This window comes from Gopherus evgoodei, chromosome 4, assembly GCF_007399415.2.
Source record: "Gopherus evgoodei ecotype Sinaloan lineage chromosome 4, rGopEvg1_v1.p, whole genome shotgun sequence".
NCBI lineage: Eukaryota > Metazoa > Chordata > Testudines > Testudinidae > Gopherus > Gopherus evgoodei.
The window spans coordinates 71,193,697-71,482,054 of record NC_044325.1 but is presented as its reverse complement, the minus strand read 5'-3'; the positions used below and the strand labels follow the sequence as shown (position 1 = coordinate 71,482,054).

The following is a 288,358-nucleotide window of genomic DNA, read 5'->3' as shown; positions in this document are numbered from 1 at the left end:
CTGCTTACAAAACACACAGAGATCTGAAAAAGAAAACACAGTCTATTGCGGCTTTTTTTGGAGCCCTAATAGGATTTTAATTCAGTAGCACGTTTTATTTGCATTTTTTTTACAATATACACTGCACATGTCCTAGGGAAAATGCACATTTCTTTTATACTACAACTTTTTTTTAAACATTAGCCATATTAATGGCTAACTGTTTCTTTTGTTCTTACAGAGTTTTTATGTATCCTTATTAAAGTGACAGTCTGATTACACAGAGCCATTTTAAGGCTCAGTATTTTTAACACTGCTTCTTTTTGTTTTGTTTACCTCAGCTGTTGCTTCAGATGGTCATTGTTAATTTCTTATTTTTTTACTACAGTTTTTATCTGCTATTGTTACAAAAAAACCCAACCAACCAACCAAACAAGAAGACTCCAGAATCTCTCCCTATTCTCCTGATTTTGACTGCCCTATTGCAGCCATGACATGGTCTTTATTTAAAATCATTTTAAATTTTGTAAAGAATCAAGTTACCCCTTAAGGGTTAAATGCTAAATCCCAAAACCAAACAACACTAATTACCTGTGTCTTGCAAAAAGGTCTGTCAGTTTTGCAACTTTGAATTAAAGAGTCAAATGAATTTTGAGTGGCATTAAAAACAAAAACAAAACCAATTTATCTCACACCTAGAAAACAGGAGTTTTACAAACCAGATGTGTTAGTTTAGATTTTTAGAACTTTACATATTTTCACAGACAAATAGATACATACACATTTTCTTTTCCTTAACATTTCTTTACACTGCTTTGTTTTTACATAGTTGTATATATATTTGGATTATTTACAGGCATTCTGTTGGAAAAGGGCCCATTTTTCCTTCAGAATGGCTGCAAAGAAACCAAGAATTCTCTCTTTTTAACATGGTCCTTTTTAACATTTTTACGAAGTTTAACTGCTTAATTCTCTCCAGCCTCTGTAGAGTTAACTTTTCACTCTCTTTCGTTAAATTACTTGTTTATCTCCCAAAATGACACCTTCATGAACTCAAATTTAATTATTTTAAGTACTGTTCTAGGGATTTATGCCTGCACTTACTGCTTTTCTTACTTCTGACACTATGCCCTTAGGGCTTTCAACCTGTTTTTCAGTTTTTTTATCTGTTGCTTGCCTGCTTGTCTGGGCCCAATCCTGCTTTTTTCCAATGAACCGTTTGTGAGTGATATTGTGGTCATTTTACAATTTTTTTGAAAGAAATGTTTAAGGAAAGGGACCAGGAAGGGTGGGGGCTAGTTGAGGAGCCCCCCCTTGCTGAATTGGTAGTGGAACACTAAAGAATTAGTTTTTGAGGCAGACAACAAAGGGGAACAGAACAAGGAGCTTTTTGTCCTTTTTACAATGAGATGGGAGTATGAAGGGGGTTGGATCGATCCGGGGTGGGTTTTTTCTGAGAATGGGGTAAATGGGAGCGCTCAGTCTGGTGGTGGGACAGGAGGCTTTTAATAAAGCTTTTAACTTATTATTTGAATAATTGAGAGAGGCGAGTTTTGATTTTGTCCACCTATGATTTGCCTCTTCCTACCACTGCATGAAACAATTAACCTCTCCTTTAGCCAATTCAGTTTTAGGTTGGCAGAGTTTGTCCTTTAAGACGTCCACTCGGTCTTTGTTCCAAGATTTTAACAGTGGCCACTGAGTTTTGGGATCCCCCTGAGTTAGCCTAGACCATTTTTCCAAAAATTTACGGGAGCCTGGATCCTTTTTACAGGAGTCCGGACCCATCCTAAATACATAAAATGAGCCGGCGTTCGTTTAGGGAACTGTCCCGACTTAGATGTCTAGTTACCCATACAGGAGGACTTCACACACCAATCACACAAGAAGGAAATTCGGGTTCATCAGAGCGATGCCCAGTGCAACACACAAAAGGAGCCCACAGGCTACTGCCTCAATCGTCCTTGCTTTCACACCAAGGGTTTTACCCAAAGTGCGGTGCGGCTGAGATTGTGCAGATTCCACTCACTCAGACCGCGGGGACAGGAACCCCTTGGTCGGCCGATCCCCGGACAGAGACGGCTCCCAGACTCAAACACTCCACAGGAGGACGGATAGACACAAAGACAGGACAGTCCTCAGTCCGGACAAAACACAGAAATAATTGCCTGACCGGATTCCTGATGTCAGATCCCGGGATCCCTACCAGAACAGAGTGGGAACCAACAAGTTCAATGGCGTAGACTTCACTGTGGTCGTGAGCGTTTCCGTTCCAGTGGAGGACCGCTCAGGCCAAATGCCCAGGTGCTGGCTGCCATGGTCGTCCTACAAAAACAGTCAGGAATCACACAGCCCCAGCGAAGATGGTTGCCATCTTGGTGGAACCTCCAAATTGTCAAAGTTAGACTCAGGACTCACAAGTTTGTCAGACCACTCTGTTTTATTAGCACGGCACTCTGCCAATAACACCCAGATAATGTGAGCACACGCATGACACAAACTATTTTATTTATACAAATAAAAGGGCGAGTACTTAACAAGATAACAAAGGAAGCAGAATCTGATAAGTTTACCTGGGCTAGGTATGCATATCTTATTTCCTTACTATTATCGATCTTCTGTTAATGTTTCGCCATTAGCACCCTTGTTTATGCCTAATGTTTCTTTTCCTGTCACCTGTATTTTAACATTTCTTATTTCTGCTTAAAGGTACATACACATTTCTTTAATCCATTCTTATTTTTACAATATAATTTATTTTACTTTCACAAAGCTAAGCTGGAAGAACCTAGCACAGATTGTGTTACCATATTTTCAACATCTGCATAATCTATTGTGAGTGACATCTTGTTCTGGCATTTCAAATGGGTGGGGCTTCATTTGCAGACAACTTGGGTTGTGGGCAGTGTATGAAATAATATGGACAAGCTGTTCATAGGAGTTGCCACTTTTGGTTGGCTGTATTCTTGGAGATTTCATCACATGACATAATCTTTAATTAAAGATTAATCTTTAATTCCTGGATACTCCAAGCCAATCCTGGAGGGTTCACAACCCTAGCTGTTCAGCCATCAAGATGGAAAGGAAGTGGTGGATTTTTTGTATGATGTGGAGGAGAAAGAAGTAAAAGGATTTTTCCATTGCCCAAATAGGTGGGGAGAAAGAGGTTCTGGGTCAGAATAAATTCAAAATTACTTAGGGGTATATAAATGTGCTGTGTGGTACTCAGAATGCTCTTGTGGCACCTTATAGACTAACAGACATTTTGGAGCATGAGCTTTCGTGGGTGAATACCCACTTCCTCAGATGCATGTAATGGAAATATCCAGGGGCAGGTATATATATGTGTGCTAGCAAGCAAGCTAGAGATAACGAGGTCAGTTCAATCAGGGAGGATGAGGCCCTGTTCTAGCAGTTGAGGTGTGAAAACCAAGAGAGGAGAAACTGGTTCTGTAATTGGCAAGCCATTCACAGTCTTTGTTCAATCCTGAGCTGATGGTGTCAAATTTGCAGATGAAGTGAAGCTCAGCAGACCTTAAGGTGGCCATCCTGCAGCAAAAAAACTTCAGGACCAGACTTCAAAGAGAAACTGCTGAGCTTCAGTTCATCTGCAAATTTGACACCATCAGCTCAGGATTGAACAAAGACTGTGAATGGCTTGCCAATTACATAACCAGTTTCTCCTCTCTTGGTTTTCACACCTCAACTGCTAGAATAGGGCCTCATCCTCCCTGATTGAACTGACCTCGTTATCTCTAGCTTGCTTGCTAGCACACATATATATACCTGCCCCTGGATATTTCCATTACATGCATCTGAGGAAGTGGGTATTCACCCACGAAAGCTCATGCTCCAAAACATCTGTTAGTCTATAAGGTGCCACAGGATTCTTTGCTGCTTTTACAGATCCAGACTAACACGGCTACCCTCTGATACAGAATGCTCTTGACATTCAAATAGGTGCAATTGTAGTTATTAGAATGATCTCCTACTTTAAAATGTTTAAGTGGGATCTAAAAGTTAAACTGGGTTTTTTTCCTGTTCATGAACCATTAGGAAAAAAATCCTTTAGCTGCTATCTGAGCAAATTTGATATGCGATAATAGAGAAATAATAAACATGGTCAATGTTAGTCACATTGCTTAATGCATTTCTGGAAAGTGTTCTGATACTGCGGTAATGAGGCCAGTAGAAAAACCTGAATAAACTAGACTGGAATAAAACCTCACTATGCCATTTTTGCAGTCACTTTTCTGAATGAAGCAATGTTTAAAAGGAAGCTTTTTGTTTAAAAAGTTGTTCTGAGTTATTTTTATTGTTTTGCTTAGTTACATACAAGGTATAGAAATTATATATTTTCATCCAAATATTACACAATTTATAATATAGTATAACAATACATTTTGTCAGTAAAACGTTAATTATAAGAAAGAGAAGAGTAAGCAATTCAATCACAGTGGTCTGAAAACTAAATCAGGGATTTGCTTCCCATTATGCTAGGCAGTGGACATAGGTGTAACGGATGAAATCCTGTCCCCATTGAAATCAATAGGAGCGGAGCTATGCCTGTGATTTCAGTGGGGCCAGGATCATCCAATGAATGTAAATCCAGGTGTCCAAAAGTAAAAGTCTAGTAGTAAGCTAACCAACTATCCACCCTTCCCCACTTGAACTATAATTCTCTAGCCATTAAGGCCCTCAAACTCAGACATGTGTGAAAGTAGAATGAATTATATAGTAAGAATAGAAAGGATTAAAGAAATGCTGTCTGTACCTTTAAGCAAAACTGTTGGAATGCTGCAATCCAGGTGTCAGGAATACAGACATTAACATAGAACAATTGCACCGTTTGAGGGCAATTGGTGAAGTATTAGCCGTAAATCGATAACAGTTAGTAAGGAAATAGGATATGCATGCTGTGCCCCAGGTGAATTTTCCTGTTTTGCTTTCTTTGTCCCTTTGTCTAATTCCCGCTCTTTTATCTGTATAAATAAGACTGTTTGGGCCTTGCATGGGCGCTCACATATTCTGAATGTTATTGGCAGAGCGCTGTGCTAATAAAACAGAGTGGTCTGACAAATTGTGAGTCCTGATTCTAACTTTGACAATTTGGAGGTTCCACCGAGATGGCAACCGTCTTCACTGGGGCTGTGTGATTCCTGACTGTTTTTGTAGGAAGACTGTGGCAGCCGGCACCTGGGCATTTGGCCCAAGCGGTCCTCCACTAGAGCGGAAAGGCGCACAGCAATAGTGAGGTCTACGCCATTGAACCTGTTGGTTCCCACTCTGTTCTGGTAGGGATCCTGGGATCTGACATCAGGAATCTGGTCAGGTAATTATTTCTGTGTTTTGTCCGGACTGAGGACTGTCCTGTCTCTGTGTCTATCTGTCCTCTTGTGGAGTGTTTGAGTCTGGGTGCCGTCTCTGTCTGGGGATCGGCCGACCAAGGGGTTCCTGTCCCCGCGGTCTGAGTGAGTGAAATCTGCACAATTGCAGCCACACCACACCTTGGGTAAAACCCTTAGTGTGAAAGCAAGGGCAATTGAGGCAGTAGCCTGTGGGCTCCTTTTGCGTGTTGCAGCAGGCATCGCTCTGACGAACCTGAATTTCCTTCTTGTGTGATTGGTGTGTGAAAGTCCTCCTGTACTGGTAACCAGACGTCTAAGTCGGGACAGTTCCCTAAATGAACGCCGGCTCATTTTATGTATTTAGGATGGGTCCAGACTCCTGTAAAAAGGGTCAAGACTCCTGTAAATTTCTGGGAAAATGGTCTAGGCTAACTCAGGAGGATCCCAAAACTCAGTGGCCACTGTTAAAATCTTGGAACAAAGACTGAGTGGACGTCTTAAAGGACAAACTCGGCCAACCTAAAACTAAATTGGCTAAAGGAGAGGTTAATTGTTTCATGCAGTGGTGGGAAGAGGCAAATCATAGGTGGACAAAATCAAAACTGGCCTCTCTCACTTATTCAAATAATAAGTTAAAAGCTTTATTAAAAGCCTCCTCTCCCACCACTAGACCGAGCGCTCCCCTTTACCCCGTTCTCCAAACCCCGGATCGATCCAAACCCCTTCATACTCCCATCTCATTGTAAAAAGGACAAAAAGTCCCTTGTTCTGTTCCCCTTTGTTGTCTGCCTCAGAAACTGATTCTTTATAGTGTCCCACTACCAATTCAGCAAGGCTGGGGGCGGGGGGGGCTCCTCAACTAGCCCCCACCCTTTCTGGTCCCTTTCCTTGAACATTTCTTTCAAAATTGTGAAATGACCACAATATCATTCACAAACGGTTCATTGAAAAAAGCAGGATCGGGCCCAGACAAGCAGGCAAGCAACAGAAAAGAAACAGGTTGAAAGCCCTAAGGGAATAGTGTCAGAAGTAAAAAAAAGTAGTAAGTGCAGGCATGAACCCCTGGAACAATACTTAAAAGGGTGAAATCTAAGGTGATAAAGGTGTCATTTTGGAACATAAACAAGTGATTTAAGAAAAGAGAGTGAAAAGTTAACTATAGAGGCTGGAAAGAATTAAGCAGTTAAACTTTGTGAAAAATGTTAAAAAGGACCATGTTAAAGAGAGAGAATTCTTGGTTTCTTTGCAGACATTCTGAAGGGAAAATGGGCTCTTTTCCAGAAGAGTGCCTGTAAATAATCCATATATATATACAGCTATGTAAAAACAAAACAGTGTAAAGAAATGTTAAGGAAAAGAAAATGTGTATGTATCTATGTCTGTGAAAATATGTAAAGTTCTAAGAATCTAAACCAGCACATCTGGTTTGTAAAACTACTGTTTTGTAGGTGTAAGATAAATTGATTTTGTTTTTGTTTTTAATGCCACTAAAAATTCATTTGACTCTTTAATTCAAAGTTGCAAAACTGACAGACCTTTTTGCAAGACACAGGTAATTAGTGTTGTTTGGCTTTGGGATTTAGCATTTAACCCTTAAGGGGTAACTTGATTCTTTACAAAAATTAAAATGTTTTTAAATAAAGACCACGTCATGGCTGCAATAGGGCAGTCAAAATCAGGAGAATAGGTAAAGATTCTGGAGTCTGTTTGTTTGTTTGTTTTGTTTTTTTGTAACAATAGCAGATAAGAGTTGTAGTGAAAGAATAAGAAATTAACAGTGACCCTCTGAAGCAACAGCAGAGGTGAGGTGCACAAAACAAAAAGAAGCAATATTAAAAACACTGAGGAGCAGAATTTTATAATGTCCCATAAGAATTACAGTGTCCCATAAGAATTACAGTATAATTTGATTTCATCCTGCTAGCCATCTTTTTTAAATACCAGAAAGAAATGACCCCCTGGGACTATAGGATTCTGTTTTCCCATATGCATTACAAATTGGGCCCTCTCTAACTCTTTGTTTTAAGATTTAGGTAGTAAGAGACAGAATTCTCTATTGTCTGTGTTAAGTAAATTAGAGAAACATTGAAGGCCTGGGTCTCAATGTAAATTGTCTTAGTTATCAATTGTAAAATTTAGCAAGGTTTAATTTGCAATGTTTTTTTTGTTCAATATAAAATACTACTGTTTGTATTCTCAAATCTATTTGTGTGAATGAGGAATGTATGCATCAGGAAAAGATAAGGTGTGAAGGCCATTGTTACAGCCAGAGTCAAGGGACGGCTGTTAAACTGTCTGGCATCTCAGAGTGGATACATGCTTCGCAGTGTAAGAATGCACAGACCCCAGTGAACCAACCACCACCTCAGGACCACGCAGAGTCAATTTTTTTGACTCCAGAAAAAGACATAGAGGAACAGCCTGCAATACCTTACAATCTACGCTCTCGTAAGGGTTGCCAGAAGCAGATGACTACATAAAGCAAGGCCCAAGAAGAAGCAGTAGTGAGCCGAGCGCCTGCTGCCTGGTGGACATAAAACTGTGAGTGCAGTTCCCTCAGTTGAGGTTGTCAGAACCAGAAGGGCCTTGCCTCCAACATGCAGCTCTGGTAGCGCCTGTTCTTCAGCTGCTGGTATCTTAAGGTCTGGGGTGCACACAATGACAATTCTTTTATCCAGCAGCAAGTGTGGATAGCTCAGACCCTTATTATTTCTAAATGCTGGCACATCCCAGCCCACTCTCAAACTGGTGTTCCTGTCCTGGCTATCCCACTCAATTACCCAGACCTCACTGGAGGACCTTGTCTGTTTAACACAATATGGAACAGTAATGACACCTGGGAAGAGGCTATTGGCAGTTCCTTTACCCCACTTGGGGGAGCAATACACCAGGCAAAAAGGCTCCTAAGTAGTTAAATAATGGCAAATAAAACCAGAGAAAGTTTAAGAGCCCTGGCCAAGGAAACAGAGGCAATCGGACAGGTGGCCCTCCAGAACCGTCAGGCATTGGACATAGTGCTCGCGGCCAAAGGAGGGACCTGTGCTCTCATTGGAAAACAATGTTGTATGTTTATACAATACCAATAAGGTAATAGATCGCTATAGCCACTTAGAACAAATCGCATATCTTCCTCATGAAGAGCTGAGTTCTTTATGGAAGTGGCTAAGTAACCTGTTCAATTTCTCTGGCATAGGAAACTGGTTGTTTCAGGGAGCCCTAACTATCCTGTTTAAAATCTTAGTGATTTTTGTATGCTTTCAGTTAATCTGTTGTATCCAGAATTGTGTCACCCAGATGGCTGCCCCAAAACAGAGTGCTAATATAATGATTTTAAATATCGCTGATGAACTAAAAGATAAGGAATGGTTAATTTGTGGAACTCAGTAAGGGTTGGTCATGGCGTACGCCTGACCAAAAGGAGGGATTGTGAAAGTAGAATGAATTATATAGTAAGAATAGAAAGGATTAAAGAAATGCTGTCTGTACCTTTAAGCAAAACTGTTGGAATGCTGCAATCCAGGTGTCAGGAATACAGACATTAACATAGAACAATTGCACCGTTTGAGGGCAATTGGTGAAGTATTAGCCGTAAATCGATAACAGTTAGTAAGGAAATAGGATATGCATGCTGTGCCCCAGGTGAATTTTCCTGTTTTGCTTTCTTTGTCCCTTTGTCTAATTCCCGCTCTTTTATCTGTATAAATAAGACTGTTTGGGCCTTGCATGGGCGCTCACATATTCTGAATGTTATTGGCAGAGCGCTGTGCTAATAAAACAGAGTGGTCTGACAAATTGTGAGTCCTGATTCTAACTTTGACACATGTCAAGTGTCACTCATTGGGTGTGAGACTCACTCATTAACATGCTATCTCACACAATCATATACATCTCTCGCTAATTTTTAGTAAATATATAAAGATTTAAAATATTTTTACTCAGGTGCCTGAAAGAGACAACAATACATCCAGGGCCTCAGGCACAGGTCCCCAAACAGTGGGGCGCGCAGGAATGTTCAGCGGGGGCCAGGCCAGCCTCCATGGGGGGTGGGGAGGGAGTGCCACCCATCCCCGCTCCACTCCCAGCTCTGCTCTTGCTCCACCCCCAGCTGCAGCTGGCTCCCGGTCTCGCCTCCAGCCTCAACCCTCAACTGCAGCCTGGCTGTGGCTCTGCACCCAGCCCCGACTGTGCACCCAGCCGTGATCCCAGCCTCAGCCCCCTTGCCCCTGTCTGCCCCCCTCCCCAGGAGCCATGGCCCCAATTCTGGGGGAGGGGCATGGACAGGGGCAATGGGGGGGGCAGATAAGGAGGGCATGACCCTGAAAAGTTTGGGGACCACTGGCTTAGAGCTTGGAAAGCCGCTTTCCAAGCTTGGGTACTGTGGTAACCATGGAGACTACAGGCTCATGTTCTATACCCGCGGGAGAGAAGAGAGGAGGATATGCAGATTTTTCGTGTGTGTGTGTATGAATACTTGATGGTCACAAAAATATGAGTTTGCCCAAAAAACAAGCAGGAGTTGACTGAAAGTTTGCAGGTACTGCAAAATACAGTTCAGAAATTAAACCACACTGGACAAATTCTTGGCCTTTCATCATCCCAGTAGCAAGCAAGACTTCTTTTTTTAAAATGTGGTCTTTTCCAGTTCCCATTACTGTCCAGGGTAGCCAGGCTTGTCTTAGTTTTACCCCCCTCAAATACAGGAGAAGAGAGAGTGTTCAGTCTTGTTCAAAAGAATAAGACACCATTCAGACCTAACCTTGGGCTATATGGGACACTGTCCTCTATTATCCAGATGAAGTTGACAAATCCTGAGCTATGATTCAAGTTTGAGCAACCAAAAGAATTTATAAAAACAGCAAAGGGAGCCACATGACAATATAACAAAGCACATGAATAAAATGTGAAACCAAATTAGATATTCAAAGAAATGTGGAATCTGATTCCTTTATCTATGGTTTGTTAGCTTCAAATTAATAAAATTAAATTAAATTACTTAATTTTTACATATATTTAATGTATTGTTTGTGTTTCATTTTAGTTATTTCATTTTAATTTATTTTGCATGTATTTATTTTGGAATCTGATTATTTTAGTTTGCTGTAAATGTAATATTAGCATTAATATACAAATAAAATAATATTTGTACAGTAAAGTGTTTTTCAAATGGATGACCATTATGACAAGGTGATATGCAAAATAAACATTGTATTGAAAAACAGTTTTCTTTTTTGTTAGGTTTATATAAAAATAATTTATTATTGAATATATCTCTTTTTCCGTCCACTGACAGTGTGCCTAAATCAGGGATTAACAACTCTGGTCCTCAGGGATCACCAGCCATACAGGTTTTTGTTCCAACCAGCAAATAATTGTTTTTATTAAAATCCACTGGTTTGCATTGCATATAGAATTTTCATGTGCCCTAGACTTTAGCATGAATTAGGACATTTAAGCATTTCATATGCAATATTAAGCAGTGTACATTTTAAAATAAGTGCTGATTGGATTAAAAACCTGGACTATTGGATGTCACCAAGGACCAAAGATAGGAGTCCCTGTCTTAAGCAATGACTTAACACACCACCTGGAAACTCTCACTCTTTGGCCTTGAATCTCACTCTTTGACCTGGTCTACACTGGGGGGGGGGGGGGGAATGTCAATGTAAGATACGCAACTTCAGCTACGGGAATAGCATAGCTGAAATTCACGTATCTTATTTTGACTTACCTCCTGTCCTCACGGCATGGGATCGATGGACGTGGCTCCCCCGTCGACACCACTTCTGCTGCTCACCCTGGTGGAGTTCCAGAGTCGACGGGAGCGCATTTGGGGATTGCTACCTGCCGATCCGGCGGGTAGTCTGGACGTACCCTTTGAGGCTGTAAATCTCATTCTTAAGGACAGTCAACCTTTGGCATCTCTGCAAACTTGGACCTATTTAAGCCACTGAGAGTTGTGCCATTGACCACTGGCTGCTGGAGCAGGCCCGAAATACACAAAAAGAATCTTCCCCGCAGAAAACATTACATTCTATCTTCATTATGTTAGCAGCCACTAATTCCCCATAAAAAGCCGAGTTCTTTATAGAAGTGGCTAAGAAACCTGTTCAATTTCTCTGGCATAGAAATCTGGTTGTTTCAGGAAGCCCTGACTATCCTGTTTAAAATCTTAATAAATTTTTGTATGTTTTCAATTAGTCTCCTGTTGTATCCAAAATCGTGTAAGGCATGCCACCCAGGTAACTGCCCCAAAACAAAGTGCTAATATAATAATTTTAAATATTGCTAATAAACAAAAAAATAAAAAACGGTTAATATGTAAAACCCAGTAAAATGTTGGTCATGGCATAAGCTTGACCAAAAGGAGGGATTGTGAAAGTAAAATAAATTATATTGTAAAAATAAGAATGGATTAAAGAAATGTGTATGTACCTTTAAGCAGAAATAAGAAATGTTAAAATACAGGTGCCAGGAAAAGAAACATTAGGCATAAACAAGGGTGCTAATGGCGAAACATTAACAGAAGAGCGGTAATAGTAAGGAAATAAGATATGCATGCCTAGCCCAGGTAAACTTATCAGATTCTGCTTCCTTTGTTATCTTGTTAAGTACTCACCCTTTTATTTGTATAAATAAAATAGCTTGTGTCTTGCATGGTGCTCACATTATCTGGGTGTGATTGGCAGAGCGCTGTGCTAATAAAACAGAGTGGTCTGACAAACTGTGAGTCCTGAGTCTAACTTTGACAGCTTCCTCTTGGTGTGGTTCAGATACCCTACTAGGCTTTTCTGGGTTCACCTCCTCTTGGTGGGACTTGGATGCCTCCTTGAACTGTGTGGGACTGACTCTTCTTCAAAGGGACTTGAATATCCCTCTGGGTTTTCTGGGATAGATTTCCCCTTTAATAGGGTTCACAGGGCTAGCCTTACTATGAGGCAAACTGAGGCGGCCGCCTCAGGTGCCAGACTGGGGGCCCAGGGAGGAGGCAAGGGGGTGCCACTAGGACCCAGAGTGTAGAAAATTGTGTCTGGTGCTGGTGCATATGTATTCTCTCTGCTCTAGATGCACAGAGATGGTGGAGTGCTGTGCTGGAGGAAGGAGGGCACAAGAGAAATAACAGGCAGACAGGAGAAAATGCGAGAGGGAATAGCAGAAAGCAGCAGGAGCTGCAGGAAGAGAGAGGAGGGGGAGCCTCTTTTGTATCTCTCTAGCACCCCCAGGAGCCTGGACTGATTAATAGCAGCTTTTCGGGGAGCTTTCTGTTTCCTGCTGCTTCCCTGAACCCACTTGAGAACAGGCAGTCAACTGAAGTAGCAGGATCCAGTTAGGCCCTTAAGACGCTGATATCTTCCCTCACTCAGGCCCTGCTACCAGCCTGCTTATTTGTCCCCTTCAACTGAGTGTTGCGAGCCACTATAGCTGGCACTGAACAGCAGTCATGAGTGAAAGAAGAAAACGCCTTTCAGAAAAAGAAAGAAAGCAAAAAAAGCTTTTCTATCTAAGCAGGAAGGAGCTCTCCTGAGATACATAGACACAAATGTTCACGGTGAACCTTCCGGCCCCAGTTAGGATGTAAGTGGTTTGGAGATGCCTGATCTTCCAGTTAGTCAGAGTGCAGGTGACCTGGCAGCTACTACAGCATCCATATCTCCATCTCAAATGGATGTAATCATGCACATTCCTGAACAAAAAAGTGTACATCAGAGAAGAGTGTGGTGGAGGCGTAAGAAACAGCTGCTGCTGAGTTTAGTTCCTTAAGTCTAGACAATCTAGGACTGTGCACCCAATTGAGCAGTAGCCTGAGGGACTTCCTTGTACTGCATGGGCCGCAGCAAGTAAAACACTTCATGTTCCCCAAAGACAATTAAAATAGAAATTTCCATCCAACACATTACTGCCCAATGGTGACAAAGTGGAGAGGCCGTGGCTTATGTACTCAAAAACCCAGAATTCTGCATACTGTTTTTGTTGCAAACTCTTCTAGTCTAATGTTCCAGCCACATTGGGTTCTACAGGAACAAAGGATTGGAAAAATCAGGCTAGAAATCTGGCATGCCATGAGAAAGCAGCAAATCACCTGAGAGCATTCCATAGATGGAAAGAGCTTGAGATGAGACTAAGATTAAAGGCCACCAAAGATGATCAGCATCAAGAGAAGATTGCATCAGAGTCTCTGTACTGGCAAAATGTTCTGAAAAGGCTCATTGCCATTGTGAGAATGTTTGCTACCCAAAACCTAGCACTGGGTGGCACTTCAGATCAGCTGTATGTGCCAAACAATGGAAACTTCCTTAAAATTGTGGAGCTGATGGCTGAGTTTGATGCTGTACTCCAGGAGCATCTAAGGTGAATCACCACCCAAGAAATGTACACACACCACTACCTTGGGAAAATCATTCAAAATGAGATCATACAGTTACTGGCAACAAAAGTCAAACAGAAGATTGTGGCAGATCTGAAGTCAGCAAGATATTACTCTGTTATTCTGGACTGCACACCTGACATTGGCCATGTGGAACAAATGACGTTAATGGTGCGTTTTGTAACAACAGAACCTAGTGAAAATGTCCCTGCAATGGTGACTGTAAGGGAGCATTTTCTATAATATATTGACATTGATGATACTACAGGAGCTGGTATGAGAAACGTGCTTCTTAAAAAGCCGAATGATACAGGAATTGTGATAGCTGACGTGAGAGGTCAGGGCTACGATAATGATGCCAACATGAGAGAAAAGAACGGAGGAGTGCAGACATGGATCTGAGAGTTAAACCCTCGAGGTTTTTTTGTCCCATGCAGTTCTCATTCATTGGACGTGGTGGTCCGTGATGCAGCATCAGCTTCTAGTGAGGCTGCTGAATTTTTTAATGTAATTCAAAGCATCTATGTATTTTTCTCTGCATCAACTCATCGATGGCAAATTTTGAAGCAACATCTGGGAACATCCTCTCTGACACTGAAACCACTGAGTGTCACGCAATGGGAAAGTCAAGTGGAAGCAATAAAGCCTATCAAACACCAAGTTAGGAAGATAGATGATGCCATAGTTGCCATTATGGAGGATAATGCTATGACAGGAACTGTTTGTGGGAGAACAGCAGCAGAGGAAAATTGACTCACCAGAAACATACGTAACTTCAAATTTTTGTGTGGCTTAGTGTTGTGGCATGACATACTGTTTGAAATAAATGTTGTAAGCAAGAGACTCCAAGATGTTGACCTTGATATATCTGGAGCAATGAAACAACTAGACAAAGCAAAGTCATACCTACAGTCTTACTAGTCAGATGAGGGATTTCAAAACATTCTGAAGAGTGCACAGAAGTTGGCAGAGGAACTTCACATTGAAGCTATTTTCCCACCCATTCAAGAATACAAGAGTCACAGATAAAGAAGACATTTTGATTACAGGGCATGGGATAATTCCATAAGAGACCCCAAACAACAATTCACAGTTGAATTCTTTAACCAGGTGCTAGATTACGCAATACTGTCAGTTGAAGACTGTTTCATGCAGCTCAAGGAACATTTGGGATGTATATTTGGGATGTTGTATGATATTCCAAAACTCCTCACTATACCTGAAGAAGATCTACACCAGAAATGCAGGGCACTAGAGACAGTATTGATGCATGATGACATGCGCGATATTGCAGATCTTCATAAAATGTCCAACCCTCTCATTTTGTACGTGTGCAATTAAATAGTTAACAATGCTGACATTTCAGTAATCCTGAGTGAGATGAATAGGACACATTTTAGAGCTATTACATTTTCTCTTTAAATCCCAGGCTGACATCACTGCATTAATCACACTAAGTTTACATTTTGACTTAAAAAGCAAGTTACAGTTAACTTAAAATGAGATTTTGGCTTGCATATGGAGTGCATGATTGGGCCCCAAGCAATATGTATTTTAATTATTAGTGAGCCAGCGGGGGCCACATGTGGCTTTTTGTTCATTGTCTTCCAACACCACTTTATAATTCTGGATCTGAGTCTCTTCTTTTTGATTATTGGTTACCATTGATTTTCCTTTGAATATTGAGTCATACTCTAGTCTTCTCCCTGTTACGAAAAGAGCTAATACTATTATTTAGAAAATTGGGATCTTTGGCTGAAACCTTTGCACAGATATCTCAAATCAAACTACTGAGAGGTAGAGTCTCCCTTAGCTAACTAGGCAGCCCTACTGCTTCCAGATGCAAAGTTTTCCTGTAAACTGCTGAAACAGGTTTCTGATAATAAGAATGTGTGCATTTAATGTTTACTCATTTGGTTACCTTCTCATATTTGACAGCATCCCTGTCAGGCTTTTGTAATTTGTATTTTTGCCAAAATGTACTCCTGCATCAGTTGCTTTCATTTATTTTTAATTTGCTCCTTTTATGTGAATAAACTGCTCTGTAGATGGTTACATGAGCCGTCAAAGAGAATTGCCGTTTACTGGACAATGCTTGTGCTAGTGACAACAGGAAAAATAAAGACTTAAAATTCACTAGATGATACGATTCTGTTATGGTGGTGAAACTACATTCAGAGCAGACATGGGGTTTCCATTATTTTTTACCTCTCTCTACAAGTTATCCTCTTTGTAAAAAATATTATTTTTTTTAACTTTTCATTTTTTTGAACAAAACTCCAATTGCTTTAGAGAGCCAAATAAACACTTTAAAAGAGAAACTGTTTCAACCTAGCCAATCCCTGTCTCTGAACAGACACCGTCTGTAGTGATTGGATTCAACCATTGAATCTCATGTGTTTCTAAGCCCCCTAGTAGAGTGACTGGTTCTTAGCTTTAGATCTCCCATTCCTAGGGACAGATTTTGTCTCTGACACCCTTCTTGGGCAGTGGTGCCACACAGCCTGGCTGCCTTGGACCCCAAAACCAGTTCCACAATGCTTCTGAACCCCTAGCTGCTTAGGCACATTCCCCCAAAGTCCACCTCACTGTGGAATCTCGGATTTCTCAATTAACCTCTTCAGGGACTACACGGCAGTAGAGCAAGGAACACAGGCTCAGCAAAGGAATATCTTAATCACAAACACATTACTCTTAAAAAAAACACAAGAAAATTACAGATCTATGGAAAATGACAAACTCCCAATGCAATTCCCCTTAGTCTGACATCACCACTTCTGCGATCACTGGGATTGGTCTGAGTCCTTAGGTCAGGCAGCCCTTCCAACCCTCTTGGCCTGGCCATCTTATTTTTAGTGGTGGAATGGCTTCCCTTGATTAGAGAAGCACCTCTTTTAAAATCAACTCTGTCCCGCATTTCCTCAGGTGCTGCCTGCAAGCTTGGGGGTAAGGACTATGTTCCAGGCCTGTCCTCCTTTAGCTTCTGTGTAGAGAGACATTCAAAGTCAATAGCCCCGTGGTGATAGAAAAAAACATTGTTCTTGTAACAAAGCATAGTACAATGTTGATGGTTTTGTCACAGCTTCTCAAGGACAATCTATTCACTATGTCTCACGCCTCTGCCACAAAATGGATGCTCTAATCTACAACGAAAGTTACAATCCCAAATGGTAAAAACAAAATGAAATTCACAATGTGACAACACATCCCCAAACTGTCACAATGTCAAAGCAATTTTAAGCAACAACTGTCATTGTTTCAGTGTCTCCATACACTGAATGCAGATAGTTGAGATTTTAACCATATAAAAGTTTGGAAATATAAAGCTGAGATTTTCAAAAAAGTTTAAAGAAGTTAGGTGCCCAAATCCTATTGAATTCCAATGGATTTTGGTCACCTACCTTGTTTAGGCCTCTTTGCAAAATCCAGTGCACAACTTAAAGTTCTAACGAAACAACCAGAACTCTGTCCCCTGGCACATATATATATATATATAGCAGCATTGTCTAATGGTCCCAACCTCATTGTGTCGGAGTCTCATGTTTATTATATATCAGTACTTGTTCCCACCATGTACCCTCTTGCCATGCCTGGTTATGGTTGCTGCTTCTCAATTGGTTTTTGTCCTTTTTCTTTCCTGAGTTTGTCTCTCTATCTTTTTTCCAGGTTGTCTCTTAATTTTATATTTATTTTGGGAAGGGTGGAGGTTATTTTCCATTTTACACTTTTCTTCTTGTTCTTTATTTTGTGTTTTTCTCATTGCCTTTTTTTCTTTCTCATAGTTCCTTCTTTGACTTCCCAATTTTCATCCTACCGTTTGTTACGTTTATGTTCCTTTCTACTGGCTTCAGTGGGGATGGATTTCCATTTAATGAAGGATGCCTGTTTGGCTCAGATAAACTTTTGCAGGCTCCATTTAACAGACTGCATTTTGTCCTGCCTTCCTGCTTTCATTTTAGTTTAAGGGTATACATGACTTCTGTTAACCCTGTTGTGGTTTCCTCAAGTAGCCTCCATGCTGAATGTAAATATTTTAATTTCCTCACTTTAAACTGTAGGAGCTTTTTAAATAACTTCATTTATTTTAAAAAATCCCCTTTTCTAAAGTTTGATGTCATTAATTTTTGGTACAATCCCTCCCCCGAGGATGTTGAATTTAATTATGCTGTGATGACTATTGCTTAATGACTCAACTATAGTTACAACTTTTTTTTTTAAGAAAGAAACTTCTCTTTGTTACTTAGTAGTAGGTTGAGAGTATCCTCTCCTCTTCTGTGCTGCAGAACTAACTTTTCCAAGAAACAAAATAATTTTAAGTGTCAAGAAACTGCCTCTTTTAACCTTGTGACATATGACTAGTTTATATGCAGGCAGCTGACATCTCCCTCAAGATTTAACACTTGTTATCTTTTTCTTGACCTGGAGGCAGGTAATATAACCATATTGGTATATTAACATTTGTATGAATTTAGATTTGTATCCATACAGATTCTAGTATATGGTCTTCTATACACAGCAATGTTTTTCATAGGTTTCCATGAAATCTTTCAAGTATAGTGTGATTTTCCAATTTCTACTACGTAATCTATTTTCTCTGTATAGTTTCTACCCAGCTAATACAGAATATAGTTTATTTTTCATCATTCCATCATATTTCAAAAATGTTTATTATGTCAAGGTCCTCTCCAATTACCAGGTACTGTAATTCACCAGTTTTTGCTCCTAATTTCTCTCACTGGTGTGCAAACATTTAAAATGTTTAGATTTGACTGTGTGCCTAATTTTAAAACAATTTTATATGCCTTTATGTTCTTCCTCTAATTTATTAACTAGGAAAAAGAAATGAGAGTTATTTACAAGGTTAAAGCATGTAAAACACACGCGCACAACTGTGTTAGAGTCAGAGATTCCAAAAGGAAACAGTGGCAGCTATATATGCAAGCTTTATATGTCCTGAAGGACTAACCCAAACTAAGCAGTTTGAAGTGCTCAGCAGTTCTGACATCAACAACTTACCTCTTACTGCACAGTGTCAAACAATTCATAGAATCATTCAGAAACAAAATTAATAGGTGCATTGACAATGTGATATTCCTACAGCAGTCACCATATGATTCCTTCCAGATCACAAAAGAGCAGGGCCAGGTAGAGCACACTTTGACAACACACATTACTCTGGTCTCTATTAAAATGGTCTTTCAAAGTCATTCATTGCTGCATTGAGCTCTTCTAATAAACTTATATCTGGTAGTTCAAATTCAGCAGACTGCCGGTGCACCTCTCCCTCTGCCCCAGTGGTAACTTTTCCCACTTTGCTTCAGAGATGTTGTACAGGACAGAGCAGGCAGTTATAACCACTGGGATTCCCACCAGGCCAGTAGCAATCTGGTATTGCAAGTTTCCACAGTACAATCGCCACTCTCATCTCCACTGTCAGTGCAGCTTTCATTTTGGTGTCTCTAAGGTGGAGGGCTGGGGCAGGCTCAGCGCACAGATCCAAGAATGTGGCCTTGCACATCTGAAAGTTCTGCAGCCACTGCTTGTCATTCCAAACCTGCATTACAAAGCAACCCAACCAGTCAATGCTTATTTCTTGGGTCCAGAAGCAGCGCTGCACCATCTGCAGCTGCTCTTGAATGCCACCAACAACCTTGAATTTGTTCTTGCTATGTCCCATGGCAATCTGTCCTCCATGGAATCATCATGTTTCCCACTCATTCGGTTCTTCTTGCAGTTCTGCAAATACTCCAGGATCATAAGATACCTTTTTACTGATATAAGTGCATCTACGCTAGTGCCGATATAGCTACCGCCGCTCATTGGAGGTGGTTTAATTACGGTTTAATAATTATGTTGATAGCATAGAGTGGCTACTGGAGTGATCTTACAGCAGTACAGATGTGTGGCTCTGAGCTCACTAGTGTAGATGTGGCCCTAGCCAGCCCTACATGTAGCACTGAACGTATTTCAGACAAAGTTACTGTGGAGACCAAGGATTTATGCATTTCACCTAATAATCTCAACTTAGCTTCCACAACCTGGACTTCTCTCTTTGACCTCCTATAGAGTTGGTACCAACATCCCTACAACCACAGGCTGCTCTCCAGCACAGACAGCGAATTTGAAAAATCAGGACAAGGGGCTGTGGGTAATTAGGGTGACCAGACAGCAAGTGTGAAAAATCGGGACGGGGGTAGGGGATAATAAGTGCCTACATAAGAAAAAGCCCCAAATATCTGGACTGTCTCTATAAAATTGTGACATCTGATCACCTTTCTCCAACATGAACTAAAAAGTTTATCTAGATATCTTATGACGTGCACGGAGCTTTGCAGCACTGATTTAACCACAGAACCCGAGCCCCTGGGATAACTGGACTCAACGCAGCCCCTGCACAGCCCTACGCAGCCGGACCGCGCTTGCCGTACAAGATGGCAGCGCCCACAGGCCTAGAAGAACTCCGGGCTACATGGGAGGCTCCGCCCCGTAGGAACACGAGACCGGAAGTGTCCGTTAATACGGGCGCTCCGGCTGTGTACCCGCCGGAAGCCTCTGTCGGTGCCGCAGGGTGTGGGGGCTGCAGCGCGGTGGGCTCCTGGTGCCGGGGAGAAGCCAGCGTTCCGCTGCGGGCCCAGGCGCAGACAGGTGGGGGGCAGCGAGGCGGCTGCGGAACCCGGCGCGCGGTTCTCTGTAGGGGGGCGGGGGGCTGCTGGAACATGGTGCTGCTGCTTCTTCCCTGCCGCGCCCGGCTGCCGATGGCGCCTCCTCGAGCGCCCAGCCCCAGGCATCCTGCCGCTGCAGACCCCAAATATGGCCCCGTCCCAGGAATCCCCCCTGCGCCCCGCCAGGTGTGCGCGGTGGGGCCACGCTGCTCCCGCGCTGCGGCAGTGCCGGGCTGGCAGGCTGCCAAGGGCAGGGTTTACAAGGGGGTGTTTTCTCCTCGTGCTTGTGGGGTCCAGAGCAGCCTGCGGGGTGTCTCATGTTGGTCTCTCCCTGCTGATGCGTCCAGCTGTTCCCCGGATCTGGGATGGGGGAGTGCGGAGGGTATGGTGCTGCCTGGCTCCTCCCACTAGGTTCGGCTTGCAGGATCGGGGCCAGAGGCCTCAGTCCTGAAACAGACACTTGTAACTGTGCAGGACGTGAGTCCTCCCAGTGAAGTCAGTGCTGCTCACATCTGCAGGTACTCACATGCTTGAAACTGTTTGCAGGATTGGAGTATTAAAACCCCATCCTGCAAATGAGTGGCTTTCCATGTTTAGCTTTGCACACTCATGGACATAGGACTGGAAGGGACCCCGTGTCATTGAGTTCAATCCCTGCCATCGCAGGCAGCATCATCAGATGGTCCCATTCATCAAACTCCACCTGAAAATTAGGTTGTTTGCACTGGAGGACATTGAAGTGAGTGGGGCTACACATGGATGCATAGTCACCTTGTAGTATCAGGATCTATATTACTTAGGGCAGGTCTACAGTTAAAACGCTGCATCGATGCAGTTGCACCGCTGTGGTGCTTAAGTGAAGATGTTCCTGTGCTTATTAGAGAGCTGCTTCTATCAGTCTAGTTAATCCACCTCTGTGACAGGTTGTAGCTGTGTTGACAGGAGAAGCTCTCCTGCCGACATAGCGCTGCCTACACTGGACATTAGGTTGTGTAACTACATGACTCATGGGTGTGGATTTTTCACACTCCTGACCAATGTAGTTATATCAATATAAGTCTGTAGTTTAGACCTGGTCTTAAGGTATGCCTACACTTAATGTGCTACAGCAATGCGGCTCTGCCACGATAGCGCTTCAGTGTAGACACTACCTGTGCTGACACTAGGGGTGATCCATGTCCCTGAGAGGCAGTAACTAGGTTGATGAAAGAATTCTACATGGGGATTTAGGCTGGTTTAACAATGCTGCTCAGAGGTGTACATTTTTCACATCCCTGACCAACTTACTTAAACTGACCGAATTTTCTAGTGTAGATCAGGTGTTGGGATCCGAGGAATTACTGCTGTGCAAGATCATAGAAGTACTTATATTCACTGATGAAGTAGAAATAGATGTTCCCCAAACGCATACATTACGGCAGCACTTACCAAAGCTTTGGGCACATCCCTGGCTGTCTGGACCTCCCAGTTGTTTTGCGGAGTCTTCTTTGATTTTAAAAACAGGTCAAAGGTGTGAACTGCCCCAATCATTTTAATGGGTGACATACATAGATGCTGGTGTTGAGGCTTTAAATGTCAACATTGTGAACTATTATGTTGCTCATCAAATTAGACGAATATCATGAGAATTTCAGTTGCTTGGGCCTTTAGCAGCACTTGTTGGGATTGAAGGAGTGAGACGTGAGCTTTCAGAAGTTTGAGAAATACTGGATTCTGGACCAAATTCTTTTCTTACAGTGATGTAAATGAGTGGAATTACTCTAGATTTTGGTATAATTGGTGTAACCAAGACCTGAATTTAGACTCATTAGCATTTAACACACCCATTCTCCAGGGTATGTCATTTGCTTTGATTCCTGATTTATTGCTGAACAGAGTCTAGTACATTTTAAAAATTCCATGTTGCTTTATGATCCTGAGCTGTACTTAGATCTTTGTCTAAATAGTGGCAGTTTGATTTTCTTAATTTTATATTAAAGAAATTTTGAATAAATTCTTAAACATCTATTCATCTGTCCTGCTTTTTTCATTGCAGTCTATAAGAAAATTCTGCAGTGCTATTTTGAGTGGGTGAAGTGGAGGAGGATGAAAAATGCCCAGACAGACAGCAGTGACAGTTACTGTGGCCACCCTGTTGGGCATTGCAGTAGGGGGTCTGGTTTTGTGGAAAGTAAGCCAGCGTCGGAAAGAAAGGGTCTGTCGTGGTCGTAACCAAGTTGGAGTTCTGAGAAGGTCAGAAGATGAGGAACTGACGGAAGTGGAGGAGAAGGAGTTACATTCATGTGTTAGTTCTCCCACCATTTCCTGGGTAGAGAAGATCCTTGGTGCAGAAATAGTGATAGTTTCAGAGGCAGAGGAGTGGGATCGAGTGGAACCATTACTGAAGAAGGAGCTGCAGAGGTGGCCAGTCCTTGGGATTGACTGCGAGTGGGTAAGTGTTTGATCAAGGAAAATCTGTTCTCCAGTCTCCTAGGGCAGAGGCAGAGAATTGATGAGGCTTTGAATATTTCTTGCATCAACACCATTGGGTTACCTAGGGAGGTAGTGGAATCTCCTTCCTTAGAAGCTTTTAAAGTCAGGCTTGACAAAGCCCTGGGTGGGATGATTTAGTTGGGGATTGATCCTGCTTTGAGCAGGGGGTTGGACTACATGACCTCATGAGGTCCATTCCAACCCTGATATTCTATGATTCTATGATTCATTTCTGGTTTAAGTAATTAGAATGGACACACCAGAAATGACTCTTGAAATTGCCTGTGCAGTTACCACCAGGGAACCCAGTAAGAGTCTATTGATTTTGATTTTAATAAAAACTTAAATTAACTGAGCATGGATTTGAAATGTATTGAGATCATCATTTGTTAAACTTTTGGAATAACTCTTAACATATTCTATTGATAGAATTATAACTGTTTTTGATTGATTAGATACTATATATTTGTACAGTGTTTCTTTCAAGGTAACTTGCTAGACTTGTATTAATTTAGCCTTATATTTTTAAGGAGCTTACCTATTTTAAAAACTATAACTACTTAAAATAAACTAAAAGAGGAGAAATTGCAGCTATTTATAGCTGAACATGTAAAATATTGGACCTAACAGAATGTGAAATTCCCAGAAGAGGGCCAGCGCAAGGCCTATTTAAGTGTTCACAACTGGTTTTCAGTGGGATTTAAGTGATGTCTAGACCCTGGGCTGGCCCTCTTCTGAAGGGTGAATTTCACCTACACTGCATACATTAACTAAGCTAAGGGGAAAAAAAGGACTGAATGGTGAAATCTGTTAGGCTGTGAAATAATCACCCAAGAAAAATGGGGGAAGCCATATTGCTTGTCTCTCTTAAAATTAGACTTGATAATGCACTGGAGAATACATTGTATGAAACAGTGCTACAGTGGACAGGTTCTCAGGACAAATTATTTGGTGGCCTCAGAGTGCAGCCACCAACTCTTGCTGGTGGCCGCTCTCACACTTTTCTCTAACGTACTTAGTTAGCTTTAGGAAAAACAAATAAATATGCACATATACACATCCAAATCATTGTAATTTATTTATTGCTAGCTAGTAAGTCTCTTGTGAAAAGTGATATTAACAAACATACAAATCCTCTGTGAAAAGTGAGACTTACTCAGCCCTGGCAAGCCTGGGGACGAATTAAGCCCTGAATTGGGGCCAGGGGAGGCAGTAAGTGGGTTGGCACCTGAAGCTTGGTGTCCAGAGGATGGGGTCTGCTGTTACGCGGCTGGAGCCTGTAGCCCCATGGCCTAAGCCTCACTGCCCCTGGGAAGGTGGGAAAGTCACTGGCTGCCTGCTCCTCCAGCATTGTGCCCAGGTGTCTCCAGAGTTGGGCAGGGCCCAGCCCCAGCAGCCAACACCAAGGCAGTGCATCCAGAAGCACCAAGGAGAGGGAGGGGCCACTACTTTGCCCCCTCCCAATCACAAGCCAGCATGCTGTTGCCGCAAGAAAAGGCCCTGGTGGCCGCATTTGAGATACGCTGGACTAAATCACTTACTAGGTCTTTTCTATCTGTAATGCCTATGATTCTGTTGTGGCTTGTTCTGTACCCAGACACTAATACTCTAACACCAGTGCTGTTTGGTTCTTTGATTTCAGGTGTCAGTGGAAGGAAAGGCCAGTCCTGTATCCCTCTTACAGATGGCCTCTTCCAGTGGCTTTTGCATTCTTATTCGATTGCCCAAGTTGGTCAGCAATGGACAGACTGTCCCAAAGTCTTTACTGAACATCTTGGCAGATAGCACTATATTAAAAGTTGGAGTCGGATGTTGGGAAGATTCTTGCAAGCTACTTCAGGACTATGGCCTTGCAGTCAAAGGGAGCGTAGACCTCCGGTACCTCGCAATGAGACAGAGGTACGTATCCATAGACAACAGCAGTGTATTTGAGGTGTACAATTTTAATTGGAAATCTTAAAAAATGAATTTGATTCTGATGAAGGATGCTACATTGGTAGTCCTGGATTTGTCCTCAGAACAGTTATGGCCTGGGTAGCAGTAGTGCAAGCCTCCTCTTTCCCCCCCTCTCCCTCCCCTTGCAGTATGCCTCAATCTATGACCCAGGCAGAACAACTCTTCCGGGGACAAGGGGGTAGAGTCTCCATGGCCCGTTCAGTCTTTGCGCTCTGTGCTGAGGCTGTGAGTATGGAAGCCAAGTAGTGCCATTTGTGGTGGTGGTTTTTGTAATGAGGGCGTCTATTAGGAACTCAACTAATACTTCCAAGCAGGGTGTATATATTGAACTTCTACCCAGTGGCTCACAATTTCAAACTAAACTAGTACTGAATTGTAAGAGAGTCTTGATCATTAAGACAAAGACTTTAAAGAGGCAGAAAGGGAAATACACCTGGTCTCCATATACAGTAGACTGTTTTTTCTCTCCGTCTTCTAGGGTGTACTACTTATTTTGTCCTCTTGAAAGGGGTTTTGCAGACCCATTCTGAGTGCTTATGGGCTTTCACACCATGGAAAACACTGGTTATATCATAATCAGGTGAACAGCCTTCTCAGACTGGCTCTATATCTAACAGCCAGGATTTGAAACATTGCCTGTCACCATTTACACCATGTACATAAACACGGCAACTTAACTGTTCATTTATGTGCATGGTGACTACTGAAAGGAAAATTAAACTTCAAATATTGGAGACCCTATCTTCCTTCCTCCCACCTAAATATTTGGATTTGGCCTACGTTGCTTTTGGAGGAGGGGAGGGCAAACTGACATGCATATTGGATATAGTGCTCAGTGATGGAGGAAGACTCACAAACAAATTCTAACTATGTAAATTGAGTGGTCAGCAGATGAGTGGAAAGAGATGATTATTAGACTTCTTGAGAAATGTATCAGCTTTTAATTTTCCCCTTTAATAATTCTGTTTCCAGTGAAACATTGAAGATACAACAATATTTTCTAATGTTACTTTCATGTTAAAGGAATAAAGTTATAACCTTTTGCCTAGAAACACTCCTCAATTAGAATATTTTACAGGCCTTTGTCCTGTGTAACTGATTTGGGATGTAGGTCTGTTGGCCTTGTGCCGCCGCTTTAGCAACGATGATTAGAGAACATGGAATCCTTGAGTCTTTCATCGGGCAGTTGAAATGTGTATTTTCTGATTCTTCTCCTCTAAAGCAGTGACTTTATCTCTCATTTCTCAGCAATATGTAGCCCATTCCTGGCCATTTGGTCTAGTGGCATTTCAGTTCCATACAGCAAACTTGCCTGTTACTGTAGGATCTCTCTCCTTTTCATTCAGAGGCAGACAGCTGATGAAAAGATCCCCACTCTTTCTCTCAAAAAGAAATTCTTAGATTCTGTAATGATCTAGTGTCTGTATTATGTGAAACAGCTTCAAGAAGGAATTGGTAACATTCATGCTTGAAATCTTCTGCTCTAAAACTAACCAGTGGCCTAAAGAACCAAGAGCTATGCTAGCTTAGTCAGTAAAGCTTATAGATGAGCAGGTGCCTGTTCCGATAGTGGTCACTGACACATATATCGTCTGATCACACACTTCAGTAGTTCCTCTTGTTCAAATAGATTCAAGGTGGATGCAAACATTTTTCAATTTGATTGGTGCTTTTATCCATTTATTTGCTTTTGTTTGTTAAACTGAAGGAAGGATCTGCTCTGTAATGGACTCAGCCTCAAATCTCTAGCTGAGAACGTCCTAAACTGCCCTCTCGACAAATCTCTTCACTTGCGCTGCAGCAACTGGGAGGCAGAAGAGCTGACTCAAGACCAGGTGTGTCTTCTGATTGTAGCTATTCTTCTGTGAGGAGGAATAGTCTTGTGGCTAAAGGACAGGATTTGGAGTCAAGAGATCTGGGGTCTGTTCCAGCTCTGCCACAAGCTCAGTGTGTGACTGGTCCAGATGTTTCATCTCTCTCTGCTTCAGTTTCCCTCTCTTTAAATGGGGATAATTTCCTGTCTTGGAGGGGTGTGTGGGGCTGGGGTGTGTTCAAGGCTTAATCTTTGGAAAGCTGTGTGACATATTTGGATGTAAGAGGATTGAAGTGCCAGGTATTATCTCTTATTCATAGGCAAGCGCCAGGGACCTGGTGATTGTTGATCTGTGAGGATTTTGTGAGTGGCCTGGATCTGGTTTGGGGGTTGAGTCTTGAAGGTGCTGAGCACGCTCATCCTGATTCAGCAAAGTCCTTGAGCACCTGCTTAACTTCAAGCACATGAGTAATCACATAGACTTGAATGGAACTACTCATGCTTAACTTTAAGTAGATGCTCAAGGACTTTGCTTGACAAGAGCCTGTGTGCTCAGCCCTTTCAGGACGGAGCCTATAATCAGTAGATTATCATTGAGCTTTTGGAGAGCAGGGAGGTAACTATATAAAGGTGTGTCTACCTTTGAAGTTAGTCTGTCTGTGTGATCATTTTGAGTGGTGTACAACAGACAGGATTACAGTGAGCATATGCAAATATTGTCTTTTGAGCTCTGCTTGTCCTTCACTCTTAAAATTTGACTTTGTAGCAATCTACAATATAATACCTTCTGGCTCCCGCTAGGGGTCAACTGGCTACACTGTAGATTACTGAAAGGGCTTCAGATTGCATAATGAAGAGGCGGGTCTGTGGTTCTAGGTAGGGAACAGTAGAGGCTCCCAGACCCTTACTTCAGCGCTCAGTGCTGGATCTCAGTGTAAGTTCCTAAGTCAAATAAATGCTACTCCCTCTTTATTTAGAAATGATGTTTCACATTTGCTGTGTTGGGGGATCTTGTATTAGGTCCTCACAAGGCGTTAGCCCTCCTTCTGCGCAGTAACACAGAGCTCTGGCTCTTTTCCCCAGGTCACTTATGCTGCTAAGGATGCCCAGGTTTCAGTGGCTGTGTTTCTCCGTCTGCTGGGATTTTTCTTCATCCCTGCTGCATCTGGAGGTGAAAATGCTGTTGTTGCTTGGCAAAAAGTACTGGACAAGTGCCAGGGCTTGATGGATGTCCCATTCAGAGGAAGAAGTAGCAGCAGTCTAGGAGATGATGGAAATGGAGAGGTGGACTCCCAGCAGAAACCAAGGAATCGGAAGTCACCAGCTAATGGCCAGTCCCCAGTAAATCAACAAGTGAAAGATCCCCGCAAACAGAAGCGAAAGCCTCTCGGTGTGGGATATTCGGCAAGGTAATTGCATGAGCTTTTTTTACTATATGCACCTTAACTAAACTTGCAAGGACAGGATTTTGATTGATACTTCCAGCCCTGCTCATTATGGTTATGCACATTCACTATTGCTGGTCTTCAGTAGCTAACCCTGAGAGTTAAATCTAAGATATAAGTGATGGAAAAAAATGAATCAGGTACGTTTAAAGGCTAAAAGAAAGCTCAAGATCGTTCTGATGCTATAGAGCTTCTAACCCACTGAGTGCACCTCAGAGCAACAGGACATTTGCCATTCTGCTTTATAAAATAGGGATATAATCAGGTATAATTTGACTGCCTCAGAGCTCAGGAAGGAAAATCTCTGGCCTGCACTGAAGCAGAGCATTTCACAGTTGGCCAGGCAGGATGGATAATGCTAGACTGAGGGGGTCATTTTCTTTGCAGGCACCAGCTGTTAACTATTGCTGGAGGCAGGTTACGAGACTTCAACCAATGGTCTGATCTGATCAGGCAAATTCTAAATTCTTATGTAACAATGGAATCTGACTGTCTGAAACTTCAGTTATTTTATATACAATGTTTTTTAATTAAAACAAGTTAGATAAACCGTCTTAATCTGAATCCAGCAAGGGGAGATGCAGAATTGATATGCCTGTTTTTAAATTTAATTTGATTATATCAGATTTTATATACACAAACATGGGGAGTTAAACAACTTCAGTCATAGCCAAATGAAAAGAAAAAATAGACATTTCAACATTAACTTTCTCCTTTAAGATTCTCAGGTTACCTGTGGGGGAGATAATTTAATGGAGCCAGAAAACTGATTCATTAGTATTCTTTAACAATTAAAATAGAAATAACAGTTTTCTGTTACTTACGTGTGATTTTTTTCTGGTCTCTTCATATCTCCAGGAAACATTTTGAGCCAACATCAAACAGTCCAAGAAGGGCTCAGCCCCCTAGGAAAAACTAAATAGCTGATTGAACAGAATTCTAAGCTAAATCCAGGTTGTGTGTATTTGATCGTTTATTTTTTTTTTAAAAAACAAGAAGCTCCTTCATTAGAGAGACTTAAAACTAGTCAAGACAAAGTGCTGGAGAACATATTGTAGGGAATAATCCTTCCCTGGTCCCTAGGGTTAAATTAGATATGATCAAAATGTTTTTTTCTGTTGTTGATTTCTAGGAGAATGTTTGTTTTAATTTGAAAAAAAAAATGGATGCACAAATCACTCAGATGACACCTTTGACTGAGTTATTACACCTGCCTCTCCATTTATTTTCTGTATCCTATGTTTAGCCTGGCCAGCCAAGATAATGTTGCCTTCACTGCTTACTACCAGTTCACCTGAACTGCTGATAATCACTGGTACGAGCCCTAGAATAGACCAGGGGTCGGCAGCCTTTCAGCAGTGGTGTGCTGAGTCTTCATGTATATGCTCTAATTTAAGGCTTCGCGTGCCGGTAATACCTTTGAACCTATTTTTAAAAGATCTCTCTATAAGTCTATAATATATAACCAAACTACTGTTATACGTAAAGTAAACAAGGTTTTCAAAGTGTTTCAGAAGCTTTATTTAAATTTAAATGCAGATCTTATTAGTTCAGTGTGATCCTTGCCCTTGCTTTTCCTTGCTGAGTTTTCCAATGTCTGGTAGCACCTATTTAGATACTTTAAGCTGCACACAGGCTTCTGAGTTATAAGTTGATAACTAGCTGGCAAGAGGTCAGCGGCTGGAATCCCAGATTGGCAGCTGAGGTGAGTGGAGCTGGTGGCTGAGCAGAGCCGGAAACCTGAACCCTGTCTGGTGGGGGGCCTGCGCTGGAACTGCAACTGGAAGCAAGGTGAGCGGGGCTGTGGGGACCCCAGCTGTCAAGGGGCCAGCAGCCAGAACCCCAGAGCAGTGGCGGGCTGACCGCCACTGCTCTGGGGTTTCCACCACCGACTCCTTGCCAGCTAGGGCCTCAGCCCATTGCCAGCCTGGAGTTCCATCCTCCAGCCCAGCAGCAGGTGCTGAGTGGGACCTCGGCTGGCAAGGAGCCAGCAGCAGGAACCCCGGAGTGGCAGCAGGCTGAGCAGCTCAGCCCACTGCTTCTCTGGGGTTTCCACCACCAGCTCCTTGCCAGCTGGGGTCTCAGCCCTCTGCCAGCCTGGGGTTCTATCCCCGAGGCCAGCATTTGGCGCTGAGTGGGACTGACAGCAGGACCACAGCTAGCAGGAGCCGGCGGTGGAAACCCCAGATTTCGGCTGCTGGCTCCTTACCAGCTGGGGTCTCAGCCCGCTGCCAGCCGAGGGTTCTTTCCCCCAGGGCAGCAGTGGGTGCTGAGTGGGACCAGAGGGGACCCTGACTGGTAAGGGGCCAGCAGCGGGAACCCCAGAGCGGCGGCGGTGGCAGGAACGCGGCTGGCAGAGGCCAGCAGCGGGAACCCCAGAGCGGCGGCGGGCTGAGCAGCTCAGCTCACCCCGTGTGCCATGAAAAATCGGCTCGCGTGCCACCTTTGGCACACGTGCTGTAGGTTGCAGACCCCTGGAATAGACCAATCCCAACATCTTCCTATGTGGTGGGGTTTTTTTTTTTTTTAATCAACATGCACTGGTGGGAATATTTTTGTCAAATTCCCTACTGTAGAGACAGTATGAATTACTGAATAATTTTTATTTGTGCAAGAGTTCTTGGCCTGATGCTTCTTGCGGTAGCAGTTCAACTGAGGGAATTCTTTGCTGCTGTGATCACACTGGTGCTGGTGAATAGAGTAAGGATTGTAGGGGAAGGAGCACTTTGCACTACAACAGTAGCTGTCCATCCCTGCTCCTGAGCAATTATCTAGCTTTGTTGCCGCCATTCTGCTCAGGGCCTCCTGGCTGGAAGATGCAGCCATCTTCCTCCTCAGGCATTTAGTTTTGTTAAAGGGATGTTGTCAAAGTAAAGATATTGTTTGGAAAAAAATAATTCCTTCCCTGTATTGGTGAAAACACCGGAGAGCATCTGAACCAGATTTTAAACATATAGGTTACTTTTCACTATTGAGAGTTGCTCACTTTTAATTCTGAAATGTAAGCAAGCCTATTGTCAATGATAGCGTCAACAGAGGGTTCAAAGTTCCCAGCTTCATGGGTACTGGCTGCTGATCTGAAAAACAGATCCTTCACAACCAGTAGTTGTAGCCAGAACAGTCCGTCAGTAAGGAGTTTGCTGCCCTCAGTGACAGCCTGTTCTGACAGTATGGTGCTTGGCCCATAAATACACGTTGCTGAGGGCTAGAAGTGTGTTTACTTCTGAGGGCACTCGTCTGACGTAAAGGATGCTGCATGTATGTAGCATTAAATATGTAGATACATAGAGCTCTGTTTCTAGGGGTCCTGTTTATTTTAATTGTCATGATGTTCATCCTGTTTCACAGAAAATCTCCCCTGTATGATAACTGCTTCCTGCATGCACCAGACGGACAGCCTCTGTGCACTTGTGATCGCAAAAAGGCCCAGTGGTACCTGGACAAGGGCATTGGAAGTACGTATTCCAGTCCTCATATTAGTCTGTATCTAGGAAAGGGATCTTTTCTTTGCCATGATATTGTTGGGTGAGAAATGATACTTTTGAGAAAGGGCCCAGGTCTGAACAGAGATCCAATTACTGGAGATGTTGGGGGAAGGAATAAACAGGATGTGTCCACCAACTTTGTGCATAATTCATTTAGCTTTCCACATGCAATGGTTAAAGGCCCTCTCTGCCTCCACCCTTCCAGAGTTGGTGAGCACAGATCCATTTGTTGTGAAGTTGCAGTTCGAGCCCTCAGGACGTCCTGAGTCACAAGTCGATTACTATCTGACTGTTAAGGAGAACCTGTGTGTGGTGTGTGGCAAGAGAGAATCCTACATCCGGTGAGTTTTTACACAGTGCAGGGAAGAAAAATACATCTGGTAGAGTGAGACCCAGACCCTGATTAAGTTCAGTCTCTACCATAAGGAACTTTGTGTTGTTTACTAGTGGGAGGTAAACTGGGAAACAGTCATGCTTGTGTAAAATTCAGTGTGTATATCTCTGGTAGGCTGCAGCCATTCAAGGACCACATGATCATATGTAAGGCTACGTTTTAGTTATGGGTTGTCATAAACAGATAGTTAAGAGTTAATATCTCTTTTACCAGTAAACCTGGCTGACACCTGACCAGAGGACCAATAAGGGGACAAGATACTTTCAGATCTTGGTGGGGGGAAGTCTTTTGTTTGTGCTCTTTGTTTTGGGGGTTGTTCGCTCTTGGGATTAAGAGGGACCAGACGTCAATCCAGGCTCTCCAAATCTTTCTGAATCAGTCTCTCATGTTTCAAACTTGTAAGTAACAGCCAGACAAGGCGTGTTAGTCTTATTTTTGTGTTCTCAACTTGTAAATGTTCCTTTTTGCTGAGAGGATTTTACCTCTGTTTGCTGTAACTTTGAACCTAAGGCTAGAGGGGGTTCCTCTGGGCTATAAGAATCTGATTACCCTGTAAAGTATTTTCCATCCTGATTTTACAGAGATGATTTCTTTCTTTCTTTCTTTCAGCTTGATTGATTTTTCCTTGTTTTAAGATCCAAGGGGTTGGATTGGTGTTCACCAGGAACTTGGTGAAAAAGCCTCTCAAGGCTGCCCAGGGAGGGGAAGGTTTTGGGGGAACAGGAAGTGTTCCAGACACTGACATTTCTGGATGGTGGCAGTGTTACCAGATCTAAGCTAGTAATTAAGCTTAGAAGTGTCCATGTAGGTCCCCACATCTGTATCCTAAAGTTCAGAGTAAGGGAGGAACCTTGACATGGGTATTTTTAGTAAAAGTCATGGAGAGGTCAGTAAACAAAAATTCACAGCCTGTGACCTGTCCATGACTTGTACTGTATACCCCTGACTAGAACTTGGGCCAGGTCACCGCAGGTGCTCCAGGGGAGTGTGGGGGGAGGGCAGGGTGCCACGGGTGTGCCATGGGAGGGGAAGAGAAGAGAGGGCGGGCTGGGGTACCACGGGGGCTCCATGGGGGGAGGAGAGACAGTGCTGTGGGCACTCCTCGGGGGAGGGGGAAAGAGGAGAGGAGAGAGTGGGCTGGAGCACCGTGGGTGCTCCTGGGGGGGGTGTGGAGAGAGCAGGCCAGGGTGAAAAGGGTGCTTCTTGGGGGTTTAGGGAAGGAAGAGGGCTGGTAGGCTCCCTACCTGGCTCTGCGCAGCTCGTCAGAACCAGCTGGCATGTCCCTGCAGCTCCTGGGGGAAGGGGAGGCCGGGGGGTTCTGTGTGCTGCCCACACCACAAGCGCTGGCTTCGCAGCTCTCATTGGCTGGGAACGTGCAGGCAGGGGCAGCGTGCGGAGCCCCCTGGTCCCTCTCCCTAGGAACTGTAGGGACATGCCAGCTGCTTCTGAGGAGCCCCCCAAGGTAAGCGCCGCCCCGCACCCTAAACCTCTGCCCCAGCCCTGAGCCCCCTCTCACACCCAAATTACTGCTGCTGCTGGGGCAGGAAGGGAGGGGGACATGGTGGCCCGATACTGCCCCAGCAGTGGCTGGTGCAGCTTGCCCAAGCTGCTCAGGAAACCCAGAAACCAGCCACACTGGCCTCTGCAGAAGTTATAGAATCCATGGCAGACTCGCAGCCTTAATCGTTTGTCTCTGGACAAGATTGACATGGGAGAGAGGTTGACATTCCTTCCAGTAGAGAACAGTTGTGTTTACTCTCGCTGGAGAACAAGCTGTGTTCAAACAGAGAGTGCAGGCTGCAGTCCAGCCTGGACAGGCTAGTGGTATGCATACCTCCTCAGTTTAACTTTTTTCTCAAAGAAAGAGAAGAAAAAACCCTGTGTGATGTTTTGGGAACAACCAAGACCAATAAGGGGTTCTGTCACTGTCCGCCCTTTAACTTTGGAGGCCTTCGTGCTGTGCAGCTGTGGTTCAGATCACTGACACCAGTAGCCAGCCCACAAGTGCATGCTCTCACCAGTCTAATCACTCCTTGGAGTGTGACACCAACCGCCCTTCCAGTTCCTAGTCTCCCCAAATCTGTACTTTCTGAGTTCTTAACTACCAGATACTCTGACTTTCCGGTTTGCCACCTGAGAAGATGTAAAACCAGCCCCCTGGATACTTTGGCATGCACATTGCCCACAGCTTGCATGCGAGAGACTTGCTTGGGGTAAAAATAAACAAAAAGTTTATTTACTAGCAAAACCACAGATTCAAAGATAAGAATAAGGGGAAGCAAACCTATACAGGTGACACAGCAAATAAACATAAAAATAACCTAGGCTTCTACACTTCCATATTAGATAAAATCCCTTTTATGATATAAGTTACCCTTTGCCATAAGACAGTTTCTCAGCATACGCACTACCTAGAGGTGGGGATCCAGCGTTCATGGAGAGCGTCTCGCCACAAGACTGTCCTTAAAAGTCTGGATAAAAAACCTGAGTCCCAAGCCTGTTTTTAAAGGCTTTCCACTCCCCCTCTCTCCCCCCCAATCTATGGTGCCCCATGTTTATTCAGAATGGGGAAATTCCCTCTTGACTTGATAGCCTGGGTGTCTCAATGTCTTTCTGTTAACTCTAATGGCCCATCATTGTCTTTTCTGGGCTGGACAATGTATCATTACTTGAAGCCAGTTTCATGTAAACTTCCAGTTTGGGCAGTGCCCCTCCTTGCTTCACTTCTTAGCCCCTGCTGGGAGGTGTAGCTGAAGCTGTAGTATGGATTATTAACACAGTTTTCTGTATTCACTAATATGTAGCTCCATAACCATAGTCTGTACACACATCTCGTAATAACCATCAAGTTCAGAATATTACAAGCTTTAATAAAAGACCTTATTCATGTAGTACAATAAAGCAATATGCAGTCATGTGGTTTAACTGATCATTTTACGGATTTAAACCATCTGTTTTCCCTGTTGGTGTCCGGACCCTGACTGTCTCACCTTTCTGTATTTAATCCTGTTGTTAGCATTAAATGGCCCAGGTGAGCTGTGACACCTACATATCCATAAAGCTAATTGGTGTGGAGGAGGGTGAGTTCTAGTCTTTACAGCTGCTATTGTTTAGCTGGGAGCAGTGTCCTGCAAGGCTACATGAACTGACCAGCAGCACAGTCACTTTATAATGTAGGGTGACCAGATGTCCCAATTTTATAGAGACAATCTCGACTTTTGGGTCTCTTTCTTATATTGGCTCCTATTACCCCATCCCGATTTTTCACACTTGCTGTCTGGTCTCCCTATTATGGTGGGACAGCTGTGCCTCTGTAGCAGAAAAAGACAGACATATTTATTGTTAAATGAAAGCTTCCAATTTCTGAAAAATTCATCCAAATGCATCAGAAACTGTGGAGAGAATCTAAAATCCTTTGTGTGACAGTGGGGCTGTCTGGCTGCAGATTTCTTCTGGGTTAAGGGTGCTTTCTTCATAGATTGTCTGGGAAAGGATGTTGGAATGTTTTTACAGAGGCCTGTACAATCTTGTTGCAAACTTTCCCAGTGGCTTTCCCTCTCCATTGCAGCCCCCTGAGTTTAGGCCAAGCAGTGCGCATGCACAGTTCTTTTCATCCCTTCAGATGTCATATGAGAGCCCAGGGCTTCATCAGCTTGATAAAAATCCTCATATGTCTACTAAGGCTGTGTCTACACTGCCACTTTCAGGGCTAAAACTTGAGTCATTCAGGGGTGTGGAAGAAACACTCCTGAGCGACAAAAGTTTTAGCGCTGAAAAGCGCCAGTATAAACAGCACTTTATCGCCGGGAGCTCCCGGCAATAAAGCTACCGCCGCTCATTCGGGGAGGTTATTTTTTATCACCAGGAGAGCTCTCCCCCGGCAATAAACCATGACTGCGTTGCCGAGGTCACAGTGCTGCCGCACTGTAATGTGGGCGGTATAGACATACCCTTGGTGTGCTTAGTAGTGATTTTGCAGTTGCTCATAACTTTATAAAATTTCATTCCACCCCTGATGCCCTCATTGAGGGTAACATGCCACAGATTAAGGTTTTGATTAGACATTTTCATAATACTAAAACGACCCAGTATGGCCATTCTCCTGTTCTTATGAATTTACACATTTTTGTCTTTAACTGTGAATCAGCTCTGAAAAATACCTGTGGGGTCATTCTGGGTTGTGGGGTGGGTTGCGATTAATTTTCATTGATTTTTTTTTTTTAATATGAAGAAAACAAACAACAGAAAGATAATTGACTTACAGCTTGTATGTGTTTCAGTATACTGCATGCTTGATGGGATTGCCCGTAGAATTCTGCAATCTTACTACTCGTCAGATCTGCAAGACATGGACCTAACACATTAGGGTGGGGGTTAGAGAAGTAAAATAGGAGAAGACATGTAACTAGGAAAGGGAGCATTTAGGTGGAATGGAGGTTTGGCTTTCTTTGAGTAGTCTCAACATTTTTAACCAAATGTATCTAAAAGAATGGCCCAAATTTCTTTGACTTCTTACACAGGGTTCCCTGTTGATTGTATCTCAGTAGCTTCCGGAGAAAACATACCTACGTTACAAAGGAGTCTTTTTCTAATTGCCCTGCCTGCAAGACTCATGCTGGGATCTGAAGGTCAAGCTGGGATGCCTCTTACTTGTTCATTATCACAAGTAGTAAAGATTCTGTCGGCCTTACTTTTCAGTTAGTTACAACTGTGCAATTCCTTTGTGCCCTCTGGGGATGCACAGTGTAGCTGAGGGTAGAATTTGGTCCTGCATTTGGAATTGGGCCCAGTCCTGCAAGCACTGAGGCATGTGCCTTACTTCACACGAGTCGTCCCTTTGAGGTTAATGAGAGCACTCCTAGGAGTATCGTTAAACATACGCGTAAGTACCTGCGGGATTGGGGCTTTTATTAGGAATTCTTTTGATGCACTGGCCAGGACAGAATCTAGTGATGTCTCTGCAGGGCGAACAGAAGTGGAAAGCAAAAATACATTTCTGTCACTAAGATCATCAGATTGGCAGTGGAGTACACACAGAGAACTGATCCAATGCTGTCTTTACAGGTGATTTTCTGACTTAAAAAAAAAAAAAAGCACAGTACACTCCTGAGCTAAGACCAAATGTGGAAAGCTCCAGCTTCTGGGGTGGTTCCTTTTCTATATCAGTCTTCTATCAGGCATGTAAGTAGTAGTTGATGGCAGCAGCCATCTGAAATCTTAGTTAAGACTGCGTTGCTATTTCCTTCCCAGGAAGAACATCGTACCTCATGAGTACAGGAGACACTTCCCCATCCAGATGAAGGACCACAACTCCCATGACGTTCTGCTGCTTTGCACTTCTTGCCATGCCATCTCCAATTACTACGACAATCATCTCAAGCAGCGGCTGGCCGAGGAGTTCGGTGCCCCCATTGGCTGCGAGGAAGGGGTGCGCCTGCTGGAGGATCCCCTGCGAAGGCAGGTCCGGTCAGGGGCCAGGGCTTTGCTGAATGCAGACAGCTTGCCTGACATCAGGAGGGAGGAGCTGCTGCAAGGAATAAAGGACTTCTTTAACACAGAGACCATTACTTCAGAGATGCTCCAGGAAGCAGCAGGCCTGGAAACCAGGTATTACAAGAGCCCAGTGACTAGGTCTAATGTTTTAGCCGTCTGTGTGCGCATGTGTATATTTATGTATTTAGACTTCAGTTACAGAAAAAGACACCTAGCCAAGGCCCTAGGTGCCCTGATACATAAATAGTACAACAGCAACAAAAATCCCAGCAGCATTGGTAGAGCTAAGTAATAGGCCTACTTTTCCCCCCCCCCGAGCTCCTTTAAAAGTACCTCCTGTTGTTTTAATCCCCTTGTAAAACCAGGGCCAGAGTTTAACAAACTGGGTGTTTACACAGTGCGTTACAAACAGTGCTGCAGAGCTCTGTGCAGGCACAGGGAACCCCCAGCACCAATACACTTGTGAGATTGGGGCTATAGATTACGCGTTTCCTGCAGTGAGACGCTTACAGTCTCTCACTCAGGTGGTTACTTTGCTACGGGTGTGGGGAGTAGTCGGGGACAATTCTGTTGGTCGAGCCTGCCTAGTTGAGCCTTGTGTTTGTCAAGTGCTTTGGGTGTGAGGGCGCCCAGCACGTCACGGTATTGGGAGACCGAGAGTCCCATAATGGGTTTGCGTGAAACCAGCTCCCCTTGTGTCTTGGCAGGATTTGTAATGAGAGCTACATGCCGCATGGGCTGAAGGTGGTGCAGTGCTTCGCCAAAGGGGGGCTGCGCTCACTCATGGAGCTGGAGAGGCGCTGGCGGCAGCACTTTCTGGACACCATGCAACCGAAGCATCTTCCAGAGCGGTGGTCAGTCAACCACAATCGTGGGAAGCTGATTCGAAAATATGGGGAGGACCTTCGGATCGAGCTGTCGTGAAAGTGACTCCAGATAGCGACTGGAAGGACTATTTGACTTTCATCTCCCTTTTGGAACTGCAAGCTCCTGGGTGCAGGATGGCCCAGGGAGACTCCCGTTGTCAGCAGTGGCTCTGCGGGGACTCAACAACACTACCAATGGTTAAATCATGTGACTTCAATGTTAAAAGATGGTTTGAATTTTTAACCATAGTCTGAATGAAGCTGCTTGGTTCTTCACCATCTTGTTTTACAGAGATGGGGTCATCATGTATGCAGACATGAGCTCCTCCACTTTTATTAGACTGTTTCAATCCACAGGGGATGTGCTAAGGAGACTTCTCCTCTGCTTAAACTGACCGGACAAAAATTGGCACTTTCCTAAGTGTTCTGACCCCTCTGCCATCTTTGGTGAGAGATGAACAGGGCAGATTCTGCCAGAGAGAGGTTATATCAGCATGAATTTGTGATAATCGGCATCCACTGAGAGGTGTGTTACATCCAGTTCGTCCACCTAAGCACCGTGGAGGGCTTCTTCACATGGGATATGAACTTTTTTGTTGTTTCCAAGTGCTAGTGTGGATCGATCCCCCTCATCCCATGGCTGCACATTCAAATTAATCCACAATTCCACCCCCATTCCTTGCTTTTGGTGCAGGCCAGCTGCACCCGGGTTAGCTTTTCTTGGAGGAAACCTTCTGTAATGATGCAGTGACCCACCCCTGCGGCACTTCCTGGTTGTCATCTTGGGAATTAGCTCTCGCACTGTCGCTTGGCCCCCATGTCTCTCCCTGGACTCGGTGCCCCTTATGTTTGAGGTGCTGCCCCCTGGCAATACCCCTGCAGTTTCAGGGTCTCCCCACCCAGGGGAACCCTCACCCCCTATTCCCACCTTGCCTCAGTCATGGGCTACTGCCAGTCACCATATAGCCCCCTTTCACTGGGGCTAACTGCAGTCTGTATAAGCCAGTCATCAAAGGCAAGGAAGTTTTGATCTGCTGCCTTTCCCTGCAACCCAGTACCTCCAGGGGCCTTGTTCAAGGCCATGCAGCTGGGGAGTTGCTGACCCAGAGCTCCCCAGCTCCTCTGGCTTTCCCCAGCCCTGCTTCACTCCAGGACCCGTTAGTACTCAGGCAGCTAGGTCCATCTCCCTCCCCAGCTAGAGGGAGACTGCCTGCTCTTGGCCCATTGCCCTCATTAAACCAGCTACAGCTGTGGCTGCTTTCCCAGTCAGCCCAGCTTTCAGAGCTGCAGCCCTCTCCAGGGCTGCTTTTACCCTTCCAGGGCCGGAGCGGGGTGATTACTCCACTACACCTTCCCTAAAGAGACATTCCTGTTTCAGGGACAGGATCCCAATGTGAAGAAACAGCACTTCAGTCTTATTGAGAACTAGGCCAGAATTGCAGACAGGTCTCTCAGCCTTCTGATGGCTGCTGCTGCATCTTGAGGAAAAATTACATCATTTGTGACTCTGTCAGTGTGGGCGCACGAATGGTCAGAAATCTATTTAAAAACACCTTTCAGACACACAGCGTATGTCTGTAAAAATGTTACTTACCAATTTAATCTTCCTATGTAGACCCTCTGATGAATAGCTTTTGGCAAGCACCCTCTCACATCACTCTGAAATGGGGTCAGCTGTCTTACAGAGGACGTGGAGGGAAGAAAAGGCCTTTTCAGAGAAGCGGTATTTTGTAATCATCTGTGCACGTAATTGGAAGCCAGGAGTCCCAGAGCACTAATCCTGCCTCTGACACTGACTTGCTGTGTGGCCTTGAACAAGTCACATAACTTATCTGTGCCTCAGTTTCCCATCATAAAATAGGGCTAATAATACTTACCTACCTCACAGGGAAGTTGAGGCTTAATTCATTAATATTTGTAAAATGCTTTGGAAATGTAAGCTACACCTCTGCCCTGATATAACGCGACCTAATATAACACACATTTGGATATAATGCAGTAAAGCAGTGCTCTGGGGTGGGGGGAGAGGGGGAGACTGCACACTCCGGTGGATCAAAGCAAGTTCGATATAATGCGGTTTTACCTATAACGCGGTAAGATTTTTTGACGGCCAAGGACAGCGTTATATTGAGGTAGAGGTGTATTATGTGAGGGTTAATTATTACTAGTGATATTTAAATGTTCTTGGCTGTTTCTGTTCAGCATTCATGTTTCCGCCTGGTGCTAGATTTTAGATGTATTTAACTTTTTAAATAAAAAAATCTTTTTCTTAACTGTTCTGACCCCTCTGCTATCTTTGGTGAGAGATGAACAGGGCACATTCTGCCAGAGAGGTAATATCAGCATGAATTTGTGATGACCATGTTTCTCACAAGTGGTGAAGTCCTGCTTGAATTACACAGGTCCTTTCAAACAAGTTTCAATAAAACCTCTATACTGCACCACATCTTTCTGCATATGACCCGCTTCTTGCAGAAAACTGGTCTGGAAAAGTCTGAGGATTTTATTATTTTTAATGAGTAAAATCCTGGCCCCATTTAAATGAATGACAAACCTTGAATGGAGACAGGATTTCACCCACCAGTGGGAGAACTTTATGTAGTAATTCTCCTGTAGGAAGGATGCCCTAGTGGATAGGACACTATACTGGGACACAGGAGATTGTAGTTCAAATCTTGGCTCAGGTACGGGTTTCTTGTGTAACTTGTATAAGTCTCTTTCCCCATCTGTAAATTGGTTATAGTGCTACTTCCCTACCTCACAGGCTCTTTTGAGATTAAGAAATCTTGAATGATAGTGAGATACTCAGACACGATGATGGTAAAGTCAAGCTTCCTTAGTATCGTGAGTTCAACTGTACAGGCTTTGGTGGGAGAGTTAGAACAATAGCTCCAACATTCTAGGACGAGAGCGAATAGAAGGCTGTATGCCAGTGGGAAGGGGGATTCTTGATGTGAAGTTCCTGCTTCTTGCCCTGATGGGTCATGTGATATTCAGTTGTAAACCAGTCATTGGTCCAGAAATCAATGGTGTTCATCCCACAACTCAGACTAGTAATTTTGGGAAGAAATGCCACATTTGAGGGAAAGAAGGAAATATTTCTGGAGCAGGTTGTTTGCAATAAATTGCAATTGCTGAGGTATGGAATGTCAGTAGTAATCCCTGGGGAGATGGATTAGTAGGAGGAGGGCAGGCAAGGCAGTCAAAAGTACACAATAATGCAATTTATCAAAGGGCTGCTAATGAGAGACCTTTGCTATTATAAACCTCATTTTGTGCCTTCCCTATCCCAATCTACAAAGATTAAGTTCTCAGCAAGAACTGAGCGGTAAGTGCTAGAGCCCATGGGTTATGTCTCCATCCCCTTTCTTTGATTATTGATATTACAATTAGATCTATCTCCTGTACATAGTGACAGCCCAGGATATGGCCTTGTCCTTGTCCTTTTGTGACATGGACGTGCCCAGGCATGTGTGTGTATTACCCCTGCGTCTAGCCATCTTCTCAATATTTCACCAAAGGGGGTCATATGCTATCTCTGCTGAAAGCAAAGAACTAGTGGACTGTTAGGGTTATTGAAAGTTGTTTGTATGGGAAGTAGTTTAAGAAATATGTAGACTATTGGGTTTAAAGCTGCTGAAACGCAGACATATCACCTGACGTGAGGCCCTGGCGGGGTCTTTGAGATTTCTCAGTCAATGCTGAGAACGATGGACATCTGAGGAGACAGTCTGTGTTTACTATCTGAGTCGGGTGAAGGCTTGAAGATCTACAAAAACAAAAGAACCCCAAGAAAAGTGTATGAATAGGGCGTCCCCCTGAGGTAAGAAACAATGGTCTGCAACTGTGTAAGAAAATTGGAAAGGGCACAAGATTTTATCCATTATGGAGGAGGAACTCTGCCAGCAGGGATGTCTCATGAAAGGTGGATCTCAGCTCTTGGAACTAGAAGACTGCTGCTGCAAGGACTGACATTTGGGTGAGAGTACAGGAAAGTAGATAAGAAAGTAACTTGTTAATAAATATAGGCTATAGTTTGCATCTTATGTTTTCTTTTACCTGTAATTGTATGTTTCCAAACTCTAATACTTGCTTTGATTTAAATCTTTATCTCAGTAAAGATAAACTTTAATTTGGTTTTACTATAAATCTGTCTAAGAGCCTTGTATTAAGGTGTTGAACTGAGGTGAAACCAGTGAACTGGGGTGCACTGTTTCTATGGAGGCAGCAGATCAGTGTACATTGTGGGTTCTCCAGAAGATTAAGGACTGGCACCTGAGGGTAACAAAGGGGGAGTGAGTAAATTGCTAGTCCACAGGGAGAGAGAACAGGGCTCGCATAGCCCAGAGCCATAAGTGCTGGAACTAGGGGTGCTGCCGCACCTCCTGGCTTGAAGTGGTTTCCATCATATACGGAGTTTACAGTTTGGTTCAATGGCTCTCAGCACCCCCACTATACAGACTGTTCCAGGACCCCTGCCTAGAACAGAGCGCTTGTGTTGATTGCTGTAGGTAGTTGGGGAGGGTTTTGCCTGGTGGGCTCAGACAAGGCATTCATGCTGTAAGCAGGTGGTAGTGATTCATCCTGGACACTTGGGTAATCCTGAAATGTCTCTCACTGTCCATAGCATTTTGAGGACTTGTTCAGGGTAAGTAATATAATCTTCTATTGTAGGTTTCAGAGTAGCAGCCATGTTAGTCTGTATCCGCAAAAAGAACAGGAGTACTTGTGGCACCTTAGAGACTAACAAATTTATTTCAGCATAAGCTTTCGTGAGCTACAGCTTGCCCTGGATTGTGATATAATCAGGTTATTTAGTACTTCACACGTAGCACAAAAGCTCCTTCCCAGCACTCAATAGTACAACCTGGCCATCCTTGCTTTTTTCTCCCCACTAGTCTAGCATTTGAGCTGCTGTCTGTATTGGAATACTATTATGGCCACTCCTGACCTGTAACCACTGAGCTGACCTCAGGGTTTCGTGTTTTCTGCCTGTGTATCAGGATCTTGTGGAATGATCCGAGACAAGAACGAGCCCAATCTGAATTTCTTACCCCTGGAGAAACTTATCTAACCAAGGAATTTTTATTTTCTTTCAGATCTCTAGTCCAGAAACAGAAGTTGGAAAATTGTACTTGTCTTGTAAGCATCACTGCTGCCAAAATGTTCTGTCCTGTGACATGAGATATTGGATCTTTAACTCACCTGAATTGTTATACCACATTGCTTTTCCCTCTTTAAGGTTAATTATTCATCGCGTGTTTTTTAAAAAGTATTTCCTTTTATTAGTTCTAAATGTGTTGCCTTTTAATGTCATGGATAATGAGAACACATGCCGTTACATTGCATTAGCGGTGTCAAACTTATTTTGAAGGAGAGGATGTGATTCCACGTTGAATTATGATGTGTGAACCAGGCTATAAGTTCTAGACTTAATGTGCCTCACCCACCTATGTCAGCTAATTATTTTATGTCCACTGCAAGTTTCTGGCACATTCTTCTTAAGCAACGCCGGTTGAAAAGAGATCCTGGTGGCTCCGGTCAGCACCACTGACCAGACCGTTGATTGTCCAGTTGGTGGTGCCGTGCAGTGGGGCTGGTGGGCTTCCTGCTAACCTCTGCACCATGTGGCTCCCGGGAAGCAACTGGCACGTCCAGCTCCTAGGCTTAGGGGTGGCCAGGGGGGTCCGCGTGCTGCCCAACCCCCCCGCCCACAGGCACAGCTCCCATTGACCTGGCCAGGGCAGGGGACGAACTAGCATGACTCGCTAGTGCTCAGCAGGCGGCTGTTGAGGGATCACATGGTGTGCACCTCTCTCGCTACTGCTGGCCCTCTTCTTCTCGTGCTCCTCCTGTGGCTGGGCTCGAACTATAGCATGTGCCCTGCAGCGAACTGCAGTCTGTCACCTCATAGCCGGCACCCAGGAGTTTGAGGTATGTATCCCCGTCTCCGAGTTCTGGGAATGGGGCTGCTGGAGGGAAGGGGAGAAGAACAAGATAAACCCAGAGCCCAGCCTGGCCCGGCCCCATCAGGGAGTTGAGGGAAACCCACCCTGGCAGCAGCACCATAGCACCAATTCCTCCCTGGCAGCACCAACTCCCTCCTCCACCCCCGGCTTGGGACAGTCCTCCTGAGTCTGCCACAGCAGTCCCAGGTTGTGGGCAACTCCTCCTGCCCAGCCTTGCACCCCCTTCACTGCATCCCTCCCCGTCCCAAACCTCCCACACCTCCATGCCCCTCACTGCATCCCTCCATTGTCTCAGCCTGTCTTATCCCCTACACCTACCCATCCCAGCCTTGTACACCTTACAGCGCTCTCCCACCCATCCTCTCCACCTCCCAAAGCTGCCACCGCCATGTCCCTCACCCCCCGAGCCCTGCACCCCATTCACCTCCGTACACTGCTGCACTCCCATTATGTCCCTATACACCCCTATGCCCCCCTACATCCTCATGTACCTGTAGCCTTCTGCCTTCACCTGTATACGCATCCACTCCACATACCTCTTCTCCTTCACTGCCCCCCCTCACCCACCCTACACTCGTCCTTGGCCTCTTTCCCTGCCCCCCCTCTCTCCTCCACCCCATCCCCCCCTCTTTTCCCCTCCAGCCCGCCCTCCTCCCTTCCCAGCTGGGTGATTTAGGCAGCCCCTGGAAGAGTGGAGTCCTCCCAGGCACCATCATAACCAGAAAGAGAAAATAAAAAGGCAATAAAACCAGACAATAAAACTCAGCCAGCAGCCCGGGGCCCAGGCAGAGCCTGCTCAGTGCCAGGCGGCCAGCCTCCACCCCCTTCACTCTGGGGCCCAACCTTCATGCCAGGCACGGCAGCACTGCAGCCCCCTGGGCGAGGGGCCTGCGGGCACTGGAAGTGTCCTGCAGTAGGGTGATGAAGCAACAGAGGGAAGGGGGATAGAGTGAACGGGTGCAGGGCCTCAGGAAGGGGTGTAGCAGTGGGTGGGGCAAGATTGTTTGGTTTTCTGGCATTAGAAAGTTGGCAGCCCCTTCCCCGTATCCTCCCTTCCTGTTCCATTAACCCCCTGTCCCTCCTTTTGTTATGCTGTTATTCTGGGTATGTCAGTCCTTTACTGAGCTTTGTTTTATTTACTTTGTTGTCCCCTGGGTGCTGGGCTTGCTAGCTGCAGTATTATTGATTTTTCTTACAAGACAGCATGCCTGTGTATCTGGCACGGGGAGGAGTCACTTTGAATGGTGACACCAGGGAAAGAATCCAGGACCAGCCCATGCACAAGGGGGGGCAAAGTTGCTCCAAATATTAGCAATAGCAAGCACCAGTGACAGGACAGGGAAGAGGCTACACAGACAGTACGGGGATGCTAAATACACCAGGACAGCGACTTTAAGTTTTGCTCTAAGTCATCTTTGTGTTTTTTTTTAAATTCAGCTGATTGTCATCACTTCCAATTTAAAAATTAAAGGCTCCTTCCCATGCAGGATTCTCATTTGACTTTCAGCTGTGGATAGTCAGATGGGCTATGAGGGAAATCTCATTTTGCATATTGGGAAGCTAGATGGAAATTATGGATTGACAGTTCGTGGGCTAGGGTTCTAATAAAACTTGAACCTTTTTTTAGTCCTGCTCACTCCTATACAGTGGAGGGCAAGAGGTTGCAGGAAGCATATCCAAGTCCCCACCCAGTTTTTCCCTCCCTTTTTCATCAGTGTACTAACTCAGATACTATCCTTTTCTCCTAGAATCTGCCAGCCTGGAACTATGGGCCTATCCAGGTGGGGGCCCTGTCTCTGATGCTGGACATTGTCTGGCTTATGCTTCAGAGGAAGTAGTAGGTAGCTAATCCCCATCTGCCTCTGTTCTGAGTAACTGCACTGCTGCCTGGTTCTGCTTTGCACTAGCTGAATTTAGCAAGAGTATTACACCACTTTCCTTCTTCCTTGGCACTGATCTAATGCTCTGCAGTTCAGAGGGCTGAAAGGAGAAGAAGAGGAGGAAGAGATGCTGCTGCCTCTTGCTCATTAGAGGCTCTACGGCCCTTTATGCTCATTATCCTGGACAAATTCTGATTTCCTGGGCCAGTTTTAGGGCACTGTAAAGTTTGTGGCTAGCAGCCCCCTGATTTCTAGGGGATGAGGCCCAAAGCAAACTCAGTTTACAAAGGAATGAGGAACAGTGTTCTAACTCACCTTCCAGACATGTTGCAGAATAGGTTACGCCCAACATCTATTTTGAGTTATGTATTGGCTATTCAGTTTAAATAAAGATGCTTTTAAAGGCTTTAGGTGTACTCACAGGGCATTGATATTACAACATGGCCCCACTGGGATTTTACAGACATCTGCATAGCTAGAAATCATTTCTAAAAACGGAGGGGTTTTTAAAGAAATTATGGTTTGGGGGATTTAACCCTTTCCCTTGCCAAATGCAACATTCCTGCTGCTCGTCGATTAGCACAAGTCATAGTGATTGTAAAAAGAAAGTGACAGTGTCACCGTACAAGCTGAGTGAAGTGCAAAAATATATATGTGGCATCAGTGGCAAAACATACATGAAAAAGGGAAGTCTGTGTCTTGACTGATGGGCATTGTAAATTGTTTCATTACTGGGCCACTAGATGGCATCATGAGAGAAGACTGACAGTAGAGGCCATATGCAAGTAGTATTAGGTGATGTTATTTTTGGACAAATAGTTTATTTGCCCCCAAAAATGCTCTTTTGGATTGACCATAACTATTTGCAAATTCAGATTGAAGTGAATTAATAGTTTTGGCTGAAAAACATGAAGCAGAAGTTATGAAAATGTTTTGTTTTGATAATTGTCAATACAAAATGTTTTGACGTTTTGTTTTGAAATTTAGCTAGATTTGTTTTGTGTTTTATTTTGTTTTTTAAAAAGGTAAAAACACCTCAAATCAAAACAAAAATAATTTCAACCAGAACCGAAAATCTTTTTTCCAGGTCTGTCACCCAGCTGAAAAGTCAATTATTCTCTTAGCTCTGCATCTAGGTGATATAAAGATACCACACAGCATGCAACAAAATATGCATCATATGGGAATTGCACCCCTTCCTTCATGATAATGCTGGTAACCAGAGTTTCATTCCTCTCTCCTTGGGATCTCTGGTTTCTATCGAGGGAGAAAATGGGCAATAAGGGGCCAGTGGAGATGTGCATTATCCCCTCCAGCTGCCTATGCAAAGGATCTTCCAGGGTCACTTCCCCCCTCCAGAGATCCCCATTTGATGGCCAGTGCAGGGGCAGCCACCAAAGGAGCAGGAGCAGAGGAGCTGTTCCTCCAGAGACCCTGTGATCTGTAGAGTGCACAAATTGGACCTCTGGCCTGTTCTGCTGGGATGGGTGGGAAAGTAAATCTCATCTTCCCCTAAAGGAGCAATGTGATGGGAAAATCAGATTTTTCTCTCTTCCCCAGATTTTGACTTGCTAGGTGCATGTCTTACTACTGCACCCTTCACTTACCCTCTAAAAACGTCTGACACACAGCTCTCCTCCAAGCGCTGCTTTAATTACATATACCAGGCCTGGGTTGTATTACTCTAAAAAGTAGCCACGAGGGGTATCTTATTTCACTGGAACTGCTGTGCAGTTGATCATTGCCACCACTGGGTGACTGCCCTAGGCATGTGTCCCTTAATTTGCTCTCCACACGTTTGCTGTGTTTCTGCGCAAAACTTTGTTTCATTAATTAAACAATTCCTTAAAAGCATGCGGATGGAGTTTTTCAAAAAGTGATCTACTCACTTTCCAAAAACCTGCTCTTCCGGAAGAGAAACACTCAAAACTAAACCTTAACCTTGAACAACCTCCCTTGTTTCTTACATCTCAGAACTTTACTCCTCATGTGGCTTTTGCCATGAAGTTAAACGAATTGCCAAAGAACCTGATGACACTGGAGGTGAGACTAGAAGTAAATATTAGTAATTTGAGGATTAAACCCGCCCCCTACAAGAACACTGTAGTTTTCCCTCCACAGGAAGAGGAAGCAGGAGTAGGGAAGCACAGGAATCTCAGAGTTAAAGCTGACCTGAAAAGAAATGGGTTTGTGCCCTTTTTTGGTTCATTTTTATGTACGGAGGTGACCTGAAAAGATTTTCCCACCCCATATGTAACCCACAAGGATGGACTGGAAATGTAGGGTTTGCCAGATTGATTCAAAGGCCAGAAGGGACCATTGTTATCATCTAATCTGACCTCCTGTACAACACTGGTGTCTTTACTTCACTAGGAATATAAAAAAATATATCCTTGATCTGATTGCATGTAGCTTCATTCTCTCTAGACTTCCCATCTGAGGCTGCTTCTCTGCATATTCACTCTGTCCCATAATCTGCAATAAGGAGAGAATTCAGACACTACTCACTACCTGAGCTCAGGAGGAAAACAAGTCAGAAAGGGGCAGTGGCAGGGTTGTGCCCCAAGTAAGTTACTAGTCATTAAACCTAAGTTTCCCCAAATGCTTCCTGAGAGGAATGTGAAAGGCAGCACTAAAAAAAATGGAGAGGACATGGGAATGGTACTTGGGGCAATATCATGGTTCTCTTGTGTCTTTCAAAGGTATTTATGGCTCTTAGGTGAGTAAGGCAAGGTCACCCTTTGCCTGCAGGTCCTCCCACCCCCAATGGTACTGGGGTAGGGAAGAGTTTGCTCCTTTTCCGCCTCAAAAATCCAACCAACTACTGCTTCCATTTCTTATCCCTATGGAATTCCCCCCAGGAATTCCCACTGACCATGGAAAGTCAGAGCACTCCCTTGAGCACTATTTCTGCAGTGTCTGCATTTAGACAGAAGTTGGATTGAAAGAACAAACAAACCTTCCCCTATTTTTGGGTAGTGAATAGGCAGCTGCTCTCACTGTTGTGTCAAATATAGCATAAAAATGTTCAGCCGAGCAGCAGTAACCTAGAGCTGTGGACAACAGCTGGGGCCTTGTGCTCTGCCTGTACCAAAGACAGATGGAACTGGCTCAGCGTGACCCTTTTCTGAATAGCATAAGAAGCATCGATTGCCATGCTCAGTTCTCCCTGCTCCTCTCAGAGAGATTGTCATGTGACCTTTCCACACCAGTGAGGGATAATCCACTCTGACAGTGATGGAAGTGCTACAGGCTGCTGTCAAAACACTTCTGTTTTCTACAAAGATCATTTTAATCTAGTATATCAATCTGAGGTGTATTCTGTCCTCTGCTTCCTCACTCCCTCTAGCAATTCCAGGGACTCTCCAGCTACTTTCTTTCGCAGCTGGTTGTTGCTTATCTCTCTTCCCTACCCCCAGCTGATTCCATACTTTCCCCATTACTCCTCCAATCCTGGAAGAGTTGGGGAAAGAAATCTCCCGCTCTGTCACTCAACTCTGAATTCAGGAGTGGCTGGGTGAATGGCTGAGGCACTGCTAGGTAGAAGTACAACTCCCCCCACTCTGCACTGAACTCCAGGGAGAGGAGAACCAAGGAGTAGCTGAGACAAACAGAGGGAAAACAGGTACCTGCAAGCCCCACACCTTTTCAGCACAGCTGCCTCTACCTTCAGGGGACCTCATTCCAGCCCTTTGCCCCTCAGTTAACAGATATAACACTCCAATGACTGGAACTGGGAACAGCTAGGGTTATAAAACCTGAGCCCAAGCATACCTATGAACATGACTAGGAGGCTATTCTATATAAGTTTTTATACCATGCTCATCACTGTAGTATTTGAACACCTTCCAGTAGTGTATCCAGTAACACGACTCCACCTCTGTCACATGTTCTCTCATCTTTTCCCCAAGGGGAGAAATGTACATAGTGCAGTGTTTTGGAATTTTCTATTATAGATACACATACAATTATGTCTGTATTAGAGAAGGCCAGCTCAAAGAAATGCTTCTTGTACTTAGAACAGAATGCAGTGAGGTTTATGATTGTCCTTCATTCGTAGGGAAGTTCATTCTACAGTCTTGAGCCATCCCAAAAAATCTCTGTCTCCTGGAGAGCTCAAATTAAGCTGCAGGCTAACTGATGCCTGCTTATTGTAAGCAGAGTCAGGATGAGCTCTACCCTGACATCTGGTGGTGAATTATGGGGAGTGTGGAAAGAATTTCAGGGCATGTGGAAAGGAATTTCAGGTATTTGCATTGGCACACCCACCTAACCTAGCATAGCCCACAGCAGCCTGGGATGGTTATTTTGACAGCTCTGGGATCCCCAATTTCTTTGTTATTGGGGCAAGAAGAATAAAGTGTTGTCACCCTGATTATGTGAATGAGGAACTATGAGACTTCTTTATGACAGAAATGACTCAACCTCAATTAAGTAGTACTTGCTAGACAAGGGACATGGGTTCCAAAACCCAGTGAATTGAGAGAGGTTGGGGACTGGTGTGTGTACCTGGGGGCGTGGGCCCTTTTTGAGGACCTGGAACACCAATTGCACATCCTTCTCTCTTCACTGTTAAAGAGTAGAGCTAATTTTGATTCCATTAGGAGTCCATCTAAAGGCTGCTGAGCTGAATTCACGTTGGGCCAATAGTGGACCAGCACCAGGGATCCCCTACTACAAGCTGAAATTGCTAAGAGCTGAAATCACTAAAAGAGCTGAGCTGAGATCACTGAGTGCTGTATTAACTAGTGGGGGAGCCTGAAGACCTATCGCTAAGTGGCTGGCAGAGCGGAGCAGTTTGCAAGATGTTGCAACAGCCCATGGAACAGTGAGTGGAGTGGAGTGATTAGCAGGGATGGCTGGAGTGGCTCGCGGGCTGGCTGGAGGAGCGGCACAGCTGGTGTAGTGGAGCTGGTTGTGGTGAAGGCTGCAGCAGAACTCCACGGAGAGGTGGAGTAGTTGGCCTTGGACCACATAAGGTGCCCCTTACCACCCTGTGTTTCCCCCCCCATTTCCACCCAGGCTGAAGGGGGTAAAACTCTGCAGATAAACTTTTGAACTCTGGGGTGGCACTGACCAGGGACTTTTGGGTTGTTGGACTTTGGGGTGATTGGGCTTAAGACCCTAAGGGGGAAAGGACATTGCCAAACGTACTTGGAGGTGGGTTTTTTTCTTATGGTTTGTGTTATAATCCTGTTTGTGGTGTTTCTCCAAAGTGATGCCGCATTGTTTCCCTCCTTTATTAAAAGGATTTTGCTACACTCAGACTCTGTGCTTGCGAGAGGGGAAGTATTACCTCCTAGAGTCACCCAGGGGGGTGGTATGTAAGTGTCCCAGGTCACTGGGTTGGGGCTTGAGCCGGTTATGCATTGTGTTATTGAAACGGAACCCCTGGATACTGAACCCAGCCCTTGTTGCTGCCAACTCAGAGGGGCAGAAGGGTTACATATATATACAGAAATGTCTGTGCTTCTGAAAACACTGCATGGTGTGCAGATCAGTTTGGTAGAAATACAAATTCTCAGCCATAATCTATTAATCCACTATGCCACTTAGATAGTCATGATGAAGTTTCAGGCAGTTTCCCCAATTTCAGACTATTAGCTGTGGATATCATTCTCCTCACTGAAATATCTTTACCTGCTAAATCTTCTACATTGAGATGTTTTAGAGCTAGATTTTAGAGTGGGAAAATTCATTACTTCAAACCTCCCTTCCCCCTGCCACTCAAATGGCTGAACTGATTTTGTTCAGCTTTTCCAAAACTTTCATCTTTTGGGGGAAAAAAGTTAATCTAAAAATGCAAATAATTCAGACAGTTGAGTATGTGAATATGATTTATAGCTGAATCAGTTTTGTGGCTGTTGCTATAATATTCGCTGCTAAACAAATGTTACAAAAAAGTTCCCAAATGATGGTCCACAGACCACTGGTGCACTTTAAAGCACTTATTGATGGCTGCTGAGATGGTATTGGCTTCTCACTTCCAGCTACTACACCGTCTTCAAAGAACTAAAAGTACCCAATGTATTTTCTGAGTGTTGATTTTTCAACATGAGCAATTGCCATAGTTGCAACAGGGATGTTATAAGATTGCTAATGGGAGGGTAAGTGTCCATGAGACACTCTCTGTTAAAATGTAGCCCACACTATGTCAAATTTTGTGAACCTCTACTATAAAATTAAAGCTTAGATCCTGAGATACTTGTTCATCATTTCATAAGCAAAACTCCCATTTAAGCCAATTGGAGTTTTTCTGATGAAGGACTGTAGGATTTGGGAGATAGTTTAAAGCATTTTAGGACAGACTGTAAGAAATATCCTGAGAGCTCAGACATTTTGTGATGGTTGGACTGCCCTCATCCCTAGCCTTGGGAAGACCCAGAGGGAAATTTTGCCCTAAGAGGTGCCGCCACAGATTTCACTTGCTTCAGTAGGAATTGATCTGTGTATCTGAGAGCAGAATTTTGCCCTGAAAGCCTAGTGAGTCTGAAGGGGCCTGTTGTCAGCATGTAGATAATATACACAAAGGAGACATTGTGGGTCTCAATTCCCTTTTGGTTCATCAGTAGTTTACTAGCTTTCTGAATTCCCACCATTCCTCCTTTCCCTTCAACTTTAAGCTGCTCTACACCAGCCTCGCATAGTGTTTGAACTGATGCTTGGCTGTCAGATGCTGCTACCTTCCCTCTGCCCTTTAAGGGCCCAGTCCTGCAAGGTCCTGACCATCCTCAACTCCCATGGCTCTCAGCACCTCACAGGATTAGGCCCTTTGAAGATAGAAGTGACTTTGCCTAGTTGGGCATGTGTTCCAATCCCAGCTGTCTCCAAGGGGAATGCTACCATCAGTTAGTTAATGCTGTTCACCACTGAGGCTGCTGGGGTTACATTTTGCTGCTCATCTGAGGCAGTGGCTCTAGACAGGTCAATCTCACTTTTTTGTTGCCATGCACTAACCTAGTGCTATAGGATTTGGGATGAATTCACAGCTCAGCAGAGGAACATTTAAATCCAATTAAAAAACCTAATGAAACCATTTCTGTGCATGAAAAGCTTACAGGGAGTGGAAGATAGGCAGGATCAGTAAGGAAAGCTACCTTGGTGAGGTCAGAACATGTAGGGATAAAGTGAGGAAGGCTAAAAGCCGCATTGAACTGGACCTTGCAAAGGGAATCAAAACCAATAGTAAAAGGTTCTACAGCCACATAAATAAGAAGAAAACAAAGAAAGAAGAAGTGGGGCCGCTATACACTGAGGATGGAATGGAGGTTAAGGATAACCTAGGCATGGCCCAACATCTAAACAAGTACTTTGCTTCAGTTTTTAATAAGACTAGTGAGGAACCTTGCGATGATGGAGGGATGATAAATGGGAATGTGGATATGGAAGTGGATATTACCGCAACTGAGGTAGAGGCCGTACTTGAACAGCTCGATGGGACGAAGTCAGAGGGCCCGGACAATCTCCATCCGAGGATATTAAAGGAACTGGCGCGTGAAATTGCGAGCCCGTTAGCGAGAATTTTTAAGCAATCGATAAACTCGGGGGTTGTGCCATATGACTGGAGGATTGCTAATGTAGTTCCTATTTTTAAGAAAGGGAATAAAAGTGATCCGGGTAATTATAGGCCTGTTAGCTTGACGTCTGTAGTATGCAAGGTCTTGGAAAAAATTTTAAGGGAGAAAGTAGTTAAGGACATAGAGGTCAATGGTAATTGGGACGAATTGCAACACGGATTTAGTAAAGGTAGATCGTGTCAAACCAATCGGATCTCCTTCTTTGAGAAGGTGACGGATTACTTAGATAAAGGAAATGCGGTAGATATAATTTACCTAGATTTCAGTAAGGCGTTCGACACGGTTCCGCACGGGGAACTGTTAGTCAAATTGGAAAAGATGGGAATGAATATGAAAGTTGTAAGGTGGATAAGGAACTGGTTAAAGGGGAGACTCCAGAGGGTAGTATTGAAAGGTGAATTGTCAGGCTGGAAGGAGGTCACTAGTGGAGTCCCTCAAGGATCGGTTTTGGGACCGATCTTATTTAACCTTTTTATTACTGACCTTGGCACAAAGAGCGGGAATGTGCTAATAAAGTTTGCGGATGACACGAAGCTGGGGGGTATTGCTAACACGGAGAAGGACAGGGATACTATTCAGGAAGATCTGAATCACCTTGTAAACTGGAGTAATAGAAATAGGATGAAATACAATAGTGAAAAGTGCAAGGTTATGCATTTAGGAATTAATAATAAGAATTTTGGATATACGTTGGGGGCGCATCAGTTGGAAGCGACGGAGGAGGAGAAGGACCTTGGGGTACTGGTTGATAGCAGGATGACTATGAGTCGCCAATGTGATACGGCTGTTAAAAAAGCAAATGCGATTTTGGGATGCATCAGGCGGGGTATTTCCTGCAAGGATAAGGAGGTGTTAGTACCGTTATACAAGGCGTTGGTGAGACCACATCTGGAATACTGTGTGCAGTTCTGGTGTCCCATGTTCAAGAAGGATGAATTCAAACTGGAACAGGTTCAGAGACGGGCTACAAGGATGATCCGAGGAATGGAAAAACTGCCTTATGAAAGGAGACTCAAAGAGCTTGGCTTGTTTAGCCTGGCCAAAAGAAGGCTGCGGGGGGATATGCTTGCTCTATATAAATATATCAGGGGGGTTAACGTTAGGGAGGGAGAGGAATTATTTAAGTTTAGTACTAATGTAGGCACGAGGACGAATGGGTATAAACTGGATATTAGGAAGTTTAGACTTGAAATTAGACGAAGGTTTCTAACCATTAGGGGAGTGAAGTTCTGGAACAGCCTTCCGAGGGAAGTAGTGGGGGCAAAAGACTTTCCTGGCTTTAAGACAAAGCTTGATAAGTATATGGAGGGGATGTTATGATAGGATCGTTAATTTGGGCAATTGATCTTGGATTACCACCAGATAGGTCTGCTCAATGGTCTGCGGGGAGATGTTGGATGGGATGGGAACTGAGTTACTGCAGAGAATTCCTTCTTGGGTGCTGGCTGGTGACTCTTGCCCGCATGCTCAGGGTTTAGCTGATCGCCATATTTGGGGTCGGGAAGAAATTTTCCTCCAGGGCGGATTGGCAGGGGCCCTGGAGGTTTTTCGCCTTCCCCTGCAGCGTGGGGCACGGGTCGCTTGCTGGTGGTTTCTCTGCAGCTTGAGGTCTTCAAACCAATTTTGAGGATTTCAATAACTCAGTCCTGGGATAGGGGTTGTTATAAAATTGGACGGGTGGGGTTCTGTGGCCTGCCTTGTGCAGGAGGTCAGACTAGATGATCAGATTGGTCCCTTCTGACCTATGAGTCTATGAGAGTGTGTCTGTCTGCACCATTCTCTACACAGTCCTCAATGTTAGGCCTAAACTGCTCAGCCTTGTGTCCCTTTGATGCATGTGGTGTTGGCAGAGGCCATCTCAGTGGCTAAGGACCAGGAGGCACAAAACTCAGTCTGGAATTTATCTGTGAACTCCCATAGGCTGAGAGCTTTGGTTACACGCACAGTGACAGAGCAGGCTTGACATGGATGCAAGTTTCCTTCTTGAAATGTGTTTCACAAAGAACAGCGATGAGTGGACATCAGTATGGATTTCTGTGTATTCCATTCCCCACCCTCACCCCTTACGCCCAATGAATGTTAGAAACACAACTGAGTGATGATTAGGGACCTTTGAATCTTCCTTTAAAATTGGGCCTACCAAAATTAAAAGGGAAACCAGTTTAGGCCCCATGTTTAGATTTTGTTAAATAAAAAAGGTGTTTACTGACTGTATATTGTTTGTACATAGCCCAGTATCTGTTCAGGACTTTTACAGATAAACATATAGATTGATTATCCTTTGTGGTCCCTGTGCTGAGGAATTTGCAACTGTCCTGATTATAAAAAGTAGTCCACGTGGTGGGAAGTTTTTTTGCTTGGCCTAGCCCTGCTGAGGTTATAACTTTAACAAGGGTTCTTGCAAGCCCCTGGTATGCCCCTCCAGCACCTCACTGGGAGACAAGCAGTTGATAAGTAACTCAAAGGGTGGGGAGAGAGAGACTAATAAATTGTTAATACCAAGTAGATCTAGTTGGGATATGACCAGGGATTGGTTGCTGTAAACAGGAAAGAGCAGAGGCCTCATAAACTATAAACATCATGAAGACAATTTTAAATGTAACCCTTACACTATCGTTTGGCAAATGCAGATGAACAAATACAGTAATTGAATATTGTGACACTTGGAAGGAAACTTTAAATTCCACTGATGTAGCACTCTGCAGTAACGGAGACTATTCTGCACTCGATCAGGGTCTTTGGGATTTTTGCAAGGTTTTTTTTTTTTTTTTTGCACTCTATTGAAGCAGGAAACCCCTGAATCTCGATAGCCCAGCTCTCTGTAGCTTTCTCCCTATTCTCACTTGTCTAATTTGGTTTGTGTTTTGGTACCAGGTGTCATATGTTTTGTCTGTTTTCTTAATTATTATTCAGATGTTTTTAAATTCTACAGCTGTCACCTACAGATGGATCTAGATCCCAACAAGCAAAAGGTTATGTGGCGAATCTTCTTATAAAGTCACAGCAGAGATCCTGTAGTTAAAGTTGACAGTTCCGTATGCAAGTCCTAGTTTTGGCCTTGTTTCAGCCTGGGACTTCTCCTCTTTGTGCCAGCCCAGAGAAGGGTTGTTTTTGCAGTTAATTGTACAAGCTGTTTTGAGCTATAGAGTTTCAAAAATATTGCTTTTACTTTTAGAAAAGTAAAACGAGCATTTTTGAAATGCACTCAACTACGGAGTCTGTGCGCCAATCTTACAGTATGTATGAAGTCATGAATAGGATATGTTTCAAAGCAAATTAGCTTCCAGATTTTAACTTTTTCAGGGTGAACTTCCTTATTGGAAGGAGCTCCATCAGAGTGCTGAAGATGTAACTTTCAAGCTTTAACTGCTGTGTGGACGAGAACTGTAGTAAGCACAAAACGGTAGCTATGCTCCCCAGAGGCTTATAGCTTCTGTGAAGAATAAAATGAGATTCTTGCAACTGTAAGAGCTGTGGTGGACTGGCAGTTTAGGACCCCAAGTGGGGGAGAAAGTAAGACAAAAGTTACAGTACAGATCACATGAGTATTTGGGTTGGCTGAGAGGAAGCCTTGGTAGTTTAAAAAATTATATTCACACAATTTAAAAAAAAATCCCTATTCTATTTCCATTTAAAAAAAGCATCTGTCATTTTGGGACCACCATTGTTAGAGTGGGTTTTTTTTTTATACTGCTGCTCTTTCACCCCCAACTTTTCCCACTACAGGATCTATCTCATGTTTTTCCTCCATTACTCAACCATTCACTCACTGTTTCCTAACACCCTGACTCCACTACTGATTTAGCCCTTGCTAAATGCAACCCATTAGCTAACCCCTTCTCCCACAAAGAGCTCTCAGGTCCAAAAGTGCAGTCCTCCTGTATAAAGGAATTAATCACAAAGTTCGGAGTGTAGGGACTAGGCTAATCCCCTCCCATGGTGCTCCTGGCAGTTGCGACTACTGAGGTCTCTCCTCCAAGAAGAAATAAGGGCTGTTTTACAGAGTCACTCCCCTGGGAGCTGCTACACTGCAGCTTCTGGGTGGGAGGGAGGCATTTGTTCTCTCCAAATCCTAAATCTGCAAGGAGTTCAGCTAGCGAATATCCTGCTACTTCTGGTTGCTACTGACCTGTTCTTAATTTGAACTAGCATCTGAGAATTTCTAATCCAGGACTGCCTGGAGTCTCCAGGAATTAAAGATTAATCTTTAATTAAAGATCATGTCATGTGACGACATCTCCAGGAATTTGTCCAACCAAAGTTGGCAACCCTACTTAGAAGTGAAAGGCTCTATCGCCCAGCCCCAGTCCCCTGAGCCGCCAGTCTCTTTATCTCTTTGTTCATTTCTGTCATTCATGCACATGACACTACCAGCCAAACAATCAGAAAAGATTCATGTCAAGAAATAGCATGAAAACTACAGCTCTCAAAGGGAGAATGAAAAGATAATTCACCAAGGGAAGAGAGAAGAAATTCAGAAAAGAGTGACAATGGATATGTAACAATGTTATCTTAGTTAACACTGCATCCATTTCAGGCTCAGTACAATGGTGTAATGTTGGATTGAGTGTACAGCTCATAGAGGTTAATGGTACTCCCTTATGGAGGAAGTTATTCTGACTCACTGCTAATTATCTCTGGTAGCCCTCTTCTGGCTCCTACAGACTGTTAAAGGAGAATCATCTTGCCACTTCTAGCTTTTCAGCAGCTGTTTTCTTTTCATACCTTGAGATCAGAAGCATAGTGTGGAACTGTTAATTATTGTTTATTTGTGCTATGTTCTTTCCTTTTGAATAATTCCCAGAGCAAAATGTTCGTGAAGATATTTTTAGGGCTAAAAATATAAATTAATAGAACACTATAGTTTAATAAAAAAAAGTAACCTTAACCCTTGAAAAGTCAAGAAGTCCACAGTTAAGGATCCAGCCCTCACCTTAACTCTCTACTCTGTCCTCAGTCACTATCCACAAACAGGCTAGAGACCTAAACCAGTTGCCACACAAAGCTTATGGTACCTGTTGAGTATATACACCACACTAGTATAGCTTATCTCCTATCGCATGTGCTATAACCAGCATCCTCCCTCCTAACTGATATCAGTTACAGAGTGACTCCATCATGTATCTGGAGAGTGTCAGGCTGGACTACATGCAGACACCAAGGATCCAGTGTGGATAGGCCCCCAAATTTTTCAGTCTATTGGCATTTTTAAAATACCAGTCACCAGTATCTCGCCTCTGGCAATAGGTAGATCTCAGCTGATTGCTGCCAGTACAGTATGCAGAGCCAGACTAAGGTAGCAGGATGAGCAAGACAGACACAAGGGGTGGGATTCACAAGAGGAAACTTACAGTGCATGTTGCAGCACCCGATTTCTAGGAGCTGTGCTGCCAAGTGGAATTCACACCCAAGTTAGGCACCAAGGTTCCCTATACAAAGAAGAAAGAGGCACCTAGAAAGGGAGTCGCAGAAGCCAGCACATTTGAAATTCACAGATTCCAAGGCCAGAAGCGACCATTGTGATCCTCTTGGCTGACCTCCTGTATAACACAGGCCACAGAACTTCCCCACAATAATCCCTAGAGCAGCGTTTCTTGAACTTTAGCAACCCGAGGACCCCCATTTTGATTTAAAATTTATCAGGGACCCCCAAGCCCTCCCCCACTCAGCCCTTGCCCCACCTCCTTCCAAGAGGCCATGCCCCTTCTCCGAGGCAACTGGCACATTGCTTTAGCAGTGACTCCTTAGCGGGAGGGAGCAGGGGTCTCTGCGTGTTGCCCCTGTCTGCAGGCACTGCCCCCACACCTCCCACTGGCCGCAGTTCCCAACCAATGGGATCAGCGAGTCAGTGCTTGTGGCGGGGACAGCGCCCAGAGACCCCCTGCAGCACCCGCCCTCCCCGCCTCAGGGATGGCAAACGCTGCCCTAGAGCATAGCTTGTAGAGAAACATCCAATCTTGATTTAAAAGTTGCCTGGGATGGAGACTCCACCTGACGTTTGGTAAATTGTTCCAATAGTGAATTACTCTGACTGTTAAAAATTTACACTTTATTTCCAGTCTGAATTTGTCTAGCTTCAACTTCCAGCCATCGTTTTGTGTTATACTTTTCTCTGCTAGATTGAAGAGCCCATTATTAAATACTTGTTCCCCATGTAGATACTTATGGACTGTAATCAAGTCACCCCTTTTCTCTGTTAGACGGAAAGAGCTCACTCTGTTTAGCTTATCACTATAAGGCAGGATTTCTAATCCTTTTATCATTTTTGTGGCTTTTTTCTGAACCCTTTCTAATTTATCAATATCCTTCTTGAATTGTAGGCACCAGAACTGGACACAGTATGCCAGGGGCTGTTGCACCAGTGAGTGCCTAAGCTAGCCAATAGGAAGTGCTGAGGAGAAGGCTGCGGCCTGAACTTCCCCTCAAAGGGAGTTAGGTCCCTAAATCCAGGCCAGAGGGAGGTTCTGCCCTCCACTTGGGATTCACAGCTGTGAACCCTCTCTAAGCACCTAAGCTAGGTCAACCCAGTTTCAAGAATGCAGAGGAGAGGTGCCCCTGTTATGCCCTGTAGCCTACTGGTTGCAGCACTCACCCAGGAGGTGGGAGACACAAGTATGTGGGCATGCAACTGTTTCTTTAACATGCCATTGTGTAGGAGCCTCTGCAAACACCTTTTTGGAAGTTACACTAACCAACCCCAGGGCTTGCTGTATTTGTTAAATTCCATCTTGTAAACTACTTGTGTACATTCAAATCCCTGCCCCACCTCAGGCAGAGTTGGGATTTAAACCCCAGATTCTCAGCTCCCAAGTGAGTAGTCCATGGCCCAGTGGTTAGGGACAGTCTTTCTCATTGGGTTCTGTTGAAGCTGTTCTACTTTGTATGAGATACTTAAATCATCATTGAAGAAGGGAACCTGATTTGCCCATCTCCTAGGTGCGTGCTCTCATAACTGCTCTCATATTCTTTCTGTCTGTCTGTCTGCATTATAAGGAGACGGCACACTTGAGCCTAGATTATGCCATGGGCTGAATTAGAACATCCATCCACTTGGGTGAAGATGTTTGGTGTCACTTCATGCAGTGAATGGAGTAAAGATGAATTTCTGATTAAATCTATGATTAACCAGAAGAGAGTGTGAACTCCTTAGACAGGAATATTGACTTCAATGGGAGCAGAGTTAGGTCAAAACAAGGTGCTTTTGAAAATCTCATCCATGAAGATTAAACTGGCCTCTCAATCCTACACTTGGGTTTCTCCAGGCTAGTGTTGAGGTACATCATTTAGAGGCGGACTATGGTTTTGTGGGGCCCTTGGCCAGAGAAAGTGGGGCCCCCTCCTTACCCCTTTCGCCTGCAGTCCCCTTGCCTCGCCCCTGGTGTTCCTGCCAGGGAGCAGGCTCAGGGCATGGGGACTTGCCCTGCTCCGCTCATTCAGTGCTCCTGCCGTGGAGCGGGGTTGGGGTGCAGGGTGTGGTAGCTTCCCATGCTTCCCAGCCGGAGGGCTGGGCAGGCAGTATGGGTCAGGGCATGGGGGTGCCCATTTTTCTGGGGCCTGCCTAACTGGCCAGGGCTCTTGGGCATGGGCCCCATTGGCCCAGTGGCTAATCAGCCACCGCATTGGGCGGAGCACCTGTTCTGTGAATAAATAAAGGACTTAATGGCCGCAGATATCCACCTGACATTTGCACCAGCAGGGAATTTACACAAGCAATTTATGAGATGGAATTTAAAAAACACACCAAACCTGGTGTTGGTTGGAGTAACTTCCATACAGATGTTTGCACAGGCTTATACACAATGGCATATGAAAAGAATACATGTATGCACGCGCACACACACACACTAGAAAAGCATGAGAAGGTGCTTTTAGCTAATGAGGTGTTGAAGACACTGTGGAATCTGCATGTTTTTTTTTTAAATCCCCTATTTTTCCTTACAAAGCAACTAAGCCACACTCAGGGGGAAATTATATATATCTTGCCAAACCGCTATTATAATGTAGTAACCAATGCTTAGGAACATTTCCACGTGTGTAGTTTAGAACTGATTAAAGAACCCAGAATGGAAGGAAGGCAAGCTGGTTTGGTCACTGCTACCAGAACAGAAGCTGTTCATGATCGCTGACTTCTCTGTTTCCAGCACATCCTTAGGGACACTGCTAGTGTATGTTCTGTGCAGACACAGGTCAAGGATTGACTGTTAGGAGGGAGGAGCGAGAGAGGGTAATGCAGTTGATACTAGTGTCAGGAAGGCAGAGGACTCCCATTAGTCTTGTCACTCATTGGAATGAATTCAGGGGGCTGATCCCTTTTACTCTAGTGTACCCCACTGATTTCACTGGAATCACACTGGTACGAGATCAGAATCATGCACAGAGTCTTCTCCCTGTGTCAGTTGCAATTCTCCCTCAGCAGCATCTTGATACCTTCCTTAATCTTATAAGCACACCTAGAAACAAGCCACAGTTCAGGAAGCAATCAAGAATTTCATTTATCAGAAGAAGCATGTCAATTACTGAGCAGAAGTGGAGCAGAAGGAAGGAACCACATGATGGCAGCGTTCTCAGAGAAAAGCATCCCATCGTTACCATCCAAATCTTTATTTATCCCTGTAGTACAGGTCACACTGCAGTGGCACTGTGAGAGATTCCAGCATTATGGGGGCAGTGTGGATCTTTCTTTGAGACTTTGCCTTAACTAGGAAAAGGGGTTGAGTCTAGGCTGGGCTTAGCTAACATGTATTAGATAAACCTGATCGAAACTCAACCACTTTTCCTAGTCAAAACAAACCTGGAGTCTGCTCAGACCACATATATGGCTTTAGTCTCTGTTGCATATAGTGAACAGGCAGGTGCATCCCTATAACTGCAAAGTTCTCTGATACAAATTGAAGCTGTGCTCCTCAGCTGTCCCAGTTCCCATCAGGGAGAATATCTGCAGGAGTTCCCTTGCCACCTCTTCCCCTTTGAGGATTCTCTCTACTTATCCAGTTAGTTCTCAGGCAGCTTATTTTGTTTTATGTTTCTTTTCAATATGGGAAAAGTAAATCAGAGAAGCAGAAGAATAGATCCTGCAAGTTCCTCCTTTTATGGTAGTCTTGGCACCCCAGAACTGTGGGGGTCTCACTCTGTTTCTCTTTCTGAATCATTCCACTGTCGTCCTCCTTCTGCGCTCCCTCACTGACAAGGTGCTCACTGAATCATGCATCCCTATGGAGTCTAACAAGTCACTCTTGCCAGCTAAAATAATAATAATAAAAAAATCCACCTCAGCTGAATGGGAACAATAAGAAGCATGTTAAGCCACTGCCAGCCCTGCCTGTCAAGACTAGGACACCTCCAGCCCCTTTGTCTTAAGAATAAGGGTGCTTCAAAATTTTTTGAGTAAACTCTGCAGGACTTAGTTCAAACTGTTTCCAGAGCTCTAGACAGATCCTCCTCTGTTAGCGTGGATGGTACTTCCATCCCCAGAAGCCATGAATACTGCTAGCCCTGATTTTTCACATCAGAAGAGTGTTAGGAAAAAACTCCTGGATACCTCCAAATGTTTGACAGTCAGAGACTTGGGCCATGTCTACACTTACAGTTTTGCAGCGCTGGTAGTTACAGCTGTGTTCATACAGCTGTGTAGGGCCAGCGCTGCAGTGTGGCCACACTGACAGCTACCAGCGCTGCAGTGTGGCCACATTTGCAGCACTTGCAGCGCTGTTGGGAGTGGTGCATTGTGGGCAGCTATCCCACAGAGCACCTCGTCCCATTTTGGTGCTGTGGCTTGTGGGAAGGGGAAGGAAGTGTGCGGGTCTTTCCGCTTCCTGTTCCAACGCCCCGTGGTGCTTTGCTACACATTCCGAGCAGTTTGGTGGCATTGTGAGTCTGCAGCGCGATTTCTGAGATTTCTGTTACAAATGGAGCCTGAGCTGCTGAGGACCTTGCTGATGAATGTTGCCAGCACATCACGCATGGCAGTGGAGCTATTCCTTCAGCTGCAAAGTGACAGTGAGGAGTCAGACGATGATATCGAAACGCCTGACGCTCAAGACACTCAATTGCTTGTGGCAGTAACAGATGTGCTTAGCACCATGGAACGGCGCCTTTGGGCTCGGGAAACCAGCACTCAGTGGTGGGATCACATTGTCCTGCAAGCATGGGATGACGAGCAGTGGCTGCAGAACTTTCGGATGAGAAAAGCTACTTTCATGGGACTGTGTGCTGATCTCGCCCCTACCCTGCGGCGCAGGGACACGAGATTGAGAACTGCCCTGCCAGTGGAGAAGCGGGTGGCTATTGCAATCTGGAAGCTGGCAACTCCAGACAGCTACCGATTGGTGGCGAACCAGTTTGGAGTGGGAAAGTCCACCATTGGAATGGTGCTGATGCAAGTTTGCACAGCCATTAATCGCACCCTGCTAAGAAGAACTGTGACTCTGGGGAACGTGCAGGACATTGTGGATGGCTTTGCACAAATGGGTTTCCCTAACTGTGGAGGGGCAATAGATGGAACGCATATTCCTATTCTGTTCCACCCCACCTGGCATCAGAGTACGTTAATCGCAAGGGGTATTTCTCCATGGTTCTGCAAGCGCTTGTGGATCACCGTGGGCATTTCATGACATTTACTCAGGATGGCCTGGAAAGGTGCATGATGCAAGCATCTTTCGGAACAGTGCCCTGTTCAGGAAGCTGAGGGCCGGGACTTTTTTCCCAGACTGCAAGATCACAGTAGGGGACGTCGAAATGCCCACTGTGATCCTTGGAGACCCCGCTTAACCCTTAATGCCATGGCTCATGAAACCGTATACAGGGAAGCTTGACAGAAGCAAGGACCGGTTCAACTACAGGCTGAGCCGGTGCAGAATGACTGTGGAGTGTGCTTTTGGCCGTTTGAAAGGGCGCTGGAGGTGTCTTTATGGGAAGCTTGATTTGCGGGAAAGCAGCATCTCCGCTATTATATCCGCGTGCTGTACCCTCCATAATATTTGTGAAGGGAAGGGTGAAAGATTCAGTGAGGAATGGACCTCCGAGGTTCGACGCCTAGAGGATGAATTTGCACAGCCAGAGAGCAGGGCTACTACAGAGGCCCAGGAAAGGGCTTCAAGGATTAGGGATGCCTTAAGGGAGCAATTTGATGCTGAGAGCCAACAGTAATGTTTGGTGCCTTTGCTGTGCTCCTTTCTACCTTGGGGTACAATATTTACCACTTCCTGCAATAATAAAACGTATTGTAAAAGCCATAAAATCCTTTATTCAAAGTACAGTACATAAAAGGCCAGAGGGGTTAGGGTGGTGGACTGTACATTCAGAGGTTTGAATATGTCCTGTTTGGATTACTGTTCAAAGTCTGCTGCACTTCAGGATTACTATGCTGCAGAGTAATGGGGGTGGAGTGCACAGGGTAAGAATTGTAGTTATCAGGGCTGGTAGGTGATCGTACAGGTGTTGGGGGCAGCTGGGGGTAATAAGAAACTGGCTGCTGGAGAAAGGTGTTTTGTGCAAATACTGGGGAACAAGAAAGAGAGTTTTGGGCGGGGTGTGGGTTACCACGGTACAGATCTGCCTGCATGGCTACGAGAGACTCGAAAGAGTAAGTTTGGCGAGCCAGGAGGCTTATCAGGTGCTTTGAGGTTTTTTTGGTAGCCAATTCTTTTCTCCTGCTTTCTGTTTGCCTCCACTCATACATTTTCTCTCTCCATTCCTGCGTCTTCCTACTTTCTCTGTTGTAGTGAATCATAACTGCTTTGATCAATTCTTCTTTTGATTTTCGTGGATTTTTTCTCAAGTTCTGCAAGCGACGTGAGGCCGGTGATCTGGCTGCATTAGTCAAGGTCACTAAAAAAAACATAGATAGAAACATGTAATACACAGAGGCTACATTGTTTATTATCACACAGTGAAGGAGTTTTTAGACTTTTTGTAGCATCCTTCCCACATACCTAACATAACACAGAGAGGCCAGGGAAGCGAAGGCATGGCGAGCAATGGGGTGAGTGTTTCTGCCCCAACTGCACCTGGGAGGGGGAATTGACCGATAGGTCACTGGGGTTTATCTGCACTGGGTACAGGAAATAGCTGGTGTCCTGCACAGGGGACAGTAGTGAACAGGAAAGTGGCGAGCTGCTGGCGGGGGGGGGGGGGGCGGTCCGCGTAACTGCTGGCCTGCTGGTGAGGGGGGGGGGGAACGCACAGCTGGGCTGGCTGCCTGCTGGAAAGGAGGGGGGGAGACCGGAGCGCACCGCGGGGCTGGGTGCCTGCTGGAAAGGAGGGGGGGGGGAGACCGGAGCGCACCGCGGGGATGGCTGCCTGATGGAAAGGGGAGGGGGGGGAGACCGGAGCGCACAGCTGGGCTGGCTGCCTGCTGGAAAGGGGAGGGGGGAGACCGGAGCGCACCGCGGGGATGGCTGTCTGCTGGAAAGGGGGGGTTGGAGACCGGAGCGCACCGCGGGGCTGGCTGCCTGCTGGAAAGTGGGGGGGAGACCGGAGCGCACCGCGGGGCTGGCTGCCTGCTGGAAAGGGGGGTGGAGACCGGAGCTCACGGCGGGGCTGGCTGCCTGCTAGAAAGCGGGGGGGGGGAGACCGGAGCGCACCGCAGGGCTGGCTGCCTGCTGGAAAGGGGGGGGTGGAGACTGGAGTGCACCACGGGGCTGGCTGCCTGCTGGAAAGCGAGGGGGGGGGAGACCGGAGCGCACCGCGGGGCTGGCTACGTGCTGGAAGGGGGTGGGGAGACCAGAACGTACAGTGGGGCTGGGTGGTGACCGCGAACCTGGCGCCCTGCACTCAAGTATCCCTAAATTCTCAACAGGGTTTCCTACTGCCAGACATATCACTGCTGCGTGTTACCTGGGAAGAGAGGGAGGGTCTTCTACAGCAATGTGGATTCCGCCCTGGCCCCTATGCAGCTTGCCTGTGTGCAGCCATGGTCCTCCCACCCCTCGCTGCACAGTGGATCGGACGAGTTAGCCTGACTGGGACAAGGACCACGGTGGCTCTCCCTATAAACTTGTGAAAGCACATTGCCCACGCTCTGGCTGCAACTTTTCAAGAGATTACCGAGGCAGATTACAGAGATGTGATAGAGCAAATCAGTGGGCTATTCCACGTTTAGGCATGCATGCAGGCAGCCATAACCCCAACCGTCCTCTCCCAAAACACAAAAATCTGCTTACCCCGAGCACGTTCCTCAGCTTCTTCCTCACCAGCAACTTCCAGCTGCTGCGACTGGCTAGCCTCCTCCTGGCTTGAGAAGAGCTCCTGGCTGCATGCCTCCTGGGACTCCGGGGTGTCTCCCTCCACCCTAGTAGCCTCACTCTCGGCTTCCTCTACACCCTCCCCCACTTCTCCCTGCTCTGAACTCTCCATCATGCTCCTAGGATTGGCAGTGGGGTCACACCCAAGTATGGCATCCAGCTCCTTGTAAAAACGGCAGGTTGTGGGGGCAGCTCTTGAGCGGTGATTTCCCTCGCAGGCTTTGCAGTAAGCACTCTTCAGCTATTTTATTTTGACCCTGCACTGCAACATGCCCCGTTCATGGCCCCTTCTCAGCAAGGACTGTGATATCTGCCCATAGGTATCATAATTTCTCCGGCTGGAGCGCAGCTGTGCTTGCACAGCTTCCTCACCCCAAACACTGATGAGGTCCTGCAGCTCGGAACTGTTCCATGCTGGGGCTCGTCTGGGGCGTGGAGGCATGGTCGCTGATTGATTGAATGATTGATTGCACTCCACACCTGGCTGAGCAAACAGGAAGGTGATTTTTAAAATTCCCGGGGCATTTAAAGGTGCGGTCAGCTGAGCCCAGGTCAGTGGAGTGTGCATGATTACCAGAGAGGCTTCTAAGGTATGCTGGGATACCTCCTTATACCCCGGAGGTCAATAAAAGCGCTGGTGGGCGTCCACACTTGCTGACCAGCGCTGGATCACCAGCGCTGGAATCTCTACACCCGAGACTTGACCATGTGTACAGCCAGTGCTGCAACCAGGGAGTTGCAGCGCTGGCCGTGTTTTGCAAGTGTGGCCACATCCTAAGTTGCAGCGCTGTAACCCCCTCACCAGCGCTGCAACTCTCTAGTGTAGCCATGGCCTCGGCCATTTTATACCAGAATATGGCAACAACACTTAAACTGTCCATGACTAAAGGAGGTGAGGCCCAATCTTTTGTCATGGAGAAAGCAAAGCCACAGGATGCCATTCCTTTCTCGCACTCCTTAACGCCACCTGTATAACTCTGGATGTCTGATCTGCACTTCCAGCCACACCAGTGCCTATGTTGTACTGTCACTGCCAGCCAACAAGACACAACTGCTCCCAAAGTGCACTCTCCTGTAGTTAACCTTTCTAGAAAATCTGTCCCTATTAGTGGTGCTGCTGCTTGAGACCCCAGTGACAGTCAAGAAGACGGTGCTCTATAAAGCTCCTACACATTTTCTTCCATATAGCTGGTCATATCCATCCTTTCTCTTGCTGTGACTAGATTACTTGCTGAATGGTTACCTTAGGCTCCTACTTCATCCTAAAGAAACAGCCACCAGGGTTTATGGACACTTATTATTTGAGAGCCTAGCGATGTGCTAGATGCTTCACAAACCAAGAAGAGACATGGTCCCTCTTCTGTAGTGTTTACAAATTAAACTCACCATGACAGACCAGTGGTCACCATAAGTGCACCCAATAGGAAAAGGTCAACAGTGACAGTAAGATCAAATGATTATGCAGCAAGGTTTATATACATCTTGATCTGATTTTTATTTTATTATATTCCCTTCCTCTACTAGTTTCTTGCAGGCAGAAGGGCGTTTATAGGAGGGATTTGAATAATAGGAGCCAGTTTGGGATTGTGGGATTAGCTGATGTTTCTAAAATGATTAGTTATCAGTGTTAACAACTGAAATGGCTATTTAGGTTTCCATTAACCTTTATAGGTGAATGGGGCAGCTCACACCTCTCAGAGCTGTTTTTCAGGCTGTCTGCAGATTCAGGATGACATTACTATCTCAGTTACACTTAGTTTTCAAGATTCTCTTTGCAACCATGAGGCTGGAAACATACGATCTTTAAATGAGAGGTGAGATTCTGGAGCACAGTTCTGCAGCAAGGAGTGAATTGATTGCAAATTCTGTGACCACTGAATCTCGAATACAAAGGGTCTTGGCTGTAACTCCCATTCAGTGGGAGTTATTCATCCGGTGGTGAGAGCATTATGCTGGGAAGATTAATCACAATTGAGGATATGGTTTCTAGACTCTATTGTACACAATGAAGCCTGAGACTCTCAGCTTGCAAAACTGCTATATCCTTCGCTGGAATAGAACTTCATTAATATACAAGTTCATGGACCCAGATCCTTAAAGGTATTTAGGGGTCTAATTCCAATTGATTTCCCATTGGGCCAGAGAGAGAGACTGAAAATGACTCTCTAGCCTGGTGATTAGGGTACCCAGGTGGGAGACCCTAGATCCAATCCCCCTGCTCCATGACTTTAATTATTTATACAGAGTGGAACAGCTTCAAGACAAGAGACTGAGGGCACCCCATAAGAGACTGTCCTATTGCTCTCCGGTTAGCAAATCTTTTCTCCTCATCAAGCAGTGGGGAATTGAACCTGGGTCTCCCACAAGCTAGGTGAATGCCCTAACTATTGGGCTAAAAGTTATAAGGTGGGCACCTCCTCTGGCCAGAGTGGGACCTGATCTGGTAGGCAGCCGCTGAGCACACCTGCTGGATGAGGCCCCAGAGGAGAGAGAGGTGTCCGAATGCCTGTCTCCTCCTGGTTTGTGAATTGCTCTGGGGTCAGGCAGGAGGTAGGTGTCTAGATGCCGAGAGGGAGGCAGCAGTGTGCATGAGGTGCAAAGGGAACTCTTGCCCTGAAAAATGAGGTGCTGAGTTAGTTTAGGTGTTAGGTAATAAAGCAAGTCCTCACTCACCTCTCCAACACCCAAGGTCGTGCGGAGTTGGAATTTGGGCCCACAATTCTGTCAGAGACCAGACACTAATGCGTTGATCAACGGGCTCACACTACCCCAAAAGCTTTAGAATAAGTGTGGCGCCTTTATTAGGGGTGAGCATCAATATTTATACACAGAAGTAAACAAAGTGATTAATAAAAGATAATGGTCATGCATAATCAATCAAGATTTTACAGGAAGAGCAAGTTTAACAAGTAAATGCATAGAGATAAAGGCTAATGGCTACTTGAGGAAGGGGGTGTCATGAGTAGTTTGCAGGTCAGTGCTTTGTTCAAAAAAAGGTTCAGAAAGGATTATGCAGAGACGGCCAGTCTGGGTGTTTTTTTGGCTCCAAAGTTCACCAAAAGTTTAGACCCAACATTCCTCCATTTGTAGCTTTGAGATAACTATTAATCAAAAAGCTACACCCTATTTCAAGATCTCAAGGGCCGCTTGGCAATTTCAGCCTGGGCCAATTCGAAGAGAGTAAGGCTTTTAGCTGAAGTGGGAAAAGAATAAACTGACTTACATGAGTTTATGAGGGAGGGGACACACTGAATACAGCAACACAGTATTATAAGGACTACCATGGCCCCAACAACACCCACCAAGAGGTTTTTAACCCACCCAAATCCGGGCAGCCAATTCCATAAGGGTCCCCACCAATCATAAGGTGGCTGGCCAGAGGAGTAGTTTTTAGCCATTTCCCTTAGGTGTTTGGTACGTTGAAAAGTGTCAGAGTAGGTGTCATTTACAAAAACACAGCATTCTTCATTTATGAGGGCGCAAGTTCCTCCCTGGGCTGCTAACATCATATCTAAAGCCATTCTGTTTTGCAAAGCCAACTGGCGCAGCTGGGACATTTCCCCGGCCTGGTTCTCAAATAGGGTTGCAGTTTCATTGGTCAAAGATTCTAATAGTCCCTGTAGACGGATGATAGCACCCTTCAAGCTAGTGTGACCAGCCCACCGCTGCCAGGACAAACCATCACGGAGATTAATATCTCTGTCAGTTTCACGGATGTTACGAACGTGGGGAAAATGAGGGGGAGTGAGGGAGATCCGAGAAGGCGGTGCTAGCCATGCCAAATAACATGACCCTGCCCAATCAGGGGAGAGAAAATAATAAGCCTTGGGCCCGCACACCCAGTATGTTCCATATAATGCGTTTTGGGTATTCCATTTCTCAAAGTAGGAGGTAACCCACCACCCGTTGTACCACTGTTCCCCTGGTAACGCAGAGGGGTCGTTGTGTGAACTGCAGAGGCACAATTTGGTAGTGTTGTCCTCAAAGGGCAGTGTAGTACTGCTTGAGCAGTTGTAGAAGGCAATTGTGTATCCTTTAACAATTAGTTGGACACCTTCGAGATCTGAGCAGGGCTTTTTAAAAACTGACTCTGAAAACCTGCCCCTCCATGAAAAAGTTGAAAAGGTTGGATCGGGGTGAGGGATCCACATATGGGATAAGTGGGATGCGCAAGGCTTGAAGCCAAGATTTTTACTAAAGGCGGTGCCATTAAAATATATGTTGCATTTACTTGTTCCCACAAAAGTTGACCCTTTTTCTTTAACAAAACACAGTGATCCTGTTTGATTGGTTACCCTGAGATATTTGTTAATTGGCACTTCTGTTTTGTCCCATGTAAGATTGGGTTGGACTGGATCTTTTATTCTAGTCGGTGGCATCCAAGTCATATTAGCAGTGGTTAGGGGAATGGGTGTGAAGGGGAGTCCCTGTGCTGCATTTACTGGAAATTGAGTACATACCCAGCAATCACTTCTATTTCCTAAAATACGAGTTTTAACCTCGTGGGAATATCTAATAAAAGCATTATCTTCATAAGCAGAAAATAAACTGAAAAAGCATAAAAAACATACAGTTGTCAGAATAAAGGGTCCTCTCATTTTTTTCGAGTTAATTTAAGTCTAATGTCTGAGAGAGGTAAGCTGGTCCACTGGTCGAAGGCAGTGTCCTCAGTGGTGACAAGAGCTGCTGGTCCGTCACTGTGGTCCACTACGGCTGGCTTGACGTGGGAGTGGTGGATCCAAGATTTGCGTCCTTCCAGGAACACTGCAGTCTGGGTTGTCAAAAGAACCTGGTGGGGTCCAGTAAACCTTGGCTGGAGGGTGTCGTCACGAACGAACTTTTTGGCCCAGACGAAGTCCCCTGGTTGGAACGGGTGGATTTGTTCCTCCAGTGGCACGGTCTGGGAAAACTGCGAGGCTTTCCAAAGGGTACGGAGGCGAGCCTGTAGGGAGAGAAACTGACACGCAGTCATATGATCCCCTCCCAATAGTGAAACATCAGCACGTGGTAGCGCCCCGCCTTTGAAAGGGGGGTGTCCATAGAGCAGTTCAAAGGGGGATAATCCCAATGCGCGGGTTGGGCGAGTACGAAGGTGAAACAGGACCAAGGGAAGTACCTGAGGCCACTTTAATCCTGTTTCCTGACAGTATTTAGCCAATGTAAACTTAAGTTCCCTATTCATACGCTCAACTTTCCCGCTAGACTGGGGGTGGTAGGGTGTATGAAAGGAGTGTGAAATGCCCAGTCCTTGTTCTAAATGGCCAAGGACATGACCAGTAAAGTGAGGTCCGCGATCTGAGTCGAGCACAAGAGGGATGCCAAAACGGGGTACAATATCTCTAAGGAGAATCTTCGCCACTGTGGCAGCAGTACAATTAGCAGTAGGAAAAGCTTCGACCCAGGAAGTCAGAGGGCAAACCAAAACAAGGAGGTGCTTTTTCCCAAAAGCCTTTGGCATATCTACAAAATCAATTTGAAGATGTTGAAATGGAGCAGCAGGCGGAGGTCTTCCACCCTTAATTTTGTTAAGAGGTGGAGCAGGTCCATTACGCTGACATGTGCTGCATGCTTTCACTATTGATAGGCAATAGGGTTGAATGCCTGGAGCATACCAAAAGCGAGCGATAGTGTCCACGAGAGCGTGCGTGCCGTAGTGACCCCCTTTATCATGGTGCCAGCGAACTGCCACAGGGTATGTGGAGCGAGGGAGGCAGGCTCGGCCATCTGGCATAAGCCAGGTCCCTTTGACCAGAGTGGCCCCGAGGCTTTCCCATGATTTTAGTTCAGCAGCGGGTACTGGTACGGGGTGCGGTGGAGTAAAGGAGGAGGTTGCAATAGCCAATGTGGGCATGGCTAAAGGTAAGGTGGCAGCCTTCTTGGCGGAGGCGTCAGCCAGGGCATTCCCACGGGTAACGGGGCTGCTATCTTTAGTATGGGCCCGGCAGTGAACTACAGCCAGGACAGAGGGTTTTTGGAGGGCGTCCAAAAGCTTGTGGATGAGGGGGAGGTGCTGAATGGGTTTACCGGCAGCTGTCTGGAAACCTCGAAACTTCCAGAGGTGGATATGACAATGCACAACTCCAAAAGCATATTTGCTATCAGTAAAAATGGTAACGGTCTTACCAGCGGCCAACTGGCAAGCTCGGGCCAGGGCATAGAGTTCAGCGGCTTGGGCTCCCCAGTTGCCTGGCAGTGAGGCGGCCTCTTGAATGTCCCATTCAGAGGTGACAGCATAACCAGTGAAACGCTTGCCATCAACATAGAAGGAGCTTCCGTCCGAGAAGAGGATGCAATCGGGGTTGTCCAGTGGCACGTCAAACAGGTTGTCTCTTATCTGTAAGATGCTGTAAACTACTTCCACACAGTCGTGCTGGTCCTGGGGGACTGGCAGGTCAGGAAGCAAGGTAGCTGGATTAAGGGGTCCACACCTTTCAAAAATTAGGTTAGTGTCTTCTAAGAGTTCGGCCTCTAGCTGTTGCTGACGATGGGCCGAAAAGACTTGGGTTGTGCCCCTACGCAGAAGGGCTGACAAGGCATGAGAGGTCCAAACCGTGGTAAAATGACCCAGGGTTAGGCTCTTTGCCTTTGTGATCAGCAGGGCAGCTGCTGCCAGAGTCCGGGTGCAGGATGGGGTTCCCTGAGCGACAGGGTCGATTTGCTGAGAGTAAAAAGCAAGCGGGAAATGGTGGGGCCCGCTCAGCTGGGTAAGGACACCACTAGCAATTCCGCCCCTCTCGTGGACAAAAAGGTGAAAGGGTTTGCTGTAACTGGGGGGGCGGAGAGACATGGAGGAGGCCACACTGTCCTTGAGTAACTGAAAGGCTTGAATAGTGTCCGGGGACCACTGCAAAGGGTCAGGAGCAAGGTTAGCAGTGAGTCGGTGGAGCGGTTTGCTTAACTCCCCGCAGGTCGGCAACCAGGGGCGACAGAAGCCAATTAATCCTAAGAAACCTCGAAGTTGTTTCTTGGTGTTCGGTAGAGGGCAGTTTTGAATAGTCTTTATGCGGGCTGGGTCCATCTGTCTTCCTTCTGGGGTTAACAGGAAGCCCAGATATCGGACCTTCTGTGAGACCCACTGAATCTTTTTAGGGTCTACCTTGTGGCCTCTGGTGTGTAGGTATAATAAAAGTGCCTTACCATCGATGCGGAGGGCAGCTTCTTCGCGATTACCTAATAGGATGTCATCTACGTATAGGACCAATGTGGATCCCTGCGGACTGGTGAAACCTTCCAAGTCGTGGCGGAGGCACTGGCTGAAAATCGTGGGGCTGTCTCTGTAGCCTTGAGGAAGTCGTTGCCAGACATAACTTTGTCCCTCCCAGGTGAAACCAAAGAGATACTGAGAGTCTGGGTGCACAGGAATGCTGAAAAAAGCTGATTTTAAGTCAATAACAGTGAACCACTCAGCATCCCAGGGGATTTGGCTGATGATAGTAGCTGGGTCAGGAACTACTGCATGAAGAGGGACCACATACTGATTAACAACTCGTAGATCCTGTACAAAGCGCCAACGAACAGGGTCTCCGTCCTTTTTAGGAGGCTTTTTGACAGGCAGTATAGGGGTGTTACAGGGAGTGCGCTGAGGGCGGACTAGCTTTTGCGCAATGAATCACTCGATAATGGGGCGGATGCCCTCCCGGGCTTCCAGCGACAGGGGGTATTGAGGGACTGACGGGGGGGGTTAAGGAAGGCTTTACCTGAATCCTTACGGGCTCTGCCGAAAGGAGCAGGCCAACATCAGTGTCAGAAATTCCCCAGAGGGTTGAAGGCAAGTCAGTGAGGTCAGGGGAGAGAGAGAGAGGTGTTTCCCAATTACCCTGAGTAGGGGCCGAATCTCCTAACACTGTCATCAATAATCCTACCCCTTCAGGAGTGCAGGTTAAAGTAGCCTCAAGCTTACAGAGTAAATCCCGGCCCATCAAAGGGATCGGACAAGCTGGGGAAAAAAGAAAACGGTGAGAAAAACATTTATCAGCATAAATAACATTCAAAGGCAAAGTGAGTCCCAGAGACTGTGGGTTGCCCTCCACCCCAGTCGCAGTTTTAACCTCAGAGGATAGCCAGGGAGAGGGGGCATGATTTAAAAGAGAGAAAGTAGCCCCAGTATCAATGAGGAAAGAGACAGGCAGTCCCTGGACTGAAAGGGTTAAACGAGGCTCTTTGCTGGGAGGGCAGAAAGTGAGAAAGGAGCCGGCTAAAGACATTAAGGAAATAAGACCATCACATTGTTTGCCTTCGCCCCCGGGGTACCGTCATTGAGGAGGCTGAGTTTGCTGCGGCTGCTGCTGTTTCCCGTAGTTGATCCAGGCCTGGGGGATGGGCTGAGCTGGTGGTGCAGGGGTGTATTCCTCACTTGTATAAGCATCTGCGGATGCAACCAGACCCTCTGGGCGTCCCCAGGGGCATTCACGTTTAAAGTGACCAGGCTGTCCGCACTGAAAACAATTTCCTGATGGCTGGGGTCGCCAGGACCCTCTTCCCCGGGCACCCTGGAATCCCCTGCCACGGCCACGGCCTTTGCCTCGAACACCACCGTGAAAAGCTAAAGCCATCAGCTTATATTCTTCCTTTTTCTCTTTCTTTTTACTACTTTCCCTTTCTTTCTCCCAGGCAAAATCAGCTACTTCCAACACTGAAGTGACTGACTCACCTCCCCAACCAGGGCGAAACTTTAAGAAGTAATCCCTTACAGGGGGCACCGACTGATTCACAAAAAATGAAATAAGAGTAGGGTGGTCTGCTTCTCTCTCAGGATCCATCTGAGTGAACATTCGGGCCCCCTCCAATAGCCTCGACCAGAACTTTCTGGGCGGCTCATCAGATTCCTGCCGAATCTGCATGAACTTAGCCTGATTAGGCGAGCGGCGAGCCATTTCCTTGAGTCTCTCTAACAATCGCTCTCTATCTGTTCGCAGCTGAGTCAGCCTTAGCTGAGTCCAGTCTAGGGGATTCCAGCCAGCGGCCAGATCCCGCCTATCCATCCAAGTAAAATTAGCTGCATTGCTATCTCCCCATGTCCTTTCTGCCATCCACAATCTACTACGTTCTTCTCCAGTCAAAACTCTACTTAACAACTGATCCACATCCGTATAAGTAGGATTATAACTTAAAAACAATCTTTCTAGAAGTTCTATGATCTTTCGGGGATTTTCCCCAAAAGACCCTGACAACTGTCCCCACTCTTTCAAATCCCATTCTAGCCATCCTTTATATTCCACAATACTAGCATGTTGCAATCGTCCATCATTGCCCATATAAGGTTGATCGTGCACCTGTAAAGGCATCTCTATAACCATACTTTTATTATTCGCAAGAGATTTGACGGAGACATCCTCTGGGCTATCCTCAGGGGGGGGCATGCACCCTGCTGTACCTGCTTGGACCTAAGCCTAGTAACTACTCCTCCCGAGGTTTGCCCCTCCAATTCCTCCTCATCCTTCTGCACAAATTCCAATCTGGGATCCTGCAGATTCCCCTCTGCTACAAGGAGAGAGTTCCCCTGCGGAGGAATAGGGGGCAGGTGCAGAGGGGACCAGCTGACGAGTCAAAACACGCCGTGGTCTACACCCTTCATCGAAATAACCTGGAGGGGGTTCACTCTCGGGAGAGTACCTGACTGCCATAATTTTTAAAGATTTCCACAGCTCTGCTGCTGTGTCCCAACAAAACCAGTAACATAACTGTCCCGGATGGTCTTTTTCGATCTGGCTCTTTACTCCTCTTAAGGCAGCCTGTTCGAAAGAGCCATACGAAGGCCACCTCATCTCCGAGTCGGCCAATACCGCGGTATACCCAGTCCAATTCCTTACACATAGTGTGTACAACTTCTTCCTAGACATTCCTGTCTGTACTGGGAGTTTCCCTTCGTTCCATAACTTATTTACAATCCCCAACGGACTCTCAAGAGGCACGCTAGTCCCTTGACCCATGGTGTCTGACAGGAGCCCTCCAACTGGCGTTTACCCTGCTGTCCAATACACGACCCCTCAATATTGAATTGGCTAGGAGAAATCTCCTGTGGCGCCTTGCCAATTCATATATGAGTGGTCTGACCACTGGACAGAGGTACCGCACCAGAAGGAATCCCGGACGAGCCCCCAAATTGTTAGGTAATAAAGCAAGTCCTCACTCACCTCTCCAACACCCAAGGTCGTGCGGAGTTGGAATTTGGGCCCACAATTCTGTCAGAGACCAGACACTAATGCGTTGATCAACGGGCTCACACTACCCCAAAAGCTTTAGAATAAGTGTGGCGCCTTTATTAGGGGTGAGCATCAATATTTATACACAGAAGTAAACAAAGTGATTAATAAAAGATAATGGTCATGCATAATCAATCAAGATTTTACAGGAAGAGCAAGTTTAACAAGTAAATGCATAGAGATAAAGGCTAATGGCTACTTGAGGAAGGGGGTGTCATGAGTAGTTTGCAGGTCAGTGCTTTGTTCAAAAAAAGGTTCAGAAAGGATTATGCAGAGACGGCCAGTCTGGGTGTTTTTTGGCTCCAAAGTTCACCAAAAGTTTAGACCCAACATAGGCATCTAGAGGCTTCAGCAGGAGTTTTGAGGATCGCAGTGGAGTCTAAAACTGGAAGTGAGGGTCCAAAACTCAGATGTAGGCACCTGAGTACCTTTGTGAATCCTGGTTTTGTTGACTGATAATATCACTCGTTGAGCTCTTTAGCAGCTAGCACATCACATTGGCTGCAGGTCCCTGTGGGACAGATATTACAACCCCATGCAGTATCTTTGGGGAACACTGTATTAAATCGATGAATGGATTCTACGTGATTGTGTTCTACTCTGTGTGGGATGGTTATCACAGCTCCTCCAGGAACAAAGTGTGTGTGGTGATTACCTGTTGCGATTGTAAATGACTCCAGAGAAGCACCACCCCCTGGGGTGCTTGCATTTGCTGGCTCAGCCTGAGTTTTCCAGAGTCTCAGACAAAGAAAGGGCTTTTGATATAGAAGGACTGAATTTGAACTGGCTCAGGGCCTTCTTTCTGATGCAACAAACAGACAGGGCCATCTCTCCAGACTGGGGGAGGGGTGGGTTCTTGTAGAAGGTTTGGAAAGGCTTTGGTCTACTAGGGGCCCATAAGACTGGTGAATGACTCTTAGTATGTTTAGTGCATGTTTGTCTGTCTGTTTTATTTTGTTTTTTTTTTCTAGTTTTTTTCTGTAATGCTTTTATCGTCTGAATAAATGTGCTTATTTAGAAATAGCTGAGTGGTCACTTGTAACTGCTGGCAATGCACTAGCCATAGCACGTGGAGAGAAAACAACATACAGACGCTGGCCATTAGGCAGACTGACTTGCTGGGGATATTACAGTGTGAGATAGGGAGCTGTGCAGCCTTTAAGCCCCTGGTCAGAAGGAATTGGCACAAAGGTCCCTGCCCAGAGACAGGTGATGGCTGGAGACCTGTGACCTGACTGGGAACTATTGCAGTGGACCACAGAGGAGCAATACACATGTAGTTATCCTGAAACTGTTACAGTCCTGATGGAATCTGCATCTCCTTTGTGTCATTCACTGAAATGATCTATGCTGGAGGCTGTCTGGTGACTCCCATGATGTGATCAAGGCCGAGTAACAAATGGGACCTGGGTGTGTGCATTTCAGGTTTTTTATTGCTGCTGCCCTCCTGCCTGCAACTGGAGAGAGTCCCTTTAATAAAGGGAACTCATTAGTAACCAACAATGTGTGCTGGCAACACAATCAGATTTCCAGACTTTGTGCAAAGTGCAGTTGTTTCCAAAGATAACTCTATAGTGATCTCAAACCAGCTGCAGCGTTAGCTGGATGGCCCAAAACCTGCTGTCAGTAATACCAACTCAGTACATTATTGTGCAATTGTTAATTCTCAATAAAAACAGGTCTAGTTCTCCACTGTCTTTTTCCCTTCTGTAATCACTCACAGCTGTTCAAAACAACCAAATTAGAATTCTCTACTCACTTACACAGTGGGTAGCATTTTACATTCACTTAGCACAGGTATAGATGGCTATATAAGGCAGTGGAGAGTCAGGCCCAATTTGTGGGATTAAAAAAACCCAAAAACTAATTGGTATTTTAATAACAAACAAGGTACTAGATTTATTGGCAAATGGCAAATTGACAGATGGCAAACTGCTAGAGTGTACTAGCAAAATATAAGTGGTGAAACGGCGACTGAATACGGCCTTAGTAGATCTCTTACATATGGAATACAGTGCAGGATATCTTTCCCAAGAGGAGATTATTGCCATGGAAAGGGGATTAGTGTTATTAAAATGATACTGTCACTGAAGAATCTAAATTATGGAGAGATTCAGAAAGTTGGGTTTATTCTGGGTGGAAAATAGGAGACATCAGGATGACGTAATGGAAGGTTTTGCGATTAGAAAAGAGATGGATAAGGCAGAGAGGTCACCTTATGGAGAGGGTCAGAATCAGGAGATATGAAAATGATGGCTGAGGAGAGTAGAGGTAATCTGATGGAGCCATTCAATTTAAGTGATGATTGGCATAAAAAAACAGTTACTGGGGAAGCTGACTGAGGAATCTAAATTATTTGTTTCCAGGGAGAGGATAAGCAGTGTGCTGTGAAAAAGCAGGAAGGTTGATTGAACTTAAATTAAACCAGGGCAGGCGTATTGGGTTGGATGGCTTTCTCTGGTTCCAAACATTCCTCCCTGTCAGTATTGGGATGGCTGGCCTTTCTCTAGAGATGCTCCCAGCTAGAAGAGCAAAAGCTAAGATGGAACTGGGCAAAGACTTCTATTATCTGCACAACCTCTACACCAGCATATACTAGTGCAGGGAGGGCAGTGTGTTTTGCTATCTGTACAGCACTGTCCTCCCCTCTTATGCCCTGTGGATGCCCCTTTTCTACCTCTTGATACAACCTGGAGCTATATTTCTGATCCTTGGGCCTCCTCTGTCAAATACCACAGTGATGAGTGAGGTATAAAAGTCTGTATGGCATAGACTAGCCACCTCATCAATGGACATGATTAGAGAGACTAGCAGCCTTTCCCGCAAAATGGCTTAGGTTTACCATGCAAAGGGGATCTCTGGGGGCTTGAAGGAGGGAGTCAAGGTCTGCTCAAATGTCTCCCAGCAGAACTCAGGAAAACTCTACAAAGCTTATCCTCTGTGCTCTTTCCATGGGAGAAGGGATCTGGCCTGTAGTTTGGAGCATGCTGTGTGTGTATTAATCCCTCTGAGGAAATAAATGTTCCTGTCTCATCTCTATGTTGAAGAGTTCACCTTTCAATCCATAAAAGTTACTCCAGAAGGGCTCAGAGAACTGCGGGTTATTAATTGGCTGCCAAAGAAGACTGTCCAGTACCTTTCATAGAGGCTTAAGAATGTTCTTCCATATTATAAAAACAGTGTGACTAGCACAATCCCTGGTAAGATCCCTAAACTCATGTCTGATCACCAGTCTGCTACCTGAAACTGCAACTGCAGGACCTAGTAATAAGAAATTCTTTCAAAGGTGGTCCAGCAGTTGATGTTCAACAGGGCACAGAAACACCACCCAACCCTTTAGTACACAGACTGAAGAAGAATATTGGATCCAGCTGAAACTGAAAGAGCAATGTAAGAAGGCAGAGTGTAACTGCCCACAGTGGTTCCTGACCAGGACGCAAGGACTGAATCCCTACTATTGCGAAAGGGCAATGGAACTCTGAAGACCACAAGTTCTCAAGACCACGGCTTCACGTCTCCCCCGAAAGCCAGCACGTCCAGCCGTGCAGCATCCCCTATCGTCATGCTGGGCATGTGCTCAGGCAGCACTGACTCAGAGAGAGGAGTGTGAGTCACTGACAGCACAATTACTTGCCAAAGGCATGTAGGGCAGAGGTTTTCCATCTGTAACCACTGGTCAGCTTCAGGTCCCTTTAGAAACCTATTTGACATTAGGTTAGTTCTCTTCTCTTTTTAGCTGGACTCACAGACCAGGAGAGACAGAGTCCTCTGCTCTAGGGACCCTACATTTGTGTTGGTTCCAGGGAAATGTCTTGCCGTATGTTGAAATGGATCCCAGGCACCTTCTCTCCAGCCGATTGTTACCTGAAATGAATGTTGTGCAAATCGTAGGGCACGACCTAGTACCCATAAATGCAAAAATACCCCCCCACACACATACACTCCCTCTTCTGCAGTTGATAATTAACCCTTAGCTCTCATGTCCCCTAACACTAGCACTAAAACAAAAGCTTATACTCCTCCGCCCACTGCAAGATCTCCAGAGGGGCCGCTGAGAGATCATCAGCACTCGGGATGGAAACGCCCCATTAGCGCGTTCGGTCCATTCGGCCAATGCAAGACTGGCACCGTTAGGGGCCAAGCTCCCGCGTGCGTCTAATCACATCTGTGGGCTGTGGAGGAAAGGGCAGTAGGACCCTGAGGATCTCGCTCCCTTTTTCTGCTCTGCAGGACTGAGGCGTGAGAGCAGAGCTAAAACAAACAGCTGTGACTAGAAGAGCCAGCCAGAGAGAGGGAGAATCCTGTCACCAGCACCCTCCTCTCCCCCACCTCCCTTACACAGAGTCCTGACCCTTCTCTCATCTGAGCCCCAACCTCTTCTCCAGTTTATCAGGCTCCACTGAGGCTTTCGGGATGAGGAGGATCAGGGCTAATGCCATTGCAATCCTGACCGTAGCCTGGATCCTGGGCACTTTCTATTACTTATGGCAGGACAACAAGCCTCATTCAGCAGCATCCAGCAGATCTCCTAGCAGCAGCGGCAGGAACGGGCAGAGACCAGCTGCGAGGCTGGAGAGCCACAGGGAAGATGGGACCATCCCCCTCACGGTAAGTGAGACACGCTCGCAGAGCGGATTACGTTTTAATTCTTCAGCAGCGATTGTTGCAGGGAAATTGCATTGCATGTTGGTGCTGCTGCCGGGTGAGGTGTTGGCTGGAACATTAATCTAGTTTGTCAGAGATTGGTGGGGACTGGTGAATGAATGGGGGGGTACATTAGAGGAGGTGTTAGATTTGCATGAGGTTCTTTATATTTATTTTAGCATTCTGGCTTGTAACCATGACAGCGCTTACAATTGGGGAGCACTATCCAAAAGGCTTGGAGAAATAGACTAACGCTGAATGTAAAGTGTTTGCAAGTCGTGTCCACAGGATGGCCAGGGTCTGTTTCTCTGGCTGGGAGCTGGATTTCCTTTTTGGCTAAAAAAGGGGTGGATGAAACAGCCGTGAAGGGTTTTTGGGTTGTGTTCAAGCTGCATGTTTTAAATGAGGCCAGAAGGATTTGCATTTGCAGAAAACAGTTTCTTAGGTCCTGGGCTCCATGATCCTTGCTCTGGAAGGATTGTGAGGGTCAGGGCCCCGGGGAATAATGTTGCAACACCCACACTGCCATGTGGCAGGTTTGGTGGTCTCATCTGCATCATCCATTAGTTGTTGTACATCCTACTGTGAAAGCACAGCACAGTGTGTGAGCCTGGAAGTTAAAACTGAATTAAGCCGGAGGAAGCTCTCTGCTGTTAGACTCATATTTTGGTTGAGTTCAGAGCGAGACAGGAGGGGTAGGCAGCCTTGGTTTATCCCTCTTACATCCAGACCAGCCTCCTGCTTCGCACCTATTTGATTTCTGACCCCTGGGCCCCATTTGAGGCACTGTATCAAAAAGACCTGCCCTCTGCTTTTCCTGGGGATGTCCAGGAGTTTGGCAGTGGGGTCAAACAGAGCTTCTGCTATCCCTGTGTTCGGGGAGATAAGAACCATTAGGCTCTTTCGGTTTTTCCTCTTTCAGGCTACAAGGTAATAATAATAAAAAGCTGCTATTTGCTGTAAGAAATAATACAAGTAACCAAATAAAAAACTCATTGAGCCCATTCTCAGTGGTAACCTGGGTAAGACCTCTCAGAAATGGGAAGATGTCATTGTTTATGTTTGTCTGTGAATCATCTGGTTACACAGACATGGAAAGGAACAGAAACAGCATGGTCTAATAGTTAGAGCAGAAGTCTGGACACCAGGATTCTTGTCTTGTCTTAGTGACTTGCTTTGTAACTTTGGCCAATATCCCAGTTTCTCCATCTTTAAATTAGGGCTAGTGTGTAACCATCACATGGGGGTCATGAGGCTTAATTTATTAATGTGTATAAAACACTATGAGATCATACAATGAGAGATGCTTTAACAAGTAGGGTGTATGTGTATATATAGATAATATAGAACATAAGAATGGCCATACTGGGTCAGACCAAAGGTCCATCTAGCCCAGTATTCTGTTTTCTGACAGTGGCTGTTGCCAGGTGCCCCAGAGGGAATGAACAGAACAGGTAATCATCAAGTGATCCATCCCCTGTCACCAACTTCCAGCTTCTGGCAAACAGAGGCTAGGGACACCATCCCTGCCCATCCTGGCTAATATCCATTGATGGACCGATCCTCCATGAACTTACCTAGTTCTCTTTTGACTCTTGTTATAGTCCTGGCCTTCACAACATCCTCTGGCAAAGAGTTCCGCAGGTTTACTTCTGCATGTTGCCTTACAACCAAGGAACTCTATAGGAAAGGTCATGTGGTGAAGGCATAGGGCTAGGAGTCAGGAGACCTGGGGTCTGTTCCTAGCTGGGCCACAGAGATCTCAATTGCCAGTGTGCTCTTGGACAAGTCACTTTACCTGTTTCATAGTTTTTCCATCTGTAAAATGAGGGAAATCATATAGACTTAGCTACCTCTCTGAGGGGTTGTGTGGCTTCATGCCTTCATGCCTATCCAGATATATGTTGGGAAAATAACACCGCGGGGCACAGACTATCTAATAAGTTCCTGGACTGCATTGCAGACAACTTTTTATTTCAGAAAGTTGAAAAAGCTACTAGGGGGGAAGCTGTTCTAGACTTGATTTTAACAAATAGGGAGGAACTTGTTGAGAATTTGAAAGTAGAAGGAAGCTTGGGTGAAAGTGATCATGAAATCATAGAATTTGCAATTCTAAGGAAGGGTAGAAGGGAGTACAGCAGAATAGAGACAATGGATTTCAGGAAGGCGGATTTTAGTAAGCTCAGAGAGCTGATAGGTAAGGTCCCATGGGAATTAAGACTGAGGGGAAAAACAACTGAAAAAAGTTGGCAGTTTTTCAAAGGGACACTACTAAGGGCCCAAAAGCAAGTTATTCCGATGGTTAGGAAAGATAGAAAATGTGGCAAAAGACCACCTTGGCTTAACCACGAGATCTTGCGTGACCTACAAAATAAAAAGGCGTCATATAAAAAATGGAAACTAGGTCAGATTACAAAGGATGAATATAGGCAAATAATACAGGAATGCAGAGGCAAGATTAGAAAAGCAAAGGCACAAAATGAACTCAAGCTAGCTATGGGAATAAAGGGAAACAAGAAGACTTTTTATCAATACATTAGAAGCAAGAGGAAGACCAAGGACAGGGTAGGCCCACTGCTCAATGAGGAGGGTGAAACAGTAACGGGAGACTTGGAAATGGCAGAGATGCTTAATGACTTCTTTGTTTCAGTCTTCACTGAGAAGTCTGAAGGAATGTCTAGTATAGTGAATGCTTACGGGAAGAGGGTAGGTTTAGAAGAGAAAATAAAAAAAGAGCAAGTAAAAAATCACTTAGAAAAGTTAGATGCCTGTAAGTCACCAGGGCCTGATGAAATGCATCCTAGAATATTCAAGGAGTTAATAGAAGAGGTATCTGAGCCTCTAGCTATTATTTTTGGGAAATCATGGGAGACGGGGGAGATTCCAGAAGACTGGAAGGGGGCAAATATAGTGCCCATCTATAAAAAGGGAAATAAAAACAACCCAGGAAACTACAGACCAGTTAGTTTAACTTCTGTGCCAGGGAAGATAATGGAGCAGGTAATCAAAGAAATTATCTGCAAACACTTGGAAGGTGGTAAGGTGATAGGGAATAGCCAGTATGGATTTGTAAAGAACAAATTGTGTCAAACTAATCTGATAGCGTTCTTTGATAGGATAACGAGCCTTGTGGATAAGGGAGAAGCGGTGGATGTGATATACCTAGACTTTAGTAAGGCATTTGATACAGTCTCGCATGATATTCTTATAGATAAACTAGGAAAGTACAATTTAGATGGGGCTACTATAAGGTGGGTGCATAACTGGCTGGATAACCGTACTCAGAGAGTAGTTGTTAATGGCTCCCAATCCTGCTGGAAAGGTATAACAAGTGGGGTTCCGCAGGGGTCTGTTTTGGGACCGGTTCTGTTCAATATCTTCATCAACGATTTAGATGTTGGCATAGAAAGTACGCTTATTAAGTTTGCGGACGATACCAAACTGGGAGGGATTGCAACTGCTTTGGAGGACAGGGTCAAAATTCAAAATGATCTGGACAAATTGGAGAAATGGTCTGAGGTAAACAGGATGAAGTTCAATAAAGATAAATGCAAAGTGCTCCACCTAGGAAGGAACAATCAGTTTCACACATACAGAATGGGAAGAGACTGTCTAGGAAGGAGTATGGCAGAAAGAGATCTAGGGGTCATAGTAGACCACAAGCTTAATATGAGTCAACAGTGTGATACTGTTGCAAAAAAAGCGAACGTGATTCTGGGATGCATTAACAGGTGTGTTGTAAACAAGACACGAGAAGTCATTCTTCCGCTTTACTCTGCGCTGGTTAGGCCTCAACTGGAGTATTGTGTCCAGTTCTGGGCACCGCATTTCAAGAAAGATGTGGAGAAATTGGAGAGGGTCCAGAGAAGAGCAACAAGAATGATTAAAGGTCTTGAGAACATGACCTATGAAGGAAGGCTGAAGGAATTGGGTTTGTTTAGTTTGGAAAAGAGAAGACTGAGAGGGGACATGATAGCAGTTTTCAGGTATCTAAAAGGGTGTCATCAGGAGGAGGGAGAAAACTTGTTCACCTTAGCCTCCAATGATAGAACAAGAAGCAATGGGCTTAAACTGCAGCAAGGGAGATTTAGGTTGGACATTAGGAAAAAGTTCCTAACTGTCAGGGTAGTTAAACACTGGAATAGATTGCCTAGGGAAGTTGTGGAATCTCCATCTCTGGAGATATTTAAGAGTAGGTTAGATAAATGTCTATTAGGGATGGTCTAGACAGTATTTGGTCCTGCCATGAGGGCAGGGGACTGGACTCGATGACCTCTCGAGGTCCCTTCCAGTCCTAGGGTCTATGAGTCTATGTTTGCAAAGCCTCTTGAAATTCTCAGAGGGAAGATGCTGTAGAAGGGCCAAGTCTTCTTATATTACTAATGTGTGGTATGTATGTGCACAAGCTCATAGACATACACAAATGGTGTGATGATAAACTGTAGTCATTATTATTAAAATATGGCATTATTGGTGGAGTACCACAGAAATTGTCATTAAAAAAATAGGGATGGGTCAGTCTGACCTGGGCTTCTGTCCCAAACCCATTCATACAGATGGATAGTGCTGCTGTCTGCCTCCCCATTCCTCTCTGTATTTGGGGTCATAGGATTTGCTACCATACTAGTCTATCTGCTCCAGATTCCTGTTTCCAGTAGTGGCCAATAGGTAATGGGAGAAAGGAAAGTGAAACCCCACCTGACTGACTGTGCAGTGCTGTACATGGAATACTCCTTCCTGACCTCTGTAATGATCAGTTTGTACAAGAAGGGGGAGAATGGAAGCAGTCAGATCTTCTGAGTGACCACGTTTCTCAAATATATTATATACACAGTGTACTTTCCAAAATGTTCTGTCTGCTGCTGTGAGAGTCAGGCCAATCAAATGCCGTATTCTTGCTGATGTGACCCCGTGCGGTGGCATTACTGTTGATTTGGCACCACAGTGAGAGAGTAACGGGACTTTCCTGTGATGGAATGTGAATAACAAGCAGTCAGTCCCATTTGTAGCATTCTCATTGGATTGCTAGAGACAGCTCTGGGAGGAGGTGAGGCAGAGGAATAACCGAGAAGCCAGTCTGGGGCCGGAGGGGGAAGATCTGTGGGCAGAGAAGCTGGAGCCCAGGGTGGTTGACATGCATTCCAGCAGGCTCTCTCCTAGGCACACTTGGCGTAGGTTGTGATTTTTTCAAGGCATATAAAATGTGCTGTTTTAGTTGCTTTTATACAGGAACAGAAGCTATTAATATATAAACAGGTGCTCTTGGGTCTGTAATGCCTTCATCTCTGATCTCCTTAAGGAGTTAATTACTTTGCATAATAACCAATGTCAACATTATTTGTTTACTAGGTGTATCTATTGGCTGTTAACTTTTCCAAAGTTCTAGGGTGTTTAAATCTACTGTTTTGGTTTGGCCCACTATAGAATTGTTAAGGTAAGCCACACGGTTTGGCTCCAGATCCAGATATATCTCTGGTTTTTGTGGTTGGCACCTGGGGATTTGTTTGAGGCTCATCCTAATGTGATTAAGATCCTGTGGAAACACATTGTTTTGTAGTTTTAAACCCCTCTTTCTACTGCTTTTGTCTGCAAATCTCTTCTTCCGCCAAGTGAGTCAAGAAGTTCTGCTCTGTGCCATTGCAAATCCCAGGTGAATGACATGTTTAAACAATGGAAATGCCTTTGGGGGTTTTACGGGACTCTTTTTATCCCCTCTTGAGAAGGAAAATAAAAATATCTCCAGGTAAAACCTGCAGCTGACTAATGGAGAATGAGCACATAGCAAGGCCACTAAATAACTGCCTGACTTCTGATGGCCAATGTGAACCTGAATTTCAAACTTGGGTGCCTAAAATTTTGAGTCTGCTGTGGAAATCTCTATATCAACCCTAATCATTAGTGGCGGGTCAGGTGCTACAGTGATGGGTCTCCACTCCAAGAAATACCTTAGACTAGATAGCGTTGGACACTCAAATCCCTGTTCTAGACACAGAAGTTTTAAAATTTGGCGTCTCTGGAACAAAAGTCATCCTTGGTTTCATCCCACTGAAATCAACAGATTTAGCTCCTCAGGTTTAAAAAAAATAAATGAACATACTGTCTAGGTCAGCTTTGGAAATCATCTGCAAAGCTGTTGTCCCTTTCAAAATAAACATGTAGATGGACTAGTAAAAATCTGCTGTAGGTGATGTCTACACTACGCAGCTTTTAGTGACACAGCTGGGCTGCTACAGCTGGGCCTCTAAAAGGCGCACAGTGTAGCAGCTGTTTGTCAGTGCTCCTGCCAACAAAAAACTTCCACCTGCAACAAGCGAGCAAGGTTAGCTTTCTCCTGCCGACAAAGCACTGTTCACGCCTATGCAAACTTTTGTCTTTCAGGGAGATTTTTTTTTAACACCTCTGAACAACAAAAGTTTTGTCTTTCACTTGCCATTGCAGACATAGCCATAGTTACAGGCAAAGCTCAACTCCTGTGTGTCTGGCTCTCCAAATTCCCTCTCCAAAGACCACAAATGATCTGCAAATAGCTGGTGGTTGTTCCTCTAGGATAGGGGACCCAAAATGCAGCCCAAGAGCCAAAGGCAAATGCTCAGTGCTGAGTTATATTTACTCTTTAACAGGGCCCCTTATTCATTCCATGGGTGGTGAACCCAAGCCCACTTATTCACTGACACTTAAAAAACCCTTGCACCCCAATCTGGGTCTATGCCGGTTATGCGATATGTATGTATCTTTTCATCCTTGCAAACGGTATCTATAACCTCCTATAATCCAAGCCTGACCCCAGATGTACAGTACCTTCCCTCGCAACCTGTGTATATTTCATCTCAAGCATTTACTTTAATGAAATTTTTAAATACAGCCCACAGAATCCAAAGTGGCAAGCTCACTCACATGCAGTTATTACAGTTATCTGCACCGCTGTGTAGTGATGAGGCGTGTGAAAATGAAACAGCTGCATGAAGGGGATCACGGCATCCCTAGAGAGGCTGTAGAGGGAGCTCAGCACCAATCCCAAACAAGCTAGCACAGAGTAGTTATTGGGGTAACCGTGGGAATCCATCCTTATCTGGCATCAGTGACCCAGAAGGGCAGTGGATGCTATTGACTCATAGGCGGAAAGAGCAGCAGTGAAAGGAGTGAGGTGCAGTCCTGCTGCCTGGGTACAGATTGGCGGCGAATTCCAACCCTCCTTGGAGTAACCCACCCACAGCTTGATCAACCCAGACTACTATGGGGAGGATTAAAAATTCACCCAAAATACATTCTCTCTGGCCACTCTTGTTTTTTTTTTTTTAATAAACTGCAGGCTGAGAACAAATCAGAATCTGATCAGCTGGTGAATTGAGCCAACAAGCACTCCCTGTTCATCTCTCAAAGAAGGAGCAAATACCACAGTCCTGGATATTTATTTTTTTTGTTTAACAACATGGTACTTTTCTTAGGAGTAGCCCTGGGGCTCCTGCACATTGCTCACATGGCTCTCTCTTTTGCAGCATTTGGGCTTTTCTGAAAAACAACATTCCAATAAACGTGCCCTCCTTTCTCTTTCTCCCCAGTGGGATGTTGTCTTCAGCTCCCCATAGGTTTCCTTTACACAGAAGCTTTAAAATGGGTGATCAAAGGGTTCTTGGCAATACTTACACCTGAATTTCAATGGGCTAATCATTCGCCTCTTTTCTTCCATCTCTGTTTGCACTATCCTCTTACACCCTTCAGATCCTGATACATTTAACTGCAATTTAGCCACGCTACCGATAATCAGTTCTATTTATTGGGGAAATAGAGTGGGTGTGTGCATTTTAAAAAGCCCCTTGCTAGATCTGATACCCTCAAACTCTGATACGCTTATACTTCACATGTCTGAACCAGCTATTTCCAGCTGACATTTACTGGTGCGCCTGAGCTCCCCAATAGTCCCATGGAATGGATATATCCCCCCGCCCTTCCCATTTGCTGCTGTCAAAACCAGATATGATATTTCACTCACAACTGGGATAAACTGCATCTTTCATGGTTCAATAAGTGATCTCTTTTATTCTGCAGAGGTTTCTATCCTCCTGGGCTCCCTAGGCTTGTGTGCCTGCCTGGAGACAGTTCTTGTCAGTTTCAGTGTTGTACCTATGGCTATACAGGTGGCTCCCAAATAAATAAATAAAATAACTGCAAGAGAAAGAACTCCCTGTAGTGGCACTTTACCATGCTCATGAAATACAGGTTTTATTTCATGTCCTGCTGTGCTGCTGAGGAGGTAGAACCTAATAATTAAAGATATATCACAGCTCATAAAAGCATCCTCTTGAGCTGGGGGAAATCTGGTTTCTGTAGAATTTTACTCTTCCTAGTTAATTTGTGCCTGACCATCCCATGGTCAATAATTTGCCTTGTTGTCCTGGTTTAAGAAGTTAACCAAGTTTCTTCTTCTACCACTCTCGGTTGATGCAAATTGATTTGCATGTATATGTGATCATAAAGTGGCAGTCCCCGCCAGCCTGTTTGATCTCTTAAAGACTGTTCATTGAATTTGCATTTTTGTATAAGATATGCTCTACAAAGTAGGTGATCAGACTTTGGATTCGGAGAGAATCCAAAGCAGTTCAGGCTTTTGTGCAAACCTTTGAATGCCTCATAATATTGGTGTTTTTCTTAAAAATGACTTTTTCCCCCACAGGAAACTATTTCTCCTCCTGCATCACTAAAGTAAAGAGGAATGTTGCAAAGCTCTTGGGCTCTTCCTTATGCGAGAATGAAGGACTGGCTTGAAGGAGGGTCTTGCTAAAACTAGCTTGCAGGAGGGGTTGTTCGGCTAGTACCTACATGCCTTCACACAGTCCACATTCTAGAACCTGGCCTGCTTTGATGGAGACCTATGGTTCAGATCTCAAATTCTTTCCTTATTATAGCTGATTCACCAGAAGTCCTAGGGCTCTATGAGAACCATCCCTAGAGTCCAAGTCCTGGGTGAACATAAACTGATCTGTCCATAGTGTGGCTAACTTTGCTGCCCACAGTTCTGCTAGTGTCCTTCACAGAATACCTGTATCATCTGGATATGAGGAAAGGAGTTCTTCCCTGGATACACGTAGGCTCACAAGAGCATTTCCCCCTTTTCTTTGGGTTTATTCCAGTAGTGTAGTTGTGGATAAGCGTGCGTAAACAGAGTTTACCAACTTCTCGTTTTAGGAATATGGCATTTACCATGGTCCAGTCTGGAGCACCAAAAAGTTTAGTTCACCTTCATCCACTTCTCCTTCTTTTTTTTTTTCCTACCACTACACCGCTGGTCTATCCTGTTTAATACTTGGTTGAGAGACCCCTCTGGAAAAGCAAAATGCTGATGGGAAACCCTCATGAAAAATCCGGATGCCACAAGAAGTTGCATTGGTGGTTCAGTAGGTTTTGCTCTTTCCTTGCATACTGGATGGGACCAGTGTCCCAGTGCGTGAAGAAGTAGTGTGCTGCTGATGCAGGTACTGTCATATTCTGGAGTTCAGTCCAGACCTGTGAGAGGTTGTGTCACCACTTGCCCTATAGCCCTGAGTGCCTCCAAAGGCTGTGCTGCCAAAACTCTCTTGTCTGGACACTTCCAGCCAGCATACAAGCCTGCACTGAGTGTCAGTGAGTTAAGCAGCCCCAGTTCAGCGCTCTGACCCCAGCAGCCTGCCTACAATACCACAGTCCCACTCTGGTTACCCCGGCAAGATGGACCCTGCAACAGCAAATTTTCCCAAATCCACATGCTCTGCAGTGTCCAGCCCTTTCCTGGAACACTCAGAGAAATAATAAGATCCGTTTGAGCCTTTAAAGAGACCAAAGAACATCACAGCTTATTAAATTAACTGGGGAAAATACCCCCTTCCCTTCAAGTACAGCACTGACCTGGTTTATTGTAAAAAACAAACAAATTTATTAACAAAAGGACATAGGTTAAGTGATACCAAGTAGAAGAACTAAAGTTTGAAAGGATTACAAATAGATAAAATCAAATACACTTTCTAATGGCTAAGACCTGACTTAACAAGCTACAGTTTTTGTTCAAGGTAGTTTCTTTACCAGTTTTCCATCCCCAGAACTTTGACTCCCTTGGCTGAAGGATCCATTTTTCTAAGCTTGCAGAGCTCAGTCCAGTGATATCAGGGCTGCTCAGAGGATTCAGGGGGCCTGGAGCAATGCAATTTCGGGGGCTCCTTCCATAAAAAAAAGTTGCAAAACTATAGAATATTATATTCTCGTGGGGGCCCCTGTGGGGCCTGGGGCAAATTGCCCCATTTGCCCCCCCTTCTGGGCGGCCTTGAGTGATGTTGGTGAGATGTGAAAACATGTCCCTGAGCAGGCCTAGTCATTAATGTTTCTATGGCATCTTTTGCAAGAGTAGAGGTACTAGAATTTTCTGCAGAACACTAAATCTATCTGTGTAATTAAATTCTCCTTGTGGTTTCAGCTGGATAAAGTATACTACATTTTCTGTCCTGCAGATCTATGAGTGTTGCATTTCATCCCAAAGGCGGCTGGCTGCTTTTCAGAGGTGGTTGAAAATTCTTACCACATGGGAAGGCCCATGAAGTCTGTGGTTTATTGTAGGCAGATATTCACTTCAGCAGACAAGGCCTCTAACACTTAAGGTTTGTTGTATATATTCCTGTTGTGGCAAGGCCCACGATGCTTGTGGTTTCTGCTGTCCTTGGATGTTTCTCAGAAACCACAGGTGAGTGAGCTATGCCAGCTCTGTAGAATAAGAATGGTTGATAAATGCGTCTCTGGGAGTGTTACTGCACAAGCAAGATTCTGTAAGAGTTTGACAGCTTTATATTTTATTTACAGTGTTTACATTTTGTAATTGTGGGAATGCTATTTGCCTAAATGGCAGAAAATGATTTCATATTTAATTTGTTCTAGTGGCACACATGGGGCTTAAAAAAATTAAAGTAAAATAAACAAAACAAACCCATAACAATAATAAAAAAAAAATCCTGTCAGCTGTGTCTGAGGGCATCCCTCAGTACCTTAATTCTGAATTCAAGTGGCTAGGTGGTTCTACAAATATTCTGTTCTTGGAGAGCATGCTGCTCTGCCTGTGGCATGATTTTCTGCTGAGGCCAAAGGTGAGATGCTCCTTAAGTTAACCCCACATTCTACTTATTATTTATATTTTGGCAACGCCTAGGAGTGCGAACCATGGACCAGGACCCATTCATGCTAAGTGTTGTATGAACACAGAACAGAAAGATGATCCCTGCTCTGACCCCTTCCACCAAAGTGGGCGGGAGCGTATGGGTTAGGGAACACATCCATCACTTGCTCCAAGGTTTAGGCAGCTAGTGCTTCAGTAATCCACAGCCACTTCCCACGTGAGGCTCTCCCGATGGTCTTTGCCTGAGTCTGCAAAATGGCCCCCATCAGAGATCACAGGACTAAAACCTGGTAATACACATTCACACACTGGAGTCTGGAGCTTTCCAGTTTGCCCTACAATCCTGATTGGATGGAGCATAGGAGAAGGGGAGAATTCTCAAATCCTTGGCTCTTTTAAAGAGCTATACCTTGCAATAGCATAGTCATTACATGTAATAACACTGAAATACCAGATCTGCTTGCAAGCACTGCAAAGTGAAGCATGGATCCTGCCTCTTGATGCTCACCTGAGGAGGATATGAACTGCCATATGCCTGAAGATGAAGTCAGGACAGGAAAAAAAAAATCATTCTTTCCATTTTAACTGAGCTGTATTGTGGCTGTCAGTGTTGAGGAGCTTTCCAGCTCTGAAATATGACTTAATTATCGTTGCTGGAAAAACACAGCACAGCAGAAAGGGAGTAAAAGAAACAGAGTCAGTTGTGCCGAGCATGAAAAAATATTCTGGCCACTTGCTTACTGTTCTTATTTGTGTCCAAGTCTTTCTCTATGGAACTGAGCTTCCATACCAGATAGGAAGTAATTCAGTGGTTGGAACTCGCATCTGCCTTTGTAATAGATAAAATAACTTTCTAAAGGAAAGGCTGACTAGGCCTCAGTTTCCCCATCTGTAAAATGGAGCTGGTGTGAGGCTTAGTTCATGAATGTCTTTTAAGTGCTCTCAGATCTTTGGGTGAAAGGAGCTATACGGGGCTGGCTAATAGGTGAACTTGTGCTGGATGGCATGAGAGCAGTTCAGCTGTATATACTGTCATCTTAGTTGCTATCTGTCTGAGCATTTCCAGTGCACACTCCAGCAGGGTTAGAGCTGGTCAACATTTTTCCAGCAGGTTTTTTTTGCACTGGAAAATACTGTTTCATTGAAATCAAAACTTTCTGTGGGAACGTGTTTATTTTGACTAAATTTCCTTCTGAAAAACAAGAGCTGGAAAAGTATTTTGATATAGTCAAAGCATTTCAACCTTCTCAGAATATGGAACATTTTGGTTTTTTGTTTAGAAATGACTTTTTGTGTCAATGTTTATTTTATATTATAAATTGCAATGTAAAGAGACAAAGTCGGAATGAAATGGTTGTTTTCTCAAAATGGAACATTGCAATTGACCTGAAATGAATTGTTTTAAAAAAAAATTCATTCCATGAGATTTTTTTTGTTCTGATTTGAATGAAAACAGATTTTGAAATGCCAGAATTTCTTGTTGAACAGAAATTCCAAATTTCGAGTAGCTCTTATCAGGTTATTGGTGTGTTCACATCCCAAACTACTACACCATCTAGTATGATTGTTGAAAGCCTGAGTGACTATAATATTGGAAACTGCTGCAAATCCGAATTGAGATGCACTAGCAAAGCTGGGGGTGGGGCGGCAGATGGTGTCTCAGGAGCAGAATAGCAGAGGCTGCTGCAGGTCAGGAATGAAGTGCTTTGACAGAGCTGTGTGAAAAGCCAAGGACTGCAGTCAAGAGAACTGACAGTTGAGGATTGACTGGTACAGCTTACACACTGCCTGCTGGTCTCTACCATTCACTACTATCGATCACGCTTTCACTTTCAGAGGGGTAGCCATGTTAGTCTGGATCTGGAAAAAAGCCACAGAGTCCTGTGGCACCTTATAGACTAATACATCTGTTAGTCTATAAGGTGCCACAGGACTCTTTGTTGCTTTTTACTTTCACTTTTGTGAGCATCTTTTTATTTATTTATTTATTTTTTATCCAGAAAAGGAAAAGAGGGACTAGAGTCTGGCCATTCCCCACTGATGCTCATGAGGCAAGATTGTGCTTGTAGTTGTATGCTGTTATTTAGACAGTGAGATGTGTGTGTGGGTGCACTTATGTGTATACATAAAAAGGAGAGAGCGAGATAGAGAGAGAGGTCTTCAGGGCCCCATTTATGCAGAGAAATTGCCCATGTTGTGAAATATGGTTTCAGAGCATGGGCAATTTTCCAGTGCCGATTGAATCTAGCCGTTTGATAGGCAGCTGTGTGTTCCCTTTGGAATTGCCTTCTCTTGACTGCTTTCTGCTCTGACTTCTGCCGTGTTCTTTTGAATTGGATTATGCAAATCTGGCAGATGCGTCTGTTTCTTAGCTACGTTCTACTTTCTGACTTGAAAGAAAAGAGGAGAGGGTTCGCTATCTGCAGGGAAGTGGTTCTAGTCAACCTGAAGAGGCAATGTTAAGACTTTCCTGGTGTGTTGTGGCAGGGCTCATGGTTATTAGATTTGACTCTCTGGATACTTTGGCCTCCAAAAAATCTCTGAGCGGTTTGGGTTAAAGCTGTACTTTCTAATTTAATTATATGAGGGCTAATAGTGACCACTCTGTTAAGACTGCCTGAAGTTTTCCATTACCAGTCCCTTGTTTTCAATCTCTTATAACTTCCCAAATTTGTCACCTTTTGAGCTGAACGTTTCCAGGCTTGGTCTCTCTGTGCAGATGACTATTTTTTAAAATAATAATAATAATGGTGGTGATAATAATTATAAGTTGTTAATAATTTTTAAAAAAGTTTAAATAGTTATTATGGGGCAGTGGGAAAATGGCGGAATATATTTTTCTCACTATTAAAGCAATACAAATTAAATCTTATTTTGAACAGGCCTTGTGTTGAAACAGCTGTGGGTTGAAGCTTGGCCAGGGAAAGAGCTCTTAATGTGGAGAGGTGTCTTTTATGGGAACACTCAAAGTTTTTCTGATAGACTCAATTATGAATAATTGAAAATTGCACTTTGTCCACATGCAGAATTTTCTAAATGGAGTTTTCTCACTTACCTCAAAGTGCCTGGCTAACTTAAGTACACGGTGAAAAATCTAGTGAATGGCACAATGAATGCGGTAAGACTTGTGCGTTTTGTAAAGAGACGAATGCATGGCTCCTAAGGCTTAGCTTACAAGAGAGGGGCTTTCTGGAAAGTGAATGGGATGGGGTGTTCCAGTGGAATTTAGCCAACTAGTTCCATATAATAGAGTTTCTCTTTTACATCTATTTTTCTTAAGAAATTTCATTAGAGAAATGTTTAGATGGTAAAGCACTCGAATTAGGAATGTTGAAGTTATATGTGTAACCTTGTCTAACTCACGGCACATATAGTAAAAGAACATGGTAATTAATTACATGATCACATATTATTTCTCAAACAATATAATACAGGCTTTTGTACTGTCTTAGAGTATGTCTTTGCTGCAGAGTTAATTCAAGTTATCTGCATTTGAGTTACGTCTCTTACATTAGCCTAGCTTGCATGAGAGTGGCCCCATTGAAATAACACTTGAGCTGCTGGGGCCTCCCTGCTGCTGCACTCACTTGTGTGGCAGGCAGTAATACTTTCAGGGCCATATCTCATGGTTCCTTTCACTGCAGTAAAATGATCTGCTCTAGGAATTATTTCCAAGTGCATTATGGGAGAAGCTGCTTGTCTTTTCTGGGAACGTGTGGGGAATTGTGGGAAGGCACTGGTGCACTAGCAGCACTCCAGGGGTGCTAGTCGGTGTCCACCCTGCAGTGCAGTTCTTTTAGCATCTGCTGAGTTGTGTTAACCGAGGTTTTAGGCTATTTCCCCTCCCCCACCCCCAAAAGCCACCACACTTGAGTTAAGGGTTTTTGTGGGTGGATGGGACTCGAGTTAGGGGCAACAATAAAATTATAACTTGAGTTAACTTTGCTAAAAACAATCTCCTGGATGCATGTGTGTTGCATCTGACAGTACTGCGTATGCTAGAGAGGGTCCGTTTAAAGTAATTTTCATTGAAAGTAAATGTAAACTACATACTATAGATTAAACACAGCCACATAGAGTAGTAGTGAAAACTTGCTGGTCTACTTAGGTCACCTAAGCTTGTCATTAAACTAGTTTTGTAGCTAACTTCCTCATACTCCAAACTGCATCAAAAGAGATCTGTGCAGTTAGCTGAAAAGGAAACTCACTGCAATGAGTGGCTGTGCTTAGGGCATGTCTGCTGGGACACAGCTGTGCTGGGATGGCTTCCTGCTTTTCCCCTCTGGTAAAGTCATCAGTGCTTCAGGTGTTAAGAGCTCTCCACCATAGAACTTGCTGGGAAAACATGCTGAGGGCTGGTCCACACTGGGGGGGGGGGGAATCGATCTTAGATACGCAACTTCAGCTACGTGAATAACGTAGCTGAAGTCGAATATCTAAGATCGGATTACTCACCCGTCCAGATGGCGCGGGATCGATGTTCGCGGCTCTCCGTGTCGATTCCGGAACTCCGTTGGGGTTGATGGAGTTCCGGAATCAATATAAGCGTGCTCGGGGATCGATATATCGCGTCTAGATTAGACGCGATATCAATCCCTGAGCAATCGATTTTAACCCGCCGATACGGCGGGTAGTCTGGACGTACCCTGAGTGGACATCTTTTGAGGCATAGGATATCCCTGGATTCTTTTAGATGAATCCTCTTACCATTTTGAATCTCTGTGTCTTAGTTAATGGGGATTTAGTCCTGTCAATTTATCCCAACTCATCTCAATTTCCTCCCTTTCTTGTTAGATAAAGAATTACACTGTCACATTAAGCTTTAAAGGGGTTTGGATTATTGTATATCTTCTCTCTCTTCTAAATGTCTGCTAGGAGACCTTATGAATTAGGGGCAGGAATGGATAAAAAGATACATATTATCACTGTCTGCTGAAGGAGAAGAGGGCAATTAGATTCTCTAACCTTTTCTTCTCCTTTGCATTCTCCTTGCTGCTACTGCATTGGATACTCTTTGAGCTGCTAACCAGTGACAACACCATGTCAAATTTCCTATAAGTCATGCTCCACAATTACATTACACAGTGGGAAGGATTTCTTGCAGCAGGGGTGAAAGTAACTTAAAGCAGTGTTTCTCAAACTGAGGCCGCTGCTTACGTAGGGAGAGCCCCTGGTGGGCCGGGCGGTGTGTTTACCTGCCCCATCCGCGGGTCTGATCGATCACGGTCTCTCTGGCTGCAGTTTGCCTTTCAAGGCCAATGGGAGCTGCTGGAAGCAGCGTGGGCTGAGGGATGTACTGGCCGCTGCTTCCAGCAGCTCCCATTGGCCTGGAGCAGCAAACCGCGGCCATTGGGAGCTGCGATTGGCCAGACCCATGGATGGGGCAGGTAAACAGCCCAGCCTGCCAAGGGCTTTCCCTGAATAAGTGGCGTGACCCCAGTTTGAGAAATACTGACTTAACGGACTTACCAGTATGCCGGAGTCCTGAGCGGGGGTGTGGCCTCAACTGAAAGAGGCATGGCCTCAACTGGAAAAGGTGGAGCCTTTGAAGATTTAAAGGCCCTGGGGCTCCCAGCCACAGCCAGAGCTCCAGGGCTTTTAAATCACCCCGGAGCTACCAGCTGCAGAGGCGGCTGGGAGCCCTGGGGCTCAGGGGCAAATTAAAGGGCCCGGGGCTCTGGCTGCCGCAGAGCTTCAAGCCCTTTAAATCACCGCAGGAGCCCGGCTGCTGGAGCTCTGGCGGGGATTTAAAGGGCTCAGGGCTCCCCGCAGTGGCTGGAGCCCTGGGCCCTTTAAATCACTGCCGCAGAAGCTGGTCCAATCCAGCATGATGTACTGGCTCTTGCTGGTACGCCGTACTGGACCGTACCGGCTTACTTTGACCTCTGCCATGCAGTCAGATGGGGGAGAATTCTTCAGCACAGGTACTGCATAGGTACTATAGGTGGCCCGATGCAAACCACCTCACCAGCTTCAGTATAAAAATGTGCTGGGGACATGACTGTGTGTTGGAATGGATTTCCCAAACTGCATGCTGTTACAGAGATTCTGGGATGCAGATCTTCCCACAAGAGTCTGAAATAATATAGAATAGCCGCCCCATGAGTGTCAAGCTGACCCCTCACCATTCCAGAAACCAGAGGGCACAAAGGTAACCTAAATCACCCTATGCCTTCCATCTCCCAGGCTTCTCCCGTGTGTCCTGCAACTCCTAGAGATACATATGCAATCTTACTTAGTATTTATAGCTCAGTTTCTTCAGTTTGGTTCAGTGGAATTTTAACACTGAATCATTTCATTTAAAATGTAGAGATCTTAATTAAAAAGAAAATCTGTGGAAGAATCTTCACCTGTATTGGAAAACAGAATCCCAGGACTGCAGAATGACAGTTTAAAAACTCCCTAACTAGTGTAACAGCAAAATTGAGCTCTTGGAACATAATGCTACCGTGTGCAATATTCATTTATTAGGTGCACCAGCATATCCTGAAATTGATCCTTGTGATAGATTGTTTGGAATCCACATTACATCATCAAGTTTCTTACCTTGCTGTCCTGTAAGTACTTCAGAATTCCACTAAATTATGTCTCTCACTGCTATGCCTAACTCTCCAAAGTGGTGTTATAGAGCTTTTGTTGTGGCTTTTACAACTCTCTGTGACAAAGACAGAATTATCAAGCTTGGAAGCAGAAGGGTATTTTGAAATATAAGCGCAAAAGATTCACATCTTTCCAAACCTGACTATGGCAGCTGAGTCTCAGTGGAAGAGATTTTTCAAGTCTTGGATCAGAATTTTCTTTTATTTAAAGGTATCAATTGTTCAGTGTTTTTCTTCCAGGTAAACTTCAGGTCATCGTCACTGGAAATGTTGTAGTATATAAAAAAAGTTTGGATTGATGGTGTGAAAAATAAATCTTAGAAATAAAAACGACAAAGTAGATGATCTGTAAGCAAATGTATATATCCATATTTTCCACGTACTTGTGTGGCTTATTTGTATATAGTCTTCATGTTCAGTTGTGTTTTTTGTGTATCTGGGAATCTCACTTGGATCTCTTTTTAATAGAGATTTTTTCTAAGCACCCCCTTTACTAGGCGCTGTATGTGCAAAAGAGAGCCTCTGCCCTCCCACGGCCCCCACCAAATTTACAATCTACATGGACAAAGCAGACAAAGAGCAGGGGTGACTCTATGTTTTTTGCCGCCCCAAGCATGGCACTCAGGCAGCCTTTGGTGGCGTTTCTGCAGGAGTTCCGCTGGTCGTGTGGATTCGGCGGCGGTTCCTGATCTGCTGATCCCACGCCTTCAGCATACCAGCAGCCGAATTGCCGCCCAAACTGCGGAACCGGCAGACAGCCCGCAGAAGCAGTGCCGAAGGCTGCCTGATTGCCGCTCTCATAGCGACCGGCAGCCCGCGCCCCCCCCCCCGCGCCTTGCTGCCCCAGGCATGCACTTGCTGCGCTGGTGCCTGGAGCCGCCCCTGACAAAGAGTAGGGGAAAGGAAGTGTTCAAGTGTTCATCTCCTTACCTTACAGAGGCTTGCCTGAGTTTGCACTGAAATTCAGTGCTGTTGCAGAACCAGCAATAGGACTCAACTTGCCTGAGGCTCAGTGTGGTGCCTGAATTGCAAAGCTATCCTTCCTTTCTAAGGCCGTGGCTAGGCTAGGAAAATAGGTCATGCTTAAAAACATGTTACCTAATATTTTTAATTAACATTTTAAAATACTTCCTGATCAAGAGGAATCTCCACTGGCCTGCTACCATTGGAATCTGTCCCATTTGTGCTTGAACAGACCAGAAAATCTAGCCTCATGTATGCCATTGGCCTACAAGTATTATCTCAGGCATCAGTGGTTGTGGCGTGGCTTACTCAAGGAGAATGTGAATGTCAGCTTCTCTACAATGCCAAAGGGAATGTTCTATCCACATTGCTGCATGGACAAATTTCTATCTGAAAGGTCACGTGACCACTAATCAGAAAGCAATAGCTTATGCATCAGAAATGTGAAAATAGGTGGCTGTCGCTTCTGATTTCTTTATCATGTTAGCTGGAACTAATTGACATTTAACAGAGCATTAAACCAGGAACCTAAGGGTATGTATACACAGCAAGTAGACCCCTGCGGCTGGCCCATGCCAGCTGACTTGGGCTGGGGCTGTGGGGCTGTTTCACTGCAGTGTAGACATCTGGCCTTGGGCTGGAGCCTGAGCTCTAGGACCCTCCCACACATCATAGGGTCCTGGAGCCCTCGACATACAGCTGTGGAACAGCACTGCAGCCCAAGCCCTGCGAGCCCAAGTCAGCTGGCTCGGGCCAGCCGTGGGTATCTAGTTGCTGTGTAGACATACTCTTACTGTCTCAGGATGTCACAGTTGAAGTTCAATCTGTAATTTTGTTATCTGATCATGGTAGAATATTATTGGCGCTTGTCATAACATTTTCCCCAGATCTGGACCTTAGCATCCAAAATATGGGTGTTAGCATGAAAAACTCCAAGCTTAGTTACCAGCTTGGACCTGGTAAAGCTGCCACCAGCCAGGATTCTATACAGTGCCTGGTGCAATGTGGTCTCCCCAAAACCTTCCCTGGGGGACCCCCAGACTCAGATTCCTTGAGTCTCATAACAAAGGGGAATAAACCATTTCCCTTCCCCCTCCGGGTGTTCCCTCCCTGGGTTCCTGGAGAGATATACAGAAGCAAACTCTGTGAATCTAAACAGAGGGACTCCACCCTCCCTGTTTCCAGTCCTGGAAACACAAGTACTTCCCCCCTCACCCAGAGGGTATGCAAAGTCAGGTTAGTAAATCTAACACAAAGAGATTTTCCCCCCTTGACTTCTTCCTCCCACCAATTCCCTGGTGAGCTGCAGACTCAATTCCCTGGAGTCCCCACTAAAGAAAAAACTCCAACAAGTCTTAAAAAGAAGGCTTTATAAAAAAAAGAAAGAAAAGGACATAAAAATGGTCTCTCTGTATTAAGGTGACAAATACAGGGTCATTTGCTTAAAAGAAAAAAATGAATAAACAGCCTTATCCAAAAAAGAATACAATTTAAACATTCCAGCAACTACACACATGTAAATACAAAAGAAAACAATATAAACCTTATTGTCTTACTATCTTTGTACTTACAACTTGGAAACAGAAGATTAGAAAGGCAGGAGATAGAAAAATCACTCTCAGAGCCGAGAGGGTCAGACACAAGACAAAGAACTCACACACCAAAACTTCCCTCCACCCAGATTTGAAAAAGTCTTGTTTCCTGATTGGTCCTCTGGTCAGGTGTTTCAGGTTACTCCTTTCCAGGTGAAAGAGACATTAACCCATAGCTATCTGTTTATGACAGCGCTGTGCAGTGGTTAGTGGAGGAATAATTCCAGAAGGCAGTAAGTTTTAGGTGCTTCAGTATTTGCTTATTGCTAACATAATGATGCTTTGCACTTACATATTTGCATGAAGATCTCAAAAAATGCTTTACAAAGATAGTAAGTATATTTCTATTTTACAGTTGAGAAACCAGGGGCACAGAAAGGTTAAGGACCTGATTTACAAAGGTGACAAGCACTCGCAGATGCCATTGATTTCATTTTCACATGTCTGTCCTGCAAATAATTTGATTGACATCTCTCAGCTGGAATTGAAGCATAGTTTTGATTATCCATAGTTCTGTGAAAAAACATGAGATAATATATCCCACTTGTGGCATGAAGGATTTCAGTGTTTCATATAAAAGTATGCTATTTCTCCAGATTTGATGGCTTTTGGATTTGGCATTCCAAATCCATTGCCTCTACTGTATGTATTACAAGGTGAAAGTTCTTCACTCTTGCCTGGAACAAGATGAGCAATTGTAAGTCATTTCAGGTATGTTTCACTGGCAGCTACATAAACAGACAAAGGTGTCAATGAGAGGCTTATTTACATAAATGTACCACTGTATTTATCTTTGAGCCAGTTTCCAGATTACAGTAAAATCCCTCAGGTGAGACATATGCTAATTGCACTGAGTTTTTAATTAGAAAAATGCAGCTTAAGCACAGTTCTCTCTCTCTCTCTCTCTCTCTCTAATATGGTGTGGGATAGGGATTCTGTACATCAGCAGAAGTGTGTATTTCACCCTGTTGTTGTTATTTACTACTTATACATATTGTGACAGAGCCTAGAGGTCCCAGTCAGGGATAGGGGCTCCATGTGATCTCTCTGTGCTGACACCATTCATTTTTCATTATTTAATGAATGTATTGATAGGGAAAACAAGCTCGACTTAAAGATAGCAGAAAAAGGAGAGATATTGTTGATACTTTGCTGCACGGTGCTAACACTGCAGCCTCAGCTTGGACTGTTTACAAAACGCAGGAACATGAGGGCCATCTGGGACAATTAGACCAGGCCGCAGGGTTTATCTCTGGGACTCAGATTACTGAGGAAAAGGCCGGTATAGGCGCACTCCATACTATCTCAGCACTAAGCATTGTTACCCAGGACCTGCTTAAGCATATGGTCCATCAGGTTGCTGTATCAGGAAAGGCATCGCAGTGGGATCAGGCGTGTTCAAAAGTGCAGGATTATCTCAACACCATCCTTTTCTCTTTACGTAAGGACCTCGAACAGCAGCGCTGGCCCATTGCCCTTACTAATACATCTGGTATACCCCCCATTTGTGGCCATGGAGACATACTTGGAAGTTTTCTGAATGGAAGTGTTGGCGCTCACAGTGTTCCTTTCGGGCTTATGGACCCGTGAAAGGATTTTGGGCCCCCACTTATCGTATTCTCCCAGGCCCTTAGGGTGGTTGCTTGTGGGACTGGGTAATCCATCGAGATGTTTGGGAGATTAAACTTCCTGGCGGTCCTAACCGCTTCTTAATCGGTGCCCCAGCTATAACCCCTGATCTCTGGATAGGTCTGGGTGATCTCTGGACCAATTGGCCCTTACACCCCCACAACTACAATGCTTTAGAAAACTACACCCCGGAGAGGTGGTAACTGTCCATCACCGGGTATGTTGGGAGGGTCTTGGCAGCTTGCAAGATTTAGCCTCCCATACCCTTGTGTCCGCCAATAACAGTTGTGTCCATGTCAATTCATCTATTATCTATGATGTGGCCTTTAACCTCCACACTAACTCAGGTACTCATAATATTTATTGGCCCGCAAAAAAGGATTATCAGGTTTATTTGGAGTTTCAGGTCCCTTTCGACTGGACATCTGTTGTCCCTGACAAATTTCACTCATTGTTATCTCTCCTGCCAGAAATCCAATCTATTTCGCAATTGCAAACTCAAATTCATTATTTAGAAACTGTTTATCAGGAAGCTATGAATGCCCTCCAAACTGTTCACTTAGTATCTTCCCTCTGTGTTAAAAGCGACATTCTCTGCCAATTCACAAAAAGTGTTCAGTCACCCCATCACCCTTGGTACTATGGCTCCTCCTTGGCATTAGCACGTTTACTGTTGTGTATATCTGCTGCTGGTGTTGCTGTTGTTGCTGGTCACATACCCTTGTTCAACTTCCCATTCCTGTACCCCACCACAGTTAGTACCCCTTGACCCATTAATGGAATCGACTTTAGCCAATGAGGATCGCCTGCATTATGCCACACTGAATGCTTCCTTAAAAGAAGCCACCTATGCCAGCATTCCAAACTTAGAGAACCTTCATCTGGAGATCCAGGACTTAATGGATATCCAGAGTGAGGAGTTTGATGCCATGTAAGACAAAGGCATCAAAAAGGAGGGAGTTGATAGGGAAACCCCCCCCGACCCCACCTTACCCAAGGCCCCAGGCTTTTTTCTGAGAATAAAGTAAGAGTAGGCCCTTAGCTAGAAGCAAGAGTTTTAACTCCTGCTAAACTTGTTTTTCTGTACAAAGGGCACGCTGAGGCAAAAAGATGTGGTCAGGGCCCCAAAAAGAGGAACTAGAATTGGATAAAGGGGAACCAGAAAATCTGTTAAGTTATAACAGCTTTTAGTTTATTATAGTTTATTAAGTTGCTTGTGTGGGCGTAAAATATAACTCATGATCATTTGACCAAAGGTACACCAATAGGTATTTTTGGGTACAAGTTCCTCAAAAAGGCTCAAGCAACATGTAATAGCTTAACCGCAAGTAGGAGAAAAACACCAGGTGTCAATGACCTAACACTTACAAAACTTTCTATAGGGAAGTAGAAAGAGAGCAGACTTGCAATTAGCTCATAAATGATATATTAATAGCAATTGTTTTTTTAGAAGATGTCATTGTATTAGCCAAATAAGGTATCATTGGATGTATAAGCTCATATGATAATTTGCGGTTTTCAGCTTTATAAGCACAGGTATCACTGCTGTAAGGCAGAGCGACTTGCCCCTTGCTAGGGGACCTGTCGTCTCTCCGTGCATAGGCATGTATCTCTGATTAATCAATAAAGAGGAGCCTCAGGCTATCTGATCAACTCAACACGGTGGTGGTCATTTTCCACGACAGTATTGAATAGCTGTCTTTGAGCTGGGATAGTTCCATGAGACTGTTCTTTGTTGAGAAGATTTTTAAATTTGCACATTGAAAAACTTCTTCATCCCAGAAGTTAAATCTGTAAACTGTAGGGAGCAGTGGAGTCTTAACAGCAACTCTTTTACAAAATAGATTTGCCCCTTCCCCAAACCTTGCCCAGGGGGAAAAAATAGACTACCAAAGGAAAATCTTCCTCAGATTTAGTAGTTTAGGTTTGGTGGTAAGGTACGTAACAAATTTAATTGTATTGGACAAGGACTTTCAGTATTATGACACCCCAAATACAGAGCGGTTCACCAGAGTTTGAAAAGTCTAATTTCTTTTACCACTTTATAGCAAAAGAAGAATAAGGGAAGAAGGAAAGGGATTAAATGTAGCTTACTGGACTCATCTAGTTGAAATCTAGTGCACAGCACTGAGCAGTAATTGATTAGACTTCTAATTTGAAAAGTTATTACAATTTTAAAGAGTAGTGTAAAAATGGCTCACTGACTCCAGGGAACTTAAAACAGGACTCCACATGGCTACCGGAGCTGTGGGTGAGATTGTCAGAAGCACTCCGCATTGGCCTAACTTTGCTCTCATTGAAGTCAGTGGGAGTTCTAGCCCTGATATCGGTAGGAGCAGTTAGACCAAAGCAGAGCACATTTGCAAATCCTACCCTTAAGCGCTTATATTTATTATTTTAATGGAAGTTTGCAGCCCTTTCCCTTGCAGAGACAGACATCAAAGGAGACTTGCCAAGAGTCAAAAGAGAATTTTCCCAACAAAATTGGATCAGACAAGCTGAGTTTATTAAGACATTTTCAAAAATAAAAGGTTTCCACATTTAAACACTGCTAAGATTTATTTTTCCCCAGATCCTATCTGAGAGAGTTTGGGATGTGCCTGAACATGCCTCCCTGCTGTTCTGTGTCCCCCTACCTCCCTCCACCCAAGATGGCTTGCTAGCCCCAGTGGCCCCATTTTTTGGACTTCTTAAGATGTTCACTTTCTAGGTGACTCTTAGAAGATGTGTGTGGTGGTGGGACTGGTGAGAACACATAGGTTAGGGGAGCAGCAGAAAAGGGGGACATGAATGGTGTTGGCAGAACAAAGGGCAATGGAAAAGAGAGGAAGCGGTGTGCAGCAGAGCGAGGGGAAATGGAGAAGGGTAGCATGGGAGACAGCAGAATGGGAGGCATTGCTCCCCTCCTACAGCCCTTATGAGGCTCATTCGCATGGAATGCTTGTTGGAGTCTTACAACTCTTCTGTAAGCCTTTGTTGACTTGTCAGGGGACTTAACCCTGGCCCTGGAGCCCCGTGGACAAACTCAAGATAGGGGTGCTGGATGCATAAGGGATGGTATACAAGAAGTAGAGAGATTGTTGTGGAAGTAGTGGACAAACGGTGTTTCAATGCTGGCTTTGGTGGTGGAGTGAATATGGGGACAAATCCCTTTGGCCTTGAGTCCTGTGAGCTGGACTGGGGCCATCACCAGAGTTAAACATTGAAATTATCATCAGCCTGAGCTTGTGTGCTAGGGAGTGGATACGTGATACATATTACTAATGGAGCAGGAGAGACCACCTCTTCCTTACAGTGACAGAATGTTTCACCATATGCTTTAATTCAAGTTGAAGTAGTGATTGAAAAGTATATCCTAAGAGGTTTGTAGGAGCTTTTCCTCTCCTGATTTGGGATTAAAGGCTTGAGAACAATTTTCTCTTACCCTCTCTTAACTTTTGTCTTAGGTAAAAGTCCCTTCTCCACCAGTCTTGATATTCAGTAGGTGTTGGCTTTGAGGTCCTGGGAAAATAACTTGAGCACAAGTTATTCGACTCCAGTGGATAAGTAATTGGAACCTGTTTGATTTGGGAATATCTCTTCAGCTCTTTATTCTCCAGGAGAATGGCTCTATTACAACTCATATCACTTGGAGAAATGAAATGGCAATTCCCAATAACTTGTTTTCAGAAGATGTGTACTTATAACAACGCTGTATTCATCCACTTGCCTTCCCAAGAGAGGAGTGGATTGTTGTTTGGAGCTGCCATATGGGGTCTGGTGCATTCATTCTCTGCTCTGGAGTGGCCTAAGTGTGGCATTGCTGTGGGTTCTAATTCTGTAGCTTGCAAGTCAAGAGGCATGAACATAGGATTGTGGTGGATCTAGACATACCTTGTGAGGACAGGAGATACAGGTCAGTAATTAGAAGAAAATAGGAACTTATTTATACTGAATAGTCATTTGTTGTAAGGCAGGGGAGCACCACAATTTCTTCTAAAGTATAGGACGGACATTAAAGGACAAGGCTGTCTTTAGAAAACTGGATAAGCCAAAACTCTCATATCTTAAAGGTAAACTGTATCAATTAATTAAAACAAATCTGCATGGGTTTTATATTTGCAGGGTCTCTTGTGCTGAAGGACCCAGGTGAATCTGAAGAGGGCTGTTGCACAAAGCTGTATCCTGGCCCTTCCCATAACTGAGAGTGGAATGAGAGTGCTGATTGTTAATCAGCATCGCCTCTTCAGTTAAGTGGAGAGAGCTGCAGCTATGATGTCAGCCTTGTTCAACATCCCTGATCATGTTCTCCAAAGTTCTGGTCAAGGTCCTCCAGCTAAGAGAAAAGAGGAAGGACTCTGATATATTTAACGTTGGAAGAAGAGTTTTAAAAAAAGTTGAAGTCACCGTGTGGTGAAAAAAAGAGCAGAAAACCAGCATTGTTCTTGTTATGCTTCACAGTTCAACACTGAGAATTAGCTAGTTCTACAAGGTTGCCTGTGGCTACTGGTTGAGGTGGTCATGCTTCTGGAAGATGTGACAGGTCAGGACTTATGGGAGAAGCTGGTTTTGACCAGCATCCTCTTTGGACACCCCTGCCTGCCTGGTTTGTATGAGATGTGCCCTGCTTTCTCTACCACTGAGTACTCCCAAGTGGAGATATCTGATTGGGAACCTATTGCCCCACATTAATTCCTCTCATGCCAGTCAAATCCAGCCACTGTGCTGGCTCCAATCATGCCTTGGTTTGTGGAGGGGAAGAGTCTATAACTTGACCAGTCCCATGAGAGTGCCTGGCAAAGGATGAACTTAAATTGCAAACAAGTAAAGGGAGGACTCATAGACTCATAGACTTTAGGGTCAGAAGGAACCAATGTGATCATCAAGTCTGACCACCTACACAAAGTAGGCCACAGAACCCTACCCATCCACTACCCTAACCTATGTCCGAGTTATTGAAGTCTTCATATTGTGGTTTGAAGACCTCAAGCTGCAGAGAATCCACCAGCAAGTGACCCATGCCCCACGCTGCAGAGGAAGGCGAAAAACCTCCAGGGCCTCTGCCAATCTGCCCCGGAGGAAAATTCCTTCCTGACCCCAAATAGGGTGATCAATTAAACCCTGAGCATGTGGGCAAGACTCACCAGCCAGCACTCAGGAAAGAATTCTCTGCAGTAACTCAGATCCCATCCCATCCAACATCCCATCACTGACCACTGGGCGTACTTATCTGCTGATAATCAAAGATCAATTGCCAAAATTAAGCTATCCTATCATACCATCCCTTCCATAAACTTATCAAGCTTAATCTTAAAGCCAGATATGTCTTTTGCCCCCACAACTCCCCTTGGAAGGCTGTTCCAGAACGTCACTCCTCTAATGGTTAGAAACCTTTGTCTAATTTCAAGTCTAAACTTCCTAGTGTCCAGTTTATACCCATTTGTTCTTGTGTCTACATTGGCACTAAGCTTAAATAATTCCTCTCCTTTCCTAATATTAATTCCTCTGATATATTTATAAAGAGCAAGCATATCCCCCCTCAGCCTTCTTTTGGCTAGACTAAACAAGCCAAGCTCTTTGAGTCTCCTTTCATATGACAGGTTTTCCATTCCTCGGATCATCCTAGTAGCCAGTCTCTGAACCTGTTCCAGTTTGAATTCATCCTTCTTAAACATGGGAGACCAGAACTGCACACAGTATTCCAGGTGAGGTCTCACCAGTGCCTTATATAACGGTACTAACACCTCCTTATCTTTGCTGGAAATACCTCGCCTGATGCATCCTAAAACCGCATTAGCTTTTTTAATGGCCATATCACAATGGCGGCTCATAGTCATCCTGCGATCAACCAATACTCCAAGGTCCTTCTCCTCCTCTGTCGCTTCCAACTGATGTGTCCCCAATGTATATCTAAAATTCTTATTATTAATCCCTAAGTACATGACCTTGCACTTTTCACTATTAAATTTCATCCTATTACTATTACTCCAGTTTACAAGGTCATCCAGATCTTCCTGTACGATATCTTGGTCCTTCTCTGTGTTAGCAATATCCCCCAGCTTCGTGTCATCCGCAAACTATATTAGCACATTCCCGCTTTTTGTGCCAAGGTCAGTAATAAAAAGGTTAAATAAGATTGGTCCCAAAACCGATCCTTGAGGAACTCCACTAGTAACCTCCTTCCAGCCTGACAGTTCACCCTTCAGTATGACCCGTTGGAGTCTCCTCTTTAACCAGTTTCTTATCCACCTTTCAATTTTCATATTGATCCCCATCTTTTTCAATTTAACTAATAATTCCCCATGTGGAACCGTGTCAAATGCCTTACTGAAATCGAGGTAAATTAGATCTACTGCATTTCCTTTGTCTAAATAATCTGTCACCTTCTCAAAGAAGGAGATCAGGTTGGTTTGGCACGACCTACCCTTAGTAAAACCATGTTGTAATTTGTCCCAATTACCATTGACCTCAATGTCCTTAACTATTTTCTCCTTCAAAATTTTTTCCAAGACCTTATATACTATAAATGTCAAACTAACAGGCCTATAGTTACTCGGATCACTTTCTTCCCCTTTCTTAAAGATAGGACCTGCGTTAGCAATTCTCCAGTCGTACGGTACAACCCCTGAGGGCTCTCTTGCCTCTTGGTTTAAAATTATTTTCTTGGTCTAAGTGAATGATTTGTTCTGGGAAGAGGTGGAATTGGGGTGTGTAATGTGCACAGGGAGACGGTGGGATGATGTTTCACTGCTTTCCATGACAGAACATATCAGTCATTTGGGGATTGGTTCTGGTATATTGGTTTTTATGTTATAGCTGAGGAAAGCTCTTAAAGCCACAGCTCTGGTGGGTGATGAAAGACCCTCATAAGCTTGCTTTTTAAAAAGACATTATCAATTTTAAGATTTGGAACTGCTCTGGAATGGTAATTGTCCTGAGATGGGTTTTCACTCAGTGTCGGGTGAAGGATTTGGAGGTAAGAGGCTGTTTTTCAGCTCCAAGATCTCAGTTCAATTCCAAATGCTGAATGGATAGCCTTGGATGAAATGACCTTGTTGCTTGAACAGCTACCATGAAGACTTATAGTCCCATAGCACAGCCTTCAATGTGCGATGGGCAGGGTGCAAATAGAGGAGTGCCATTTATGACAAACGGGGGAATCTCCTGGATGACCCTTACTGAATTAAGTTTAATATCTTTGGAGTCTATTGTATTAAATGAATGGTTTACATAACCTTGTGAGCTGGGGAAGTTATGTATTTCAATGGTATTGGTAAATACAGCTCCTCCAGGAACTGAGAACAGTCAGGGGTGATTAGTCAAAGTCACGCAGGTTGTAACATCTCCAGGGAAGCACCACCTCATGGAGAAATTCACATAAACTGTTCAAACTGGATTCTACAGGGACCAACAGACCCAGAAAGCATTTCTGAATCAATAACCTGGCGGTAAACTAATTGACCGGCCTCCTTTCTGATCCAGCAAATAGGCAGGAACATTAGTGCAGGGAGGGCCTCAATCTTTAGGGACGGCTTGGAAGGACTTTGGCGTGCTGAGGCCCCATAGGACTGTGTGCTTGTTCTTGTTCTGAGCAAAGAGTGTTACACGTTAGAAACCACAAGAAAATCTCTGTGTGGGGTTGAAGGCCTAATGACCTGCCAGAACCTATGGTGGAGTTGGGATGATCTCTGGTAAGCTCATTAGCATGCATGGTCTTTTATTGTTTTTAATGTGTTTTCTCTGTATTGCTTTTACTTTAAGATTAAAATGTGCTTGCTGTGTGGTAGATTAACTGTGGTGTTTACCCTGTTAACCATCTCTAAAGAGAAGGCAAAAGAAGCCTGCTTAGGCAGCCTGTCTTTGACTGGGTTATCACAATGAAGACAGAGAGCTGTTCAGCCTGGAAATACCCTACTCAGAAGAGAGAGAGTTGCAGGTCTCCACCTTTGAGAGACAATGGCTGGGGAGTGAAGTGAGTGCCTTTGCTGAACCATTGAAGGGGAAATACCTGTGTAGTTGCCCTGCAGTGTGACACCAGTCATGAGCATCAGAGCTGGAGAAGACTGAATGGCCACAGGTTCTCCTACCTTGACCTCAGTTGCAGCTCTACTGTGTACGTCTCCACTGCTCGCCAAGGAACACAGCCAGGCAGAACTTTAAGTTTAGCTGGTGCTGCAATGCTTAGGCAAGCTGTAGGCAGGACCCATCCAGTACTTTCCTACCCTATCTTCACTGTCACCATTGCATGTAGCACAGTTCTCTCTGGGTGTTGCATGGAGACTTCAGCTGCAGAGGAAGGAGTGAAGCTCAGAGTACAAAATAGAGGACCATTACAGCATCACCACCATAGCAGGACGCTTAATTAGTGGTGTTTCCCCCAGGAGAACATTTATACCTCTTCTAATTTAGGTCTGAGTTGGTAGTAGGGTTGCCAGGTGTCTGGTTTTTGACCTGAATGCGTGATTAAAAAGGGACCCTGGTGGCTCAAGACAGCACTGCCATTAAAAGTCCGGTCAGTGGTGCAGAGGGGCTAAGGCAGACTCCCTGCCTTTCCTGGCTCTGTGTGGCTCCCGGAAGTGGCCAGTATGTCCCTGCAGCCCCTAGGTGCAGGGGCAATCAGGGAAGCTCCGCACACTGCCCCTGCTCTGAGCGCTGGTTCTGTAGCTCCTATGGGCTGGGAAGCTCAGCCAATGGGAGCTGCGGGGGCAGTGCCTATAAGCATGGTTCTGCCTGGCCACCTCTGTGCCTAGGAGCCAGGCCGGGCATGCTGGTTGCTTTCAGGAGTCTTAGCCCCAGTGTGCTGCTGACTGGGAGCACCTGAACTTCCTCCTATACCCCAACCCCCAGCCCCAGGTCGGAACCCACCTCTGCACCTTAACTCCCTCCTAGAGTCTGCACCCCAGCCCTGAGCCCCCTCCCGCACCTTAACTCCCTCCTGGACCCCGGATGCTGCATCACCTTCCACACCCCAAGTCCCCACCCCAGCCCTGAGCCCCCTCCCACACCCAACTCCCTCCTGGACCCTGGATGCCACACTCCCTTCCGCACCCCAACCCCCTATCCCAGCCCTCAGCCTGCTCCCAGACTCTTAACCTCTCGGCTCCAGCCCAAAGCCCCCTCCTGCACCCTGAACCCCTCATTTATGGCCCCACCCTGGAGCCCACACTCCCAGCGAAAGCCCTCACCCCCTCCCACACCCCAACCCCCTGCCCCAGCCCAGTGAAAGTGAATGAAGGTGGGGAAGAGCGAGCAGTCTGTGAGTCTATGAGCGATGGAAGGATGGGCGATGGAGTGAGTGGGGCCTTGGAGAAGAGGCAGGGTATGGGTGAGGCCTCGGGGAAGGGGTGGGATAGGAGTTGGGGCAAGGGTGTTTCGTTTTGTGCAATTAGAATAACTGTTTTGCGAATGTAGCCACTAGGGGCTTTTCTTGCAGCCACAGCCTCCTTAGTGGTGATTGGGGGGGAGGGCAAAGCAGCGTCCCCTCCTCCAGGGCTGTCAGCAGGAGTTCCCCCTCTGGAGCCAGCTGGTGTGAGTTCCCCATCTTCCTGGGAGCAATACAGCTCAGGATTTCAGCCCTGGGGTGGCGGGCAGCATGCTTTGACTGTGCAGTGGCAGGCTTTGTGCTCCAGCACCGGCCTTGGGCTCACCACCCCCCTATCGCCCCGGCCCCTGCTGCCTCCCTAGCCACCTCCCCATCCAAGGCTTAATTTGTCCCCTTCTTGCTAGGACTGAGTAAGTCTGCTGAGAAAAGTGATATTTGTATGTTTGTTAATATCACTTCTCATTGCCTCCCTGCTAGCTAACAAGTCTGCTGCTGTGAAAAGTGATATTAACAAACATGCAAATGTCACTTTTCATAGAAGCAGGCTTACTAGCTAGCAAGTCTGAAAAGAAAAGCAACCAAAAAAGCAAAAGAAACGATAACAAAGAAGGACAAGAACATGCAAAGCACCTTAATTGTATTTCTATTCTGCATAGGTCCAGTAAAGAAATAGAGACAGCTGTATTATTTTTATTATTGAGTCTGCAAAAAAACTCTACATAAATAAATAACTGTGGGTTTAGACATGTATATATGCATATTTATTTGTTTTTCCCAAAGTTAATTAAGTATTTTAGGAAAAATTGTCATACCTGCCACCAGCAAGAGTAGATGGCCGCACTCTGAGGCCACCCAATTTTTTTTTTTTAGAACTCTTAACTAGCTTAACCTCTAAAGAGCAAAGGACTCATCTACATAAAAGACTTCACCCAGTTCAGCTCTTGTGCCTTTTTTCTTACTTATCTCAGGTGGAATTATGCAATTCTTCTAGTCCTAGACTGGGACATGGCGATAGCACCAGGTGTATACCAGCCCCTTATCACCTTCCAAGTCTACCTGGGTTTCACGCACCTGCATTTCTTCCCTTCAGTAGCCTGTGACCAGTGACATAGTGACCAACAGCCTTATTCAAACAAAGAATGTTTTCATTTAGCAGTTGGAACAAAGCATTAGAGATAAAAGGATTTTAAAACAATAAGACCCCCCCCCCATTTAGTCGCATCTAAACTTGTACTTCACTACAAACTAAGCTAGATGGACTGTCCTGTTAGGCTACAAGAAGTGCAGAACAGAACCAACTTTTATTTGCAGTGTTCTAGCCATGTTGGTCCCAGGATGGTAGAGAGACTAGGTGGATGAGGTAATATCTTTTATTGTACCAACTACCGTTGGTGGAAGAGACAAGCTTTTGAGCCATGGAAAGAATAAGAGTGACTCTACAGCCAGGTGATTGGGTCTCTCACCTCGGACATACGAGATTAAAGTCCATGCTCCAGTGACTAGTTATTTATAAATAAGTGGAATAGGCTCAGCAAGAGGGACTGAGAGAGCCTCTTTCCAGAGAATCTCATAGCCCAGTTTTTAGGGCACTCACCTGCATTGTGGAAGACCCAAGTTCAGAGCCCTTTCTTGACCAGACAGGGGAAGGGGATGAGGAAGAGTGAAACTCTGTTTTTCACATACCAGGTACATGCTCTAACCATTGGGCTCAAGGTTCTAAGGATGGCTGCTTCCCCTCTGGTTGTCCTGTGAAGGGCACGTAAATTCTTCCCCAAAACTATTTGACAGATTTGTGTCAAATCTGCAGATAGTTCTGGGTTGACCAAAACTGCATTTTTGTGGGGACAAATAAAACTATTTTTCAGAAAAATTTGACCCATCTCTAGATGAGAGACCTGCAGCATCCCATCTATACAAAAGGCCTGGGGAACAGTAAGTAGGCCTCATCTACCTCCCCGAGCCCCATGTTGAGGGGCTGCTCTCAGAGACCTCTGTGTTTAGGGAATCAGGACTAGGATTTGGCCTAGGATGTGCCAAACAGGCACATAAGTTTAAAGAAGGGAAGGGTGCTGGGGAAGGAAGAGTGATTGTGCCTAAGAGATGGAGTTACTGTTTAATACACTTTCTACCTTCAGCTTTGGCTCACCCTTTTGTTGTGGGTCACCTAGTGCATCACACAGGGGCCAATGCAGGGTTGCTCTCTAGTGCTATTTCCAATCTAGAATCCTATGTCTCAGGCAATGGAGCTTCCTTCATGAGATTAGCCCACAGTCCAGTGAATTTCACTGTCAGGAACATTTTCCTGAGCTTTAGCCAAAATTGTCCTTTGCTCAATTTAATCTCATTAATCTGAGGATGCTTTTCTGTGTTTACACAGAGCTGACAAGCAGGAGACTCAACAGGAGCAAACTGAACTGTTTGATGGTTCGCTAACCTTCTCCAGTGCTCTGCTTGCTGCTTGGATAAATGGGGCGTCTTTGGTTTCCCTCACTCACACGAGCACACAGCTGTTGACCGAAACTGGGCTGGGTGTGAGATGTGAGGAGGAGGAGAACTGAATGAAAAGTTGGTATAGTAGTGTATTTAGAGAGAGAGAGAGAGAGAGAAGTTGGTTAAAATAAAGAGAATAGGAGAAGGATTTGCTAGTCAATAAGTTTATACTTTGTTAGTGCTTTCCATCTGAAGATCTCAAAGGGTGCAATATAAGAAAACATCTCCCTTCAGGGTGGCATGTGCTGAGAAGTTTTCCTGAATGGGGCCAAAGTGCTGGGCAAACATTAATTATTTAAGCCCTCGCACCCCAGCCTCAGGGGCAGGTCAATATTACTGCTGCTAGAGGTAAAGACAATTGTCCAAAGTGAAACTAGGAATGCTGTAGCAGAACTGGGAATGTAGCTCGGATCTGCCTTCTAGTTCTGTACCTGTGCGACAAGACCATCCTTCCTGTAACAAAGGGCTCCTTTCTGACTGGAATTTGAAGTGCTTTCTTGACTGAACCATGAGACATCTTTGAGCCTTTTAACCCTCAGCTCTGTGGAAAAAGGTTTAAGAAGGCCTGTTGACACCATGCCAGCAGAACATGTGCCTTTCAAGAACCTGGTGGCTATGTTGGTAAAGTTTATAGCTTTAGTGAGGCCTGTAATGTGAAGTTTGTAATAGAAACAAACTCAGCGGGTTATGCTGGTGAAGCATGCGTCTTCCATAAGACCTCAAATATGGTTTTGGTTATGCTGAGTGTGCCCTCAGAACCACAGCTGGTTTAGGGAAGTTACAAATTTTGGTATTTTAACCTGCCCAGCTCGTAATCCAGATGACTGCTAGTGATAAAATACAGGCCTCACTATAATTTTTAAGTAAAATTCATTTGGCTAACTTTATGTGATCATGACAAATGGTCTTCTTCACCTTAATAAAATCTAAGGAAATTCCCAGACAAAACACTTTAAGGTAGTTATGTTTAAGAATATATTGCCCTTTACAGCAACAACATATTATGTTTAACACCCTCCACCGCAAAAAATGTTAGAAATGCAGGAAATTCATATATATACTCACACCAACCATACACGCTAAAAAGCTTAGAGGAAACTTAAATTACTATATATATTATTATAGTACAATGATGTTTTAATGGCAATCACTTCCCGGATCCTTTCATCTGCTTCCTCATATGTATTTAAATAAAACAAGAAATGTGTTTGTAAATCTTGTTCTCCAAGTGATGATTCACAGAGACCTGGTTTCACTGCTGGAGTGTTGCTGCTGTAGTGAGTGATACATATAACAGATTAAAAACACTGCAGCTCAAAGGGCTGCTTGCTCCTTAGCTGTGGAGAGAACATAGCTACTGACGTAACTAATGAAATGGGTGGTGTGGGCTGTGTGCCATACAACTTGTTGTCCATTAAAAGCTGCTGTCATTCTGTTCTCATCGCCTGTTTGAAATAGGTCTTTGGCCAGAATGTTCTTGCTTGGATCTGACAGACAGGGTAATAGTTGTGTTGTGTGTGCTCTTTGTGATAAGGATAATTGTCTACTAGGAACCTGACTGAGCCCAACAACCCCTCCACACTGGCCACTGGATGACAACAGCGTGGCTCACTATCACCTTGGAGCCAGTTTTGAACTTGCTGCCTAGTGTGTAAGGCATTATAGCCCATTGTCAGTCTCCTGAACCTAGGGTGACCAGATATCCCAATTTTATTGGGATTGTCCTGATATTTACTTGTTTGTTTGTCCCGTATCCCAACCAATGTTCGGTTGGGATGCGAATTGTCCCAATATTTTGCCCTCCGGCGCACAGGCGGAGGGGGCTTGTGCCCCCAACTCCACCCTGGTCCCGCCCTGACTCTGCCCCTCCCTCCCCCATTGGATCCCTCCCCAAATCCTCACCCTGGCCCCGCCTCTTCCCCAAGCATGCCGCATTCCTCCTCCTCCTCACCCCTCCCTCTCAGGCTTGCATGAATCAGCTGTATGGCAGCGCAAGAGCTGCAGGGAGGGGAGAGAAGCAGGATGCAGCAGCCAGTTCAGGGGAGGTGGAGGCAGAGCAAAGGCAAGCTGGGGCGGCAGGGCGGGATGTGGAGCTGCTGGTGGGTGTTCAGCTCCCACCAATTTTTCCTATGCTCCGGCTTTTCTTGTTTTTTTCTTTTTCTTTTTGTTTTTTTCCTCCACCGCCGGCTCTTGGGTTGTTGTTGTTGTTGTTGTTGTTGCTCTGCCAGCAACCCCCCACCACTCTGCCCCACATCCCAATATTTCACATCTCTCATCTGGTCACCCTACTAGAACCCCCTTCCCCCCCCCCCCCCAGCCTGCCTTTTAAATCTGTTATCTGTTTAAGAGTCTGTGGAGTTCTGACGGTGTAGAGAGGACTCAGTCCTGAAAAAGGTGACACAGCTGGCAGACCTACCCTGCAATACTGAACCCCGAAATGTCGCTGCACCTGGCAGAGAAGTTCCCAGTAATGCTGGGAAGGGGAGTCCCTAGAATGTTGATGAACCTGGCAGGGGTAACCTCCCACACCTTCCAAAACATGGGCAGTAGAATAAAAGGCTGTCTGTAGCAGACCCCAAGCACTATCCCACTCTGTTACCTTTCTTCCACAAAATGATTTTGACCCAGATAATTCTGTTTTATCCATTCCATCACTTTTAATTTCTTTGCAGTCTATTTCATTGTTATTATACAATGCTACTCCACCACCTTTACCTTTCATTTCTGTCTTTCCTGAACAGCACATGCCCTTCAATATCTGTTGTGACGGAGTAGGGAATATTACCCTGGTAATGTTGCATGGGAGTTTTACTAGCTACTGTCTGCAACAATACTATATGGTGGTGGGATATAAGGGAGGGATGATACTTGAGCACTTAACCTGAACCCAGGAAAAGTTTTGGACCAGGTGACACTTTCTGCCTGGGAAACTGGACAAAGGCTGGAGGAGGGGCTGGGTGAGACTGCTGGAGGGAGCTTCAGTTTGGAGCTGACCTGGGAAATGGAGGGAGGCCCAGAAGCAGCATCTTGGCTCCCTACCCTCTGGCCCCCCAAGATGGACCTGACTGAGGGGTCCTGGTGTCTGTACCTACAAGCTCCGTTTTAGACCGTGTTCCTGTCATCTAATAAACCTTCTGTTTCACTGGCTGGCTGAGAGTCACGGTGAATTGCAGGAAGTGGGAGGTGCAGGGCCTGACTCCCCCACACTATGTGACACCTGTATTCCAGTCATGACTCCTATTTCACTATGTTCCTGCTATCCCTATACTATCTTGTTTCACTTTCTGCACCAGTAGTTCTAGTTCCTCCATTTTGTTACCCAGGTTCCTTATATTGGCGTGTAGACGTCTTAGTTGTTTCTGTTTGGCTTTGCCCAGATTTCTCACTCAATTAGGTACAATCATTCTTCTTCTGGTATCACCTACCTGACTGTTACTGTCACTGGTATTAGCCTTGTCTTTCCTCTTGATGTCCATTCTCCTACCTTCTGTTATTCCTTTCTCTGTTGCTGTTTCCTCTTACTTGATTTTCCTCCTGCTCAGTGTTAGAATCAGGTATGGAGATTACACAAACATCTCCCCCAAATTCCTAGTTTAAAGCTTTTTAAATCAGTTGTGGCAATCTCCGTCCCAGAAGTCTATTTCCCTCCCTACTCAAGTGGAGTCCATCTCATGAGAACAGTCCTCTGTCTGTGAATGCCTCCCAGTTGTTGAACATCCCAAAGCCCTCCTTATAGGACCAATGCCTGAGCCATCTGTTGATCATCATAATCTTGTCTCCCCTTCTCCTCTAGGAGCAGGTAGAATCCCACTGAAAATCACTTGAGTCTCCATTTCTTTATCTGTCTTCCCTAGCTTGGCATAGTCTTCCATGATGCATTCCAGTGAGAATCTAGCTGTATTATTTGTTCCCACATGAAGGACAATCAGTGGATTCTTTCCAGCTTTCATTAGGGTCCTCTTCAGTTTCCGGTCTACATCCCATATCTTAGTTCCCGGCAGACAGCACAGAACCCTTCTGTTCTCTGAATCCGCTCTCATGACAGGCCTGTCTGTCATTCTTAATAGGGAGTCCCTAATCATGCAGACCTGCCTCTTCCTGGTGTTGGTGCGATTCTCCAGCCTTGCCCCTTCTGTTCTTTCTGGCTCCAATTCCTCTTGTCTGTTCTCACTTGCAGTCTTCTGCAATTCATCCTCTATCCTCCTGGGGCTCCAAACTCTGATGATCTCCGTTGACTCTTTCCCTCTTCTTGTAGGACTAGTTGCTGTTCTCTTCTTCCTTGCCCTCCCACCTTCCAGCACTCCTGCCTCTCCCTTTCCTTTTCCAACTCAGCAAACCAGTTCCTTAGTTCTATTTCTCCTTCGCTAGTCAGTCTTTTCCTCTGCCTGGTTCTTGTAGTCACATGCTTCCACTAGCCACTTTCCTCACTCACCAGCCTACCCTCACAATTCTCCAGCCCAGCTTGCATCTGCAAGTCTTGAGTTTTCCCTTCCACCTCCTCTTGCCTTCCCTTCATCATCTGCTTGACTCCCCTTTGAAACTCAACCATAGTTTCTACCTGCATCTCCAAACCTCGGATCTTCTCTTCTATCAGCTCCATCAGGCCACATGTCATACACATGAAGGACTTTTCAGGACCCACTCCAGGATAAAGTATGTGCCACAGCATCCACAGTCAGTCATCTTCATTGTCTCTTCCATTCCTTGGGTCACTACTATGGCTGCCTCTGTAGCTGTCCTCGTCTTCCCGCCTAAGCTCCTGACATTCACACACAAAACAGAAACACAGAACCCCACACAGCACCTCCTCTAAACTCACCTTACAAACTCCCACTCAAACTCCCCTGTTCCTAGGGTGACCAGATGAGAGACATGAAATATCGGGACCCGGGGGTGGGGGGGGAGTCTGCCGGTGGAGCAAAAAACCAAACAAACCAGAGCCAGTGGCAGAGGGGAAAAAAAAAAAAACTGCCGGAGCACAGGAAAAATTGGTGGGGGCTGAGCACCCACCAGCAACTCCTCATCCCGCCCCCCCCGCCCGCACCAGCTCACCTCCGCCTCCCCTGAGCGGGCTGCTGTGTCCTGCTTCTCCCCTCTCCCTCCCAGTGCTTGCACCACCATACAGCTGATTCATGCAAGCCTGGGAGGGAGGGGGAAGGAGAAGGAATGCGGCATGCTTGGGGAACAGACTGGGTCAGAGCGGGAATTTGGGGAGGGATCCAATGGGGCAGGGAGGGGGCGGAGTTGGGGCGGGGCCAGGGCTGAGTTGAGGGCACGAGCCCCCTCTGCCTGTGTGCCAGAATGCAAAATATCGGGACAATTCGTGTCCCGACCAACATGAGACAAACAAGTAAATATTGGGACAGTCCCGATAAAATCGGGACATCTGGTCACGCTACCTGTTCCCATCCCTGTTTACTGTTTCCTAGGGTTGCCAATTCTGATCGGATGTATTCCTGGAGGTTTCATCACATGACATATTTAATTTAATATCAATATTTAATTCCTGGAGATCCCAGGACAATCTTGGAGGGTTGGCAATCCTACCAATGGTTCCTGTGCCACTGCTCCCATGGACCTTCTTGTCTTGCCCCAAAGGAAGTCCCCAGTCTCTTATCCATGCTCTCTCAGTGCCCGTCTGTCTGATGGTGCAGCAGCATGACTCTCAGATACTATTGTTCAGGTGTTTTTTGTGTTTGAAAAAAGCTCTGTAGACCTTCACAAGAGGCCTATCTTTTTTCCCTAGGCCTGCCTATGAATGCTATTTCATCTATTGATAAAAAAATAGCTGAAGGAGGATGTTGACTCATTTCTAACTGCTGGCTGGCAGTCAACACCATCCTGGAAATATTTACCTTACCAGCAGTAGGAACTCCCTAGGCTATTCTGAAGAAACAGCTCTCTGCATAAAGCTATTTGGAAGGAGTATTTTCTTCTTCTTTCAGTTCCCTTGCTGGTGTTGAGAGCAGGTGGGGCTCCATCTCTCTGTGGGAAAGAAGTTGCAGCGCAGCATTTTTTTTAGGACCTCCAAAGTGGGGAGAATTTCCCCTGTGGTCTGGGGGTTTGAGGGCGTGGTGTCTGTTGGGGATGGGCAAGGTTACAGGCACATTCTCTACACATGTATTTTGTCCATGAGAGCATTGTTGAGTTGTTTGTGTTTTCTAATACAGCCATTGGAGTAACAATACTGGGTTATATATGCAGGTCCCAAACTATTCTGAGGCAGTGCTCTGTGCTGGCAGGAGTTCACAATAACTGACCAGGGTCTCTCGACTCATGCAGCTGTTAAATAGCATAATTGCACTTTTACTACTAGGTAAAGTGCACTAGTGGGGATCAAACTGTCATGGCTTCCTTCTTTTCTTTCCTTTTCCAAAACTTGCAAGCCAGACCACATTTTCAGGCTTCAGTCTAGCATCCTTCCAGTCCAGCTTGCCCAGCAATTATGCATTTTGATGGGTATAAAACATGTTTATCTGAAGGTTTGTACAAAATTCAATTAACAATACAGCAAATCTAAAATTGGGCCAATGCCGGTTAGAGGGCTCCTAACTAATTTTGGACACTGCCATATGGTGATGTGACATCCTGGTTTTGTCTTCTTGATACAAGAGAGAGATTGAGGCAGAGATGTTTTCTAGGGAACTAGGAGTCAGGACTCCTAGGTTCTATTCCTAACTTGGCTGCTATTTAACTTTGCGGCCTTTGCAAGACACTTAGGACCTGATTTTTAAAGGTGCAGTGCACCTATAGCTCCCATTGACTTTACCTGGAATTGTGGGAGCTCAGCGCTTCTGAAAATCAAGCCCTTAATCTCTCTGTGTCTCAGTGACCAAGTCTGCAAAGTGGGGATAACAACCATGACCTACCACAGAGGAGGCACCACTGATCAAAACTTCTAAAGCACTTTAAAATGTGTGGATTAAAGGTGACTACAGATGGGCATATTTTTGGTTGTTATTATTACTGCACTATGATAGAGGGACAGATGAAGATGCAGCACCTCAGCATGTGAGATTTTGTTAGTTGTTTGAGCTCTCCAGGGTAATGTGTCTGCTTGAGCTAGCCAGCAATTTTGCTCAACACCCGCCATCAACTTTAAAGGCTTCTTGGGTGGGAACTGTATAAATGAGGTTAATGCTTGTGATATAAAATTGCTATTACATTGCCTTCTTCACAGTGCATGGACTATGTCAGTTCAGGTCACCATGCTTTGGGAGTCTCAAATGCAGCTGTTTTTATGAGCAGTCCATTGTGTTGTGCAAATACATTTTTGCTGAGGAACATCTCTTGTTGCCTCTGCAAAGAAAAATATGGTTTGAGCCAGGGCCGGCTCCAGTTTTTTTGCCATCCCAAGCTGCAAAAAGAAAAAAAAAAAAAGCTGCTATCGGCAGCACTTTAGCTGCTGCTCTACCACCCCGCTTCATTCTTCAGTGGCAATTCGGCAGCCAGTCTTTCCCTCTGAGAGGGACTGAGGGACCTGCCACCGAAGACCTGGCCGTGCCACCCCTTTTCATTGGCCGCCCCAAGCACCTGCTTCCTGTGCTGGTGCCTGGAGCCAGCCCTAGTCTGAGCACAGCGCTGGGAACCAGGAAAGTAGGGCTGGGGTTTTAAAAATGTAATTTCCTAGTTTTCTTTTAAAGAAAATACAAATGCTATCATGTGCCAGCTGGGTCATTAGAAAGGTTTGAGCCCTCAGCCATCAGCACTGCAGTACAAACCTCTGCCACTTGCACTTAAGGACTAACTATGTTAGTGAGCAGCAGCTGTGGCTGTTGTCCTCGGTGAATGAGGCATGACGGTGTGGGTAGGAGAGGTAATGGATGCAGGAGTAGCCCCATTTTAGAGAGCGTATATGTAACATGGCCCATAGTAGACAGTTAATTTTCTGTTCTATCCTTTGGGTTAGTTATTAGCTTGTGACTTTGAGAGCATCTTGCTGGCATCTTCTTCTGGCTCATTGAATTGAGGGGTGCTTTGGGAAAGTGGTGGGTTTTGGAGTGCACTGAATATGGCAATGGTTTGGCTCTATCTGATCTCTTTTTCAGGGAGACTTCTAGGGCCTTGGTTTGGTTGTTGAGGCAGTTCTACTGACGGATCCCTCAAGTCTGAACCTGATCGCTGCCATCTGTAATGTGCTAGATGCCCATAGCTTACATAGCAGTTCTGGAAGAAGAACCCTGCCTTGAGATAGTATGGATCTGTCCTATTAAGTGCTTTGTAAATCATTCACTACTAGATGCACCTCAAGGTTCTGGTATTGAAGAGCCAGTGAAGGTTGTGGAGACCCATGTGGCATGCCTTTTCTGGCTGGTCCTGCTTGGGAGAGAGGCTGCTAATAGGTGTATTAGCTGCAACCTTGTGATCTTCCCTTGTAGTCCTCAGATGAGTGACTTGCAACAGTCCAGTGGGGAAGTGATGGACATATGAACCACAGTAGTTAGATATTCGTCAGAGAGGAAGAGGTAGAGTGCTTTTGCTAACTGTAGATGGAAAAAGTGCTTCTGATGGCCAGGTTCAGTGTGACCCCACGGTTGTGCTTTACCTTGCCTACCAGTGGGCACGTACTCTCTGAGGGTGACGTAGTGAAGTTTGCCACCTCCTCAAAGTATTCCTCTCTTCCATATAAGATCACTTCATGCTTTCCCAGATTTAGCATGAGTCAGGTCTTCTTTATTCAGGTGTCAGTTCCCTTCATGCACTGGCATAGCTCTGACTGCACTGTAAGAGAATCTAGATAACTCCCACCCCAGTTGCTTATCACTATGATAACTAAGCACCTAAAAAAGAATACCAAGTTCTGCATCATCTGCAGACTGCTCGCTTTGCAGCCCAGGCCCTAGCACTTGCACATTGATATTAAATAATATCAGCAATGGGACTGGGTGTGGGGGGAGGAGCCACTAGCCATCATGACTCTTGGGGATCTGGCTGAAGGAATGAGTATCACCGGTTTAACCATTACCATTGACTCCTAGAAAGTCTTGTAGTTGGGTCAGCAGCTTCTCCTGCTTGATGGTGTCAAAAACAGCTGAAATATCAGGCAATGTGGGAAGTGTTTTCCTTCTGTCAATCATCGTGGAGAGACCCTACATTAGGCTACCAATATCCTTTCAGTGCTCTACTCTGGCTTGAAGCCAGACTAGGATGGGTCTTAAGATATTATTAAAAGTTTGCTACCACCTTCTCAGTAATCATGCCCAGGATTGTGAGATTGGAGACTGAATTCTAATTAACAAGATTGCTACGCCTGAGCAGTTGTGTGTGTGGAGGAGACTGTGGGTTATTGTGATGATGTTTTAATAGAACGGGGATCACATTTTTAAAGGTAGTTGGTAGAATGCCTGCTCAGAGGGAGGCACAGTTGATCTTTATAAGCATTTGCCAAGGCATCCCCTGCTTAGCCAGGGAAGGCATGAGTACTGCTTGCATGTGGTGTGTCTTTTGCAGCTTCTAGTACTTCCACCCATGGGACTGTGCCAAGTTCCAACAAGGTGGGCAGTGTGGTGTGGTTTTTGCTGGGACTGTCACTGAGTGGTTAGTGGGGTGTTTTTGTTTGTTGATGAAGTGGGAGAAGAGCTCCTAGCAGCTGGAGGTGATGAGGTCTGTGGGTGAGAGGAGGCAGGATATTTCAAAGTACTTCAGATGTCCATAGGATCACTGAATCCATCACCGAAATGCAGGCATATCTGGAATGGAGTAGGGGAGTTGTGCTCAAGAGCCCACGGTAACAGTGCGTAACAGTTGGAGAGGACATGAAGAATTCCACATCCAATGAAACTGCAGTGGTGTCTGGGAGGCAAAATGTCATTACTGAGGTAGGAATTGAGTTGGGGCACTGATACTACCAGAAAGGAGAGAAGCTGTCCCAGAAAGGGTCCACCCTACTCTACTGGGTTCTGACCTAGGGCCATTCAAAACAGAGGGTTCAAGTCCTGATACCCCCCAAGCATGTTTCCTGGGTCACTTCCTACCCTCGTTCCAGTCCGTCTGGCATCATGCCAGGGTAGGACCTGGGGTCCCTTTTGTGTTCCCTTTGAGTTGTCTCCAGAGTCTCCTCCGCTGGCAACAGCAAGTCATTCCTGTGGTCAACTGGCTTCCCACAACACAGCTAGGAGGCTCAACCCGAGCAGTTTGGAGTTGTGGTGGCTTCCTAGCAGGAGGCTGCCACACACAAATGCTCTCCTCCTCAGTCCACCCAGACTGAGCTGAGCTGCTCCCTTTTGAATGCTCCCTTCACCATAGGCTGACCAGATAGCAAGTGTCAAAAATCGGGACAGGAGGTTGGGGGTGGGGGGAGGGTAATAGGTGCCTATGTGTGAGAGACCCCAAAATTGGGACTGTCCCTATAAATCAGGATATCTGGTCACCCTACTCCACCAGGAGCATGCCCAGAAGTGGTGAGGGGGGCATGGCCTCTTGGACCCAGAGGAGTCCATTAATCCTCATCTCTCCAGTGTGGGGTTGGTACATCCTGTCATAGGCCCCCCAAACCATTCAAAATAATGAGATTTTAAAAAAATTTTGGATCTTTATGTGTGTCTTCTGTTTTTTTGAACCTTTAGCTTTCACCTTTCCCAGCTTTCTTCTGCAACACAGAGGGCTAGAAACTTATTTTTTTAAATGAAAGCTGAGATTCTCACATAATCATGTGACTCCAGGATCTGAGTTTTTTAAGAAAGACACCAAATATTGCAAGACCCACAGTTAAAATTGCAAGAGGTGACAACACTGTGACTTGTGTCTACTCAAGTAGATTACTCAATTAAATATCCTTGTGTTGAATGGGGATTAATAGATTAATAGATTTTTAAGGCTGAAAGAGGCCATTCTGATCATCTAGTCAGTGGTTTTCAACCTGCAGCCCGTGGGCCGCCTGTGGCCCAATCAGCACACAGCTGTGGCCCATGTGACATCCTCAGTGCCAAAAGGGTAGTATATAGAATGTGTGGATGTTGCCCACATAACACATAGAGAACTGCATATGTGGCCCACAATGGTAAATAGGTTGAGAACCATTGATCTAGTCTGATCTTCTACATACCACTGACCACAGAATTCCTCCAATGATAGCTTGTGGCTCTACAGTTCTTAACATGCAGTGTTCCCTTTTGAGATGAGATGATTGTAGAATTCAATTACTGATATTTTGGCTACACCAAAATATCTCAGAACTCTGCCAAACTCTTGACTTTGCTGTTAACACCAACTCAGTAGTTCTACCCAGACAATGGGTTTAGGAAAGTACCAAACTCTTTCTTAGTTGACAGTGATTAAAATGCAGAGCAGGAATGCAGTTATGGGCCTTTGTTAATAGTGCAACTGAAATCTGGTGTGGCAAAGGCCTGAGTAGCATAACAGGGTTGTTTTTTAATCTTTGACAGGCATATATGAGCCTGTAGCAAAGTGAGACTTACTGGTGTGGCGCCTTCTGCTGGTCATCCTGGGAATTAGCTCTTCCAGCCTGGAGCACCCTCTGCAGGCCACTGTCCCGCCTGCCACTGCCCCCCCCCTTGTCCCTCCCAGACCCCAGTGCTCCTCTATGTCAGGGTTCTGCCCCCAGCAGTAACCCACAATCTGGGTCTCCCCACCCAGGGGAACCCCCAACCTTCTATCCCCACCTTGCCTCAGTGGCTACTGCCAGTCCCCATCTAGCCCCCGCTCACTGGGGCAGGCTGCAGTCTGTAAACCATTCATCATCAGCAAGGGGGGCTGAACCAGCTGCCTCTACCTATTCCCAGGCTACATTTCTGTAGCCCCAGTACCTTTCCTGGCCTTCAGCAAGGCCTGCAGCCAGGGGAGTTTCCAGGCTGGAGCTCCCCCAGCTCCTCTGGCCTTCCCCCAGCCCTGCTCTACTCTGGGTACCCTGCTCAGCTCCCAGGCAGCCAGGTCCTTCTCTTTCTACAGCTAGAGAAACTCTTACAGCCTCTGGCCCTCAGCCTTCTTATAGGGCCAGCTGTGGCCGCTTCCCCCAATCAGCCTAGCTTTTCCCTGCCACAGCCCTTTTCCAGGGCTGTTTTCACCCCTTCAGGGCAGGAGAGGGGGTGACCACCCCACTACAGAGCCCATTGCTCTGCTTCTTATTGGTATGCACTATCCTTGATTAAATTTGCAATGGGTTTGGGTGAATTTAATGCCATTGCAAATGGAGAGCCAGGCAAGCACTGAGGGTCTTGTCAGTTCAAATTGATTGCTTGGAATTGAAGCAGCACAATAAGTGAAAAATTCAATCAATTCCACTGAATTTCATTTGACTTCTAAACAAAATGCCAACGGCCTGATATTCTCAAATCTCTGCTGACGAATGGACAATGAGCTTTTCACCAGTGGAAAAATATGCTGCATATTACAAACCTAAGCGCATGTGAGCTAATGCATGTCAGAGCACATATGGAATGCCTTGCACCAGAGTGTTCATTGTGTAATAAATCTATGGCTGCATATGCCATGGATTTATCACCATCGTCATCAGGATAAATAGCATCTATGCAGAACTGAGGATGAAACACAGTGCTTTTTGGCTCCCAGAATACAGGCATTTACCACTTGAGTTTAAGGATAGCCAAGGGCTTGTCTTCACTAGAAAATCAAATTGTATTAGAACACAACTTTGAAGAGGTTACAAGGTGTTTTTTTTCAGTATAGACCAGAACAAGTTGTGTTTGACCATTGTCAGCCTCTTGTGCATAAGCCTGTGGTCCAAGCAGGTTGACCCATAGCCAGCTGACATGATGTTAGAAATCCCCTGGCCCTGTCTACACTTACTGCCAAAGTTGCGTTTAACATCATGTTAGTTAACATGACTTCTCCAGGTCATGTTCTTACATGATCTAATTTTCTAGTGAAGACAATCCCGTTGCTGGAAGTAGTGGCAGATGGCCTGTGGGCCAGCCTCTAGAGAAACAATTGTGATCTCTCTCACTGAACGAGGACATTACAGTGGCTTCTGGAAGTCGGTTGTCACTGTTCCCCATGCTCAGGGCATGTTGTATTGCATGCTGCATAGAGGGGTCAGAGAGATTATTTGTGGTGGGCCAGATCAGCATTTCTCTGGTGGCCCCAGCAATTAATTAAAAGGGGTCGTGGAGTAGTTTCTAGCCCTTACGATTTTGAATGTACTGTAACCTGATGCTGCTTTCTCTGACTGAATTTACAAGACCCTCAAACAGAAACAAAGCAGTAAGGGCCAAATTGTGGTCTCACTGAAATTCGGGTTGCCAGACGTCTGGTTTTCGACTGGAACGCCCAGTCGAAAAGGGACCCTGGTGGCTCCAGTCAGCACCAATGACCAGGACACTAAAAGTCTGATTGGTGACACAGCAGAGCTAAGGCAGGCTCCCTGCCTGCCCTGACTTTGCACGGCTCCCAGAAGCGGTAGCATGTCCCCCCCTCCAGCTTCTAGGCACAGGGTCAGTTAGGGGGCTCTGTGCACTGCCCTCGCCTCGAGTGCCGGCTCTGCAGCTCCCATTGGCTGAGAATCATGACCAGTAGAGCTACAGGGGTGAAGCCTATGGATGGGACAGGCACGGAGCCAGAGGGACATGCTGGCTGCTTCTGGGAGCTGCTTGAGGTAAACGCCATCCATAGCCCACATCCTGCACCACCTCCCACACCCTGACCCCCTGGCCCAGCCCAGAGCTCCCTTCCACACTCAAACTTGCTCCCAGAGCCTATTCCCCGCACTTCCTGCTGCACCTCAACCCCCTGCCTCAGCCCTGAGCCTCCCTCTGCCTCAGCCCTGAGCCTCCTCCTGCACTCTGAACCCCTCTGCCCCAGCCCGGAGCCCCTTCCTGTACCCCAAAGACTTCATTCCTGGCCCCACACCAGAGCCTGCACCCCCAGCTGGAGCCCTCACCCCCTCACACATGCACCCTGCCCCAGCCTGAAGCCTCCTTCTGCATTTCGAACCCTCGGCCCCACCCTCCAGCCCATAGCCCCTTCCTATACCTCAAACCCCACGTACCCAGCCTCACCCCAGAGCCCACACCTCCAGCCGGAGCCCTCACCCCCTCCTTCACCCTTGCCTCAGCCCAGGGGCGGCGCTAGGCATTTTGCCGCCCCAAGCACGGCAGGCAGGCTGCCTTCAGTGGCTTGCCTGCGGACGGTCCGCTGGTCCCGCGGCTTCGGAGGACCTCCTGCAGGCACTGCGGGAGGTCCTCCTAAGCTGTGAGACCAGTGGACGCCCCCGCAGGCACGCCTGCAGGAGGTCCGCTGAATCTGTGGGACCAGCGGACCCTCTGCAGGCAAACTGCCGAAGGCAGCCTGCCTGCCGCCCTCGCAGCACTGGCAGAGCGCCACCCATGGCTTGCCGCTCCAAGCACGTGCTGGGGCCTGGAGCCACCCCTGCCCCAGCCTGGTGAAAATGAGCAAGTGAGTGAAGGTGGGGGAGAGTGAGTGATGGAGGGAGGGAGATGAAGTGAGCAGGGGCATGACCTTGGAGAAGGGGTGAGGCTTTAGAGCAGGGGGGCGAGGCAAGGTTGTTTGATTTTCTGCAATCCAAAAGTTCGCAATCTGAACTGAAATCCATGGCAAAACTCCCTGATTTCAATGGGAGCAATCCTGTTAGCCTTAGGGTATGTCCACACTGCAGTTGGGGTGTGTACTGCAGCATGTACCCGAGATAAACATACTTTAGCTACCTGGTGTGCCAATAGCTGTGAAACTCACATGCTTCAGTGTGGGTTGTACAAGCCCTCCTGGAACACTCTGTAGTTCTTCAGGCAGCTTGCCCGCACTGAAGTCCGTGCTGCCGTGGTTTTACTGCCATTGCTATGTTAGTTAGCTGGATTGGATATGCCTACATGTGATGCAATTGCACGCCCCTTCCCAACTGCCGTGCAGACATATCTGAAGAGAGACATGAGTTGGCCTGCCCTCCCCCTGCCAGCCATGTGCACACATCTCTGAAAGGTGTGATCCATGTTATGAACTCTTGCTGAGTTACTGTGTGTCTTTCAATATTGAGTGCTTTTTTTAAAGCCTCAGCTGCTGGAGACAAGTAATCAAGGGAATAGCTCAGCTTTACTTTTCTAACATCACAGTTAACCCTCACAATTGCAGAGAAAAACTTCAAAATATGACCCCAGTACACCCTAAAGGAACAGAAAGAAAGCTCCAAACTTATTCATTTAAAATCTCCTCATTTTTTAGCACTTGGGGTTGGCCTAGCCCGTTCACCCCAACTGGTGTTAACTTAACTTTAATGAGGATAATTTAAATACCTATATGGTTAACTATTTCACTGCTGATTACTTTAGCATGAAGTGTTCAGCTGCTCTGGGACAGTAGACAGCACTGGTCTACAATTTTTGAGAAGTCGTCTGCTTCAGAGATAAAATGTGATATTTATTATGTATTTTGATGTGCTGAATTCAAATATGACAATTAAAACAACTGGCTACTGTTTCTAAGATATTTAAGTTTTTACATTTTATGTCTATGTATATTGTGTAGATAGAATTTTAATCATAAATTGTAAACCTATGTCTTTTCATGTGTTTATGGTGCTTTACATGATAATATTTCACCTGTCCTGTTTATGTAACACTTTAAAAATCAGCAAAGAGTTATATAAATAAAATTTATTATGAAACAAAAGGCAAAAAACGATTATGTACATAGTTTAGTCCTATTCAGTGTCTACTTGGCGCTTCTTGGCTTGTCTCTTGTATTCATTAAATGGAGCATCTCTTGTCACTGTCCAGCAATAGTCTGCAAGCATTGATGGGCTCCATTTGCCCTGATAGCCTGCCAGGAGATTCCACTGCTGTAGTCTGGAGCCCAACAGCTCTGCCTTACTCTTGGGTAGTTCCAAATCCCTGACTAGGTCATTCAGTTCATCTTGTGTTATGAGGTATGGTTTAGGAGGAGGATAGGAGAAAATGTGGGTCCCTGTGACATTGATGGTTCAGGACCAGAAGTTTCATCCTCTTCCTCGTCTGACTCAAGTGAGAATGATTCTGGTGCATCAGGAACCGGCAGTCCTTCTCTGTGCGGTACTGGGCGTATAGCTGATGGAATGTTTGGATAATGCATAGTCCACTTTTTCTTCTTTGACGCACCTTTCCCAACTGGAGGCACCATGCAGAAGTAACAATTGCTGGTATGATCTGTTGGCTCTCTCCAAATCATTGGCACTGCAAAAGACATAGATTTCCTTTTCCTGTTCAACCACTGGCGAAGATTTGTTGCACAAGTGTTGCAGCGTATGTGTGGGGCCCACCTCTTGTCCTGATCTCCAATTTTGCAGCCAAAATAAAGGTGATAGGCTTTCTTAACCATAGTGGTTATACTGCACTTTTGTGATGCAAAGGCCACTTCACCACAAACATAGCAGAAGTTTTCTGCACTGTTCACACAAGTAGGAGGCATCTCTGCTCACTTTGGCTAAACAGAAATGTGTCCCTTTGCAAAATCAAACACTGACAAATAAGAGAGCACGACACTGTATGATTTCTAGAGCTGATATAGGGCAATTTGTTCAGCAGAGTGATGTAAGCTTCGTTATGATTGCATCATCCATGACTTCTAGGAATAACATGATGCAATTCACATCATGTATGACGCAATACCAGCTTCAGATTGCATCATTCATTGTTTTGCCTAAAAAGCAAGTACTGTCCAAACCTAGTCATAGATTTATTCATAGATCCAGTCAAAGATGTATTTTAGTCATTTCTGGTTTAAATTGAGATCCCTTCCCTTTGTAACTCACTTATCCTCCGCCATTCCCAAGTCAAGGGTCATATATACTGACCCAATAGCATATCTTGAAAACTAGAGCCAATCAACAATTTTAAGCATCAATTTCATTCTCAGTGACCCAGAATTAGTAAAGTTGGACTACATTTATTTCAGAAGCATTTTGGCTGTAGAGCAGTGTACTTAGCAGAAAAGCAACACAATATATATTTTTTTTTCAATTACTCCCTGGGATTCACAGTCTAGGAGCCCTCACCAGAGAGCTTTCTTGGGCCTGTAGTATGAAGAATGCTTTGGGGCTATTTTATTCTGAATTAAAATAAAATCATAAAATATCTTTAAAACATGAACATATGTTTGGTTTTTTTACTGCACTTCCACTGCAGTCCTAGGACAACGTGATGTGGCTATTAAATTCCAGCTCGTGCATTTGCAGTGCTATAGATATATTACACTCCCTAACTCGGCCTGTTTTATCCATTTGAATTTCTGTGTAAAAAGAAACCAGAGGCTATTAAGCTTTGTCTCCCTTCTTGACTCAAGGCTTATAAAGATGCATGCAAAACCTACTCTGATTCAGTGACTGCGGCCAGGTCTACCCTACAAACTTACATCAGTATAATAATGTTGCTCAGGAGTGTGAAAAATCCACGCCCCTGAGCGACGCAGCTATACCAACATAACCCCCGGTGTAGACAGCGCTATGGCGATGGGTGGGCTTCTCTCGTCAACATAGCTACCACCTCTCACAGGGCACAACTGCACCAGGGCAGTATTTAAATGTAGACCTGCCCAAAGATGTGCTTATTTCCCTCTAGGTGACTGTTTGATTCTCTCTTGCTGTCCCCTGCTACACCATCTCTGGTCAGTCAGTCATTCAGACTGACTTTTACCCTCGTCTGCCAGAAGAACACAAGTTAACCTGAATGATCCTGCAACTTGACAGGTCTGAAGTAGCTTCCACCTTGTCTGTGAACCAATACCTCCAGGGACACCTGTCACTCTAGACAGTCATGATTCAAGCCATTTGAGTTCAAAGGGACTAGATTAGTAAAACAGCATGGGAGATACATACATATGCTGTCTGTGCAAGCAGTGTGGGCAGGGATGTGAACATACATCTTACATGACTGATGCTTTTAATTGTTGGCTGCAGTATTGTAGCTGGGTTGGTCCCAGGATATTAGAGAGACAAGGCGGATGAGGTAATATCTTTTATTGGACCAACTTCTGTGGGTGAGGGATACAAGCTTTCAAGCTTACACAGAGCTCCCATAGGGCTCAAAAGCTTGTCTCACGCACAGAAGTTGGTCCAATAAAAGATATTACCTCACCCATCTTGTCTTTCTGATATTTTTAATAAAGTCCTAGCCCTCGTTCATGTGAGTTGCCTTATTGACTTCAGTAGTCCTCATTCAGGTGGCAATAGTGGATCAAATCCTACCACCCTTATTTAGCTCCTTACTCAGGCAAAATTCTGGCTTGGATGAGATTGCAGGATTTTGTCCACGATATACATTTTGAAATAGGGGCACCCAAGTCTGGGTTGAGCAGCTCAAGTCCAGCATATGGGCGCTTAATGGCCATTTGAGTGTCAAACATTTGGAAAACCTCTCCCCTACTTACAAATGCATTTTAAAAGAACCCACCATGTCTGGAAAAACCATGTGGATGTCTCACATTTAAAAATGACATGCACGTTCTGTGTGTATATGTAAAACATACAAGATTGATAGATTATCCCAGAAATAACTTCCCTTTCTATGTGGCCTTTTGTTCCCAGAACCCAACACCACTTTACAGATTTTATATATAAAATACAGATAAACATTAAATAAAACATCTCTAGACCATAAAACACATTAGTACTTCACAGGTTCTGGCCGTGTAGTTAGACTTTGATAAAGGGCTTGCCATGTGATGCTTAACAGATGTCTGAACTCAGACAGTTCTCTGGCTAAAACCTTCATCTTTGAAGCTTCTACTCAGCTTGTTCCCACTGGGATCTCATTTTGATGGTGCTGGCAGGGATCTTGCTGAGAGTTTTGTTCTGTGTCCAGTGTGGATGTTCTAATCCCTTAGTTAGTCCATGTGTGCACTTTCACCTCAGTCTTGCCTCACTGTGGCCAGATGTCATCAAGGAATATACAGTCTGGAGAGGTGTCCTCAGAAACAGGAGTGACGTCAGACAAAAACAAAAGACAAACCATGACACATGCTTCCTTTTCATGCTGTTACTCAGCATTTTTTAAAAATCACCTCCGCTCTGTTGTTCAATGTCTTTCCATGTTTCTATTTTTTTCCACTAGATAGTTTAAAAAAAATCCTTTAAACTATAAGAAATGAACAGAAATGGCAACCTTTGTATAGGAGCAAGAATTTTCCAAAACCAAAAGTGCCCATCCCCATCAGTAAGATCAAAATCAAATATGTGTGAACCATATTTGTGTGTGCATATATATGAAATACACATGCACTTTTTACATAATTAAATTAAAAACTCAAACACTGAACCATGTACAACATGTCTCATAAGATGTTAATGTGTGCATTGAAGATAGGTGCAAAGACTGAAACAGATCTTGGGCAGTCACTTAACTTCACCTAGGTCCTGAACCTGTAAGGTTCTGTGCACTCTCATTTCCCACAGAAGACATTTGTAGGTGAAGGCACTAAACTATCTTGCAAGTTCTAGCCCTTACTCATCACCCAGGCCGAGGTGGTGATTAAGCAGCTAATGACATAAGATAACAATGGTTAATAATGTTGTTTTTAAATAGGTGAGGAACAGAGAGATGCACTTCCGTTGTATTTTTCATCTCCTAAATTGTTTTGAGGTTAAAGAGTCTGTATCATTGAGCAATAAAGCATGGCATAGACAATACAGTGTGTCTACTGCATGTAAGACTCCCTTCTGATCTTATAGAACTTCAGCTGGTATAACTTACAAACCGAGGAGCTAGAAGAGCAAGGTTGTAACAGGAAAATCAGATAACGTGAGGATGGAAGAGAGCCAGCCCTGCTTTATTTTCTTCTGACTCTTCCGAGTACAAGCCAAACCATTCTTAAAAGGTGACTTGATCATGGTCTGTAAGTGTCTAGATGGGGAAAAGTTTTCTGATAGTTGAGGACACTTTAATCAAGCAAAGATATAACAAAATCCTGTAGCTGGGAGCTGAAGCTAGACAAATTCAAACTGGAGATAACAAATTTTTAAGAGTGAACATAATTAACCAGTGGAACAACTTTCCTAGGGACATGGTTGATTCTCCATCACTTGAAGTCTTTAAATCAAGACTGGATGTTTTACTAAAAGATAACTTCTAGTTGAACTAGGACATATGGGCTGCTTGCAGGAATCATTGGCTGATGAAATTCTATGGTCTGTGGGAAATCAGACTGGATAATCATGACAGTCCCTTCTGTCCTTAAAAATCTGTGAAACTTGTGACTCCCTTGCACCCGCCTGTCAGCATAGACTGCCACACATATCACCTCTCAATTTGGTCCTTTAGTTTTAGTCCTGTACATGAGGCCTTGGAATTAAGGTTGAATATTAACTGCATTTCCTGGTTTTGAGTACATGCTTTCTCTTGACTTGAATGCTGTATTGACCTTAGGGGTGAGATCCTGGCTCCATTGAAGTCAAGGGGAGTTCTGTCACTGATTATAGTGGAGCCAAGATTTTACTCTAGATTTGTGTGTGTGCAATTTTCTTGACTTGTTTTTCTTTTCTATATAAAAATTAATGTAAAATGTTACTGTCACACTGTCTCAACTGGCTCTCAGCCGTGAGTGCCACCCTCAGGGCAGACTGTCAAAAAAGCAGAGCTGAGACCCCAAACTGATTGTGTGTTCTGTAATTAGATTTAACCAACCGAGTAGCAAGTGTGAACTCCTAAAGCACTATAACAGTCTTACCATGGAGTCACAGACAATCCCTTTGGGCTCTCCAGTCTGTCTTGCCACCCAGGCAAGCTGGAATCAGTGATAGGTGGTTGATTTACACCAAAAAACACAATAATATTCAGGGCACTCCCAACCCCAAGGACCAGGTCTTTACCCCAGGTCAATTTGCACCTTAGACCTTACTGCAAAGACAATGTGTGTAGCCAATCCTATAGTAAACTACCTAAAGATTTATTAACTAAGAAAAGATATGAGAGAGTTATTACAAGGTTCAGGCAGGAAAGCATATATATGCAAATGAGTTACAGTCGGTGGTTCCAAAAGGTGACAGAGTTGTAGTAATCTGTAAACTGTGAAGGTGTTTTAGGGCTGAAAGACAGATTGACCCTAGGGATCTCTGCTTCTGTTTCATAGCTTCAGCCTTGGGAGAGTCCAAGCAGCAAAAGAGGTGAAACATTTTCTTATCGGCTATTTTTCTTTCCTTCTTCCAGAATTCAAGCTGATGGCATGAGCCCCTTTGCATGCATCCTCTTTATGAATGTGAGGAGGCAATTTAAAAAGTCTTCATGTTGCGATGTCCCACAATGGACCATTTAGTTTTGATGGACCTTCTTGATGGCAGGAGATATTCTTCCTGACTGGATGCACAGCTTCAGAGCAAATATTTTTTACAGTTACAAAGCAAAACTTAAATATGACCTTATAGCATGTGAGAAAGATATAAATGAGATTAATGCATGCAGCAGCCTACACGTATTTCTTAACATCTAAACGCATTGTTGTAAGTCCAGTACACATCGTAACCATACTAAGACACAGGTGAAACAGACTGGTTTTCAGTAATGAATTTGTCAGTGCTCAGTGGAGGCCTAAAGCCTTGACAAAAGCTGGCATCTGGTCTGCCGGCCGCACCCCTCTGGCACCAGTTAAAGCTACTTGAAGGGTGGCCAAAGGGCCATTGCAGCCATGCCTGTGCCACGTCCCACATTTTTCTGTGCCACATCTTCTACAAAAAGAACAGGAGTACTTGTGGCATCTTAGAGACTAACAAATTTATTTGAGCATAAGCTTTTGTGGGCTACAGCTCATGCTGAAATAAATTTGTTAGTCTCTAAGGTGCCACAAGTACTCCTGTTCTTTTTGAGTATACAGACTCACATGGCTGCTACTCTGAAACCTATTCTCTACAAAGTGGGCTGGGATGGGAGAGGGGGGTGCAGATGTCAGTCTGACATTCTGTGCCCCAGCAGAATCCTCCCAGGGCCAGCTCTGCCTGGTTTAGCCCTGCTTTGCTGTATTCTATGTGCAAGGGTGCAAGCAGATGTGTGCACATGCGCCAAAAAGAGAAATGGAAAAGCATAACCCCTCCCCACAATGTGGTATGCTGGCAGTTTGCAAAAATTGAATGCAAGTTTAAACAGCTAGCACTCTTCACAAGCATTCTCGGCTCTCATTCCAGCTGTACCATGCAGATAATCATTTACAAGAAACTGCTAGCAGGGGGCCTGTAGATTAGTTGAACAGCTGGCTGTCCTCTTGACCATAGCAACATCCGTCTAAATGAGGTTGGCAGGTTCTCTAGTCTGAGGTAATTTATTAAATCAAGTAGTTTGTCGGGGTTGCAGAGTTGGGGGATGTTTGGAACGATTATTTTTTCTGGTTTTGTTTGTGTGTATGTGTTCATTTGTAGGGGAAGGATGTAAGGTAGGCCTGTCCCTTTTTTCCTAGCAAAGCGTGTTTATTGGGGCAGACACACAGCGAATCTATTTCATGTTCTCTGGTCCAGCAGACCTGCTGCAAGCATGACAATGAGCTTGGGAAGAAAAAAAAAGCTTTCATTTGTTAGCGTAGACAAATGTAGGGTTGCCAACTGTCTATTTTCAGAAAACCGAACATCCTTGTTCCGCCACCTGCCCCGCCCCTTCTCTGAGGCTCCACCCCATCCCTTCCCCAAGGCTCCGCCCCCACTCTATGCCTCCCCCATCCCTCCCTCGCTCTCCTCCCCCCTTTCTCATGCGCTCATTTTTGCTGGGCTGGGGCAGGCAGTTGAGGTGTGAGGGGGGAGTGAGGGCTCCAACTGGGGGTGCAGGCTCTGGGATGAGACCAGAGATGAGGGGCTGGGAGTGTGGGCTCCAGAGTGGAGCCAGAAATGAGGGATTCAGAGTGCAGGAGGGGGCTCTGAGCTGGGGCAGGGGGTGGGTTTGTGGGAGGGGGTATGGTCTCTATAAGCTGGGGGTACAAGCTCTGGGGTGGGGCCAGGGGTGTGGAGTTTGGGGTGCAGGAGGAGGCTCTGGGCTGAGGGGTTCAGAGTGCAGGAGGAGGCTCAGGGCTGGGGTAAGGGGTTGAGGTATGGAAGGGGGTGCAGGGTATGAGCTCCAGGAGGGAGTTTGGGTGCAGGACGGAGCTTAGGGCAGGGGCTTGGGGCAGGGTTTGGGATCCAGGCAGCGCTTACCTCAGGCAGCTCCCAGAAAGCTGCCGGCATTTCTCTCTGTCTCCTAGGCTCAGGGGTGGTCAGGCAGCTCTGCATGCTGCCCCCACTTGCAGGCGCTGCCCCCGCTTGCGGGCGCTGCCCCTACAGCTCCCATTGGCCAGGAACCTCCATCAGTGGAAGCTGCGGAGCCGGAGCTGGGGTGGGGAGCAGTGCTCAGAGCCCCCATTGTCACCCCTACGCCTAGGAGCCAGAGCAAGATGCTGGCAGCTTTCTGGGAGCTGCACAAAACCGGGCAGGCACTGTCTGTCCTGCTGCAGGCGGCCAACCAGACTTTTTATGGCCCGGTCAGTGGTGCTGACCGGAGCCGCTAGGGTCCCTTTTCTACCAAGCGTTTTGGTTGAAAACTGGACACCTGGCAACCCTAGACAAATGCCTACCAGGAGGATGGCTAAGAATTCCAAAGGATGTATCCTGTCAGAAGTGTCCACTAGAATCTGGTTGGAACTGAAGTGTTCGGGGCATGGGGGGAGCAGGGTGTTGGTGGTGGGGAGACAAAGCAGCCAGGTGGTAATTAGAATGTTGTACACTTAAAGTCTGAAATCTTATCAACTACCAGGACTAGACTATCTATACACTGTTAAAAAACTGGGGTTGTGCTTGGCACTATTTTCTAACTCTCTATCTGCGATGGTTCATAAGATAATTGTACCTTAAAATGGCCAATGGTCTCTTAAACCGTATTTTTGCTTGGTCCGTTTTCCATAGAAGATAGGATGCTTTTAGCAACCTTAACAGCCTGCACCATCCACCCACTGCTCTTCCAGTACTGGCTGGAACCAGGAAGGGGAAAGTCCATGTAAACATGAGAAATGATGAAGCGGGAAGGGAATATTATGCACATCTTTCTAATCTCAAAGTTCAGTATTTGAATTCATTTGAAGGTTTGGGTCAGATCTGACTTTATCCAAATTACTTTGCTAATCCCTAGTTTAGACACTCAGATTTCAGGTACCTGGTGATCTGTACTGCTATTCTCTTGCATATTTCCTTTGTCACGGAGAATGTTGTACCCATCAGTCAGAAGGAGCTGCTCCCCTTCTAGTACCATGTATCCCATTAATAGTTCCAGACTTGTGGCCATGGTTACAGGTCTTTTGGATGGAGACAGACCTTTAGGATATTTCACAAGTGTTGGCTGCACTGTCAGTTTGCTAACAAACTTATTTGTACACAAGTACACATATTTCACCCTTTAAACATCAATATAAATGCACCCAACGCCAATATGTGCTTTTACTGACGTTTTCCTTGATCAACAAATAGAAATTTCTGGTTGTTTGAATTCACAGGTCTCATCAACCAGCTTTACAGGAAGTAGTTAGACTGTCATGTAGAGAAGAACGGGGCCTCAAAAAATTATAAACAGAAAGTACCCAAGGCATGCACCCAGCCTCCCAGGAACAACAAAATAGCAGGGTCTGGCCTGTTGTCCTTAATCTTTGTGGATCCATGACTAAAACAGAACAAAATTTGAGGGCAGTTGCAGGCCCCTTTTTTGGGCCTCAGTGAGCTCTAGCAAACTATCTAATTAATACTCACATTGTGGCATGCTGGATTGGGTTATCCCTAAACCATCCCTGTCTACAGTGGAGCTGGGAGTATAAATTCTAGCTTGAGGTGACATACCTGTGCTAGCTCTTATTGAATGAACATGCTACAAACAGAAGAGGGAGGGACTAGATGCCATGAGTGCAGTCCCCTCAGAGATCATAGGTACGTACTCAGCATGGTTAGCCCCTCTCATTGCTTGCATCACCACAGCTACAATCCTGCTTTTAGCACGCTAACTCATATGTCTCCTCAAGTTGAGATTTACATCTTCTAGCTCTAGTGTCTTTCTGACATACTTAGGAAGCCTTGTCACATGAATCCATGCAGGTACTGCCTCCGAGCCTATGTGTCTTTTGAATTCACAACGATACCTGTGGTGATATGTGCTGTGGTAAAACATCTGCATTCCAGGGACGCTGTTCAGTAAATCAGTTTCTCTTTGTTTTAGCTGCATTTTGGATCATGTTTTATTCCCTTTGCTGTGCCTGTCTATTGCACTTTGGTCACAGAGTATTCAGGTTTATGAAAATCCTGCTGTCTTGGACAGTCTCATTAAGTAAGCCAGTGCTCTGGGCAGGGCCGGCTTTAGAGCTATTCTACCAATTCCCCCAAATTGGGCCCTAAGAGGGCCCCACACCTGGTGAGAATCCCTTCCCTGGCTAGAGGTGCCTTTTTTAATTTTTACTCACCTGGCAGCGCTTCGGGTCTTCAGCGGCACTTCAGTGGTGGGTCCTTCAGTGCCTGGAGTGAGTGAAGGACCCGCTGCCGAAGTGCCGCCAAAGACTCAGAGCACCGCCCGGTGAGTACAAGCCCCATGTGTTTTTTTATGTTTTTTTTTTAAGTCATCCCTGCCAGAGCCCTGTCGAAACTGTTCAAATTGGGCCCCGCACTGCCTAAAGCCAGCCCTGGCTCTGGGTGTGTTTTGGTAGGGTTTCCCAAGAGCAACGTTTCAGGATATAGTACATAGTAACACAGCCTCAGTTCTGAGGAAGCTTCAGTTTTCAGAGATCAGGAGAACTAGGTAAAATAAGAACCAACCAGAACCTTTACCCAGTGCTGAAATCCAACCCAAACCCTTAATGAGGGTCTGAAAAGATCAGAGAACCCTTTTTGACAAAAATTAAATGTTATAGTTTCACCTGCCTCTACGCTTCATGGACAAAAAGAACAGGAGTACTTGTGGCACCTTAGAGACTAATAAATTTGAGTATAAGCTCCATCAACTTCATGGACAGAATCAGAAGTGATGACACTGCAAGGGGTGACTGGTCAGGACTCAGATATGTTGGCAAAGCTGTAATGGATGGTTCAGGACTGGAATAGCAGTAGGTACTGATAGCAGAACTTTTGGTAAAGAGGTTGTGGTAAGTATGTAGAGCACATGCCTGATTATTCCTGTCTCGAGCACTGTAACAGGGACAATAGTGGAAAAAAAAAGTTTATTCCTTCCTGACACCTTGTTTGCAGTCTTATCAAATGCCAAGGGCTGTGTTGGCAATGGGTGCTAAGTTTCCCTCCCTGCTCTGGAAGTGACTCTCTTAGGAGAGGATGTTGGTGTAGGAAGCGGGCTGGAATGGGGAGTCTTGCAATGCTGTTGCCCATGTTGTAATAAATGAGATTTCAAGGTCCAGTCCTGCTTCCAATGGAAGGTTTGCCATTGACTTCAGCAGCTGGAGGCTTAGGACTTTTTAGGTATGTCTACACCAGGGGTAGGCAACCCATGGCACATGTGCCAAAGGCGGCACACAAGCTGATTTTCAGTGGCACTCACACTGTCTGGGTCCTGGCCACCGGTCTGGGGGCCTCTGCTTTTTAATTAAATTTTAAATGAAGCTTCTTAAACAGTTTAAAAACCATATTTACTTTACTCATCTGACAAAGTGGCTATTCATCCACGAAAACTCATGCTCCAATACGTCTGTTAGTTTATAAGGTGCCACAAGGCTCTTTGTTGCTTTTTACAGATCCAGACTAACACAGCTACCCCTCTGATACTTGACAACAATCGTTTAGTTGTATATTATAGACTTAGAGAAAGAGACCTTCTAAAAACGTTAAAATGTATTACTGGCATGCGAAACCTTAAATTAGAATGAATAAATGAAGACTCGGCACAGCATTTCTGAAAGGTTGCCGACCCTTGGTCTACACTGTACACTAAGCCCGGGCTCAGACTCAGGTTCGAGCCCAAGCCTCCCTTCCAACCACACAGAAATTAGTCTGACTCAGGCCCGTGGACCCTGGCAGGGGGCTGGGTCAGATCCCATGTTTGTGACATGAGTCAGAGTCCAGGCCCTCTGCAGTGTGAAAGCAGCTCAAGTCCATGTTGTCAGACTTGAGCATGGAGAGTCCACCAACACTATCCCACAGTATGGACAGAATGCATAACATGGAAGTGTTTATGGAATTATCATGATACACAATACCTACATATGTATAAGAAATACCACACACACAACCACCTCAGATACCATTTCATTCCCCCTCATGGATGGGACCATGCATACCCATTATGTAGGCACACAAAACATCCCTGATTTCCATTGCATGCCAGGAATTCAGGACTGGCACCAGCCTTGACCGGCACACTGTCTGGGTGTATGTACCAGTTCAGGAATCTAGCAGTGTCCTGAATCCACTCCTTCTCCTCCTGAGTCCCCCTTCTCCTCACAAGCAGTGTGTAGGGTGCAGCAAGCCACAATAATGCAGACTGTGTGACACTGGCATCCATACGGTTTGGCAGGCAGTGCCAACAGGATTTAATCTGCCAAATGCACATTCCACCATCATCCTACAACTACTGAGTGTGTAGCTGAACCTTCTTTTGCCAGGTCTTCTGAACTCAGGATATGGTTTCATAACGGTGGGGATAGTGACTCCATTAATAACCATGTCATTTGGTGGGAATAATATCCCAGCTTCTCCATGAAGGTAAAGTGCCCATTTCTGGAACACCCTGGCATCACACACCCTGCCAGTGCATCCAACGTGAGGGTCCATGAATCTGCCCCTGTGGTCAACCAGGGCCTGCATAATGATGGAGTAGCACCCTTTGTGGTTTATGTGCTCCTTGTAGTGGGCAGACCATGGGCCCATGAGTCCCATCGGTGGCACCAGTGCAGTTTGGAAAGCCCCAGTCTCAAAAAGCCAGCAATTATTTCAGGAATGTTTGTAATGCTTGCCCCCTTTTGGTAAATCTCAGTCCCCTGACCACCTCACAAACTTCTGCCAACAACAGACCCGCAACTGATTTGCCAGCTCCAAACGTGTTAGCCACATACCTGTAGCCATCTGGGGCAACCAGCTTCCAGGTGGCTCTCAGTGACCTGCTTCTGGATGGGCATAGCTGCCTCATGTGGGTTTCCTGACATGGGAGGGTAGTGACAAGCTCATCACAAACCTCCAGGAACATCCGCTTCTTCATGTGAAAATTCTGACCATGCTATTGGTCATCCCAGGGCTGCATGATGATGTGATCCCCCCAGTCTGTGCTGGTGGCCCTGCTCTAGAAGTGCTGGTTGACAGAGGGGGAATCTGCAGCTAAGGCAACAACACGCATGAGCAGCAGCACCACCTGGTTCACAGCCGGCATTTCAGTATTCCCCTCCAGAGGTGTCTCTGGCAGTTAAAAAACTGCTGCCAAAATGCTTACCAGCATGTTGGATATGCTCCGCCTTTGTCCTGAAGTAGGACGGAGAGCATGAGGTTGAGCTGTTCTTCCAGCAGGGCAGGATCCATGTTGGCTCTGGCTGCAGGGAGTGTGTGACACAAAATGGCTCAGCTGGATGTGATTGTGGTCAAACACCACCCAAAACTCTTCCAACCAGCTCCCGCGGGCAAGTTCTCTGATGACTCACTGGGGAAGGTTTGCAGCAGAGGGCCTTAGGAACCTTGGGATAAGATAGTAAATGCCCACAGAAACTGGAGTTCTGATTCAGGTCTGCGGAATGCAGTATGGGCATGTCAGCATGGTTGTGAGGCCTGAGTTTCTACTGCAGTGCGGATGCTCTAGCGCAGGCTTGAAAACACAAGTTCACAAACCCGGGCCCTGCAGACTCGAACTGTGTGTGCAGTGCAGACATACTCTCAATCTCCAGAGCTGACAGTTATTAGCACTAAAGTGACTTTAAAATGTTTATAATAAAAACAGAGTGGGCAGAGAGCATGTCTGTTTCAAAGCCAAGATAAGATCTGGGAAGGGGACACCTGAACCTTCCTCTTCGCACACCCTCTCTATGTGATAATGAGTGGATGAACGTCAATAGGTATGATGTGAAGGGCATCTAAAACAATGTAAAATATTATGTAAACAATATTGGAACCTCAGGGTTTTGGTTCAGTGTTCATTTGAAGTTCTGGGTGAAGGATGAAGTCAGATTTCATTATATTTCAATAGGTTTTCCTGGCCTTACTAATTTATGATCTGCTTCTGCTCCTACTGAAGTTAGTGAGAGATGAGAACACCTATTTATTTTCCTAGAAGTTTTAGTTGTGCAAAGAATACATAATCAGGCTCTTAATGGTACAAAGGGGATAAAAAGATACTGACTGAGGATGAAAAACTAGAAACAATTTTGGCTAAAAAACATACCAAATGTTTTTATTTTTTACAACAGATTTAAAAAGTAGTAATATGAGACTCATAATCTCTAGATGACTTACTTGTAGCCATTTATCCTTAAATTAAATGGCTCTGAAAGGGTTGTTACCACTGCCAGAACCATGTGCAATGTTCATGCATCTATAATGCTAGAGAATGAAAGCAGCTGTTACTCTCCCAGAGCTTGGAAGTGCAAAACTAACTATTGGAGGGACATTGAGTGATTGCGGAACATTTGAAGAGACATGCTTAAATGGCTTGTGCCTAGAATTTAAGCTGTGTTTTTGGGGAGTATGTCCGTTTTACCAAACCTAAAAGGAATGGAAATTTACAAAGAAAAAAGTTTCAGAGTTTGTTTTGACTAGTGAAAATTTCCCCTCCAGTGTTTGAAATTCAAGAGCATGAGGTTGTTTGAGAACTAGGAAGTGAAACTGACAGTATACATCTCTAATATTTTTTTGAATTACACTACGCTCTTGGAATCAACTATATCTTTTGGCAATGAGTTCCACCAGTTAACTATGAATTGTATCAAAAAAGTATTTCCTTTTATTGATGTTTTGTTGCCTTTCAATTTTATCGAACATCCTCTTGCGCTTGTAATATGAGACAGATTAATCTGAGCACCTGACTGATGATCACTATAGCATTCATTGTTTTCTGGACCTTTATTATGTCCCCTCTTCTATTCATCTCCTTTCCAAACTAAGCAATCTTAATCTTTTTAACTTCTCCTCAACCCTGTAATATTTTTTGTCGTCCACCGCTGAAAGTTTTCTATTGCTGCTAATACTTTTGGAGATTGGTTTGACTTGCACTCTCACCATGAAAAATGTATTTATATAATGGCATTGTGGTAGTTTCAGTATTCTCTGTCTATTTCTTCATGTATTCCAATATGTTGCTTGCTGTTTTCCCTCCTCTGCACATCAAGTGCAGGGTTTCCTTGATCTGTCCACAGGGATGTTCAGGTACTTACTCTGAGTGGTTACAGTGAATTTAGAATCCATTAGTGTGCATGAGTAATTCAGTTCCTTCCAGGGTTTATTACCGTGTACTTGTCCACACTGAATTTCATTTGCCTTCATGTTGCCCAATTATCTAGCTCTTTTAGGTCTCTCTGAAATCTTGAGGTTGCTTTCTTTTGGAAATAGCAGGAAATTTGGCACCCTAAATCTTCAGAATCCTTCAGGATCTGCAGAGGCTTTAGGTTCTCTGTGTTGCTTCCCATCCCACCTGTATGACTCCTGCAATAGCTGTGCTACTAGGGACTACTCCATGGGCTGTTGCCCTCAGGCGCCCTGTAAAGGGGAGTCCCATTGCAGAAGCAGAAACCTGATCAAGACTAACATTGAGGAAATCAGAATTAATGTGCACAGGGGATCCCAGTATCCCTGGATCACCCACCTCTGTGGGGTTAGGAGAAGGTGGGAATGATGCCATAGAATCCACCTTTCTGTGTTTTCCCACAGAGCTGGGATCCTACAGATTTCTGTCACTACTTTGCACAGAAGTAGAGAAAACTATTTGGCCATTATATCCAGCTGGGCATGGCATGGCTTGTGCTATCAGACTCTGCTGCTGCATATAATTTGTTCTGGTTTTTAAATTCTTAATGTTGCACAGACACCAATAGTCCCTTTGTGTTTTTAAGCAAATGGTTTACCACTGTTTTTCCTCTTCAACCGAAACCTCTTTTTGCTCCAGTTTTTTTCAGTGGGGGCTGAAGCTATGTCCTTGTCTTGCTCCACTCCCAGTGTCTGTATTGATAGTTGTCAAATGTCAGCATTATGCTGTGTTGGACATGTAATTGTGTAATCTACATTCTTGGGAAAGCAAGCTAATACCTAAGATTGCTACATAGCCATAGGTGATGAAATCTGTACCTGTTCGATGAACAGAGAATGGAATTCAGGTTCCAGGACTGTCATGCTTGCACCTGAAACCCAGCATTAAATTCACTGTGGGAGCCATTATTGACAACTGGCTCATCAATGGCTTTTCTCAACCACTTGAACAAATATTTTTCTTCCATATCAGCTGGAACCTGCTGGCAAAACCACATCTCCTGTGAGCTGGGAGAGCGTTCAGGCAGATGAAGTCTAGCCCACTCTGTGTAATAGGTGCTAAACATGATTTGGCTTTGTCTATACTGGCAGCCAAACTATTTTCAATCCAAGTGGTAATTGGGATGTGTCGCTGACATGTCAATGCTGAGTCATAGTGTTGACAGGACTTCTGTTCGGGTTCTTACACAGCCCTCATCACCATTGTATCTGCGCATCTTCCAGAGTGCACTAGGGGTATGTGCACTTGGAGATGAGTCTCAGCTCGAGGAGACATATTTGTGGGAGCTCTGATCTAGCCAGTATGCTGAAAATGAATTGTAGCTGCCGCAGTATGACTGGCGGGAGGGGTTAGCTGCCCCGAGTACGTACGCATCTGAAATGCTAGGCACATACTCAGGGCAGTTAGCCGAGGCTGACCAGACAGCAAGTGTGAAAAATTGGGACGGGGGTGGAGGGTAATAGGAGCCTATATAAGAAAAAGCCCCAAATATCGGGACTATCCCTATAAAATCAGGACATCTGGTCACTGTATGTTAGCTTCTCCAGCCAGTTGGGCTACGCTCTGCTTTTTTGCATGCTAGCTGGATGAGAGCGCAGGTCTGTCTCCTCACGCTGGGAATCGCACCGCCAGCTCCAAGTATAGGGAAGCCCACAGTTATGTGGCTGTGTATGCCATTGTGTGTCACGCTGAATTTACTTCTGACAAGTTAGTACGCCCCTCTCCCATCTGCACTGACACATGTGTCTGTTCTAGGTGACTAGAGTCCCCCAAGCAGAGAAGAGCAGCCTGAGGGGTTTGGATGAAAAGGCTTACTTGTCCTCCAAGCTGCTGAAGGCCGGAGAAGACCCATACCGACAACATGCTTTTAACCAGATGGAGAGTGACAAACTCAGCAGTGACCGGCCCATTCGGGACACAAGGCATTACAGGTATCACACTACTCTTGTTCAAAGCCAGGGCCACCTTCTTGTGCTGAGGCCCTTCGGTTCCCGTTACCCCGACATCCCTGTGTTGTCATGCCCCCTGTTAGTGAAGAACAGTTTGTGTGCATCGGCAGGGTCTCCCTTTCACCCACCTTTCTGTCTCTTCAGCAGGATATTGGGGGTCTTGAATGAAAACACACAGACCCCTGCTGTTCCATTGCTGCACCACCCCCCATTGCCATGCTGTGCCAATAGCCTTAACCCAGACCTCCAGCTCCATCTTGTTATTTCAGGCCTGCATAGCCCTGTCATTGCAACTCGAACCGCCCAACCTGCACCTGTCCTTCTTGACTCCTCCCACAGATTTCCCAGTGAACCTCCATCCGGACCTGCAACACACTCTTAGTCCAGACCTGCCCTTCTTCCCGAACACACCTCGCCTCTCATGCCCTCACCCTCTCTGGCCTGCAGTGTTTTGGAGCAGTGAGAGCCAGTCTTTCCACACTGTGTGGTGGGTTTGGAATGTGTGCAGATGGGTTTCAATGAGACCAACACATTTATTTACTATTCACACCAGACATTTTTCATACATTTTGCAAAACACCCACACTCCTGGCTTTATTTCACGGTGGGGAACTTCATTCTGCTGACTAACATTCTCCTTAAGCCATTAATATCTTCACTGTCTTAAACTGGTATAATGATCTTCCATTTCTGTAGTACCTTTCACCAGAACGTGTAACACAGGGCTTTGATGATTGTGTGTTTGATGATGGCAGGTGTGGTACCAGGGCCTGAATAGAAACAGATCCACTCTACTCACTTCTGAAATGAACCTTTGGGGTGGAAAGCAGATGCTGCCTGACACTGTACAGCAACACTACTCAACAGATTAGGGTGAGAAGGGAAACTGCATAGGGAATGTACGGAGCAAGGGAGTAATTACCTAAACTGGAATCAGTACTCCAGGGTTAACAGCCACAGTCTTACCCTTGGCGCTGTTGGACCTTTTGTGACTGCAGATGGTCAGGATCTTGGCTACATACCTCCTCTGAAAGATGGCTCCTCCAGTAGCACAGAGTTACGCTCCAAGCACCGTGCTAGGGATTGGTTCATTAATGACACAAAGGCAACAGTGCCACATATGGAATTAACAACACACCACTTCCTGCTCTGTTCTCTGTTAATCAGCTTTTGTGCTCTGTCATAGAAATGGGTGCAGTTCACTGGTGAATTATTGTTTGTTTATTTTGATTGCTGTAGCATCCAACACATAGTAAGTGGTTCTAAAACAGAGGAAAACAGTCTCTGGGTTTAATAGCAAACAGTCTAAGGAAGAGAATACACAGTGATTCCTGTAAACCTAAGGCCAGATCCAAGGCCCCTTCTTCATTCACTTTGTGCTGCTGTCACAGAGGGCAGCTGGGGATTCCTCTTGCAGAGGGGAATCCCTGGGGCTAGGTCCACACTGCAGGTGGGAGCTGTGATTCCCAGCATAGGTGCTGCAGCTCAGCTTGAACTATCACCTAAATATAGCGGGGTGTATATTGCAGCACTAGTGGCAGCTCGGGCTAGCCATCCTACCAGCCCCCTGGGTCCAAGCTTGGGCACCTATCCCAAGCTACCACCCATGCCACAACATCTATGCTGCTATTTTTAGGCACTACCTTGAATTGAGCTAGTGCAAGTCTGTCTACCTGAGCTGGGAACCGCAACTCCTAACTGCAGAATAGACACATCCTGAGTGACATCAAGGTGGCTGGCCCTTCCATCCAGTGCAGTGGTTATTCTGGAGGCATGTTGGGCAGAATGGGGCATGTCAGGTTACACTGTGCTGTGGCAATCCTAGACTAATGGAACACCCCCGAAGGCCATTCCAGATCATACAAGTTAGAAAATCCCTAAGGCTGCTCTTGCTTGTGCCAGGAGATGAACTGGCCCCTGGCTGCCTTAAAGCTCACAGGTCAAAAGGCCACCTATGACTCTCCTCTTTCCTCAGGCCCACAAGTAGAGCTGAGACATGCCTGAACTTGTGGCCTATAGTTCATACAGTTTTTCAATCACTTAGGGATCCTTTGGATAAAAGAGACTAATGTTATTCTACCCAGCACAAAGAGAGGCCAAACCTTTTCATATCGGCTTTTTCCTCCCCTGTTGTGACTCTGAAATTTGTTGAGGAGCTGGGAACCCCTTTCCAAAGAAGCATAGACAAATCTCTGTACTTGCTCACATCTTGTCATCTTAATAGCCTTAAAAAAAAACAAACAAACCCACCTGAGTTATTTTAAAGCAATAATAGATACATTATGTCTCCTGCCTGGTCACAAGTCTTCCGCTTTGTCTTGTTCAGGGCTTCTTTATATGCCTGAAAATTGCTATAATAAGCCACTGTCACAGTAGTAAAATTCTGTGAGGGGAAAAAAATAGTCAGCGCTTAGAATAGTCATAAACAATAGCAATAAATGTGAGGGGAAAGAATGGCAACAGTTTAGTAATAGCCATAAAACAATGATAATGAATGCTGTAATAAAAATAGAGCTAATAAGTCATGGGGAGAAGTCAGTTATTTCCCCTAGGTCCTGGGGTGGATTCAGTCTAAATGTGGCCTTGATTAGCCAAAAATGTCAGGCCCCAATCCTGAGGATGGGAATTTGTTCTGAAATGTGAGAGTCTGAATTGACCAATGTTTGTCATTGCCACAAACTTGGGTGGCAGGGGCTGTGGAGGAGCAGATCAGCCCAAATCTATGAATCATTCCCAGAACATGGCAAAGGCTGGATCTAGAATTCATGGGCTCATGCTGGAGGGGTGGGGCGGATCTCACAGTCTTTGCTGGGGTAGCAAAGAAAATTCAAAGTCTTGGGTGGAGGAGATAGTGCCCTTACCTTATGGTTTTATGAAATCTTGATGCCTTATCTCATAAGAGGAAGGTCTGGGAGAGCAGCCTATTGCTACTAAATTAGCAGTGGCCGGGAATACTGTGGCTGCAGCATTCTCAAACCCAGGAAGGAAGGGGGAGCACCCCATTTCACTTAACAGAGACTCCTCTGGCTTGATGAGCTTTGAAAAAATGCTTGTTGCAAGGGCCTTCATGAGGAGGGAAGTTGTGGGGGGGGGGGGAATTCATAAGACTTTGCTAAATCACCCCCTCCACAAGGGAAGAGCTTATGTAGAGTATGTTATTATTGCTTTGCATTAGTAGTGCTGTTGGTATATAATTCAGATTTTCAGGTTCCCTTCTTTTCTCATCTCAACGTTTTGTTTGTAACTACTATAAATAGCCACAAATTCCACATCAGAACACCAAATTGGAATTCGGGCACAAACCAAGCTGAGTTCAAAGGTCACAAGCAAAACACACGTGGTGAGCTGCAGGAGAAAACAGATACTCAGAGTCGTGGGAATGAATCGTTGTTCTCCTGAGGTGTAAGAAACCCTGGTACAAGTTCACCCTAGGCTAAATCTTGGCTCTTAGTAAGTGAATAGATTTGTGTCTCTCTTATGTCAGTAAAGTCAGACAAGAGAGTGTTTTTCATTCAAAGAAATTTAAACCTCCTCATCCCCTAGCATTTTTGTATGGTTTCAGATTTTATGTTTGGTTTCTAGTGAAGCAAATTCCAATTTTGATTCAACCTTCCATTTTGCAGCACTGTAATATCTTGAACCTGCTATTTTCCTGGTAGTGTAGAGGAATTATTTTCCATTGCCAAGCAGAGATGTTAGTGGTTGAAAGAGAAGCCATTGCCCGTGGGCAGATCTTTAACAAATAATGACAATGCTTTCCCTTCTCTCGGGCCTGGCATCCGAGGATCTCAAAGTGCTTTACAAACCCTAACCACTGAAACCTCCCAACTATGCGGCGCAGATACTGTGACATACTAGGGTACAATCCAGACTAATGAGTAGCTGTGTCACCCTTACTCTCTAACCTGAGGTGCCCTTTACAATGCTTTGCTGCTGTAGCCTCCAACCTGGATTGCTCACAAACAGCCTCCAGCCTGCAAGTCACTCCCAGCTATGTCTGTGTGTGTGCTGCAGCCAGCCAGCCACACCTTGGCATTTACCAGCCTTGGTTATACTGCAAGGTGACCCCAACACACTCCAGGTCCTAGATTTCCCCCCAGAAGTGTATGTCCTATACTGTCCAGCACAGCCTTCTTCTGGACAATACAAATTTATCTAAAGTCTGTTATTTCTTGAACAGAAATAATATGCACAGAACTTGAAACCCCAAATGGAGTTTCCCAATCACTTCAGTTTAAACACACTGCATTAGATAAAACAATATAAGAAGTTTATTAACTACAAAGAGATACATTTTAAGTGAGCACAAGTAATGAGGTATAAACATCAGAAATGTTTACAAGAAAATAAAGTTAAAACACTACTGGTGCCTAGCTTAAAAGCTATATCAGATTCAAGCAGTTTCTCAGCATATGCTTTCAGAAATCTTATTGACCAAACTTCATAGGTCAGGACACCTTCTCCCATAGTTCAACGAATGCTTCCTTTGTTGCTTCTGGTGCTGTGACTGTGATGGGCAGGGAAAGAGAGGGAGGGTGTCTTGGGATGTTTGTCCTTTTATTGTCAGTCCTCCTTTTGGAAAATATTTCCAGCTGGGTATTAGGAGAAAAAAGGTCTATATGGCAGGATGTTCCCTGCTGCTTTTTTCTTACCTGTTTGAGCTTCCTTTGTCTCCCCTTCCTGCTTGATGACTGTTTACTGCTTAAATGCAATTAAGCAGAGCACACATACCTTTGTTTGAGACAGACCAGTTTGCCAGCCAGAGGCTTGGTCTATCCTATAAAGTTAGGTCGACGTAAGGCAGCTTACATGGACCTAACTCTGTAAGCGCCTACACTAAAATGCAGCTCCCACTGAAGTATTGCCCACTAAACTGCCTTAATAACTCCACCTCCATGAGAGGCATAGCACTTAGATTGATGTAGTTAGGTCAAGGCAGTGTCAGTGTAGACACTGCATTGCCCCCATTGACTGTTGCTGCCTTTCAGAAGCCACTCCACAATGCCCAACCTGACAGTTAAATCGGTGCAAGCATTCCTGGTGTGGACATATACAGCAGACACAAAGAGCCTAGTATAGATATGCAAAAGGGATTTAATTACTGCAATGGCTGTACGTCGACATAACTTAGGTCCACTTAATTTTATAGTGTAAACTTGCCCTCAGTTTGGAACATATGTTAATAACACCATACAGTGGAATCTTACAACTTCAAAAATAGTGTTGCCACACACATTTTTTCAGGACAATAATGAACAATGAATTATGAGTTTTCAAATGATACCTTACATGACCTACTTTGTACAAAGATGATTACAATAGTGTGTAGCATGTGGATACAGGGGTACATTCTGTCACAGATACTTATTATCCCTGTTCTACACAGGGGGAAACAGACTTTAATCAACTTGCTCAAGATCACACAGCAAGTCAGTGGCAAATCCAGTACTCCTGAGTCCCAGTCCTTTGCTTGAACCACTAGACCTCACACCCTCCCAGTATTGTAGGTCAGGCTGCAGTACTGTCAGTGTCTTTTTCTTTTTAGTTCTGAACTTTCATCCTATTGTCCTTCTTAACCCCATTGAGCTCAGCAGAGGCTCCCACAGTAGGCTAGCAGTGTGGTGTTTGCAACCCCTGTGCCACACTCGGCTGTTTTCCTTTGGAGATTCCATGTATCTCACGCAAAGGGCTGCTGTGTATTGTATCTGGTTTGAATGTTTGCCCTCCCATGTTTCAGATGTGCCTCTGTGCACTATGACGCTGACCTGCCAGCAACCAGCATCATCATCACCTTTCACAACGAGGCTCGTTCCACCCTGCTCCGCACAGTGAAGAGGTAGGTACCAGTGGGAGGAATGGCTCTTAACCCTCAAGGAACTGTTTGGTTGCTAGTCCAGGGATCTGAGATGGCTCCTGGCAGTAAAGAGCAGGGCAGAAAAGTCCCCAAATGCAATGGGCCCCCTCTCCAGGTGGTTTCTGAGCTGACCATGAGCTCAGCATCCAACAAGAGGACAGGAGGTTGGCCAGGTGTGTGTGTCTGCAAGGGTCATGCAGGGAACTGTGTGTGTTGGGGGGCAATTAGAAAGGGAGTTTGAGGGAACTGTCAGCAGCAGGGAGGAGGCTGTTTGGGTTAGGCCCACAAACACTTTAAAGGGGTAGCCAGGCAGGGAGTGTGAGGGAAGCTGAAGGGAAAACAGACTATTGGAGGTGGTTTCAGGAGGGAGATAAAGGAGTTGCAGGGGCAGTCTCAGGGAAGAATCAGCAGCTAGGTCCTAGCTGGGTCATATTTTGTAGTAATGGTTCACACTGGGGTGCAGCAGGAATCTATTTCATGGGAGGAGGGAGGGGCACAGTCTGAGTGTTTGGAGTGAAAGGTGATGGCATTGAAGTCTGATGGAGACTAGGCCTCTGTCACCTGATACAACACTTGGAATTGCTCACTGGTGGAACAGCACTCGACTCCATGGCACAGCCCTTGCCAAACAGAAGCACCCCAGTCCAATAATGTATGGGACTCTCTCCCCTCAGACACAGTGGTAGCCAAAAGCAAACAGGGGCATCAGGTGGGGCAGCTCTGAGTGTCGGAGTAGCCCCAACCAGGTGGGAGCATGAAAATATCTGCTGCTATTCATACAGCAAAGCAATATTTCTACCAGCTCCTTTCCTTCCCCCAAATCCCTTTCCCTGCTGCAGAGCCCAGACAGGTTTTCTACCTTTATTTTTGCAGAGACTGTGCCCTCTGTGAGATATCAAATACTCACTCAAAAGCTCCCTGAAGCAGGCACCCAGCCCAGGGAAAAGCCTCCCTCTCCTATGGAGACTGGCTGAAGAGAAAGAACAGCTCATCTGGAAAGTTCAGCTGAGGGTACCTTTAGAAGGAATGCAGTGTTCATTGGCACTGGTTCTCTTACTGAGTCCTGAGGGTTTGCAGGGCTGTGCTTTGTGAATAAATAACAGACTATTTCAAGTGTGCTGGAGCTGGACTCATGGATAGAAGGCTGGCTTTCTAAGTCTCTTCCCAGTTTGGGGCCACCTGGTTTCCAGAGGTCTGAATGTGCCACGCTGGGCATGAATTATTGCTGTGCGCATAATTGCTGCTGAGTTTGCCTACCCAGGCAGTGCACCCACCACTGTGTCATTATGGTAAAGCACGTTGGGATGTATTAAGTATGAAAAAAAAATGGAGTACTTGTGGCACCTTAGAGACTAACAAATTTATTTGAGCATAAGCTTTCGTGGGCTACAACCCACTTCATCGGATTCATGCAGTGGAAAATACAGTAGGAAAAGATATATATACAGAAAGAATATGAAAAAATGGGTGTTGCCATACCCTCTATAATGAGAGTGATCAGTTAAGCTGGGCTATTATCAGCAGGAGGAAAAAAAAGCAACCTTTTGTAGTGATAATCAGGATGGCCCATTTCCAACAATTGACAAGAACGTGTGAGTAAGAGTAGGGGGAAAAATAAGCATGGGGAAATATTTTTACTTTGTGTAATGACACTCTCAGTCTTTATTCAAGCCTAATTTAATGGTGCCTAGTTTGCAAATTAATTCCAGTTGAATAATCTCTCATTGGAGTCTGGTTTTGAAGTTTTTTTGTTGTAATAGCGTGACTTTTAGGTCTGTAATCGAGTGTCTGTCCCATTTGACCAATGTACATGTGTAACGGGGTGTGGGGGAGTCAGGACCCTGCACCCTCCACTTCCTGTGATTCACCGTGACTCTCAGCCAGCCAGTAAAACAGAAGATTTATTAGATGACAGGAAAACGGTCCCAAGCAGGGCTTGTAGGTACAACCAGGACCCCTCAGCCAGGTCCCTCTGGGGGGCAAGGATCTTAGACCCCAGACTTGGGGTTCCCTGCTTCTTCCCAGCCAGCCCAAAACTGAAACCAAAAACCCCTCCAACAGGCTCTCTCTCACTCCTCCTTTTCCCCTCTCCCTTTGTCCAGTTTCCCTGGCAAAGGTGTCAACTCGCCCCATCCCCCTTCCTGGCTCAGGTTACAAGCTCAGGTATCGTCTCTTACCTAAAGTCATCCCCTGCTCTCCCATCTCCCATGCAGACAGTCCCAGTAAAACTAAACGACATTCCCAGGTCAGTCCGCCCCTCTCCCGACTGCCTCACAACATAGCAGAAGGGCAGTGCTGGCACATGATGGCATATATCATGTTGGTAGATGTGCAGATGAACGAGCCTCTGATGGTGTGGCTGATGTGATTAGGTCCTATGATGGTGTCTCCTAAATAGATATGTGAACAGAGTTGGCAACTGGCTTTGTTGCAAGGATAGGTTCCTGGGTTAGTGTTTTTGTTGTGTGTTCTGTGGTTGCTGGTGAGTATTTACTTCAGGTTGGGGGGCTGTCTGTAAGCGAGGACTGGCCTGTCTCCCAAGTGATATAAGCCATGATGTGCCAGCAGTGCCCCTCTGCCATATACATTGGCCAAACCGGACAGTCTCCATGTAAAAGAATAAATGGACACAAATCAGACCTCAAGAATTATAACATTCAAAAACCAGTCGGAGAACACTTCAGTCTCCCTGGTCACTCAATTACAGACCTCAAAGTCACAATATTACAACAAAAAAAACTTCAAAACCAGACTCCAATGAAACACTGCTGAAATTGAAATTAGTTTGCAAACTGGACACCATTAAATTAGGCTTGAATAAAGACTGGGAGTGGATGGGTCATTACACAAAGTCCTTTTTGCTGATACAGACTAACACGGCTACCACTCTGAAGTATGAAAGGGACTCTTCTAGTCTATTTATCACTTGTGAGTCTGCAGAGGACCACAGTGATATTAAGCAAGGGGAGACATAAAACTGCACCAGCTACTTTTTTTATGGCATCTGGTCAGGCTTCCAGAACAGCTTTAGGTCTAAAATTGGAGCAGGTGTGTTGGGCCCTGCATGGTCATTAGGGCTTGATTGGTTAGATAACTAATCAAAATTAACCATTCAAGGAGCACCTGTTGAAAGTTCTATGAAATTACATGGTTATAACAGAGTACTTATTTTTTCTTAAACAGAACTTAAGTGATTTTAATTGCATTTTGGGGATGATGAATGAGGAATTGGGGATGGAGGAGAATAATTGATGAAAATAAATGACAATAAGGACAACATTTTCAAAAGCAGCCATTGGTTTGGGTACCCAACTTGCCATTTTGGGCCTGATTTTCAGAGCTGCTGAGAACCTGCACTTACAGTTGATGTCCATGAGAGCTATGGATGCGCAAAACTTCTGAAAACAGGACCCAGATATCTCAAGTTGGGCATCCAAAATGGTGGCTGCTTTTGAAAATTTCAGCTTTACACTAGGTAATTTTAAGAAGAACTACACAAAGGTGGTACCACTAGTTCAGCTGAGCCTGTGTGAGACTGGTGGGAGCCCTCCTGTAGACAAGGCTCCCACAGCCAGATGGATTTTTACCACATTGGTTAAAATTGTCTACACAGGGGATACCATCAGGGCTAACACAGTGGCACTGCTGGAGGGAATTTTTTCCTAAAGTTCCCTAGCATAGAGAAGATTGTTCTGTGCAGACTGTGTATGGCCTTGTGATTTGTTTAGCAGGCAAATGCTGCTGGTTCAAGGCATGCAAACTGTTTAGGCCACAAGGATTTGTCTTCAGCTTAGAGGTAGCTGTGGAGGAAGAAACAAAGTCTGATGCCTGGATAAAGAGACCAAATGAGAGAATAAATGAGAAAGGGAATGCAGAAAAGAATTAGAAATAGCCTGGATACCAGCAGCTATTAAAGTGGCATCTCAAACAGTTTGCCTGCTGGCATCCTGTGATGTGCAGAAGATATCTGTGCTTGTCTGCTTGACATCTGTTGCTCTGCAGGAGACAGCTGTCACTCATGAACTGTTTTCTCACTTAACATGCCCTGCTCTGCAGGAGATGGCTGTCATTCATGGACTTCTCGCCTGCTTGGTATCCCTGCCTTGCTAGCCATTAAGTGGAATTACCAATTTCTGCCATGCTGGCCAGTCCCGCTGACACAGTGAGGCCTTATGTGGATGGAAAACAACAGCTGTGTTGTCTATTTTTTATTTACTGATTTTTAGGGTGTGAGGATGCCATTTGTCTGTGAATACAAATGTATTGGGTGTACATTTATTTTATAAGATAACAGGGCTTTCAGTAGATCAGTGCCCATGCTAAGTGATTGTGTAAATTCTGGTGGAAACATTGCCATAGAACACAAATGTATTTCGTGCAGCACCTTTCATACAAGCTGCATCCCAATATGCTTTGGCAAATTCAATAAATAAGGGCAGATAAAGAGAGAAATTCAGAGTAAAAGAGGAAAGGGATGTATTTTCTGGTGAGATTTGAAATGAAATTGATAGTCTGTGAGCCAGAGAGAGATAAGAAGGAGGATTATATAGATGGTCAGATCTGCAGAGGAGAAGACTCTCACGTCAGCATTGCTGATACATCCCTGATGAGGCAGCGAGAGGACATTGATGCTGAATAAACAGAGGGAGCAATGAGAAGAGTAGAGAGACATGAAGTGCATTGGGGTGGGGGTGGGGGGAGGAACAGATTGAAGTTGGTCCATGCTTCAGACACGAGGAAATTTTGAACTGAATTTTGAATAGTAGTAATGCTTAGATCTTTTATAGTACCTTATGTCTGAATTAACATTAACTAATTTTCATCGTACTCTTGTGAGGAAGAGAAATATTATTCCCTGTTATCTACATGGGAAATATTGGAAGTGTTATAATCCCCATTTTGGAGATGGAGAAAATGAGACACAGAGAAGTTAAGTGTCTTGCCAGGGGCCACACAATAGGTAGTTGCAGAACTGAAATTAGAATTCTGGAATTCCTGACTCTCAGCCCTATTTGCAGTCCACTAGACCATAGTACCTCTAAAGAGGAAATCAGTGGAAGTGTTGATGAAAAGAGTGTGATGTGTTTGTTTCCTTTTGCACACGTTGGAGTCTGGAGATCTGGATCTTGTGGACAAAACCGTTGTGGAAGTTGTTGTCATAAAGGTGAGAGGAGAAGAATGCCAAGACAAGGGTTTCAGCAGAAGTGGGATCAGGGAATATACAGGCAATACTGTAGAGGAGGCAGGAAAATTAAGATGATAGGTGGAGCTGGACCAGTCTTGTTAAATATTTGCCCTAAGAAAGTGGTAAACTTCCTGGGCCTGGTTCTCCACTGCCTTTCGGCTTATGGTCACTGATACCTATGAAGAGAGGGTACAAAATGGTACCATTTTGACTGGGTGCATTTTACACTCACTTTACATAGGTGTGAATTATTACCCAAAGCACAAGGTAGTCCTGCACGTGAAACTTGCAAATGACAGTGATTTGGGAGAAGTTGCAATCATCAGAGAAAACAGAAAAGTAATGCTAAGGGATCCAGAGAGGGTTGAAATGTGAACCAGATGTAGCAAATGAGATCTGGCTTGGAAAAATGCAGGCTGAGGCATCTAGGGAAATATAAGCTGAAACACAAATATTCATGGGCAGGCATGTGGAAACATAACTCTGAAATAGAATGGGATCAGATAGTGAACAGCAAAACAGTTACGTGTTTGCAGGGTGAGATAGGAGTAAAAAAGCCAATGCAAAATTAGGTTCTGTTAGCCTAGTTGTGGTGTTTTTTAAATAATAATCTCACACTCCTCTCCTCTTTATGGCCCTGATCCAGCAAGGTACTTGAGTAGGTACTTAACTTTAAGCACGTGATTAGTCCCATTGAAGCCTGGGAGTTTGTTCCATGCTTAGGGGGCATTATGGAAGAAGGCCTGAGTAGACAGAGGAAGCAAAGTGGTTGGTGAGGCCCACATTGTTGACAGAAGAAGCAGGTAAAGGGAGACATAAGGAACAAGACTCACAATGTAGATCCGGTTGGAGCTGTGCAGGGGCTTGAAGGTGCGGATGAGAAGTTTGAGCTGGCTGTGGGGAGTGACGAGGTGCTAGGGGAGGGGTTTGAAGAGGCAAGGGAGGTGGTTGGATTGACAGGTGTGGAAGATAATTTTAGCAGTTGCATTTTGGACGGGTGGGGGCGGACTTGGGAAAGCCAGAGAGTTCTCAACACCTCTCTACCAGAGAGATATTGACAAGTTAGAGAGTGATCAAAGAACTGCAGAAATCATTATACGGCTTGAGGGAAAGGTTTATGAGGACAGATTAAAAGAACTTTGGTAAATTTGTACATTTGAACTGAACAATGACGACTGACCCTGATCCCCAACGTGGTAGAGCCCCTCATTCCGCCATCTGCAGGGGGTTGGCAACCCTCCCTAGGACAATGGGGCCTGAGTCCCTTGTGCACAGTGCTTCCATCTAGTGGCTGGATGGGGTCCTGGTCCATGACTGGGTCTTCTCTGTGCTATGACAATACAAATAATAAATAATAACAATCACCACTCATGGAATATTATAATATATAACAGGACCAACAAAGAAAGATAAACAATACTTTGTTTCCAAGAATGATGGGTAAACTAAAAAAAGGGCAAAAGAACAGACAAAGGAGACAAGGATATCAAATAAACAAGTAACTAATCAGTCCTGCAACACTGAAATCTCACAGACTAAGGGAATCTTTGGAGAGAGCCCTCCAAATTCTCCCCACAGTCTTATTTGGGTGCTGGAGTCAGAGCTCAGAGTAAGGCGTTAGTGTCAGCGACATAGCTACAATGGTGCAAGTGGTGCAGTCTCACCAGGGCCCACAAGGTTATGGAGGCCCAACCAGGCAGACTGTTGCTCCAGTACTTCATCTGGCACATGGGGTTGCAATGCCACTTGCTTAAATTTGGCCGCACCACCCCTCCAGCACTACTCAGGTTTAGTCAGAACAGGGGTTGGCTGGGCCAAATTTGAGTGAGTGATGTTGCCACTTGACAATGGGATCACAGAACCACTCAGGTATGGTCCGGCTGCGTCTCCATCATGATACTCCAAACCTGAGTAATGTTATGACCCTGTGTGCCTGGTCACATTATTACTCATCACTCAAATTTGACCCATAACACGTGAATGCTGGGCGGGTGATGGGAGCCAGTTTTGCTGCTGAATGGCCAGGTTTGGAAGGAGCTGCCCTCGCCCAGGATGGGAGCAGAGTGTTGAGTCAGCGGGGGTGCCAGTGAGTGGCCAGGAAGGTCCTGGGGGTGGTGGGTGAGGGGCAGAGGCAAGTGGTTGAGGGTTGTTGGGGGAGTGAAATTGAGAATAGGAACATTTTGGCTGAATATCAGGAAAAGCTGAGTGACAGTTAAACCCATAGGGCTGTGGAACTGTCTCACCCAAGTGATGTGATGAAGTCCCGTTGTGTGGGAGTTTGGATATATAGTACATTGGGCAAAGCACTAGAAAATGTACTACTGGGAGCAATCCTGCCCAGGTCACTGTATGACTGAACAACTAACTCTTAACAGGGTTCTTTACCTCTTATAGGTGTGGAAGGAGAGAGGCAGTGCAGTATCTAGTGAGATCCTCAATATCATGTGTACTGGGCTGACTGCACCTCTGACCCCTCCTGACCTTGTTGAATGCATCCCTCCCTGTCCCAGGCCTCTAGCCATCACCTAGCTCTGAGTGGAATCGTGATTTTCACATTCTCAGACCGGGCCCTGGCTTGCGGTCCCGTGATACTAACTGTGATTACCTCAGCAGGTCTGACTTGTGTGTCCAGACCCAGCAATTCTCATCCCATCTCTGGAGCAATGGCAATGGTAATCAGTGACCAAAAAGCCTCCTTAAAGCAAAGTATTAGCTGTTTAGAACTAAAGCTTATTTTCCCTAAGGCTTACCGTTCCCTGGATTTGGGGAGCGCTGTGTCAGCCTGTCTCCCTAGACAGCTGGTGACAAGTGACCCCCTCGTCTCTCCCTGAGAAGCGCTGTTTAACTCTTTAGAGTTCTGTTGGTCTCCAGGCAAAACAAGCTTGCATCTTCCTTCTAGACAGAATCCTTGAAGCTACCAGCTTGCCCTGTAGTTTTTCAAGTATATGCTGGGATGTATTTATCTAGAGCTATTGTTTCTTTGTGGTTTGCTTTTCCCACAGCTGCCTATTAAGTTAGATCAATAAAGTCATATAAGAAATTTTAATAACCCACCATCTTCTACAGTAAGTTTACCTCACTGAACAGGTCATGGACAGTATTCATACCATTATCACATATCAGTATTCATAGAATAAATAAAAATCAGCTTCTTGTCCATTACACCCAGATTTAGGGTGACCAGACAGCAAGTGTGAAAAATCAGGATGGAGGTGCGGGGTAATAGGTGCCAATATAAGACAAAGCCCTGAATATTGGGAATGTCCCTGTAAAACTGGGACATCTGGTCACCCTACTCAGGTTACAAACAGTGCAAGCAAAAGCCTTTGTTTAATAATGGTGAGGTCCTTCTTTCCTTCTTGGATTCCTGCAGTGTTATGAACCGCACCCCTGCCAATCTCATTCAGGAGATCATTTTAGTGGATGACTTCAGCTCAGATCGTAAGTATCAATCCTCATTCTCTTTCTTTTGCTTTTCTCTCTCTTTAATTTTCTCCTTCACTCACTCTGTTCTCTGTCCCTCCCTTTCAAAGATTCTCTCTCTTGCTCACTTGCCAGTTGGCAAAAGAAGAAAGAACAGGGAAAGGAGAGAGGCTTTTCTGCACGTAGTTTAGCTTTCACCCATGGCAAAGAGGCCGTGTTTTCCTCTTTCCTATTCTCCTTGTGTGAGGGTGGTAGTTCTGGCCAGGTTGCCAGAGTACCCAGTCTGGTCTCATTAACCACCTTTTTATGTGTTGTTTAACCCAAATATGGTGAGTGATGTAGGCCAGCAGTGTCTGATTAGATGGGTTAGAACAGAGGTTCTCAACCTATTTATTATTACCTGGGCCACAGATTGAAAACCACAGTGCCCCCTCCCCCCCGACTCCTATGCTTACCGCCGCAGCCCACACCCAGAGACCCCTCCACAGAGTGGGGCCAGGAGCGTACCCTACTGCGGGGCTGAGTGGCAGGGCAGCCCCGGACCCCGCCATCGCACAGAGCAGCCTGGCAGCCCAGACCCTGCCATGCGCACCCTGAGGCCTTTAGCACAGAGCTAGGCTGCAGCTATATGCTAACTGGGCCGCAGGCAACCCATGGGCAGCGGGTTGAGAACCACTGTGTTAGAGAGAGAGACCACAGAGAACTGTTGCAAACTGTCATGTTCTACATTCAGACTGGCTTTTGCCCTGGGCTCAGGCTGGGATTGTCATGTACCTAGTGCATCCCTGGGGGTAGTTCTGGGTGAGATTTTGCTTCAAGAGGTACCTGACCTCCTCCAGCAACCTGGTGCAAAGCAGGAGTGTATGCTGCATGATCCTGGCTAGTTCCACAAACTAGTGGCTCTGCCCTGACTCCTCCATTCCACCTTTTGGGTAATTCATTCCCCTAAAGGCACTAGGAGATAGTAATCTATGCACTCCCCTGAGCACAGGGCTTCCCTTTGTTCCTGGCTATTATATAGGGTGACCAGACAGCAAATGTGAAAAATCAGGATGGGGGTGGGGGATAATAGGAGCCTATATAAGAAAAAGACCCCAAAATCGGGACTGTCCCTATAAAATCTGGACATCCGGTCACCCTACTATTGTATGATGGGGTTGAGGTACAAGGGGCTTCCACAAGGGTCCAGGACAATCTCGCACAATATTTATTATAATAACTAATTATATCTTCAGACTATTTTTATAGTGTTTTATAGCATTTTGTAGTAAGGAAGTGATACTGGCTGCATTTACAGATAAATAGCTTTGCCCAAAATTTTCAAAAAGTGGCCACTGAGTTTGGGTGCCTCAGTTTTGAGAAGTGCTGAGCACCCACAACTCCAATTTGAAGCAATGGGAGCTGTGGGGCTCAGCACCTCTGTATCTCAAGTTGAGCGCCTGACAATTCAATCCCAGATTCAGTTGCCACTTCTGCAAATGTTGGCCTTGAACAGCTTGAGGCCAGATTTTCAAAAGAGCTCAGCCAGAAACTCCCATTTAGGCCTCTAAATAAATGGCAAGATTATCAAAAGTGTCCATCTTCCAGATGCTCCCATTTGTGTCAGTGGTAGCTCTTGGGTGCTGAACACTTCTACAAATCTGGCCCTTGGTACTTCAGTTTCCCCAAGGACACACAGAGGTTTGGGTCAGAGCTAGGAGGTGGATTTCTGGGCCCACTCTTGTTACATTCCTGGCGGGTGAGTAACCTGAATAGAGAGTCTTGCATTCACCTGAAATGGACCTGTCCGTTGCTGGGACACAGTCTTCCCTTATGACAGATGTCCAGCAATAAGTCAATAGTTTTTTACTCAAGAGCTCCTGCCACTACATTTGAATGATACAGCAGCTGCCAAGCTGCCCACAGAAGAGCAATATTTCAGAGTGTGTGTCCTTGAAAATGGAAAAAGAGATGCCAAGAGAAGCACTTTGGCTGGTGGCCTTAGCGTGTCTCTCCAGAGCACTGAGGCTGTGGGAGGATGATGACAAGCAAAGGGCTCTGCAAGATGCAGAAAAGTGCATGGGATAAAAGAACTGCTTGTGGGGGGAGGGAGGCGGAGAGGGCTCAGGGGAAATGGGCTTGTGATGGAAACTTTTGCCCCAGTGATATCTGTTAGTGCAGGACTTAGAATCATAGAATATCAGGGTTGGAAGGGACCTCAGGAGGTCATCTAGTGCAACCCCCTGCTCAAAGCAGGACCAATCCCCAACTAAATCATCCTAGCCAGGGCTTTGTCAAGCCCGACCTTAAAAACCTCTAAGGAAGGAGATTCCACTACCTCTCTAGGTAAGCCATTCTAGTGCTTCACCATCCTCCTAGTGAAAAAGTTTTTCCTAATATCCAACCTAAACCTCCCTCACTGCAACTTGAGACCATTATTCCTTGTTCTGTCATCTGGTACCACTGAGAACAGTATAGATTCATCTTCTTTGGAACCTCTTTTCAGGTAGTTGAAAGCAGCTCTCAAATCCCCCCTCATTCTTCTCTTCTGCAGACTAAACAATCCCAGTTCTCTCAGCCTCTCCTCATAAGTCATGTGCTCCATCACCCTACTCATTTTTGTTGCCCTCCGCTGGACTCTTCCCAATTTTTCCACATCCTTCTTGTAGTGTGGGGCCCAAAACTGGACACAGCACTCCAGATGAGGCCTCACCAATGTCGAATAGAGGGGAATGATCAAGTCCCTCGATCTGCCAGCAATGCCCCTACTTATACAGCCCAAAATGCCATTAGCCTTCTGGGCAACAGGTGCACACTGTTGACTCATATCCAGCTTCTCGTCCACTGTAATCCCAGATCCTTTTCTGCAGAACTGCTGCCTGGCCACTCGGTCCCTAGTCTGTAGCAGTGCATGGGATTCTTCCATCCTAAAGGCAGGACTCTGCACTTATCCTTGTTGAACCTTGTTGACTTGCCAAAGTATAGCCTGTGGACCAAATGTATACCACAGAATTGTAGAGGGACCTCTGTGCCTTATCTCCTCTTTCATGTGGAGATGCGGCCTTCTGAGCCTACATGGCCCAGCATGCATTGCTCCACCATTAGCTGAGCAAAAGGTCACTCTTACCAGATGCAGTCTGGGATGTGCAACCTTGGTGTTCTGTAATATATTTCATTTAATGCAAATTAGGTGTGACTTGGTCACCCAGCAAGTTGCCAGTTGGACATCCCTATATTAGACAGTGGAAAAGTGAACCCAAGGAAGATGGTTGAATCACCATGGCTTGGATTAAATAAAACTAAGCTGAAAACTATCCCAGGGAACAGATTGTAGGGAACAACCTTGCATGATCTAGTGGGTGGAGGAAATGGGGAGGAAATGGACTAGATCACCTAATAGAGTAGGTCTCTTTCCTCTCTAGCTTCTTGGATTCTCTGCACTTGCTCCCTGATGTCCCTCAGTTTCTCCTGCTCCCAATTCTACACCTACAGCATATGCCCCTTTGTTCTTCCACAGTTCTGAACTCAAACTGGCTGCAGCCTGAGCCCTTCAGCGCATCTGGGGAGCTTTGGCTCAGCAGCCATGGAGGAGAACTGTCAAGTGAGCAGAGCTCTCTTGGGTGCACTTTAGACAATGGGATTAAGGCTATCGGGTTGATTAAAGTGATATTAAGTGAAAGCAGTGCTTTCCCTGCATGGAGACACATAAGAACAGTTAATTGGAGCTGTCCACTGAAGCCAAATAATTTATGTATTTGTGCCAAATGTTTTCTCATTTCCTAAGCTGAGGACTGCCAGCTCCTTACCACGATCCCAAAGGTCAAGTGTCTACGCAACAGTCGGCGAGAAGGTTAGTGTGGAAAACTTTGCAGGTACCATCTGCTTGCAAAGTCACCCCTTCTGCCCTCCACTCCCCTAGATGCTATTTCTCATGGTTACAATTCATACTTGCAATAAAGGTGAAGCTTTTGTTTCCCAATCTGGAGGCTCTGGCCAGAGAGATCCTGGGTTATCAATCCTCATGCTTCAGGGCATCTGTTGTTATTTTAAATATTTATGTTATACTAGTGCCCACAGTCCCCAGTCAGGATCAGGACCCCATTGTGCTAGGAACATATAGGTAGACATGGTTCCTGACCTGAGAGAAGAAGACAATCAAATATTATACATTATATATACACACACAGAGTTGGGGAAAGCTAATATTTCATATATATAATACATCTACAAATCAAAATGTTGACTTTCCCTAGCTGTCCTAACAGTCCTTCCACTCCGCCATTTTGTGCTGTCTGATTTCTTATAGACATCACAGCACAAGTGGGTCTTGAGAAGAGATTTGAAGGAGGCGAGGGTAGCGGCTTTACATGGGATCCCAAGCATCAGGGGGTGATGTGGAAGATGGGGAGGCATTTGTGGGAAAGACTGGCATCATAAAAGAGAAGAGTGAAAAGCAGTGAGGCGCCCTGAAAGTCAGGACAAGAAGCTGGAGCTCAAAACACTGGAAGGGGTGAGGGAGCTAGGTGAGAGATTGAGAGATGGGGGTGATTAAGCAGAGTGACTGGCAAGGAAGGTGATTGTAGTAGCTGTGTTTTGCATGGACTATAGGGAAGTGATGTAGGTGTCAGGGAGGCTGAATAGGAGGAGGTTCCAGTAATCAAGACTGGAGGTTTAGAGATGTGAACAGAAAAAATAAAAAAGCCCATGCCCCTAGCATGTCTCCTACTCCTGTGGTGGCATGGACCTGGCTAAGGCAGCTCTATGCCATCTAGGGAGGCCCCTCTGGTAGGGCTATTCCCTGGTCCAGTGGGCAGATATGCTGTGTTTATGGCCCATTTACACTGTTAGAGCACTGTAAAGAGTCCGGCTTGTCCTGGAGAATCACTCTACACAAGGTGCAAGGCAGTGGAGAATTTTTATTTTCTCTATGTTGTTGAAGTTCAAGGCTTTCCCTCCCTAATCTCCCCGTCCTTTTACTCTCTGTCCTTTCCACTGTCTTCCTGTCTTCTGCCTGTTCCTCCTCTTAGGGCTGATTCGCTCTCGGGTGCGAGGGGCCGAGGTGGCGATGGCGGAGGTTCTCACCTTCCTGGACAGTCACTGTGAGGTGAACAGCGAGTGGCTGCAGCCGATGCTTCAGAGAGTGAAAGAGGTGAGACCCCCTGCCCCCATCATCTTTCTCATCTCACACAATCCCCACCAGGATTTAGCTTCTTTTTTCCTGGCTCTGCCAAGCAGCTGATAGACAGCACTGTGCACATTGTGAGCTTCAGCATCGAGAGCAAGCATCCAAATGCCTCCCTGTCAAACTCAGATGTTTTTAAGAGGAGTACAGAGCCTAAAATATCCAGTGCAACTGGCACCTGCTGTATTACTGAGACTCTTACTGCAGGGCCCCAGCACTTTCCTGTTGTGGGGACGGGGATGTTAATAGATGGGAGGGGAGATTCGTGAAAATCCGTGTGCCACTGACTGCTACTTTAATCTTCCTGGATACTTCTTCCACATCTCCTCACATGTAGACAACACACACAACCTCTGCACGCACTTCTGCTCCCTTTCCACAACCCTCTTCCAACTGCTGAACCTTCCCCCCCGCCCAAGCCTCCTGCTTTTAACACCCTCTGCAACAAGCACCGGGCCCACAAAACCACTTCTCAACACAAAGTGCCCCCAGGGACGTTCTTTCTGAGGTTCATTGGAGAAAGGATTAACCCTAGGGCAGATAGAGTGTAATATCAGACAGCAGTGTTGGCAGCTCTCGCCCTGAATTCGCCTTCGGGTCGAAGGGGGGATGTGACAGTGCTGCTGAAAAACCTGTAGTGAAAGAGCAGGGGGGTGCAGAGGGGTACTGATCTCTCTGCCACCTGCAAGTGCCGCATTCTCCTTCTCTGAAGAAAGGAGCCCATGAAGTAATGGGGTCCAGGAGAGGAGTGGGAGGCACTTAACGCTGCTGCACATTTCATGTGTCTGCTCAGTTTAGTGTCAAGGGGAGGAAGAAGGTGAAACTTTAGAACTTCTTTTTAAGCCTGCTCCATAAATCCTCCATCTCAGTAGCCCATAAATGTCGAGTTTACTTCTGCTTGGAAAGTCAAGCTCCTGGCAGGAGCAGCAGCAGCAGCACAGTGATGGAGTCTCTGCAGATGGGACTGAGTAGTTATTATCAGGGATGGATCTGAGCTGCAAAGTTTTTGGACCCTGATCCAATCTGTTTAGAGTTCAGGGCTGGCTTGAGCTAGGATTTTGGTTCAGCCCATCATAGATATAGGGGTCAGTTGCCATGTTCAGATCTAGGTCCAGGTTCAGATTCCAAACTTGTCCCGAATTTTGTAGCTGTTTCTGTCCGGAGGTTTGGTTCACATCTCTCTCTAGCTGTGAGCAGGCTGGAATGTCAGGCCACCTGGATAGATGGTAACAGAACACAGACCATAGAAGAGATGTGCTTCGACACTGCTGTTGACAGCATCATGCAGTGGCAGAATTAACTCATGCCTGCCCTGTCAATGTCGATGAAAAACCAAATGGCACACCCAGGCTCAAGGCCTGAGCATAGGCCACAGCAGAAAAAACTTGTTCTGAGGACAAGTGGCTGTGTGATCAGCAGGCTAGTAGTGACAGACAGATGGCTAGGTACCTCCATCATTACAGACTCTCTCAATTTTATTGTGAGTGTGGAGATAGCTGGTGTTTGTCTTAAAGCCTCAGCTCCTGGAGTCAAGAATCTCAGTTTTCTTTTAATACAAAGTAAATTTCTAGCACCCATGGTTGCAGAGAATAGCTTGAAAACGGGACTGGAGTGCTCCCTAAAGGTTCAAAAATCAGAAGGCAAATAAAAAGGACCCAATATTTCTTTATTTATTTTAAAAATCTCATTATTTCTAGGTCTGTCTCATTATTCTCAGGGACTATCAATCATCATGAGTAAATACTGTGTCTCCCTTTGTGGTTTATTAGTTGGCTATGTGGTTGTTTTGGGTTGGTAATGAGAATTAGTTTATTTTATTGGCCTTTTTGTTTTAAAAAAATCAAAAGAAGCCTGGATACTGAGGCCTTGGCTACACTGGCGCTTTACAGTGCTGCAACTTTCTCGCTCGGGGTGTGAAAAAACACCCCCCTGAGCGCAGCAAGTTACAGCGCTGTAAAGCGCCAGTGTAAACAGTGCCGCAGTGCTGGGAGCGTGGCTCCCAGTGCTGCAAGCTAATCCCCATGAGGAGGTGGAGTACCTGCAGCGCTGGGAGAGCTCTCTCCCAGCGCTGGCGCCACGACCACACTCCCACTTCAAAGTGCTGCCGTGGGAGCGCTCCCGCAGCAGCGCTTTGGAGTTTCAAGTGTAACCAAGCCCTGATTCCTGCCTTTGTGACAGGGATATTAACCTTTGAAACTGGGACCCATGTCATGTGTTTGGGGCCAGGAAATAAAGAGCTGTCACTTACCACTGCTCCTGTGTGCTAAACGCATATTAAAAGAGGGCCCCCGTGTCATAGATATGAAGTTGAGCTGACAGTTTCCCTATCTATTGACATGTGCAGCAGCCATGGAGTCGTTACCCAGCTGCCACATGGGAGGTAATGAAGAATTGCAATATAATATGCTGATATATTCTCCCCTGTTGCGGTGTGCATAGCCTCATGTCTCTGATACCCTATTCTTTTGCCAGCCCCCCAAGAGAGGCCTGATTGTTCTCCCACTCTTCTGTTCTCACAGGATTATACCCGGGTGGTGAGTCCAATCATCGATGTGATCAGCCTGGATAATTTTGCCTACCTGGCAGCCTCAGCCGATCTGAGGGGAGGTGGGTAAGGCTAATGGCTGGGATAAGTTAGACCTGAGGGGAAGGTGGACAAGGACCAGCTAGTGAGTGGCAGCAGTAACAGTGCTCTGCTCTTTCTGTCCAGTGTGTTTTGCTGCTTGGAAGGAACAGCTCCAGTGGAGAAGAGGCCATGAAGCAACTTGGGGGTATGCAGAGAGGCTCTCCCCTCACTCTGTGTAACTGGTCCTGCATTTGGATGCTTCAGATACAAGGCAGTAGTTTTTTAGGACTGAAGGTGGCTCTCTAGGAAAGGTCTGCAGGCAGATTGCAGGCCAGGCAGGTATTCAGGAGAGGTGCCAGAGTCTGACCCTTACAATGCTCCTCTGCTTGCTCTCCAAAACTCACCACACACACACCTGCCCATCCCAAAGCATGCAGGCTAACATCACCCATCACCTGATGGATAAGTGATGCAAGCAATCCCCCTCCAGCTGATTAGCGCTCCTACTCAGCAGTGCCTAAACCCACCAATAGGTCCCTCAGGTTAGGCCCTTAACCCAATCCCCTCTCCCAGCTGTCAGATCTGCCTGCACCCTCTCCATGATTCCCCCAGACAAATGCCACCATCAGCTGTTGAAACCCACTGGGATCACAGATAGACTCCTGTCAGATGCAGAGTCCTCCTGCCAGCGCACTGTGCTTCGCAGACATCAGAGCTTCCTTCTATCCATTGAAGAGCATCCCAAGGCCACACATCTGCCAAATCCTCCCACAGTAGCCCCTGAAAAACATTCTCAACTCTCTTCCTAGCTGTGAAACCCTTCCACTACCATCCCTTGCCCCCCAACATCATCTGGATCAACTCTTTCTCCCTTTCAATGGTGAATCTCACCTACCACCTCCTCTCACCACCCTCCCTGCCTTTAGAACTCACCCAATTCATGGGTGTCCATTACCTGGCAGCATTTTAAGGTTTACTCATAGCTCAATTCAGAAACGTGGGACAACTCAACAAGTGATAGACTTGGGAAAACCAATGGTAATGCACTGGAGCCTTTGTTCCCAGAAATACGCCGTCATCTCACCAAGAGTGCTCATAACTTTGTCAGCCAAAGAGGCATAAGATGCACTGACCAGACTGCAACAGCCCTGATTATTGCCTCTCGCCCTGACAACACACTCCAGAAGATCTGGAAAGTAGTTGAGCACAGACAAGTATTGCTAAGGGAGGGGAGAGCCTGGAGGGACTCCAAATGGTACAGCAACATGTTTACATTTTGCTGCAATGTCAAAAGTTCTTGCTACTTTGAGGCATGTGGGGGGTAACCTTGGGACTTCTGCTCACTTGGGTTACTGGTGGCCTCATGCATTTGCAGGTCCAGTATGCCCATCTGCTCCCTGCTGGTTGACGTGAAGAGTAGTACTTGCAAATCTGGTGTGGCACCTGCCACAGGCAGATGGGGTGGAGGGGGGGCAAAACAGGCACCCTCTCAATGAAGGCATGGGTCCGTTTCCAAGGCTAGTGGAAACCTGTGTATGCAAAATGGTCACCAGAACCAACCAAAATAAAAGGAGGTTTGCAGCATCCTGTTAGTTTAGTTGGTTGTTCCCCTGATGCTCTTGCTGCAGATTTCCTGAGTATTCTAGTGGCCAGCATTGTCATACTCTATTGGTATCCCTAGTGTTTCTTTTCTTCTCAGGGTTTGACTGGAGCCTTCACTTTAAGTGGGAGCAGATCCCTATAGAGCAGAAGATGTCCAGAACGGACCCAACCCAGTCCATAAGGTACCAGTCTCTGTTGGGCTTGTGCGGCCCTCTCTTTGAATGCCATTGTTAAGACTTCATCTTTGCATCAGGAATGCACAAGAACTTGCCTTGTGAGGACAAGATACCATCGCAGTCGCTGCAGATGCTGTGTGAGGCATTTGTCCTGTGAGATGTTTGAAGCAGTCATGTGACATGTGTGAAAGCTGTAATTTGTCAATTCGTTACTCCCTGAATAATGTAAAAAGTAATGATTTTAAGTTAAACGCATTTACGGACCGTTGCAGCCCATTCAATCTGTCTACTTATATGGCCCCTATCTCTCTAGTATCTGAGTGCCTCACAAACTAATGAATGTATCCTCTCGACAGCGTGTGCGGTTTGGTTGTGCTATTATCCCCTCTTATGGATAAAGAATTAAGGCACAGAGGCTGAACAACTTGCCTAATGTCACACAGGAAGTCAATGGCAAAGTTGGGAACCAAACCCAGTCCAAGGGCTTAACTACAGGATCATCCTTTTTTCCCAGCTTTGAATGTTCAAGTTTTGACTGAGATAGGGGTGGGGGCACATAGTGGCTTCTCTGTTGGCCAGTGTAGTCACTAGCTGGTTCACTACTGTGTACAGAGCTTTGAGAAAACTAAAGTGTGAAAAATGCTGACAAAACCCCCAAATTCTTGTCTATTTAGACAGCAAGATTCTTTAACTATAGCACATGGGAATTGGAAAGCATCCCTGTAAATAGTTTGTGAGCCCTGTAGCAGACCTCACTGTGTTTCATGTTTCCAAAACCACCAGAACCCTGACAGAACAGCATTGGGTATATGCAGCTGAGCCTTAGTAACAGTCCAGCAGTTGTTTGGACCCCACTGTGCCCATGTGGTTCCTTCATATTGAGTATGTTGTGCAAAGAGCAAAAGACACAACACTAACCTTCTAAATGCTGTGATAGAATCTAACAAGGGGAGGAAGGTGGGTCTGTTGGTGAAAGCACAAGACTTGGAGTCAGGAGATTTGTGTTGTATTCCCACCTCTGCTGCAATCTCATCATGTGATTGAGGTGAGGAACTATGTCTGGCCAAGTTTTCCTCATCTGTAAAATGGAGATAAGGATAATGGTGGTGGAGCAGGGTTACGGGGCTTAATTAATGAATGTTTCTAAAGTGCCTTGTGATATTCAGATGAAAGATCCTGTGCAAGGACAAATTATGATTATTGTTTTGTTATGTATTTGCCCTTTCTTCCTTCTCTTCAGAACACCTGTCATAGCAGGAGGCATCTTTGTGATCGATAAGTCTTGGTTTAATCATCTGGGAAAATATGACACTCAGATGGACATCTGGGGAGGAGAGAATTTTGGTGAGTTGTGAAATTAGTCATTGCCCTCTCTTTCCCCACACCATCTCCCTCCTCACACAGAAAGTGACACCAGGAAATCTTTGTCAGACAAAATATGCTTTCCTGTGGGCATTTCACGTAATTAATATATTACTTGCATATAGATGGAACGCATTCCCAATCCACAGAAACACCCCACTCCAAAGATCTGTGTATCGGTGTAAGGTTCTAGACATCAGACAACCACAATGTCAGTCAGATCTATATTACTGGCTCATGTGTATATCAAAGATATAAGCTCTTTAAGATAGGGACCATCTTTTTGTTGTATGTGTGCACAGTGCCTAACAGGACAGGGCCTTGATCCTTGAGTAGGGCCTTCTGGTGCTACAGAAATACACATAAATAACAATAATATCTGTGGTACTTAACATCAGATCTTCAGGAGAGATTCTCTTTCCTGACCCATTCCATAGTCTCATAAGTCTTCCAATGGAACATCACCACCATTCAATCTTTCTATAGACATCGCTTCTTCCCCTAATAAAGGTGAGTTCTTATCCCATGACAGTGGCTTTGAAATGCTGTGTTCCTAATATGTCAGGCCTCTTTGGGAGTGGAAGCTGGGTGCCGATATTCATAAACTGCATGAGACTCTTAAACTGGGACTGAGCTCTAAACCCTCTGAGGAATATCTTCCCAGGTACTGTTATTTCACATAGCAAAGCTCTGAAACCTGCTTCCCCACTATTACCAGAGGTGACAATTTGAGGCATCTTTTTCTCCCAAATTAGATGCCTTATGCTGTAGAATCATCACATGTAAGTGAGGTTTAGAGAGAGCAGCAGAACTGAAAAGAGGAGCACAGAGAAATCAAGTATTTGGGACTCCATTAAAATGAATTGCTGGTGAGGGAGAGTGGAATTAAAATAACTAATTTACTTGTCTTTCCTGTTAATGGAAATGAATCTGTACATATCTCTTTCTGTGTTTCAATACCTCTTGTAGTAATAAAACCGCTCCCTCTGGCCTGACTCTCTGGAACTAGAAAGTGATTTTGCTCACTATTTGAGCAGTTCCAAGCATGGCTTGCCTGCAGTACATGTTACTTGGGATTACCTAAGGAGCTTAGAAGAGTATTTTCCATTAGACAGAGGGAACCCTCTCTAAGACACATTGGAAATGATGATCTGTCAGAATTCAGACGTGAAACTAGGAGGATCATTAAGAATATGATAAAGCTGCCACAAATGTATTCTGTTTGCATTATTAATTAAGATGCAGATAAATTCCCTTTAAAAGAATAATGCATCCCGTGCTTTCAGCTTCTGAAAGGATAAACTAGGAATGGGGAAAACAAAGTTGTGAGGTGGAATCTTTGTTGTAAAGATCTGATGGGGGGTTACTCAATACTATATTTCTTCAGATTTCCATAAGCCTCTGTTGGTGCTCATCTCATAAATTAAAATACAATATAAAACTCATTCCTCCTTGACACATAAATTATATATTCATTAGATAATAGGAGGATAATACAATAGAAAATGGTAATGGATATTTTTCATTTTTGTTTTGTTTGTCGAAAACCAGGTTTTTGGTATATGAAAAATCTTGGTAATATTTTTATAATTTTTTTTATTAAAATGCCACATTTTTTCATGAAAAACAAAATATTTTAATGTCAACCATTTTTTTGTGGATTTTTTTTTACTTGTGAGTGAGCAGGGTTAAAAAGGAGGCAGAGTATGGCAGGCAAGTGCATATCCGAAGGGATATGGTAAGAGTATGCTTCACTACACTCTCCCCTACAAAATCATGCTCAACTAGGAGACAGGAGTAACTTAGTAGCTGGATGCAAGCGCTCCAAGCAAGTTTGCATGGCAGCAAGATGTATTAAGGTATGTTGGGTGTGTGATTCCCAGCTTGAGGACACATACCCACACTAGCTCTGATCAAGCTAGCAATAGAGTGTAGCCATGGCAACATGAGCAGTGGGAGGGATTAGTCACCCTCAGTACGTACACATCCAAGACCATAGGCATCTACTTGGGGCTGCTAGCCACTCCAGCCATTCATGCAGTTGCAGCTACATTATTTTTAGCACACTAGGTTGATCAAAGCTAGCATGGGTATTGTCTCCTGAAGCCAGGCCTCACATTCTCCTCTCTAAGTGTAAGCGTACCCTTAGCTGGTAAAAGTCTCTTAGGGGAAGTGGAGAAACTCACAGTGCTTGAATCATCTAAAATTACAAAGCACTTGGAAACATACAGTACATAAAAATCCAACATATTCCCCAGGGCATGGGCTAAATCACCTAGTAGATCTTCTCCGTCTCCAATTTCTGTTCCATATTTGAAGGAAATAAATCAGAATAAAATGATGTATTGTTGTGTGAACTGCATCATCTTTTTGTCCTTTTTGCCTGCCTTCAGGGATCCCGCTGCTTTATGGATATGGAATAGATACACTGTGTGTGTGTGTGTGCATGTGCGCGCGCGTGCATTTGCATCCGTCTGCATCCACCTAGAATTGAGAACTGTCTTGAAACCCATACATCAGGTTAACCAAACAAACTGGCTTCAGGATTTCACAATGGATATGTTTGATATAGTTATTAGATGCAACCTGGCCCAGAATGAGTTAGAACCTAGTTCCAGGAGTGAAAAAGCCAGTTGGACACAATCCCAAAAGAAACGTATAGCCTGGCTTTTTTCAAAAACCTTCCCTGCCTATGAGACTGGGGAGCTTTCTTCTGCTACTTGTCTCTCAACTGATCCCTGTTGGGCACAGACTGTCTGGGATGTGTGAGAGGGATCAAAAGATAGCAGTGAAAATGTGACTTATTAACATTTTCTCCTTTACTCAGAGGCAGAAGTAGAAGCCATTTGAAAAACAAATAACCCACTCGTGTTAAGCAATCCCAAAGGAGCTGGACTGGCAATCTGGGAGTGAAAGGCCTGAAGTATGGTAGCCATGGGGCCTGCGTGGGAGATTTCAGGCTGAAAGGATATTTTTTGTAACTTGATAATGTTGTATCTCCTGCCCCATGGCCTGAGGAAGACCCCAGACAAGTAAAGTTTTTGAAGGAGAATCTATATGATCTGAAGTCTCTAGAGGGCCCCATTGTTGGAGAGAATCTTATGCAAATTTCTCCAACTCCCCAGTTGACTTTTTTGCCTATTACCCTTCCTCTTTTGTTGCTTTCATCTCCACATGAAGCGCAAGTGAGGAACCCAGCCAGTGTGGCACAGTGATTAAACTCAGGGGGGGACGACAACGGACAGACTCATAATCCTTAACAAGGGCCTGTCTCATCTGTGATGCAAATGAGCTTCTGCACATCAAAGCCCCTGTGTTCCTACAATTCTTTAACCAAATGTTGAATTTGACTTCAAGATCAGTTGAGTTTCTGCAAATGCTCTGCGTGTGTGTGTTTCTCTCAAATAAACTGGACTGAATTCTGCTCTTGGGAGAGGTAACTTTGAGCTGCAGCCCAGTGTTTTCACTCCTCTACCATTTTTGGCAGAGCCAAGTGAGTTGGGAGCATTATAATGAGATGGTGTGATACAACTGAAACATTAATGTGAGATGTACTACAGCTGCTGGGATTCCAGGGGCCAGGAGAGGAGAAGAGCAGGGGAGATATGGTGTTTAGATGGGCAGTGGTGGCCAAACTTTGCCATGGCGAGGGGACACAAGCACCTGAGCTAAGTAGACATATTTAATTGGATATACATAAATCTGATCAGCTGGGTTGTTGCCCTGAAATTAGAGGGAGAGAGTAGCCATGGCCCACACTTGGCAACTGTATGATATGTTCTGCTTTGAAACTGTACTCCAGGGTAATGTCAGTGGCAAAGGGAGCAGGACTCCAGGCATGGACTGTTTAAGTAAACCAAAGCACCACCCTGACTCCTCTTCTCTCTGTCAGTTCCTATTATCTCTCATATATCCATCCTTTCCCTAAATCTGTTCCTTTTCTCCCATGCACCCACTCTTGGCACCCATTCTGACTTCTTCAGGGGTGTCTGTTTTCCTGGGGTAGCCCCATCTCTTGTAGACAGGGCTTGTGGGCCACTGAAGTCCAGTGTAATGTCAACAACATCTGTTGCCAGAAGCCATTCTAAGTGTCTGGCAGCCACAAGGCCCAGGATAATAAGTAGGTCTCTTGTTAAAGGGATGGTTTCAGAGAGAGGAGAGGGACAGGAGGAAGGTTGGGAAGTCTGAGGATCAACTCAATTATAACAAAGAGAGACAGGTTCTCTTTCCATCAATTCACCCTTCCTGGTTTTACCGTGGACTGCGTCTATGGCATCTACGCCGAGAAAGGAGGCAAAGCCATTCAGGGGCAGTGTATGAGGTGGCTTTTTTCTTGATATTCTAGGAAGTTTTACCTGTATTGCTTGTCTGACTGTACATTCTGATGCTTGGGATCTCTTCCAGAGCTCTCCTTCCGAGTATGGATGTGCGGTGGCAGCTTGGAGATTGTTCCCTGCAGTCGAGTTGGCCATGTGTTCAGGAAACGCCATCCCTATGACTTTCCAGAGGGCAATGCACTGACCTATATCAAGTAGGTGTTGGGATATCGCAATGGCAGATGAATCATCTTGATATTTAGCATGTCTAAGTAATCCTATATCTTTCTTTCCCCCTTTCCCTTTTTTTTCACCTGGGGATTCAGGGAGGATGGCACGTGGTTGAACATTTAACAAGATTCAGCCTGAAACCTCCTGCCTAGGCAAAGAAATGGTGCAGATGCCCACTGCATAAAGCATATCCCCTTCCTCTGGAATGCAGAAGGACATATCCTCAGCGTCCCTAGGAATTCCAGTCCTGGGTATTCCTGGCCCCGTCCATCTCCTTCCTTCCAGCTGAACCTGCTACAGGACTCAGCAGTTCTTTGTCACATTTTTTGTTACTGTTTAGGAGATAGCACATGAGAGTTGCAGGTCCAGATGTACCACAAAGATGTATCTGTTATGAGAAGAGCCACATGGGCAGCTTCCATTGTAGCAGAGAGGGGAAGAGAATAAAAATGAGAGAAGTTGCTAGATGCTTTGGGAGGGAGAAAGAGGTTGTTACAAAAAAAACAAAGGGTGATATTGGTCTGTGACTAGTGACAAAAGGCACATCTGGACAGGGACAAAAGTGAATTAAGCTAAAGTGAACTAAGGCCACTTCACTTCTAAATGAGAGTGTCCACACAGGCTTAATGCACTTTAACACTCTTTAACTTCACACCTTTAGAGTTGGTCTGTGCTTAAAATTTAGGTCAATATAGGTACATCAGTCAGAGGTGAGAAAAATCCACACTCCTGACCAATATAGCTATGCTGACCTAACCTCCAGGGTCTGCACAACTAGATAGACAGAAGAATGCTTCCGTTGACTTAGCTACAGTTGCTCAGGGAGGTGGATTACCTACAGTGATGGAAAAACCCCGTCCGTCAGTGTAGGTTGCGTCTACACTGTGAGGTTACGCTGGCATAGCTGTTGCGATGACTTAACTTTCCTGAGACCTGGTCTACACTTAAAAGTTAGGTTAATATAGCTACACTCCTGACTAATGCAGCTATACCAACCTAACCCTAAGTGTAGGTGCAGCTGTGTGGACAGAAAGGATTTTCCATTGGCAAAGCTACTGTCATTTGGGAAGGTACTTTTCCTACACAGCCAGAAAAACCCCTTCCATCATCTTGGGCTGCATCTAGGTTGCACTGGCAGAGCTACGGTGCCGTAGCTATGTCAGTATACTCTCCATAGTGTAGACATATCCTGAGTGTCTCCATGAGCACGTTCCTAAGTTGCCAATGTTCCTTTATCTCCAGCTCTTGGGGGAGCTGCCGTGAGGTACTAGCACTCAGCATAGCTTCTCCTTGCCCACCTGCAGGAACACCAAACGCACAGCAGAGGTGTGGATGGATGAGTACAAACAGTACTACTACGAGGCCCGGCCTTCTGCCATCGGGAAATCATTTGGAAGGTAAGCAGTCCCTGAGCCTGGCCCGCAGCCTTCCTGCTAATCGGTTTGTTCACTGGAAATTGCTTTTGCACTTTCATTGGGAGAGGGTAGGGAAAGGCTAAGGGCAAAGATGCCCTGCCCAGCGCTATCTCAGAACCACAGCTCAAATGGCTAGTTAACAAGATTTACTTTTAATTTACTTTATTTTAAATGGCAACTTATGTCCTTCCTCCCCTTCAGTGCTCTACTTAACTTGCTCTAGCATACAAGCCCAGAGGGACCCTTAATGAAATTAAAAGGCAACACATTAAGTGGATAGAAGAAAAACACGTTTTTTTACACAGCATGTAACCAGTCTATGGAGGTCTGAGCTGAGCAGTTAACTGATCAGACATTCCTGTGCTTATGCTGCATCCAGAGCCAATGGGACTGGCTTTTACTGGTATGAATGGCCATTCGGCATTAGGGTTAGGCAGGCTGGCTGCCCCACAAAAACCAGCTATAGGTCAGGGTCACATAGGTGTGGGCAGAGGGGAAGTTGCAACAAAAATAGTGAACTTTCCAAAGAAATTTAAAAACCTAAGGCATATTTATGAACTAGGAGAGTACCATGAAGCCAAACATACCTCTGTATGTATCAGTCTATGGACAGCACATTGATATTACTGCATTGGCTTCGGAGATCCCTATTTATGGTTGTCTCTTGGACACACATATGTTCAATACTGATGTATCTCCTGTATGCAGTGAGCTCTGTAGATTCAACATGATGTAAGCGCCACTCTGTGTTTTACATCATGTTTTATTTCTCATAAATTAATAAATGATCTTTTAAAAATGTCTTTGCCTGCCTAACATTTATCCGTCTCTGGTCTGGCCTGAGTGCGGCCCTTGGGCCAGAGCCCAAACACAAGTCCAATCCCAGGTCCTCTGCTGCCTGTCTGTGATGGAGAGCTCTCTGTTGCATGGGGTGCAGGAGCCTCCATGAGCCCTCTGGGGCCAAAGCCTGCAGCACCCTTCATGCAGATCTCCTAATGGCTTCAGTGGCAGCTTTGTGTGAATAAAAGCTGAGTCAGGGCTGCAGGATTTGGCCCTCAGTAACTACATAACGTATAGTAATGGCTTTGTAATGCTAACATGTACTTTTAGAAGGCTTATGTCAGTGGTTAAAGGAACACCGTCAAGGTTAATTAGGCCCCAAATGTGACCTGCTTCCTCACCAGTTATATCAGTTTATAAGATCTATATAGTTCTTTATAAGATATGGGCTGTATTATGGCTGCTCCCAGTTGGGTCCCTGAGGATGGCAGGAGAAAGAGGATGCATAAAAACAGATTATTTCCCCTCCACTCACCACACCCACAGAGGGTGAATATATGGATGAGAGGGAACCACTAGCTCTGCCAGCAGGATCACACACGCCAAGGGAGGAATGTTTGACTGGGCTGGATGTGGGACCAGAGCCCTGTTCCCTCCCCATTCCTGCACACCAGCTAGAGCCAAGAGAATCGTCTGTGGAGGGGCGTGCACTGAACACCTTTAGTACAGGGCTATGGAGTGCAGCAGCAGAGCACAGTTCCTTCCCTCCCCCACCAACCATATGGAGACATTATGCCCCCAGTACTTTGTGCCTTCTCCACTACTCAAGCACTATGGCTGCTCATCTGCCCCAGGCCAATAGAGTACCCTGGTCTGTAAGAGCCATAATTTAACCCTTGATGTATTCTTTCCTTTAGAACAAAAGCTTCACTACTCCTCTTCCAGGGAAAACAAAATCAGTGCCAAATGACAACTCCTGAGCTAATGGACACTGATAAGCCAGTGCATGCAGCACAGCCATAAGGAGCCCTAGAGTGACAATGCAGTTGTTTTTTAAAGTGACCATTTACATTTCAAGTTTCCAAGGAGTCATTGTAAACACAGGAAAAAATCTATTACAAAAATGATTAAACACACCCTTGATCATTTGTAGTCACCTGTTTTGTTTCCCAGCGGTTGTCTGAGTCTCTCTCTTACAATAGAGCTCCACAGGGACACACAACAGTGAAGCCACCTTCTCAGCTCTCCAGTGGTGCCACTGTGCTGTGTTGTTTTTCTCTGAGCTAGAGGAAGTGCAAGAAATTGCCAGGGTGTGTGTGTTCATTTCTTCAGTCCCACATCGGGAGGCCCCTGCACTCACCCCTCCTTGTCTTCCACTTTTTCAATGTCCCTGCTCTGCCCCCATCACATTGGCCAGAGGCCAAGGATAAGGGGGTAATGTTATACAGCTTCACACATCCCTAAAACTAGCCCTGCCCTCGCTGTTACCCCATATCATCTCCATTCACTGTATCATTCTGAACAACATGCTTTTGTTTCCAGTATTGCAGACCGCATGGAGCAACGCAGGAAACTAAACTGTAAATCCTTCCAGTGGTACCTGGAGAATGTCTACCCAGAGCTCAAGTGAGTTAATCCTCAACTCTTAGAAAGCTGGAAACCAGCTCTCTGAAAGGATGTGGAAGGTAGGCCCGGGAGGAAAGCACTGGCCTCAGAATTGGGGAAGATCTGTGGCAGCTGGGAAGTAGGAAGTCAGGACTCTCATGTTCAGAGTAAAACCTGCTCACCTCTCTCTTTTTGGTGAGAAACCCTCCTTGATTTGCTGGCCTGCACTTCCACTTGACCTACCACCAGTTCCAGCTTGGACATTTGAGCTGGGAAAAGGGAGGTGTAAAAGGATCTCTGGGAGGGAAGTGGGGAGAGGTGCAGCCAGCAGGCGGGCAGGTAGGATAGAGCACATTTTGGGAGAGGGAAGGCATGGCAAGGGCAGGTGTTTTTTTGTGGAACAGAGAGCTCTGTTAGGAGACCTTCAGGAAGCCAGGTGGGGCAGCATCCATTGTTCGTAGGGAGAGAGGACATGCAGTCAAAGGAAGTCAGGATGTGTGTTGATGGGAGAAGAGCTGCAGACTAACCTACCTCTGGAAATGAGTCTGTTAAGATCTTAAAGCTCTGTTGTGTGAATGCCTGTTTCTGAATTTCCGGTGCCTCAGGGATCTGAAATAAAGCGACTTATTAAGGTATTGTTTGTATACGAGCTTATGGCATTGCTGGAAGCGTGGAGTACAGCTCCCTCTAATCTAAGGCTCCAGCATTTTTGCTGTGCACTGTACTGAAGTCCAGGGCCAGATTAACCATTAGACCTAATAGGCCTCTGGAGTCCCAGTGGCATAATTACATACAGCCTGGAGCCCCAAGGAACAAACTACATGGAATTGGGTCTGCCCCAGTGCTTAGATTTGAGATTTTCAAGGAAAACCCCAGATTCTGTAGCAACTGGTCTTTGTGAACTAGTACCTGGCACTCTTCCTTCTGAGTCAGTACTGAACCAGTGCCCTAGCCCCGTGTTAGTGAGCAGCCATGTCTACACTAGGGCTGTGTTATTAGACCATGTTAGCTAACACATTCTACCAACACTCCTTTAAATCCTAGTCTAGACAAAACCTGTGACTCAGTAGGGTTAGATGACGGTGGTTAAAAGTAAGTAGCCAGCTGGAGCCCTGTCTACACTAGTGCTAGTTGGTACCACAGTGGAGATGAACTGGTGGTAGCAATGGGAAAATTTGGGGCAGGGGAGGCTAGCATAGACAGAGCTTTTTGCTTGAGGTGCTGTCTGTCAGAGGAGATGCAACACTGAAGTCCTATCTCCTTGGGGATATTAAGGATCCCCCAGCACTTTTTGAAAGTAAGGGATACTAACTCAGAGTTCTGGCCAAATCCTAACTCACATTCTGCTTCCTGAAATTCCCTCAGACATTTCTATTGGATATAATATTCTTCATTTGCTGGCCCCAACTATTGTGCTGTGTTCCACTCTAGAGGCGGACACATTTCAGTGGTGGTTGGAGTAATCTCGATAGAAATATGTACAGTGCATCGAGACACTTCTGGCTATAAGGTGCCATGCAAATCTTGTCATTTTTCTCCCAGGGTTCCTGAAAAGGAGCTGGTTCCTGGGATTATCAGACAAGGAGGACATTGCCTGGAGTCTTGGGGCCAGGACACAGCAGGAAATTCTGTGGCTGGTGTGGGAGGCTGCAAAGGGACAGTGAGCAATCCCCCTGTCAGCCAGGTGAGGCAGGCTTGAATTTGGCTCTTTACTCCTGTTTGCTGCATTTTAGCAGCTTTGACACAATGGTACTGGGAGGATAAATGTTTAGGAAAGGTGTGTGTGTGTGATCTTCAGCATGTCGGAGACCCTCGGCAGTGTGTCCTGGCAGTCGGCAGTAGTAGCTTCTGCACAGCCTTATAATAAGTTACAGTCTCTCTGCTGTAGGGGGTGGACAGCATGTGAGTCAGAGTTTGACAATGTGGCCCATAATGAAACCACTCAGATTAAGCTGAAGTACTGCATGCTGGGACTTGTGTTCTCCACTGGCCACATATCTGTTTCCAAGCTGGGGTGGCCTCAGGTGTCTCCATTTTATGCAAATTCGATGTGGGCCTTGGGCTTCATGTCAAATTGTTACCATGGCCCTCAGTTTGACAAAGTTTGGGTGCTCCTGATCTACTATATTAGATATAGATTCATATAATATAGTGAGATGGACATTAATGGACATATACAGATTCACAGGCAATACTCCATTAACCCTTGAGTGCTACAGTGTGCACTCAGGAATTGAGCTATTTCTCATTCTCTCTGCCTATCTCATCCCTATAGTGCAAAATACAGTAAAGAAGGGGCACATTATTCCCGCCAAAGGTGAGCGCACTAGGGTTCATGCATTACACTGGAGCATTTGGCCTGGGTCCATAGGAGCTTACAGACACCACTTTCTGGGCACAGTACAAACATTCACAGGATTTTGAAGTGGTTAATATACTCTTAACTGGCACAGACGCTGGTGGAAATTGAAATCTTTGCTATAATTACTGGAAGAATATATTTAAATACTGATTCAGGAATGTAAGTTTGCACTTAAATAAAAATGTTTAAAGTACTTTTTAAAGCAGTGTTTGTAACGGGCAGTGTCTGGTTAAAAAGCAGTTTTTAAAGAAACCTCGTTTCTTTATGTTACTAATAACACTGAACATGAATGAAACGTAAATAATTTTCCAGTGCTAGCAATTGCAGCCCTGCTACCAAGTGGCATGCTACCAGAGCCATCATAGATCCTCCCCCTGCTACCCCACAATCGGTGTGGATCTGCAGGCTGTGCATTTACAGGCCCACAACTTGTTCCATGGCAGGGGACAAACCAAAAAAAGAACTTTTCCAAAAGCTACATTCTGGATCAGATTTGACCCAACACTGTCCTCTTTAAATAAAATCATACCAAAGCACAATTCTAATCTGAGAAATGATTTAGTAAACCGGCATTCTGGAAGGCAGTTTGTCTCTCACTGTCTCCAGAGCAGACACACCCAGGTTATGAGAAAAAGATGTGTGGGTTTTTTCCTAGCTGCCAGCACTGCAAACTCCACCTGGGGTCTGAAAGTAATGCACGTCACCACGAGTAACAGAGATTCTCTAAGCCAGAATCTTTCCTTGATGGACTTGCTCAGGTGTAGCTGAAGGGAGAATTTGGTTCTGCAGTTGGAGTTTAGCTAATAACTCTGCTGATGATGGGCGAGCCAGACTAGAACTCAGGTCCCGCTCCTGAAGTTGTGTTGGCTCTACCAGCCTAACAAAATGTAAGATATAGGGGGAGAGAATATTTGTCACTAAAAGTCAGCAAATAATACTTAGAGGGAAAAGATCTGTTAAGGAAGAAGATGCCATTTTGACAGTGGCTTTTCAGAGTAAAGCCACACTTTTTGATAGGCAGCCAGGACCCCAGCTGCTGTAAATTGGCATAGTCCCCATCATTTCAATGGGGGACTACATTACACCAGCCCGAGAACTTCTCATTTGACAACCTTGCTACAGCGGGGAAGGAGGCTGAGCAAACAAAGGGTCCCAGTATGCTATTTCATGCCAGCAAATGCTCATTCACATCTGTTATCTGTTGGGAACAAGTTTGCAGCTAGCATCCAACATGCCATTTAATCAGACTCGCTGTGCCATTTCACTATTGTTTGAAGTCACTGCAATGTATTTCACTTGGTTCCTCTGCTGGGCCACCGTCCCAGTGAATAATAACCTTAATACTTGATGGGGTGGGTGTCTATCAAGTGGCAGGAGAGATCAATGCAATGGCTTATTTTCTGTGGATGTGTGTGTGCTGTATGGAAGTGTGTGGGTTTAAAAGTATGTGTTTTGCCTAACTTGATAAACTGTCTGTTGTCCACAATGGACAATCGCTGTTGACTCCTGGGAGAAGTAGGCAGTGAATTTGCCTATTATGTAAAATAATCAGAAACTGTTGCCCTTTACCTCAATTAGGGGACAGGGTCCTACCTGCTTTGCAGGCCAGTAGAACCCTGATTATGGAAGGGTGCTGTGCAGGGAGACTCTTGGAACCCATGGATGATCTGACTATTGGAAGCCAGCCAGGCAGGTTTTGAAGTTCCCATGTCAGGGTTCCCCAAACCTGAACACAGACTTCAAAGCCTGGGGTCAGACCTGCCCAGGATCTGCCAGCTCAGTCCATGGGAGTCTCTTCTCTGGTAAAGACTGAGTGAGGACTCCAGGATTTGGCTCATTTTTTCTGTTATATCATTGCTACCATAATGATGGAATCTGTATCTTTTTGTTTTCTCCTCCACAGGAGTGGGTCTTCAGTGACCCTTTAATTAGACAGCAGGACAAGTGTCTCTCCATCACCTCCTTCTCCACTGGATCTCAGATTACACTGGAAGCATGCAATCAGAAAGATGGCAGACAGGTATTGTACTGCCTTTGTAATGCTGTCACTGTCCCATGTTGGTATTAGTGCCGCCTAAAGACAAGAATTAGCACTGGCAAGGTGACCATATAAACTAAAAGGTCTCTTCCATCTCTAGATTCTAGGATTCATCCCTCACACGTACATCTCTTCTCTTTCATAAACTCTGATGTGACCCTTCCCCTTACCAGGGATGGGATACAGATCACATTGCTCTGAGATACCCAAGAGAAGTGGTGAACGCATCATCATTTACTTATTTGGGGATATGTAAAATGTGCTTATCACTCAAAGCTGAGCTTGCCTCTTGGGGCAGGGAGACAGGTGCCTCACACAGCCAGGACCAAATTGGGTTTGAGGCCTGAGTTGTTAACTGGACTGGACAAAGCACAATAAGGGAACAATCCTGCACTGCTAAAAAATGAATGGACTTGATGATTTGTTAGGGCTCTTCTATTCCTGACTTCTGTGCTTCCCTCAGCAGTGAGGGAGAACAAGCATTGCATTGTCCAGGGCTGTGCTGGCATCTCTGCTAAGGTACCTATTGCCTTGGGAGCCCAGAGGCATGAAGCTGCACAGCCTATAACCAGTCCCCAGCACCATCTGCTCTAAAGTACTACATGTGTCTGAATTTAGCCCTTGACAAAAGGAAAGTGATTTTAAAAGCACCTGAAATTCAGCCAGGCCCGTCGATGGGAACCATGAAATAGATGTCTCCAGAGAGTTGGTTAATGCAGGAGTCTCTCGAAGAGCGGTCACTGGGAATACGCTGGGACAGCTCTCACTGTTGAAATTAACCCTGCAAGAATAACCCAAGAGGGCTGTACTTTCCTGGGTCTTTCCCCCTCTGGGTGACCAGAGACACCCCTAGCTGTGTAGTTAGGTTACTCAGCTCTCCGTAAGTGCGTTACTGAGTCCTCCTCCCAGTAGCAGAGAGGATCCTGGCAGCTGCCGAGATCATCAACCACCCCCTCCTCCAGGGAGGGCAGAACTGAGGGAGCAGTGGGGCCTAGCACCCGCACAATGGCAATATTGTGGGGGCTGATCTAGGTTCCCCTCCCCACAGTATTTCCTCTGTACCTAGGGAGAGTGCACGACAGGGCTGCCCAGACCTTGTTCCTCTTCTGGCTCACCCCCACCCCCTTGGCTCCAAGAGGTGGGGACCAGAGCTGGGTTGGGTGGAGAAGGGCAGCAGGGTGGAGCTGCATCATTTCTGGGGTGGTGGTAGGGGAGAAAGGGGACAGGCTGTTTCCTCACCGGGGTTAAAGCTGGGGCAAGGAGCAGGATGTCGGGTGTCCTGGGTGTCTGGGATGAGGGAGCAGGGACATCGTGCTGCCACAGCCACCCTAACCATCTGCTTCCTGTGCCACACGTCTCCGAGGCCAAGATGAGTGCCTGCCCTGCCACCCTCCCACACCCCTTCAGCTGCCTTTGAACCACTTGTCTGCAGTTGCGAAGTCCAGATCCTGAAAAGTCCAAATCGCTTCCTCCCCATTCACCACAGCCTTCTGCTGAGGGCACTAACAGAGAACATGTTCCTTGAGGCTCACCCTCAGACACCTTCAGTGGTGAACATCCCCCTGTTCCTACCATCTTCTTCCAAGACATTATCTGTGTTGTCTAGGACCACCCCTGTCAACTCTAGAGGGCAACAGAGTTCTCTTACTTTGCTCTTCTCCTTCCCCTCTCACAATTGTCTTTCCTCTACTCTGCCCTCTTGGCTCTCCCACCTTACAGGGGGTCAGAGTGCCACTGCTGAGCCTGGGGCCACACAGTCCACACCCAGCTCTCCTCCTTGTTTGACTGGCAGGACACTTGATGCCCAGGTTGCACCCTTCTTGTCCTGGACTTCTGGGCAACAGGATTTTTTCCAGCCTTCTGGGAACTATATTTGAACCTAGTGGTGTCAATACAATGTATACCTTTCAACACAGCCCCCAGCCTTGACTATGTTAGAGGACATGGGAGTGCAGTAGGGTGACTTTGCTCAGTGCATCTTTCCCATCTCATTCTGCTCTTTAGTCCTTACAGTACTGAAAAGTTATCAGGTAGCTGACAGCTGGAAACTGGGTTAGGAAGGTGTGGAGAGAAGCCCACTCTGCTGTATCTCTGTTCCCAAACACTCTCCTTGTTAGCCCAGACTTGCACTGACACAGGAAACACCTGGTAGCTGCCAGCTTCAGTTTCCACTTGATCTGGGAGCTGGTAGAGAAAGTCTCACTCCCCAAAATGAAGTTGAGGCATTGACTCAAAAGCAATGCTAGGAAAAGAGGGAGCAGGGGGAAGGGGAGAGAGGGTGTGGGAAAGGGAGGACCCCTTCTAGTTAAAGATCAACATCAATATTAATAGCAGTGGTTGCCAGACTTATGGGTGTGGTTACACAATACCCTTTGTCAGTCCAGGACATGCAGCCAGCTTGAACACTGCTAGTAGAGAGAGCTCCAGCTGCAAGAATCCTGATTTGTAATTTGAATCCCAAAAGTTCAGAGCAGTTTGGATCTAGGGTTTACCATTAGCCCATTATATAGAGATGGGCCCAGATTCAAAATCCAGATCCAGGGTTGGATTCAGGCCCATGTATCCCATCCCATCCCCACAAAGTTCAGGAGTGTTTGGAACTTGAGCTTTGGTTCACCCCCATCTCTAATTATTTGAAATATTTAAACAAAAATCCTTTTTAACAGACTGTCAGCAAAATCATCTGCTAGGTCAAGTCCTTGATTTGAGTCCAGCTCATCCACATAAGGTAATGGAAAACAATGACTCACATCCTTAGTAGGCTGGCTCCAAATTTTTAGTGTGCACATCTTTGTAATGAGACCACTATAAAACTGTCACATCAATGCTCTGTAAATCACTCCAATGGTGCAATGAATCCACATGTGTTAGTGTGCATTGATTTTTCACTTCTGGCTAGAGGAGCCCACATGCCTCTCTGGCACACACAGGACGCTGGCCCTGCTGGGCTAGAGAAGCAGGCAGAGATGGCAGAAGCTTGTTTTGAATGGGGGTGGGGAACCTGAAGTTTGGGACAGAGAGTGTGCACTGAGGAGCCTGTGGGCAAGGTGCAGACGGAGCTTGGGCAGTGCCAAGTGCTCTGGCAGCTGCAGAAAGGCAGAACAGAAAGGTGAACAACTGTTTCATTCAGTAGCCAAGCCAGAGTAGACTGTGTCACAACACCGGGAGCCTTGCTCTGTTACGGAAAGATAGTTTGATTTGATGTTCAGAAAGAGAATAAAGACTTGCAAGCTGTAGGCCAGTCAGGTCATTCAAATACTGTTGTTTTTGCCAGAAAGGCAAGCAGCAGTTTAATTTGTGAGACACATCAAAGTAGTCTTTGTAACAAAGTACTGAGTCAGAGTAAGTCCATGTACATGTATGCAGGAAAGCACTTGATGGAGAAATCAGAGAATGACCCAAGTCTAGAAGCATTCCAGCCCCATCACACTATTCTGTAATGGGCTAAAGAGGACCAGGAACAAAATATATTTGGCAAAACCATGATCACTCAACAGGAACAGCAGGTAGCTGGCAGCACTAGTGGAGAGCTAGTCAAGTGCTATTCTGTATGATCAGAATTAGATTTCAAACCAGATGGACATTATCCATAATAATATTTAGATGTTAGCATTTCTACTTGAATGTCAGATAAATTATTGCATAGTCTCTCAGACTGGCGGTGGGTGTGGCATTTTAATTGGTAATAAAGTGAGGACAAATATAAGACCAAGTGAGAGTCAGACACTAAAAACAAGAGAATAGAATTGAGAAACCCTGGCATAATATTCCAAGACAGAACAAAGTCAATGCAGAGAAATCCCATTAGACAGAAATATTTCATTATAATTTACCTGAGAGAATGAGACCCCAGCCTGAAGATTAGGACAGTCGGGTTTTTTGTGGGATGACCAAATCTGAAGTCATAGCTGCCTGCCTTTTTTCCCAGCTTGCTGCTCAGTGATGCATATTATCTGAGATACAGACAAACGGAACTATGTGCAGACAATCAAAACTCAGAGAATTTACAGTTTTGTAAGTGCTTGAGTCAGTATCTTGACAGTAAGAGCCAGGTAAAATGTTCCTTTCAGTATACCACAGCTTGAAAGCAATTTTCAGGAGAAATGAGATTTTCTCAGCTCTGATTTCCTCTTTGTTTCAGTTTTGTGAATTTCAGCGCTCACAGGGAGAGTGACAGCACTTGTTAGATTCTGGCCTAGTGCACCAACTGCCATACAAGCTTTCCTATCAAACACCTCTGTTTACACACAATCTTCTGTGAAACATCTCCTGTGATTCCAGTCCTAGGCTCCCTGCAGCTCTGCAAATGCACCTCAGTCATGACCTGCAGTACCCTCTGTGTCAGAGCTGGGGCGCAGGCAGCTATGCCTAGTAGTCAGAGCCAGAGCTCACAGTCATAAGATAGGAGTTTAGAGTCAGCCAAGTCAGGACACTGGGAGGTCAGAAGCAGGAGACAAACTGAAGATCAGGAGCCACAAGTCAGATGCCAGGAAATCCAAGCCAGGGGAACAGGAGCAGGGGCAGGTAACAGAGCAGAGGGGAGCCCAGTTGTTCAGACAGCTTCCTGGTCTTGCTGCTGGCTTAAGTAGGGCCAGCAGGCCAATCATTCACTCTGGGACTCTGCCAATCGAGCATCAGGGGTGGAGCCTCTCAGTGGGACTGGGCTTCCTGGGTCTCAGGTAAGCTGCTGCCAGGTGGATGGTTAGAGCATGGCTGCTTCCATGAACCTTGCAGGCCTAGGTTTGAGACCTGTGGCTCATAACACCCTGCTGTTCCAATTATCAGCTTCACCCAGTGTACCTCAGTCCTATGTCTGGTCTACACCTTAAGTTAACCTAGCTACGTTACTCAGGGGTGTGAACAATTCAGTCCCCGAAGAGCTGAAGTCAAGCTGACCTAAGCTCTAGTGTAGACACTACTAGGTCAACACCTGTGCTGCCGTCCTATTGTAAACATACCCCTAATATACAAGACCCTGCTCTTCTACTCTTACTTCTTACCTAAACTTGGCTGCCGCCAGTAGCTTTCTAGGTTTACTGAGCTATTTTTAATCACTTGCAAAAATTCTAGAACTGCTAAGACCCATGATTGCCTGTAAAATTATTTGGACTGACAGAATTTAAAAAGCAACTTGTGCTCACATTGAAATATTACAGTACTCTTATACCTTGGGCTATATTTTACACTATCAGAGTGGAAGGACTGAATGGCTTTTCCTTCAAGATTATAGTAATAATATTTGCGAGACAAGGTGGGTGAGGTAATATCTTTTATTAGACCCACTTCTGTTGGTGAAAGAGACAAGCTTTTGAACTCTGTGTGGCTCAAAAGCTTGTATCTCTCAACAACAGAAGTGGGTCTAATAAAAGATATTACCTCACCCACCTTGTGTCTCTAATATCCTGGGAGGACCTACTTAGCTACAACAACACTGCAAAGAGTAATGATATTTGGCACTTACAGCACTTTCATTCATATATTGCAACGCACTTTAGTGCACAGTCGGGCTAGTTGGACAATTTCAAAATTTTGATGACATTTTGATGGGAAAAAGAGACAAAATTTTTGTGAAAATCATGACTTGTTATCCAACCAGTTCCAGTGGGTAATCTGTATTACCTCCTTTTGACGGAAAGGGAGGCAGAGGTACAGAGAGATTCAGGCCAAAACTTGTGAACACTTGGCAAGCCCAAGGAGTCATTTCCGAACTTGGAACCCAAAATCTTGAGCTGGCACAAATCCAGTCAGTGGTTTGTTTCACTGCATTTTAACCCAGCATAGGGAAGTGTGCCTTCTACTGAATCATCAATATCATGTCATACAATACCTAGGTGTTCCTCACAGGCTCCCATCCAAGTGCTAGTGAGGCCAAATGGTGCATGGTGGGTGAGAGTTGGGAAGATCACAGCCTGAGGCTGCATGGCTGCAGGTAGTTTCCTGTGAAGGTTTTTGTGATTCCCCCCAAACACTCAGTTTCCACCCTCTCCCTGTACCTTTGCTCATCTGTCTATGTGAGATATCACACCCAGCTGTGCTGCCCCAACACAAGGTTATTCTCAGGGTCTGTGGAGCACCATTTAAAGTGTGCCAGGAGCATAGGTTTGTCCCTGTGCCTGACCTCCTTCTTCCCCTCTCAGGCTCCCTCTTTCCTTATCAGCAGCCTAACCCCTGAGGTCCATGAGCCCTTAAAAATACACGCTCCACATCTGAAAGAGTGGCATTTCACCACTCAGGTTTGGCCCAGCTACCCCTCCATCAGAGGGAGGGGAGGCCGAGCCAAATTTGAGTGAGTGGCATTGTGACCTGTTGCAGGGGGTGGCAGTGCCATTCAGGTTTGGCTCAGCCAAAAAGCAATCAGGCCACTGGGCAGCCCACTCAAACTCCACAGCCTGTGATTGTTCTTGTAACTCTTGTGGGCCCTTTAGTGAAGCCTAGTGAGTCTCTAGCCACTTTCCTGCTTCCTCCTGAATACTGAGGGGAGGAGGAGTGCATAACAACTCCAGGCCTGAATGGGGGAAAATTAATGAGATTAAAACCACTGCTTTCACCTAAGGAGAAGAACCAACAACTTCAGCTTGTACGGTCAACACACAAACTGCTACCTATATAAAATTCCTACAGCCAAATCCCAAGCTTGTACTTCCTCCCCCATAACCCACCTACCACTTTCTACTGCACTGAGAGATTCAGGATGACTCTGAAACAGCTGCTGGGCTTTCAGGTTGTGCAATTAACTGAGAAGTTCATTTGTTTGGTGTAGTTCATTAGCAGGAGGAAATGTGTGGTGCTGAACACTCTCTGCTTGTCCTCCTGCTGCTGCTGTTGCTGCAGGCCATTCCTGGAGACTGAGCAGCTGACACCTGCTCAGAGCATAGAGGCTCACAGATCAGTGGGTCTCTAATCTGGAGAAACCACATGACACAGAATCTCCCGTTAGGGCCAGGTTTCTTCTGGGGAGAAAAGGAAGGGCGATGTCCCTTGCTAATTGCCACGGTCACAGATTTCTAATATTCAAGGCCTGGTAAACTGCAGCCTTCTCCTTCACAGCAGCAATTCCTAATACAGGAAGCCATAGCACATAGGAGGAAAGGCATCCACAGGGCAGATGCAAGGTGGAGAAAATGCCTTCACATGCAGAAGTGTTACCGAAATGAGGGAAGACACAGTATGTGCTCTTGGGGATTCCCAGGAGTGGGTGTGTCCTTCTCCCAGTCCTTCATGATGGTGTCTGCTGCTCTGTGGTTTACTTCCTCCCCTTCCTCCCACACGGTGGGCCTCTGCCAGGTGATAGCCAGTCAAACCTGGAACCTGGATTTTGGGTTCTAGGAGGCAGCAGGTGTTGATGGCACTGTAAGCTCCATCTTGCGCTTCAGGAAAGGTTATAATTCCACCCCCACCATATTTCTGGCCCTCCTCCTAGCACCCTCCCTGATCACGTTGATTTCTCCCCGGTGAAGCCAAGGCCAGTCCCCCAGCAGGAGCCCCCTTAGTCAGAGCTGATAACAGTGGCAAGCTGAGGGTTAATATTTATAAAATCACCTCTAGGCCATTTCAGGACTAACTGGACTGAGCGGAGAAGACCCTGCATTGCACAATTGCTCTGTCATGCAAGAATAATAACCAGTGTATAGATAAGTAAGAGGACAATGAGGAGCACCTGGACACTGCTGCAGCAGGAATTATAAATAGAGCCATAATGAAGTGCGGTGTTAGCGAGTTGATATAAACTTTAACCACTGGATTTTCACTGAATGTGGCTGGGAGTCAAATACCTGCAATATGTGGCAACCTAAACTGTTCACTGGGTCAGTTACCCATGAATGACAAGGCATATAGAGTTCTAACATTAATCTGAAAGGGGAGGCAAGTCTGATAGTTCCTCTAGGGATATTTATTCCCTGCATATGGCATGTCTGCAATTGCTCCCGACCTTTCAAGCCAGCCTAATGTGCTGTCCCCCTTTTCTCACATCAATCAGGCAGTCAGGCCAAACATCCTCTTCATATCCCCAGGCTGTCAGCTTACTGAGCACTCAAACCTTGTGTCCTAACTGGGCCATCTGCTTGACTGAGAAGAGGGAGACAGGAAAATCCCAACAGTCTGGAGTGCTCCATCCAGTGTAGCTGCTGAAATCAGCCATCTCTGAGTAAATGAATAGCAGAGAATCCTGGTGGAGATCTCAAACCCATGTTATTACTATTATTTGTTTATGGTAGTGACCACTACATGTTAGGCACTTTCCAGCCAGACAGGAAGGTGCAGCCCCTGTCACCGTTTAAGCAAAGAGGCAAGTAATGAGAGACTGGGGCTAAGGGGAAACAACACAGACTTTGTCCTTTCACTGTAAGCATCACAACCACAGTGGGCCACTAAGAGAATTCTTTGTGGGTGGAGGCCTTGCGGAGGAGCCCAGGGACGTTGCTCCATGAGTAGCAGGCAGCATGGCAGCAGGCATGGAAGTATTTATTGAGATGCTGACAATGAGGCAGTCTACACAGGTGCTGACTCCGTGGGTGCTCCAAGGGTGGAGCACCACGGGGAAAAATTAGTGCGTGCTCTGAAGCCAAGCTCCCCTCACCCCCTGCCCCACCTCCTCCCGATCCTCCACCTACCTCCCAGCGCTTCCTGCCCAGCTGCTGCCAAACAACTGTTTGGCGGCGTTAATATGCTCCGGGAGGGAAGGGAGAGGAATGGGAACATGGCGCACTCAGAGGAGGAGGCAGGGCCAGGGTGGGGATTTGGAGAAGGAGTTGTAATAGGAGCAGAGTTGGGGCGGGGACTTTAGGGAAGGGGTTGGAATGGGGGCAGGGAAGGGGTGGGGCCTCATGGAAGGGGTGAAGGGGAGGCGGGGGTTGGGCACCCATGGCAAAGGAGAAGTCATCACCTGTGACAGTCAGGTTGGAAATGTTGGCAGAGTGGAGGAGTGTTGGGCAGCTTGAAGTGAGATCAGCTTGGATAAGTAGGGAGAGGCAGAGTTATAAAGAGCTTTCTAGGTGGTAATAAAAAGTTTGAATTTGATGTGCTAGTGGCTGAGGAGCCAATGGGGGCTTTAAAGAGGGCAGTGACATGATCAAATCAATGGGCAAGGAGATGATGACTTACTGTGGCATTTTATATGGAGTGGAGAAAGGCAAAGTAAGCTTTGGGGAGGGCAGAGACAGAGATGTTGCTGTAACTAAGAAGAGATATAATGAAGGCCTCAGGGCCGGCACTTCCATTGTGGCACCAGGATTCGAGGGGCAGCATTTTGTGCAGTCCCCACGGGGCGCACGGGAGCTTCCAGTTCCACTCCCGTCACGCCGACAAAGAAGGACCTTCTGCCGACGTGCCGTGGAAAATAGCAGCAGGCAATTGAGCAGCTCAATGACTGCCATTGTCTCCTGCAACATTTTGGTGGAGGGTCCTTCTTTGGCGGTGTGATGGGAGCGGAACCGGAAGCTGCCGTGTGCCCCATGGGGAGCGCACAAAATGCTGCCCCCCGAATCCTGGCACCCTAGGCAACCGCCTAGGGTCGCCTAATGGAAGTGCCAGCCCTGGGAATCTGGCTTCTCCCATGTTAAATTCAAGCTGACAAAATACTCCGGAGGAGATGTGGGATGGCATGGGATGGAAGGGGCCTGGCTAGGACTGGAGAGCTAGATTTGTGAATTGTCTGCAGATATTAGACAGAGGAAAGAAAGGCTCTTACTTCGAAGAGCCAGTTTGATTTTAAGGCAGCTCCATTGACTTTTAAAGCCCTTAATGGAGAAGAGACTTGGCTATATCTGAGACTTCCTCCTTGAGCTGCTGCTTGATGCATTGTGTATTGTTCGAACTCCACTCACCTTTCAGCTTTCCCATCCTGTCTTGGCTCAGCAGGTGAAGGGCTGTTGCAGAGGTGGTTCTGAGAGTGTGGAATTCCTGCCCTCACTGCCTCTGCCTGGGCCTGTCCTTCCCCATGGCACTAAACAGTAATAGAACACTCCTTTGCAAAACAAAATGTTCATACGTAGGGCCAGGTTGCAGCCAGCCCCATTTTAATGCCACTTTGGCTTTCTAATGTCATAGTTGGTTGTATATGGTATGTTTTATGCCATTGTAATTATTATTCGTGCCAGATTCTGCTGTGTTACACCATTGTAATCTCAGAGCAGCCCAGGTTTACACTAAGCTAAGTGTGAGCAGGATTTGGCCTGCACCCTGAGGCAGGGGAATTCTCTGTGGGCCAGCAGGTGCCTAAAGATGCAGATAAGGAAGTTACACACATAACCTGGTTAGATTTTCTTGAAAATCCCACTAGGTGCCTATGTGCATCATTAGGCTCCTAAATACCTATAAAAACCTGGTCCTATAAATCCAGGGGAACTCCTGTCAGCCAAACCCTGATTATGGAAAATACAGAGGATCCCAGATTTTGGAAATGTCACCCCAAACCAGAATTCCAGTTTCCTGAATTTCCACTATGTCCCCCCACCAATTGGGTTTCACCTGTTCCAAACCTTGCCTCCTGTTTCAAGCTGGGAGAGGCTGCCTCCATGGTGAAAGTAGGGGGAGCCTTCCATCTCACTACATTGTTTCTTCTCTCTCCTCCCTTCTTCCCACCCTTTCTCCCAGAAATGGAAGATGAAAGGCAGTTTCATTCAGCATTTTGTCAGTGGCCTCTGCCTGGAAAACCAGTCCAGCAGGGTGGTGACCAACCTATGCCAATCGGATATACCCGGCCAACAGTGGGAGCTGCTACAAGCCACATGATGGTAGCCCGGAAACCTCTCTGTTTCTTTTTGCATGAGACGTTGGGAATGGAAGGGGTTAAGGTGGGGAGTAAAGGTTTATTATTTCTAACCCTAATGTTTCGATTGTGATCATCAGCAAGTCACCATTTCAGCTGAACATTCACTGCTTTTGAACTTTTAAGAAAGAAGTCAGGGGAGGGGGGATAAGAAGTGGCACGGAAATTGATCCATCTGTTTCTTCTCCGCTGTAACTGACATCCTCATACAACAGCAATCAGAGGTAGGAGAGGCCAGAGCCCAATAGCCGAATAGAGCTCAAAGCGACAAGTACTGACTAACAGTTCTCTCCTTTCTTTGCATTGAAATTTATGATCTTCAGTCCTGTCAATTCCATGTAACCAGTGCTCTTGACAACGCTTCTACAAATTCTTGGTGGCTCCTGGGCTGCACTGGCTTTCCTCTGTAACATCTTGTGTTATTTTTGTGTGTTGTCTCGAACTGCTGCAGTGAGGTTGCTTTGTGGGAAATGAAACATGACTAATGCATGGGTTGGGAGATGGGCAGTGGATCTTAGGGGCAGGGACTGTGTTGGGACAGGGCCTAGCACATGGGGGCATCATTTGTGGTTGGTCTGCAGGCACTGCCATTGTACACATAACTTGTAAAATGAATAGGGAATGGACAGAGGAGGGGAAATGGACAGGGGGGCAATGGGGGAAGATTTGTAATTGTGCAGTATTCCACTGGATCATGTCAAAGTCATTCCTTCCAGAGATTCTTTGTACAGCTTCCCATTTCCTATGGCAAATAGCTATGATGTTCAGGAAGGCTTCTGTGGTGAGATCTTAGAGAGGCCAATACCATTGCAGTAGGTGGTAATCCAAACCCGACTCTCATTAACCGGTCAGATTGGTGTGCTTCATATGACTGAGTCCTAGGATAGGATGCAAGCTTATTATGAAATGCCAGTATCTGTATAACAGCCCCTGCTCTTGTACCCTACACCCAGGGAACCGATGAAAGAGCCAGGCTCTAGCCTGTGCATGTCCTTCCTCCCCTAGTGTTATTCTGCTGTGAGTTGACCTGACATTCAGAAAATGACTGGCTAAACTCTGGGATATAGGAGGTTGCTGGAAGTTACTCTGAGACCGATAGATCTGATACTACAACTGCTAGGAAATGTCCGTTAAGCCCCACCCTAAAGGCATTCCATGGCACTGCACTGACAGTGTGTGTTGGTGTATTCTGTGATGACAGGCCAAGCAATGTTGGGAGGGAGGGGTTGGAGGGAACCCATATCGCTTTCGTCTGCCTTTCCTCAGCTGGGATGCACTAACACAGAGAGAGCACAGCCCCCTGGGTAATTACCATGTTCTAACTGGAGATCATGCCAAAGGAGCGCAGTGAAATAGCAGTGTGTGTGTGCATGTGCTTCCCATATGAATACAGCCTGGGGTAACAGCTCTCCCTTTACTAACCTTCACCCTCTCTCAAAGACAGGCAGCTAAAAGGTTTGAGGATTTTGCTGCACTTCTTTCATTAGCTCTTCACAGCCGAGAAGACCAACTTTTTCTCCAGAGGGTTAGTACTCACCCACCCACCTTCCCTTTTCTGAACTTACTCCCCATTCCATTAGTGCTCACACTAGGGCACTTCCTTGTGCTCTCTCTCACTTCTAAATAGGGATGCATACACTCCGAGTGTGTGGTGACTTGCACCCCACCCCTTTCCATTTTCATCCATCATGCATAGGTGGGCAAGAATTCACCCCTCTGCTATTGGCACAAAGGGGTTCTGATCACCAGAATCTGCCATTCCTAACCCCTTCACTGCCAGACAGACAAAGTGTGCCCATAAAGGCCTCCAGTTCTTCTTTTACTTAACTGAATATGGTGCGGAAAGGCCTGGCACTGGGAATACTTGTGTATCCCAAGTTGTGAAGGAGTTAGCAGAGCTGAGCCTTTTTCTTCTTCATCCAGGAGACCAAATGTCTCCTAAAGAAATAGCATTAGGATACAAATCCATACATAGAGAACAATCTGTCTGTGCTGCATACCTAGGGTTATCAAAATAGGGGAAACATTAAAAATCTAGCAGATTTTTTTTATGCTGTTTGCTTTTTACAAATAGAACAGCCAGTTTCACTTTCTGTTTGTAACTAGTATCCCTTTGTTTTCTGGGAAACCCCCAGTTGTGCGTCGGGTTTGAGTTCCCAGAGTTGCAGGAGGTGGTTTACATCTGGAAAAAAAACCAAAATTGTTTGAATTGACAAGCCTATTAAACCCTTTGGCTTGCTGTTGTATTTTGTAATCCTCACAACCACCACTAGAACCGGGCAAATATAGCAAAACAATGAGTGTATTTCTTTAAATTCTAAACAGCTGTTTGCTTTGACCATATCTGTGTCTTCTTTTTAATTCTCTATTCACAAATGATTTATTTGCACACTGTTTGGAGAATGGTAGCTCTTTGTACCTGTATCCGCATGTGAATAAGAGTGCTCATGTGAAAACAAGAGGATTCATCATTTGCTGTTATTCTTTTTTTTAAAAAAAGAAGTTTGTCATCCAGACAGGTGGCAGAATCCATACCTGAGCAGTAGATAAAACATCCAGAGTCTGAACTTTTGGGTTCTTTTCTGGTTCTGCCAAAGTGTGTGACTTTGAGCAAGTCACTTAACCTCTCTACAGCTCAGTTTCCTTATTTTAAAAATGGGGAAGAAATACAGAACCTATTTCATATGGGGCGTCATGTGAATTAATTCATTAGTGTTCAGAAAGTACTTTAAGAGTCTCAGATGACAGGTGCTCAAGAGGTTCAAAGTGTTTATCCTTTATTAGCTTGTGTTTTGTTTTTCTAGCGTATTGAAAACTGGAAGTCCTTGCTGGTTCAGGATAACATTCACTGGCTGATACTTCATTTCAGTGTAGCTAGCCATCTTGGTAATGTCCTTGGATGAATCTGGTGAGTGACATGCATGGCGAACGAAAACTCAAGTGGCCATTCCCCACTCCCAGATGGGGCAAGTTCCATTTGGTGCAGCATTACCTCTATGGGAGGAGGGAGTGCTGGGCAGAGTCCAAGTGTAGTGCTACCTTCTCCTCCTGTGTCCTGCAGAGATGCTTCAGCACCATGCAAGTGCACATCAAAAGGATGAAGAAGAGCAAGGGCAAGGTCTTAGGGACAGAGAAAGAGAGAACGAATACAGGGAGAAAGAGGAAGAGGCAGGGCCATCCTTAGGATTTATGGGGCCCTACACTCCACTGAAGGTGGTCCCCAGCTAGTGCTGCTGACCCCAGTGTGTTGAGGGGCCACAGCTACCACCCCTACTCACAGACCCCCAGAAACCTCCTTCCCTGCCCCTCCATTGCTGACACACACCGAGCTTCATACGCAGCAGACACTGCGGCAGTGGCTCAAGGCAGGTTTCACGCTGTCACATGGGGGCTGCATCTTGCCAGAGCCCGCCACTCTTCTGCAGCCCCTCGCCACTCCTGGCTCATCACCTGCATTTTGACAGGAAGAATCAAGCATTCATAACAACAATAACAAGCGTGTGTGTGTGTGTGTGTGTGTGTGTGTGTGTGTGTGTGTGTGTGTGTGTGCACGCGCGCATATTGTGTGTGCCTGACAGTGTGTATGTATGAGAGCCAATGCGAGAGAGAGAGACAGTGTGTGTGTGTGTGTGACTGTGCTGGGGGACTGTGTGACACAATGTATATTGGAGAATGTGAGACTGTGTGTGTGGGTGTGACAGTCTGTATTGGGGGACCGTGACTCGTGAGAGGCAGCGTGTGTGTGTGTGTGTGTGTGTGAGAGAGAGAGAGACAGTGAGCGCACTGTCACTTTAAGTCCCCGCCTACTGCTGGCTCACATGGCAGTTTCACTTCTCCTGTCCTGTCCCTGGCCCAGCCCCCACCGGAGACCAAGTGGCACAGGCAGGCAGGCAGGCAGGGTCCAGGGAGGGACCCTGCTCTGGGCAGCGGTGGGCTGGGCTGCCAGTGACCGGCCACACCAGTCTGGATTCCCTGGGGCTGGGGTGGCAGAGCTGGAGGCTGGATCCCTGAGCCGGCCGGCTGAGGAGCGAGTGAGGGAGAGGGCAGGGAGAAGCCCACGGGCCCAGCACAGGGCAGGGCCGGAGAAGCAAGGATTCCAGCCACGGCCAGCGAGGCAAATGGTGCCCCAAGTTTTTGAGTGCCCGACGCAGATGCATATGCCTAAGGATGGCCCTGGGGAGAGGAGGCAGAGAGAACAGGAGAGGAAATGGTAGCAAATGAGAGGGACAAACAGAGAGCGAGTGAGAGAATGTGGAACAGACCGGCTCGCTGAAAAAGAGAGAAAGCCCTTCGTATCCCATCCCATCCCAGTCACAGGCAGGAGGCGCTACTTCCACAACAGCCAGGGGGGAGCAGGAGGAAGGGCAGAGAAATCGAACTTACCTGGCTGGGAAAACTAAAATGAAGAAAGATTGAGAGGAAGAAGAGCAGGAAGCGGCCGGTAATTTTGCTGTGTGTTCAAATGCTTCCAGACTGCAGCTTTTTGTCAAAAATATTTCCTAGGGGGACTCCCTGAGCTTCCCTATTTTCCTACCTTGCAGGTTAAGATTCCTTGCTAGCAGCTTATTCACACCCCTGAGTGACTTAAATGATGCCAACATAAGTGTTAGTCTGTCCATAGCCTTACGTGTGAGAAAGAGAGAAGCGCTGTCTTCCTTGCAGTTCCCTTTTAAGAATATGTCTGGTAACTCCATTGGGGGCTGTAGCCAGCTCTAACTTCACTTCCTCAAACAAAACAATTGCATAGGGTTCCTCTTTGTGATGAGACCCTCTGAAAAAATGTTGCTACTGGCTCGGGGTACTTAGCCCTGTATAAGAACATAACATAAGAACGGCTGTACCAGGTCAGACCAAAGGTCCATCTAGCCCAGTATCCTGTCTACCGACAGTGATCAATGCCAGGTGCCCCAGAAGGAGTGAACCCAACAGGCAATGATCAAGTGATCTCTCTCCTGCCATCCATCTCCACCCTCTGACAAACAGAGGCTAGGGACACCATTCCTTACCCATCCTGGCTAATAGCCATTTATGGACTTAACCACCATGAATTTATCCAGTTCTCTTTTATGTATGTATGGAGCCTGTACATTCTGAATCATCCAAGGTTGCTGTTTGACTAAAGATCAGTCCTGGTTCAAGAGCTCCATTTACCATTTAAATAATCCATGCAGAATCAACCCCAGATAATTTCCTCATTGCCTGCTCTGGGTGTCAGGCCAAGGAGAACTTACAGCACTGCATGCTAACAGAAGGCTGAATTCCAAAACGCAACCCCCTCTCACAACTTTAGTGATTTACTTTAGAAGTAATCAATAGTTTGCAGATCCCTTCTTTTATTTTCACGATCCTTGATAAGGAACCAGCACAGAGCGCTAGTTCTTTCCCTTTCAAACAAACCAACCATCTTCCCAAAGCAGTTGAGGACTTATCTAAATCTGTAATAAATGTATTCCCTGCTAGCTCTTACATGAGGGATGTGATCAGCACCCTTTCCACACAGGGTGCTGCTCCTGCTAGTCCAATTGCATTAGTGCCATATCTCAGTCAAAGCTCCCACTGACTTCAATGGGAGCTTTGGTGGTAAAAACTGAGTAAAGACCTCACAGTTTGGCCCTTACTTTGTAAAAACAAACCATCAGAACAAGTAGTGACTGATTGTTGTTTTGCCTTTGGACAGACATCTAGACTATGAGGAAGGGCTTTCAGATTAATAGAAGACGGGCAGCTCTATCTTTTTTGCCATCCCAAGCACGGCAGTCAGGCAGCCTTCGGCGGCGCACCTGTGGGAGGTCCCCAGTCCCACAGATTTGGTGGTGTGCCTGCGGGAGGTCTGCTGGTTCTGTGGCTTCGGCGTACCCTCTGCCAAATTGCTGCCAAATCCGCAGGACCAGCGGACCTCCCGCAGGCATGCCGCTGAAGGCTGCCTGACTGCCACCCTTGCAGGGACTGGCAGAGCGCCCCCCGCAGCTTGCTGCCCCAGGCATGCGCTTGGAGCGCTGGTGCCTGGAGCCACCGCTGATAGAAGAGAATGTCCTTAAGAAAGCTCTTATTAAATCAGATCATCCAATGTAATTTCATGTGTGGGGTGATTAGAGTTTATTTAACAGGAGCTGAAACCACAGCTGTACAGAAATCAGTTTTTAAGGGTTTATTTTCTTTCACTTGGTTAAAAAGTTTTCTTTGCCAAATGTAGTTTATGTGAAACACAGGTTTGTTTTTCCTTTTCTTAACCAAAGCATGTGCCAGAACTTGTTTATTTAAATGCCTGGAATAAAATCCACTTTAAAACAAGCATTCAGCCTCTTTATTTTCTTTGCTTTCCATAAAGCAGGGGTTCCTTCTCTGCTCCCCTTGCTGTTTAGCTAGGTTCTGGCACTTGTAACTGCTCCTCTGCAGATGCATCCCAGAATCCTTTGCCCAGAGTCCCAGGGCACTTCAAAAGAAACACTGCAGAAGTTGACATAGCGATTTATAGGGTGCTCTTGGCAACTGAAGAGAACTAGTCATGAATACCGTAGCAACTCCCTTTTAACAGGCTAGAAGGGGAGAGAGCATCCTTTCTTTCCTGCAGCACGGTAGTAGTTGTGGAGAGCAGTTAACATTAAGATACTACATCAGCAAAAACCTTCCATGTACAATATTTTCACAGAGCCTCTCCTCCTTAGAATGTCTCCCCTTGCCACCCAGATCTCCCACCTAAGGCTATGAGTCTGCCCCTTATCAGGCCATCCTTCTGCCCCTGGTTTGGGGAAGAGGAGACATCACTTATCCCTGTGGAGCTGCTTAGAGACATACATTAGCTGCTCAGGCCTTTTCATGCAGTTTGATTCCCCAGTTTCTTACAGAAGTAATTTAACAAGATTCCTCTTCCCACCACCAGCTTCCCTAAATGGCTCAGCCAGAACTTCCATTTTGAAATTTTGGGTTTAGAATCAGGGCTTAATCATGGCTGCCTGTTGCTACACCAATGGTGGCCACTCCAGGAAGTGACTGCCTGAAAGAGGGAATGATCTCATGCTTCCCTGGAACTCAGCGGAGGTTAGAGGACCCAGCAGTACCTTCTCAGGCTGGCAGGTATTATGTCTTGTATTTGATATCATATGGGTGTGTTGAACAGCAAATGAAGGTGTTTTGAAATACAGTGGGAACTCCAGGCTTTGGCTGTGCTGCAGGATATTAACTCAGCTCCTCCACATGTGTCCTAAGCTCTGCAAGCTCCTTAGAACCTAGGAAGCTGAGCAAACATTCACTGAGCCTGAAGGGTTCTAACAGGCTCTATCCAAGGAAACAGGCATGGCTTCCCAAGGGCCAAATTGGCTGTGTCTGAGCTGGGGAATGAAGGAGGATGGTTCCCTCCTCCTTGTAGTGAAGGGTTAGGCACATAGACCACTGTAGCACAGGCACAGCTGGCAATGGAGTATTGCTCCTGTACCAGCTTCCCCACCCAGGGTGGGAGGGTTGTGCTCCACTCACTTCTGTAAGGTCCTTTAGGGATGTTAGACCTGTGACCCAAGTTAGGACATGCTGGGGCTGGGCAGGCAGAGAAACAAGGGGCTGTACCTGGGTCCCTGGCAGCCTCCACCCTACTGCTGCACTGAGTGGAGTCTGGGCACAGGAGAGAATCAAGCTCATTGTCACTTTTCTGACAAATTAATCCATAGGCATCTGTATCTTACCAGCAAGTAAGCAGTATGGCCACAACAGCTGAGAAACTAATAGTGAGACGACCTCCTTCGTACACTGGAAATCACTCTGGGAAACATTCAAAGTAGCACTTGGTAACCTGCAAATCTTTGGGTCAGAACTGTCCCTTCTTTGAATGGCATCTGTGATTTCTGCTTGGGATATGCTTGGTACTGTATAATGCAAAAAGGCAGAATAAACCCAACTCCGTCAATATCCCTCTATGCAGTCACCATAGGAGAAAAGACAACAAAATAATCCATCCGGGGGAGGGGGGGGAAACTGTTTAATAACAGTTTCAATGGATACCAGCTGCTATGGTTAACATTTCCATGGAAACCAGTGCAAAACACTTAACTGCCATCCGACACTGAGCTAAGCCAGTATAATACAGACTATCTACTTGCACGTGAGCTGACCTGGGCATAAAGGAATCCTCTCAGAAAATTAACAAAAATGAGTGACCAGAGCATAATTTTTCCTCCAACCTAAAAACACATACACACAAATCCCTTTCACCTTTTTGCTATCTCCAGTCCCTAGGGCTTTCTCTCCACTTGCTCTTCCCAAGGCCTCTTTTCCCCACCACCACTCGGAGGCTGGTTTCTCCAGCCACTAGGGCTCCCTCAGGTCCCCATGCCCTTCTCATTAGGCTCCCGAGTCTTTTCCAACCTGTTTAGCAGTGGGATCTCAGTGAGGGCCCTCCTTCTAAGTGCCCAAGGCTTTCCTCCACCTCACTTCTACTGTTGGCTGGCCCATGACTTCTCTTGTTCTTAGTGCCGTCTTGTACTCTCACAGCCTTTGTTCCAACATCCTGATAGTCTCACCCTTCAGATCAGCTGCTGGCACATCGATTCATCTATGGTGCTGTCTTAGGCTATGACAGGTGTCTCTCTAGCCTCATGAGTCTCTCCTGACTTCACACAGCTTTTCCCTAGTCCTGCTTCTCTCTTCTCTGTCCCACTCATCTGTTCCTTCAATAGCTGGGTTACCAAAACTGGTCATCTTATAAACCAACCCTGCTTGCTATGAATGACTTAAAATGTGAGCATAAATCTATCAGTGTAATATTGGGAAATCCTCTTAAGGTCCAAGGAAATAGGACAATGGCATAAGAAGTACAGAGGGCCAGATAACTTGTATCATAGTGCTTGATCTTTTGCAAGATTATTGCTCAAATAGAAGATAATGTTTTTTCTATCTAGTCTTGACTCCAGGTGCACGACAGGTAGTTAGATACCCTGCTGCATACTACAAGCATTTATTGTAATCCTCAATTATGTTTCCCCTATTTTGAAGGGTTTTTCAGAATTTTTGCCTTGGCTAAAAGAATGTTGCAAGTGAGCAATCTAGTGTGGTGGGCTCCCACTTTGTGGGCTAGTAAAGAAAACATGTACCAGAGTCCCAGGTGATATGGATGAAGGAGGATGCTGACCACAGAGAAACTGACTCTTGAGGGGAGTTGCTTGTTAGCATCATTTGATTACAGGGGAAACCCCTAAGAGGAAGTCATTGAATGGACCGATTTATGGGTAATACAGAGATCTGCACATAGCACTTTTAAGAGAGCAATATGCACTCTGCGCAATATAAGGAAGGCCTTGATTTTTATTGTTTCTGCTCCTCAGGTAACTTTAAAATATGAATGGTTTTTCTGCTGCAGCCTCGGGGACTTGCAGCACAGTAAATCACATGGCTAGTGATTGTCCTGTTGTCTGCTATTGCAGAAAAATTACATGGCCCACAGGCTTTAGCTTGTCTGTGTCTATAGTGTTGACTACAGTGCTTCCAGCACCTTCTATAAAGCCTGCTTGCTGTAGAAGGCAAATACCAGTGGTTGTCTCAAACAAGGCTGCAGGAGAAAGTGCTGACCTCTGGCATTAGAAAATGATTGAAGGTGTCATAACATTTCTTCCCAGATCTGGACCTTAGCGTCCAAAATATGGGTGTTAGCATGAAAACCTCCAAGCTTAGTTACCAGCTTGGACCTGGTAATTGCTGCCACCAGCTAGGAATTATACAGTGCCTAGCTTACTGTGGTCTCCCTAAAACCTTCCCTGGGGGACCCCCAGACTCAGATGCCTTGAGTCTTACAACAAAGGGAAATAACCCCCTCCCCTTGTTTCCTTGCTACTTCCTCCCAGGCTCCCCTCCCTGGATGACCCTAGGAGATTCCCTGCTTCCAGTCCTGGAAACACAAGTACCAAGAGATCTAATCTCTCTTTCCCCTCACCCAGAGGGTATGCAAAGTCAGGCTTAGTAAATCTAACACAAAGAGATTTTCCCTTTGACTTCTTCCTCCCACCAATTCCTTGGTGAGCTGCAGACTCAATTCCCTGGAGTCCTCACTAAAGAAAAACTCCAACAGGTCTTAAAAAGAAAGCTTTATATAAAAAGAATGAAAAAGGACATTAAAAATAGTCTCTGTATTAAGGTGACAATATACAGGGTCAATTGCTTAAAAGAAAAAATGAATAAACAGCCTTATCCAAAAAGAATACAATTTAACACATTCCAGCAATTACACACATGTAAATACAAAAAACCCCAATATAAACCTATTGTCTTACTATCCTGGTACTTACAACTTGGAAACAGAAGATTAGAAAGCCAGGAGATAGAAAAATCACTCTCAGAACCGAGAGGGTCAGACCCAAGACAAAGGACAAAGAACTCACACCCAAAACTTCCCTCCACCCAGATTTGAAAAAGTCTTGTTTCCTGATTGGTCCTCTGGTCAGGTATTTCAGGTTACTGGTGTTACCCCTTTACAGGTAAAAGAACATTAACCCTTAGCTATCTGTTTATGACAGAAGGGCAAGGTGCCAGAGGCAATACCTTTTAGTGGACCAACTTCTGTTGGGGAAAGAGACAAGCAAGCTTACACACAGCTCTACTTCAACAAAAAGTCGCCAGAGGCTGGTCCTGGCGGGAGCCACCAGGGTCGGAGATCTCCTGGACTAAGACCGGGGAGGCTGGCTGGATCCCCTGACGCTCGCTCACCGCATGGGGCTCTCCAGACCTTGCACTCCCCGGCGCGTACTCCAGGAGGTGGAGGCCGCTTTGCCACCCGCTGCTCGGGCCTATCTCGACCGGGTCCTGCGGGAGGGCACGCCCCGCCCACCCCCCACCCCAAGCCCTCCGGACCTTTTCATCGGGCCTCTGCCCCGTAGGCCCGACCGGCCCCCCCGTCCCTTCTCCGCAAGCCGGCTGCACGACCTGCAGCCGGTCCGTTTCCAAACCGCGCCGAGGAAACAGCTCTACACGCTCGTGCTCCACACCCTTCATTTCCTCACCCTCGTGTCCCGCCCTGATACGAAGTGGCGGGACCTCCTGCCACCTCTGGAGGGTGAGGAGCCCCGGTGGGCCAGCCTCTACTCCACCCTGGTCCCAAGGCCCACTGGGGATATCAGTTGGCGGCTCCTCCATGGGGCCGTGAGCACGGGCGTGTACTTGGCGCGGTTTACCCCTGTCCCGGACACCTGCCCTTTCTGCAGCATGCGGGAGACCCTGGCGCATATTTACTTAGAGTGCGCCAGGTTGCAGCCCCTACACCGGCTCCTCACAGCCATCCTCTTACGTTTCTGGTTACACTTTTCCCCTCACCTCTTGTATGCACTCCCTATCCGTGGCCCTACGAAGTCCCGGGACCTCCTGGTCAACCTCCTCCTCGCCCTGGCGAAAAAGGCCATCCACGCGACCCGGGAGGGGAGGTTGGCCGATGGAGACTCCGGTGACTGTGGGGCTTGCTTCCGCTCCATGGTCCGATCACGCATCCGGGCGGAGTTCCTCTGGGCGGCGTCCACTGGCTCCCTTGACGCCTTCGAGGAGCAGTGGGTGCTGTCCGGGGTTCTCTGCTCGGTGTCCCCGTTAGGTTCCCTCCTTCTGACCCTTTGACCTCACTCCTGTCCCTGTTCTTTTATTAGTTGTCCCCCGCACTCAGTGGGTTCTGTGGCCCTGTGGTTCCTCCCCTTAGGCTGGGGGAGGATCCTTTAGCAGTGGGCGGGCTTTGCCCGCCCACTTCCCAGACACCCAATAGGTACTTCAACGAAAAGTGACAGATTTTGTATTCTCTTCACGTGGGCATCTGGGACAAAGGCTATTTTTCTTCCTGCTTTGGGTGAGGCTTTGGGGAGAATGCAGGTCTGCCCCAGTGGTCATTAGTCAGTTCCCGGTGGACTAAAACCACAGCACTAATAATTATACCTTGGGGAACAACCGAGCTTTTGCAGGGCAACAAACTGGTTGGATGCTCTAATAGGTCTTTTTCATCTCTAATTCGTAAGATTCTTTACTTCAAAAACCCACATGCGGTTACCATGAGAACAAAGTTAGTTCAGTGTTAGCTTGTTTTCTTTCTGTCTGGCTGGAACAGGGGGCTGGGAGTTGGGAGGAGTGTGTTCTTGTCTTGGTTCTGACACCGTGTGACCTTAGGAAAGTCACTTAGTCTTTCTGTGTCAATGTCTCATCTGTAAACATGGAGATTATATGATTGACCTACCACAGCAGCTGTGGTTTAATTCAGTAATTTTTGTAAAGTACCTGGGTGGAAGGCACTATACTGTAGAAAGGTGAAGTATTTTTGTTATGGTTGTCTAACAAATCTTCTCTTAAAAGCTCTGTAAGTGTGCATTGAGTTTCTGGCTCTTTTAAAATCCAAGTTGCCTCTCTTAACCCAATTCCTCCATAACTCTGGGTGAAAACCTGGCATGGTTTACATCAGTGGGAGTTTTGCCATTGATTTTAATCAGGCCAGGTTTTCATCCTCTGTTTTTAAAATAACCTTTACAAATAAGGAGTTGTGAAATGAATGCAATTAACATAACTAATCCTTGAAGCAATTTTTGGTCATACTGCTGCTAAAAGCTGAAAATTAGACACAATGAGAAAAAATACAGGGATGCAAAAGGATTGATTTATCAGTGCCCAGAACTCCGGTGTGGGAAGCAGCACAGGCCTAAACTGGTCCTGACTGCTGAGTTGAGTAAAGTTGAAATGTGCATTTTATAATATGAAATAGTGTTGTAGCCATATTAGTCCCAGGATATTAGAGAGACAAGATCCAAAGATATTACCTCACTCACCTTGTGCCTCCCCTCCCATTTTAAAATTGCAGCTGGCCAGGAGTAATGCTGTAGTTTGGTTTTCCCAGATGTTGTGGTGGATGTGGCTGTAGACAGACTTGGGTAGGAGTAATAAGACATTGGCATGACATAGAAGAAAGGAAGGATTGAACTTGTGGACTTCTTGTTCCTCTTTATTAGTAAACCTGTAAAACAGATCCACGTTTCTGAGCTGTTCTAACATGAAAACTTTGAAAGGGCCACAGTTAGAGAATCGTAAAACTAGTGCTTGCTTCCTGCATGGCTACTGTACTGGCATACTGAAGGGTGCCTTGTTGACCCTTTCCGCATAAGTCTTGGTGCCCACGTATCTCCAAGCCCATAGTTTTCTTTCTCTGCCTTTGGAATTGCATGAGTGCTCTCTGCTGAAAATCAGGTAGAACTAAGCAATAGTCTGAGAACCAGATGCTACTCCCTGCCAAAATCAGCCAGGTGTCAGCTGTTATTGGAGTGGGAAGCTCAAACCATGGTGGCTTTAAGCTTACAATCCAGGCTTACAATGCTACTGAATATGGTAGATCCACTTAGGAATGCAGAAAGCATATTTATCATTTGTGTATCAACAACTCTGATGTGGGCCGTTTTCCTCAAAGCAGAAACATATCTGCAATCTTTGAGAAAAGGTCCCAAATTCCAGCAGATGGACTTTTGACTACAGAGTGCTGGACTTGCTCAGCTTGAGAGCTGGCTCTTTGCCTCTCCATCTGACACTGAACAGTTTTAAGATGGTCCCTGGAGCAGATCCCAGCATGCAGCTGCATCATAGCCCTCTGGGATGCAAGACACGCTGCTCCCAGTTGTTCATCAAGGTTATCTGCCTGGCGTACCTAAGAATCTTTTTTTAATAGGGTTTGGAACCATATTACTAAGCCAAAGTAGGTGTGTGTGTTAGAGTTGGGGTGAAATATTTTGGTTGAAAAATGCAGATTTGGGTTGACAGAACCAGTTCTTGAATTTTTGTCAATTTTTAGTGAATTGTTTTGGTTGAAATGAAAAAAAGGTGGGAAATGTCAATATGAATAGCTTTGGAAATGTTTTGATTTTTCAGGCTAGATTCACAAGGGGATTAAGGTGCCCTTCAGAAAACAGAGGAGGCAGTAACAATAGTGTGCCTTCCTCGCCCCCCTCCTTAAGGGAATAGACCAGTGGTTAGACCTCTCAACGGGGGTGTGGAGACTCAAATTCCAATGCAGGAGCAGATACTGGAACCCAGGTCTCCTCTCTGCTTACCCAAGGTTACTCTGGAGAAGGGGGTGACCACCATCTCCTCCTCTCTGGCTAGTCATTCTAGCTCTGCTTTTCCTTTGCTTTTGTCAAGAAGGTTTTATTTTTGGCATTTTAAACATTTCATTTTGTGGTGGAAAAAAAATTTTGGTTTGACCTGAAACAAAAACTTACTGACTCTTTTGATTAGCCAAAATTTAAAAAAAAAAATTGGTTTTGGTTCCACCTGAACTCTAGGCTAAAAGAAAAATCAGTTGTTCACCCAGCTGTAGTGTGTATGTACACACACTCATCTGTACAAACTCCCACCTACACAGCTTTGGAAAATTCTACTCACTTGCTTTTGATTATTATAGATGATCATGGAAAAGGACAGACATGTAAATCTTGTTCCTGGGCTGGTAAATGTCCTTGGCAATTTTATGCAGCTCTATAGGTGCACACAGAGTCCACACTGAAAGATAACTGTGTTCCTGCAGAATCTGTCATAGAAATGAAACAGCACCTAGTATATGGCTGCATTGTACAAATAGTAAGTAGAGAAGCAGCTTATGCAACCCTCCCAATGGTGTCTGAATGCCTTAAAACCAGCAATTAACAGCAGAGGTACCAACCAGTAGAGACAGATTTACATTTATTATTTGTATTGCTGTAGTGGCTGGGACCCCATTGTGCTAGGCACTGTGCAGACAGAACAAAAAAACAGTCTCTGGCCCAAAGAGCTCACAAAGTGTAAGACAAGAGACAACAGATCATGAATACATTTATTTCTATGGTATGAATCACTTTGTGAGGCTCTGAAACAAAGCAATGGTCAAGTGAGTGCATGCAAGTCATTTTTACATAGTGGTCAAGATCTTTGTCTTCCCTCTCATTGGAAAGACTGCACCTGACTAGCACGCACCCCCTAACACCAGGCTGGGACACAAGAGCTTCCCCTACTGACTCGCCAGTACCACTTCTTGGAGCACCTGGGGTTTGCCTTGGAGGTCTCCCATCCGAGTACTGGCTTGTGTTAAAATGTTAAAAATTTGACAGCTGTAGCTGTGTACAAAACCATACTGAAGTGTTTACCCTTTGCATAAAATTACAAAGCACGAGTATTCAAGTTGGTTCTTTCGGAGCCCCTCTCAAATGACTTCAAGTGTTTAATGCAGGAATTATTAGCTTGCTTAAACACACTATTGCATGGTTTTGTTTGCTTATTTTAAATGTAGCGGCAGTATGTTATAATGCCATTGACAAAGACAACCCAACTATGTCCTTCTAATTATCCCAAGTTAAAGTATCATCTCTGTTTTCTGTTTAGGTAGATGAAAGCAGTGTTCAGGGAGACCCATTTATTACCAGAGCATTTTTCAAGGCAAGCAGTTGTTGGAAGCTTTTTCCCTCCTAAGCAATCTAAATGCTAAATAGATCTTTAAAATAATTACTATTCATAAGACAAGGAGTCATTTTCCCCTCAAAACACCTGATGCTCATTAGCAACATTTAATGTGTCACACATCACCTCTGTGTAGACTAAACTTTCTTGGCTTGGGTTTGCCAGGCATCTGTGATATTCTGAACCTTTCTTGAAATGCTAGGAAAGTCACTTGGGCACCAACCTTTACTCTTCAAAAGAGGCTGTTTCAAAATGTTCATTTCTTCCAAATTGTCTTGTATCTTGTCTCCCAGCCCTGCTCTTATTCATCACAGTTAATTATTTTTAGAGAAAGGTGCCAGATTGACTTAGCCCAATTCATCCTGGTGCCAGAGATGAACTCAGTGCAAGGGAGTGGATCTCCCCTTTCATAGGCCAGTATAGACACAGGTTTGGGCACTGGGGGCTGCCCTAATATGCACCTGGCTGCCTGTGGCCACCATGGGCCATTGTGGCTGCCAGGAATAGCCAGAGTGCAGCAATACTTTGATCATGTCTCCTTTCCTCAGGAATGCCTCTAACACACTCCCTGCAGGTGAGACTACTGTGGAGTTGAGGTAGAGCTGTTATTTGGCTCTATCACAGCCAGGCAGCCCCCTATATCAGGGAACAACCCCAGGAGATGGCTCTGCTGGCTGCGCCGTGAGATCACAGGGCAATCGTGATTCAGGCCCCCTGTTGTAATAATGGAATACATTAATAGGGAAAAGGGCTCTGAGGAATTCAGGAATCTCGTCCTGTAAAACAGGCATGGCACAAGTAGCACCAATGCAAACTTCCTCATGCTGCCCTGCAAGTTACCCCAGCCCCGATCCAATGGTGGGAGAGTAATTTGATGTCTGTGAGTAGTATAAGGGCCCTACCATCAATCAAACCCTAACCCCGCCCCTAACCCCGCCCCTTGACCCCTCTAGTCCCTCCCACCTGTCACCGGAAGTCCCACCCTATGGGGGTATTACTTCCGGGGTCAAGATGGCCACATGACCGGAAGCAAAGTGGGTCATGTGACCCCTCTAAGAACTCCTCCCACCACCCTCTACCAATCAGGAGGGGTTTCCTCCCGAAAGGACCACCCCAAGAGGAGATTTGACCAATCAGGGCAACTTCCGGGGGCGGGTGACCTATCTAGAAGTGGGTCATGTGACCCCTCTAAGAACTCCTCCCACCACCCTCTACCAATCAGGAGGGGTTTCCTCCCAAAAGGACCACCCCAAAAGGAGATTTGACCAATCAGGGCAACTTCCGGGGGCGGGTGACCTATCTAGAAGTGGGTCATGTGACCCCTCTAAGAACTCCTCCCACCACCCTCTACCAATCAGGAGGGGTTTCCTCCCGAAAGGACCACCCCGAGAGGAGATTTGACCAATCAGGGCGACTTCCGGGGGTGGATGACCCCGTCTAGAAGAGGGTCATGTGACCCCTCTAAGAACTCCTCCCACCACCCTCTACCAATCAGGAGGGGTTTCCTCCCGAAAGGACCACCCCGAGAGGAGATTTTGACCAACCGGGGTGACCCCTCTAAGAACTCCTCCCAAGGCCCTCCGCCAACCCGAGTGCAGCACCAATACCCCATAAGTACCAGCGCCGAACAGAGGAGGCCATTTTTCTTACCAAGGACACGTGTTTTAGAAAGCGTGGAAAGGCTGCTCAGAGGAAAACATGGACTCCTTTACCACCCCCGTTAGAACTTCGGACTTTGTTTTGGACCCAAGCACCATACTTATGTGGCGCAGGACCTACACCAGCGACAGTTCTGAGGAGGAGGAGGGAACGATCGAGAGGAGCCCTTTGGCCGACCAGTTGATGGATACGTCGGAAACCGACCAGAAACCCCTCGTGAGGCACCCTGAGGAGCCTGATGACCTCTCTTTGTCCACCCCCTCAGATCGCCGCTTGGGAGAGTCACCGGTGGACAAGGCAAATGGAAAAGATGGCGCTCAGGTAAATGAATGATTAAGAAATGGCGGTAGAGGAGGGGGTGGGTAATGAAGCTAGGAACCGGGGGTTTGCATAAATTAAAAAAAAATCCCAGCAGCTGGGGTACTTACTTACTCTGTTTCTTTTTCTGAAAATTTTTCAGGAGCTCGACGATGCCTTTCTGGAGGCCTTTAAGAACTTGCGCGTCAGCTGTTTTTACTGCTATCCGAGAGACAGATCTGAAGCCGAAAATCACAAAATGGAAGAATGAAACAGCTCAGACTCCCTTATGGAAGCAGTTAAGGCGTCCATTTTACAGGCGGCTGTAAAAGATCATGTTAAACCAGGCAATTAATAAAATGTATTTAAATGTGTCAATATGAGCGTGTCCCCTTTTATACTTGTGGTAGTAAAAGACGGTACCAGTAACAGTCATGTCTACACCGACAGCTCTGTTAAAGAAAATATATTACAATCCCAGGGAAGTTGGGAGCTTTGGCGGAGTGAACCCTCTTTTTCAAGTGGCCAGAAAGCATAGTAAAACTTTAAATAGAAGACAGGTAACAGCTTGGCTTTCAGACCAGGATGCTTACACTTTACACAAACCAGCTCGAATACATTTTAAAAGAAACAAGACTATTGTTTCAGATGTGGATGCACAGTGGCAGGCAGATTTGGTGGATATGCATCAGTTCTCCAAACACAACAATGGCTTTAAGTACATCTTAACAGTGATAGACATTTTATCCAAATATGCCTGGGCCTTATGCCTAAAAGACAAGACAAGTGGTGAGGTATCCAAGGCCTTTAAAGCTATTTTCAGCGAAGGTCGCGTGCCTCAAAAATTACAAACCGATCGGGGGAAAGAATTTTTAAACAAACCTTTAAGTGGACTGTTAAAGCAGCATGGGGTTCACCATTTTCTTACTAATAATGAAGTCAAAGCAGGGGTTGTGGAGCGATTTAACAGAACTTTAAAAACTAGGATGTGGAGATATTTTACAGCCCATAACACCTTTCGCTACATTGACGTCTTACCTGACTTTATAAAGAGTTATAACCAGAGCTTTCACAGGACTATACGTACCAGACCCATAGATGTTAACCCTTCAAATTCTCTGAAGGTGTGGAAAACGGTTTACGGAGACAGTTTTAAAATAAAACAGGTTGTTCCCCCTTTTAGAAAAGGCGATCACGTGAGACTATCTAAAACCAAAGGCGCTTTTGAAAAAGGTTATGAACAGACGTTTACCGATGAGATATTCATAGTGGATGAAGCCTTAACCAGGGGCCGAAGACCTGTATACCGATTAAAAGATTATGAAGGTGAGGCAGTTACTGGATCTTTTTACCCTGAAGAATTACAAAAAGTAAACCCCAAACGAGACAGGATTTACAGGATTGAAAAAATTCTAGCGGAGAAAGGAAAAGGGAGAAAAAAACACTTACTGGTAAAATGGTTGGGTTGGCCTGATAAGTTTAACAGCTGGGTGGAAGCTTCTCAACTCTGTGACATTTAGAGACAAACCAAAGAGAGAGAAAAAAAAAAAAACAATTCCTCCTGCAAAGACAGATAGAAGAAAAAATAATAATGAGCGACGGAGGGTTTTACATCACTTTGCCCAGCAATGCCAGCTCTGCAGTTTTTCCCCAAAACACCATCTCGAACTTTACAATACGGCTAATTAAGCCCTTGGATCTCCCAGGTGCCTGGGAGGTGGGGTTAGTGGAAATACAATACCCGCACAGCTGGAATACTATCAATGAAGACACCCCTTTTGAAATTACCTTTGAAGATACGAAGTGGAATTTCATCCTACGACGAGGTTATTACTCGACCATACCTGAATTACTGGAGCATATGAACAGCACCATGGCTCGTCACCAAGGACCGCCTGAGATGGTCATGAACTACGACCCTGTAGGTAGAAAAGTGAGACTTAAATCTACCAATTTTAACTATGGGTTTTCTACTGGCGGGGAACTAGCTAACATTTTGGGTTTGGGCCCAAAACGCAATGTCCAAAAATTTTCCTTCTCGGCAGACATTACAGGGGGTTTTAACTCCTTGTATCTGTACACGGATATTGTAGAACACCAGTTTGTGGGGGACTTTTCTGTTCCCCTGTTACGCTGCGTCCCTGTCCAAGGAAGGAACAATGAGTTTGTTACCATCACCTATGATAAACCTCATTACGTTCCTGTTAGTAAACACCACATCGACACCATTACCATTGAAATAAAGACAGATCAGAACAGACATGTCTCATTTCGCTTCGGCAAGGTGATCATCAAGCTGCATTTGCGACCGCGGAGAGAGCGAGGTTTCTAAAAAGCAAAAAAAAACACTATTATGGCGATCATAAAAATTATGGCGACCCCACCATCTACAGGAACTATTACAAAGCCCAGGCTGGATACGCCCTTCCTGGATATCATGGGGCCCCCGTGATGTACGGGGCTGGTGTGGGTGGAATATTTCGTAGCCTCTTTCGAAAAGCTGTACCGCTTTTGAGGAGGGGGCTAGAGATTATTAAGCCCCACGTAAAAAACCGCCGCTCAAAACATAGCTAAAGATGTGGTAGGTCATGTCTCCCGTGCTGTTCTGGAGAAGGTGGGGAATACAGCTTCACAGGAAGGATCAGGGCTGATGTACATTAAAAGGAGGAAGAAAAGAAAGAGAAATACGTCATACCCGAGACGCACAGGTCCCCCAAAACCTTTTAAAAGAAGGGCTTTGACACGCAGAGCCGGCCATAAACGAAAGTCCAAGAAGCAGCCTGGGCAAAAGAGGAGACGCGCTCTGCCTGGTAAAAGAGACATATTTTAATCAATATGGCTTTTGTTCACTGCGGGTCTGAAGAGTGCACCAAATCCGAACTAGACTTGTTTCAAATAGCCCCTACGCAGACCAGCATCGAGAAAAGCATTTACATCGAGGTGCCACCTCTATCGGCCGTTACGGAGTCTGCCCCCATTGACTTTTTTATAGCAGGGAATGGCATAGATTATATGGATTTAAACAACACGCTGCTTTACCTGTGTTGCAAGATTGTAAAAGGAGACGGAACTGAACTTGCTGCGGACGCCGAAGTGGGCCTGGTGAATTACCCCGTGGCCTCTATTTTCAGTCAGTTGGATGTTACGCTGGGAGACCGCCTTGTAAGCCAAAGCAACAACTGTTACCCTTACAGGGCCTTTATAGAATCAGTGCTCAATTACAGCGATGACACCCTCGCCACGCAATTTTCTGCCGGCCTGTTTTACAAAGACACTGCTGGACAACATGAAAAAACAGAGTTGGATGGAGAGAATCTAGGGTTTGTGAAGCGTGCAAAGCTGACGGCCCAGAGCAGAACGGTAGAGCTGCTGGGCCATCTACACAGTGACCTGTTTTTTCAAGAAAAACTTTTGTTAAACGGAGTGGATGTGAAAATTAAACTGACACGCAGTAAAGACGCCTTCTGTTTAATGGGCAGTGCGGCTGAAGGCTTTAAACTGCGCATTGTATCAGCGTCCCTTTTTGTGAAGAAAGTACGGGTGGCCCCGGGTGTCCGTTTGGGGCATGCAGAGGCCCTGCTTGCCGCTAATGCTAAATACCCCGTGGACCGTGTGGGAATGAAAGTGTTTAGCATCCCTGCAGGCAGCAGGGTCAGTAACCAGGAAAACCTGTTCTTGGGACAGTTACCCAAAATGCTTGTCCTAGGATTTGTGGATAACGATGCCTTTAGCGGCAGTTACACTAAAAATCCCTTTCATTTTAAACATTACGATATTAATTTTGTGGCCCTGTATGTGGATGGTGAACAGGTACCGACCAAGCCTCTGCAACCGGACTTCGAGGCAGGACGCTGCGTGAGAGAATACATGAATCTGGTACAGACAGCTGGTAAACACATGAAAGATCGTTCTCTGTTAATCGACCGTGAGGAGTTTGCACAGGGTTACACCTTGTTTGCCTTTGACCTGTCTCCCGACCAGGAATGCGCAGATCACTATTCCCTGATTAAAACTGGGAACCTGAGAGCAGAAATACGGTTTGGAAGGGCTTTAACGGTTACCGTCAATATGATTGTGTATGGAGTTTTTGACAACGTCATAGAAATAAATCAAAGAAGAAATGTTCTGTTTGACTACATGTGAACATGGACACCGTGCAGCTCTCACGTGTCTTATCAACGGATCCTTACACAAAAAAGAATTTTTTAGATGTGTTCCCTTGTGATTGGCTCCCTGGAAGCAAGCTGTCTCAGAGGCCCGTAGGTTTGGTGGTGAACACGCATCCACACAACCAACCGGGTGAACACTGGCTCGCCCTGTATCTGGCGGAGCATAACCGTGGAGAGTTTTTTGACTCATATGGGCAACCCCCGAACAGTGTGTTGTTTCCTAAAAGCATTATGAAATTTTTAAACAAAAATGCCACAGACATGGTGTTTCACAATAGACAATTACAAGACCCCCGCTCCGTCGCCTGTGGCTATCACTGCGTGTTTTTTTTACATCATCGTAGCAAGGGTTTATCTTTTGACCGGATTTTAAAATTGTATTCTGACGATTTAGTGCAAAATGACCGGATGGTGATAAATTTTGTAAAAAATAAATTTAAATTTTTGGGCATGCCTAGCCTTGCTCAAAACATGTTTCAACAAGCCCAGACATGTGTATCTTGTAATGATTTTTATAGCCATGTTACCCAATAAAGCACCCCAGGTTAGGGGTTTAAAGAAATTGATGTTTGTCTGTTTTTTAAATGACCAATTGAAAAAATTACACAGATTTTTTAAAAAAAAAATCTAGAAATGTTTTATTTAAAGCAAAACATTACAAGTTTTAAAATTTTTAGAATGTGAAAAACGTTACACACTGAGCCATTGGGCTCTTTTAGCCAATCTTTTTTTTTTTTTATAGGGCAAAAAAGGGGTCACGGATTCCTGATCCACCCCGGTGTCAGCAGTCGAGGCCTTGAGGCGTTCCAAAAGGTCTCTGTTGGCTGCATTGCCCATGACAGAAGATGGTACGTTCAGTTCCGCCATGGCATTCATAAACACATCCCATCCTTTAGGTACACGTTTGCTAGGTACAGAGCGAGTTTGGGTGACAGCCCTGACTAAGTCAAGCATGTTAGAACCATTAACCACAGAGCCTTTGTACACAAAAGACCCTTTATCATTCCATGAAGAGAGATTTTTATCCTGCCCCAGTTTATTTAGCAATACTATTGCATTTTTTTTATAACGCTTATTCACATTATCCAGCACCTCCTGAGCAACAGAGTCTGAGTTCTTTGGTGTTTCTGGGGGTTTGGCAGTTACGCTTTGTTCCTGTTCCGGTAGAAACAGACTTATTTTCCCTTTATCCGCATCACTTTGCTTCACGTACGTTAGGTACCTTTGAAGCACGGCGCTGTAAAGTTTAGCCTTTTCGTATTCGGCCAGGTCAGTTCTTTGAAGAACAGACTTCATTTCAGCATCCAGTAAGCGAGTTGCTGCTGTTCTGATATTTTCCTCTGCTGGAGGGGGAGCCCTTAATTGCTCCAACTGGTGGCTGGGCACCAGGTACATTTTTTCTGCATACTCCATTATCGATTAGTTAAAAGCCCTGTTATCAGGGGGATAGCAAAACTTAACAGAGGCCCAATAAACCCCCCAGACTGCTTTACCAGATGCTTTTTTCTTTTAAGTGAAACGCTCTTATTACACAAAGTTTTTATAAGCGTGCGTTTCTTTTTCAACACACGCACTTGATTTTGTGTTAAAGGTATGTTTCCTTTTAAGGTATTGAGCGCTATTTCTGAGATGGCCACTACTAGATCGTCAGAGGCCGAACACAGAATAGCCTTCCTTTGCTGCGGGGACGATTTGCTAAGTAATTTTAAAAGGCCCAGGTTTCTCTTCACGCAGCTAGACATGTTTTCAGTCAGCAGTCCCAGCTGTTAAAAAGGGACCTGCCGATAAGTCATTTCTTTTTATATCCAGCTGTTTTTTTTAAAGTATAAACCACTGGCCAGTCTGGAGGGAAAAGACCGGTTCTTAGTCTATAAGCTTCCGGTGTGGAAGCATTTAAATCCACCACCAGGTAGCCATAAGGTCTTTTGGTAGCATCCTCAAAAGCTTCTAGAAAGAATTGAGCTTTGCCAGGGTACATTTGCCGAGCGAGCGTAGCAATTTGTAATTTATCCCTGGGGTTTTTGAATAGAACCATGTACTTTGTGTTTAGGTTAATTGTGCGACTCTTTTTTCCCTGACAAAATACGTTCTGAACTATATACATAATGCTCAGGTTTCTGTGATGCACGTACTTGGTAAAAGCTTTCTCGATTTCACCGCTTTCACAAGCAGAGTTCATCAGATCGTCTATGATAACCATATTTACTTTATTAGTAGGAAACAAACTGTCATCATCCAAAGCATCAGGCAACCCCTCCATAAAATTGATAAAGGGATATTTACAGAGCAGTTCTTTATACAGAGGTTGCCAACAACTATAACACCACACGATATTCTCAGGCATAACAGATAGTGTTTGTTTGGCATTATTCAACACATTTTTTATAAAGTAACTTTTTCCGCAGTTGCTAGGCCCCGCAAGAATTGCGGAAAAGGGGTGTTTCCACCTCGTATCCATTTTTTTCAAAAGCCGTAGGGCAGGGTTTTAAAACCTTTTCCTAGGACCCTCTTGTTATAAACCACTTTTTGTGTTTTTTTAAGGGTTTTTGTTTCTATTTGCCACTGGTTTTTGTTTCTTACAATAGAGGGCTGCTGCACCTCTATCTTTTTTGAGGTGTTTTCGTTATCTCGCAGGCCCGTGCAGTAGTCCAGGACTAGATCTTTTAAACTTTCAAAGTTGATTTTTTCACAGTTTGCTACGTTTAGGGTAATACCTTTGACTTTTATACAGGCCTTTCCTCCAGACAACTTATACCCATACGTTTTTGGGCCTGCCGACACAAACTCGGTGATGTGTTGATCTGGCGGGAGCTCACTTGTGAGTTCCCCTAAATAATCCCCCAAAGGGGGATTCCAGGCACCCTCCCTTTTCACAAATATCACCGAGTCAGTGTCGTGGTACAGGCACCGCTCTTGCAAACCGTCTAGCAGACTGTATAATTCTAAGCGGGCATAAGCGGTGGTGAAACAGGCTATGACAACATTGGTATTGCCAGAGACAGAGTACCGTTCTTTTGCATGCTTCCAAGACACGCACGCTGTTTCATCATCGATAAACTCGCAGGATGAAACCTTGTAATTGGGGGAAAATAGGTACTGCAAGAGTTCGTCAGGGTCTCTCACGATGCTGGTGTTGGGTAGGTTGGTTCTTTGGCCGAATTTACCCCACAGAGAATTTAAAAACAGTTTAGCGATTTGGCGTTTAGCAGGGTTTGATCTGATCTCATGTTGGCGTAAACGCACGCCTTCTTTCTGGCAGAAATCGCTAACGTACTTATTTTGTTTTTCCTCGTTGGTGCACCAACTGGGATACCCTGAAGCCTCTTGTTTCTGGCGGAGGTGTAATTTTATGTACTCTGAAAAGAGTTTATTAGATTTTTCATTAAAATGCCAGATTTCATAGATTTTAGCCACCACGTACCCCTTCGCTATAGCCGCGTTCAATTCCACCGTGCACCAAGTCCCCAGGATGGCCCGCTCCTCGTCAGTATGGGTGCATGTCTCCTGCTGCTCGGTTTCCGCACAGGTTTGGCATAGCGGGAACATAAGCTTGCCACCCACTCTGACGGGTAGCAATGGGAAAAACAGGCCTCGTGGGGGGTAAACTTTAACTTTTGCAATTCCAAAATAATTTGCCAGGGGTCCAAATTTGTCATAAAGTATATCGGGGTGTCCGATAGGGTATTCTTTGGTTTTGTTTACGAAAGGGTACAGGCTGGTAAAATCATAATAGTGGATTTCTTCCCCGGGGTTAGGCTTGTAATACAGGCGGATAGCGTTTGTTCTCCCCCCAAAAAGAGCATCTCTAGGCACAAGAGGCTGGGGTAACTGGGCTCGGTTTAAAAAGTCTGCCAACTCCCTGTCTGTTTCTTTCATCACCTCCCACTCGTGCTCCCAAAGAGTCCTCACTACAAAACCAAGTCGTTTCAGATAGTCAGCCTTGAGCTGCGTCTTGTAATAAAGAAACCCAAAAGATGTCCCCGTCATAGGATTTTGTGCTTTTTCACAATAACAGGTGACACAGCCGAGGAAAAAACATCCATTAAACTCAAAGGCTGTGCGTAGCCCATCAACATCGGCATAACCGTCTAAAAAGTAGGGTCCTACCTGTAGTTCCCCACCCTGTAAAGCATGCCGTATTTGTATATTTTCTTTGTAAGAGATATACAACAGCCACTGAATAGATGGGGTTGAATATCTTTTTTTCTGCCTGTGATAGTTGTCTGGAGGCAGAAGAGCTACTGTGTTAGGCTCCAAAAACATAAACCTGTACATAGCCATGCAAACAGATGCCAGTGTTATGTACTGGAATGGATCTATGCACAGTTTTACTTCGGTGAATTTACCAGGTTCTTTCTCTACTACATCTCCCTTCTCCGTCATTTTCATGATCTCTTTTCTGTATAGAATACAAGCCTGTCTCAAAATTTTGACATCCTGCTGACAGTAATACGCGAGCTCTTTCTGCAAGTCAAACACCTCAGAACTGTGGTCCTGATACCAGTCGAGAAACTCTGTTTTCTCCCTGGGCATCATGCTTTCTACACCATAGTGTGCCACACTGGGCATAGGTCCCACATAATTTTGATTTTTTACAGTGTTAAAAAAATGTGGAAAATAACCTTTGCACCCTTCAAATCCCAATGCCTGCGGTAGCTTGCTAAGCTTCATGGGCAAGAAGTTTAAAGAGTCTATAAAACGAATCCCCAGGGCCTTCACTTCCACACACATTAGTTTACTACCCTGAGTGATCAGTTCTATGCACATCTTTTCCTTCAGTAACTGCCTAACGATGAAGTACGCATCATAACCTTTGGAATTGTGCGCTAGGAACGTATAGTCGCGAAACTCTTTGCCGATAAAGGTCTTAACAAAGACAGACAGACACTCATCGCCCTTAAATTCCCAGGATTTTTCTGGATTTAAGGACATAGCAAAAATGTAATTGGGAGTGTGCAACCCAGTCTCCTGCATGCATTCAAAATCATAAAAAATATACTTTTCTGAGGATTCAGGCTTTCTAAGGCTATCCATAAAACAAAAGTGACTGTCTACATCACCAACAATCAAACCCTGACACTGCTTACATCGCCTCCCTTTACACTTATGCCGCTTGTTCACGTAAGACTGACACTTATCACACAAAGTTTTAGACAGGCATTCAACTTGGTTTTTTGATGCACAGTCGATATGTCTGTCTAAACATTCTTTGGATCGACAATACAGTCTACAGCTAGGACACCGCAGCTGCACGCCCACGCTGTCTGAGCACGTTACACTCAAGCAGAGGCGGCAACGATACCTACAAGAGTGGTCGTGGCTGTACACCGTGTGGCAAAACTCACAATAATTTTTCGCTCCAAACAACTTTTTCACATCCAGAACTCCATAGTAATGCTCATCGTGCAACAGGATGAAATAAGTCTTGGGGTACGTGAGGCCTCCTGTTTTAAAAAAGCCCCAGCCACCTTTTTCCGTATAAAGCACCACGTGTATGTTCACTCCTAAATGCTGTTCAAACTTTGCTACGTCACTGACCAGAATCTTTTTTTGATCTGACCACCCCAGTTTCTCATGCAACTTTCTCGCCTCCGCTAACAATTCCGTGTCCGTAGGTTTACGATCGGACATGACGGCCAAAAGGCCACCAGCAAAACACAGATTGGTACCGGTGTAAGTCAGGTCTACCAAACACTGTCTTTTTTTATGAATAATTTGACTACTAAGGATAGAATTTAAAACTCTACGAGCACCCCCACCCCTGTTTTTCACAACTGTCACAACAAGGCGCAATGTCCCATCGAGATGCAACTCTCTATTGCTCTGTAGCAGCTTTGAGGTCTGATTTAAGAAATCCTCAGCAGATAGCTCATCCCTAGTTCTTCTGACTGAAAACAAAGGGTTAGCTAAATTACGGCTCTCTAAACGTAACTGAACGTAATCATCAGGGCCTACCCTACCATTAACATCATCGAGCACCAACTGTATTCCTTGGTGTATGGCTTCAACAACCTGCTGAGCTGAATTTACTTGCTCAAGATTGACAAAACGAAATTCCTCACAATATACTGACCCCCCAAATCTAGGTAATTCATGTTGCCAACTTCTCACTCTTTCCATATACACCTCTGCATTTTCGGGGTTACTTGGGGGTTCCTCTATGGGATCATTAGAGGGATCTTCTACATCAGATGCTATTTGGGAGTCAAACTCTGAGAAGCCTCCATGAGGGTCATTGGAAGTAGAATGGGGCCTGTCTAGAGAGCCCTCTGGGGAATTTGCTAAACCAGAGTCTGATTCCATCTCCCCATTTTCAGAGAAGCCAGTCTGAGAGCCTCCAGTAGGAGGCATCTCTCTTTGTTTTTTTTTCCTCATTACCTCTTTAGCCCTTTTTAAGATTTTTACAGCCACCCTGGCCTGAAACTTTTTGGCAGCCATCCGTTTATCCCTCAAGCGCTGTCCCCCCTTTTGTTTACACATAAGCTGATGTGTACTCTGGAGGGTGCCCCTTTTACCCAGGCCCCTTTCCACGACTAGTCATGCCTGCTCAGAGACACCCTTTTCAGCCCTCCTGTCTTTTAACATTGCTCTGAACAAAGCATCATATTTTTCCCAAGTCTTTCTAGAAGGCCGTTCTTTTAGACTCCCCGAGGATACAGCATCCATCACTTTTCTGATGGAAGCATCAAACTCTTCCCAAACACTAGAACTTGGGGGAGCTGTGGCGAGCTTATGGTTTTGGGAGAATGTTTTGTCAGTGCTCGGTGTTTTATTCACAACCCCTAGAGCGCATGCTCCGGGTTTGTGAACGTGGGCATTTTCTTTCACAGTTTTCTCAGGGCTTGCTGTGGCGGTGGCCGCTGAAGAACTGGAATTGTGTTTGTGTGGTTGCAACACCTTGGCATCGCAGAAGCTTCTAGTCCATGGTTTTTTATATGGAGCCCATACATCACATGCTCCAGGTTTGCGCACCTTCAGAACCCCTAGAGTGCGTGCTCTGGGTTTGTGAATGTGGGCATTTTCGCTCACAGTTTTCTCAGGGCTTGGTGTGGCTGTAGCCGCTGAGCAACTGGAGTTGTGTTTGTGTGGTTGCTTTTTACCAGAGTCTTTTGTTTTGTCCTTGGGTTTCACGTATATGAGGTCTGGGCTGCCCGGATGCTTCATCTGCACTTCAGTGCTGTTTTGCGTTGTTAAAGGTCTCAAAGCAGATTTTTGGTTCTTTGGTAGTTCTTCTGGAGGAGGTGTGCTTGTAGCGCTGACTACAGCATTTTCAGAAAGGTTGCCCATGCCTATGAGGGGAAAGAAACCATAACAGTTTACAAAAAAAACTGAATTTTACCATCTCTCTCTCTCTCACCCACACCTGTGTATTTACTTAATACACAAAACCTCATAGAACAACTAAACCAATAAGCAAAATATATTTACTGGGCTTCATCTGTCCATCAGTCACTGATGCTGGTAAATTTTCCTTTTCAGTTGTCTCCTCTCTTTTTCTTTTGAGTTTCTTTGGTGGTTCTGGAGGAGGTGTCCTTGTAGCGCTGACTACAGTATTTTCAGAAAGGTTGCCCATGCCTATGAGGGGAAAAAAAACACATGTTACAAAAAAAACCTGAACCTTACCATCTCTCTCTCACCCACACCTATGTATTTACTTAAAATACAAAACCTCATAGAACAACTAAACCAATAAGCCAAATATATTTACTAGGCTTCATCCGTCCATCAGTCACTGATGCTGGTGAATTTTCCTTTTCAGCTGTCTCCTCTCTTTTTCTTTTGAGTTTGTTTTCCCTCTGGTCATGTTTTGACAGTACTGTGGAGCAAACACATAAAACCATCTTGTAAAACTTAAATTATATATATTCATTCAGCAGGGTGTTTTTCTATTTAAAAATCATAGCTTTACAACAAAATAATCATTTCTGGCCCTACAATAAACATCTTATTTTGCAAAATAAAAACCAAAAACTGCTTTTTAAAAATCCATTATGCACAGTAAAAACCAAATACTTTTTAAAAAAACTTATGCCTTCACAAATCCCCCTTGCCCCCCCCATCCCAGCTTTATAACACACACACACCAAATCATGCTTGCAGCCACACACACACACACACACTTTTCAAAAACCCACATGCCTTTTAAAAACCAGTTGCACCCCCTCCACACACTCCTCTGCATTTAAAAGCCCATGTGTTTGGGCCTTTCCCCCTCAAAGCCCATTTTTAAACACACACCACATTATGTACAGTAACAAAAAACCTGTTTAAAACAAACCAAATACTTTTGTAAAAAACCTATGCTTTCACAAATCCCCCCCCCCAATCCCAAATCAAGCTTGCAGCCACACACACACCAAATCATGCTTGCAGCCACACACACACTTTTCAAAAACCCACATGCCTTTTAAAAACCAGTTGCACCCCCCCACACACACACTCCTCTGCATTTAAAAGCCCATGTGTTTGGGCCTTTCCCCCTCAAAGCCCATTTTTAAACACACACCACATTATGTACAGTAACAAAAAACCTGTTTAAAACAAACCAAATACTTTTGTAAAAAACCTATGCTTTCACAAATCCCCCCCCCCATCCCAAATCAAGCTTGCAGCCACACACTTTTCAAAAGCCCACATGCATTTAAAAACCAGTTGCACCCCACCCTACCCCTCTGCATTTAAAAGCCCATGAGTTTGGGCCTTTCCCCTCAAAGCCCATTTTAAACACACACCACATTATGTACAGTAACAAAAAAACCTGTTTAAAACAAACCAAATACTTTTGTAAAAAACCTATGCCTTCACAAATCCCCCCCACCCCCCCCATCCCAAATCAAGCTTGCAGCCACACACTTTTCAAAAGCCCACATGCATTTAAAACCAGTTGCAGCCCACCCTACCCCTCTGCATTTAAAAGCCCATGAGTTTGGGCCTTTCCCCTCAAAGCCCATTTTAAACACACACCACATTATGTACAGTAACAAAAAAACCTGTTTAAAACAAACCAAATACTTTTGTAAAAAACCTATGCCTTCACAAATCCCCCCCACCCCCCCATCCCAAATCAAGCTTGCAGCCACACACTTTTCAAAAGCCCACATGCATTTAAAAACCAGTTGCAGCTCCCCTACCCCTCTGCATTTAAAAGCCCATGAGTTTGGGTCTTTTCCCCTCAAAGACCATTTTAAACACACACCACATTATGTACAGTAACAAAAAAACCTGTTTAAAACAAACCAAATACTTTTGTAAAAAACCTATGCCTTCACAAATCCCCCCACCCACCCCCCCCATCCCAAATCAAGCTTGCAGCCACACACTTTTTCAAAAGCCCACATGCATTTTAAAAACCAGTTGCAGCCCACCCTACCCCCTCTGCATTTAAAAGCCCATGAGTTTGGGCCTTTCCCCCTCAAAGCCCATTTTAAACACACACCACATTATGTACAGTAACAAAAAAACCTGTTTAAAACAAACCAAATACTTTTGTAAAAAACCTATGCCTTCACAAATCCCCCCCACCCCCCCATCCCAAATCAAGCTTGCAGCCACACACTTTTTCAAAAGCCCACATGCATTTAAAAACCAGTTGCAGCCCACCCTACCCCTCTGCATTTAAAAGCCCATGAGTTTGGGCCTTTCCCCTCAAAGCCCATTTTAAACACACACCACATTATGTACAGTAACAAAAAAAAAACCTGTTTAAAACAAACCAAATACTTTTGTAAAAAACCTATGCCTTCACAAATCCACCCCACCCCACCCCCATCCCAAATCAAGCTTGCAGCCACACACTTTTCAAAAACCCCACATGCATTTTAAAAACCAGTTGTGTAAAAAAAAGTTACCTTTCACTATGGGATAAAGTGTTGCTGGAACATGATTGTTCTGGTTCCCCCCATGTGTGTGTGGGCCTTCAGGTTAAAAACAAGCAAACATGTTAGCATTACCACCAAATCCCTATACTTTTTTAAAATTAACAGTATTAAGCTAACTATAGTTAAAATGGTTTTTACCTTGGCCTGGTGGTAAAATGCAGTTTGAAGTTACTGGTTCCATGCTAAAACAGATCACACTGCAATAAGCATAGGCACCATTATTTACTAAAGACAGCATGGGCAAAAAGTGGCAGTAGTTTCAGAGTTAGAGACAGCAAGCTTACCTCTTTTTGCAGTCCAGCAGTTATGTAAAAAGATTTTCTGTTAAAAGGACAGACTGCAGCATACCTAAGGTTTTTATACCCTCTTAGCCCCATTGTTTCAACATAGTTGCTAACAGGTTAATTTAATCACCACAGCTCTCAAATAATAGATTCTGCAGAACACCCTTTTGTATCTCTGTTGTGGGAACCATGCTATATACACAATAGGGCTTCCTCCACCCCTGTAAGTTAAAATACATTTGTGGCTTTCTTACAGTGTTAAACAGTACCCCATTTCCAAGTGCAGGGTCCCCTTTTGCAAAATCAGTTAATGTCTTGGGGTTGTTTCTTTCATGCTTAAAGTTTGGGGGTGAGGTGTTTTTCTAGCAAGAATGACTCATAGCATTCCACCAACTCCTGGGTCTTTTAAACTGCCCAATAGTGCTCCACCTTTACCCCAGGGGTTACATTTAAACTGTCCAATAGCATTCCACCAACTCCTGGGTCTTTTAAACTGCCCAATAGTGCTTCACCATTACCCCTGGTTACATTTAAACTGTCCAATAGCGTTTCATATTAATCAGAACTCACCATCCAACTCACTAATCAATTGTAACCCTACAGGAACAAAGGTAAGTAATTGCAAACATTCTGGCTATTCAGTGAGGGTGGGGTGTGTGCTTAAACCTATTTATTTCAACAAGCAGGATAGCTCAGTGGCTTAAGTAATGGCTTGGTAAACCCAAGGTTGGGAGTTCAATCCCTGAGAGAGCCACTTAGGGACATGGGATGAAAAAAACCAATATTTGGTCCTGCTGGTAAAAGCAGCTCTCCATAACAACTGTATTATACTCAAACATGTCTGAACTATCCTGTTTGTTTGTTTTTTAGGATTTTTTCCCCTCCCACAACATGCATTTCAGCTTTTTGCTATAAATGAATGTCTTTTACACACACACACACACACACACAAACACAAAAACTAATTCTCACAAAACTATTTATTTATTTTAAAAAGACATACAACTCCTTAAAAACAAACCAAGATGCTTTATTAAAACTTAAGGGCCAAAAGCCTTCTAACAAAACACAGATAGTCACAAACCCACCCACCCCCCTTTTTTTTTTTAATTTACAGCTGCCAAGTTTTATATCGCATGTTTGCACCCTCACCATTCTCTAACTTAATCCTTTTAGATTTCTTACAAATATTCTTTTTCTTAAGCAGGGTTCTGTAACTTCTTGTGCGAACTAGACGGTCAATATAACGTTGTAAGCAGGCATCTTCCGGCTTGGTCATTTTCTTTAAAACACGGTCAGGGTCTCCACTGAATTGCACAGCATTTATCAAAGTCACCCCTTGTGCTAAATGTTCTTGGGTTAGGCACAGACATTGCATAGCATAACCTATGGCAATAACAGTGTTTAGTAAGCTTTCCAAACACAGCTCAGCACACAGGGCCCGGAGCTTGCAGTTTATATCCACTGAAGTCCAAGTCACACAGTCATGGTGCCGTTGGGCTGGCGCATCAATGACACAGCCCTCACAATCTTCAAAAAGCTTTTCCCTAAGGCAGTGTTTAAGGACAGCATAAACAGCAACGCGTACAATAATCCGCATAACTTTTTTACGCTCACGACGTGGCACTGGCTCGGACAGTTCTATGCCTAGCCTCCTCCTAAACTCTTCAAACCCATCATCCTCGGAGCCCTCTTCAACAATTTGTATTGGTGTTGAGCAAAAACATGGTGGGCCCGGTTCATCTTCACTGCTTGATGCAACGCTGTCCAGGGGCTCTGGGTCCTCTAGAAAGGCATCGTCGAGCTCCTGAAAGATTTTCACAAAAAGAAACAGAGTAAGTACCCCAGCTGCTGGGTTTTTTTTTTAATTTACGCAAACCCCTGGTTCCTAGCTTCATTACCCACCCCCTCCTCTACCGCCATTTCTTAATCGTTCATTTACCTGAGTGCCATCTTTTCCATTTGCCTTGTCCACCGGTGACTCTCCCAAGCGGCGATCTGAGGGGGTGGACAAAGAGAGGTCATCAGGCTCTTTGGGATGTCTCACAAGAGTTTCGGGGTCGGATTCCGGCGTATCCAACAACGGCTGGGCCAAAGGGCTCCCCGCAGTCACAACCTCCTCCTCAGAACTGTCGCTGATGTAACGTTTTCTCCGTGGACGGTCAAAGACTCTCGGGGGTAAAACAAAGTCCGAAGCTCTAACGGGGGTGGTAAAGGAGTCCATGTTTTCCTCTGAGCAGCCTTTCCACGCTTTCTAAAACACGTGTCCTTGGTAAGAAAAATGGCCTCCTCTGTTCGGCGCTGGTACTTATGGGGTATTGGTGCTGCACTCGGGTTGGCGGAGGGCCTTGGGAGGAGTTCTTAGAGGGGTCACCCCGGTTGGTCAAAATCTCCTCTCGGGGTGGTCCTTTCGGGAGGAAACCCCTCCTGATTGGTAGAGGGTGGTGGGAGGAGTTCTTAGAGGGGTCACATGACCCTCTTCTAGACGGGGTCATCCACCCCCGGAAGTCGCCCTGATTGGTCAAATCTCCTCTCGGGGTGGTCCTTTCGGGAGGAAACCCCTCCTGATTGGTAGAGGGTGGTGGGAGGAGTTCTTAGAGGGGTCACATGACCCACTTCTAGATAGGTCACCCGCCCCCGGAAGTTGCCCTGATTGGTCAAATCTCCTTTTGGGGTGGTCCTTTTGGGAGGAAACCCCTCCTGATTGGTAGAGGGTGGTGGGAGGAGTTCTTAGAGGGGTCACATGACCCACTTCTAGATAGGTCACCCGCCCCCGGAAGTTGCCCTGATTGGTCAAATCTCCTCTTGGGGTGGTCCTTTCGGGAGGAAACCCCTCCTGATTGGTAGAGGGTGGTGGGAGGAGTTCTTAGAGGGGTCACATGACCCACTTTGCTTCCGGTCATGTGGCCATCTTGACCCCGGAAGTAATACCCCCATAGGGTGGGACTTCCGGTGACAGGTGGGAGGGACTAGAGGGGTCAAGGGGCGGGGTTAGGGGCGGGGTTAGGGTTTGATTGATGGTAGGGCCCTTATACTACTTCTGTGCTAAGATGACCAAGAATTATGTCAGTTAGCCCTGGTGGCATCTGTTCTTTAGAAACAAGGACTAAAACTACCACCAAATAGACTTGAACTGGATACCTAAAGGTAAAAGAAACTATGTTCTGTTATCAACCCCTCTAGCTATGTGGTGCCACTTCCAAATAGGAGAAGTCATTTCCACTGTAGGCTCTCTATAAAACAAAGTCTGACTGTCAAAGCCCACATCCACACCCCCTTTCTGTTCACATGTCAGCAACTCAAAATGCTTCTCTAAATGGGAAGAATTGGTGTGGTGTGAAGAACAGTCTGTGACTGACCTTGCAACACCTCATCAAAAATTAGAGCTGCAGTTGCCCTAAATCTTCTCCTTTTGCAGATTGTAACATTCATCAGTGCTCGTAACCAGTCCTCCTCAGGTGCACCCAGAATCCCTTAGACATGTTTTCTGAGTATTTCTAGGGACACCATAGAGAATAAATTTATTGGCTCAGGAAGAACTTCTCAGGAAGACCAGGTTGTAAGTGGCTGAGGCAGTTGCTCCAGCAGAAGACCAGAGACAAGGAATGGGGTTGAGATTGTGAACTTCCTACCATGGCTACTACTGATGACCTACATGGCTGGGGAGTATGACCCGAGGTTCAGGACCACAGCTGTAGATAAATTACCATAAGGCCCCTTTAGGGACACACTATGTTGCAATAAATATATACCCACACCCTTTTCAATAATTGGACATAAAACTTAGAGGAAAACATCTACACTGACCTGTGCATTACCTGAATCACCCATATTGGGGTGAATTCACAACTGGTGTGAGATTCTGATGGAGCTTTGCCACCAATCATAACATACAGGACCAATTTTTTTCAAAGGGATCGCACAATTCTGCCTCCAGTTGTATGAATGCAGCTTTGTACACACAAAGTCTCGCACACACAATTTTAAAGCCTAACTACTTACACACTCAACTGCCCGAATTTACATCTGCAAAACCCATCACTTGCATGTACCATCATGCTCAAAGTGCACAGGCAGGTGTTCATGTACAAAATTGTCCACTATCCAAGCAAAGGGCAGAGTTTCAAAATACGGGCTTCCAGAAGTTCCATCCTAATATGTATATCCTAAAGCCCCTGTGTGCAGCACACTGAAGTTCAGTTGTGGTAGCCTGGAAGTAGAAATCACTAAAGCTTCTCTAAACTGAAGAGGCTTTTCATTCCTCTATGTTTACCAGGGACAAAGAAAGGTTAAAACTGCCCTGGGTGGATCAAAAATAGAGTCTTGACTGCTCCCGCTAAAAAGTAATGCTTTGCACTTCTAGACCATCTTGTGTCTAACGCTCTCAAAGGGCATTACTAATCAAGCCTCCACTTCCCCTATGACACAGGGAGGACACTGGGGACATATCCCCTCCTATGGATAGGAAAACTGAAAAACAGAGTTTGTGATTTGCCTGAGGTCACACAGCATGTCTGTGGCAGAACTGGGAATAGGACCTAGATCATTTGGCTTCAAGGCATATCACTTGCCATGCTCCCTCCATATATCACTCTCCAAAGGTTTATTTAGTTGAGTAAAGTGTGCTTGATTACCCGGGGGGAGGGGGACAGCAAGGCATTGTAGTTGTGTTTTTCATCCTAGTCTAATCAGTGAGATGGCTGAAGCTTTTATCTGAATCAGTTGAGTTCATGGGACACTTTTTTGTTATCTTGCATTCACATAACTGTGTATGTAATGCTATCACCTGTAACTTTCAAACAAGTTCAGAATCTTCACATAATACTGTCTCAATAATAAGTGAGTATAAAAACCTGAAAGCTCTCCAGCGCTGCCCACATGGGGGTAGGGAGGGGCTGCTGGAGAAAGATGTAGGAGGCTGGAGTTGGTACTGACAAAAACAGGCAAAAGTGTGTGTGTGTGTGTGTGTGTGGGTGGTTTTTCAGGGCTTCTTTCATAGGCCAGGGCACATGTCAGCTGATCTGTTAAATCATGTCTTAATGTACCCCTACTTCTAGCAGTATAAAGAAAGGGAAACAGTAGTAGAGATGCGATGTGTTTCCTAGCAATGAGCAAATGATCAGACAGACTCAGAAAGCTGGAAATCTTTAAAAGGTTTTAAGCTGCAGATCAATTTTCTCTGTGCTTTCACTTCTAAGTGGGCAAGATGCATATCTCTGAGTCTCACTATTCGTTACATGGACCCTAGACATAGGAGTCAATACCTTACCTTTGGACTGCCAAAGCCCAGCCAATTCCAGCTGGAGAGAACTTGAGAGAGTGCAAGTATTAAACTTCAAAGAGCCATGAATTCCTTTTAATTAATTTCCTTTACTTTGCTGGACAGACAACTGAGCTGCCACATTAATAGTGCAGACACTTTAAAAAAACCACTTAATGCCACTTATCTGTGGTACCACTTACAGTACTATTGAAGACTTGAGGGAGGGATTATTTTTTGTCTTTCTCTGGCATATTAGCAAATGCTACTTGATCTCTAACTGCACCAGCTCAATTAGTGATCACATTGGCCTCAATACTCCCTTCCACCACCTGCTGCAGAAAGAAATCAAAACCGTAGAAAAACTATAAGGCAAATGAACAGAGAAGAGGCAGCTACACCGTGTGCAGTAATGCTGCTTTACTCCCACCAAATCTTTCTATGCACTTTATTGCCTCTGTGATACATCTGTGGAAGCCATCAGTCTACTGAAAAATGGAGGCAGGGCCAGGGAGTGTCAGGCAGGAAAGGTCACTTTAAGGGCTATGTCCCCACCTAAGTGGCTCATGTGAAGTAATAAGGATTAGTTAATGCAAGGGTGGCCAACCTGAGGAGCCAGAATTTACCCATGTACATTGCCAAAGAGCCACAGTAATACATCAGCAGCTCCCCTCGCAGCGACTCTTGCTCACCAGCAGTCCCACCAGTCAGTGCCTCCCCCTCCCTCCCCATCAGCTGTTTTGGGGCCTGCAGGAGGCTGGGGAGGGGGTGGAGAGGAGCGAGGGCATGGCAGGCTCAGGGGAGAGGGCAGGAAGGGGTGGAGTGGGGGCAGAGCCAGGGGTTGAGCAGTGAGCACCCTCCTGACACTTTGGAAAGTTGGCACCTGTAGCTCCAGCCCTGGAGTTGGTACCTATACAAGGAGCCACATACGGCTCCGGAGCCACAGGTTGGCCACCCCTGAGTTAATGCTACTCAGGCCTGGTGGTGGCTTGCTAATCAATAGCAGCGATGCCATTGTGTGTGTGAGATAGGAACTGAACCCAACCCAAAGTACAGTCCTGGATGCTTAGCATTTGGGGCAAGGTTTCTTGGCCATTCCTATTTCTTCCCTGCGTTTGCTGCAGAGCTCAGTGCACACAGCAGCCACACACGGGGAAGTGCTGTGTTTGTTCTCCAGGTGTTTTTGCTTTGGATAGAAACATAAGGACCATGGCATAGAATAGCAGGTTGACTTTAGATTATGCAGATAGTGCAGGAGGTGGCATGTCAGGACTGACTAGCATAGGTACTAACTTCACATTGCTAGGTAAACCCCTGCTGACGCTCTAGCAATAAGCTGGGACATGAAGTATAGCTGCTTGTATCTGTATGTGTCAGACTCAAACTGAGCACAATTAAAAAGAAGAAAAGAGAGCCTATAAACTGGAGCACTGCCCAAAACTCAGCCAGCTAACCTGGTCACACAAGCATAATTCAGATTACAGTAATGAGAGCACTAATTGCTGATGCCCCATGTTGCCTTGTGACATCTCCAGATGGGCCTTTAATTAACTTCAGTGATTTTCAGATATAGTGCAGTGAAATGATTAACGGGTCATGATAAACGCTGTCACTCATAATATGCAAAACCAAACATTTCCACTCAGGACAATTGATAAATCCACTTCCTTGGTGTTCAATCAAACATCAGCTATTACTGTTCATCCAAGGCTAAATAAAATTACAGCAGACAAGACACTGTATGAAAAAACTTCATAGGACTGGTAGCACTGCTTTAAAATCAATTTCTACTTCAAGTGATCATTCTTAGACAAGCTGTAGGAAGTAAAAATATGTATTTTACAAAGATGCACTGAGGTCAAAATTTTCATATCTTCCTTAAAGTTAGGCATCTGAATAAGTGGATTTTCCAAGAGGCTAAGTTCCCACTGACTAGTCTCAGCAGAAGTGAATGTGCTCTTGCATTAATTAGTAACACTGCAAGAAAAGATCCTGCAAAAACAGCAAGATTGAGAAACCAGATATCTTTATGCTTCTACCATTCTACCTGATCAGCAGACCCCGCAATCGTGGGCTCCAACAGACACAATGATGGCTCCATAATGGTTGAGGAAACTGGAGCCTGAAATTACATTATATTTGTACCCCAGCCACCACTGCCTTTCATTGTCTATCAGTTTTCTTGACAGGCTGTTGGATTGCATTTATTTGCCTAGCAAGGCTGAGTATGATTGCACTGCAGAGATTTGTGCTGGACCTGAAAAGTTATAACTTAATGTGGATTATAAGCAAGGCCTTTCATCTTCATTTTGTTTAAAAAGTCTAGGGAATTTTAGTGAAAAATAAAATTAGTGCAAAAAATTAACCAGCATTTATGGGTAAATATTGGGGGAGAGGACAAAAAAAAGCAACAAATAGAGAAAAAATAAAAGTTTAGTACTGTGGTTTATTTATTCAACTGTGTTTAGCTGCCTAATACATAGTGCCACTAGATGGAACCCAAACACATTGGAGCTCTGAGATACTGTAACAAATAATTTAATGTGGTTTGCTGTTGGAACTTAAATTGAACATACAAGCACTGCATGCCCCTGATGAGTTTATGAAACATTATCTCTAAGCCTCCTTACAAATAAAACTTTTCTTCTTTAATATACCAACAGTAAACTGTTGACTTGATATAAGGCGCTTCAGTATAAATTCCACAAGTCCTAGGTAACATAGGCTCCAAACTTTGGGTGAAAAGCAGTAACAGCTAATAGCTTGCACAAAACCAGGGAAATTTTTGGTAAAAATCAGTAATAACTGAAAACAAAGGCCTTGATTATAAGTAACTGATATACTTTATTCTAATTCAAAATGGCTGAAGACAGAAGTGTTATTTTTTTCTGGTTTCACAGTCATTTTGCTTGTCAGAAGATTCCATGTTCAGTGCCCATGCTGCTAGTAACATCATAGAAATGTAGCTCTACTTAATGAGATGATGCAAGTGCTGTTTATAAAACTGGGTTGTGCCTTTTTTGCTTCCCTGTGATGTGTAAAGAAGGTTGGAAAGCTATTTTTAATTTTTCTGCCCCCCATTTTTTCCCTTTCAAATATTAGAACTGTCAGGAATGGTCTAGCATGGTGCTGCTGGAGGTTTTCTTGAGGGGCATGTATTACAAGCTCTCTCCGTGGAAGATGTAATGTTGAATCTTTAACAAAGACTTCCTTTCTCCAAATGCTAGGCATTGAAGTTAAAAGTAAAGCAGATTGGCAACATCTTCCTTTGCCTCAGTTGCTCTGCTTTCAGCCCCGTGAAACTTGTGATGGCAATTTCACAACCTTTTCACTTACTATAAAGTCTTCCACAATATTCCCAATTTAATTTTTTTTATTTTCAGCTTTCTTTATTCCAGGCTCTCTCTCAAAGCCATAAGCACTCAGTCCAAGAGACACATCAGTTTTGTTTACCGACCTTATTGTTTTGCAGCACTTAGGAAAAAGTTTGCTCATATAAAGCTATATGCTATGCAATAGAAAATCTTTCATAGTTCAGTCCACACATGCCTTCCAATCCCTGTTATACAGCACACTGACCAGTAGGATTTAAATTACTCTAAAGTGCTTTAGGAGTCAGATAAGAAGTCCAGCACACACATGATTTAACTAAAGAGTATTCATTTTATTTTCCGCTAAGTCTTTTGTCTCAATGACATAACTAATAGTTGGATATCCCGCAGAAGGGCAGACACAGTGAATCTGGCAAAGCATATGAACAGCCCTAGGGGGTTGAACAAAAGTAGGATTGTTAGCCGACCAGAGAGAAACAAAGTTAAATCCCTGCCAAAGATGTTACATTTTCTTCTTCATTTACACTAAAAAAAGGGTTTCAAACTGAACAAAATCCTTGTGTCGCTAACAATACATTCAGTCTTGACTAGAGTTTAACAAGATGACAACAGGATGACTATAATACAAAACTTCTACTACTGTACACACCTGTTGTCCAAGCCCTCCCCAAGCCCCATAATGAGGCTGCCCCATTATTTGCTTGCTTGCTGAGCCTGCCTGCGGAGGAGGACGTAGATCTTCTCCTTTATCCAGTCTTTATTGTAGGGTTGGTATGTCTGAGTGTCAGCACGGTAACTAGGGAAAGAAAAAAAACCAAACGGTTAATGTAACATTGCTTTGTCCTTCGGTTTTACATTTCAGAAGAGGCTTAACAACTGTCTGTAAAGCTCACCAAGTGTGTCAGATAGCAAAGTAATTATCCATGTTTTACAGACAGATAGCTGAAGCTTGATCGTGCTTCCATTTGACTGAGTGGAAATTTTACCTAAAGTGACCTTGATCAAGTTACACAGTAAATCAGTGGAAGAGCATGGAACAGAACCCAGATGTTTCAAGCACCAGTAACTACTAGGTCACATTCTCTCTCTCTCTCTCTCTCTTTTACATTAAAATTCAGAAAAATGATTTTTCCCCATCTACAGAAAGTGGAAAGTGAACAGAGAGAGCCTTTAAAAAGTGTTTTAAAGCGCCTCAGAATTTGAAAATTTTATGCAAGTCATGAAACATTTTTTAAAAATTGAAATGCTGGTCCCTCCTTGAATTTAAGAAACAGCGGGCAAGGTATTAATTTTCAAATATTTAAATAAGTGAGAAATTATTTTCTACTTGTGCTTAGAATCTTCAAAGAAGTTTTTTTTTTTTTTAAACAAAGATCTTCCAGTCACATGAGGCTTTATAGCGCTCTTAAGTGTTTTCTTCATTCTCCCTAACAAAAGATCAAAGCCAAAAGAATAAGGAAGCAGCTCCAGCCAGCAACCCATTCACATAGCAACTGGCAGTGAGAGTCTAGATCCCAGAACAAGCACACTCCCCCCAAAAGAATACTACGAACTAAGCATTCACACATTCATTCTCTCTTTACAAGTTAGGGATTACAAATTTATTTGAGCTCATTTACTTTATAAACTAACTCAGGACATTGTAGTTCATCACCAAGATCCTGACAGACCCAGGAAACATAATTATATTAAAACACTGCCTCCACTTCTGCCAGTCTTACGTATTTACAGCAAAAGCAACTCAACAAGCTGATACATCAGGTTAGCTAGCTGTGTAGATGTAGTACTAAGATTTGTCCCCTCATGCCCAGTTTTAATCCTTAAATCTGGCATGTGCCTTTTGAAATATACAGTGCCTGACCTGGATACTCCAAGAAACTGTGGCGTAACGGGATTAACAGAACATCTTTGAACATAATCCTTTCTACCCATATGACAAGGACAAGAAAGGGATCGTTAGCATTAAGCCTTGGATGGGCCAAAAATTAATATCTGTAATGCCATTTGATTCAGGTCAAGTTACTTTTTTTATTAATTCTCAGAGAGCACTAGATGTATCTTTAAGAATCAGTAACTAAAGCTGCATTGAAAGACCAGATATCAAGCCGCATAGAGATTTGTGCAGCCACAAACTGTGCATAGTACATTACCTGCTAAGTATGCCATCTGGTGGGAAACTATAAGCTAAAACTGAATTTGACTCAAACACACTTTGGCTTTACTAGGTTTGACTAGGCTCCTGATTAAAAAACGTAATATTGTATTAAAATACAAAATATTGTATTAAAAAACAAGGATCCTATCATTAATCTGTCAGAGGGGAAAACAAAACATAGCATGATTGATCAGCCCTGCACCACCCCAATACTGCTGTAGCTGGGGATCAAGCATGGCAGGGGGAGAACTCAAGGACAAGATAAAACTTCAGAAACTAGTATTAAGTGATCTTTTCATCCTTCTCATCAATGACTTTGGCTAATGAATCTCAAGGGGTAAGGAATCCCCTGCAGGCTCTCTTCTGACTTCTCAAAATAATACGTCGCAAAAACAAGTAATTGTATGAGAGAGGTAGTCACTTATTAAAAATAGCTTCACTGCTGCTGGATCAAGTTTTCTAGAAGACTTACAGACCTGCACACATACCATACTCCGTAACTTCCTACAGCAGTTATCCAGTACTTTGACAACCCTTTTACAGTTAACTTCTACTCTGATTATGAAGAGCAATTGTGCCCATGCCAATTGAATAAGCAGAAAAAGATAGTATAACTGAATGTTAGACTTCTTGTCTTATTTCTACAAAATTTAGGGATGCAAGTAAAAAATTAGCTGAATATTTATGGTATGAAGACCGGCTGTGAATTGCTAGAAGTGCTGAGATTTAAATTGTATTTTCCAGAGCAGAACAGTAGGGCAAATGGGTCTAGTCACCTATCCAGGTGTAGGAAAGCAAGCAGAACTTGCAATGCCATCTTGAGCTGCCCTCATGTTTTATACACAGATGAGAACCCTGGAGACTACAGGTGAGATTTGCTAGGCGACTTAAGAGCACAACTGTTACTGAGAGTCAATGAGACTTGTGTTCCTAAGTCCCTTAGGTGATACTTTTTTTTTTAAATTCCACCCTGCATTTCTAACATGCAATGCTCTGTTTTGATCTACATGAACTGACTACAGCTTACTCCACTTTAGGAAAGTTAGGTGCAGCCTGTAGGCTCCCTAGCATGTTGCCAATATGATCCTCAGTGGAGTAAGATATACCCAACACTGTGGCCTCTTCAGAATCAAACCATGCTAGACAAGCTTTAGTAGCTTTGGCACTCCAGCACAAAGCTTTCTTATGACGCTTTTGTTAAATTAGGGATTTAGCACTAGCACTGGACAGTTTATAATGCAATTTGCAATCCTACTGAATTGTTTGGGTACAAATACCTAAACGGTTATAAATATTATTGTAGATAAGATCTGAAATGGAACTGTCAACTTTCAAAACTATGTGTACTTACTCTCAGACAAATGTTATGTCCCAATGCAACTCTTGCTAAGGGCGATATGGAATGCCAGTCTGTTTTATGGAACACTGCTGCGTCACCAACACAGCTCGTTACACCACACAGAATAAATATAAAGGGCATTTTAAACAAAAATAACACGTTTCTCATCAGTAACTGATAGGTACGGGTGAGAATGGATAATACTACACTAATGTAAAGTATTACATCACTGATTTTGTACATAACCTTATAAGTAATTCCTTGTAACTTTTAAAACACCTGTTTTCCCAAAATGGGAGGGAAGCCATCCCTTCATCCGCAAAATAGGATGGGTATTTGAAGTACTACCTTCCATACAGCAGAATAGTACTTACACAAGACAGCTAAGGTCTGCCAGGTCATCAATAAAATCAAACAACTGGCTGATGTCATATGTAATGGATGGGCTGTTGGGATTCATTCTCTTCAGATGTTCTTCATACATTTTACAAACTCCTGCAGAGAGAGAAGAACTTTCAGTACCATCAACAATGGCATTAGAAGACTATTGGTTTCAGTTTGCCATAAGTTCCTTCTGGTATTAAAGTTAGTTTTCAGAAGCACATTTAGAATGGGAACATGCTGATGCTGTAGAATTGTTTTAATAGACAATACCACTCAGCTTTAATATTTTATTTCAATTTTATCATGTTGATTAGTTCTCATAATTGTTTGTATAGCACCCAGAACACATTGATGTGGGAAATGGGTCACTTTTATTTACACCTTTCTAAGGTATCACTGTCAAATAGTTCAAGACCATGACTTATGAAGTAGGGAGAACAGTCTTCTGGATTTTAAATCTACACTTGGGTCAAGGCATAATTTTACAAAAATGTACAATATACTTTTTTTTTTTTTTTTTTTTTACACTGAGTATACAGGGCAGAAGTTTAGAATTATCTCATTGCTGATTTAGAACCAGCAGTTAGGTTGACAAATCCTAGCAACAGAGCTGTACACATGCCTGCTGTGCAGCAGGATCAGACATCAAGCAAGGAAGTATATATTCTCAAATGGAGCAACGGACTTTCATTCATTACAACAGGCATCTTAGAAGAAAAAGTATTTTGGAATTTTTTTTGGTGAGTAAAGAATTGTGTAGCTGAGGAAAACTTTAATGCAGTTGGTACAACAAGATATTCTTGATGTTAGAGAGTATAAGAACTAATGTGATATACCACATTTTTTACATGTTAACCCCCAGTCAGATCTTCTTTGCATTGTGCTAACGTGTAATGCTAAATTAAACACCCAAATTGCTTCATGTGTCATTATGCAGTCTGAACTGTGAGATTCTATGTTTCTCAGACCCTGGTCCTGAAGTGCTGAACACTCATTCTATTGACTTGAATGAGAGACGAGTGTGCTTAGCACCTCTCATGATGAGGCCACAGGTGAATCCATATAAAATCAAGCTAATTTACAAATGAAAACATTGTCTTCCATCTAGCCTGCAAAGTAGTGTGTGTCTGAAAGTGAAACCGGTTTTTTTCTGGCTCACACATTTCCAGTAGCAGAGTTTGCAATTAGTATTTATCCAGTTGATTATGTGCAGAACAATGGGATCTAGATTACCATTCATAGTAGTATTTACTTTGTAGGGATAACAAATTAGTAGTTAGAAAATTGGGATCTTATCCTGCAAAGGCAGACCACTTGCACAGTGCACCCCTCATTGCAGTTTCAGGGCCTTAGTCAGTAAAGTCAGAATAGGACTCTGAATAAACACAGGAAGATGATTTGTGAAATAACGAGGAGTCTTTTTGAAATAATTCTTTCGCCCCTATGTGCACTTGAGTCTTGCAGCAAACCATTACACCAACAGGGTGCTTTTTGGTAAGTTATTTTTATACCTTTTCAATTTAAGGAAATGTGTTCAGAATGGATTCTCTTAGCAGGTGAAAGTTTGGAAAAAATAATCAAACTAAACTGGCCTTAACAAGAAGAGATCATCTAAAGCATCTTCACCCCAGAGGCAACAATACTTACCTTCCATGCACTCATTCACCGACTCATAGTCGGCATATGTTCTCCCTTCTGGCCTCTTGGTAGGCTGAACAAGCAAAATTGTGTGAGACTGCACAAAAACAAGACAGTGAATCAGACTTAGAAAGACATATTAAAACCTATGAAGACTAAACTGAAGGTTAAAAGACCAACCCATGAGACACAAATTCAGCTGTATTTCTAGTAATCTGATCTTATATATTTGTAACATATAAATCTCACTGTATAAAGGAGAATCAGAGTCACAGTCTTAAAATGGCTTTGCATTTCTTTCTAAAAAATCCCATGAGGCCTGTAGTACAGAAAACAAATATCCCATTATACCATGCATTAGAAACTGAAAAGAGGGCTGCCCCAGCAATTTTTTCTTCCAATCACAGTTACATTAATCCTGAGACTTGTCAATGCACACGTGTGTTTGTCTTGAATAACAATCTTGTATTATCTCACACTCAAAAACACTGACTGCATTCAAGAAATAGCATGCAAGGCCCAGGCTCTTCCCTTGTAAATACAACACTAGGATAACAAAAGAAATGAAAATTTTAAAAAAAGGTACTATATTGGAGATTATATTGATTTGCTTATTCCATTGTAAATGCTGGCTGTAACTGGTTTTGTTTTAATACCCTACATGATGGAAAACCAGAGTGGAATCAAACTTTCATTTCACTAACATTGCAAATCTCACCTCAGAGTGAAAAGCCAATACATGAAACATGAGATTGAATATTCACTATCAGTTACAAGTGAACACAAAATTCCACAATTATAGTCTGCAGTTAGCTATCTGAGGATGGATGTATTTTAATTTCTAAGACTTTCTAGCTCCTTGCACCTTTCTCCAAAGCACCTGATACTGTCTGCTTTCAGACACAGTATTGGACAAGATGGAAATTTCATCTGATCTGTTATAGCAAGTCCAACTATGTTTTTGCCAGGTCTTTTAAAAATGGCTTTAATTACCACTTATGGACATTTAATGAAGTGCAGAAAGCCAAAGTACTAAGGCTCAGACCTCAGCATCTACTCAGTACCCATGCAGAAAGGCTTCTACCAACTAAGATGCTGCACCCATAGTAAACAGTGGACATCAGGGATGCTGGGGATGGAAAGAGGGCAGGGCCAGGGCACTGATATAAGTACAATCAAGTGAATGTAGGCGGTATGTAGCAGATATATTTAGGGTTTTAAGTTACTCCTACTACCAGCCAGAAGTAGTGGTTTGCTTGGATTGGCTCAAGAACTTCACTTAAAAGAATGTCATAGTAGCATTAGCCCTTACAGAAGTGCTTCAAATATTTCCTCTTCACAGGCAGCTGTTAGCCAGCTATCAAAGCATTGATCAGTAGGCTTCCTTCCGTGCAGTTCACTTTCACATGAAAGTAACAAAGCACTAGGATTATCCGCTCTTTCTGCATTTCACTTAGTTTAACCAGTGAAACAATATATATATCAATTTCACTGTCCGTTCCCAACATATAAAGAGGGCTCTGAATTCCAAGTGCTACAAGGAAACATTTCAATTAAAAAACACCAGCACCCGTTTAATGGCATTATGTTCGACAAATGCAAGGAAGCAGCTCTTTGAATAAGAGTTTATAAAGATTAAGAAGTGACCTGCAGAGCATTTTCTAAAAGTTGGACTGGACTCCCCGCCCCACGCGTGTGATGTATACTGGCCTTTCGCTCCCTTTGGGGATTTCATTTACACTAGTTCTCCCGTCATGACAGACTTTTCCAGCCCAAACAGACCTAGAATTTCTGGTGTAAACGAGCTGAAAACGCATCGCGAAGAACCCGCCTTGGCCCCACGTGCGCAGCAGAGAGAACCAGACAAAGCCACAAGCCCAGTCACCCCTAAGGCCAAAGCCCCTGCCCCAGCGGCCAGGGCAGACACGTGCTGTGGGTGAGGAATCTACCCGCGCGGAGAAGCACGGGCCCCGCACGGAGCAGCCGAGGGCTGGAAATGCCCGTTGGGGAATCAGGGCCCCTCCTCCACCGCGGATGGGAAAAAACCGCCGCGCGAGGTTCCCCGTGATCCTGCCCCGCGCGAGCTAGACTCGCCTCCACCCCTCTCCCCGCGGAGCTCGTGCGGTAGGGAAGGGGCGGGGTCTGTATCCCGCTCGGTCCCCAGCCCCGGAGTAGGAGGCGGGAGGAGACACGCGGCTGGGGACTCCGCCAGGCCGCAGCGCTACGTCGCCCTCAGCAGACCCATTCCCGCCGCCACTATGGCGCGGCCCGACCGACCCGGTTCCTCCCAGCACCCCGGGATCACCCCCTTCTCACCATGGCGACTCGTTCTCCACAGCCCCGCCGACTGTGACGGTCCCGAACGTACAGTTCCCAACGGTCACCCGCAATCCCCCACGCTAACCGGAAACACTCCGCCAACCAGCCCCTACCTCCCTACCATAGACATCACGGAACCAGACCAGAGCGTCGCTAGTGCTATAGAGAAACTCTCGCGAGAATACCACATGGAAAAGTGTTCGCTGGCTTTGCGTAACAGGGGAGGGGCAAAATGGCGTCCTTCTTTGAGACTTTAGCAGTCATCTTTGATAGGGGCACCGTATCCTATCAGAGGCTTTGCTCCTCTCGTCCCTTCCGAGATGGTCCCTTAGTGATTATTTGTCCGCCATCTTGAAATCGGGCGAGAGGCGGCGACAGAAGGTGAGTCACGTGAGAAAGACGCTCCATTCCTACCCCCCCCCGGGGAGGTTCAGGTCGCTAACCCGGAAGCTGCTTTCGGGAAGGGGAAGTGTGTGACTGCGGGGCTGCTACTTGGCCTCCATGGCAGCCGCGGGGGACGCCGGGCGCAAAGGGGAGCCTGAAGCCTGAGCTCCCCGCTGAACCGCCCCCCTCCTAGTCCGCCGAGACCAGGGGCCAGCAGGGGAGGGCGAAGGCGCTGCCGGCGTCTCCCTGGGGCTGGTAGGACGGGCCAGGCTCCCTCCAGAGAGCTGCTGACTGACCTGTGTCTCGGGGCGAGCGGCCTTTCCGTTGCACCTGGGGCTGGTATCGTCTGTGAGCGGGGTGGGCCCTTCTCTCGCTCGGGCGAAAAGGTGCCCCCTGCCCCCAGGCTGTGGGAGAGAAAGGGCCTTTCCCTCCCCCGGGTGGCTTAATCCCCTGGGGCACTTGACGAGAGGCGGCGGCGAGAGGGGGAGAATCGCAGTATCTCAGTTGCTGTTGACAAATCCAGGGATCAGGACCAGGAAAGCAGGGTGTCTCTCACACACGTAGCTCTTGGGGGAGGGAGGGAGTTTATGGCACCACCGGGGAACAGGCGCCTCTGACCTTCATGACTCTGCTGGAGCCACAACACCTGAACAAGTTGAAAAGCTACATGCACTAAAAGCTGCAAAAGTTGAATTTCACTTTAAACGAGGGGATAAAAAGCAACAACATGGATGATTTCATCTCCATCAGTCTCCTGTCTCTGGCTATGCTGGTTGGCTGTTATGTGGCGGGGATTATCCCCTTGGCAGTTAATTTTTCAGAGGTAAGCAGGTTGCACCACACTGTCCATCCCTTGTCATGCAAGAATCTTGGGAATGAGAGAGACAGACATCTATCAAATCGTCTAGCTAGTCCCCTTGGGGCTGCTGACATCTAGTTACCAGTGACAATTTAAATTAGGCAGCTTTCTAAAGAAACATTGAGTGAAATATTAAATCTTATTCAACAGCACAGCGCAGAATCTCTGATGCGTGTAAAGTGTATTTTAATATTGCTTTAAAATGAATCCTACAATTAATTTGGAACTGCAGATCTCAACCTCTCGTTGCCAAAGTAGAACAAAGACTCTGCATCAGTAGGAAGGAGGTGGTAGAAGCTGGATGTTTCTTTTACAAAATGGTTTTAGATTATAAACTCTTGAAGGCAGTGACTGGTTTTTATTATATGTCTGCATAGCGTCAGGGCTGAGGTGTCTAAAAACACTAATACAAATAATAAGAGAAATTCTCTACAAAACTCCTTTCCCTCTTTAATTTTCCAGAATAATATTCCAAAACCTTCATCATGGTTGCTCTCCCTGTGCACAAAGAAAATTGGGTGTGACTTCTAGAGCTCACAAAAATCTTCTGAGCATTATGTAATCTATTTAAATACTTATATGTTCCAATTCACTGTAGTATTTGAGGGAGATGGGGTGACTTAATAACCCACTGTTCTCTCACCTCTTATGAGCCGAGCCTCATATCTTCACAGTTCGCCACTGTTCAAAAGCGACCCCACCTCTCCCAATCCCCCAAATAGTTTTTATATTGGGATAGCACCCAGAACCCCCAGTTAGTATTGGGGCCCCATTGTGTTAAGTGTTTTACAAACAATAACAGTTCCTGCCACAAAGAGTTTACAATATAAGAATAATATAGTGTTAGGAGTCTTATCCTTGATTAGACACATTAAGGACACAACGTTGATGTGGGGATGCACATGAATGAAGACTGTTGTAGAGACGTTAAGATGAAGGAGGAGGGGGAGAAACTTCTTTTATTAAATAAAACATGCTTTAGGCCCTAACGGATTTCTTCACGTAATTAAATGTTTAATGCTTGGCTCCTGGTTCCCTTTTTGCTTTAGATATGAAGTATATCAGTGGCATTACACTTTTTTGTTTGTGATTCTAATAATGGAATCAGTAGATGAAAAGGGGAGTTTAGAAGTGAATGTGATATTGAAAGTTTGTTGAGAAAATGTTTCAATGGGAATTATGGCCATCTCATAGTCTCATTAGCAAGGTAGCACCTTATGCATTAGCAATAATGGTTTAACTAGTAAATCCTTTTTCAATTTTTCTTGCTTTGCTTGTTACAAGAACTTGGCCTTTCTGGAATATGCACTAACCTGGTGTGCAAAAATAGTGAGTTTATTTACCTTTGTTCAAGGTTTAATTCCAAACTGTAATCCTGGGGTTCTAAACTAGATTAGTTTAGGAGTGAAATTACCTTTGCTTACTTAGAATGTTGTAAGATCTGGGTGCAGACAGTCTCAAAAGAAGGTTCCAAAGTCTGTATAACTACAGATTTTGAATTGAAGCAGTTTGTTTCAGGGATGACTTATTGAATTGTTTTCCTAAGTGAAAATCTAATTCATTTTCAAATAAGGACAAATCAGTTTAGGCCCCAGTTCTTTTTAACTTGGCTGACATGAAGACACTCTTGTGGCTGTGCAAGAAAACAGTGTGGAGTTTATGGTTCTCTTGTTCTGTACAGGTTTTGGACTGGTGTATTTCATGTTGGATTATATTAGGGTTTAATGCTCAAACAGTTCTTTCTGTACAGTGTCTGATATTGGCTCCCATCACCATAGTGTCTAAGCACAGTTAAATCAACGTCAACTTGTTAAAATTTTTAACCGTGTAGACAACACTTCAATTGTCATAATATTAAATCCTAAGGCTTGTCTATATGTAAAGTCGCACCAGTTTAGCTTAAGGTGTGTTTAAAAAAAGCTGATTTAGGTGAACTCGTGCAAAAGGCTGCGTGGACATTGTTATTTCATTTAACACCCATCTTATTTCAGTTTAGTTTAAGTCAATTAGTTCATGTCTCCGCTACTGGTGCTATAGCTCTCCCGCTGTAGCAATATACTGGACCAGGGGTCAGCAACCTTTTAGCAGTGGTGTGCCGAGTCTTCATTTATTCACTCTAATTTAAGGTTTTGCGTGCCAGTAATACATTTTAACCTTTTTAGAAGGTCTCTTTCTATAAGTCTATAATATATAACTTAACTATTGTTGTATGTAAAGTAAATAAGGCTTTTAAAATGTTTAAGAAGCTTCATTTAAAATTAAATTAAAATGCAGAACCCCCCGGACTGATGGCCAGGACCCAGGCAGTGTGAGTGCCACTGAAAATCAGCTCGCATGTTGCCTTCGGCACACGTGCCATAGGTTGCCTACCCCTGTACTGGACCCTTCCTACAGCAATGGAAAAGTTTTTTTCTGTTGTAGGTAATCCACCACCCCCAGTGTTGGTAGGTTGGTTCACAGAAGCAGTCCACTGTCAAACTAGCCAGGCATCCACAGACGGTCTTGGGTTGGCATAGCTATGTCATTATCCCCCCGAGGGAACGACGTAGCTATCTATGCCTGTCAGAATTTTAAGTGTAGATTAGGCCTCAGAAACATGTTTAAGCTAAATTATATAAGTCACTCTTAAAATGTCTGTCCACACAGAGATTTCCATTAGTTTATCTAAACCAGTGTAAATGTGTGTGTGTGTGTACATAAGGCCCTAATGTGGCTAATCTAATGATTCTTATTGAAGCATGTCTGTGTTGTGAGATGTTACTATAATTACATTATTAATTTTCATGAAATTACTTGTTCTCTTTTTTTTTCACTTTAACCTCTGACTAGCTGGTGATTATATTTTAAACAAGTAAGTTGTTAGTTTTGTCATAAACTAGCACTTGGCCTTGTTATATATCAAATTAGGATGATGGTGACTGCTTTTTCACTGCAGTTTGCTAATTGTTTAAGAAAAACTAAACTTTTGCAGTGACATCTTTGTAGCTGTGTAGAGAGTAGAATACCTTTTTATATTCCATTGAAATTTGTATTTAATCTTCTGATCAGACTTTCAGATCAGTATAAATGCCATGGTAAATCTTAGAAGAAGCAGCATAAAATAGTTGGCGACATTTTGCATTTATGCATCTGCTGATCACACTTTTTTTTTTTTTTTTTAAATGAGCTGACCTAAACTGTGTACTGGTGCTTTTGAGAGCTCAGTTATCTTTGACTAATACAGCTCCATAATTCAAGCTTTCCTTTAAATAAACCCTTTTAATGATTTACATGATTTCTGTTTAAACCTACTTTGGGAATTGAATCTCTTCTGTAATGTGAAATGTTAGATGCTTGCAAAACAGGAATTTCACAACTTACTCCAGTTTTAATCCTTCTGTAGAGTTCATATTCATTTTTTTAATGTGAAAAGTTTAAGCCCTGGCAAGGTTTTAGGTTTTTTTTTTATATGGGTCCATCAATAGTAATTTTCACTTGATTTTAAAAAAATGGAACAAGTCAGTTTGTCTGATGGTATGTTGCTGGAGAGGGGCCTTTAAAGCACAGTTGTAGTCAAGAAAGTGTAGTAAGGACAACTTCTTGCTCAACACCTAAAAACGGACATATTGGGTTGGACCAATCGTCCATCTAGCCCACTAGCCTGTCTTCCGACAATGGCTAATGCCAGGTGCTTCAGAGGGAATAAACAGAACAGGTAATCATCAGGTGATCCATCTCGTCGTCCACTCCTAGCTTCTGACAAACAGAGGCTAGGGCACACTCAGAACATACTGTTGCATCCCTGACTATCCTGGCTAATAGCTATTGATGGATCTATATTCCATGAATTTATCTATTCTTTTTTTAACCCTACTGTTGTTTTGGCCTTCACAATATCCTCTGGCAATGAGTTCCACTGGTTGACTGCACTGTGTGAAGAAGTACTTCCTTTTGTTTATTTTAAACCTGTTGCCTATTGATTTCTTTGGATAATCCCTGGTTCTTGTGTTACATGAAGGAGTACATAACATTTCCTTATTCACTTTGTCCATACCAGTCAAGATTTTATAGATCTCTATATTCCCTCTTAGTCATTTCTTTTCCAAGCTGAAAAGTCCCCGTCTTTTTAATCTCTCTTCATACGGAAGCTGTTCCATACGCCTCATCATTTTTGTTGCCCTTTTCTGTACTTTTTCCATTTGTAATGTATCTTTTTTTGAGATGGGGCAATCAGGTCTGCACACAGAATTCAAGATATGGGGCTTACCATGGATGTATATAGAGGCATTTTGATATTTACTGTCTTATTAACTATCCCTTTCCTAATGGTTCCTAACATTGTTAGCTTTTTTGGCTGCTGCTGCACTCCCTATATATCTGAGTTACATACATTTGTTTTTGTTACTGTTACCACTGCTATTCAGAACCAATATCATCTATGGGTGAACAAGCTATATTGCATATTGGTTTATTCACCAGCAATAGTCCTATAGCCTAGGTGTCGTCATCATCTCCATCCTCTCTAAACTGGCACATGTAGGCAGTGTTCAAATCCTGCCTTATCTTCCGCTATAAAATCTCTAAAATCCTACCCTTTTCTCTCTATCCATGCTGCTAAAACTTCCATCCAAGCCCTTTTCATCTACTGCCTAGGCTATAGAAACCACCTTCTCTCTGGCTTTCCTGATACCCACTTTACTCCTCTCAGCACCATTTAAAATGCAGCTACTAATCTTCCTGGGTCATCATTCTGTTCATGTGGCTCCCCTCTCTGAAATCACCCACCGATTTCCCTCTTCACTGCCACATCAAATATTGACCTCAGATTCTTAGTCTTACCCTTCACAATTTAAAACCTCCTAATTTATTATCTCTTGATTTGTATGATGTTCAGTTGACTGTCAGTGTCAGCCTTGATTATCCATTTGTCCACTACTCCCGTGAAGACTTTCGGGCTTTTTTTTTTAATATGCTGCCACTCATGCATGGTATACTTTCTGAATTAGTTCATAAAGACACTACTCGGTCCTCATTCAAATATTTCCTCAGGACTTCTCTTTAGCACAGTGTCTTGGGAAGCTGCTAGTGAGGTTATTGATGGCCAGAAGGTGCCTCTGAGATGTCTTTTCTTTTTTTTTTAAATAGAACTATCAGCCATTTAGCTTTGCCTGTGTCTGGGCTATATAGTAACTATTTCCCTCGACTACCTTCCCCATTCTTGCCTCACTTGTTGCATCTCGTCATTTAGATTGGAAGTTTTTTGGTGTTAGGATAGTTTTTTTTACTCTTTGTACTGTGGTTAGCACAAGGTGTGAAACTCATTTGGAGATGAGGAGAGCAAATCCCCTTATACAGCTATGCTCAATGGGCAGAGAGAAATGCAGGGCTGTATATTCCTAATAATTCACAGCACAATGCCTACCCTACCCTTGTCAATGGGAGGGTTTCACAGAGTTCAAAGGGAGCATGTGGCCTTCATGTAGTAATTAAACGTGGTTATTTATTAGCTGTTGAGTGCCTTGTTGTTACATTTATCACACATTGATGCTTCCATTTAGGCCCGCTGCTATTCCTGAGCTTTGTTTCTTTCCTTCCTTATCCCCATCCTCTTTCTCTCCCTCTTCCTTGTTTTTGTGAGTCTTCTCAGTTCTTTTCCTCTACATTTCCTTGCCTATAGCAACCTCCAATTGACTCCACCAGGGCTTTCAGTCCCAGCTCCTTCCTCAATCCATCTATTAAAGTGATCGGCAATTAATAGTTAATGTTGACATAGAAATGTCATTATTGGGGTGTAGAGTTGACACTCCAGATTAATAGAGAACAGAGGATTTTCCCCTACATTGTTGTTTCAAACTGTGGATTCAGGCAGATGTCACTTTATCAGTTACACTCTATTTATGTTTAGAAAGTTATCTCTGCAGCCATGAAGTCTAGAAATGTCCTTTTGTTTTTTAAATGAAAGCTGAGTTTCTGCACAGACTGGATATATCCTGCAGGCTTCATAAATACACCTTGCTGGCCAGCTGTGTATTTGACACCCTGGTCTACTACAGTTGGGCTCCTGATCAGGGTTTCTAGGTGCTACCCTAATTCAGAAAATAAGTTATAAAGGGAATGATCAACAAGTTGTACACTGTATTAATACTACATTATTTTTTATTAGTTTTAACATTGCAGGGTAGATTTTGGCTTCATAGGACAAACATTTAGATTTTTACAATGGACAAAAATAAGGATTACCATTTGTAGAGGGACACCTCAAAAATGGCCTTGCTTGAATGGCTCTGAAAATATAAACCTGACTCTGTCAAAATTGGGCTGCTGGTGGGCATCCTTCAAAACTCATATATGCTTAAACAGTATTCACCACAGTGGATCTGGCAGCTGAGGTTCAGAGTAATCTTCATTGTCAAGTAAAATAGTCCTTTCTATTGGGAAATGGTATTTCCCATTTCATTCATTCTCAGCTGCCCTTATTTATCAAAGAAGAGGATATCTTTCATGTTCATTTCCTGCTCAAAATTGTCTGAGTTAGAGATGCTGACAATACACATTCCTATTCCAACTGTTTATTAACCTTTAGGAATGTAAAGTTAAGAAATTCAGTTTCTGGAATGAAAACCTATATTGTAAAGTTTTGTAGATCGTTTGTTCCCTACTCTCTTATAATCTCTCTTTCGTACTGCTTTGGACTCTATCAGGCATGCTTGAAAAATAGTGAACTTTTTCTAATCAACCATAGAAATTAGAGAAGGGATAGTAATCTATTAATCTGCTCCACTGTTTTGGGGGACTGTACTGTAGTTTAATAGATCTCACTTTTGGGAAGGGGGGAATCCTGAATGATGATTGGCAAATTTTAACCCATTGTGTAGTTCTGACAGGGTAGATTGATATCAGTCACTGCTTCTAATCATGATTTAAATCAGCAAGCAGGAAATTTTGATTTAAATAATAAATTTTAATCTTGATTTGCATTTGTACTTTTTATGATTTTCCTAAAGAGAGGTTGATTCTCTTTGATTGGTAAGCATTAAAACATGTTAGTTTGCAACTAAATATAACCTTCACACTAAATTTGGTCCTCTCTTTTGCTATCCAGGAAGATACAGTATATCTCTGCATGCTTACTTAACCAATTATATAGCTTACCATACATTTATTCAGATTTTTAATTTTTATGTTTTATCACATTAGAAAACAGTGAATGTTACGTTTCTTCTTTGCTAGATTAATTTTGTACTTGTGATTTGTGTCAATCTGCATTTGAATGGAAATTTGAGTTCAGTTAAAATGCACAAAAACAGCAATTTAATTTATTTTTATTAAATAAAATTACTGTAAATATGATGAATACATACAAAACATTTTGATAAACTTTTTTTATTTAAAACTAACTGATTTGTTAAACTAAATTATTAGTGAATTGAAATGATTATTTCTGGTCATCACATCCTTCAAGATTTTAGAACTAGCAGATCTCACCCTCTTTCACTTCATTTGTATTCACAAGCTCTCTTGCTTTTCAACTCCCAGTTATGTTCTTAACATTGAATGAATTAGCCATTGAACTGAGCTTTGAGTTTAATAAACTGATATGAAGAAAATACTCTCTCTGCACCTGCAGAAGAGGCTAGTTCTTTCAAAAGTTGGTTGAACACTTCAACAGACTGGTTCCAGGTGCTTAGCCAATGAGTTCAGCCATTTCAGTGGTTTGATTTTCTTTAATACTTGAGCAGTAAACACTTCTTGAATATTTAGTTTTTTATTTAATCTAAATTATTTTAATAGATTATGGTAAAATTACGCCTTAATATCAGCTGTTGTAATTTCAAATTTAATTTTAAATAGGTTTAGTTTTAAAGAGAGAAATGTATTAATCCAATTATATGGCCTTCTATCCACCTTACTTTGTAATTCAAAGTAACAAATCTTATGAAGCACTGAGTTATTGAGCAGGACTACATGAAGTAAGTTTACTCTAGCATAAAGTAAATAGTGTGTATTAAATAGTGTTTGGCAGTGTATGCAGAAAAAGCTCATAAGTGAGTCTATTGACTTCAGATCTCACTTAACACCGGATTAAAGTAATCTCTAAAACATTGCGAGGGAAACATGCATTGCATCCATCTTACCTTGATTTGTGGATCAGGAGTTGTAATTTCTCATGCTACTTCAACATTCTTGAGCAAAAATATTGATTCCAAATGTTAAAGTTTCTGTTTTTTGTTGGGGGATAGGAGAGTTTGTTGCTCATTACTAAAGAGTGTTACTTGTTTTATGCTTGCTTGCAGGAAAGGTTAAAGCTGGTGACAGTTCTGGGTGCTGGGCTCCTCTGCGGAACTGCCTTGGCGGTAATTGTGCCTGAAGGAGTACATGCACTTTATGAAGACATTTTGGAGGGTGAGGAAAAAAATAGCCTGATATATGTCCTTGTGCAAGACGGCTTATAAGACAGAAAGGCACAAGTAAAGTATCTTACTCTGAGAATAATTAAAGTTAATCTCTTGCTGAAACCTCAAACAATGGACATAATGGAAATTGCCTTTGAAAGAGATTTAATTTGTGTTTATAAGCTGCAGCTTTCTGTGGTTTAGTTCCCTTTTGGTTATTGCAATCATTATCAGTGGTATTTTATAGATCTTCGTATATTTTATCTTGCAAAAGAGTCTCACTCCCTTGTAGCTGAAGAACTTTCTACACTCAGTTGACGTCAAACAATTTTGCTAATTAGTTTAACAGGCCAAAATTGCCTGTTAAATTAATAGGCAGCAGGTTTAAAACAAATAGAAGGAAGTTCTTCATGCAGCGCACAGTCAACTTGTGGAACTCCTTACCTGAGGAGGTTGTGAAGGGTAGGACTATAACAGCGTTTAAAAGAGAACTGGATAAATACATGGTGGTTAAGTCTATAAATGGCTATTAGCCAGCATGGGTAAGGAATGGTGTCCCTAGCCTCTGTTTGTCAGAAGATGGAGATGGATGGCAGGAGAGTGATCACTTGATCATTGCCTGTTAGGTTCACTCCCTCTGGGGCACCTAGCATTGATCACTGTTGGTAGACAGATACTGGGCTAGATGGACCTTTGGTCTGACCCAGTACGGCTGTTCTTATGTTTTTATGTTAAACTAATTAGCAAAATTGTTTGATGCCAACTGATTTTTTTTGTTAAGTGAAAATACATGTCTTAGAGAGACATAGGCATAGGGTATACCTGAAGCCCCAAAGTCTTGGATAACTGTACCAGTTATGCCATCCCTTAGTTTTATCAGGTAATGCCCATCATCTCTCATTCAAGTGCATTCTAATCCTCATTGGAGCTTCAGGTGCTTTTCCAATGGTATGACACAGGTTTTGAGTAGATTTAAGATCAGTAACTCAGTCAAAGGTGGGTGGCAGCAACGCACTGGGTCCTAATACAAAGAAATGTCAAGATGGGGGAGAGGGGACTCTAGAGGACTTTTCAAACATGTTTGAAGTACCAGTACTGCTACTGCATATCAGCGGATGGGAACCACTGCTCTATGCCACCATAGTAAGTTTGGGTTTTTTTCTTGATGTATCTGTGCTTTCCTTTTACATGCTTTGGAGGAGAATATATTTTTCATTTTTACCATTTGCACTTATTTAACCTACTTTATAGTCTCTCTCTGTGTATTTTAGGCTTACCTAGTGTCTTTCATGTAACTTAAAATTATTCATATTTGATAAACATAGAACCTTGCAATAACATAAAACTATTCATGTGCTCATACACTTTCCAATCTGTATGTTTATTGTAGCCTCTCACTATATTGCACTTTAGTTGAGGGTTTGTGATCCATTCCATTTTAATCTTTGTTATGATTAGCATAGCAGCAGACAATGTTATTGGGAGCACTTACACTTTTCTCATTAAATTTTTGGTCAGTTTATTGCCCAGTCTTGATACTTTCAGTGAGATGATCTGACCCGTTAAACTATCATGTAAATAAGAGGCATTTGAAAAATTCTGTCTCTTCCTATTTACACAGCAGTTCACGCATATTGTCCATCCATATTGAAGTAAAATAAATAACTGGGAAACTTACAGTGTGCATTAATGATATCTTAAACTAAATTTCTAACGTAAAATACCCTGATCAAAGCCAATCTAGCTGTAAAGAAATTATTTAAGGAACATTGAGAGTTATTTTTTTCAGGTGAAGTTATTTCAGGCCAGAATTTAGGTCCCTTCAGTATAACTCAGGTTACAAATCACACTTTGATCCTTTGTCTACTTTTGTAGGGCAAGTCGAAGAGAACTAGAACTAATAAATCAAGGAAAAATGAGTTAATCCTAATATTACTGCATAAAATGTGTGTATTATATGTGAAGATAAAGTTGTAGAGAGCTGTACCCACTTGCATAGACTCAGCCATGAAGGTTGTCATAAAAGGTAAAGGGTCCACTTACAAAATAAGACATTCAGAATTAAGCATAAGAATCTGATCTGACTTGTTTTACTTCACTCATTGATGTCTAGCAGGCCTAAAATTTAATTGTTTTGCTTTTGTCCTCTATCTAAAACTTATTGAAGTGCTAGATTAAGAAATGGACTGTCTTCTCGTCTCCTTTATTCCAGTTGTCTGTTCATACCTAAGACTATTTTTAAAGAGATGCAGTCACGTTATATTTGGCCCTAATGAAGCTTTCGTAAAAGCCTGAGTGTCTTACAAAACCAAAGCAAATAAAATGTTTTCCATTACATCTTTTAAAATTACAGTGGAAAGTTTGCTTAATCAGTACATTTTCCTCTGCAGTGTTGCAACACAAACTTTGCTACCTTGTGCTAGTGTGTAAGTACGCGAAAGTTAAACTTAGTCTGTTTTCCCTTAAAGCTGGTTTAAATTTTGTTTTTGGGTTATTGTTTGAAGTCCTTCTGGAAACAGTGCTTTTAAGGAAGATTGAAAGAAGAAAGGATGTTTTAGTGGCATGCAAAATCAGGGAGACAGTTCCAAGCTTAGGGAACAGCATAAGAGACGGCACAAAGACAAGAGTGAGAGACTCATACAAGAGTAGTGCCTGAGCAGTGCAAAAGGACCAGACGGAGATGTAGGAAGAGTGTAAAAAACAGCAATAAACTGGACAGTGTCCCTTTAATTGCAAATTAAATGATCTGTGCACAGAGTATAACTGAACATTTGCACATAGTGTTCCACTTCCTCCCCCTGAAGTGATCTGTTGAAAGGTCCATTTAATTCATAAAAAGAGTAGCAGTGAGACATCATTAGATTTTGCTAGGGTTGTCCCAAATGTCTCTAACAGTGGCTGCTGTCCTCAAGAGGCCACTAATATTTAATTAAGCCAGAAGTCCTCATAATAGAAAACAATATTCAGTATTACTCAAGCGTTTGAACCAACAAAAAAAAAAACAAAAAAAAAACACCCCAGACTTACTCAGCCATTTCATCATCCACAGCTAAGTGTTTCTTCAGGAGTCTGTGGAATGTCTTGTGTGCCACAGACACCTCTTTGTTCAAAGTCACCATGCATGCATTTTGTAGGGCATTGCAAAATGCTTCATTTAAATTCATTTTAAAATACCCCCTAAGAGTTTTCATGAAAATAAGGAGTCACCCTCTGAATATACATTAATTATGTCTTCTCAGGGGAAAAAACCTTACAAAATAATTATAATAATGTTAAAAGAGACAAAGGTTGGGTCCAGCACAATATCATACTTAGCACTTCTGTTGCATCTTTTCCTACGAGGATCTTGAAGTGCTTTACAAATACTAAGTAAACCTAGCAAACACACTCACAAGTAGTATCCCTCTTTTGTGATGGAGGCAGCAAGTTCTATCTAGAGGCTAGAATGGGGACTGGGAGTCAGGAATATATCTCAGGGCTTCTGACTCAGTCACTGATCTGGCAAGCTAGCTGCACCTGTTTTGCTATCTGTAAAGTACTTTTTAGAGATTCAGGTGATCTGTGCTATGGAAGTGTACAGTATTTTTATGGATGAGTTAGCTGAGGTGCAAGGAGGTTAAATGACATGCCCGAGGTCACATTGTAGTCAGGAACAAAACCCAGAACTTTGCTCAAACCAGTCACCATGCTTCCATTATTGTTTTTTCCCACCTAAACAACGAAAGGGCAGCTGAGATGTCTGGGATCATATTATTGAGAAACTGAAACAGCTTAATTTTTGTGATTATACTTGGGGCTTTTAAGTATGGTTAAATGCATTTTTAGTAAAGTCTGACTTCCGTACTTGGGGCTATACTATAACTTCAGATATTGTGGTGGGGTCCCCAGGGTGCAACCTGGATTTAGGGACCACTCAGCCCTTCATACCCACTAACCTGGGCTGCTGCTCACACTGATGCTGAAGTCATGCTCTGGTAGGCACTGCACGTGCACGGACGTCCACAGCCGGGAACACACTCAACTGTGTTACATAAATGATCTCCCAGCCACTCATGAACCATCAATAGGGAGGCACCAGCCAATTCCCCTCAGCTCCCCAGCCTTGCACCCCAGAACTAAATTGTCTTGCACTGGTCAGAAGCCTAGCCAGTGCAAATTCGTTGAGTAGTTCACCGCTCCCTCAGTGTGGAATGGACACACGCTAGCCTTTTGTAAACTGAGCTGAGATTTCACAAGCAATTCAACCAAAACACACTGTTTTAGGTAAAATATAAAACAAGTTTACTAACCACTGAAAGATAGATTTTTAAGTAGGGCTGTCAAGCAATTAAAAAAATTAATCACGGGATTGAAAAAATACAATTTAAATATTTTTGGATGTTTTCTATATTTTCAAATATACTGATTTCAATTACAACAGTAGTAGTGTTGGTCCCCAAAGTGAGATAAACTAGAACATTAAAAATAAAACAAAAAATAGATTTAGATTTTTTCTTTCCTGCTTTATATTGTTAAGACCAGGTATGAAGAAAGCTTTCAGTGAAGGATTAGAAAATATTAGAACATCACCTTTGGGATCTTCACTCCTAATCAACCTGTTTATCTGCTTTAGGGAAGCACCATCAGGCCAGTGAGACGCAAAATGTGATTGAATCTGAGAAAGTAGCAGAAATAACAGCCGAGCATGAGCATGGCCACGACCATTCAAAATTACACGCATACATTGGCGTTTCCCTTGTCCTTGGTTTTGTCTTCATGCTTTTGGTGGACCAGATAGGCAGCTCCCACGTGCACTCTACAGATGGTAAGTAAAGCCTCTTCTGCCAGACTGGCACTTGCCTTGGAGCTAGTGAGCAACCAGAATGAATTAACAAGGTGTATTTTCAAAATGATTATTTATTATGTATTTTTAATACAGTAGTGCCCAGTCAGGATGAGGGCTCTATTTAGCTTGGTATTCTACAAACATAAGTAAGCATGGTCTGTTATGTGAAATAATAAAGCAGTGTTACTGTCAGTGCTGGAAGCGAGCATAGTGTGAATATTTGCTTCATAATGCTCAAGTGTGTGGACTGTGCCATGCTGACAGAGAAAGTCTACGTAGAAATAATAGATGACTAACAGCATTGTGTGTTAAGGCTTTAAGCAGTGTAAGTTTTAATATATGACAAATAGAGTAGTCCACTGACATAGGTAAAATCCAGAACTGAAGAGCCAGAACCTTAACTTCATTAGTTACTTTATTGTCTTGCTTAGAATTAAACATTTCAAAGAGCAAAATATTGGCTTAGTTTAGGCTGTACATTTTCATGGAAGAAAGGCCCCAGTCCTGCATTGTGATCTGCAGAAACTGAGTGTTGCAACCAGATGGAGCCCTGTTGACTTCAGTGGACTTCACGTGGACCACCAAGCATGATAAGGGCTATGGTGACTTTCACTGGTAATTTTCCTCAGTAATTTCCCAGTAAGTGCATGCTGGTTTTCTGTGTACAGCCGAACAAAATGTAGGTAATCTTTCCTGAAAACTAGGCCAATAAATATTTGTAATTTTAATGTGAAATTTTATTCCTCTATAAAAACCTTTTGAATAAAATGTAGTTCAAAATTCTGTCACACTTCACTTACATCCTTATTTCTTGTCAGTGTTCAGCAATGTGCTTATGTTTAGATTTTGTTAATGTAAGTATTTTATACTCTTTATCACATTCTCTCGCTTTTCTGTCTTTCCCCTCCTCTACGCACAGGCTTCTCACCTCGATTGAAAGTCTCCCCTGCAGATGCTCATGTCTGTGTACTGACTCTGTTATCTTATTCGCTTAGCTTCTCAAATGGAAGCTTGGCAAATAGGTTACCAAAAAACTCAGTGGAGCAACTTGTAGTAGTCCTTGTTTTCTACATTTTACAACACTTTTTTCCCCCTCTTTCCTGGTTAGGAGAAAATGGGATTCCTTGTGCCTTTGACCTATTAAGATGCACAGACTCAAAAACTGAACAATACAGGGAACAATTTTTTTGAGCCTTTGCTTTATCTCCCACATGAAATATAACAGAGTAACTGCAAGTGTTGCCAGAATAATTAGGGATTTATAAAACACCTTTTCCTGACTTGAACCTTGAACCAGTGGTATTAATTATCCATTAATGTAATCTCAGTTGACTAGATTTTCTGTTCCCTTAAACTAGGATAGATATAGAGGTTAGAATGGAGTATAACCTTTAAACGTGATCATCTGTTTGGGTTTTGTGGATAGTCCAGAACTAAGGACATGGGTTTAAATTAAGAGGAATTAAATGACAGAAGAACTTGAAGGAGTGTTGTAGCCGTGTCGTTCCCAGGGCTTTAGAGAGACAAGATGAGTTAGATAATATATTTGATATGACCAACATTTGTTGGTGAACGACAAGCTTTAGAAAACGTCTACTTTCACCAACAGAAGTTGGTCCAATAAAAGAAATTACCTCATCCACTTTGTCTCTTGAACTTGAAGGGTGAAAGTGAACTTGAGAGTGTGAACAGATGGAATGGGCTTCCAGTTCAGGTAGCAGAGTCAAGTAGCAATATAGTTAAAGTTGTCTGACCACTTGAAATGTAAAGGATTAGATATTTTTATGTTTGTAACAGTAGTTGACCGCCCACTGGAAAAAAAGTTCACTGATCAATTCCCCTTCTGTATAGGAGTGTTGTTTTTTTTATTTCTCCAGAAGAAGTTAGTTTACAAATAGATGGTGAGATAAAAGTAGTTATCAAACAATTACAGACATGAATGGCCCATTGTCTGCCTTCAACCCTAAGCAGTTATGCATGATGTTCTTTTTCTACATTAAAGAGTATGGGAGGATTCTGCCATCTGCTTCAGTCCATATGACAGCATATGGAGTTCATAAACAGCTCACAAGGAGCCAGCAGGGAGTTGCCCATAGTCCAGTCACTGCCGTAGCTGGCCCTTCTTATAAGCCCCAGCTCAGGGGGCGTAGTGGGAGAGAGCAGGCCTGGGTAGCACATGATAGTGTGGGCATTCTGTGCTGCATCAGACTGTGGAATAGCCCAGAGGCAGCATTTGGGAGGCTGACGTAAATTAGAGCAACTCTTGGCTGCTCTTATTTAGGCTGGGAGATGCACTAGCCCTTGGAGTAGGCCAGAATTCTGAGTACAAAAATGGCTTAATGCTACCTTTCTGTGCTGAGCTGAGGAAGGTAAAGAATCCCAAACTATAGTTTAGTTTAAAAAAGATGAGGGAAGATGACTGTTGCATCCCCTAGTCAATGTTCCCTTAAATTCTGAAGGATAGTATATTATATCTTGACTAGTTTGCCTGGGAAACCTGTGGTAATTGCTTAACTGTTTAAAAATGGGTCACAGCTGGGAAATTATGCCTCGGTGTTTGTAATATGTTTTCTTCCAGCATGATTCATATGCTTGTTGATATCTTATATTGTCTAATGCAGGGGTCGGCAACCTTTCAGAGGTGATGTGTCAAGTCTTCATTTATTCACTTTAATTTGAGGTTTTGCATGCCAGTAATACATTTTAACGTTTTTAGAAGGTCTCTTTCTATAAGTCTATAATATATAACTAAACTATTGTTGTATGTAAAGTAAATAAGGCTTTTAAAATGTTTAAGAAGCTTCATTGAACATTAAATTAAAATGCAGAGCCCCCTGGACTGGTGGCCAGGATCCGGACAGTGTGAGTGCCACTGAAAATCAGCTCGTGTGCCACCTTCGGCACACGTGCTGTCATAAACAGATAGCTAAGGGTTAATGTCTCTTTCACCTGAAGCACCTGACCAGAGGACCAATCAGGAAACCGGATTTTTTCAACTTTGGGTGGAGGGAAGTTTGTGTCTGAGTCTTTGTTTTCTGGCTGCCTGCTTTCTGAGCTTTGGAGAAGTAGTTTCTGTTTTCTAATCTTCTGTTTCTAAGTGTAAGGACAAAGAGATCAGATAGTAAGTTATATGGTTTCTTTTCTTTGGTATTTGCATGAATATAAGTGCTGGAGTGCTTTGATTTGTATTCTTTTTGAATAAGGCTGTTTATTCAATATATCTTCTAAGCAATTGACCCTGTATTTTGTCACCTTAATACAGAGAGACCATTTGTATGTATTTTCTTTCTTTTTATATAAAGCTTTCTTTTTGAGACCTGTTGGAGTTTTTCTTTACTTCAGGGAAATTGAGTCTGTACTCACCAGGGAATTGGTGGGAGGAAGAAATCAGGGGGGGAGATCTGTGTGTGTTGGATTTGCTAGCCTGATTTTGCATTCCCTCTGGGGGAATAGGAAAGTGCTTTTGGTTTCCAGGAGTGGGAACGGAGAGGGGGAGTCACTCTGTTTGGATTCACAGAGCTTGCGTCTGTGTATCTCTCCAGGAGCACCTGGAGGGGGGAAGGGAAAAAGGATTATTTCCCTTTGTTGTGAGACTCAAGGGATTTGGGTCTTGGGGTCCCCAGGGAAGGTTTTTCAGGGGGACCAGAGTGCCCCAAAACACTCTAATTTTTTGGGTGGTGGCAGCAAGTACCAGGTCCAAGCTGGTAACTAAGCTTGGAGGTTTTCATGCTAACCCCCATATTTTGGACGCTAAGGTCCAAATCTGGGACTAAGGTTATGACACGTGCCATAGGTTGCCTACCTCTGGTCTAATGCTTAATTTCCTGATGATTATTTCAGATCCAGAAGCGGCAAGGTCAGGCAATTCCAAAATCACTACTACACTGGGACTAGTGGTCCATGCTGCAGGTAGGGTGAATAACTGTAAGATCTGTAAGGGACAATCTTCTGTCACTTTTCCTGTTTAACTTAAATAAACCTTTTGAATTTTAAATTGCAATAAATATTATATATTCACCAAAAAAGCCAGCACTGTGGGGATTTTTTATGTACATCTTTACCTCAATATAATGCCACCTGATATAACACAAATTCAGATATAACGTGGTAAAGCAGCGCTCGGGGGGGGTGGGGCTGTGCGCTCTGGCGGATCAAAGCAAGTTCGATATAACGTGGTTTCATCTGTAACACGGTAAGATTTTTTGGCTCCCGAAGACAACGTTATATCGAGGTAGAGGTGTATTTAGAAGCACATTTTCCATCTTTTCCTAAGTAAGCTAACTGAAGATTGTTTAAAAATGATTTGAAAAAATCCACACATGGCCTGGGATATATGTCTAGATATGAGTCAGATAAGAAGGATTTAGGGAGGTTTTTAGAAATCTTAATCACAGTAAACGTGATTTTTAACTTTGTAGGAGAGAAACTACTCTAGATGCTAAGAAACAACATAGAGAATTTTTAAAATGTATTAATAGTTGGGGGTTAAGTGTTAGCAATGCAAAATAACACTTCATCCAAATATTTTAAGGGGCAGTGAACACCAATTTGTCTATTATAATTGCAGCTGTAACAGTATTATAGTATGTTTGGTCAGTCATTTAGGATTTAGTGAGTCCTCATGTCATGTATTTAGTAAATTACTTTTACTGTAAAATGAAGGCTGTTTTGAAAGCCTTGAGTTTTTTGCATCGTCTGTTTTATTTTAAAACAAAAGCAGAGTGATTGGCTTGATTAAATCCTAATATGAAAATAGTATTCTGCCTTCTGAAAATGTTCCTGGGAGCCTTAATTAGATACAATATTTTTCTTCATTTCTTTTCCTGAAGACTTGTGGTGCATTGTTAACCATCTGCCGCTCCAACTCCCGTGGTGGCTGCTGATCAGTGATGGATGAAGCAATACATACAAATATTTGTTATGTTATACATGTGGGGTTGAAATCTTTGTAATGAATTATTTATTCATTTATTGGGATTTCAGTTGTGCACAACGGGTTAGGCACTGTAAACACATGTAATAAAAAAGATACTTCTTGTTCCAGGGATTTTACCACTTAAATGCAAGTTAGATTTAGCAATTTGGTTAAATTGAACCTTTGGCTGCCTTATCTTCAATCTGCCCACTAATCCGTCCCCGCTGGGACCACTTCTAAAATTCCAAACCTCTGAGAAACTTTCATATAGCAGTTACTTTGCAGGGAGTGGGAAGAAAGTTGTAATTTTGTGAGGGGAAAATCCATATTTGGTGGAGGGGAATGACTTGCTTGCAGGATGAGCAATATTCAGTGTTGGACCCATGACTGGTTTTAGGTCCGATATCTTGCAGGCCACTGGGGTTAGAAAATGGTGCATTTAACCACTGGAAATGTAGGTATGTTCTCATACAACAAACACTCCTTGCCAATGAAATGGCAACATTTAATTCTACTCCTGGTAGGTTGGAAGATATTGATCATCATTATACATTTCTATACAGAAAAGCTACCTTAAGTAACTTTTAGAAGTTTCTAAAATGTATTGGTTAATACTTTTCCCCCTGTCTTTCCAAGACCTTTACAATTTGGATTCATGGTCTTAAGATAAGCCACTTTTACAGATGGGAGAGGGGGATGTTGTGAAAAATAGTATCAATTTTAAATTTCTCTAAAACTTCTTTAAAGCAGTTTTTCCTCTAAAAATATGTTCTATAAACAAAATATTTGTCTGTGTCATACAATGTTAAGGTTTTGATTCACACTCATTTGGGATGATCTGTTTAACTCATCCATTGCTTTATTGTTTATATATAATTTGTCTAGCTCAAACTCTCGTGAAGTCCTACACTTCCTCTAAGCTTCACACTTGTGTGTGTAATATAAATGCATACATATACACAAATTTTTTTGGATCTACCATGATAAAAGGCACTGTGTAAATGTACGTCATGAAACAGATTTTAACCAAAAAATAGTGCTTCATTCATGGATGTGTTTTATATAAAAAGAGAGAATTTTTTTTATGAACAGCCAATTAACTGATTTGTATGTTTTTTCTTTTGATTTTTACACAGTAAACCAATATTTATGTAACATTTAGGCAGTTCACAATTCCAAAAGTAATAATTAGAATTCTTTGTAAATTTGTAAAGATTAAAACTGATTTTCTGCTTTAAGTTTAGATAGGAAACCACATTCCATAACTTTTGAAATTAGTTACTAACTCTCTGTTCCCTGAATTATTCCAGTTTTATATTAGGACATACCAAAGACTGAGCAGACTCAGTGTGAAATCTTTGCGCTATTGAAGTCAGTGGCAAAACTCCCATTGACTTCACTAGGGCTAGGATTTTGCCCTCAAACCTCAGAGTGGCTCAGGAAAGGAATGGGGAAGCAAGTCAGAGAGCAGCTGGGTTAGTATTAAGGGTTTTTTGTAAGTAAGGGAAATTATTTTTAAAGCAATATACAATTTTATATTGGTAGCCAATGGAAAAATAAGTAAACCTTGTGATGTGTATAAATAATCACTGAACTCTTATGCACTCTTTTGGCTTTCTACCCATTAAGCTGATGGTGTTGCATTGGGTGCCGCAGCTTCTACTTCTCAGACCAGTGTCCAGTTAATAGTGTTTGTTGCAATTATGTTACACAAGGTAAGTCCAGATAATAAATTCATACTTTCTTTTTTTAAAGGAAAGTCGATTTCTACTGCATGTAGAAGGAGTTAATTATTTGGGTTTCTTGCTTGAGTTAACCTCAGTATGTGGAGCTGCAGTGAAGTGATCGGGTGGTAATACAAAATAAGGGATTGGAGAACACAAGTATAATATTGGGTGGCTATGGGTATCAAAGGAAGCTATATCCAGTCAGTCTCAGTAGGGGAGGATACATTTCATCTGTTCATTGACAAACCCAACCCCCTGCTGCCCAAACAACTGACTGTGACCTACAAAAATGGAGGAGAGAGAGAAAGGAGAACAGTATATTTACGGGAGGCAATGTAGCAGCCACACTGTTGCAGCAGCACAGCTGCACCTTGTCCGGTGAAGATTCTCTGTGCTGATGGGAGAGTGCTCTCCTGTTGGCATAATTACTCCACCTCACCGAGAGGTGGAAGCTATGTCAGCGAGAGAGTGTCTCCCGCCAACATAGTGCAGTGTGGACACCACTTTAAGTTGATGTAACTTGCATGGCTTTCACACCTCTGAGCAACGTAAATTACATTGACTTAAGCAGTAGTGTAGACCAGCCCCTAGGGATACTTGAAGAAGCCCTGGGAATATGGCAAGGGGTACTTATGTAGGTTATGTTAAAAGTATGGAAAACTGTTTCCTCCTGCTAGGATTCATTTCTATCTGTATGTGTGGTTCTCAGTGCTCTGGGAACAATATATACATATTACTCCTGGGGAAATTCTGTGCCAAAAAATTAAAAATTCTGTGCACAGTATTTTAGAATTTTCCTTATTTTATTTGTTAAAATTACATAATATAATCATACTATTTCAAAATACCCATCAGCAAGTGTGTCTGTAACAATACAGACAGCACAAAAGATCCAGGAAATGTTTTTTGACAAACAGATTTCTTACTAGGTGTATTAGCACATCTATATGGCTCCACAGAACAGACAGCAATAATGTGTCCATGTATGTCAAGCACAGAAGACTTTAAGGGTATGTCTACACAGCAAAGAAATGCCATGTCAGCCAACTTAGGCTCACGGAGCTCAGGTTTGGGGGCTCTTTAATTGGTGTGCAGACTTTCGGGCTTGGACTAGAGCCAGAGCCCTGGGACCCTTCCATTGGGTTGCCACGTGTCTGGTTTTCAACCAGAACATCTGGTCAAAAAGAGACCCTGGTGACTTCGGTCAGCACTGCTGACCAGGCTGTTAAAAGTCTGCTTAGTGGTGCAGCAGGGCAGGCAGGCAGGCTTCCTGCCTGGCTCCCAGGAAGAAGCTGACATGTCCATCCAGCTCCTAGGCGAAGGGGTGGCCATGGGCACTCCACATGCAGCCCCCACCCTGAGCGCCAGCTTTGCAGCTCCCATTGTCCAGGAACTGGCCAGTGGAAGGTGCAGGAGCAGTGCCTGAGGGCGGGGGCAGCACATACGGGCAGGGGCAGCATGCGGAGCCCCCTAGCCCCTCCACCTAGGAGTCGGAAGGACATGCTGGCCACTTCCTGGGAGCCACCTGAGGTCAGTGCCGCCCAGAGTCTGCATGCCAAAACCCCTCCTGCACTCTGAACCCCTTGGACCTAACCACCCCCTCTCACACCCAAACTCGCTCTCGGAGCCTGCACCCCAAACCTGTGTGCCAGCTCTGAGCCCCCTCCTGAACCCAAAATCCCTCTTGGAGCCCGCTCCTCCGCCTGCACCCAAACTCCCTCCTGGAGCCTGCACCCCGCCTTCCTGCCCCAGCCAGGCGCTCCTTCCCGCATACTGAACCCATCATTTCTGGCCCCACCCTGGAGCCCATACCCCTTCCCATACTTCAACTCCCTGCCCCAGCCCAGAGCCCCCTCCCACACTCCAAACCCCTCAGCCCCAGTCCCAAGCCCACTCCTGCACCCCAAATCTCTCAACCCTAGCTCCACCCCAGAGACTGCACCCCCAGCCGGAGCCCTCACGACTGCATCCTGGTGAAAATGAGCAAGTGAGCGAGGGTCGGGGAGAGCAAGCGACGGAGGGAGAGGGGATAGAGTGAGTGGGGACATGGCCTCAGAGAAGGGATGGGCTCTTGGGGCAGGGAGCAGGGCAAGGGGTTCAGTTTTCTGCATTTAGAAAGTTGGCAACCCCACCCTCCCATCCTGCAGGGTCCTAGAGCCTGGGCTCCAGCCCAGCCCAGCCCAGACATCTACACAGCAGTGAAACAGCCCCACTACACCCAAGACCTGTGAGCCCAAGTTGGTTGGCATGGACCAGCTGCGAGTTTTTCTTTGCTGTGTAAACATACCCTTAAGGGCAGTACATCCTTAGGAGTGAAGTTAGGCCATGATTTGGCACAGCACTTAAATATGTCCATAAAGTTCAGCGCCTGAGTATCCCCAGTGAAACTAATGCTTTGCCAGATTGGGGCCTTAGTGAGTGGCATGGTTTAGTAGTACTCAGCATGTCACCATATAGTCACTGGACTAGAATTGAAATTGTTGCAGACAATAGATTGGACGGGCAGTGGGTGTGAAGGGTCCAGCATGGGAGTGGCCGAGTGCAGGCTACTGGCTACATGGAGGTGGGGGATCCTGCTGCCCCCATCCCCTCCCAGGGACACGGATGCAGTGGTAAGGCTGCATCCCACCCTGACACAGCACAAGGGCCGGGCTTGCCACAAAAACACCATGCAGCCCTGCCCCTCCATGCCGGCACACCATGATAGTGAGCGAGAGGGACAGAGTCTCACTCTCATACGTGCCCAGCCCTGCTGCCCGATCCAGGTGTGGGGGAAGCAGGCTCTGTCCAGCAGGAACTAAGTGTGGAGGGGTTTAGGTGGGAGGTGGGAGGGTTCTGTGTGGAACAGTCTGGGTGCAGGTGTGTGGGGGGATCTGGATTCATAGGGACTCCTTGGGGGGTTCCGGATGCAGGGGGAATTGGACTTTGTGGGGGGGGAGGCAGCAGGTGAAGGTGGTTGGGGTTCATCGGGGGGGTCTGGGTGTCATGGGGATAGGGCTCGGCCAGGAGGTCTGGGTGCAGGGGGTGTGGGGGTCCAGGTATAGCTGGTTGGGGCTTAGTGGGGGTGGGGGGACCTGGGTGCTGGGGACTTGGCGGGATGGTTCAGGTGCAGGGGGATGGGGCTTGTCAGGGTAGGAGGTTGAGTGCAGGAAGCTCAGGGGTGGTGTAGGTGCAGGCATGGGGGTCAGGATACAGAGGGGTGGAGCTCAGTGGAGCATCTGGGGTTGAGTGGATGGGGGCAACTACCTGTACAGTGATCCCTTCTCCCCATGGCTGGGGAGCCATGGGGGCAGGAAGCGTGTGTGTGTGTGCACGCATGTGTGTAGCCCTCTGCAGCTTGGGGCGGTTCCTGGAAGTGGGCTGACCCATCCCCAGCTACTCCATCCAGGGGAAGAGGAAATCCTGTCATGTCCCCCCGCAGCCTAGCCGGGGCTAGCAACTGGAGCACAGCACAGGGTAGGAGCCACCGGCCAGGGCATCCCCAGCTCTGCCCCTTTCCAGCTCTGGGCACACCATGATGGTGAACAAGAGGGACAGAGTCTTTCATGCATGCCCAGCCTCGCCCACCAAGGCAGTGATTTATGTTTCCCCCGGCTGTTCCTGATGCCCAAATCAGACTCACCTGCTTGGAACTGCTGCCTGGAAGGGACACGTGAATCAGTTATTCTGCAGGAGACATTAATTTCTGCACAGAATTCCCCCAGGAGTAACGTATTAAGAGGTCTGCAGTCATTTTTCATCATTAAAGGGTGACTCTGAGATTGATAGGGTTACAGCATTGCAGACGTCTGAAGCAAAATTGAATTCAGTTCCTTATACTGTAATAAGTGTTTTGATACGTCTTCTGCCAATAAAGAAGAAACACCAAACTCCAAAGTTGGGGCAGTAGCCTTTCAATTTCCCATTAATACCACATTAAACATGTATTTGTTCAGACCTTATTTGTAAATGGTATGGAAAAGATTTATTGGATCTAGTTTTCAAATACCTCAAGCACACAGTTGCACACCTAATTTGTATGTGCAGTTATTGCAACCTACTGTAATCACAGTAATTAGTCATGCAGTTTGTTCAGACCTTTTGCCTATGTAGATTCATGCCTAAAGTGTTTGAAAAATCAGGTGTGCTGTGTTTTCACTTTTCACTTGTATAATAAGTGATATACATGGTAACCATGTTCTGGGATGACAACATTGAGGCCAAAAGCCACAGTGTTTTATAGGTCAGGATCTGGTTATTACAAAGTAAAGGGGAAGCGAACACTTATTATTCTGACATTTTAAAATTTTTATTAACAATATTTTAAGTGTACAGTAAATATTTTTTAAATGCATGAAGAAAACTTTTTATAAAAGTGGGTTTTCAATGAGATGCTGAAAGAATTTTTAAAAAATTGAATTTTTTCTCTTCCTTACTCTTTCCACAATTACTACTACTCTTTTCCCCACATATTTCCTTTCCCCACCTATATGTCCCTTCCTGCAGATCGACAGCTTCTCCTGCAGGCAGCTGCAATATATTTTAATTTACATTGTGTTTCAAAACTGAATTGGGAAGGAAAGATTGGGATTGTCCTGATGTAACCACGAATCTGATAGTTCTTGTGGCTTGTACGGAAGGGACTGTACTGATGGAAGAGGGGAAGTGGTGTCTGGTCGTGCTTCCACTGAAGTCAGTAGCAAAGCTCTCATTGATTTTAGTTGGATCAGAATTGGGCCTGAAGGAGGGAAATACATCAAAAAGATTGTTCATCTTTTACTGACAGTTTGACAGCCCCTTTTTTCTTTGCTTTGATGGCATTTTTTCTTTTTTCATGTAAATGCTGGAATTTTTCCTCCCTTGGCTGAAGAAAAGTCACTTAGGAGGCATATTTGTTTCTTGCAGGTAGCCTAAGAATTCTGATTACAAGAGTTGATCAGAACAAATTTTGATTACCAAAGCGAGTCGGAACAAAAGGGTTGTAGTTACTGATCAAATCAGTGCAGTAATGAAAATTCTGGCATTCAATAATAATACGTTGATTCATATGCTGTATTGTTGTTATGAAATAACTGTCCAGTGATTATGCAAATAAGATAACCAGAACCAAAAAGAATGCAGAGAGTGGCATAACTGTTCTAGCTCAGTAACTGTAGAGCATCCCTGCACTCTAGTTGGAAATATTCCACTTCAGTATAGTTAGTAGGAATAATACATATTTACCACAACTTTTTTTGTCTTTGGACATCTTAAATTACAGGGAATCCTAGCCAAGCAGATATTGCACTGACTATTGTTCTTTTACAGGCACCAGCTGCCTTTGGCCTGGTTTCCTTTCTAATGCATGCTGGGCTGGAACGGAATCGAATCAGAAAGCACCTGCTGGTCTTTGCATTGGCAGCACCTGTTTTGTCAATGGTGACATACTTAGGGCTAAGCAAGGTAAATGTTTGGGATTTAATTTTGCCGGGAGCTTAGCAATTGGACTTGGGGGGCATGGAGCTTCTTACTGGGCTTGTAGAACTCCAAACTGCTTCACCCACCGCCAATACATTTTTCCATACTATCTGCTGTAGCTGGGACTTTCCCCACCATATAGTTACAAGTTTATGAACAAAATTCTCAAAAAAGGAAGCTTCTGTTTGTTCTAACTAAACAAAAAATACTTTCCCACAATTCTGTGGCAGTTGAGTCTGCCATACAATTGTGTTGGGGAATCTAAGTTTTCATTTTAAGAAGCTAAGTTGCCCTGTAAGTTTCATTGTAAGAAGCTAACCTGACAAATGCATATGATTGCTTTGTTGATCTCCTGAGTCTGCAAGCAGATATGCTGAAACAGTAGGTCTGACATGTGGGGATGTATCTCCATTCTCCTTGAAGGGGTTTTACCTCTGAAACATGATGATAATTTAAATCTTAACATTAACGGTTACAGTGCTGATAATTTTAGTGGAAACATTTAATTGTTGTGTGTATCCATCTGTACTGGATTCAATGGAAGATATTGGGGCCGTGGTGTGGCTGTCACTGTCAAGGGGTTGTGAGTTCATGCCCCAGCTCCTTGAATCCCCTCCATGGTGCCCAAAGCCTCAAACAGCTCCTGGGAGCTCAAACTCAAATCATCTCCCTTTCCTTCTATGGTGACAAAGGCCCCAAATGCTGCCCAAAGCTTCCAGCTTTCCCCCTTGACAACTTCTTATATTGTCAATACAAAAATCTGCAGCACATCAAAACTGTAGGTGAAGCATACCATATACAGTATTTAATATTAAAACATAGTATCACAAGGGACACCGTACTTCTAGTAAGGTAAAAAAAAAAATCTCAAGTTTTGAACATACACTGTAAATTTTGCAGCATTATCAAGTATCACTTAGTTCAGCATTGGTGTGCATTCAAAGTAGAGGCTTTGCTGCAGAACTTTGGTCCAGATCATGACAGAGTCCCTGGGACTTTGCTAATGCTTCACATTTACATGGTGCTTTTCATCCAGACAATCCATCTCCTTTAAAAACATGAGTCATTAAATCTCACAACTGTCCTGTAAATCAAGCATAGAAAACAGGCTGAGTTGCTAGTAAAGCCAGGAACAGGAAAACTAGGAATCGCAACTCCCAGGTGCACTGGTATGACCATTAGACAACTTGCCCACCCTAAAGATTTGGATTTTTGACTATAGCAGTTCAAACATTCAAAGTGATCTGTACCTAAACATTTGAGCAGCATTTTAGAAGAATAGGGAATTGGGGAAGCAGAAATAATTATGGAGCTAGTGCAGTTGCAGATGTAAAGAATTAACCTCTACTTGCCAATGTTGGCTTCCTCTCCTATGTCAGAGGGATAGGTTGAGACTATACCAGGGAATAAGATCACAGCGATAAATGGGAGCTTGACCAAAGAAGGACCTTAAAAATGAATGGACAGATTTTGCATTTTATTACCTATGGTTATGTGTAGTGTGATCGTAATCGTGGTGTGGCAGAACCTCTTCTATAAGTGACATACTAAAGTAAAATGAATAGAAGGATCCTTGATCATTCTTAACATGTTAGACACATCTCATGTTTGTAATAATTTTGTATAGAACCCCTGGAACATGCACAGTGCTCGCTGTGCTTACAGTGTAAATACTGCTGGGTGGGCATCTATTACCTGAAATCTGATCTCATTGAAATGAGTAGCAAAACTCACATTGACACAGTGGGAAGAGAACCAGGCCTTTAAAGACTTGAGGTCATCTTAAAATCTAGTCATTTAAAAAAAAAAATTAACTTCACTGTGTGAGCGCCAAATTTTATGGTTTTACAATTTAATTTTCCTATTTTAAAAAGTATATTTTGCTTCTCTGTTGCTGTGTGAAAGACTCACACGAATGGGATAACTGACTATATAAGAGAAACAGTTCAATTTACGATACACACAATACTGCCAAATGCACAAAGTAAACTGGAAAAAATATATTTAATTCCTCTGATCTTATAATGTCAGATGCTACTTGAAAGTATAAGTCGTTAAAACATTTTCAGACACAAGTGTGGTATCTTTTTTTAAAAAAGATTATCGCTTTGAAAGAATGATTGTTGATCAAATCATAATGAAGTTGGAATGTTAAGGGTTTTTTATTTATTTGTTGAATCTGTTGTAGTTTGGATTCATTTTCACTCTTCCCCCCTCCTTTTTCTCTTTCACAGAGCAGCAAAGAAGCCCTTTCAGAAGTCAACGCCACTGGAGTTGCCATGCTTTTCTCTGCTGGGACTTTCCTTTATGTTGCCACAGTGCATGTCCTCCCAGAGGTAGGAGGAATGGGGCATAGCCACAAACCTGAATCAACAGGTGGGAAAGGACTCAGCCGCCTGGAGGTGGCAGCCCTGGTCCTTGGCTGCCTTATTCCTCTAGTTTTGTCCATCGGGCACCAGCACTAAAGGTTCAAAGTCACTGTTCTCCTTGATCTTGTATGAGCAGTAAATGTCAGCTGCTCTTTTCATCGTTGTCTCTCTTACCCCATTATCCACCCCATCTGCACTGTGGAGTTCAGAGGGAAGCTTGATTCCAACATGAAGAATTCTGGAAAAACTTTTAGTGTAGCAAAATGTACTTTGGCAGCCGGACATAAATTCTGTGTAATTTTCTTTTCTGAAGACATTTGATATTTTAATTTTGATTTCTGGCCCCTATTCTCAGGGAAGATGGAATTTGAATTTTAAAAAAGGTGAGTGGGGAAGAATTTAATGGCTCATCATGAAATTGCAATCACCAAAGTATTCTGTAACTCAGCGTTCACAGCTGAGAATAAAACAATGGATGGATGCCTTTTAATATGTGGAAATCTTCTTGCCAGTAGAATAGGGGAACCTCCCCTACAATTTTTTTATGTTGTCCTGACATATGTGACTGATCCGTGTAATATCAATGACACAAGCCTTGCTGTAAAGATGCAGTGCTCAACATTCTGGTTAATGCACTTGTTGCAAAAGACAAGAAATGTGGATTGGAAGAAACATTATTGGACAAAGATTAGAGCAAGTCCAGGATATGAGAATTCAGCTAGTTAAGTAGGTGGAGATGACTTTTGCATTGCATTCCCTGGATTAACACAAAGGAAACAAGGAAGTCCTAGAAACAAGGAAATACTCTGTTTTTACTTGGTTTATGCAATGGCTTGTTACATTATTTAACAAAAAAGAGAAACAAAGCACACTTTGGAAGTGGATCTCCCATCATGTCTGTAAAGAGTAGCAACCAAAACTGTAGAGACAGTTAGGAATCTGGCACCAGGGCTGCACTGCTTCTATCCTTGGGAGACACATACACAGTGTCTTTTTAAATCAAACCGTTCAGGGTTCTGAGTGGAGATCTGATGAAGATGGGTTTTGAGGGACCAGAGAACTATACTAGCTCATTTACAAAGGGCTTAAACTAGTGGTCTGTTTTTTTTTCTTTCATTAAATAAAGAATATTAAGGTTAACGAAACAAGATCTCTGGTTAAATACTCATACTCTGGGTATATTGGCAGGTGGACGGTGTGTCTAAACTAATTTACTGCTCTGCTCTGCTAAATCTTCATACCAACAAGCAAGAAGCATTTTGTTTTTTGTTGAGAACCTATTAAAATCACACCTTTCTCCTTTCGGAATCTTGCAATCCACCACCTCTTGATTATGGTTGGTTGTAGTGATGCTCCTCTGGGACTCAGTCCATTGCAGCTTAATGATAAACGATACTCTCTTTATCAAGACATGCCTTCTCTTGTCAGGCAGTGTTTTTGTTTAATTATGCAAGAAATGGTACGTTTTAATAACTGTAGTGCATACAAATTCAGAACAGTTGACATGCACTGATTGAAAACACAACTCTTTGTTTTACAAAAATTGCTTTTATGCTGCATCCGTTTTAAGCCCTAGTCTGACTCTATCTGCACTTCTTATGTATAATATTGCCAAAATGTTTTTGTTTAGTCATTTTCATTGTTTGAAACAAATCTTCAAAGCTTGAAATCACTGCTTTCTGAAGGAACGTATTGTCTCCTTGTGAAAGAGAGTCTTCTTCCCTCGCCATCTGTTTCTTATGGTACACAGGCCATCATGGCTCTGACTTCTTTACTTCATTACATCCTCATTATCTTCTAGCTCAGCAGTGGGTATCAGCATGGCTCTTAGAACAGGATTTATTAGTTTAATTAGTGAACACTCTGTTCAGTGGCTTTGTAGCAGCACAAAAACAGTAATCCACGATCAGATTTTAACAGTGGTGACTGCTTTTTTGTTTTTTACCGTTAGAAAGTTGGATTTGAAAATCAATGCAGAATTATTAGAATGTAGAAGACCTTCCCACAAGACTAATTATTTTAAGGTAGATAAAATATTAGACCTAAACCATGGTACATGAAACTAGGCCTGTAAAAAGCTGTTGTGTTCTGAAAAGCAATAGCAAAAATAGCACCACCTAACTGACTAAATCTATTCCCTCTATGTATTTAGTCATGCCTAGTTTCTCAAGAGACAAATACAAATCTACTTCCGTTAACTCTGAAAAGCCAACACAGCTCAGCTAGAGAGCTGGATTCTGTTCCCTGTGCACCACCACAATTGTGGAACTGTTTGCAATGACAAACGTGTGTAAATCCACTGAAGGCAGTGATGGTGCACAAGTGTCACTGAGAGCATAATTGGGCTTATAGAACCTTTTTGACAGGTGGTGGTGACAGGCAACATACAACATACAAAGAATCCTGCTCTTCGACCTCTTGGTAAATTTGCAGGGCTGGCAGTTATGAAAAAACACCAATTGTATTTGTAAACTGAGCAAATCTGATCTGTAGTCATTGGCAGAAAATGAAAATGGAACCTCCTTGGTGACACTTCTGCAGTTATATTTTGGGGTAGAACCACACTTCAAGTTTGCTTCCATTTTTCCCCAGCATGTGCTTATGGTTATCTTTCAACATCTGTGGTTCAGCTTCAGCCATCAGAAACCCATACATCCACTTTTACTGTCCCATTTACCATCTTTTCCTGCCAGTCTGCAGTATTCAGCCAGAACCTTTCTCTGTGGACCGTTGCTTATTGAGGAGGAGACATTTGACCAAATCTCTCTCCCCTGCTGACAGAGATTCTGGCAGGTTTACCGTAGTGATAATTGTCTTCCTGTTGGCATTGCTAAGAGGGTTCTGTCAGACTTCTTGCCACGGACATGTCATAAGATAAAGTCTCCAACTTCTGGGCCAATTGCCAGTGATGATAACGCTCGGTTTAGTATTGTACAAACTAAGCTTGAGAGGCCAGAACATTAAGCGTTATTGGCCAACATATAACAGTGCAAGAGTCTGAAAAGGGTTCACAAATTAAAATGTCTACAAACAAAATGGGGACAGAAGGCCCAGTAATGTGCAATTTTCACTTCGCAGTTTGACGAAGTGGCATAAGATTTGTTTTTTCCTGTCCACTTTGAACTAGCTTAATTTTTTTGGCTGCCTTAATGGTATATATCTGTTGAACTGTTGTTTAAACTTATATGGCTGAGACTGCTGCAGTTAACAAGGGAATTGGGGGTTATCAGAGAGATGCATAGCAGAATGTAAAGTTTCGTTGTGAATATAGCGGAATGTAAAGTTTTGAGTGCTTGTTCATGTCCATTCCAATCAGGTGTACAATGGCCATGAGCCACAGGCAATGCCGGTACTGCTGGCAGCAGCACTGCCAACAGAAGTGCCAGCACTGCTGTTGCCCCTTATAGCTCTGGCACCGACCCTCCTGTCAGTGGCGCCGCCAACAACTATAGCTTCGATTCCACTGGCGTTGATGATATTGGCACCGCTGGAACCAGTAACTTCAGCACCTGCCTCAGCACCGATATTTCTGCCTCCAATGGGCCCGGCATTGCATGCTGTGGAATACGATGTGTTGCGAGACCCATGGGGTGCTGAAGGGAGTGAGCAGGGTCCGCTGCCAGGCCTTTCCTCCTCATCCTCTCCGGATGCAGCGGTGGCAGGGATGTCGACTGCTCCAGCTCTGGAAGATAACAGGGCACTCCAGCAGCTCTTACACCGTGCTGCCCAGAACCGGGGCATACAAGTGGAGGAGGTGGTGGAGGAATCAGACCCAGTCACAGAAGCTGGGGTCTGCCACAGGGTTCTGGTCGTCTCTACAATCGTCTTTATTAAAAGCAAGGCGACACAAAAGGAACCAGGGGGTGTGAGGATGTCAGGCTTGCTGGAGGCCGAAATATTGGTGCCGAGGCAGGTGCTGAAGTTGCTGGTTCCGGCGGTGCCAATATCATCAATGCTGGTGGAATTGAAGCTGTAGTTGTCGGCGGTGCTGCTGACAGGAGGGTCGGTGCCGGGGCTGTAGAGGGCAACAGCAGTGCAGGTGCTTCTGTTGGCGGTGCCACTGCTGGCGTTGCCTTCAGCTCATTACAACCCCCGTGACCATTGTACGCCAGGTTGGAATGAATATGAACAACACATCTCTAAGAACAACAGTTACAAGAAGGTGAGTAACCATTTTTTGCCTCAGGTGACCAAATCTATCCTAATTTTAGTTCACTATAGTAAATTATTTTCTTTCAACATAAGATTTCAGTTAAATATGAGTTGGGGTGAAAACATCTCTGATCATACCTCCATCCTCCCTCTTTATCTGCCACAATAAAATCAATTATCACCATCTCTTGTCAGTTTCCATTCCTCAGGAAACTTAGTTGCAAATAAATTCTTCATTACTCTTCCATTTTTGTCTGTAATGTCCCTCCTTATATAGGCTTTCAGTTGTAATGGGGGTGGAAAATAGGTACACCCAGACAATACTATCTGATTGGCTTGCATTTTTCTCTTCTTTTTCCAAATCCTACCCCCAAACCAGAGCTCTCCACATCAGCCAATTTATCAGATCCTGATGGTTGAGTTGATACTAAGAATCAGTTAGGGTTACATCTGTGTTAGTCCCAATGAGTTCAGCTATTTCATTGACTGTTCTGATTTCAGTCTTCCTCGTATTAAAGGCAAAATATTTTTTCAGTACCTGATGACAACTGTGATACAGGAGCCTCCTTTATATTTACAGATGTGAGAATGGCAGGGCACTCACACCAGAATAAAGATATTTTGATGGCTGCTCCGTGTATTGTAAGTTGGCCATGAATTAAGCACGAGAACCTAGTGTCTACATCTGAGCTTCAAAGAGTGCTCCTGCGTGGAATATCGTAAAACTTTAACGTTATCCAAGAGACCCAGGAGAACCACAGTATTTGTTCAGGAACTACTGTAGAGGCTGGTGATTGTCTTACAGGATTTCTTGGCAGTGACTAACTTTATGCTGTTATTGTCAACTATACTCAGAATAACATGGAAAGGCTATGGAATAAGTATGTTGCTGTTGCTCTCTTCTACGTTGTCTCCTTGATCATCCTCAGGAAATCTGAGGGGAGGAGTTTGGTTGCTTTTGTCTATGGAGTTGTGGGGAACCTGTCCAATGAATTTCAGATTCGAACTTTTAAAAATATCAGCTTTCCTCATTTTCCTTTGGTTGCATCTTCCAGAAGCTCAGGCTTTCCAGGGAATAAAATTGCCTGGTTACTGCAGTTAAAGTGACTCAGCGTACTGAGCTGTAATTTTAATGTCTTTTCAAAATCATTTGTACACATGAAATCATTCCATGAATGGCTGCCTTATCATTTTTTTGGTTTTTTCCACTTTAATTGTGAATGGTTAAAAAAAAATCATGTTGTTGGTTTTTTGATTTGTTTTATTATATTAAATTTTTATTAGGTGCAGTGTTTAAGAGTTGGCTTCTCATTTATCATATGAGGTTTTGTTAGAGACCATGTGAAGAGCAGTGGAACTTCAAAACAGTGCTGCTGAAGACCAGTGCATTTTATTTTTATGTACAGTAAAACCTTGGAGTTACGAACACCGGCGTTACGAACTGACCAGTCAACCACACACCTCATTTGGAACTGAAAGTACACAATTAGGCAGCAGCAGAGACTTTATTAAAAAAAAAAACATACAGTACAATGCTGTGTTAAACGTAAACTACTAAAAGGAAAGTTTTTTTAAAAAAAGTAAAACGGTTTGTGTTTGTTTCATTTAAATTAAGATGGTTAAAAGCACCATTTTTCTTCTGCATAGTAAAGTTTCAAAGCTGTATTGAGTCAGTGTTCAGCTGTAAACTTTGGAAAGAATCATAACATTCTGTTCAGAGTTACAAACAACCTCCATTCCCAACGTGTTCATAATTATGAGATTCTATTTTATAGGCATTCTGTTGGAGTACCCCACAGAAATTAAAGCTACAAGAGTAAGCTGATGAGAGGCAGACTGTCTGAGCTCTGTTACTGGGGCAGCCACAGAGAGCGTCTTTGCCCAAGATTCCCACAAGCCAGAAAGAAGTTGGGATTACAGTGAGGGGAATGAGAGTGGGTGTCAGGAGCAGTACTGCCAACCACAAGTATTCAATACTCATGAATTAGAGACCCCTGAAATCATGACTGGCTTAAAACTGACTTAAATATTAATAGTCACACTGGCTTTTTTCCTGTTTCTGATTTTTTGAGCCTCGAAGGGGAAATAGCCAGCCCTCAATTTGCGTGTGAGCATTGCAGATTTAAAAACAATAAATGCACAAGCAAAATGTAAGCCTCTCTGCTGGCTTCTGGAGGGGACTCTACTTTGCCTCGCCTCTCCTCACCTTTGGGCTGTGGAGAAGCTGCCATCTGATCTTCATCTCTCTGTGTACACCACATTCCCCTGCAGCCTAGTTTTCCATCTATCCTCCACATGCTCTTTCCCCCAGCACACAGGCCGTCACAGCACCTCTGTATCCCGCTCTGGCTCCTGGCATTCCCAATAGCAACAATGGAAGGCAGTGGCCATCTCTGCTAAGGGCAGCCTAAACTTCCTCTTTTCAATACTGTAGGGAAACAGGAGCCCTCTTAAATGAGGGCAGATTGTGACCATTTTGAAAAAGACTCCTTCCTGGGTTTCTCTTGAAAAGAATATATTTGCTGATGCACATATTTTCAGTTATAAAGGCTAACAGAAAATAACCTGTGGACCTACGTCCAAGAGATTGTCAGAAGTTTGAAGAGGTGTCAGAGAAGTTTTGTCATATGGTTTTTGAGCAAAAAGGTACAAAAAAGATGATTCACCAGGACATACTTCTTACAGATCTGCAGATTTAATGGGAGACCCTCAGAAAATTCAGTCCTTTTTCAGATTGTATGCTATGAACTTGGGGGAGGAGACACTATATTTGTCATACAAAATAGGTCAAATCCTTGCTTTAAGTGAAAACCTTAGTGCAACCTTAACAGTGGAGTCACAACCAACACCCCCAGGCTAACAGCTTGTTTTTATCAAACTTCAGTTTGGGGCCAGCTTTGACCTGAGTGACCCTTTGAAAAGGTAAGAAAATTAAAATGAAATGTTTGTATGCTGTGTACAACTAATCTGTATAATGTTAATGTTTGTTTTACAGTACCCTGAGTGGGTTAGCTTCTATAGAATACATTTTCCCTGCCCTGAAGACTTTACAATCTTCAGCCTTCAATTTGCAATGCAGGTTCCATACATGAGGACCCTTACATCTGTGCAACATCCCATAGAAGTCTAAGGGACTTTGTGCATAAGGTCTGAAGGTCCACATGCCAGGATCCAAACAAAAACATGCCTTTCTATTACAGGAGGTTACTGAGGCAACATGGATGTATATCTAATTTGTATATTGCATTCGTCGCCAGCCAGAGAGAACCTTTGATCCTTATGGCTCTTCCCAACCAGTAGGGTGATATATTATTCCTGCTGCCAACAATGCACAGTCCCCCCGTCCCACAGTCTTTGTTCTGCTGCTATTCTCCTGTTGCTCAAGCTGAGACTTGACGTGTGTTTTGCACAGTAGCTGCTTCTGTGCCCATAGCCAAGAATCTGTCAGCATTTCTTTTTGAAAAGTGAAACCTATCTCTGAAGAGATTTTATAACCTTTGTCCTGAATGTTAGTTATGTATTGGTTTTTAGTACATCACCCATTGCGGCAGCTCTGTAATAGTTAAAACCCATAGTTTTAGCGTAAGTCTCCATTTTAACTGTCTGCTGTTGTGCTTAAAAGTCCCATGTAAACAAATACGCTTTGCATTGTTCCTTAAAGCTCACTATACTTGGCTCTGAGCGGTGGAGAGAGAATGAAGTGTGTTCCACCAGCAAGGGATCCGCAACTAAAGATATGCCACTGACTATAAAACTCCAGAAATCATCATCATGAAGAACAACCCAGTAGATCTTAACTGCTGTAATGCAACCAAGTTAGGTGGCCTCTTAGGTAGTTGACTCCTAGACTATTCAGGACTAAAAGAGCCTAGTCAGTACCTTGAATTGCACCTAGAAACATCCAAGTCCATGTCTAAGGTAACTGCACTTAACCTGCATTGCAGTGATACAGATTAGGAGCATTGTACGGAGATCAGTGTTAAGTGAGGATGGGGCTGCATTCACTTGACCTCATGATAGGAGTCACTGCCAGCTTGAATCCCATCCTACAGAGTCAAACTTGATAAGCCTTTTTTAAAAAAGTGCTCAAGGGGTAAGTGTTTTGTGTGTTGCTTCACTAGTTTTTTAAACCCCTTTTCTATTTCATGCACCTAGCCACCAATGAGATAGGTGTAATATAAATACATACATTTCCAGAAGAATTGAGGGGAAATTAAGCTCTTGTAGGAAGTTCAGGTATAGCCTCTATTGTTAAAATACCTTGAAAGCACCACCCATTATATGCATTCCAAAGGTAAAGAATCTGCTCTTCAAAATTATTGTCATTAATTGGGTTAAAAAAAAATCATCCTGGGCTGAGAAAGTTTAGCAGTAACTAGACAAAAGAGGGGTTTCTTTCCTCCCATATCCCCTTTGGTTCAATCACTGCACACAACCTTGTCTGAGATGCTGCAACTTCAAAACTTACCGTATTTTAAAACCATTTTCCACTCCCCGCTCCACCGCAAGCAATAAACCCATGATATTCTGAACTAATTGTTTGAGGTGGTTGACTTTTCTGCTAGTTCAGCATAAAATTTAAAGCTGACTTATTCAGTTAGAAAAATGCATTTCTCCATGCAAACTTAAGTACAATAATGTATACTAATAATTTATTGCTATTGTCTATTCACCAGTGGGAGATCCAAGGTGAATTAGTGATTTTTGCAAATTAGCTAGTGAACAAATAGAAAGGTGACTCCAGGCTAAATGCTTGACAAAATTTACTTTGTTCTTTTAATTAACAATTGTAGCTCAGATTTAATTATTTATGATGCTTCATCATATAGTAGTAAATGTACTGTTAGACATCATTTTTATAAAATGCTCTGAGGAATGCAAGATCTAACCACTTGTTGAAATCATTACAGAGAGATGAGCAAGAAGAGACCACCTTTTTGTTACAATAGTTATTACTAGCAAGTTAACATTCCCTACCCCATAGGAGTTTAACTTATTGCAGTATTTTCTATAAATACAACAGTAAATGTTACATTTGTTTTGGGGGCAATCACTGGGCAATCATTGTACAAAGTATGTATATTCATGCAACAGCTGTATTTTTATCAACGTTTTTTCAGATGCTGTTAGGGCATGTGCACAGCAGGAAGAATGAGCTGAGCTGTTAGTTTGTGTCAATGTGCAAATTAAAACATATTACTGATGTGTGCAAGTCTTAACAAAATATCCCTCCAGCCAGAATTACAGCACGTTCTACCTTTTTATTTTTGGAGCATTTTGTCTGTTGCCTAAAGTATCTATACATTAACTATCAGCTATATTAGAAGGCATGATAAAAAAATGCCTTTTGCCTAAGGCTTGCAGGGACTACATAAACAATGAAAAGTGAGATAACAATGGCTAAAATCTAATATATAAAGAATTTAAAAATAAACCTAAAAAGCCAAACAATGTGAAATAATGGAGAAGAGTTAAGATATACAGTGTGTGTTTTGCACAATGTGTTAATTCAGTGATTCAAGTGATTATTTCAATGTGAATACAGTCTAAGTTGGAGTCCAGGGAACGCTTGTGATTTGCCTACTGGAATTTGGGGACAGAAAAAGGAGATACTGTTGCAATTAATGTGCTAGCCAACACCATTGCCACTAATCTGGTTTGTCTGTTATACTTGACAGTTATTAGGAGTTGACTTGAGAGCACCATCCCCAAATTGGTGAGGGTGACTGGAGAATAGCTAATTTGCCTGTGTTTAAGAAAGGGGAAGACAGTGATCTGGGCAATTGCAGGCCTGTTAATCTGCCCTCAGGAGTATGTAAGGATTTAGAAGAAATAGTGAAGGGAAGGAATAATTAAATTCATGGAGGTAAATGGTAAAGGGGATTTAATGCAACATGGGTTTACCAAAGGTACATCATGCCAGTGTAACCCGATTTCCTTCTTTGAGAAAGAGATTATTTTTTTTAAATTTTAGATTAGAGAAATGCAGTAGATCTAATATGCTTGGACTTCAGGAAAACAATTTACGCGGTACCCCACATGGTACTAGGGAAATTATTCATTACATATGGGAAGATATAGATCAGTACAAGAATTATAAGGCGATTAAGGAACTGGCTAAAGGGGAGAAGGCAATGGATTGTGCTGAAAGGTGAATTATCAGACTGGAAGGAGGTTACTAGTGGTGTTCCTCAAGGATAAGTCTTCGGACCAACCTTGTTCAGTATTTTTATTATTTATGTTGGCACACAAAGTAGGAGCATGCTAATGAAATGTGCTGATGGTACAAAGTTGGGTGGCATCAATGCAGAGAAGGATCAGAATATTGCACAGAAAAACCTGGATGCCCTTGAAGATGAGAGTGACAGAAATGGGATGAAATTCAATAGTATACAGTGCAAGGTCATGCTCTTAGGCTCTAATCAGAAGAATTTCTGCAAGAAGCTGGGGTCTCATCATTTGGAAGCAACGGAGGAGGAGAGAAACCTAGACGTGCAGATCCATCACAGGATGACAATAAGCCAACAATGTGATGTGGCTGTGAAAAAGGCAAATACATCCTGGGATTGCATCAGGTGAGGCATTTCTAGTAGAGAGAGAAACCTGTGCCTTGCCCAATGGCATTAATATAAGACCTCATTTGGAATATTCTGTACAATTCCAGTCACCCACATTAAAAAAAAGATGGATTTAAATTGTAACAGGTGCAGGGAAGAGCTACTAGGATGATGAGGGGATTGACTGAAGGGCCTATCTTATGAGAGGAGACTAAAGGAGCTTGGCTTGTTTAGCCCAACCAAAAGAAGGCTGAGAAGGGATATGATTGCTCTTTATAAATACATTGGGGGGGCATCTATTTAAATACCGGGGAGGGTGAAGAGCTTTTAAGCTAAAGGACAACATTGGCATAAGAACAAATGGATAAAAATTTGCCATGAACAAATTCAGGCTAGAAATTACAAAATGGCTTCTAACCATCAGAGGGATGAGCTTCTGGAACAGCCTCCTAATAGGAGATGTGGAAGCAAGCAACTTAATTAGTTTCAAGAGAGAGCTGGACACATTTAAGTGCAATTGTATGACAGGATTGCTTGTGATGGTAGGGGGCAGGGCTTCCAAGCTCGCCCTGTTTTCATGTCTTGTTTGTAAAGCTCATGTGTCAGGGTTTCAGCCAGCCAGGGATTTTTCCTCACCCAGTACTTTGTTTGTTCGTTTTTTCTTTAAATCTCCTTCCTCTGAAGCATCAGGAGTGGCCACGGCTGGAGATGGGACAGTGGGTGGGGAGGACCAGTGCCTCGAGGTGGCACTGAGCATTCTCTCTCTCTCTCGGCTGACTGGTTCTTGCTTGCAAGCTCATAGTCTAACTTATCGCCATATGTGCGGTCAGGAAGGAATTTCCCCCCAGGTCAGATCAGCAGAGACCTTAGGGAATTTTTGCCTTTCTCTGTAGTGTGGAGGAGCAGGTCACTTTCTGGGATTATCTGAGTATATTACTGTCATTTCCCTGCCATTACGGGGGCTGCAAGTGCTGGTGCACCACAAGCTTTCCTATTCTGTGCCTCTGGTACAGAATAGACGAGTCTCCTGTGAGCTGTATAACTTTAGTCTCATTTTGGTTGCTGAATTTAGTGTGCAGGGGTGCTGGTGGCCTGTGATGCACAGGAGGTCAGACTAAATCTAATGCAGCAGTTCTCAAACTCTGAGTAGGGACCCCAAAGTGGGTCGTTACCCTGTTTTAAGTGTTAAACTTGCTGGGGCCAGGGGCTGAAACCAAAAGTCCAAGCCCCACCACTCAGGGCTGAGGCCAAAGCCTGAGGGCTTCAGCCCTGGTGGCAGGGCTCAGGTTACAGCCCTCATAGGCTAAAGCTCTCAAGCTTCAGCTTCACCCCCCTCTGAGTGGTGGTGCTTGGGCTTCGGGACCCTTTCCTGGGGTCATGTAGTAATTTTTGTTAGATGGGGGTTGCAGTGCAGCGAAGTTTGAGAGCCCCTGATCTAGTAGTCTCTTTTGGCCTTCAGCTCTATGACTCTGACTGTTTCAATCTCTTCCCATAATGTTCATTCTGTTTTTAATAGATTTCCCTAACAAAATGCTAAGCTTAAGTTGGTGCCGTATGATTTTGCAACACATAGTGAGGAAAATCTGCAGGGGCTGGCAATTACTCTGTTTGGTTTTTAACTAGAAGTGTTTCAAATGTTTTGGGTATTTTCTGTTTCTAAGTGAGGAAGAGTGAGCTGAGGTAGATGTCAGCGAGGGAAGATATCCTCACCCTAGAGGCCACTTTCATAGCAAAGACACTAGTGCCGGCTGACCTGAAATGCAGGAATGAAACATCTAAGAGACGGGTAGAACCCCAGAATGCAGGTGGAGGTCAGCATGGTATTCAGGGAACAAGCCTTCAATATAGTCAAGTTCCTTATTGTTTAATGCAACCTGGCAGCCTTATGCTCCCTTTTTTGCTTCTTTATGATGGTTAAGGAAGGCTTGAAAGTTTTTTTTTTTTTTTTCCCTTGACTTAAGAATCTCATTGGGTATAGTTCACTCTTGTCCTCCCTCTTTCTGGAGGTCTACTTGGAAGTTCCAGAGATGTGGACTTGGGAGGTGTCATAAACAGAGTGTTAAGGGTTAATGTCTCTTATACCTGTAAAGGGTTACAAGCAGGAAACTGGACACCTGACCAGAAGACCACTCAGAAGACAAGATACTTTTAAATTCGGGTGGAGGGAAGTTTGGGTGTGAGTTCTTTGTTCTTGGGTTCTTCTCTCGGAGGGTCTGAGAGAGACCAGACATTACTACAGGCTCTCTAAGTTTCTTTTCATATAGTAAGTAAAACAGACGGTTTAGGCTTTTTAATTGTTTTACTCTATTTGCATTTGTGGATCTGGCTGGTTAACTTTTATATGTGTAGTTGCTGGGAATATTTTGATTTGTATTGGTACTGGTGGGAAGGTCTCTTTCTGGTGTCTGTAAGCTACAGGACCCTGTAATAGTTACATCTTGAAGTTACAGAGAATTCTTTACTTTTTCCTTTCTTTTATTAAAAGATTTCTTTTTAGAGAACCTAATTGATTTTTTTTGTTTCCCTTGTGTTATTCCAGGGGTTTGGGATAACTCACCAGGACGGGTGGGGGAGACCGGAGGAGGGAGTGATAAAATCTCTCTCTGTTTTCCTTGAATCTGTTTGCCTCTTTGTGAAAGGGAAGGGAGATGCTTCCCTATATGGTGATTTAAGAGGTTAGATCAGTATCTCAGAATAGCCCAGGGAGGGAAGTTCTGGGAGGGGGAAAGGTGGGGGAATGGTTTATTTCTCCTTGTTTTAAGAATCCAAGGGATCTGGGTTCCTGGGGTCCCCAGGGAAGGTTGGGGAGGTCAGAGTGCCCCAAAACACTATATTTTTGGGTGGTGGCAGCCTATCAGCTCTAAGCTGGTAATTAAGCTTAGGGAAATTCATGCTAGTATCTCATTTTCTGGACTCTAAGGTTCAGATTTGAGAAAGAATGCTAGGACAGGAGGGTTTTCAGCCCTAACTGAAAGGAATGGAATATTGAAACATTAACAAGGAAACATTTTCTTCCAAGTGCTTGACAGATGCTTGACCTAAATCAGCATTAATAGAAACAAAATATTTGAAACAATCTGACTGAAAGTCTCTCTCCCTCGCAATCAGATTTCACTTTGTAGTTGTGATATCTTTAACCGTCTAGTTCTCTAGTCTTCCAGGAAAAACAGGGTAGATGAGAATCAAATTTATGACTATAAAATGCAACCACTTAAATTTAGGCCTTTATAGTCAATAAAATAGTTTTTGCTTTTTAAAAAAAGCCCAAACTCAAATTTGTTTCTTTGCAAGTCACCCTCAAGAGCTAACATGTCAGTCCGGCACTTCACTGTGTTAGATGGAAGTAATACAATCCCCATCACTCACTTAGCTGAGTAAGTGAATTGCTGCATCCTGCTCAGCTGCAAGGGTTCTAGGAGCCCTGTGAAGAGGGGGTTAGGCTAATCCTAATTACCTTTGTTCTAAGACCTTTCTATAAGCTTTCCCTTGCTTGCCTCCCCAGGGCCAGGCTAGGACAAGGGTGCAGCCAACTTCACAACTGCAGCAGATTTATTTCCCTCTCTCCTTCCTGGCACTTTATAATTTACTCATCTATAGAGGAGCTGAGGGACTAATGTTCTTGGATAAAACATCATACTCTGTTACCTCTCCTCCTGTAAGCATTTAATATGGCAAAGCTTTGGCAAGATATGGCTGCTGAGCAATGAGGATTCCACTGAGAATTGCTGCTATGCACAATAGCAAACCATATTTTTAAACCAGTGGGTTCTGTCAGTGATGGGCCGGTGTCAGGCTACAGTGATGATAAATAAGCCCTATCCCTAATTACCACCTGCAAAGGAAGTTTGCGGCTGTGTGAACAGAGCAGCCAGAAGAGAGGAAATGGATCAGTTGCCGTGGGATGCATGTGACCAGGTGCCTGTGCTGTGAACCGTGTCATCTATTTTCTGCACAGTCAGACACAGTCTTAGCCTTTCATTTGGCAGCACATTCTTCAAATGGAGTATGAGCAGCAGTGGATTTCACTA

At 44.6% G+C, this 288,358-nt stretch overlaps 6 protein-coding genes across 9 annotated transcripts; 3 read left to right on the top strand and 3 right to left on the bottom strand.

The window, feature by feature from the left end:
- Positions 1 to 20,236: 20,236 nt before the first annotated feature.
- On the top strand, positions 20,237 to 40,136 carry EXD2 (exonuclease 3'-5' domain containing 2). The gene is made up of 9 exons (XM_030559709.1): positions 20,237 to 20,334; positions 22,387 to 22,782; positions 24,466 to 24,722; positions 26,488 to 26,614; positions 27,676 to 28,001; positions 31,386 to 31,492; positions 31,728 to 31,863; positions 37,167 to 37,523; positions 38,117 to 40,136. The coding sequence occupies exons 2-9, from the start codon at positions 22,444 to 22,446 to the stop codon at positions 38,331 to 38,333; spliced, it is 1,866 nt and encodes a 621-aa protein (XP_030415569.1). The 5' UTR covers positions 20,237 to 20,334; positions 22,387 to 22,443; the 3' UTR covers positions 38,334 to 40,136.
- Positions 40,137 to 81,339: 41,203 nt separating this feature from the next.
- Positions 81,340 to 196,579, top strand: GALNT16 (polypeptide N-acetylgalactosaminyltransferase 16). The gene is made up of 15 exons (XM_030559708.1): positions 81,340 to 81,752; positions 147,569 to 147,744; positions 153,500 to 153,598; positions 162,175 to 162,242; positions 165,988 to 166,053; positions 167,231 to 167,352; positions 169,905 to 169,992; positions 171,651 to 171,735; positions 172,970 to 173,073; positions 177,496 to 177,622; positions 178,943 to 179,035; positions 181,376 to 181,459; positions 182,981 to 183,122; positions 185,704 to 185,820; positions 196,432 to 196,579. The coding sequence occupies exons 1-15, from the start codon at positions 81,558 to 81,560 to the stop codon at positions 196,567 to 196,569; spliced, it is 1,704 nt and encodes a 567-aa protein (XP_030415568.1). The 5' UTR covers positions 81,340 to 81,557; the 3' UTR covers positions 196,570 to 196,579.
- Positions 196,580 to 216,353: 19,774 nt separating this feature from the next.
- Positions 216,354 to 229,078, bottom strand: LOC115650187. 3 transcript variants are annotated; one of them, XM_030559707.1, is made up of 6 exons: positions 228,162 to 229,078; positions 227,994 to 228,059; positions 225,854 to 225,961; positions 225,574 to 225,720; positions 225,246 to 225,434; positions 216,354 to 216,783 (listed from the first exon to the last, which is right to left on the bottom strand). In XM_030559707.1, the coding sequence occupies exons 1-6, from the start codon at positions 228,259 to 228,261 to the stop codon at positions 216,563 to 216,565; spliced, it is 831 nt and encodes a 276-aa protein (XP_030415567.1). In that variant the 5' UTR covers positions 228,262 to 229,078; the 3' UTR covers positions 216,354 to 216,562. The 3 variants fall into 3 exon arrangements, with proteins under 3 accessions (XP_030415567.1, XP_030415565.1, XP_030415566.1); XM_030559705.1 differs by lacking the exon at positions 216,354 to 216,783 and having other exon boundaries at positions 222,188 to 225,434; XM_030559706.1 differs by lacking the exons at positions 216,354 to 216,783; positions 225,574 to 225,720 and having other exon boundaries at positions 222,188 to 225,434.
- A 588-nt stretch (positions 229,079 to 229,666) lies between these two features.
- Positions 229,667 to 230,874, bottom strand: LOC115651160. Its single transcript, XM_030562119.1, has 3 exons — positions 230,250 to 230,874; positions 229,788 to 230,114; positions 229,667 to 229,693 (listed from the first exon to the last, which is right to left on the bottom strand). The coding sequence occupies exons 1-3, from the start codon at positions 230,529 to 230,531 to the stop codon at positions 229,667 to 229,669; spliced, it is 636 nt and encodes a 211-aa protein (XP_030417979.1). The 5' UTR covers positions 230,532 to 230,874.
- Positions 230,875 to 235,996: 5,122 nt separating this feature from the next.
- On the bottom strand, positions 235,997 to 244,859 carry ERH (ERH mRNA splicing and mitosis factor). The gene is made up of 4 exons (XM_030559704.1): positions 244,732 to 244,859; positions 242,425 to 242,512; positions 240,768 to 240,888; positions 235,997 to 237,695 (listed from the first exon to the last, which is right to left on the bottom strand). The coding sequence occupies exons 1-4, from the start codon at positions 244,732 to 244,734 to the stop codon at positions 237,593 to 237,595; spliced, it is 315 nt and encodes a 104-aa protein (XP_030415564.1). The 5' UTR covers positions 244,735 to 244,859; the 3' UTR covers positions 235,997 to 237,592.
- Positions 244,860 to 245,187: 328 nt separating this feature from the next.
- On the top strand, positions 245,188 to 274,111 carry SLC39A9 (solute carrier family 39 member 9). 2 transcript variants are annotated; one of them, XM_030559702.1, is made up of 7 exons: positions 245,188 to 245,941; positions 254,251 to 254,359; positions 258,962 to 259,153; positions 263,015 to 263,083; positions 265,719 to 265,804; positions 271,103 to 271,237; positions 273,487 to 274,111. In XM_030559702.1, the coding sequence occupies exons 1-7, from the start codon at positions 245,846 to 245,848 to the stop codon at positions 273,715 to 273,717; spliced, it is 918 nt and encodes a 305-aa protein (XP_030415562.1). In that variant the 5' UTR covers positions 245,188 to 245,845; the 3' UTR covers positions 273,718 to 274,111. The 2 variants fall into 2 exon arrangements, with proteins under 2 accessions (XP_030415562.1, XP_030415563.1); XM_030559703.1 differs by lacking the exon at positions 245,188 to 245,941 and having other exon boundaries at positions 254,342 to 254,424.
- The last annotated feature ends 14,247 nt before the right edge of the window (positions 274,112 to 288,358 follow it).

Bases quoted from the DNA above. Each gene is read 5' to 3' on its own strand.
- EXD2 (XM_030559709.1), top strand. From the start codon at position 22,444: ATGCCCAGACAGACAGCAGTGACAGTTACTGTGGCCACCCTGTTGGGC. The intron at 28,002-31,385 runs GTAATTGCATGA...CCTGTTTCACAG, and splicing joins GGTGTGGGATATTCGGCAAG to AAAATCTCCCCTGTATGATA. The intron at 31,864-37,166 runs GTGAGTTTTTAC...TTTCCTTCCCAG, and splicing joins AAGAGAGAATCCTACATCCG to GAAGAACATCGTACCTCATG.
- GALNT16 (XM_030559708.1), top strand. From the start codon at position 81,558: ATGAGGAGGATCAGGGCTAATGCCATTGCAATCCTGACCGTAGCCTGG. The intron at 169,993-171,650 runs GTGGGTAAGGCT...TTTTCTTCTCAG, and splicing joins CTCAGCCGATCTGAGGGGAG to GGTTTGACTGGAGCCTTCAC. The intron at 179,036-181,375 runs GTAAGCAGTCCC...TTTTGTTTCCAG, and splicing joins ATCGGGAAATCATTTGGAAG to TATTGCAGACCGCATGGAGC.
- LOC115650187 (XM_030559705.1), bottom strand. From the start codon at position 228,261: ATGCTGTCTTTAGTAAATAATGGTGCCTATGCTTATTGCAGTGTGATC. The intron at 225,962-227,993 runs GTAACTTTTTTT...TTTGCTCCACAG, and splicing joins ACTTTATCCCATAGTGAAAG to TACTGTCAAAACATGACCAG. The intron at 225,721-225,853 runs GTAAATATATTT...TTCCCCTCATAG, and splicing joins TGATGGACGGATGAAGCCTA to GCATGGGCAACCTTTCTGAA.
- LOC115651160 (XM_030562119.1), bottom strand. From the start codon at position 230,531: ATGGACTCCTTTACCACCCCCGTTAGAGCTTCGGACTTTGTTTTACCC. The intron at 230,115-230,249 runs GTAAATGAACGA...AAAATCTTTCAG, and splicing joins ATGGAAAAGATGGCACTCAG to GAGCTCGACGATGCCTTTCT. The intron at 229,694-229,787 runs GTGACTTGGACT...TTATTGCCATAG, and splicing joins CCCAACGGCACCATGACTGT to GTTATGCTATGCAATGTCTG.
- ERH (XM_030559704.1), bottom strand. The intron at 240,889-242,424 runs GTAAGTATTGTT...CTCTCTCTGCAG, and splicing joins GGTGAATGAGTGCATGGAAG to GAGTTTGTAAAATGTATGAA. The intron at 237,696-240,767 runs GTAAGTACTATT...TTCTTTCCCTAG, and splicing joins GCAGACCTTAGCTGTCTTGT to TTACCGTGCTGACACTCAGA.
- SLC39A9 (XM_030559702.1), top strand. From the start codon at position 245,846: ATGGATGATTTCATCTCCATCAGTCTCCTGTCTCTGGCTATGCTGGTT. The intron at 259,154-263,014 runs GTAAGTAAAGCC...TGATTATTTCAG, and splicing joins CCACGTGCACTCTACAGATG to ATCCAGAAGCGGCAAGGTCA. The intron at 265,805-271,102 runs GTAAGTCCAGAT...GTTCTTTTACAG, and splicing joins TTGCAATTATGTTACACAAG to GCACCAGCTGCCTTTGGCCT.